The 283345-nt window shown below is 41.4% G+C and overlaps 15 protein-coding genes across 23 annotated transcripts; 4 read left to right on the plus strand and 11 right to left on the minus strand.

Annotated features, from left to right (window-relative positions):
* Window positions 1-340: 340 nt before the first annotated feature.
* COLGALT1 (collagen beta(1-O)galactosyltransferase 1) lies at window positions 341-30396 on the minus strand. The gene is made up of 12 exons (XM_023496598.2): window positions 30122-30396; window positions 29921-30031; window positions 29496-29613; window positions 25991-26125; window positions 25295-25499; window positions 24952-25071; window positions 18938-19014; window positions 18725-18831; window positions 17947-18079; window positions 15813-15940; window positions 2847-3053; window positions 341-2041 (listed from the first exon to the last, which is right to left on the minus strand). Exons 1-12 carry the CDS (start codon window positions 30394-30396, stop codon window positions 1774-1776), a joined length of 1884 nt encoding a protein of 627 aa, XP_023352366.1. The 3' UTR covers window positions 341-1773.
* A 14296-nt stretch (window positions 30397-44692) lies between these two features.
* On the minus strand, window positions 44693-77633 carry NIBAN3 (niban apoptosis regulator 3). The gene is made up of 14 exons (XM_012541935.3): window positions 76606-77633; window positions 73791-73921; window positions 72022-72147; window positions 68320-68416; window positions 67836-68003; window positions 66424-66539; window positions 66188-66292; window positions 64883-65045; window positions 64401-64591; window positions 60817-60975; window positions 60507-60623; window positions 59645-59752; window positions 55799-55910; window positions 44693-45649 (listed from the first exon to the last, which is right to left on the minus strand). The coding sequence occupies exons 1-14, from the start codon at window positions 76658-76660 to the stop codon at window positions 45111-45113; spliced, it is 2187 nt and encodes a 728-aa protein (XP_012397389.1). The 5' UTR covers window positions 76661-77633; the 3' UTR covers window positions 44693-45110.
* Window positions 77634-81049: 3416 nt separating this feature from the next.
* PGLS (6-phosphogluconolactonase) lies at window positions 81050-87662 on the minus strand. Its single transcript, XM_031947473.1, has 5 exons — window positions 87305-87662; window positions 84111-84218; window positions 82048-82149; window positions 81665-81805; window positions 81050-81394 (listed from the first exon to the last, which is right to left on the minus strand). Exons 1-5 carry the CDS (start codon window positions 87605-87607, stop codon window positions 81257-81259), a joined length of 792 nt encoding a protein of 263 aa, XP_031803333.1. The 5' UTR covers window positions 87608-87662; the 3' UTR covers window positions 81050-81256.
* A 427-nt stretch (window positions 87663-88089) lies between these two features.
* Window positions 88090-104757, minus strand: SLC27A1 (solute carrier family 27 member 1). 3 transcript variants are annotated; one of them, XM_031947471.1, is made up of 13 exons: window positions 104182-104757; window positions 101110-101277; window positions 98032-98426; window positions 97328-97489; window positions 97088-97157; window positions 96664-96755; window positions 96443-96552; window positions 90818-91027; window positions 90452-90578; window positions 90193-90330; window positions 89757-89921; window positions 89465-89611; window positions 88090-89342 (listed from the first exon to the last, which is right to left on the minus strand). In XM_031947471.1, the coding sequence occupies exons 2-13, from the start codon at window positions 101274-101276 to the stop codon at window positions 89185-89187; spliced, it is 1941 nt and encodes a 646-aa protein (XP_031803331.1). In that variant the 5' UTR covers window position 101277; window positions 104182-104757; the 3' UTR covers window positions 88090-89184. The 3 variants fall into 3 exon arrangements, with proteins under 3 accessions (XP_031803331.1, XP_031803330.1, XP_031803332.1); XM_031947470.1 differs by lacking the exon at window positions 104182-104757 and adding an exon at window positions 103235-103382; XM_031947472.1 differs by lacking the exon at window positions 104182-104757 and adding an exon at window positions 103154-103207.
* Window positions 104758-110894: 6137 nt separating this feature from the next.
* On the plus strand, window positions 110895-115707 carry NXNL1 (nucleoredoxin like 1). The gene is given in 4 exon segments (XM_003760505.4): window positions 110895-111344; window positions 111967-112211; window positions 115261-115343; window positions 115345-115707. Coding segments are annotated over 4 exon segments (696 nt in total). The 5' UTR covers window positions 110895-111018; the 3' UTR covers window positions 115387-115707.
* On the minus strand, window positions 113606-117968 carry MVB12A (multivesicular body subunit 12A). Its single transcript, XM_003760474.4, has 9 exons — window positions 117705-117968; window positions 116912-117031; window positions 116256-116352; window positions 115945-116071; window positions 115590-115706; window positions 115355-115452; window positions 114931-114992; window positions 114247-114303; window positions 113606-114108 (listed from the first exon to the last, which is right to left on the minus strand). Exons 1-9 carry the CDS (start codon window positions 117792-117794, stop codon window positions 114046-114048), a joined length of 831 nt encoding a protein of 276 aa, XP_003760522.1. The 5' UTR covers window positions 117795-117968; the 3' UTR covers window positions 113606-114045.
* Window positions 117969-122129: 4161 nt separating this feature from the next.
* On the minus strand, window positions 122130-183762 carry PBX4 (PBX homeobox 4). Its single transcript, XM_031947474.1, has 9 exons — window positions 183392-183762; window positions 173568-173641; window positions 135526-135767; window positions 134941-135131; window positions 133883-134018; window positions 132800-132956; window positions 132145-132248; window positions 123986-124072; window positions 122130-122942 (listed from the first exon to the last, which is right to left on the minus strand). Exons 1-9 carry the CDS (start codon window positions 183643-183645, stop codon window positions 122850-122852), a joined length of 1338 nt encoding a protein of 445 aa, XP_031803334.1. The 5' UTR covers window positions 183646-183762; the 3' UTR covers window positions 122130-122849.
* Window positions 183763-184836: 1074 nt separating this feature from the next.
* Window positions 184837-189668, minus strand: LPAR2 (lysophosphatidic acid receptor 2). Its single transcript, XM_012541934.3, has 3 exons — window positions 189600-189668; window positions 185978-186722; window positions 184837-185509 (listed from the first exon to the last, which is right to left on the minus strand). The coding sequence occupies exons 2-3, from the start codon at window positions 186705-186707 to the stop codon at window positions 185211-185213; spliced, it is 1029 nt and encodes a 342-aa protein (XP_012397388.1). The 5' UTR covers window positions 186708-186722; window positions 189600-189668; the 3' UTR covers window positions 184837-185210.
* A 528-nt stretch (window positions 189669-190196) lies between these two features.
* GMIP (GEM interacting protein) lies at window positions 190197-199007 on the minus strand. 3 transcript variants are annotated; one of them, XM_031947476.1, is made up of 21 exons: window positions 198633-199007; window positions 198385-198522; window positions 197415-197505; window positions 197184-197244; window positions 197043-197100; window positions 196832-196957; window positions 196551-196615; window positions 196188-196298; window positions 195973-196053; window positions 195746-195892; window positions 195523-195660; window positions 195191-195387; window positions 194975-195081; window positions 194793-194882; window positions 194451-194605; window positions 194164-194352; window positions 193595-193732; window positions 193163-193398; window positions 192772-193081; window positions 191834-191900; window positions 190197-190825 (listed from the first exon to the last, which is right to left on the minus strand). In XM_031947476.1, the coding sequence occupies exons 1-21, from the start codon at window positions 198847-198849 to the stop codon at window positions 190347-190349; spliced, it is 3201 nt and encodes a 1066-aa protein (XP_031803336.1). In that variant the 5' UTR covers window positions 198850-199007; the 3' UTR covers window positions 190197-190346. The 3 variants fall into 3 exon arrangements, with proteins under 3 accessions (XP_031803336.1, XP_031803337.1, XP_031803338.1); XM_031947477.1 differs by lacking the exons at window positions 198385-198522; window positions 198633-199007 and adding an exon at window positions 197963-198298; XM_031947478.1 differs by lacking the exons at window positions 198385-198522; window positions 198633-199007 and adding an exon at window positions 197776-197908.
* A 559-nt stretch (window positions 199008-199566) lies between these two features.
* On the minus strand, window positions 199567-217055 carry ATP13A1 (ATPase 13A1). Its single transcript, XM_031947475.1, has 26 exons — window positions 216587-217055; window positions 215492-215581; window positions 215219-215409; window positions 213891-213963; window positions 213311-213466; window positions 213035-213104; window positions 212584-212690; window positions 212368-212497; window positions 211889-211944; window positions 211519-211645; window positions 211272-211409; window positions 211066-211186; window positions 210498-210655; window positions 210054-210229; window positions 209749-209859; window positions 209492-209617; window positions 209111-209219; window positions 202548-202747; window positions 202367-202463; window positions 201910-202076; window positions 201696-201810; window positions 201177-201373; window positions 200695-200837; window positions 200474-200585; window positions 200132-200275; window positions 199567-199909 (listed from the first exon to the last, which is right to left on the minus strand). The coding sequence occupies exons 1-26, from the start codon at window positions 217031-217033 to the stop codon at window positions 199799-199801; spliced, it is 3672 nt and encodes a 1223-aa protein (XP_031803335.1). The 5' UTR covers window positions 217034-217055; the 3' UTR covers window positions 199567-199798.
* CHCHD5 (coiled-coil-helix-coiled-coil-helix domain containing 5) lies at window positions 217030-218026 on the plus strand. Its single transcript, XM_031947480.1, has 4 exons — window positions 217030-217119; window positions 217357-217497; window positions 217595-217745; window positions 217864-218026. Coding segments are annotated over exons 1-4 (303 nt in total). The 5' UTR covers window positions 217030-217117; the 3' UTR covers window positions 217873-218026.
* A 1187-nt stretch (window positions 218027-219213) lies between these two features.
* On the minus strand, window positions 219214-223617 carry FBXL12 (F-box and leucine rich repeat protein 12). The gene is made up of 3 exons (XM_031947479.1): window positions 223512-223617; window positions 223295-223367; window positions 219214-223163 (listed from the first exon to the last, which is right to left on the minus strand). The coding sequence occupies exons 1-3, from the start codon at window positions 223595-223597 to the stop codon at window positions 222339-222341; spliced, it is 984 nt and encodes a 327-aa protein (XP_031803339.1). The 5' UTR covers window positions 223598-223617; the 3' UTR covers window positions 219214-222338.
* LOC105749401 (ubiquitin-like protein 5) lies at window positions 223613-224765 on the plus strand. 2 transcript variants are annotated; one of them, XM_031947482.1, is made up of 5 exons: window positions 223613-223702; window positions 223937-223996; window positions 224105-224188; window positions 224363-224400; window positions 224645-224765. In XM_031947482.1, the coding sequence occupies exons 2-5, from the start codon at window positions 223941-223943 to the stop codon at window positions 224686-224688; spliced, it is 222 nt and encodes a 73-aa protein (XP_031803342.1). In that variant the 5' UTR covers window positions 223613-223702; window positions 223937-223940; the 3' UTR covers window positions 224689-224765. The 2 variants fall into 2 exon arrangements, with proteins under 2 accessions (XP_031803342.1, XP_031803343.1); XM_031947483.1 differs by lacking the exon at window positions 223613-223702 and adding an exon at window positions 223703-223795.
* Window positions 224766-235174: 10409 nt separating this feature from the next.
* On the plus strand, window positions 235175-236537 carry LOC100928690 (ubiquitin-like protein 5). 4 transcript variants are annotated; one of them, XM_031947486.1, is made up of 5 exons: window positions 235175-235256; window positions 235771-235830; window positions 235907-235990; window positions 236161-236198; window positions 236399-236537. In XM_031947486.1, exons 2-5 carry the CDS (start codon window positions 235775-235777, stop codon window positions 236440-236442), a joined length of 222 nt encoding a protein of 73 aa, XP_031803346.1. In that variant the 5' UTR covers window positions 235175-235256; window positions 235771-235774; the 3' UTR covers window positions 236443-236537. The 4 variants fall into 4 exon arrangements, with proteins under 4 accessions (XP_031803346.1, XP_012397381.1, XP_012397382.1 ...); XM_012541927.2 differs by lacking the exon at window positions 235175-235256 and adding an exon at window positions 235412-235508; XM_012541928.2 differs by lacking the exon at window positions 235175-235256 and adding an exon at window positions 235424-235502.
* An 80-nt stretch (window positions 236538-236617) lies between these two features.
* Window positions 236618-257176, minus strand: PIN1 (peptidylprolyl cis/trans isomerase, NIMA-interacting 1). The gene is made up of 4 exons (XM_031947484.1): window positions 257042-257176; window positions 255308-255508; window positions 239173-239283; window positions 236618-237465 (listed from the first exon to the last, which is right to left on the minus strand). Exons 1-4 carry the CDS (start codon window positions 257097-257099, stop codon window positions 237356-237358), a joined length of 480 nt encoding a protein of 159 aa, XP_031803344.1. The 5' UTR covers window positions 257100-257176; the 3' UTR covers window positions 236618-237355.
* Window positions 257177-283345: the final 26169 nt, after the last annotated feature.

Below are 283345 nucleotides of genomic sequence, written 5' to 3' on the forward strand. Positions count from 1 at the left end.
CCATCTATCATCCTTTCCCAGAACTAGTGTTCCCAAATGAAATGACCTCTGACCACATGTTCCTTTCTCCTAAATCTTCTCCTACTCAGCTAAGAAATCACCTCTAACCAAATCCCTACCATGACCACTCTCTCACAGAAAACGGCCATTAACCACTTCTCAGTTCTTTGCTCCTTACTTTTTTGCCTGCTTTCCTATGTCCAGAGCTTTGTAAAGTCCCTAGTACATAGTAGGTGTTTAATCGATGTTTATTGACTGCTAGAAACTCTTGATAATCCTAGCCTTAGAAGAACCCCACCCAACAAAATCCCTTAAGCAAACATTTATTGCAAGAAAAAAAGACAACAGCAAGAAAGCAATTTATTTTTTTTAAAAAATGTACAGAAACATTGAAACATTTACAAAAACAATGTACAAAAATTAATCACTTGCAGTGAAAGCAAGCAATTCCCAGCCTAACACTGTTTCATCTGGGCTCATGGGAAGACAACTTGAGAGAGGGAGTGGGGGGGCTTGTAAGAAGGCACACCAGGCGCCTCAAAAAGAAGGGCCATATGGTCAGAAGGCAAGAAGGACATCACATCACCTCCGAATTTCTGGTGACTGATGGATCAAGTATGTAACAGAGAAATTAAGTGAAGAAACAGGACAAATAATCTAGTCCATCCCCCTATGAGGAGACCTTTGAAACCAGTTCAGTAAGGCAGTGTACACCACCCGTCTGCTCTGATCACCTCACCTCACTGGGCTGGCTGACAGCAGAGAGGAAAGGGTAGACAGCCCACTGGAAATAAAAGATGAACATGTTCTGTCAGTAAGGAAGCCAAAGGGAACCCAGGATCATAGGACTGAAGTTAGGGTCTCAGACATCAGCAATGATAAGGCCAATTTTCCTTAAGGTACAAATTAAACTTTAGGTTAAGATAAGTTAGTTTTAGTCACATGCTGACAAAGTCACCATAAGTCCAGGAGAGCAAAGGGGGCGGGAAGGTGCCGCTGCCCAGAGCCCTCACTCAGAGGGGCCCCTTTAGCCATGCTGCCAGCTGCAAGGCCTGCGGAACAGCTCCCTCATTTCAGAGCAGCCCTGTTATCCCTCCATATGCTTCTATAATACCTGAGCCAGACCAAAAGGGTCACCTGAGTAATGCTGAATGTTAGAGCAGAAAGTCAAGCTGACAGGTCAGCGTCCTGATGATCCTCCAGGGACAAAACCTGGCTAAGAAAATGTGGCTCTCTGACCTTCAGAAAATCTCTAGGGCTGGTAAATTCTACCCCTCCCCCTCCTTGGACATGGTAGAAATGAGGTCCTTCCTGTAGTCAAGGGAAGGCCCTGCTCCCACTGATTGCTCAGAAATGCAATGGTCTCTGCAGGTTTTTCTGGTGTGAGAAACCTCAAAAAGATTTTTTTTTTTAAAAACCTCAAACTTCTCAGGCAGCTTCTTCCATGTCCTCAGGACCCTAGATTTTGACTCAAAGGAAGAAGACAAAATATTCTCCAGCAGAGCACATTGCAGAATTAATCAATCACATACTTATTAAGCTCCCACTATGTGTCCATGTTACCATGCTTCCCCCAAATTGAGCATGGGGCTCTTAAGATCTTGGGATACATCTCCCCAGAGCCTGAGGTGCCAATGAGACACAGTTCTGGTGCCAGGTTCTCCCTCCCTGGGCTCTGCTCTTGCTCCCTTTCCCCATCCCTCTCTGCTGTGCCCACACCAGCTCCCAATAGATGCCAGGCCTTCGGGGCTTCTGAGACACAGCTCTGTTGGATCACAGCTCATCTCGGGCTGTGCTGTCAAGCGGAGACTGTAAAACGTCTGAGTTCTTGGCTTCCCTGCTCAGCTCCTGCTGCTCCTTCATTTTCTGGGACTTGGCTCGATCCCAGTCTGTCTTCACCTTTTCATTATTCCACACAACTGAGGTCTCTGTGTCACTGATGTAGCCATCGTCCCCTGTGTAATGAGTGGGGTACACAAGCAGGGGCTCCACCGAGAAGGCCAGGAGGTCTCGCTTCTCAAAGTGTTCTTTGTATTCAGAGCTGCAGAAAATGGGGCTCTTTAAAAGCTGAGCTGCCATCTCCCCTGTATTGCTTTGCATTCTTTACCCACACCTCCCTTCCTCTCTCAGCACTCTTCATCTCAGGGGGTTCACTGTACTCTGAGATCCTTCAGCCTTGAGTTCATACTCTACCCATCTTCCTAACTCCCCATCTCATACTATTGGAGGCTCCTCCAGGCTAGGGCAGCCCCTCCCTCAAATCATGGGATGGAAACCCTGTAAGATGATAGTACCCATCTCCAAAAAGGACAAGCCCCAACTTGGGTAAAGAGGGATCAAGTCAAATGATATACCCTTATTAGAATATATCTGATATTATACCCCTTCTTCCCAGCACCAAAAAGCCATATGCCCAGCTTACCATGGAGCACTGAAGGACATTGCAGGATTATAGCGGATAGGTAATAGATAAAATGCCCCAACCAGCCAGGTACTGCCAGATTCTTAAATGACCCTGCCCTCTTTCAAGACCACAGACAAGGGCACATAGCCTCTAGTTTTATTGAAGCAACTTTGAAAGTCAGGCTGTCGTCAGCAGAGGGTCACTGCTCTTCCCTAGGGACCTGGGAGGGCCATCTCCCTAGAGATAACCCTGCCTTGCCCCTCCCCACTCCATCCTAGCTAGGAAGACACATAGCCCTGACCTCCTGCATGGCACACATCCCCCGTGGGCTGTCTCCCCACCACAGCCACATGTCAAGGAAGATCAAGTTTGCTGCATTTCCCATGCTCCTCCAAGAGGGAACAGGACCATCCCTGTCCCACCCCCAGTCCCACACACTTACACTGGATGTTTATCAAACATCACAGGCAGGAACTCATCCACAGGCAGCATCTTAGAAAGAGGCTGGGCATCGAGCAGCTTCTGAGCTCCCTGGAGGGAGATGACATAGGCCAGGGTCCAGTAGGAGTAGTCAGCCTCTACCAGGTTCCGAACATGTGGCACTGCCTTCTCTGGGTGCTCCACTTGCATCCGCTTCCTGCCCACGTAGCTGGAGAAAAAGAAACAAGTGGCCCCAACCCGGAGCCAGGAAAGCACTCAGGACCCTGGCAGAAAAGAAGCCTGAAACCGTCCAGAGCAAACCATAAGGGGGTTATCCCCTCAAGAAAGGGGTTGTGGGAGCAGAATGGGTCAGATGCACTAATTATGTTGGCTGTTTTTGTAAAATTGTAGAGTCCTAAAGGGAAGAGAATTGGATATCTTATAAAACTTCTAAGTTAGAAGCAATGTAGGATGTCATGGCTCTGTTAAAAGAGGAAGACAGAATGAGAAGTGGAACAGAGAGGAGTGGGAACTGCTTCTGGGAAAGAGCAGTTCGATCAGCAGTTCCCAGATCTAGGTTTTGGTTTTAGGTCAGTTCACACCCTTTAATGTCCTTAAGGACCCTTGCTGTCCAGAGGCCAACAAAAACAACCAACATAATTAATGCATCTGCTCTGTCCTGCTCCTACAACTCCCTATCTGTGATCTCAGAAGAGAGAAGGCTGATTCTCCTCTCCAAGTTTGGCTCCATTTTATTATTAATGAAGGGCAATGTGGTAGCCTGGAAGCGAGCTGGTCTTGGATTTATGAAGACCTGGATTCAGATCTTCCCCCGTCAGGAGAAAGGCTGTAGGATCATGTCAAGGTCACTTAATATCCTGGTATCCCAGGCAACTCACTGATATTTAAGTCAGTGCAAATACCAATCTGCTTTAGTAAAGGTATAAGTCCCAAAATAATAATAATAACAGCAATAGTAATAATTAGTCACATAGTTCATATGTGTGTGCTTTATACACATTTAGCTTATATAAGCCTTAGAAGAACTCTAGTACAATAGCTAATATTAACCCCATTTTATAGATAAGGAAACTGAAGCTCAAGGGGCAAGAAACTAAATTTTTTTTACTCCAAAACAGTGCTCTATCTATCATGGTAGGCTGCCTCCCTAGATGAACTGGTTCTTACAAAATCTAGTTTTCAAAATGTTTTGATTCAATTTATAGCTCTTCCAAAACAACTATTTTATTTTATTCCTAAAATCTGACATAAAGGTCAGAACATTTGAAGTCTAGATTGGCACATCAGGAAATAAGATTCTTAATAACTTAACTGTTATTTTTTGAAAATCCAAGATTTACCCTCATGTTATAGAGTCTGTGCTCTCTATTAACTCCTCTTATTATTTTATTTTTTCCAATTGCATACAAAGACAATTTTAAACATTCTTTTTTTAAGTAACATTTTGAGTTCTAAATTTTGTCCATCCTTCCTTCCCTTCCCGCATCCCTAAACAATTAGATATGTTATCTAAACATATGGAAAACATATTTCCATATCAACCATGGTGCGAAAGAAGAAAGTAAACAAAAGGAAAAACACAAATAAAGCTTCTATCTGCATTCTGACTCCAGGTCTTTCTCTGGATGCAGATGGCATTTTCCATCATGAGCATAATCCTTTCTTCTTATGTGTATAAGGATATAACTTTGCTTTTTAGAATTTTACAATTATAAGAATGAGTCCATCTTGTTACAAAATATATATGGATACATGCACATATACATTTATGCATAGCTATATTAATAATTTTGAAAGCCCTCTTTAGTATTTTCTTGTGTTCTGGATTTCTTTCCCCTTTCCTCTAAACTCCAATTAGCATGGTCTAGTTTGGATGGAATTAAGTACTAGGCCTGGGGTCAGGAAGATCTGAATGCAAATCTAGCCTAAGACACTTATTAGCACCCTAGTGTATGCTAGGGCAAGTCATTAAACTTCTGTTTGCATCAACTTTTTCACCTGTAAAATGGGGATAATAATAAGCACTACCTCCTAGAATTGCTGTGAGGATCAAATGCAATAATGATTGTTTAAAAAAAAAAAAAACTTAGCACAGGATCTTAGACATAATAGGTACTACATAAATGCTAGCTATTATTATCCATTCCATTTTAAGCTCCTTGAAGGGGCAAGAACTAACTGTCTTTTACCTCATTTGTTTGCCCAGCATTTAGCATAGTATCTGGCACACAATAAACACTACATAAATGTTAGCTATGATTATTAAAAGTGGGGAGTAGAAGCCATAAATATCTCGATAAAGCCTTTTGATTTCTCATTTTGACAACACAAGGCCATTCTCCAGGCACCCCTGAAGCAACAAAGAAGGTTTCTCCCTCTTTTCCAATAACATTTTCACAAATAAGCTTCTAGCTGAGGTCACACAGCCCCAGAGCATATATCTGGCATCTTAGATAAGACCTTCTATATCTCCCCTGCCAGCTAATCGTGAGTAAATCAGAAAATGTCCCACCCCCCTCAACTGTGCTCAAAGATCCTAGACTATGACACTGGAAACAGAGGGAGCCTGTGATTTCTTCCCTTTACTAGTCACCACCCATGGAATGTGAAAAAAGAGAAAAAATGTCTGACAAGCATAGGGATAGGATTTTTCTCACAGAACAAAGGGAAACTAGGAAACTAGCTTTAATGCTACTACACTCTAACTCTAATTCGGATGCCTATTTAGAGGATTGTAGCATCTCCAGGCTTCCTGAGCCACTGGTTGGACAGAATATCTTTTAATAAATCCTTTAGTCTTATGCCTTCTCCTTTTATCTCTTCTGGGCGAAAGCTGAGTGACTTCATTTGGAGATGCCTTTGTCATCAAATTTGGGAACTTGTACAGAGAACTTTCAGTGACACTGACTGGCCCTCGTTTAAAGCACCCATACACTCCAAAAGTCCTGCAATTCTGCCAGATCTATATCCCAAAAAAGAGAAAAGGACCTATTTGTACAAAAATACTTATAGCAGTCCTTTAGCAGTAGCTAAAAATTAGAAATCAAAGGATACCTATCAATTGGGGAATAGCTAAACAAGCTGTGATATACAATTGTAATGGAATAGTATTATGCCATAAGAAATGATAACCAGGATGATTTCGGAAAAACCTGAACTCTATGAACTGATGCATAGTGAAGTGAACAGAACGAGGAGAGCACTATACACAACAAGAATATTGTTTGATGAAGAACTGGGAATGACTTAGCTATTATCAGTAATAAAAAGATCCAAGACAATCCGAAGGACGACTAATGAAGCACACTATCTGTCTCCAGAGAAAGAACTGATATTGAGTGAATGGAAACTGAAGCATGCTATTTTTCACTTTCTTTCTTCCTTTATTTCCTTTTTTTCCAAGTCTTCATGTAAAAAATGACAGATAGTGAAAGATTTTATGTAATTGTATATGTATAACCTGTATCTGATTACTTACCATCTCAAAGAAGTAGGAGGGGAAAGAAGAAGGGAGAGATAAAATTTGGAAAGCAAAACTTTAATTAACATGTTTTTTAAAAAATTCAAGTGTTGTGATTTTGTAAATGTGGTTAACACTCTTCCTTATGCCCTTCCACACCTGAGGAAATGGCTCCCATGAGTCGCCAGGACCCAAAATAGTCATCATGTGGTTGCCAATTTTCTTGTAAAAAGTTACATAAACAACTCTTTTGGATGAAAATATAAATTATGTTATACAAATGGCAGCCTTCTTCAACAGAGCACATGGAATAAGATAGTGATCCTTTTTTAGTGATCTAGGGTAATCAATATAAGCCAGCTATTTTCCCTGATACTTTCAGGGCCTAATGAGGTGAATAAAGCTATTTATCCCAAAACTCTATGTCTCATACTTCTATGCTTCTTCATAGAGGATCCTTTGCTTGCTTTTTTTTTTCCCTCTCACTTTTTTTCCTTTTTGATCTTATTTTTCTCATGCAGCATGATAAATGTGGAAGTCTTTAGAAGAATTGTACATGTTTTATTTATGTTATATTTCTTGCTGTCTAAGGGAGGAAATGGATGGGGGGAGAAAAATATGGAACACGAAATTTTGCAAGGGTGAATGTTGAAAACTATCTTTGCATGTATTTTGAAAAATAAAAAGGAGACCTAATGCTCAAAAAGACTAAGAACTGCTGAAAAAAAAGACCCAAACAATGCTAGAGCTGGAAGGCACTCAGAAATCATCTCATCAGCTCCCCAAAAATTAGAAAATTAAAAGAAAATTAGAGAAGAAACAAAATATGAAAACCAAAAATTATAAACTATTTTAGGACCAAGAAAATGAATCATTAAATCTAAATCCTCTTCCAAGCAACAACTATACAAATATTTGTTATGTCCACACTGAAATTCACCTTCCTCAGGTTAAACATCTCCAGCTCTTTCAATCAAAACTCAACACTATTCTGGACGCCCTCCTCTATATGCTCTCTAGTTTATCAATGTCCCTCTTAAACTGGCTTAAATATAGTAAAAAAGGGAATAACAAAACAATTTGGATGGAGCACAACTAGGGTAGAGAAAAGTGGAATTTTCACCTTCTTAATCCTGGAAGTAATACCTTTTTAAAGATATTGCTTTATCTTTGGTTGCCACATCATACTTGAGCTGGAATTCCACTAGGAACAATAGATCTTTTTTCAGACAAATTGCTATCTAACCATTTTATCCTATACTTGTGAAATTGATTTTTTTTAATCAAAGTGCAAGACTACATTTATCCTTATTTAATTTCATTTTATTTTATTCACCCCAATGTTTAGTCTGGGCAAGCTCTTTTGGGACCATCCAGATCTCATGTCACGTAAAAATTTAATGAGTATGCCATTTGTACCTTTATCTAAATCATGTTAAACATCATAGAGTCAAGCACAAATCCCTGGAAGCTTCCTTCCAATGGGTAATCAAATATAAATCACTGCTTTTTAAGTATGGCTATCCAACTGGTTCTGAATCCACTTAATTCTATTATTATCTCATCTACAAATTTATGTCTTCTCTTCAAGAACAGTATATGTATTAAATGTTTTGTTAAAGCCTAAGTAAACTATATCTATAGAATTTCCCTCATCTATAAATTTGGCAACAGTCAAGAAAAGGAAATGAGATTAATCTGTCATGGCCTATTTTAGATGAAGTCATGCTTGTTCTTTACAATAACTGATTCTCTTTCTGGATATTCACCAGTTAGCCTTTTAATGTTTCATTTTAGAATTTTTCTAAGACTTGACATCTTTATCACTGGCATAAAGTTCATAGACCAAATTTTTTTCCTTTCTTGAAGTATTAAAGTGATGTGTGGGTTCCAAAAGGTATAGCCATTACCAACCAGAAAGATCAGGGAAAAGTTCCTGAAAGGGACAGCATTAATAGGAGTTGGATTTCAAAGGCAAGGAAGAGAATCAAGGGCATTATAAGAATAGCATAAGGAAAGGATGAATAAGAAAGATAATATGGAGCTGACAATAACTAATGGATGGGGAAAGGAAGGGACAGCAAAGAATCAAATGTAACCCCAAGGTTACAAATATGAGAAGACAAGGCAAATGGCAGTGCCTTAATGAAAATACTAAAGTCAGAAGGAAGAACAAGTTTAGGAGAAATAAAAGAAATTCATTTGGGGATATCCTGAGCTTGAGATTTCAATGGGATTTATGATAAAATTTTTAACACTTAACAGAAAAACATGATGTTTAAAACTAGGTAATAGTCATAATCACACTTCGTGTAAGAGAAGAAACCTCCAAAAAGAGATGCATATTGGTTAAAAATATTGAATGTTCTGATTAAATTTGAAGGGGGGAAAAGACAAACAGAAGGGCAAAAATAGTTTCAAATATATATGAATTGTATTTAGTCTTATTAAGCTTGGTTTAGTTAAAAGAACTTATGACTAAAGACTACACTTCACGTTCCTTTCTCCTAAATAACAATTGTAGCTAAAAGTTGTAGAGAATAAGTCAAATCTAACCATTGTCACATAAAGCAGAAAAAGACTGAATTCTCCAATTAAAAAAAGGTTACAGAATAGATTATAAAGAAGAATGTAACAATATTTTGTCTTTAGAAAAATGGATCATACAGAAAAGATTCATATGGATTATAATTATAAGGCTTATATAGCATTATAATATAGCAGATATAGCAATGAGGAAAAACGAAGTGACAATGATATCTGAAAAAACTGAGGTCTTAAACGAAAATGCAGTAAAAAAGTACTCAAAGTTTTTCCCTATTTTGCTAGATGGAACTATAATTCATGAAAAAAAATTTAGTATGTATATAGTTCTAAAAATCCACGATTTAAATTAATTCTTAAAAGCTTACAGTCTTACAAAAAGAAACTAATGAAAAATTAATAATTATAGATCTTAGTGTCTACCAGAATATAAAAAATTAAGCAAAAAATTTTCAAAAATACATACTCGAACGGATTACTGAACAAACTGCATATAATAGTTATATGGAAAGAACATAAAGGAAAAAAATTATAAATATAACATTCTTTTCAAGTATATATGGAACACTGGCAAAGAAAATTAACTTGGTCACAAAGGAACACTTAAAACTAATAAATTTTAAAAGGAAGAAATTTTACATATTCCATTCTAAAACCACTCCCCAGAAGTCTTCTACTGATGCCTCAGAATGGCGCGGAGTTGACAGTAGATATAAACTCTTAACAGGTTCTACTAAGATGGAAAGAGTTCAGTTATAGACTCAGCAACAGACTGTGATAAAAGAACCAATGTAGCTAAGTAGGGTGAGAACTATCATCAGAAGGTTGACTACCAATTGTTGGATATTTTTATCTGTGCAAACATAAGTATATGTAAGAAGAAATACATGTGAGGAAATCTATGCAACAAAAAGGAAATGTACTTGCACAAAAGACAGATGTTTCTATTGATTTGAACAACTAACATATGAAAGAGGGATTAAGATTTTTCTGCTTAGTTTCTAGAGTCTGAACTTTGACTAACAGATAGAAGTTTTAGAGAGGAAGTTATCTGCTTAATATCAAAAAACCTCCCAAATATTAGGCCATTAAAAAAAGTAGGATAGTATACCTTGTAGGAAAGTGAGCTCCCTGTCACTGGAGATCTTTATAAATAGAATGGATGACCACTTTTCAGGGATTCTACAGGAGGAATTCCTGTTGAAGTGTAGAATGGATTACGTGAAGTACATACTCATTCTAAAATTATACTATTCTATTCTGGGTCTGCCCTTAAAGAAAAGAAAAGTGAATTGTGATTCTTAGTACTATCCTGCACAAACTTCAAAAGAACAAAGATTCCCTAAGTTCCCCAGATACTTCTATTTGTAGATGACACTGTACTCAGATCCAGAACACTACATGCCTCCCTCAATGCAATCCATGGTTACTTAGAAGAGATATACCTAGCAATCTATGTGGGAAAAACCAATTGGATATATAATGCACATTGTTTTGATTATGACAGGTAGTTGGGTAGAAAGCTGAGTTAATCCATCAGAAAGCCTATTTTGAATAGATACTTAAAATGGAGAATAAGAAAAGCACAAAGTTGGATCACAGGCAGCTTGATGGCACTTTATCATGTGGATAGAGAGCTGGAGCTGGAGTCAGGAAGACTCTAATTCAAATCTAGCCTTAGACATTTTCTAACTGTGTGATCCTAGATATGTCCTTTAATCTCTGTGTGCCTCAGTTTGCTCATCCTCTTAAAACAGGAATAATACTGGCACCTACCTGAGGATAAAATGAGATAATAACATTTGTAAAAGTCCTATATAAATACTAGTTATTTTTATGATCATGAGATTGAGCTGGCTTACATCTGGAAAATTGCACATATGTGACAAATTATCAAGATACAAAGGTAATACTCATAATATTCTTTTTAAAGATCAAAAATGAGGCAGATCTATATAAAAGATAAAATATAAATAGCCCCCAAACCCAGGAAAGCTAGGTAGTAAAGTGGATAGAGTGGCAGGCTTGGAGTCAGGAAGACTCATCTTCTTGAATTCAAATTTGATCTCAGACATTTACTAGCTGTATGATCCTGGGCAAGTCACCTGTTTGCCTTGAACTTCTTCAACTATAATATGAGCTAGAGAAGGAAATGTCAAACCATTCTGGCATCTTTGCCAAGAAAACCCAAAATGGGGTCATGAAGACATGAAGATATAACTGAAACAACCAAACACCAACTAATGGACAAACCAGAGTATTACATTGACACATTTCTAAGATGCAAAAGGAACCAGAAAAAACTCTCCAGCATATTTGATGACTTCTTTAGGGAATGTTTATGAAAAGCTGAATTCCTTTTGTCATTTTGTAACCTCAGACCAAAATTATGAAGCATAAAAAACCATAGAAGGCTATAATTTATATAAAGGAAGTACCAACACCAAGGAGATAGTGAATGTACCCAATTGTACAAAGACACACACCTTTTCAAATTAATTTTAGATTCATTATAATATCAAGTAAAATGCCATTGAATTACTTTATGGAAATGAATAAAAGAGTAGAGAAGTTTATGCAGAAAAATAAATGGGTAATTTATTAAAAAGGGAAATCTATGGGGGTGGGGGGGAGTTAAAGAAAGATAATTTCAGAATATACCATAAAGAGATAATTTCTAGGATACTGGGGCAGGGGGAGGAGTACAGATAAATAGATCAACAGAACAGAGCAAAAATTTAATAAATGTTAATTGTTTGACAAACATTTATTTTTAATAAATCCAAGAACACTAAACACAGGAAATTGAGGAATTGTTGGAGAAATTATTTTATAGGATGGAAAAACATGAATTTAGCTCCATAAGCCATAGTATGTTCCAACTGAATCAATGAATACATTTTTTTAATTCATTGAGAACTTAGAAAACTCTTTTTCTCTTTTCTTATTCTATAACCTTCTTTGTTGTAAAGGTTAACTTTCTTATAAGGGGAAGAGAAAATCAAAGGGCATGGGGGAAATTAAAGTGATATTAAACAAAATATATTAATAATTTTTAAGTTAGGATAATGGTAAAAACCAATACTCATTTAGAAAAAAAGGATAATGACGAGAAGACAATAATACTAAATGCAATTGGAGTAAGTCTAACCACGGTTTTTTTAACTAAAGCCTTTTATTTTCAAAATATATACATAGATAATTTTCAACATCCACCTCTATAAAACTTTGTGTTCTAATTTTTTCCCTCCCTTTCCTCCATCCCTTTCTCAATTCAGCAAGTGATCCAATATATGTTAAACATGTGCAATTCCTCTGTACATATTTCCATAAATATCATGCTGCACAAGAAAAATCAGATCAAAAGGAGAAAAAATAAGAAAACAAAATGCAAGCACACAACAACAAAAAAGTGAAAATGTTATGTTGTGATCTATATTCATCTAACTAGGATTTTTAATCATGCTATCAATTTGAATGGGAAATGGATCAAAGTAAAGATAATGACCCTATCACTATTTCAGAGATATTTTTTAAATGATGCAAAGAAATCCCAACAAAAAAAAAAAAAAAAAGAGAGAGAGACTAAAAGAGTTCTGATACCCTAATCAACAAATACTTGATTTCCTTGACAAGCAGACAGATAAATCCAATGAGTGCAGAAAAGGACACCACAACCCAAGGCACAAACTTATTCATGAAGCATCATGAAGGGGCATGATTATGAGCTCAGAACAAGTAGAAAAAGAAGTTGAGGGGAAGACAAGCCTTCAGAAAGTTTGCCAAGAAACCTAATAAAATTACATCACTCTAACAACATTTATAAATGGAACTAGAAGGAAAGCAACAAAAAGATGAGGAAACAGAGCATATCTGCCAGTGTTTCTCTAATAATCTATTCCCATCAATAGTTAAAGTGTAACCAATATACTTAGACTCCACCATCTCATTACAATATTGCTATAGGGAAACATAAATGGCATTTAAGATGACAAAATCAGAAAGAGGGGCTAGGGCCAGACCAAATGTTGTATGAGCCACAATTTTTTAAAATACTAGAGAAATCACTTTTTAAAGATTTCTCAAAGAAGAAAAGTTCCAAAAGAAAGACAGGACTAGAGGTAGTACTAATAACAAAAGAAGGCAACAAGAAGAGAGCAACAACTACCAACTGATTTATCTACTTTCTAATGAGAACAAAATAAATATATATATATCAAGGATGGAACTGATGAAAACCCAAGAAGGAAGAGGGCAACTTCCCTAAATTATTTTTTATACAAGATCACATCTGTACCCTCATACAATTTACGGAAGTAGGGAATACAATATTATATTGTTGTATTATTTATTGATTTTTTTAAAATAAAAAGCATTTTAATCCATTGAGAAAAATGTGGCCTTAAAGGCTCTCCTTTTAGAAAATGTCTCCCATGCATATATTACAATATTATACTAGACATTCTATTATCTCTATGAAAAATGAGACCTGCTAAGTATCAACATCAACTAAAACATAAAATAGGGAGACTAAAGGTGTTCACCTGTGTCACAGAGGGCGTCTTGTGCAAAGCCCAAGGAGAAGAGGGATTCCTTATTGACAGAGAAGCTCTCCTGATGCTCCTGTTTGTGGATGATACCATGATGAATTCATCGAGCCCTGGAACACTCCAGTGCCTCCTCAACGAGGTCCACAGCCACTCAAAAAAAAGGATTAGTCTAGCAATCTATACTATAAAAACAAAGTGGATGAAGAATGCATACTGCCCAGATTGACATACAGTTGGACAGATAGCCCATTGAGGTAGTTCATCAATCCATATATTTGAGTATATACTACAGATGAACACAGAAGTGGGCCCAGAAATGAAGTGTATGTTGCATTTGAGAAATCACATAGCTCTTTAAACACAAGTGTTTTCTTGATTATAGTTACATGGCTGGGAGTCTTAAGTCACACTTAAAGGTGATTCAAAGAACTACAAAGAACCACCAGGTGTGTATAAAAGGTATGTTACCAGTAATGACTGGCTTGGAAGAAGTGACTTAAGGGACACCATGAAGGACATACAAGACTAGGAAAGGAAACAGATTGATCTTATAGCAAGAACAATGGATGACAGATGGACAGTGCATAAATGGAAAAATGAAGTAGGCTGGCCACCTGGTAAGAGCAAAGATGAGCTGCTTGAGTGTTTCAGTGGTATCCATGAAATAAAATACCCAAAGAAAGATCTCTAGCAGCATGAGGTGAATCTCCAGAGGATTCACTGAAAAACAGCAACATCTGAGCTGAGAAAGTACAGATGGATTATGGGAAGAACTGGTAACAAGGTCACAAATCCACTTTAAGTACTGAAAGAGTGAAAGACTTACAGAAGAAAAAAAAGTCATGTGGGAAAAAATAGCAAAACCAGAGAGAGAGAGAATGTGTACATTGACTGGCTGGATAAAGGAAAAAATAAACTTTTTTATGAATACAGATATAAAGACAAAGATAGGAAGGAAACCCAAATGGAAATACATTGTTATTGTCCTTATCTAAAATGTATGTTTATTATAGGGGGGTTTTGTTTTTTAAGTTCTGGGTTTGTTTTTGTTGAGAGTGTTACTAAATTACTAGATTCCATGTGAAGATGTAAGGCTCTCCCCTATATGCATTATCACATTGCTGTCCACCAAAGGGTGTTTCAAGTGTATTCCTAAATCCTTATTTATGTCCTATATTCCCCAGGTTGCTGGAAAACTGATTTCTGGATAAGTGAAGTGTTGCTGTATTTAAACACTGTAGCCAGTAAGTCTGCTGTAGATGTTCTAGGCTTAGTTCAAACCTGTCCTGGAGCCCTATGGGCCATTCTTAAAGTGTTTGCTGTATAGATTCAAACAGGATAGACAGAGGGGGAGAAGATACCTCTGCTATTTTCACAAAATCATAAACTTTAGAATTAGACAGGACTGCTGTGGCCTTTTGGTCTAACTCAAATGAGAAGTGAATCTTTAACTGACAAGGGATCACCTCTCTTTAAAGACCTCCAAGGAGGGGGAACCTACCCTCTCTCAGGTCAGTCCCTTCCACTTTGGGAGAGCTCTAACTGTTAGGAAGTTTTGCCTGAAAAAAAACCTAAATTTATCTCTTTCCAATATCTACCCATCATCTCTGGTTCTGCCCTCTAGGGTAAAACAAAAAGTTTTTTCCCAACTTTCCAATATTTAAAAGTAGCCATCCCCAAAATGCTCATGTCTTCTCTTCTTAAGTTTAAAATCCCCAGTGTCTTCAACTAATCCTCACATAACAGACCAAGACCCTTCACTATCTATTCCAGACATAGTCTGAAAAGGGCAGAATAAAAAAGAATTGGTTTTTGCTTTGAGTTGTATATGATTCTTCATGAACCATTTAGGGTTTTCCTGGACAGATACTGCAGTGGTTTGCCAATTCCTTCTCCTTCTCACTTTTACAGATGAGGAAACTGAGGCAAACAGGATTAAGTGACTTGCCCAGGGTCACACACTTAGTAAGTGTCTGAGGCTGGATTTGAACTTGTCTTCCTGATTCCAGAACCAGAGCTCTGTGCAGGATGGCACCACTTAGCTGCCTATCACATCCTTATTCCTAGAAGCCATGTCTCTCTTAAAGTAGACCAAGCTCATTTTAGTTTCTTTTGAACTAAACTGGTGACTCAAATTGGGCTTGGTCTACTTTTCAGATAAACCTCCTCAATTGTGCTTCTTCAAACTCATCTTTGAGAGGCTAATTTCTTGAACCCAAAGTATAGAATAAAAGTTTTTACTGTTGAGATTCCTGTGAGTGAAAGGAGACCAGATAAAATGAGTCATTAGCTATTCTGTTCTCCTGAGTGCTTGGGTCACAAGAGAGCCTCCGTTTGGGAGGCTGAAAGCTTGAGGCCCTGAGCCTTGCCTATGACCACCCATTTCCCAGGGGACTCCAGTCCTGGTACTCACATCAGGTCCCACTCCAGGCCTTCTTCCTCAATGTCATACATCAGATTCATCAGGCGTCTCTTAAAGAAAATCTCAAAGCGGAGGTCGTCCTCGAACACGAGAGATTTCTCCAGCCCACGCTCCACCACCTGACAATGGAACAAGGTGACATGAGCAAGCAGGAAAAACTGGAAGCCCCAGCCTGCAAATGCCTGGGACCCAGAGAATCCCAGAGCCTCTTGGCAGTCACCCCCATGGTACCACCACTGAAACAGCTGCTTTCTGACCTGCTTCACCCACAATCACAAGCCTGCTGACTCAGAAGGCACCAGAAATAAAAGATTTGAATGTGTCAGAGGGGGACACACTAGACAAATATAAGCTATTTTCACACACATAGAAATGGCCACACCACGTTTTTACATAATGCTGACATACAGAAATATAACTGGTCACAGATTCATGTGAGCATTTCCTCTTTCACATGTCTTCTCTAGCCAATGGAATGTTCACATCCCCAGGCTCCACCACACAATCTAATAGTCTCTGAAGCAGCTGAGGGTCTGAGGGCCTGCTTCCCCATCTCATCTCCCCTAGTCCCCCAAAGAGAAGGTAGAATCCTGCCTATCAGTCCAGGATGCCCTTAACCTCCACTTATTCCAGATATCATTACAAAAAGGCCTTTCTTCTCCCATTTCTTCCCTGCCATTGACGTTCTTCTGTTCCCCCAAAGCCAGTGCTTCAGTCCTTTCAGGGGGGCTAAGTGACTGGTCCCACCAGGAAGAAGTCAGCCACGAGCCTTGGCTCTGCTAAGAGACTGGAAAGAGCCTGTGTTTTGCTATCAGTACCCTGCCCTCCTCCCCATTCTAGCCAAGGACAGAAAATCTGTACATCAGTCTGTGTCTGCTGCTATTTGGTACCTTCTCCCTCCCTCTTAGCCCAGGTCACTCACCCTGCCATCTCTCAACTAACTAACCACAAACACATCTTCTACTTCAGAAGGATCCAGCTCTTAAGAATAAATAACATATCTCTCCTCCGGGGTGCCCCTTCTTCCCTCCCCACAGCTCACAGTTGTGGAAGCACTTAGCTAGGTTTTCCCCAGTCTCTCTGTGCTACAAGGTCCATAACCACCCCTTATGCCATGCAAGCCGGGGGCTACAGGGAGACCTCAGAGCTGCTCTCCAAGTATGTGAGCGGTCAAGATGGGGAAGACTTGTTCTCCTTGGCCCCAGCGGGTGGCATTAGGAATATGCTACTGAGAGTAAGGTTTGAGCTCGATGTAGGAGAAAATCTAGGAAAAAATAGAGCCATTCAAAATGGAACAGCAACAATAAAAATAACTTCCATTTCTAGAGCACCTGAAGTTTGCAAAGTGCTTTTATTTTCAAAAACTATGAGCTATATAGTAGACAAATTATTATCTCCATTTTTTGCCAATGAGGGAAATGAGGCTCAAATAAATTGATTTATTCCTGTCTATACAGTTGGGATTTAAAGCCACTCTTTCTACTGCACTATGTGCCCTTTCTGGTAATCAGAAGGGAATTGTGATGTCTGTGCTCCATGTGGATTGTAATGAGCCCCCTGTTGAGATACCCAAGAGAGGATTCCTGTTCGGGCCGGACTGTATGTCCCTGGGGTCTTTCCAACCCTGGGAATAAGTATGACTCCAATCTCCTAGGATTTCGCAGAATTTCAGAGTTAGAAGGGACTTCAGGTACCATCAAATACAAAGCATGACTGGAAAAGTCTATTCTTCAACACATGGGTCCACCCTTCCTTTGCTTGAAGATCTGCCACAAGAGGGAGCTGCCTCCTTCCCTCCGAAGGCCGCCCATTCCTGTTTGGGACAGCTCTGGCTGTTAGGAAGTACATCCTGACCTCGTCAAACTGATTTCTTTTTGGCTTCCATTCATTGTTCCTAATTCTGTCCTGTGGGGCCAGACAGAGCGATCCGAATCCTTCCTCCAGAGAACAAGTCCTTCAAATCCTCGAAGAGAGTTATCAGGTTTCCCTTTCTTCCCACCCTGGTCTATAGGCTAAAAATATCATTCCGTCCCTGGTGGGGACATGGAAACCCACAAGCTGTTTAGATGAGCTCTCTCGAGACACTTGGCATCCGGCCAAGGGAGCCCTTTCCCCTGGCACTCACCTCCTTCCAGATTTGGTGGTGACTGAGGAAGCAGCCCAACTCTCCCTTGGTGAGTGGCCGACCATGGTAGGGGTCCTGATAACCTGGCAGCATCCGAATCCCCAGCGCTTCCACTTGGCTTGTGTTCATGGCTCTAGAAGGAAGATGAATAGAACTATTTTCTAAACCATTCAAGAGTACAGATGATGGCTGAGCCAGCTGCAGAAAGTACATGAGGGAAAGGTGGATGGAAATCAACTTTTATTCAGCACCTGCTATAGTGCTAGACCCTGTGCTAAGCATGTTACAAATATCTTCTCATCTGATCCTCACAAAAACTCTCCAAGGTAGGTGTTGTTAGTATTCCCATATTTATAGTTAAGGAAACTAAGGCTAATGGAGATACAGGGTCATACAGCTGGTAAGTGACTCAGGCCAGATTTGAACTCCAATGCTTAAAGCATTGTGTCCCCTAACTACTCCTAAGAGTCTACCAGAAGCTATGCATTACACAGCTGTGCATCTGCCCAGTGAGGAGAGCCATTGGCCATATATCTGCTCTCACAGAACTGATTAAGGACATGCAAAACACACTATACCTCATGGATTCTTGGGGGAATGAAGGGTGAAACTGGCAGGAATTGCCCCACACCCCATCTCAGGGCTGAGAAATTCTCTATACTCCTTAGGAAAGAGTATATTCATCACAGGCTTGTGCTAGCCCATGTTCCTGGAACCACAATGTCACTATGACCCAGGACTTTCCCAGATCCCCTAACTACTTAAGTTGGGCACTTACTTTCCATCAATTGCATCAACAACTTTGCATTCAATTTCTTGCTCATAGAGAGTCCTTAGCATACGTTCACGTCTGTCCGATCGACGCTTAAGATTAATCATGAAGACCTACAAGACCAAAGACAAACCACATTCAAACCCCAAAGCCTCCCTCCATCCTCCCTCTCTCCTCCTCCCAAGCTTGGTCCTCCCCAAGCCCAGTGACCATTCTCACCTCATCAAAGCCCATCTTATCGGGTACTTTGGCCTGGACAGAGGTAAAATGTGAAGGTTCCACTGGGGGGTACTTTACTACAGGAAAATAAAAGATAAAAAGACCAGCATGACATCTTTTGTGGTATCAAAGAAGCAGAAACAAAGTAGATATCTATCCCCATCATGCCTCAGAAACTTCATCATCCTCCAAAATCACATCAGTTCAACATCCTCCAAAATCACATCAGTTCAACATCCTCCAAAATCACACCTCGTCAGAATCATCTGCTCCTGGGACCACTCTGAATAGAGGGTGGAGCAGAGACCTGTCTCTTCATTTCATTTTCTTCCCTGTGCTCCTCTGGATTTTATGCTCCCAAGCATAGGAGGGGTCCCTTCCTTTTTCCCCCACCTCCACTTTTTATCTTTCTTAAATATATTGTTTTCTCTTATATGACTAAGATTCTTAAGCATAGGAATTTCCTTTTTCATACTTGTATACTCACTGTTTAGCAAAGTGCCTGGTGCATAGTAGGTGCTTAATAAATATTTATTGACTGCTAAATGGATAAACAAATTGTGTATATAAACTCAATACAATATTACTATGCTGAAAGAAACAGTGAATATGAAGAAAAGGTGGTGGGGAATTATATGAACTGAGATGGTGCAAAATAAAAGAATCAGGTAAATAATACACACAATAACAACAAATTAAATGGAAAGAACATAGCACAATAGTGACCATACTTGGCCCAAAAGAAAAAATATACTTCCTTTTCTTCTTTGTGGAAATGGGGGATTTTGGATAGAGAACACTGCATATACTTTCAAACTTGGTTAATAGTTAGTTGGATTTACTGAATTGATTCCCCCTCCTTTTAAATTTTTGTTATAAGGAATGACTCTCTGAGTAGGGAGGGAGAAAAGAATATATTTGGAAATTAAGGTGATTTTTAAAAGATATAATAAGGATTTAATATATATTTTAACATATTTAACATATATATTGGTCTACCTGCCATCTAGGGGAGGAGGTGGGGGGAAAGAAAGGAAAAATTTGGAACAGAAGGTTTTGCAAGGGTTAATATTGAAAAATTACCCATGCATATGTTTTGTAAATAAAAAGAATAATAAATAATTTATTAAATAATAATTAAATTAAATATTTATTTATTTAAATACATAAATATTATAATATTTAATTTATTAAATAATAAATAATTTAATAAAAAAGATATCAATAAGTTTTTAAAGATACATGTGTGATAATGCATCTGCTGGTCTAATCTCAGACTATCAGAAATGTGGTTTCCAATCCAACAACCACAAACACCCACACCCACACATATAATTCTTGCCTTCAAGGATTCCCTCCCCAAACACATGCAGACATAGCATACCACACACAAGTAAAACGGATACACATGCACAGAAGACCATACATGAGGTGTACGTAAGAACAATGGAACGGAAAAACAAGTACAGAAGGAAAATCATTCTGTGTACATGCTCTAGGGATACCAGGAAATGTCTGGAATTATCAGGTTGGGTCAGCCAGGAAAATCTCAATGAAGGAGGGGAGGCGGGTTAAGAAGAGTCTAAAGTTAGCAGAGGTGGGCAGACAAGCATTCCAGGGCAGGAGGATGGAGCTGGAGCAGCTGGGGTTTGACTGTGGAAGGAGGCTGGAACACCACACAGACTAGAGCTATTGCCTTCCCCACTAAAAATGCCTGGGGACAGGATCCTGGCCTTTTGAAAGCTGAGCTGACTTCTCCCGACCTTCGGTTCTGTGTGCCTGGAGCAGGACAAAGACACAGTGTGAACCTTTCCCAAGGAATGCGAGGGGGAGAACAGGCACTGGCCTGTGCTATGGACTGGCCTCCAGCCAGAACAGGAAGGCAGCTGTAGGAACCACCAGCAGGAGCCAAACTGCCAAGCACCTCCAACGAAGGGTCTCCCCTCTGGGTTCATATGTCCCCAGCTTCCTTTTTCTCTCCTCAACTTCTGCAATCTAATTCCTTTTTGACTCAAAGGCTGCTTCCTTCCAAGTCATTAGTGACCTGTTAAGTACCCAATCCACTGGCCCTTTCCTCCTTCCTCATTTTCTCCGAAGCCTCTATGATATTTGACATTATTAAGAAACAATATAGTGCCATGTGAAAAAAAAAAATGTTGAACTTGACATGAAAAGACAGAGGTGGAAATGTGACATTTAAACTCTTCACTATCTGGTTTCAATCTACGTTTCCAGGTTATTCATAACTCCTTTTCATACATTCAGTGACATACACCTTATTTATAATATTCTATCTCCACCTCCATGTTTTTTCATAGGCTGTCCCCCAAGCCAGGTATTCATTCCCTCTTCTTGTGTATGACTCCAAGAATCCCTAATTTCCTAAGTTAAAACACCATTTTCTACATGAAATTCTTCTCTTGCCTTCAAAATTACCTTGTATGTAAATTCCTAGAAAGCATGGATTGTGTTTAATGTTTGTCTTTATATTCCCCACCACCCAGCAGAAGAATGGTACATAGTAGGAGTTTAATAAGTACTTCTTGATTAATTGATTCTTGACTTTACTAATTACAGAGAGTGGGTGAGCTATTTAACCTCTCTGGGCCTATCTCTGGGCCCATCTGTAAAATGAGGGGGGGGGACAATTAGATAATGTTTAAGAACACTAATAATTCTTAATCTATTGTCCTGTGACCACTTTCTCCCCTTTCACAACTCTCTAGGGTTCTTTTCTTTCTCTTCTGCCTTGTTTCTTCCCACTCCAAAGAAGGATATTCTCCAAGAAGCAAATGAATTTAGCAATCGCTGAAGAAGTATTTTACTTGTGTCAGCTGCTGTGCCAGGGATTAGACATTCAAAGACAAACAAGAGCAGATTTAAGGTTCACTTTACTTACTCATAAAGCATTCTAATGGCTTCAGTTAATGGCCTCTGCTTTCAGCCCTCTTAATCTCTTTCTAAGCTCCAGATCCACATCTCTCCTTGGATATCCCTCCAGCTCAGCATGTCCCCAAACAAGCACTTTCCCCCTAAAACATTTCTCCCCTTCTTTATCTCTATTGCATTGATGGCCTAATCATTCTTTCAGGCACATGGGCCAGAATGCTAAGTCATCTCTGACTTCTCATTCTCCCACTGTCTCCTGGCTAAACACTAAACACTGCTGATTATTCCTTCAGAGTGTTCCTCTATGTTTCCTTTCCGCCTGTTACCCCTCTTGTTTAATGCCAGTTTTGCCACATATTCAGTGACAGCATAGCTCCCCAGAGTTCCAACAGAAGGCTCCCCAAAGAAAAAGCCTAGGGCTGCCAGGATGCTTTATTCTACCACAGCTCTTCTGTGTTTGCAGAATTTTATTGCTTTATTCTCCAGGAGGAACTTGTGCCCACAGGATCTGCTGCTTTACAACCTCCTCAGAGTCTCTACGGAAGTCATTTCCTATTATATGCACTGAATAATTTCAGGTCCCAACTCATGTTATTAACGAACCTTGGCTCTAGTTTAAAGAATTAAATGGTGTTTCCTTAAGCAAAAGTCTGTTCGTATCATTTTGTCTCTCAATTCAACAAATTCCAATGGCTTTATAATACCTCCAGGATCAAACATAAACTCCTCTGCTAGGCTTTCAAAGCCCTTCACAAGCTGGTTGGCCCCTCCTAAACCTTCTAATTTTCTTGCACCTTAGTCCCCACATGATTCTGCAACACTGACTTTTTTGCTGTCTTTGAATATGACCCCTCCATCTCTTCTCTCTAAGCATCTTCACTGACTATCTCCTGTGTCTAAAATTCTCTCCCTCCTCCCCTCCACCCTCAGGCTTCTCTGGCTTCCTACAACACTCACTGCAAATGCCATCTTTTTAAAAGAGGCTTTCCCAGTTTTTTCTCCCTAGCATCTAGAGCCTTCCCTCTGAGACTGCTTTCATTCCTATATGAAATATCTTTCATTCAAATATCTTGTATACACAGCAATATGTGTGTTGTCTCCTTCATTGGAGCTTGTTGAAGGCAAGGAAGCTGTTTTTACATTTCTGTGTATCCCAATAACCCAGTTCATTTATTTTGTTGATAACATATTTCAGTCATTTCTGACTATTCATGACCCTATTTGGGATTTTCTTGGCAGAGATATTAGAGTGGTTTGCCATTTCTTTCTCTGACTCACCTGACAGATGAGGAAATTGAGCTGATTAGGCTGAACCCCCCCACCAAAAAATCTACTACTTTGAAGGAGGAAATGTGTTTTCATCTTCTTGGATTATTACAATAGCCTTCTAATCCATCTCCCTGACACTAGTCTCTTCTCTCCCTCACCCAGTACATACAGATTATTTTAGCTAATCAGTTCCATCCTATCATATCATGAGCAACTAGGTGGCACAATGGACAGATTGTCAGGCCAAAGACTCATTTTCCTGAGTTCAAATCTGGCCTCAGTTTTTACTAGCTATGTGATTCTGGGCAAGTCACTTAACTCTGCCTCAATTTCTTCATCTATAGAACAAACTGAGAAGGAAATGGCAAACTATTTAAGTATCTTTGCCAAATAAACCCAAAAATGGAGTCACTAAAAGTCAGACATGACTGAAATGACTGAACAGTAGTGAAATCCATTATATCATTGCTGCCATTTCAAAAATATCCAGCATTCCCATTCCTCAAAATCCACGCTTCTGAATTTGGCATTTAAAGTCTTCATAAAAAAGAACCAATATTCACAACTACTATGATCATGCAAATAAAAACAAAAACAAATAAACAAACAAACAAACCAAAAAAACCCAGCTAAGTTCTGACTAAACAGAATGCCCAATTTTAATTCCAAACAATAGATGATAAAACTATATTTCCTATCTCTTGGTGAAAAAGTGGGGGACTCCTGGTGTAAAATATTGCTCTTGCTATCTGACACAATTCTTGTGATGGTTAGTTTTGTTTAATTGCTTTTCTTCATTACAAGAGAAGGTTCTAATGAGTAGATGGGAAGTAAATTGGGAAATGACTACAAGCTAAATAGCATAATAGATAGAGACATAATAGATAAATAGATAAACACATAATAAAAATAAAAAAATAAAAAAAGATAAAAAATAGATAAACACATAATAGATAGTACTTTAGGCCAGGAAGACCTGGATTCAAATTGAACCTAAGGTCAAAACTAGTTGTGGCATCCTGAGCAAGTCACTTAACCTCTATCTAACTCAGTTTCCACATCTGTAAAATTGGGATTTTAATAGAACCTACCTCTCATGATATTATAAGAATCAATAAGCTAATATCTGTTAAATGCTTTGCAAATTCTGAAAAGCTCTATAAATGCTATTAAAAATAGCATTAATATTGGATTTAGCATATATTTCTACCATCTAGGGGAGGGGTGGGAGAAGGGGAAGGTTTTGCAAGAGTTAATGTTGAAAAATTATCCATGCATATGTTTTGAAAAGAAAAAGCTTTTAAAAAATAAATAAAAATAAAATTAACTTTAAATAAATCCTATGATCCCATTTTTTGCCCATTTTTACCTCCATATCTTGTTTTCTGCTGATTTAAATCCTACCTAACTATGCCCTATGTCTTTCATGAAGTTTTCCAAGACTATTCCTGCATACCATGATCGCTTCTTCCTTCGAATTTCAATACACTGTCTATATCCCTCATCTACATCAATCTTTTGGATAACTATCTCTGAAATTAGGAGCTTTGGATCCTAATGACTAAACAAAGAATTCCTGTACTCACAAGAAGCTCAGTGATGGATTAGGTTCTGACTGGAAAGAGATTTGATCTCAAGAGAGATGTAGTTTTCTAATTCCATGCTGTTTAATTTAGACTTGGGAGAAGGGAATAACTGTGGTCCATGGGAGCTGCTTTCTTGAGATTTCTCAAAGGATACAGAGAATTTTGAAATATAGAATGTGAAGATGAGAGAGGAAGAAGACAGCCAATTCCAGAGACAGTCTCCGAATGTGAGGGGTACAGAGAATTGAGCATGGCAGGGATCCGACTTACCCATGACTTCAAGCTGAGCATGCATGAAGCTCTCGGCTTCATCTCGAAGGGAGCTGTGGGCCCTCAGTGGCACTGGGAGGAAGCCATAGACCTCCTTGTTGCAGACAAACATCTGCACTTCTGCAAGCAGCAAAAACCAGAAAAGAAGTTTGAGTATAGGTGTACTGTAACAACACATGTACATTCAAATGCCAAGTGACTTCAAGTGATGGGCTGGCAGAGATATTTTTGCAAATATGACATTTTATCACATTTGTGACATTCTGTGTCAACTCCTTGGAGGTAAGTCCTATCTAATGTCACAGAAATGACCTGAGTCTGTACTAAGGCAAAGGACACTCACCTGCTTGCTTGCAGGAGAAAGCAAAGACGATGATGTCATCAAAGGACCAGGTATAATCAGGATGTGGGGGGTAGAAGGAGAGCTCCCGGGAAGCCTCTTTCCTGAGGTCTATCAGAAAGGTGGAGTGCACCATGGGAACAGCAAAGCAGCCACGGCGATCCCGCCTCCTGATGGGTATGTATGCGGGTGTTCGTTTGTAATAGCCCTGGGAGGAAAGACAACCAAGTCCCAGAGTAGAAGGGGAATACCCAGGGAGCTCCCAAGAGAAATTCAGACCCCTAGAAGATGAGTTCAAGAGGAGAAGGATCATGCACAGTAAAAAGCCACTTATGTTTCTGTACAAAAAAGTATGTAAATACAGAAAAGGCCAGAACTGGTGGGGAATCAATCAAAAAGCATTTATTCAGTAATTGTATCACTAAATCATTCAGTAATTTTTAACGTGCCAGGTATTGTACGAAGTGCTAGGTATACATAAAAAGGCAAAAATAATCCCTGCCCTCAGGACTTACATTTCAGTGAAAAGCAAAATCCTGATATTTTTTAGGAAGACAAATCCTGATATTTTTTAAATGACCAATTCAGAAACCAAACAAATCAGGGTCACCAAAATCCTATATATAGACCTTGGGAGATAACTTTTATGTTCCTAAACAGTCATCATCACTCATTGTAAGGAAATTGTAGTCTGCCTACCTGAGAAGTCATTCCACACCAGAAATTGGAATAGGCAGCTCTGGAGTCCAGCATGGGAGCCACAACTGTCTTATTCTCTGCGATCAGCAGGGAGAGAGTGTCTGGGTTTATTAGGAGGTTATCTGCATCCAGAAACTAAAAAGCAGAAGAGAGCCAGAGTAGAATTCACATCATGTGACTGAGGCAGCCATCACCCAGTAGCTTGTCCAAAGTTCTCAGGACATAATACTTCCCAGCTGTCTTCCTCCCACCTACCAGTCTCTCTCACATTAGCCAGCACAGCACTCTTTTTTAAGCCCCAGTCAACTCAGATACTTTTTCACATGGCAACCTTATTTAATCACATTTTGATAGCCTGTGTTCTTCTATCACTTTCATTTTCAAATACAATCCTTTTCCTCTCTTCCCTACCCACTGAGCCATCTCCTATACCAAAAGATTTAAAAAGGAAGAAAGCAACTGAGAAAAATTAACCTCTCAACCGGTCAGTTCATGCGATGTCATTGATTAAAAAAAAATGTCAGTCAGCATAGAGCCAACAACCTCCTTTGAAGTGGTCATCAAACCCTTAATGAAGACACCTTGACTTTGACCAACCATTTGGTTACTTACTAACCATAGTATTATATTGACCAAGCATATGGTTATTGACTAACCAGACTATCATATTGAACAACCATTTAATTACTTACTAACCATGTTATCATGATGACCAACCATATGATTATTGACTAACCATACTATCATACTACCAACCATATGGTTATTGATTAACCATCTATCATCTCCTCCACAAGAACAGCATGAGAATCTTAGGCAAATGTTTCCCCAAAATCTGGATTAATTATCCATAGGATTCCTTTAATCTACTAGTAGAATAAAACTATCTAAAAAGATGAGGTTAGTCTGGAATGATCTGTTCTTGACAAAGCTTTGATAGCTCTTTGCTTCTTTCTCTAAGGATTCTTTTTTTTTTTTTTAATAGAGACATTTGGCCTTCTCCAATCCTGGTCAAGACTGTTCTGCTTTGGCCTAAAGAAGAATGTCACCAGATACTCAAAAAATTGAAATTCCCCCATCACTTCAGTAGGCTTATAATCTATTTCCCAAACTCCTCTAGCACAAGCAAGAACCACAAAGCTATTCATATTTTTTGGTCTGGAAATTCCTCTCTGGGAGTCCACTCTCCAAAATGAAAAAGAAATTTATGCAAAGACATTCTCAACCATGCCATTCAAAACTAAATGACTGCCAACACACCCCTAATTCCCTTGAACAGGGTGTTAGGAAAGCAATGGCTTGATGGCAGGAGGGAGACAGATGAAGTAGGAAGAGCAGTGGACTAGACTTTGGTGTGCTGAAGCCTCAATTGGATGAATGACTAGCTTCAACACTTATTCACTAGTTGTGTGAGTGTGGACAAGTTCCTCCATTTCTCTGAGCTTCAGTTTCTTCAACTACAAAATGAAAATAATAATCCTTGCTCTACTGACCTTACAGGGATTGGTGAACCTTGAAAGAGTATGGAAATGGGAACTATTATTACTACAGGTATGTAGCAGTGAAAAGGGACATAGGGACACTGGTAAGACGCTAAGTGTAAAAAGTAGAAGACAAAATGCCATATGCAATAGTGATCATGACTCCATTAATATCATTTCAATAAAGAGAATTGAGGATAGACTTGAATATCTATTTGCTTTTGGGCTTAGGAGTAGTTTCCCAATTTTATATTTTTAATGACAATTAGAGGTAATCATGAAAATGAATTGAGATAGTTAGTGATCAGACGCTTTAACCCAAGATCTAGTTTTGTTATATTGTTCAGGAGTTTCAGTTGTGTCCAACTCTTAGTGACCCCGTTTTGAGGTTTTCTTTGCAGAGACTGGATTGGTTTGTCAGTTCCTTCTCTAGCTCATTTTACAGAAGTGGAAACTGAGGCAAACAGGGTTAAATGACTTATCCAAGGTCACACAATTAGTACGTGTCTGAAACTAGATTTGAACTCAGGTTCTCCTAACCCTAGCCCTAGCATTCTATCTTCTTCGACACCTAGCTTCCCCAAGATCTATTTCTAGAACATAAACTATCAGTTTCGAAGGGAAAATCTCATTTTACAAAGGGGTAAACTGAGACCCATCTGAATAACATAGCTTATTCAAGGTCATATGGCTAGTCAGAGGAAGAGTTAGGACTCAAGTTTAAATTCAAACTGAAGCTGAGATAATGTCCTTTAAAAGTTTCTTCTGGGTACTGATATTGACCACCTCAGTAGAGAGGGCTTCAGTATTTTACATCCACAAGGCTGCAAAAACCAGGGAAGTTTGCTATTTTAAGAAAGGTTAGGGTGAGGATGTGGCAAGGGTGAGTGGTGGCAATCCTTTTGCAAAAGGAAAGGAACTAATTTACCTGTTTTATAAATCTAGATGATCATATGCCAAGTTTGCTTAAAGCAAGAAGTACTTGTAATGCCAGCTATTTCTGGTTTCTGCATCCTTTTCTCCTGCACTATAGTCCTGCTCCTTCTTCCCATAAAACTTATGTCTCTCAGCCCAAGGGGAAAGAAGGGTCATACTCCCAACCTTAATTCTGCTCTGCCTCCTGATGATTCTATGATGGAAAGCACTCACTCTCACCTACCAAGAACCAAAGAAACCCTGGAACATCTATCAACTCCCCAGTGATACCAGGATCACTGATCTCTGGTTCTCTTTGTGCTAAGTCACAGTTTGGATGCTGGTCTGATCATGATGGAGTTAAGAAGAGGCACTGTGATATAGTGGGTGGAGGCATCCTTAGAGTCAAGAAAACCAGGAGTTCAAGTATAGCCTCTGAGATATCCTGGCTAAGTGATCCTGGGCAAGTCACTTTAGACAAGTCTCTTAAGACTATAAATAGTAAAGCAAAGAACTGAGTAGCAAAGTGAAGGTTGAGCTGCACTGGAACAGGGAGTTTCTTCCTCTGATAGTTCTTTATACATAGGGCCAGTCCAAAACAAGCAAACAAATAAAACCTCTGACCTTTATATAACACTTCCAGAGGCCACGTGGCAAAGAGTAAATGGAGATCTGGCCTCAAAGTCAACCAGAACAAGGATTCAAGTATAGACTGGGAAACATCCTGCATCTGTGAGGTCCTTTCTTTCAGTCCTCCAGGCAATTTTCTCAGGCTCTCCAAGCCTCTAACCAATGAAATCACAGGAGTTAAGACAAATACTTCAAGTTTGCAAAGCATGTATTACCTGGTGGAATATGGCTATTCTCATTTTACAGAAATGGAAACAGAGGTTTAGAGGCTTACGTCTGAGGTAGATTTAAAAGTATGATTTTGGGGAATTCAAGTTCAACACTCTTGTTGCCTCTCTTGAATCAGCATCAATTCAGCTTTAACTTGTGACAAGCAACTTCCTCTTCTCTCATAAACCCAAGGGGATAGGAGGCTGAAATGGGGGTGGGGGGAGGAGGGAGAAGAACTGGAAGGATGGGAAGCTGTCAGTGGCTCTTACCAGAATATAGTCTGCCCACATATCTCGAGCTGATTTCAAGGCTGCCTGTCTGAGCTTCATTACATGCTCATAGCGAGAATTGGACCAATGCTTGGGGCCATCCTCATCAGGATAGGACCTGTAGGGAGCAACAATTACTTTTAAAAGTTAGTGCCAGAGCCAGGCTCAACCCCCAGATCAAATAACAGCCTAATCCTTGGGAGGGGAGGAGGGTAAGAGGGAAAACCAACTCTCTCTGGAGGATAAGAGGGAAAACCAACTCTCTCTGGAGGCTATCTCCTCGATTGGCCCTTTCCGTCCCTGTTCTCAAACGAGTGCCCTGACCCCCCCAGCAGCCCCTGAAAGCTGGTTGACAGCTTAGGCCAGCCCCTCAGGCCACCCTAGCCAGCTTCCCGCCTTCTGTACAATCCCTCCCCACTCCTCACCTCGGCTCCTCCATGGGTCGCCACTCCACGTAGTGGTACAAGCTCTTCACGCCCACCAGCCACTCCCGCAGCACCGCCGAGGTGTTGTCCACATTATGGTCTGTGGCCACCCTGCAAAAGCACAGGCACGCGGCGCTCAGGGCCGGGGCGGGCTGGGAAGGGCCCGCGGCAAGGGGAGGGAGCAGGGATGGGGATCCTCACCATAGCGCAGTCCGGTCCCGCGGGTGCCGCAGCCTCTCCAGGGCGCCCAGAGTCGAGGGCAGCGCGTGGGCCGCATTCCGGGCGATGAGGGCGATGAGGACCCGCGGCGCCTGCAGAGAAGACTCGGGGCTCCACCGCTCCTCGGGGAAGTAGGCGGCAGCTCTGCCCGGGCCCCGCAGAAGCAGCGCGGCGGCGGCGCACAGCGCCAGGCCCAGCAGGCGCCCGGCCCTGGGGCTGGAGCTCCGGCTCCGGCTCCCGGCCCAGACTGTGCCCATGGCGAGAGAATCCTGCCGGTCCCTGACCGCTAATGCCCGGCGCCTCGCCTTTAAGCTGCCTTTCCGCCTTCCGACCGCCCCCCTCCGCACACAGGCCAGGCCAGGCCAGTCCCGGCCAGCCGCGCCGCGCCGATTTCCCGGGGAAGCTCTTGGCCCACTCCGTGTGAATCTAGCGCCCGGATCCGGCCTTAAAGGAATGGGCCTCGTGTCCCAATCCCCTAACCGGGACCCGCCCCGCCCCAGCACCGGTTTCTAGCCTTAAAGGGGTGGGCTCTCCTCTCCAGACCTGCCCCTTCCCCATCCGACACCGCCCGGCCACGGAACCCAGCCTGGTAGGGATCCGCCCCTTGAGCCTAGACCTGGCGGCCTGGTGAAAGGCTCGCTGTGTGTCCCAGCAGGAGCCCGGGGAGGACTCTGGACCTGTACCCTACGGGATTGGGCTCGACAGACAGGACCCCACCACAGCTGGAGTGTGGATACCGGTTGTTCCATCCGGTCCTAAGGGGCTGGCCCAGTGCCCAGACACTCCTGCTGCACGTAGCAATGAGTCCAGTGCATCTGAATGCTAGGGTTGTGCCTCCCCCTACGAAATGACTTTTAGGTGGGGTGTTTCGTTCAATTAGAGGTCACAGAACTTCAGAAGTGAGGAAAGGCAGCCTCTTTATCCTCTGTGAGCAGCGCGCAGCGCCCAATTAGGTGGGGGATGCTGCTTACACCTCGGCCCCAGCTGGATTCAAGAATCCCTCCCTCCCCGTACTGTCTATGGAATCGAGGTTTGAACTCCAACTCCACTCCCTCTCAGCGACGGGGTTTAGAGACCTCTCATTCTAGAACCCACTGCCACGTGTGATGAAACTCTAGCTACTCTAACCAACTTCACCAAATGGACTCAGCTATGGGCTTAACTCATCGCTCCAGAATTGAAAAGAGCCTGAGGGATTATCTGGAGGGCCCTCCTCTTTTTACAGATAGCCCCGAGAGATTGTTGTATGTTATAATCGCTTTTACATAAGTTTTTAATGTTTGCAAAGCATTTTATGTGTATTATGCGATTTAACTCTCACAATAACTCTGAACTTTTGTTACTCCCATTTTAAAGAAGAGAAAACTGAGGCAGATAGACTAAATGACTTGCCCAGGATTACACAACTAGTAAGTGTAACTTACTTAAAGTCACACAGTAATAAATGATCCCAGTCCTTTATAATGATTGAGGGGCCAGAGCCAGGATCTCAGAGCACAAATCAGATTGAAAGTCTCAGCATATCTTCCATATGTTCCTCTTTACTGTAGTAGGATGATATAAAAGAAATGGCAAGGATCATGAGCTTATTTTGGTCCCTGAGAAATCAATTACAAGATATTTACTGCCTGATAATGTTTTCTCTACCCTCCAATACCTTGTTTATGGAGAGAAACAAGCTAATTCTGTTCTCCATCTCTACAGAAATCTATAGATTAGAATCACTAATCATATGAGATTTTTCCTATCCAGTGACTAGAAAATTCTTACCTCCTCCTCCCCATACACCTGTGATACAGAGTAGTCATCTGCTGAGGTGAAAATCTTTTTTTTTTAACTTAAGAGTATTTTCTGTCTTCCAATTACATGTAAATTTAGTTTTCCACATTTATTTTTGTAAGATTTTGAGTTCCAATTTTTTTGTCCCTCCCTTTCTTACTTTTTGGTTCCCCAAGATAGCAAGCAATCTGATATAGGTTATACATGTACAATCAATCATTTTAAACATTTTCACATTAGTCGTATTGTGAAAGAAAAATCAGAACAAAAAGAAAAAATATATATATGAGAAGTAGGGGGGAGGTGAAAATAGTGAACTCTGATCTGTATTCAGTCTGAATGTGGATGGGGATGGGCATGGCATTTTCCATCCCAAGTCTACTAGAGCTGTCTTGGATCATTGTATAGCTAAAAAGAGCTAAGTCTTATCATAATTGATCATCACACAATCTTTCTGGTACTGTGTACAGTGTTCTCTTGGTTCTGCTCACTTCACTCAGCATCAGTTCATATAAGTCTTTCTGAAATCAGCCTGCTCGTCATTTCTTTTCTTTTATTTTTTAGGGTTTTTTTAATTATAGCTTTTTATTGACAGAACATATGCATGGGTAATTTTTCAGCATTATCCCTTGTACTCACTTCTGTTCTGACTTTTCCCTTCCCTCCCTCCATTCCCTCCCCTAGATGGCAGGCAGTCTCATACATGTTAAATATGTTAAAGTATATCTTCCATACAATATATGTGTACAGATCCATACAGTTCTTTTGTTGCACAAGAAAAATCAGATTCAGAAGGTAAAAATAATCTGGGAAGAAAAAGAAAAATGCAAGTAGTGCATATTCATTTCCCAGTGTTCTTTTTCTGGGTGTAGCTGATTCTGTCCTTCATTGATCAATTGAACTGAATTGGATCTTCTCATTGTCAAAGATGTCCACTTTTATCAGAATATATCCTCATATGGTATTGTTATTGAAGTATATAATGATCTTCTGGTTCTGCTCATTTCACTTAGCATCAGTTCATGTAAATCTCTCCAAGCCTCTCGTATTCATCCTGCTGGTCATTTCTTACAGAACAATAATATTCCATAACATTCATATACCACAATTTACTCAACCATTCTCCAATTGATGGGCATCCATTCAATTTCCAGTTTCTAGCCACTACAAAAAGGGCTTCCACAAACATTTTGGCCCATACAGGTCCCTTTCCCTTCTTGAATATCATTTTGGGATATAAACCCAGTATTAACACTGCTGGATCAAAGGGTATGCACAGTTTGACAACTTTTTGAGCATAGTTCCAAATTGCTCTCCAGAATGGTTGGATCCGTTCACAACTCCACCAACAATGCATCAGTATCCCAGTTTTCCCGCATCCCCTCCAACATTCATTATCTTTTCCTATCATCTTAGCCAATCTGACAGGTATGTAGTGGTATCTCAGAGTTGTCTTAATTTGCATTTCTCTGATCAATAGTGATTTGGTACACCCTTTTATATGAGTAGAAATAGTTTCAATTTCATCATCTCAATGTTGTCTCTTCATATCCTTTGACCATTTATCATTTGGAGAATGGTTTGATTTCTTATAAATTAGAGTCAATTCTCTATATATTTTGAAAATGAGACCTTTATCAGAACCTTTAACTGTAAAATGTTTTCCCAGTTTATTGCTTCCCTTCTAATCTTTTTTTCATTAGTTTTGTTTGTACCAAAGCTTTTTAACTTGATATAATCAAAATTTTCTATTTTGTGATCAAAAATGATCTCTAGTTCTTCTTTAATCACAAATTCCTTCCTCTTCCACAAGTCTGAGAGGTAAACTATCCTATGTTCTTCTAAATTATTTGTAATCTCATTCTTTATGTCTAGATCATAGACCATTTTGATCTTATCTCAGTGTACAGTGTTAAGTGTAGGTCCATGCCTAGTTTCTGCCATACTAATTTCCAATTTTCCCAGGAGTTTTTGTCAAATAGTGAATTCTTATCCTAAAAGTTGGGATCTTTGGATTTGTCAAACACTAGATTGCTATAGTTATTGACTATTTTGTCCTGTGAATCTAACCTATTCCACTGATCAACTAGTCTATTTCTTAGCCAATACCAACTGCTTTGTAATATAGTTTAGATCAGGTACAGCTAGGCTGCCTTCATTTGATTTTTTTTTTCATTAGTTCCCTTGAAATTCTTGACCTTTTGTTCTTCCATATGAATTTTGTTGTTATTTTTTCTAGGTCATTAAAATAGTTCCTTGGGAATCTGATTGGCATAGCCCTAAATAAATAGATTAGTTTAGGTAGTGTTGTCATCTTTATTATATTCGCTCAGCTTAACTAAGCTGCTCCTCATTTCTTATAGAACAATAGTATTCTATTACATTCATATACTACAACTTATTCAGCCATTGTCCAACTGATGGGTATCCACTCAATTTCCAATTCCTTGATATCACAAAAAGAGCTGCTACAAACATTTTTGCAAATGTGGGTATTTGTCCTTCTTTTATGATCTCTTTGGCATATGGACCCAGTAGGGAAACTTCTGGATCAAAGAGTATGCACAGTTTTATAGTCCTTCAGGCATAATTCTAAATTGCTGTCCAGAATGGTTGGATCATTTCACAACTCCACCAACAATGCTTTAGTGTCCCATTTTCACCAATATTTATCATTATCTTTTTCTGTCATCTTAGCCAATCTGATAGGTGTGAAGTGTCTGAGGTGAAAATCTTACACTGCTACCAGCCCTGTTTTCTCAGGTCCATCTAGTTCTTCCCAGTTTCTCCCAATTCTTTTATCTTCTGCTGTCCTATTGTAGCTTCTGGTACTTCTGTTCTATGATGAACAAATTCTTTTTCATCTTAAACCTAGACCTCTTCTTACATTCTTACCAACTTTCTATGATCAAAAAGACCTAATCACCTCCAGGAGATGCTACATGCATAGCAATCATGCCCAGTGCTTAATGCTCCTCTCATCCCTACTGCTTACTCTAAACCCACTGAGCCAAGAAAAATATGTCATACCCCTTGCTTCTCACTCTAAATTATATCTCTGCTTTTAAGAGGCAATTGGGGTTACGTGACTTGCCTTCCTACCCATGTAAAAAGTGTTAAGTGTCTGAGGTTGCATTTGAACTCAGGTCCTCCTGAGTCTAGGGCTGATGCTCTATCCACTGCACCATATAGCACCCCCATCCAGCACCATAATTCAAAAGTGTCAAAAGTACTCAACTATTCTTTGAACCCTCTCCTCTTTAGAAGTTTACTCCATCTCTATTAGTGATGTTAAGTTCTTTCTTGTATAGTTCTTGTGTATAGTTTTGCCATCTTTTCTTAATCTCTCCAGTTTTTGTTAAGTCCTTACCATTTTTGTGCTTTGTCAGCCCATTTTAACATGAAACTTTCCCTTGATAGCTCTAATTTTCTTTAAAAGATCTCTTTTTTATTCTAAACATCAAAAATGCTAAGATCTTGGCAACTGGTCTGATCACTTCTTGACAAGTAGAAGGAGAAGAAATGGAATCAGTGTCAGATTTTATATTCTTGGGCTCAAAGATCACAGCAGATGGTGACTGCTTAAAAGATGCTTGCTCTTTGGAAGAAAAGCTATGATAAATCTGGGCAGCATGAAAAAAGCAAAGACATTATCTTGCCAACAAAGGTCCACATAGTCAAAGCTATGGTTTTACCATAGCTTTGTACATAGCAATGTATGGCATCAAGAGTTGGATTATAAGGAAAGTTGAGTGCTACAGAATCGACACTTTTGAATAGTGGTGCTTGATGGGGGCACTATTTGGCACAGTGGATAGAGCACCAGTCCTGGGGTCAGGAGGACCTGAGTTCAAATGCAACCTCAGACACTTAACACTTCCTATCTGGGTAAGAAGGCAAGTGACTTCACCCCAATTGCCTCGCATTAAAAAAAAAAATGCTACTGGAGAAGACTTTGGAAAGTCCTTTGAACAGAAGCAAAAGCTTTAGTCACAAGGTGAGAAGACAAGATTCACTGGAAAAGACCCCATAAAAATAAAAGAAGGAATATGGGATAGTAGAGGATGAGTTACAGATGGAATAGCAGAGGATGAGTTATAAATAGTATCATGGAAACAATGAACATGAAATAGTGGAAGGACTAGTCACAACTGAACAATTGAAAAATAACGTCTCTATTAGGGCAGCTAAAAGTGGTACAGTGGGTAGAGTGCTGGGCCTCAAGTCAGGAATCCAAATCCAGCCTCAGACACTTACTAGATTGTGTGACCTTGAGCAAATCATTAGCCCTGTTTGCCTCTAGAAAAAGAAATGGCAAACCATTCCTGTATCTCTGCCATGAAAACCCCAAATGGAGTCACAAAGAATTGGAAATGATTGAACAACAGCAATCACCCAATTCAGGTCCTGTGATCCACTGGATTCCAGAGTACTATTCTCCTTTTTTAAGGATTTGTGATTGTAACTGAGACAGTGTTCTTCATTTCAGTCTCCACACTAATACTTAGAAATTTCAACATAGATTTTTATGTCTTCTCAAATATCCTAACTCCTCAATACATCAACTTCAAAATCTTCAAAACCAAAAAAGACATGTTGTCTTTACTCCATATCAATAACCCACAAGAATAGTCATACCTTGGATTTCATTGCTATGCTACCTCCATGATTCTGAAACTGAAGTTTCTCTCTGATCATAGTTTTCTGTCTCTCTGTCTCTCCCTCTATTGTACTTCTCCTAAAACTATTGAGAGAAATAGACTTTACAAACATAGTCTTGACCCTATAGCTGACCAGTAGAATCTCACACTGCCCCTTGTTCCCTTTACCTGTTCCTACCCATACAAGCACCTCTAATCTTGGGTTATCTCCACAATATTTCTTTGCTTCTACTACATCCTGCTTTATGCCACTGGAGGGAGTTACTTAACCATGCTAACTGTGTCTTCCTCCTTGCCAAAGCCAACCCCTGTATGTGTGCTCTTGATCCCCTTCCCTTTTTTCTCCTCTGGCAAAAAAAAAAGCTTCCTCCTTTGCTCATGAATCTTCTCTTTTATTTTCAGTCTCTGCTCAGCTACTAGGTTCTATACTGTTTCCTACACACATGGCCAGGACTCCCTCAGTCTTAAAAAAACAAAAAAACAACAACTTCCTTTATCCTGACATACTGTCAAATTATTTCTTTTCTCCTTCTTTCAAAGTCCTAGAAAAAAACCTTCTCTCTAACACTAGCTTACTGTAAAGGACTCTTAGCCCCTTGCCACCTGACTTCTAACTCTATCACTCAACTGAAATGATTCTTTCCAAAGTCATCAGTGAGCTCTAACCCACCAAGTTGGATGGGTTTTATCCTCCTTGACATCTCTACAGCTTTTAGTCTTCTCAAACAATCCTCCCCAGAATTTTCAAGATACTTCTTTTTTCAGCTTCTGTTGTCTAAAAACCACTCCCTCTCAGACTCTGGAAAATCAGTAAGTTCCCCCAACTATGAATAGTGCAGAGTTTTGTCGTACGTCTTTTTTCTCCTCTCTCAAGTTTCTTTTCTTTAATTTCACCAGCTCCCATGGGTTTAATTATCATCTATCTGCAGATAACTCTCACATCTATAAATACAGCTTTAATCTGCTGAATTCTAGTTTCATTTTGCCAAACATTCATCAGACATCTCCACCTGGATGTCCCATTAATATCTCAAGGTCACCATGTCCAAAACAGAATTCATTTTCTTCCCCCTAATAAACCTATATCATAATTCTTCTAGTCACTAAATTTAAAAACCTTGTAATCATCCTAGATGCTTCCTCTCCTTTATACTCCCTCTCCAATCAGTTGCCAACTCCTATTTTACCTCATAGCATCTCTTGCATCCATCTCTCTCCACTGTCCATCACTCTAGTTCATTATTTCTCCATGTCCTATTATAATGGCTCCCTAATTGATTTGTCTGTCTCCAATCTCTCCCCTCTCACATACTATCATAATAATCTTCATAAGCCATAGACCTGGCTGTGTTACTTCCTTAAAAAATCATATAGGGATCCTTATTCCTCTTAAGATAAAGTACTATCTTCTCAGCATATCATCTAAAGCTTTTCACAATCTTGAGAACCAGAGACTTTTTGTCTTTATATTTTGAATATCTACCATGGAAACTTGCATGGAGTCGCATTTAATAATTTGTTTGCTGGTACTCCAAGTGATCAGGGCAATTCCCAGAATGACAGCCTTATTATATATATAGAAAGATAAGATTCTTGATTGATTCAGAGCTACATGAGAGAAGGCAAATTTTGGACTGGCTAGTAGGAGCACTGGGTAGTCACAGACGTGAGGGCCAAGTCAGCCCTCCCCAACATGTACCTTGATTTCCAGCACTTACACCCCCAGAAACTGCTAATAGACTTTTCTGATGAGATCATTGTTTCCTTGGCTGAACTGAGATTTTGTCTCATTCCTGGTATTGCTCTTGTGTAATCTATTATCTTCCCTAATCTATGTAAACGACACTAATTTCTGTTTCACCACTTACTTAGATAAATGTTATTTGCTAGCTATCCCTGATTATCTTTTGTATAACCAGTGTTTCTTAGGCTTTTACCAGGGGAAAGACTGCATTCTGGGGAGCCACTGATTCAAAGCCAGTGACCCTAGGGCCTTCCATGTTGAACCTTCATTAGAATTTCCTCAAAATTTAGAGAGGTCACCAGGTCCAGGCTGAACAACTAGTATCTGACCCACCTGATTTCCCTTCTCCTAAAATACTTCACAAACTGGTGCCTGAAATGACTCTAGCATGAAGTCCTCAAAAGGGTTTCCTAACAGACTTGATTGGATTCTGACGGGGAAAGGATACTAATTAATTCAATCTTCTCCCAGAATTAACTCCACAAACATATCTGTCCCTCAGGTCATTATTCTTTGGGAAATTGTACCCTGAGGCCTCAGCTGGTTATCTCTTGGTAAATGATACACTTAGGTTGGTGGTGCAGTAGGTAACATGCAGGACCTGCATTCAGGAAGGATGAGTTCAAATTGGACTTCAGGTGCTTTTTAGCTAAATGACCACAGCCTAGTTAGCCTGTCCCATTTTCTTATCTTTAAAATGGAGATAATAATAGGACCTATATCCCAGGATTGTTGTTAGGATAAAATGAGACATTTGTAATGTGCTTTGCAACTTTAAAGCAAAAGATAAATGTTGGATATTTTTATTACCCAGTAGTTTAAATAAAACTATTTTGTTTTTCAAGTGTTTTTCAAAATATAATGAATTGGATAGGTACTTGCTATACTTAATAAATATGTATATACATAATTTTCACATATTATAAGCTTGTCAAGGAAAATTTTAGAATCTATTTTCATAAAAATTTAAGGAAAAACTTACTTTACACTAGAATGAAGACTGGTTTCTGAAGCCCAGGTTATGACATTGTAAATTGAATAGACATAGTGAAAGTATTGGAGAGGTTTAAGTGACTTGGAAAGTCTCTTAAACTATTTCAATCTGTTTCCTCATCGTAAGAAGAGACTTTTGACAATTCTAATTTTTTTATGATTCTATAATTCCTTTTAAATTTTAATTTGTCTTTAGGATCCTTAGAAAAGTACTCATACATGCTAGTTTTAAATGCTTAATCCGATTTTTTTAATGACTAAAAATGTTTCAACAACATAAAGTAGTATGAAATAAAATAAGCAAAAATAATGATAATGTCCCAAAACTGTATGCTGCCTGCTCAATGCATATAACATGTAAACAAATCATTCAACAGAGAAACCCAGAAAAAAAATCACTTTCTTTTCTTAAAATCAAGATTGTGACAAACAACCCAGGGGGATCACTGCAGTGACAAGGTCCTTCACTCCAAGAAAAAAATGTGGTTAAACTACATTTCTGAGTGGGATGAAACCAAATGATGGATCATTGTTCTCCTAGTACGAGGGTTGTTGTGACTTTAAGCTCTGTGTCTAATGCAGATAACAGCCACATAGTACATTGAGTTTCTGAGGAATCTAGCAGCCCAAGGCAGTTGGTTGCCAATCTTAGAAAAATGAGAGAAGAGGGACTACTGGAGGAGACCAAGAAATTGGAAAAGCAGAAAAGGCCAGATGTGACTGGGGAAGTTCACTTGGGGCTTTCCCAAGAAGGGAAGACAAAGAAGGCGCTCCCTCTCATGAGAATTACTTTGGAAAAGAGCTGAAAAAAAAGCAGGCAGGGTTCCTGACTTGAGACTGAATAAAGTGGTCAGAAAAAAAGAGCAAATGTTTATCTTTTATAGCCAGCAGCAGTCAAAGGGAAAGGATTCTGAGGCCTATAAATTGGGATCAAGCTGCTGAGATGAAGGCCTCCAAGTTCAGATCAGGAAAATTATTCCATGTTAGAGCAGACAAGAACAGAGAAGCTTAGGGTTCCTCAAGTATTTAGCTCTTTAGACTGTTATAAGAGTCATTCAGAATCAGTTTTTTCCTAGGTTTTCAGAAATTGCTTTAGGAAATGAAGTTCATGAACTTTATCATTTCCTACTTCATCCCCAACTTTAGTTTTTGTTTTAGCTAATATACTAAAATTAGTCAAACATTTATTAAGTATCACTGCCACTATGTGCCAGTTTCTGCACTAAGCACTGAGGATACAAAAAGAGGCAAAAGTCAGTCCCTGTTCTCAAGAAATTTACAATTTAATGGGGAGACAACAAGTAAATGTGAACAACTATAACAATCAGGATAAATAGAAAAGAATTAACAGAGAGAAGGCACTAAAATTAAAATGGATTGGGGAAAGCTTTTTTTAGAAAAGTGGGATTTTTAGCGAGCATTCCAGGCATGCGGGACTGACAGAGAAAATGCCTGGGGCAGAGAGGGAGATAGAAGCAGCGAGAGTGTCTTTTTCAAGGTACAATCAGGAGATCAGTGCCACTGGATCAAGGAATATGAGGCAGGAAGGTAAGTATAAGAAGTCTGGAAAAGTTAGGGTGGGAATAGGTTATGAAGGGATCGAATGCTAAATAGAGCACTTTGTTTTTGAACCTGGAAAGGGGGAGTCATTAGCTTATTAAGTAGGGCAGTTGACATAGTTAGATCTGCACTTTAGGAAAATCACTTTGGTGGCTGAATGGAGGCTCAAATTGGATAAAGAGAAGTGTAATACATAAAGATTCACTGGCAAACCATTTCAATAATCCAAGTATAAGAGAATGAGTATATCAGGGTGGAGTATATAAGTAGTAATATCAGGGTAATGGTGGCCAGCCTTAATTTAACTCAAAACTGTATGTACATTCAGGACATATAGATGTGAATGTCTACATTTGTTTCAGTTCCTTTGCCCTGAATAATAACATTTTTTAAACAGATACAAAGTCTACAATTGATTCTCTTTCCAAGATGATTGCATACTTTGTCTCTACAGTTGCTGATAACTGAGCCAAGTTGGTTTCTCCTTGTTTCCTCCCAACTTTCCCATACCACCTCCTTCTCCTATTCAGTTGGACTCTACCCAGGAAATACAAATTCTAATATCAAACATTTAACCCGCAGAGGGCTCAGGAAGGTAAATCTTCTGGAGTTTGGAACGAGGGAGGAAGCTTACCAGAATGTTGTTTGGATTAGTCACACTCTTGTTCTTTCTGCTAAGAAAGAATTGCATGGAATCACAGACTCTTAAGATTTGAAAGGACCTTAGAAACAAATGCCAGGCATTCAGCACCCAAGACTGTCCTTTAGGCTGATGACACATTAATGCCAGTACTTTGTATCAGGGAATAAGAATGGCAAATGGAGATTATGGACAAAATATACTTCTATGGGTTTGTGAATAAAATCTATGTTAACATCATCTTTAAAACTTGTTCTACATGATATTTCTTATTTGCACAATTTTAATTTATAATACTTTTAAAATACATTTTGCTATATATATAATCTACATTCTCTAATGTATCCCTCTCTACCCACTGAAGATAATTAGACATCTTCAGTAACAAAGAATAAAGAAAAAAAAAGTGTCCAACAAAAACCAAAACATTGAGAAATTCTGGCATAATATACATTGCTTTATAGCCACAGTTCCCCTACTTCTTGAAAAAAAGAAGATAGGGAAGTACTTTCTCATATCTCTTTTGGGTGGCGAGGCTTAGTTATTTTACTTTCATGGCCTTCAGTTTTGTTTTATTTCCATTTTTCATTTTAGTCATTATATATGCTCTTTTCTTGACTTTGCTTATTTCATTTTGCATCTACTCAATCCTCCTGTGCTTCCCTGTATTCATCATATTTGTCTCTTACAACAAGCTTGGTAATATTCTATTACAGACATATATTCAAACTGGTTTAGCCATTTCATAGATTATCTACTTAGCCCCCTAGTTCTTTGCTCCTCTAAAGTGTTGTTCAAAATATTTTGGTGTACAAGATGTCTTTTTTGTCATTGACCTTTTTGTGGTATACGAAAAGGGCCAAAATATGGACATGTTAGTCACTGTTTTAGCATAATTGCAAATTATCTTCCAGAAAAGTTGTATCAGTTCATACCTTCAAAAGATCAGTACTTTGCCTAGCTTTCTTTCTATAGCTTTTTCAGCATTGTTCCCAACACTGCTAATTTGTAGAATGTGAAGTTAAACCTTAGAGTTAGGATGGTTTGCATTTCTCTTATTATTAGTGATTGGAACATTCTTTCATATGATTGATAATAGTTTGCAATTCTTTAGAGAATTTGCTCATATCCTTTGACCACTTATCTCTTGAGGATTGGCTTTTTGTTATATGTTTTTGTTGGTTGCCTATACAGGATACTCCAAAAGTCTTAATGCAGTTTTAAGCTATTAAAGATTATTTAACAGTTTAATAGTTTGAGCTATTAAAACTTAAAACTGTACTAAAACTTTTGGGATACCTTGTATTGTCTTATATTAGACATATCCAATAAGGGCCTGGTATTTAAAATATCTAGTGCAATTTTTTTTTAATGTAAGGAGTTACCTTCATTATTATTGAGAATCTGTCTCTGAATTTCACTTATGCCATCTCTGCAGGTTCCATTTATATCTTCCTGTGATGGCCAGATGGTTCCATCTCCATTAGGAAATGTCTGCCACCTTTCTTGTCACCTGGTGGCAAAGCTTTAATGGTGGCATAAAACAATTAATTTGGAACTCAAAAAATTTAATTAAGAATGACCTCAAAACTGAAAATAATACCATGACAGGTAATGCCTTGTATATGGTGGGATTCATTGAACTAGGAATGGAAAATTACTGACCCAAGGAAAGGGAAATGGGAAAGAAAACAATTAATTTGTACTTCAAAAGAGGGAAATGTGACTGAGGAATATTTAAATGGAAGTCACATCCAATCCCCTCACTGGGAAAGAACAGAAAAGTGAATGATGGTATCTTTAATGGTGATCTAAGACAGCAGTCAAGAAATCTGCCAAGGAGGCCAATCTGTTCTCTACACAGAGAAGGACTAATGACCATCAAGACTGTCTATCCCAGATGTGACTAAATGTTGGCAAGTGAAGGGTCTGGTACCTGCAAGTAGACCCTAGGTTTTGGGTTATATACTGGCATAACGGACTAATATAATCAAAAAGCCCATTTTTGTTGTGGGAAGGATTGCCTAGAATAAATCTGAAGAGTGGAAATCTCCTTGATAGTCTCCATATTTGCAAAAAAAAAAAAAAAAAAAAAAAAAGGGGGGAAAAGATAAGCATACAGAATGGGGCAGTAAACCTTAAGCTCTATTAGTCAACAGTGACCTGGCAGCCAAAAACAAACAAAAAATCCTAAAATGCTATTAGGTGGTAATCTTGATGAAGTATAATGTCCAGGATTGGGGGGTAGGGTAACTTTCAGGAGAAGGCTGAGGAGATAGATAGTTCATTCATCTGTCCTGATCAGGTCACATCTGGAGAATTGTATTCTATTCTAGACACTATATTTTAGGCAAAGTACTGACAGAGTACCACGTCCAGAGGAGAGCAACCAGGAAAGCAAAGGAACTAATGTCCGTTCCATGGAAGGGTCGGTTGAAAGCACCAAGAATCTTGAGCTTGGAAGTGAGTCATGATCACTATCTTCATGCATCTAAAGAGATGTTAGGTAGAAAAGGGTAAGATTTGTTCTTTTTGACTCTAGAGAGTTGAACCAGAAGCAGTAATGGTAATTATAATGAGGCAGATTTTTGTTGACCTTAGACTCTCTGTGGCCCCACTTGGGTTTTTTGTTTTTGTTTTTTGGCAAAGCTACAGCCCATTTTATAGATGAGGAAATTGAGGCAAATAGAGTTAAGTGACTTGCCCAGGGTCACATAGCTAATTAATATCTGAGGTCAGATTTGAATTCAGAAAGATGAATCTTCCTAACCCCAGGTCTATCAATTGGGCCACTTAACTGCCCATAGACAAATTTCAGCTCAATATAGGGAAGGACTTCTAAACAATTAGGACTGGCCAAAATCTAGGACATGGAGTATTCTCCTTCCTAAGAAATCTTCAGTTGGAAGTTGTATAACCATTTGTTGGAATATAGTAGAAAAGATTCTTTTTTAAATATGGATCAGAAGCAATTTCTTTCCCAGTTGCCTCTCAGAAGTAGCTAGTTGGCACAGTGGATAAAACACTAGATCTAAGTGTTTATTAGAACCTGAGTTCAAATCTTGTCTTAGACACTTAGTAGCTGTGTGAACCTGGATAAGCCATTTACCTCAGTTTCCTCATCTGTAAAATGGGCTGTAAAAGGAAATGGTAAACCACTGGCAAAAAATGGGGATAATTATAGCACCTACTTTATAGGGTTATTGTGAAGACCAAATAAGATAATACCTTTAAAGTGCTGATCATAATACTTGGCATATGTATGTGTTTAATTTTTTTTCTTATTTCCTTCATTCTTCTAAAATTCTGTGAAATCCTGAGAGCATGACCCCAATGAGATTTATGCTATGAAATACTAAATTATTTAACTTGTATCAATGTGTTTATTATTCCAAAGCCTTTATCATTATTTGACCTTGACATTTTCCCTTCTTGTATAGAGAAGTAGAATCCCATGAAATTATTTTTGTTTTTGTCCCTGAGCTTAGGAGAGGCTGCCCTGAATTTTGGTTTTCAGAGTAGATAGATGTCTCCTAATTGTCATCAACAGAAGGCTGGATGCCTTTCCTCCAGGATGGATAATGTGGCCCTTTTTCATAATATTTCCCCTTCAAGTGTTTCCATGATCACTGCCTTTCCTTTCCTTATTTCTCCATGTAGAGTCTTTACAGCAATATTGGAGTATATGCCATCCACCATCAGCTGTGTTTGTACGTCACCTGCCTCACTGCCTGGGCATTGGGATTTCAAAAACTCTGTGGGCTGGCTCCACTCAGTGATGTTACTCTTCTCTTTCATATCCATTTCTAATAGATCTGTCTGGAAAATGTCCATGTCCATGGCTATAGTCAACCCTTCCAAAAGATTGCTCCTTTCAGTCTCATCTGGGTCCTTGTCCAGCAATTCAGGTGGCCACTGAATAGAGCAGGTTTCCCTACTACTTCTCCCAATTTCTTCCTGACTTCCTTCACAATGGGAATTTTGGAGATCTTGGCAGGTGTCTAGGTCCCACTGCAGAGAAGAATGAATGGTTTCTAAATTCCACATGGAAAGTGCAGCAGGAGCACATGTCTCTGCAGTCACCTCCTTCTTCCCAGGATGGAAGGCCCTTAGTTCAGCTGCTGTATCTATTCCTTGAAAAAGAATAAAAGGAAAAAGAAAGAAAAAAAGAAAAAAGAAAAAGAATAAAATTAGTTTAGCATTTCTTCATATGCTCCTTCCCTTCTGAATACCTCTTCAGTCCCTAAAGTTGTTTTCTTCAATTCTTGTTATTTACATTTCCTCTTGTCTACTGTTCACTTCAAAGCAGATTTCAGGCTCATAAATTGCCAGTCTCTGCATAACAAAAATACATGAACCTATGCCAGCTTTGAAGCTATAAAGAAATTCATAAGTATTTCATTTGAACAACCACCATTCGAGATAAATAAAGCAAATGTTGGTGTTTTACAGACAGCTATGTGGTACAGAGGACAGAGCACTATCCATCAGAATCAGGAAGACCTGAATTCAAATCCTACCTCATATATATATATATGAGGTAGGATTGGATTATATCAGCTGTATAATCCTGGGCAAGTCACATAGCTTTCTAAACCTCAGTTTCCGTATTTTCTGGATCAAATGAAACAGCAAATGCTAAAATGCACAAACCTTAAAAATGTTAACTATTATTACTTATTCCTACTTGATAACCAAAGAATCCAAGGCTCACAGAAAAGTGCCTTGCTCAAAGTGAGCAATGGTGGTACTGGAAACTGGTCTCCAAGAGACCAAAGTCAGCTTAGGGAAATTATCTGTCTCACCAGAAGTGTCTGTGCTTTTAGGGAGATGAGAGTCACTTGAGTTTTTCACTTTTGTAAAGTGAGGGACATTTGATGTAGAATCAAAATATAATGATAGATAATGGCATGTACCCATGCTTTTGGGAAGAGTGAATACCTCCCCCTGATGTCACTAAATTGTGGTTGGCCCTTGGATAAATGAACAGACAAAAAAAAATGGCCAAAAAACTGGCCATATCCTTGAAAACTTTAAATAGCTAACCTTTAAAGACCATTGGCATTTGAAGAAAGATGAGGAGAGAGTTGGAGGAAATTTGAGCTACTCATTTGAAGGAGGGAGAGGAAGTCATTTTTCTCCTGTCCCATCAATCAGTCAATAAACATTTATTACATGACAGATACCCTGCTAAGCACTGGGAATACAAAAAAAGGCAAAAGACAATCCCTGCCCTTAAAGAGCTTACAATCTAATGGGAGAGACACCATGCAAACACATATATGCAAAGCAATCTATATACAGGATAAATAGGAAATAATTAACAGAGGTAAGTCTTCAGAATTAAGAAGGATTATGGATGGCTTCTAGTAAAGAGGAGATTTAAATTGGGACTTAAATGAAGTTGGTGGAGGTCTGTAGGTACAGTGGAAGAGAAACAGCATTTCAGGCATGGGAATCAGCCAAGAGTGGAAAGATGGAGTTTCTTGTTCACGGAACAGCCAGGAGGCCAGGATCACTAAATTGAAGAGAACATGTTAGGAATTTAGATGTAAGAAAGGCTGGAAATGTAGGTTATGAAGGGCTTTGAATACCAAATAGAGCATTTTGTATTTGATCCTGGAGGCAACGGGGAGCCACTGGAGTTTCTTGAGTAGGGTGGTGATATGGTTTGATCTGTACTTTAGGTAAATTGATCTGGTGGCTAAATGGAGCATGGATTGGAGTGGGGAGAGACTTGAGGCAGGCAGACCCACCAGTAGGCTTTTGCAATAGTCCAGGTATGTATAATGAAGGGCTGGACCAGTAATGGCAGTGTCAGAGGAGAGAAGGAGAAATAGTGCAAAGGTAAAACGACAGATCTTGGCAACAGATTAGATATGGGGTAAAGGGAAGAGAGGTAGTGAGGAGTCCAGGATAACTTTTCAATTATAAGCTTGTGGGACTGTCCCACTACAGGGACTTCCCCTGTAGAGGGGAAAATGGTCTTTCCCTCTACAATGACAAAGAAGGTTGATGGGGGAGGGTTTAGGAAGAAAGAGAATGATTTCCGTTTTGATTACTGTGAGTTTAAGATAAGATGGAAGGTTATTAGAGAGTTATGAGTAAGACTAATTGATTTGAGAGTCATCAGCATAAAGATGGCAATTAAAATCCATGGGAGCTGATGAGATCACCAAGTGAAGCAATATAGAGAAGAGAACAGGACAAATCCCTACAGGACACTTAGTATTAGAATGTATAATCTAGAGGAGATTCAGGCAAAAGAGAAAGAGAATGAGTGAATGGTCAAACAGCTAGAAGAACCAGGAGAGAGGAGTATCCCAAAAAAACTAGAGAGAAGAGAGGATCAAGGAGACAGTGATGATAGAGTAAAAAGCTGCAGAGAGGCAAAGGAGAGTAAGGATTGAGAAAAGACTATTAGGACTACTTGTCCTGGGAGCGAAATACCATCCAATATTTGCAGAATTGGCTACAGAGAATAAAAGGTGCAGATGAGGAAAAATAGATGGACTCTGCACAAAAAAGTCACTTACTCAAATCTAGAAGTAGCTTCAGGGAATGAGACCTCTTATAGTAAAAAAGAGAAGCAGCTAGGGATTCAAAAAAAGAACTACTTCTGATAATTGAATTAAACTGAAGAGAAGAGCAGAATATAGAGCCCAAATGAGGTTCCCATCCAACAAGGAGCTTTTTGTGAGGATTCCCCTAGGGGGAGAAAGATCTTTGAGAGCCTATGGTACCAGATGTGCTAAAACTGTATCTTGTTCTGATTTCTCTGACTACCTCCTCCCCTGATTAGAAGGGGAGACTTAATATACTCAAGTATATTAAGTAGCCAGTATAAAGAAGTAGTATCAGGAAATGAGATTGCAAAGGGGACCTTGGAAGTCATGTACAAATTGTCCCAAAGATCAAAGGAGCATAATTTACAAATTGTATTATATATTAACCCAAATTCCCATTCTGGTAATATGTACTGAGTCAGGGAAGGCCTTGTAGATATTGCTGTCAAGGTTTCTAGTTCTAAGATATGTAAATTCTGTACAAAATTCAATCTCCACAACTCCAGATTGGCAGAACATCAAAAGGGGGAGATTAATTTTAACATGTTGACTTTGAATTTTTACTGATAATTTTGATATAATTTAGATATGTTAATGAACTAACCCCAAGGGGACATAGTAGAAGTTGGTCTGTTCCTCCTAAAAAAATCCATTAAAATGAGACCTTGAATTCCTGCCCCTGAACTCCTTCTAACTTCTAAGGATTCATGGTACCTAGTGCTCCCAACTCTAATTCATGGTTACAGGAGAGATATTCTTTGCCTCTCCCCATCCTATCCTCTAACCCTTGCTGCTTCATCAACTTCTCCATCCCATTTCCTTTTCTCATACCACCATCTTCATCTGTATTCCTCCCCACTTTTTGCCATTTGTCTCAGTATTTTCTGTGTTCTCAATATTGTCTCAGTACTTTTTCACACCCTTTGTGGTTATTAAAGCATGATTGCCACCCCATTCCTTGCTGCCAATCATGATCTTCCCCAGTGAGTATCCAAAGAGCCAGTTCATTTCATAATTTGAAAAATTAACAATTCACTAGAGAAGTGAATAATTTTGGCAATATGTAGTCCCTACCTATGTATATCATTACTATTATACTAAATAGCAACTTTTACCAATGACACTATGTTTTACGTGTATCTCAGTGTATCTCAGATTTCTGGGGAGAATGTTCTATAATTCTATAATTTACCTTTCCATCTTAGTGAATATCTTTCCTTTGAGCAAAATATGTCTTTTGGATGATTGTTCATGGAAAAGAAACATGTAGGGGCTAATGAACTAGTTTTAGGAATGTTTACCTCTAGGAATTTCACAATAGCAGTCATCTTTATAGGAACTCAACCTTTCAATAACAGTTGAGGGAGTGGACAAGAGGGAGAGTCTTAACTTAAACTTAACTTAAAAACTTAACTTTTAACTCCAGTCCCTGTCTCCATCATTCTGTAATTCACAAATATGTGCCAGTCTTCTTAGATTTGGAATCACTTTTTGTTGATTTGTTTATTTTGACAACTCAGCCAAATTTTCCTCTTCCTCACAAAGATTCAACTAGCCATAATAACATTTAGAAATATCAAATGTAGTGGGGAGAGGAAAGAGAGAAAAGGAAGAAACACTTTTATAGTGGGTACTCTGTGCCAGGCGTTATACTAAGTGCTTCTTATAAATATTATCTCATTTGATCCTCACAACAATTCTGAGTGGCAAATGCTCTTATTAACCCTATTTTATAGTTAAGAAAATTGAGGCAAATAGTAAATATCTGAGGGCAGATTTGAACTCAAATCTTCCAGATTTTAGGTCCAGCACTCTATGCTGTACCACCAGCTTCCCATAGTGAAATGAAAGGAGAAAAAACTTTGGACTGTGAGTCAGGAGACCTGGTTCAATTCTAGCTCTGCAACTAGCTGTGTGATCTTCGGCAAGTCCTCCTTTCTAGAATCTCAGGATCCTAGGATAGGAACTTCAACATCATTCTATCCTCACATTTTATCTGCAACACCTGAAAGGATCATTTGGCTCCCAAATAAAGAGGTGGAACCTGTTATCTCTTGAGGCAGTCTATTCCACTTTTAAAGAGATCTAATTTTTAGGAAATATTTCCTCATATCAAGTCTAAATCTTCCTTACTTTACAATTCACCCATTGTTCTTAATAATTTCACGGTATTCATCTTTAATTGTTTTATGACCGTGGTACTTTCCACTTACTTAGTGGTAATCATTGTGTATTGTTTTCCTGGCTCTGCTCATTTCATTTTGCATCAGTTCATGTAAGTCTTTCCATTCTTCTTTATATTCACCATATTCCTTGTTTCTTACAGGCAGTGATAGTCAATTAGAACCATGTAAACAACAATTTATTTAACCATTATGCAATCAAGGAGCATCTATTTTGCTTGGTAATTTATAATTGTTTGCTACTATAAAAAGGACTGCTATAAATATTTTGATGTACATGGAACCTTTCTTTTGGTAGTGACCTCCTTGAGATATTTGTTTAGCAATGTAATCCCTGGGTCAAAGGATATGGACATTTTAGTCCCCTATTTTAAATAATTCCGAGTTGTTTAAAAAAAAAAAAAAAAAAAGATTGTACCAAATCACAACTTTACCATCAATGCAGTAATGTACCTCTGAAAAGAATTAGGGGGCACATTGAATGCTGTCATTTGGAAGGGGTTTATCATTGTCCAACCTAAGGAAGCTGTCAATATTGCCTTTGACCTTCCTGGTATGATTGGTGAGTGGTGACCACTAGATGTAGCTGGTACCAGATCTAACTATGCTCTTTCACAAAGGTCAGTTTCCAACAAACTGCCTTACATAATCTTTCTTCTGTCCTGTTCCACTTTTACATCAAATTAACTCTACCATTGCTTCTAGAAAAGACAAGAGTCAACTGACCTCTCATTATTCAGGTAACTCTCCAGATCAAAATACTTTTCCCTAGCCATCACACCCTTAATGTGTTGCCTCTCCCTTTTATAATATGTTTCTTGAAGGAAGAGACTATCTTGCTTTTGTACTCATAGCCTCATCTTAGTAGTGTCTGTCACATTATAAGTGCAGTATAAATGCTTTTTTCTTTCATCTGTTCATTCACTTGTTCATTCATTCATTTACTTTCTTGTCTAATTTTCTTTTTTCAAAATCTATGAGGACAAAGAGTCCCATGACCACTCATTTCACGGTTTTAACAGATTAACAAAGGGTTTTACTGTCCTTAGGACCAAGAGGACTTTCTCACTTATGTAAACTCATTGTTCTTGCCTAGACTTTGTGCCAGCAAGCAGAACATCTTGTCCACATACTCCTCAGAAAAATCCTTTATGCTCTTATCTATACTTAATGTGTCTCTGCCCCTTGGCCTTTTCCTTCAAATTGGAAAATGCTACTTCTTCCACATTTTTCCCCAGAGATAAGGGTTTTCAAGTGGTAAATCCTGCTGCTTCTCTATTCTGAACATTCTTCAACTCTTAACTGATACACTCTTTGGAGGGTGGACGTGAGGGTAGAATGGGGGAGCACTCTTCTGGTTCTCAGTCTCTATGCCTTCTGTTTTCAATGCCATCATGATACTTCTGCCCCTTGAAGCTCAGACTATTGCATTAACAGAATTTTCTCCTGCCTCTGAATCACCTTTACTAACTTTCCTGAAGTCCAGCTTTTAAAACTTCTCATTCCCTAGTCCAAAAACCTATGGAGAGTTCACCATTGTCAACCACTTTAAGTATTCCATCCCTCTACTTGGCCTATAGGATCTTCCCTGAAAACTATACCCAATGACATCAATGTAAATGCAAAGAAAAACATTAAAAACAAATAAACAAATCACAAACTAAAAGTTGTGAAACTAAAAAGACCAAGCTTAACTCTGGAGATGTAGAAGATGATAGATATGGAATACTAAATAAACTTATTGACGTTTAATGTGTTGATTCATTTCAATGGCTTCTTTTTCTTTTTTATTCTTTTACAAGGAATGGAATAAAGACAAAGGATTTTTTAGAGATGGAGGTAATATAAAAACAAGATATCAATACACTTTTTTAATGATAAGAGAGAATGTAAATCTCTAGAAATCTGGCACTGGTCCAAAACCCTTCCAATTCCCTAACATGTACTCTTAGGACATTTTGTCTTCTCCATCCTCTAGCACAAACCAGGTTCATTTTTGCCTTTGATTCAGGGTTATGCACCAGTAGAACACAAAATCTTTGAAGGTGTGGAATGTTTCCTTCTTTGTATCCCCATCCTTGTGCCTAGGACAATACCTGATACATAGTGAGTGCTTAGTCAACTAATTGACCTGAAGTATCCTTCCCCTTCTCATGCACCTAGCTAAGTCTTACTTGGGCAGCAGGTGGTGCAGTGGATACAGCACTGGACTTGGAGTCAGGAAGACCTGAGTTCATATGCAGCCACTCATTAGCTGTATGATTCTGAGTAGATTACTTAACCCTTTTTGCCTCTGGTTCATCTTCTGTAAAATGAGTTAGAGAGGGAAATGGCAAAGCACTGTTGTATTTTTGCCAAAAACAAAAACAAAAAAACTCCAAAATGTGGTCACAAAGAGTCGGACTGACTGGAAAAAAAAGTCTGAACAATAACAAAGCCTTCCTCTTCCTTGTAGGCCTTACCTTACCTCTTCTATGAAGCCCTCCTTAAGTATCCCAACTCCTGATAATTTTTGCCTTTTCTAAACTCCTAGATTAAGTGCCAAACAACTCAGTCTTTAATTGTTCTCTACTGCAGAGAATTTTTCATCCTTCTGTTAGGATTCTCCCTTCCCTGCCTCTCCAGCTATTCACAAACTCATCCCACACTCCCTGTCTTTCCCCAGGAGTTAGCATGATAACTAGTGTTCAATAAGGGTTGGCTGATTCCTTGCCTGGAGGATTTCTTCCCTCCTCTCTGGTTATGTGCTTTTACCATCCTCCCAGTATGACAAGATTTCTCTCATGATGAATGGTATTTATTTAACTTTTACCTTGGTGATTTTCTGCTATATGAGACTGACCATCTTCATGATCACAAATGATCAGTCATCTTGTCCCACTACCTCCTTCATCTGTAACCAGGAGACTAGACTTACTAAAGCCCAGGGCTTCCTTTCTGCTATGGTGGTCCCTTACCCCATCCTGCTGATTGTTGCCTCTATCACCAGACCAAAAGACTAAGCTTCCTACTTGGGGCAGACTAACACTAACAAGTATGGTATAGCCATATTTTGGGAAACTTAGGTCTCTTGCTAGTCCGTCCTTGTCCAGTTGGAGTCTCTACTACCTCCCTAAGGTTTCACTTTTACAGTTCTTTATTCAGTCACAGAGAAAGCACGATGAGCTAAATAATCAGAGGCACCAACCACATCAAAAGTGAAGGCTGTCCATTTCTGAGAGCAATTTGAAATTATGCCCAAAGGGATATAGAACTGTGTGTACCCTTTGATGCAGCAGTGTTATTACTGGGTCTGTATCCCAAAGAGATCATAAAAGAGGGAAAAAGGACCCACATATGCAAAAACGTTTATAGCAGCTCTTTTTGTGGTGGCAAGGAATTAAAAATTGAGTGGATGATCACCAACTCGGGAATGGCTGAATAAGTTATAGTATGGGAATGTAATGGAATATTGTTATTTTAATGATAATGAACGAATGTTGAAAAAGAAGATTTCAGAAAAAGTCTGGAAAGACTTACATGAATTGGTTCTGTATGAAGTGAGTAGAACCAGGAGAACAGTGTACACAGTAACAGCAAGATTATGTGATGATCAGTTATGGTAGACTTAGTTATTTTCATCAATACATCAATACAAGACAATTCCAATAGACTTGGGATGGAAAATGCCATCTGCATCCAGAAAGAAAACTATGGAGACTGAATGCAGATTGAAGCTTATATTATTTTCACCTCTTTTTTTGTTTGTCTTTTCTTTCTTGTGCTTTTTCCCTTTTGTCCTAATTTTTCTTTCACAACATAACTAATATGGAATTACGTATAAAATGATTGTACATATATAACCTATATCAGATTGCTTGTTGTCTTGAAGAAGGTAGAGAAGAAAGGGAAAGCAGAAAAGAAAATTTGGAACTCAAAATATTACAGAAATGAAGGTTGAAAGCTATCTTTACATGTAATTGGAAAAATAAAATGCTATTTAAGTTGGTTTTTAATTTTAAAAAGACTGGCATCCCATAAGGACCCACAATTTCTGACTGAGCCCCAAGCATTACTTTGGGAGTTCTTGTGTCATTAAGTATCTCATTATACTCTTTACAAACCCATTCCCTTTTTCAATGTAGCAAAGAGTTAATATTACACTGCCACAGTTACCAAGTTCCCAAACACAGGTATACTCCCAAGGCAAACTTTTAAGTGTTTGCTTAAATTCTTTCAAAATACTCCCATTAACACTGACTGTTCCTTGACCCTCTATTGGTGAAGCTGATTCATACAGACTAATAATAAATGGACTTCCTATTTGTCAAAATCTATAGTGCCAAAGTCTCTTCTGTCTTAGAAAAATAAGAATTAATGTTGTACCAGGCAGCTATGTGGCACAGTACATAGCACAGTGGGTCTAAAATCAAGAAGACAGGGTCCAAACTTACTGGCTGGAAAAATTACTTAACCCTGTTGGTCTATATTTTCTCATTAGTAAAATGATAATAGCACCTAACTCCTGAGGCTATTGTGAGAATCACATGAGATTAATAAGTCTAAAGGACTTAGCACTGTAACTGGCACACACTATATAAATGCTTAGCTATGATTATTACTCTTGGTGTCAAGTCCTCAGTTTCCCTAGAATCAAAGACCTAATCAGTCTCCCTTAAATAGAAGACATAATCAATAGGAACTCCAGCTCCCTACCCTGGGACTGGTTCCTACCAGATCCACCACTCCCCATCCCTTTCTAATTCTAGTTCTAAGAATTGTCGATCGATTGCCCTCCGTCTCCAAACATCATTCCCTCTGATTTCCTTTTGAGGAGGTGTAGGGAAATACTAACGATCATCATCTCCCAAGTTTCCTGATCTTGGAACTGAGTACAAAAAAATCTTCATTGAATGGTAGCACTCAGAACTGGGATCATCTGCCCCATGGATAACTGAGCGTTGACTTTGTATGGCGTGTCCTTAGAGGTTCTTCCCAGGTTTGCCAGTAATCTCTGTAACTAGTTCTGAAGACGGCTCTATTTCCTTCCAAAACCATCCCTGTTCTTCTCAACAATGTGGTGATTCAAGGTAATTCCAGTAGTTTGGACACTGTTTTTGGAAAGTTTAGTTTGGAAAGTGGCAATAACACCCAAAGAGAGAACTATGGATGCTGAATGTAGATCAAAGCATAGTATTTTCACCTTTTTATTTATTTATTTTTTTTTGGTGGGCTTTTTTCCCTTTTGGCCTGATTTTTCTTGTACAACATGACAAATATGGAAATATGTTTAAAAGGATTGTACATCTTTAACCTATTTCAGATTAGCTACTGTCTTGGGGGGAGGAGGTAAGAGAACACAAAGTTTTACAAAAAATGTATATTGAAAACTATCTTTACATGTATTTGGAAAAATAAAATACTATGTAAAAAAGAAAAAAATTAAAAATAAAGCCATTCCTGAATCATCTCATACCCATGGAGGAGGAAGGGATAGTGGGGTCTCTTACTTAAGGAGGAGATACCTTATATTCTTGGAGTATACCTTACTCACCTCTGTTCACCTTCTGGTTCAGGAAACTCAGGACTACATCTTCATAAATATTTTCAATGGTGATGATGTGACTATAGTCTGCAAACACATCTTTCTCATACTTATGCAACTCCTAGAACCAAGATGTGGAGAGAAAAGTCAGGGCAGGTGCCTCTACAAACTTCCTTGGCCAACATTTCCAGGGGCCAGTCCTGGGCTTACACTATATAAATCTGGACCTCAGAGTGATAAACTCTACTCATAGGTCTGGTTGCTTAGTTCCTTATCTCTTGAGTTCTGGACCATCTTACCAAGGGCAAGAGGGTAACTGGGTCTTCTTAGACTAATTCATGCTACCCACTCCCAAGAAATGGACTTACAAAGCAAACCACACTGAGTGACACAGCCTGCCTTTGAAACTTAGCAGATACCTGTATCCTAGAACACCAGCAGGACAGCCAAGTGGAGGCCCTATAAACTCCCTTTAATTCTGGAGATAGATCCCTCTATCTTTAAATTTCCTTGGTGAATATAAAATTGGAGATAAGGAGATGAAATTGTGTTAAGGGAAATTCAGTTCCTCTGCTTACTGATCTCCTTCTCTCTTCTTATGATGGAACAATTCTAATCCAACAAACATTTATTAAGCTCCTACTTGTGTGGTAGGAGGAGCTAAAGTCAAATGAAAAACTCTTGCCTTCAAGAGCAAGATTTTCTAGATTCTACTGGAGGGAACAATATATAATGGATCATTACATACGGTAATTGAAGGAGGAGAGGGTGTTAATAACTAGGGATGTTGAAAAGACTTCTTGCTGAAGCTGGCACATGTGTTGAGTCTTGAAAAAAGTTAAAAATTCTGAGAAGCAAAGGTCAGAAAAGACCCCATTCCAAGTACAGGACACATCCCAGGTGAAAACGCAGAGAAAGGAAACTGAATGCTGTATTCTGGAAACAAAGAGACCATCTAGGCTAAATTAGAGGATGTATAGAGAAGTAATATAAAATAATCAATGTCAAACTGAGTAGTTTGTACTTAACCAAGGAAAAGAGGGAGCCCCTGAAGTTTCTTGAGAAGAGGACTGGTATGTTTCAATCTGATTCAGTTCAACTCAATAAGCATCTATTAAACACCTACTGAATACAAAATACTATTAAACTTTAGGGAAAACATTTCATAGAATTGATTCATCTAGAGGAAAAACTAGGGGGAAATTACTTAAATGTGTATATACTTTACAAAGTTTTTGACTCATCCTAGCTCTAGAAGGTAGATATTAATTATCTCACTTTTATGGATTTCTTCATCAGAAACTGTGATTTGTCCAAAGTGACTTAGCTAGGAAAACCAGAGCTGGAGCTTGAAGATGAGTCTTCTTGATCTATATCACACAGATTGTATTACTTATCTTTTCCATTGTTACTCTTTTCATAGTTATATTAAATTTGTCCCAGCCTCTATTTTACATGGATTCAATTCAACAAATATTCATTAAATGCCTAAGATGTAAAAGTTACAATGTGCCCAAAGATAATTTCAAGGCCATAAGCCTGGCTAACTGAATGCCAGCAATAGTTGGGGGAGAAGCAGATTTGGGACAGGATGATACTAAATTCATTTTGGGACATGTTGAAATTGAGGAACAGTGGCAACATTCTGGGAGAGATACCAGCAGGAAGTTGGGAAACAGTAAGGACTGCATGGGCTTAGAGATAGCCTGGCCCTTTCCCTGCCATTTGCAAACAATCCCAAGTTTCCTCCATCCAGAATACACCCTCACTTATCCTGTCATTTCCTTGAACTAGACACAGTGGTTCTCAAAGTCTGGTCCAGAGCATCCTGGGAATCTCTGAAATCCTTTCAGAGATTCTACAAATTTATAATTAGTTTTTATTTTTAATGTGATCAATATCTATAACTATAAATCACATAAACAAAAACTCTTTGGACAGATCCTCAATCGTTTTTAATAGGATAAAGATATTGAGAACAAAAGTTTGAGGACCACTGAGCTAGAATCTTTATTTCTCTTTCTTTTAACAGACTAATTCCTAGGAAACATTATCCATGCTGCCTACCTCCTCTTCATCTCCTCTCAATTACTACTCAATCCCTTGTAATCTGGTTTCCATCCTCATCACTATGCAGAAATATCTCCTTCCAAAGTTGCCAATGAGCTCGACTGCCAAATCCAAAGGCTTTCTCCATCCTCATCCTTTTCAACTGCTCTCCAATCCCTGCTGTTGTTGAGCACTTTATTCCTCCTAAAATCTCTCTCCTCTCTGGATTTCATGAACCTGCTTTTTTTGATTCTCTTCCTAACTGTCTGATTGTCTCTTCTCAGTCTTTTTAGCTATGTCATGCCCACTAATATTCAGGGATCCCATTTCCCAAAATGCTTACTCTGTCCCTCTCCCCTTCCTCCCTCTCTTTCTCTTTCCTTCCCCCCCCCCCATTTCTATCTCTCTCTCTCTGTCTCTTGTCTCTCTGTCTCATCTCTCTATATATCTGTCTCTATCTGTCTCTCTGTCTCTTTCTGTTTCTGTCTCTGGCTATCTCTGTCTCTCTGTGTCTGTCTTTGCTTCTATGACTGTGGCTGTGTCTGTCTCTCTTTTCCCCTCTCTGTTGTCCCCCTTTTTTTCTTTCCACATATTCAGTGAGTTCCTAAGTCTTATCAACTCCTCAATATGTCACATCTGTTCTGTTTATTCCACTTCCAGGACTACCATCTTAGTTCAATCCTTCATCATTTCTGGCCTGAACCATTTCAATAATCTCTTAATTGACTTCACTGCCTCCAGTTCCTCCTCTGCCTCCAAAAATTCTCTATACTACTGCCAAAATAGTTTCCTGAAGGGCAGGTCTAATCATGTCCCATCCTAAACCAGTAAGGTCCAAGGACTCCCTAATGCCTATAGAATCAAATACAAATTCTTTTGATTGACATTAAAAAGCACTTCATACTCTGGCTCCAACCTGTCTTAATATATATATTATTCTCCTCCCTTAGGGAGGCTGCTAAGTAATTAAATAGTGGAGGCAGGAAGAACTGAGTTCAAATCCAGCCTCAGACACTCATTGTGTGACAATGGGCAAGTAACTTTACCTCTATCTGTCTCAGGTTCCCATCTGTGAAATAGGGATAATAATAGTACCTTTTTCCTATGGTTGTTGTGAGGATCAAATGAAATAGTATTTTTTAAACACTCAGCACAGTGATTGGCACAAAGTAGGAACTTAATGCTTATTTCCTTCTTTTGTTCCTGACAAACTGGCCTTGTTAGTACTCTGCACATATGATGGCCCATATTTTGTTTCTGCATAGACCAGATACTCTCTTCTCATCCACCAACCCCCCTCCCAATATCTTAGAAACTGTATCAAGTTTCAGTAAAAGGACAATGTCCTTAAAATGGGAGAGATAGCATGTTGGTGAGATTACAGTTGGGAGCAAATAGAGAGGGAGAGATTGGGGACGAGTGGATTTCATCATCCCAACAAGAAAATCTCCATCCTCTGCCTCAAGGATCTTTTCTAGTATAGACTTCAGAACTACATTAATTTAAGACATCTAAGGAGGCAATACAATAGTATTGTGGGAAAAGTCTTGGTTCTAGAGTTAGAAAATCTAGATTTGAGTCCTTAAATTTGCTAAGTATAAAATACTTATTAGCAAGTTACTTATTTTCCCAAGCCTCAGTATGCTCTTCTGCAAAATGGAGATAACTGCTCCTGTCACTATCATCATAAAGAGCAATGACATTATTTAGACTTGTCAACAATTCCATGGCTGGAAGTTTCCTTGAGCAAACAAAGGCAGTGGGGCTCAGGCTTGGGGGGAGGCTGCCCCTGGGCTTTACACTCACCACTTTGCAGTTCACCTCCATTCTTCTCAGCAAGAAAGGAAGGAAAATCTGGACGAGCCATTCTTGAACAAAACGCTTTTGAGCAAATCTGCAGTCAGACTCAAATTTCTGGAAGAACAATTGGGCAACAAGCCTTTGTTGATTATTCAACTGAGAAACAAACATATACCATGTGCCAGATACTGGGGCTCCTGAAGGCAAAAGGGGAATTCCTGAACTCCAAGGAACTATTGGCCTGTTTAGTCATGTCTGATTCTTCGTGACCCCATTTGAGTTTTCTTGGCAAGTCGTTTGTCATGGCCTTTTCCAGCTCATTTTACAGATGAGGAAACTGAGAGTTAAGTGACTTGGCTAGAGTCACATAGCTAATAAGTATCAGAGACCATATTTGAACACAGGTCTTTCTGCCTGTAGGAAGTACTTTAGCCACTGCATCATCACACTCTAGCTAGAGGAAACAAATAGAAAACCCTATTTGTTGTTCAAAGTCCTCCATGATCTCACTCTTCACCCCCACCCTTCTAGTCTTCTTCCTTTAACATACTCTTTGATCCAGTGACATTGGCCCCCATGCTGTCCCCAGAACACTATCTCTTGGCTCAAGGCCTTTTCTCTGGCTGCCCCACAGTGTGTGTCTAGGGTTATAATTCAAAAGAGATATAAGGTGATTTAGGAGGGAAGGCATTAACACTGAAAATATCCAGAAAAAATCTCATGTAGAAGATGGCCTATAGAACCCAGCCTTGATAAAAAGCAGAGATTTTAAGAGGTAGAGGTTCTAGGTGTGGGGAACATCCATATGAGCCTGTGGCAGGGTGGTCACAGCAAGAACAAGGGTGACTGGGGGGAGGGAGCGTCTCACTTTTAACACACGCCCCTTGACCTTCTCCAGCATGCAGAGGACGTGTCTTCGGCGAGTGGCTGAGAACACATGTTGGGCTGAAAGCTGTTGGAAGGTGTACACAGCATTCTCCATCAGCTAGGAATGGAAATATTAGAAAAAGGCACTTGAAATGGAAAAGATGTGTGGATTCCCAATCTCTGGCTGCTTTTTCCTATCCCCCTCACGGGGGGAGAAAATCACTAGGACATGTTCCATGCTTCCTTCTCACTCCCCGCCCAGACAGGCCCAGAGCTTTACACTGGCTTTCTTTGCTGACCCTTCATAATACCTGTTGCATGAGATCCTGAGCACTAAAGACAAGGTTTTTAGTGCCATGGAAACCAAATCTCTCCTTCAAACCCTGAAGACTGCCCCAATAGAGCTCTGCTTTCTGGTAGCATGGCTGCATCAGTTCTAAGTCCCAGGGCAAATTTCCCAATGAGCAAACCTGTAAAAGTGTAGCACATGAGGAAGAAGTCATGACCTTTTCTGCTAGGCCCCATCTACTGCAGTCATTCAAAAAGAGATAATAGGGAGGGGTCCCTCATCCTGCCCTTTGGGCGAGCCATTCCCTAAATTGGGAAGAGCTGCTTTTAGAGTTCAGAGAGACAGGATTGAAATCTATATGCTACAAGGAAACTGGCCTTGGAAGGACAGGAAGGAAGGAAGAAAAAAGAAAGAAAAAGAAAGGCTGGGAACAAGGGAGAAAGCAAGGAAGGAAAAAGAAAAGAAAGAAAGGAAAAAAGAAAGTAAGCAAGAAGGAAAGAAAAAAGAAAGAAAGAGAGAGAGAAAGAAAGAGAGAGAGAAAGAAGGAAGGAAAAAGAAAAGAAAGACAGAAAGAAAGAAAGAAAGAAAGAAAGAAAGAAAGAAAGAAAGAAAAAGAAAGAAAGGAAAAAAAAAAGAAAGAAAGGAAAAAAGAAAGAAAGCAAGAAGGAAAGAAAAAAGAAAGAAAGAGAGAGAGAAAGAAAGAGAGAGAGAAAGAAGGAAGGAAAAAGAAAAGAAAGACAGAAAGAAAGAAAGTAAGAAAGAAAGAAAGAAAGAAAGAAAGAAAGAAAGGAAGGAAGGGAGGGAGGAAGGAAGGAAGGAGGAAGGAGGGAGGGAGGGAAGTCCCTGCTTTCAAGGAATTCATATTCCAATGGAGGTCAGAGCTGCTATGTACAAAGAAAATACAGATATCACCTGCTGTCTTAGGGAGGGGGGAGAAAATTTTAGAACTGAAAATTTTACAAAAATGAAGATTGAAAACTATCTTTACATGTAATTGGGGAAAAAATAGAATACTATTAAGGGGGGAAGAGAGAAAAAGCAATAACAAAGGAGCCATGGATATGACAAATTGGAGTTAGTCAACAAAAGGATTGGGAAAGACCTTTTTGTACAAGATGTAATTTTAGCTGGGATTTAAAGAAAGTCAACTAGGTGGCCTGGAGTCAGGAAGATTCACCTTGAGTTCAAATCTAGCCTCAGACACTTACTAGCTATGAGACCCTGGACAAGTCACTTAATCCTGTTTGCCTTAGTTTCCTCATCTGTAAAAATAAGCTGGAGTAGGAAATGGCAGACCACTTCAGCATATTTGCCCCCAAAACCCTAAAAAGGTCACAGAAATAAGACGGTTCTGAAAGGATTCAACAATAGCATATGCTAGACATTGTGCTGAGCACTAAGGATACAAAAGCCATTTGAAACAAAGATAGTTCCTGCCCTCAGAAAGCTTACATTCTAATACCAGAGCAGAAAGTGACAGTGCTGGAGTTTCAAAGTATTCTGCCCACTTCAGAACGTATTTGGAAGGAATGTCTAGTCCTAGATACCCCACATTCTAGGAAGAACAATGAGAAGCTCGAGGTCATCCCAGAGGTGCTACCATTGGTTGAAGGAACTAGGGGTTTTAGCCTGGAGAAGATAAGACTGGGGTGAGGAGTGTCTGAAATTTTTCCCCAGGAATATGAGAGGCTGTCAAGTGGAAGATTAGACCTGTTCCCTGTGGCTTCAGGCTGAATGGAAGTTATAAAGGACCTTAAGGTCAAAAACAAACTTTTTAACAATTAGAGCTGTCCAAAAGTGACCTGGGTGGCCTTTAGAAGTACTTATTTCCCAATTATTGGAGGTCTTCAATGCAGACTAAAGGTCAGGGGGCCATAGGAGATTCTTGTTTAAGCAACAAATGCCCTTTGAGCTCCCTTCCAGCCTGAGTGATTCTTCACATCGTGGCCCTGAGAGGAAGGAGATTTCCACATGTTTCCTATTATAACTCACTTCCCCTCTGTGCCAAGGAAGTGCCCCAAACAGCCTTCATGGTCAGCACTCTTTCTGCTATTTTATTTAGTTCTAGGAAATGTGAACTCCCCCAGGAGAAGCACAAGATATGTGATGGCAACCTACAGAACAGCTGAAGGAAGTGTGGATCAAACCAAGGATACACTAAGCGAGAACCAGAGAGTAACAAGAACCTTGCCTGACCACTCTTGCCCGACTCAGTCACAGTAATCAGAGGCTGTGGCCCTAAGCCTCTATAACTCCCTAGGCATCCAGTTGGACAATGTCCAGTCTAAAGATATCTATCAGACACCTTCTCACTGCAATGAGGCTCCCTGGAAAGGGAGCTTTTGGGATGAAGGGGAGGGAACAAGCAATTATTAAGCACTTACTATGTGCCTAAGTCTTTTTTAAAATAGTTTAACAGCAATCCTGTGAGGTAATTGCTATTATTATCTCCATTTTACAATTGAGGAAACTAAGGCAGATAGAAATTATGTAGCTACTTAGTTCTGAGGCCAGATTTGAATTTGAGCCTTCCTCACTCCAGGACTAGCACTGATATTCATAAAGTTAAATTGACAGATAAAAATTAAATGATATGAACAGGCCGTTCTCAAAGCAAGAAATCCAAACTATCTATAATCAAATGAAAAAAAAATGCTTCAAATCACAAATAATTAGACAAACATGAATTTAAAACAAAAGTTATGCCTCTTATCTATCAAACTGGCAAGACTGACAGAAAAGAAAAAATAAAAATATTAGAGGAACAATAGTATAATGAAGACATACGACTTTGAAAGAATTAGGAGCTTTCATCAACCCAACGACCGAGCCCGTTGGACTCATGATGAAACATGATACCACTTCCTGACAGAGAGGTTTTAAACTCAGATTACAGATCGAGATATATGTTGGGAGGGCATGAACAAGTAAGGAATTTGTTTTGTTTGACTATGTATATTCATAATAAAGGTTATATTTTTCTCTCTTAGTGGGAGGGAGGAAATATGTGTTTTCGTTAATTGAAAAATAAAATTTAATTTAGAAAATAAATAATTAAAACTAAAGACAACAAAAAAGAGGAAACAGAAAAATATTTATAACAATTTTTTATGGTAGCAAAGAAATGGAATAAATCGGTGTCCATCAATTGGGGAATGACCAAACAAATGACAATATATGAGTGTAATACAACAGTACTGTGCTGTGAGAAATGAACAGAGTCAGAGAACCGGAAAAGATTTAGATGAACAATGCAGAGTGAACCAGGAGAACAAATTCAACTATAACAAAACTGGAAAAATAATAATTTTGAAAGACTTAAAAAACTCTAGTCAATCCAATGATTCACCCTAATTTCTGATGAAGAATTCTATCTGCTGTTTGACAGAGAGGTATTGAACTGAGAATAAGATTGTATAGATTAAGAAAAATATTTTTGGAGATAGCAAATATGAAAATTTTTTCCTGATTATAAGTGTTTGTAACAAGGGTTTTGTTTTCAATTTTTAAGAGGGAGAAATAATAAATGTTTCATAATTTAAAAAAATTTAATTAAAAAAGGGAAGTTTGCAGGATATAAGTTGGGACCACATGGGAAAATCTCACCTCCTCTTTCAGTACAGCAACAACCCGACTTCTCTGCACATTTCTGATCAGACTGTCCATTCGATGGACAAGGAGGGTACCAATCATACCAATCCCTTGGTGAACAGGGTGAAGAAGCTCCTCCATCACCCAGGCCAGCTGAGGCTCTACTTCCCGGCTGAGGGAGGACTCAACAGGGCCACATACCATTGCTGAAGAAAGAACAGAGTGTTTCATGAGGCCCTATGCCTGGCAGAAAGCCTGGGCTAAAGTATGAAGGAGGAGGTATCTGGGATCTGGGGGGAGACACAGGGGTCACAGGTCTGTTCCCTGACTCATTAAGAAGGTCCTGGGTCAGTCACTGGAAAGTGAGCAAAGGGGAGGGAAGTGGGAGGCAGGGATTGGGGTGGGAAGGTGGCAGAGACACTTGGAAGTTGAATCTTGTCCATCTGCCAGCCTGCTCCAAGCCGAAGCAATGTCTTCCTCCTCCCACCAATTCTCACTTTGAAGTTTTTGAGCAATCTGATTGCTTAATGCAAGCATCTGATCCGCATCAGGACGAATTTTCTTCTCCAACTCTTTCTGGAGTTCTTCCTTTTCTTGATGGAAATTTTGGAGTTCAGAGGAGACCAGCTTTAATACTAGAATATAAACTTCATCTAAGAACTGTTCAAATAGCAGAATCCAGCCAGAGACAGAGATAGATAGAAAGGGAGAAGGAAAGAGTGAAGGAGGGAGAGAGAGAGAGAGAGAAAGAGAGAGAGAGAGGGGGGGATGGAAAGGGGGAAGAAAGAAAAGAGGGAAGAAAAGTAGGAGAAGGATAAGGGGAGAAAGAAAGGGGAGAGAGAGGAGAAAGAGGATGGGAGAGAAAGAAAATAAGAAAGAAGGTGAGAGAGGAAGAGAAAGAGATGGAAAGGGAGAAAGGAAGGAAAGGAAGATGTTTGTGTGTGTGAAAGAGAGAGACACAAAGACACAAAAAGACAGAGACAGCAAGGGAGAGAGAGACAGAAATAGAATCAGAGACAGAAATGAGAGAGGGAAAGAAAGACAGAGAGAGAGAAAGGGGGAGAGGAAGAGAGAGGGAGGGAAAGAGAGGGAGGGAGGGGGGGGAGAGAGAGAGAGAGAGAGAGAGAGAGAGAGAGAGAGAGAGAGAGAATTCAAAAATTATATATAGATCACAGCAGTTTTCTAAATGGTTTTTTCTTACACCCAAAGCTCCCAAGTGCTGACTTAACAAACACAGTGCCAGTTAATAGCAAGAATGTTGGTTGTATTTCTTTTTGTTTGCTTTTTTTTTTTTTTTTTTTTTTTTGGTCTGGAAAGGGAAGAGAAGGGGTCATAGCAGCCATTCATTCCCACAATCCCGAGTGCTGACACCCTGAAGGCACTGAGTGCCTGCCCCACCAGAGAAGCTCTGAGAGCTGTGGGGTTTCTGCGTATGGTCTCCCACAAACCACCGACAGGATCACCGTACATCAGAATTGTTAACCTTTCTTGGCCGTGGTCCCTCTTTGGGGGTGAAGTCTATTGGATTCCTTCTTAGAATGATGCTTTTAATTAATTAAAGGAAATGCTCAATTTTGGTTAGAGTTTAGTGAAAATGAAGGTGTAATTTTTTTCTCATACAAGTTCATGAACCCAGGTTCCCAGAAAGCCAATCCATGGCTAAAGATCTTTAGGATGGAGGAGCCCTTTTCTACCCTTTGCCCACCAACCCTAAGACACTGGACTTGAGCAAGAGGCAAAACCTTGTGTGGCTCCAGCAATGACAATTCTGTGCATAGGAGGAGGCAGAGTGAAGACGTTACCTTCCGCCAGGCCCATTTCCTCCGACTTCCCACACCCCTGAGCATGGCTGGCTTCTGGGCCCGAAGCTTTGGCAACAGATCTCGCATCAGCAGATTGGTGAGAACCTAAGGCCAGAGGAAGGCAGGGGTAACTGCTCTATGGCTGGAAAGACTGGCTCCCCCCAGCAGTCCCTCCCTGGGTCATAGCCCCTACAAGCAGAGGGGGGTGACCCCCCAGCGCCATTTATCTCACAAACCTCTGCATCGGTGCCCAAAAGGAGGCTGTCGACTCCATAAATGCCTTTCTCCTGCCTGTAAGACTTCACTGCCTCCAGAAAGGCCTCCGTGTCGGGGGATTCTCTTCTCTGTAAAACTGAAACCCATTTTATCCTCATTCTTCCACGCTTTGGTCTGCACATGGCAGTCAGCTCAAGGAGGTTGCTATCGGCCCTGAAATCCTACCAAGGACATCTTCCTGATCCTCCTGACCAGCAATAGGCAACCTCCTTTGATCTCAAAGGGCCTTGTGTCGTTCCCCCCCCCCACCCCTTAATCTACTGCTCACATCATCAGCATTAATTTTCTGTTTGTGTCATATCTTCCTGGACTATGAGCTCCATGAGGTCTGGTCACTACAGCTTGCGAAGGGCATTGATAAAAGGAAGCAAAGAAGGTGACCAAGGGCTGGAGTCTGACACAGGAAGACTGAGGGACCTGGGAATATTTAGCCTGGAGAAGAGAATGGGGGCGAGTTTGGGGGTGAACTGAGGGTGGGGTGCCTAAGTATTTGAAGGGCTGTTCTGTGGATCATTAGACTTGTTCTGTTTGACCCCAGAGGTGGAAGTTGTAAAAAGATAATTTAGGCCGGATGTCAAAAAAAACTTTCTAACCACAAGAGCTGTGCTGAAAATAGAATGTGTTACCTCAAGTGTACATAATACAGTTCAGAATTTTCCAAGCAAGTAAAGTTCAATTGTTTAAAGATATTACCTTTTCCCCTCACCCCCAACAATTTTTTTAAAAAATAAGACATTTGGTCAGAGTCCAAGCCTTCCTTCATTTTACAGATGGGGAAACTGAGGCTAAGTGACTAGTCCATCATGGGTAGTAAATAACACAGCTGGGGAAGCAAGGCATCTAGATCACAGGTTTTGAATTGGAGAGAACCTCAGTGACTCTTCTACTTGACCCATTCTCAAAGGAATCCCCACTCCTGATTGGAGATCTCCAAGGAGGGACTGGCTGATCACTTGTTATGCATATGAGAGTGGGATTCCCAGATAATGACAGATCTGTCATTATCTGTGTGACTTTGGGTATGTCACTTATCCTGCCTTTGTCTCAGTTTCCTCATCTGTAAAATGGGGGGGGGAGATACTAGATGGCTTCTGAAGACCCTTTTAGTCATTCAGTCCATGATTCTGTGATTTCTCTGACCTTAGATGAAGTAGGTGCTTAATACCATGTCATCTGTTAAATGAACTACTCCATAGTGATAGAGCACTTTCCTGAGAGACTGTCCCATCCATCAGGTGTATGTGAAAGGAAAGAATTCAGGGACTTGTCCAGACTTTGTCTGTGACAGCAGGGACCCACACATGGGACACAGACATAATTCTGACTGAACCCCTCAGAGAATTCATCTCATTTGGCCTGGGCCCAGGCCTACCTGTGCCCCGGCGCCGAATCCCATCTCTCAGGACAGATTTCCAGCTGTCCTGGGATTCTACCGTGTCTGTGCATATGCAAAGGGGCTGGCGGAAAGGGTGACAGAGATAGATGGGAAATCCCAAAGGGGGCTCGATGATTGGATCTGGATCTTGAATGAGATGGTTCCCTGGAAAAGAGAAAGATTTTACCTTTGTCTTAGAATCAAGAAAAAAGCTTGTCTTCAATTTCTTGAAGGATATTCTTGATTTGTTCGAGACAAATCAAGAATATCCTTATCTACAAAGGATGGGGAATTGAGGGCCACTTTGCTCGAAAAATTGGCCTTTTATCTCTCTCCTTATGACAAGGGATCTCTACCCCTCAGAATGCTCTTCTGTTGAGGCTGCTGAGGGAACCTAGAACCAAGTAAAGGGATTTGGAAACCTTAGGGACACCATGTGAATGTGAGCAGTTGTGATTATTCTCTAGTAGGAAAGTCTTACCTGTTGAACCATGATAGAGACATTCCTTCCATGAGGTCACTAGTTTGTAACCAGTCAATGCAATAGACCCCTGTGGCTCATCACCACATTTCTGTTCCTAGAAAAATACCCAAAGGATCTGTTCAGAAATTTTCTCCACTACAAGTTATTCTCACTCAAACTTAGGAAGATTAGCAACTAATGAAGCAAGAACTTCCCCAAATATCCACTCATGAAACACTTTCAATGAAGCATCACAGAGGCATGGTGCTTTAGCATGAAGCTTGGAATTAGAAGACCCAATTCTAGTCATAGACCTGAACTAAGGATTATAATTTTCTGTGTCATCTTCAGCAAATCACTCCCCAATCCCTAGATCTCAGTTTCCTCACCTGTAAAATGAAGGGGTTGAATTAAATGATCTAAGCCCTGCCAGCTCCAACATTTTTCGCCACTGGACTCAGATGGCCTCACTTAAATCCAATTGATTTGCAATAAATCACCTTCCTGATGTTGGTCCTCTTCAAGAATGAAGGACAAATCACAATAGCAATAACAATTCCCCACCCATGTACACTATACTTCAGTCAAATTGGACTGTGTCTGCACATACCCTAAAGTGCCCCACCTCTGGACTTTTCCTCCTAGAACACCTTTGTAAATTCCTATCAATATTTTAAAACTCAAATGCCACCTCCTGGAGGAAATTTTTATAAATTCTTCCCAGTTGGAAACGATTTCAGTCTTTATACAGTACTCTGGCATCAAGAACTCAATATTAGTTTATACATCTTTCCAATGCTTTCATCATTTATTTTTAAAATAATTACACTCTGGCTAGACTCTAACCATCATGAAGACAGAGACCATCTTTTATTGAAGCTTCCCATCACCTCCATTCTTCAAGATCCCAAGATCATAGAGTTAGAGCTGAATGGGGTCTCAAAGGTTCTACTCATCATTTTCAGATAAGGAAACTGAGATGCAGGGATGGGAGAATGGCTTGACCAAGGCTACTCAACAAGTTAGTTATTGGTCCAAGACTAGAACTTGACTCTAGGACTAAAACTAAAGATGGTAGATATTCTGCCCAAAATCACACAGATGGTAAATGGAAGACTCAATATTTCAACTCAGGTCCTCTACCTCAAATGCACTTTTTAAGGATTAATTAAGCATTTGCCAATTTTAAATGCAAGATCTGTTGTTCTGTTAACCTAAAGTTTCTATGGAGACAAGGTGACTTGGAAATGGGAAGTTTATTATATTTATATATTTTATATATTTATATATTTTTATTTATATATATAAATTATAAATTTATATATTTATTATATTTTTTTATTCCCAGCACCTAGTAGAGTATTATATACATCAGTGGTTCTCAAACTTTTGTTTTCAGTATCTTTATCTTATTAAAAATTATTGAGGATCTCTCCAAAGTGTTTTTGTTTATCTGGATTATATTTATAGACATTTACCATATTGGAAATAAAAACTATTTTTGAATGCGTAGACCCTCTAACAGGGTTTCAGAGATCCCCAGGATTCTCTAGACTATACTTTGAGAACCATTGCTATACATGATAACTACTTAATAGATTTTTCTTGGTTTGAATAATATTGATAAGAAATTTAATCTCAATTAAGATATAGATGCTTAAAGTATGTCATTATATCAAAGGTGGAGGGTACCACATGCTCTCAGCAGGACCCTCATTGCTATAGGCACTTCAGGGTAGGAAAGAGAGGTTCACAGCATATATAATTAATTCCAAATATCTGTGAGGAGGACAGCCAGATAAGAAGTTTGCTTCTCTCACCATCTTTATAACTACCATTTTTCACTAGATATAAGCTGGCTAGGTGCTGGGAATAAAAAAAAAAAGTAAAACATTACTTGCCCTCAAAGAGTTTATGTTCTATTGAACGTGCTGGTAGAGTCATACTATGTACATAAATTAAGCATAATACAAGGTAATTTGAAAAAGGAAGATATGAAAATTACTAGGAAAAAGAAAAGAAAAGGGAAGACTTCATGGAGAGTGTGGTCCTTTCATCGAGTCTTGAAGGAAGACAAAGATTCTAGAAGGAAGATAAGGGAGGCATTATAAGCATAAGAGATGGATTTTACAAATGCAACAGTGTTCACTTCAGGGCATTCCCTAGGATTCAAGTTTGGCTAAAATGGAAAATGAAAGGAGTGGAATAAAATTAATAATATAAAATAAAATAGCATAGAATAAAATCAAATTAGGCCAGAAAAGTCTCCTCCTTAAGCATCAGGCTCAGGATCTACGTGTTATCCTAGAAGCAGTGGAGAGCTTCTGGAGGTCTTCATATAGGGGAGTTTCATGGTTAGTGGACACCAAATGCTATGTTGGTTTGAGTTACTGAATATGTGGCTCAATACAACTCCACAGAATGCTCAGTCAATATGAACTATCCTTTTGCATAAGGCCATTCCCAGTGCCCTCAGCTGCCGGTACTTTCCTTTCCATGGTTACCCGGTATTTGACATGTATATGAATTGTGTGGATTTATATACACACTATTACTAAGGACTATTTCCTCTTATCTTTGTACGTGCCTGGCTTATAATAAACACTTAATAAATGTTTATTAATTGATTTTTTGGGACTGCAAAGTTCAAAATCCTTCAGAAATTATTTTAAATGGAAGAGAACTTCTAGAAAAACTTTCAAAATAGAAAATACAACCAATGACAAGAACTATTCAAATTTTCTTCTCTGTAAAATGAGGGGATTGATCAATGAGTTCTAAGAGTTCTCCAGCTTCTGACTTTCTAAGATCCTGTGAATGTTCATGTCTTCCTCACATTGGATAAGAGGAATCTAGGAACATAATGTCTGAGGCAAGGAGAAGGGGATAGCTATACAATTAGTACAAAAAATTAATGAGTCATAATTCATAGGATTAGAAGATAATTTTTAGGTTTACAAAGTGCTTGCCTCACAAAACTGCATGATGTATATGGTATAAGTATGGTTTTCCCATTTTTATTTGCCAGGAAAGTGAAGCTTCCAGAGGCTGACTTGCTCCGGGGCACACAATGGGCAATATCAGAGCTAAGATTCAAAGCCAGTGCACAAGGTCATAAATCAGAACTGGAAGGGAGATTAGAGGCCAGAAGGGTCCCAGAGAGGATGGAGGATGGATATTGGAGGGTTTCTCCCAGATTCTCCACTTTTTAAAGATGTCACACAGAGAATCCTCTTCAGCGTTTCCCACCCAGCTACTTTCCTGAATGCCATCATTTCCAGAAACTCATTATTCTGCAAGACAAAATCAACTTGGAAATTCCTATCTTTTTAGATCATTTTCTTCCATGACTACATGACTTCATGGCCCTCCTCCTTCCAGCTTCTTCCCCATTTCGAATGTGAATTTTCAGAGGGCAGACAGCATCTTATGCCTTTGTTTGTATGTCCAGCACTTGGCAAGGTCCCTGGCACATAAAAAGTACTTGATAAATTCACATTCACTCTGACTTCTACTCTAACATGGCTTCCCCAAGGTCATACCAATAGTAAGGAGCAAAGCTACCTCTAGCTCTATGTCTAGCATTCTTCCTACTATTATCTCTGTAAAAAACTGAAAAAGGTCTAGAAAGAAATGTTCAACTTGACCAAAGCATTGGGATTAGGACATTGGAAGTGGCAGATTTGAATGGAAACAGTAGAAATAAGGCGACACTTGTACCTCTTTACTGCCAAACCACTCTAGAGAAGAGTCTCCACATAGGACCCAGTAGCTCTCCTTCCATTTCGGGGAGTTCCTTTGCAAGTGGGTCAGAATCCCTTCATGCATCACGGCCTGGGGAGGCTTCTGAGAATAGAATAGAATCAAAAATGGCATTGCACCGAGTGACATCTCTTTAAGAAAAGAAACTCCAGCACCCCACAGAGAGATGCCTTCCATTCTGTTCCCCCACATCCAACAGACTCCCTGGGGCTGCCACAGCTGCACACCAGTGACTTTCCAACACATGGAGGCTATTAGTGTGTGTGTTTAAAGACAGCTGAGCTAAGGACAGTGCATCTGCCATCTCTCCAGAGATCTGAGGCAGAAGCAGCAGTGCATGAAGGTTCAGAACTTTCACCTGAAACTTTAAACATCCATCCCCACAACCGAAGGACAGCCCTTTGTGAGGTAATGGTTGATTTATATGCTTTTTTTTTGGAGTACCCTAGAAGAGGAGGGAGGGAGGATCTTGGTTCCCCCTCCCACCAAGGTGTTAGGTCTCAAAGAACAGCCATTTGGGATCTTCCTGAATCAGCCTTTCCATTTGGAGGCAGGGGACTCCAATCATAGCACAAGCTACACAAATATCATCTCCAACAATTTGCCCTAATCATGGAAAGAAAAGATATTAGTGATACCAGTGTTAGGCATCTACCCCAGAAGAGATCAAAAGAAAAGAAAAAGGAATCATATGAACCAAATATATATATATATATATATATATATATATATATATATATGTATATATATATATATATATATATATATGAGAGAGACACACAGAGAGACAGAGAGAGACACAGAGAAAGAAACAGAGACAGAGACAGACAGAGAAACAGAGACAGACAGACAGAGAAACAGAGAGAGGAGAGAGAGAGAGAGAGAGAGAGAGAGAGAGAGAGAGAGAGAGAGACTGACTTTACAGTGACAAAGAGCTAAAACCTAATGGGGTGGCTAAAGAAACTGTGGTATAGGAATGTATCATAAGATTGAAATATCACTTTCCCAGAAGAAATGATGAAAATGACAGCTTCAGAGGAAATTGGACAAGAGTGAAATGAGTAGAATAGGAAAACAAATCATATGACAACAACATTATAGAGGAAAATATCTTTGAAAGGCTTGAGAACATTGAGCCAAAATAATGATAAAGCTGGAGTTCACAGGCCTGAACATACTGCTCACCTCTTGCCAGAGAAAAATGATGGGTTTAAATGCAAAATGAGACAAGCATAGTCCAGCTAAACAAATCCCCACAGTGACCATGTCAAAACGAAACACATTTTTGGACACAGCCATCGTAGGAATTTCTTTTGCTGGACTATGCTTATTGGTTTGAAGACCTTTTTTCTTTTTCATGGTTCATTGGATAGAGAGCAGTGGAAAGAGATAGATAAGAAATACTTGTAAAAATGTTTTTAAGCTAAAAAAAAAAGGAATAGAATAAGTACAACTAGACACAAAGCAGGAGAGTTCAGCATAGAAGAGGGCATTCTCTCATCTTCTAAACCTCTATCATTTGAGGGTGGATTTGGAGCTCCCATGCTCAGTGTTCCCTTTTCCTCTCCATGTCAGGAAGCTGTGCTGGGACTCCATGTGATCTCCAGTTTCTGTGTGCTTGAAGAACCCTAGACTCAGAAAAGAGGACCCTGGCAGAAAACCACACTTTATCCCAGCCTGTGGCTCTCTCAGGGTCAATGCCAAAGCTCCCCTGCACCAGCACCTACTTCACTCTTCAATAGCTGGAAGCCTGGCTCTCCCTGAGGCATCAGTTCTCTGGAGATTTGCCTCAGAAAGGCCGCAGCAAGCTGCCTTCGGTAATGCGGCATGAAGTCGTTCAGGAAAGCTTCTGTCCGGCCTGGGAAGGGACAAAGAACAAGCACAACCACGAGCTGGTCTCCTTTCCCTCCAGCTAATCTCACTTTATTCTGCAAGAGGTGGAAGTCCCCTCATAGGTCCCAGGGGCCATGCCCAGGGATCCCGCTTGCTTTTGATGGTCTGCAAAACACACCTGAAGTGTGATCTTTACACATAGTCTGAATCAGGGAAGCTAGTGATGGGCAGAACACCTTCCACCTGGAATCTGGAGGAGTTAGGTGCAGTTGAAAGATAATTGCTCCCATGCACCCTTTGTCCCCAATTGTTTGTGGTCCCACAGAGATCTGAGAGGTTGGATGAAAGTGACTGGAGTTCAAATCTTTCTCCTTAGTATCCTCAAGAAGCACCATGAGAGCCGGGCAAAGGAGCTTATGGATTGGGGATCCCAATGGTTGGGGTGGGTTGGAGACAGAGAGAGAGAGACAGAGACAGAGTCAGAGAGAGAGAGAGAAACAGAGAGAGAGAGACAGAGACAGAGACAAAGAGACAGACAGAGACAGAGACAGACAGAGCCAGAGCCAGAGACACACAGAGAGAGACAGAGACACACAGAGAGAGACAGAGACAGAGGGGGAGAGAGAGAGAGAGACAGAGAGACAGAGAGAGACACACACAGAGAGAGAGACACAGAGAGACAGACAGAGAGACAGACAGAGCCAGAGCCAGAGACACACAGAGAGAGATAGAGACACACAGAGAGAGACAGAGACAGAGAGAGAGAGAGAAAGAGAGAGAGAGAGAGAGAGAGAGAGAGAGAGAGAGAGCACAGACACAGACACAGACACAGACACAGACACAGACACAGACACAGAGACACAGTGATACAGAGAGACAGAGACAAAGCAAACAAAAGTTTCTTCCAATTCATTTATCTACCTACTTGGAATCACAAAGTATTTAGGAAAGGAGGAAAGGAGAGGAAAATCACAAAAAAACAAATTACTAAGAGTAAAGCTGGAGAAAGGAAGGAAAACAAACATTTATTAAGCACCTACTATGTGTCAAGCACTATGCTAAGCACTTTATAAATATTCTCTCATTTGACCCTCACAGCATCCCCATGAGATAAATGCTATTATTATTTCCAATTTACAGTTGAGAAAACTGAGATAGAGATTAAGTGACTTGCCAGGATCATACAGCCAGTAAAAATGTGATCCCAGCTTTGAATTCAAGCCTTGTGACCCCAGACTCAGCTCTATAGCCACTGTACCACCTAGTTGATTCAAATCTCAACTCCATTACCTATTCACAGCAGGACAAGTCACATCCTCTCTGCTTCTGTTTCTTCATCCTCTCCACTGTATGGATACGATAACATACTTATTCCCTTATAGGGTTTGTTGTTAAGAATCAAATGAAATATAGAAGGAAGTAAGGGCTTAATAAGCTATAAAGCATTTTATAAATGGCAGCCATTATTATTATTTAATTGTATATTGTATAACCATTATATACATATATCAATACACAGCATAACCAGATTTGTCTCTGAGCTCAGGCTCTGTTGGTTTCTGGGCCATCATTTCCATGCCTAGCTCTCTCTCCATCTTCATATCTCTTCGTTCCAAGAACAGACCATCAGAGACACACAAAGAATCCAAGTGATCAGCAACATACATGTTCATTGCTGGTTGTTCATTCTTGACAGGGTGAGCTGTATATTTAGGGTCACAAATCCCCGAAAATCAGGGTAAGCTTTAGGAAAGACTAATTAGTCAGTATTGCTCTAGCAATAGCCCCATAATCTACATAATCCAATATACTCAGCTAAGTGATTTGTCAAGGATGTACGAAGGAACTTTCTTTTTATGGGTAATTTCATCTCCAGCACTTAGCACAATGCCTAGCATATAGTCACTTTTTAATAAATGCTTGTTGACAGACTAAGGGACTGCTAACACCCTTTCAGACCCTGAGATTCTTTCACTTCCCCCCCCCCAATCCCCTTCTTCTTCTGCTCAAATGACTCAATAAAGAATTGTGATTCTCTGTCCTTTTCTTTTTTAATTAAAGCTTTTTATTTTCAAAATATATACATGGATAATTTTCAACATTCACTCTTATAAAATCCTATGTTCTAAAATTTTCTCCCTCCCTTTCCCCCATCCCCTCCCTTAGATGGCAAATAATCCAATATATATTAAACATGTGCAATCCTTCTATACAAATTTCCACAAATATTATGCTGTACAAGAAAAATCAGATCAAAAAGGGAAAAAATGGATTCTCTGTCCTTTTCTCCCCCAAAGCTCTAAAACTTTAAAACGCCCTTCCCATCCATGAGCTAGTAGGGACCAGTTCAGACAGAATCCTTTGGTCCACATGTAGATGGCACATTAACTATAGTCACACCCAGGGTTTGGTACTTGAAGGAATTTCTCATGCTGGGGCCAACTCCTTGCAGATAATGGGGCCCAAGGCAGTGTTGAATGGCAGCTCTGAGTCACAGTCCAAATGTCAATGGAGGAAAAAGGAAGCGGGGAAAGGGAAGAGAGAGAAGGAAAGAAGGATGCAGAAATAACAGAGAGAAAGGAGAGAGAGAAAAGAGAAGGGAAGGGAAAAGAGGAGGGGGACTAAACATTCACTGGTTTGAGGAGATGCTGTCAGAGGACTCCAGAAATAACCTGTGACAAGAACTGCAAACTTCTCCCCTGTCCTTACCTCTCAGGTACTGGCGCCGTCTCTCCCCCAGGTGGCTCGAGCTCTGGGCCCCCATCTCTCTTTTTCCACAAAGGTTCTGCTGGAAGGTTGGTGAGAACAGAATAGCCGCTCGGGGAATCCCACTCAGCCCTGAGGGAACCTCCTGATTAGTAGCTCAGAGAAATTAAATGTGTAGGGAATTTCTCTGGGATTGAACAGCTCGAAATCAGTTCTAGCAATCTCTTATTAACGTGCTGTGACTCTAAGCCACCAGGTCCTGATAGACCACCCTAGCAGAGCCAACTCTGCAACAAGAAAGACTTGGAGGGGAGCTGAACCCCTCCTTGATGGCACTAAAAAAACGGATCCAGTCCATGAGAGAAGTGAACCTTGTGTTGTGGGTGGGGGGACTCCAAAAATTGTTAATTCTCCAGAGACAAGACATAGAGAAACGTTTAAGTAGTGGGGGCACCAGCTCTCACCAGGGGATGCTCTGGCCACACCTGCCAACCACAGGAGACTGAGCACACCCATTTGCTTAGAAAAAGAATTGGTGATAAAGGTTAAAAGCTTTCTTTTGGCTTCTCAGTCTCCTTCCTAACCCTCTTCTCTGGCTCTGTGGCTATTTCCATTTGTCTATGGAAGCTGCAGTGTCCATGAGTGACCAGAGAGAAGGGACCTTGTGATGGATGAAAGGGCAATTTTTAATCTAAACAGTGAAACCGAAGCATGTTTTGGTCTCATCAGCTCCGGGGAAATGCCTCCAGCCCCACCCTGCACCTGTTTTCTGTTCTCTGTTTCAGTTAGAGATTTTCCAAGGTCAAGGTTATCTCCTCCAGGGTAGAGATCTTCCACAGGTGCACAGAAGGTTGTGACCACGTGTCCATCTCGGTGGGGCCAAATGACCAGCCCATCATCAGGTGGCCTGTTGGTGAGGGGCAAAGGCCCTTGAGAGATGGGGAGGGACCAGTCCAAAGGGACCCAGATAACCTAGGTCTATCACGGCTACAGAGAAAAGACCAGGTTGTATGTGTATATGTGTGCCCCTGAATTAGGAAGAGGCAAAAGGAAATGAGAGGGAAAGAGATGTGAGAAAGGAGAAACAAAAGTACAGAGTAGGAGACCAGTGAGCTGTCACTGGCTCCAGTCCACACTCAAGGGGCAAACCTGGACCCAAGCAGGGACCAAAGCTGAAACACTTCCCTTGGTATGAGTGTGCCCAGGAAAGTGAGCAGAACTCAAGTGGTACCATCATGCCCACCAGTTCAGTCTTTCAAAGAATACTGGGAATCTGCCAATGGGGCACAAACAAACACAGCTCTGAGAACTCCAGCAGGACCAAGCAGCTAAGGGTGGCTCAGGGGGCTCTGGGATTACTGTCTAACCCACCAGGACAGTACCCCCTCTGTTTGGTGATCTGCCCTCACCCCTAAAACTGTGTCCATGAGCCACCCCATCTCCTATCATGTTTTGTGACCCTCCCAGAATGATCTTCCTCTCCCCCTCTATGTGATGATAACCAGAACAATGTCCCTTCTGTTTTGTAACTCCCCTCTTCCCTATCTCTCTCCAAGCCTTGGATCTGGATGGATGTTCCAGCACTGACCAAGGCTATGTTACCTTTCCATTCTCCATGATGCTATTCTGGGTCCATCTTCCCCATCACAGTGGCAAGGGACAGTACTCTTGGGCCTCTTTTCCCTCTCAATTCCTCACTCTACAACCCTGATCCTGGCCAAGTTTTGCCTGCATAATTATCAATCAAATCCTCCCCTTTTATATGTGCTCTTCTGGCCAGTCTTGGTCTGGGCTCTGGTAATCTTTTACCTAATTAATCATAGAGAACCAGAAGCAATCTCAGGGATCATTTAGTTCAGGATTTCTCATCTTGGGGTCTAGCAAGAGAAAAAAATTACTTCTTTATTTTCATTAACCTCTGGCTTCCTTTGTAATCTACATTTTATTTTATGCACTTACAAACATTAGTTTAAGCTTCATTAAAAATCAAAGGTGTCCATGATGTTAAAAAAAAAAAAAAAAAAAAACTTAAGAAAATCTGGCCTGCATCTCACACTATATACCAAGGTAAGGTCCAAATGAGTACATGATTTGGATATAAAGGGTAAATATCATAAACAAAGTGGAGGAGCATGGAATATTTTATCTGCCAGATTTAGGGATAAGGGAAGAATTTATAACCAAAGAAGAGATAGAGAGCATTATGAGATGTAAAACAGATAACTGAAAATTTTTGTACACATAAAACCATTGTAGGCAAGATTAGAAAGAAAGCAAGAAACTGGGGAAAATTTTATGGCAAGTCTCTGATAAAGCACTTATTTTTCAAATACAGGGAACTGAATCAAAGTTTTAAAAATGTGAGTCATTCTCCAATTGACAAAATGGGCGAAAGATGTGAACAAGGTAATTTTTAGAAGAAAAAAAATCAAAACTGTCTAGAGGCATTAGAAAAATGCAAATTAAAACAATTCTGAGGTACTACTTCATACCCATTAGTTAATAGATTAGAGGGGGGGAAATGAAAATATTGGAGGGAATGTGAGAAAAATAAGACATTACTGCATTGTTGATGGAACTGTGAACTGATTCAGCCATTCTGTAGTTTGGAACGATGACCAAAAGGCTACAAAATTATGCATACCCTTTGATTTAACAATACCACCACAAGGTATATATCCCAAAAGAGATTTTATTTTAAAAAGAAGAGGACTTATGTATGTGTGCAAAAATATTTATAGCAGCTCTCTTCAGGGGGCAAAGAGTTAGAAATTGAGGGGATGCCCATCAATTGAGAAATGGTTGAAATTGTGGTATGTGATTATGATGGAATATTATTGTTCTATGGGGGAAATAATGAGCAGAATGCTCTCAGAAAAACCCGGAAGTCCTCCATGAGCTCATGCAAAATGAAATGTAGAGTACAAAGTAATAGCAATGTTGTGGGATGATCAGTTGTGAATGACTCTGAATGACTCAGTAATACCGTGACCCAAGACTATTCTGACAGACTTGTGACAAAAAAAAAAAAAAATGCTATCCATACCCAAAGAAAGAACTGATTGTATCTAAATACAGATTGAAACATAGTTTTTAAAAAAAATTATTATTCCTGAGGATTTTTTGGGAGGGGATGTATATATTTTCTTCTCAACATGATTTTATGGAAATGTTTTATATAATTTCACATGTGTCTTCTCTATGGGGGTTGAAGAGGGAGGGAGAAAATCTGGAACTTAAATTTTTTAAATATATTAAAACTGTTTTACATGTAACTGGGAAATATAAAATAGCAAATAAGAAAATACTGTATTGGTTGTCATCAGGAAATAGAACTTCTAATTTCATTGGCTAATTACTAACTATATGATTCTAAGCAAGGCACTTAACTTTTGAGTTTGTTTTTTTCATCTATAAAATGGTGATATCTATCTTGTGGAATAAATTGTAAGGATCAAATGAGTAAAGTGTTTTTAAAAAAAACAACCCCAAACCACCACCTATCTTGGACATAGTGTGAGGAGTGGCTAGGAGGAAAGAGTCAGAAATGATTCCAAGAGCATTTTTTTTCAAAATTAGCAAAGTGTTAAGCAGAGGAGGAGAGAACAAAGAGGAGGTTAGTCTATAGCACTGAAAATTTCCTAGATTAGAAAATTTCCTAATAGCATTTTAACTAGTGTTCCCACTGAAAGTCTCTCGACTTCATCCTTCACAAGATATTAAAATAATCTTCCTAATGCTCTGACCACGCCACTTCCCTGATGAAAGACTTGCAATATACATCTCTATTGCCTTTAGCATCAAATACAAATTTCTTATCTTATCCCGGCATTCCAAGCTCTCCAAACTCAGGCTCTAATTTAATTTCCTCGCCTCGTTTCACACCGGTCCCCTCCATACCCTCTGTTTCAGCCAGACTGAATGACTAAATTCTCACCTGTCCTCTCAGTGCTACATATCCCCCATTCTGCCCATTCACAGCTTCCTTCAAGGCTTAGCTGAGCTACTGCTTCTTTCACAAGGCTTCTCTCCTCCTTCCCAACAGCCAAGAGCCTCACCTTTTTTTTTTTCTTCTCTCCTGTCTGAATGACTTTCCTTTTCCTCCATCTTCTTCCTTACATCAATAAGTATTTATTTCCAGGTTATAGACCCCTTATTGGATGGGGGAGGGGGGCTCAGTGAAGGCCAGAACGGGTTTTTCATATTTGTATTTCACTTTTAGAATCTGTGACAGGAGGCACCTAATTAGGCTTTGCCCACTTGATCCTAAGAACCCTATCCCAGTGTGGCACAGTGCCCAGGTATCACCTGTGGAACAGCACCTCAAGGACCTTCTGGTGGCTATGTAGCACCCATTGGCCAGCCAAAGCAGTAACCTCTCCTCCATTAAAGCCCACAATTTCCCCCAATCCTTGTCATAGGCAGTCAAGAGTCTCAGAGACAGTTGTGGAGCTTAAATTCACATTTTAATATTGGTGGTCACACAAGAGAGACCATACAGAGTTCATGAGCCTGTTCTCAGGCTCACTTACTCCCTCCCCAGGAGAGAGTTTTGCTGCCCCATACCCAATGGTCTTTGTAAAAATATCAGGAGAAAGAGAAGGAAGAAGTGTGCAGAGGTCAACTCTGGGTCGAGCCCATCTGGGCCCATCTGCTACAAAATGGAATGTTTCTCAAATGGAATGGTCAACTCTTTTGCGGCAGCCTCATCCAGGAACCAGCAGAGCCGCCCGGTGTGGGGCTGCACAAGTGCAGCAGGAAGTGGATTCTCTTCGTCACCTTCCAGGATGCGCTGTTTCCCCATCCCAAGAAAAAGCTCGTGAGGCCTAAGCCCACCCCCAAGTCCCATTCATTTCCCAGGAGAGGGAACCACGAGGGCACCACAGGATCCTCCCCCTGACCTGGATCGTTCAGACGTGGGGATCGTAGGACATTGCCATACCAAGGAACTTAACTCTGAACAGCGCGTCTGTTCTCATCCTTCTAGGGACATCCCACCAACGGGTGTCCTCCCAACTCCCTCTCCTCATTACTATCGCAGAACCCAAACTGTGACTGTTACCTTCAAAACAGCCGCTTTGCTTTCTCCAGTAGCCACAAACACGACCATTCGTGCTGCGTTCAGTACAGGCAGAGTGAGGGTCACCCTTTCAGGGGGTGGCTTTGGAGAGTCGCTGATGGGGGCCACAATCTTTTCCTTTTCCTAGGGGAAACGAGTCCAAATAGCCAGAAGAAAGCAGATGGTACCAGAGGAAATAATCCACAGACCTCAAACAAACTCTTGAGTTTGGAAAGCTCCCAACCCAAGCACGCCCAGAGCCTGTAAAGGGGCTGATCAACTTCAATCTTGTCTTGGTGCCCCAGGCATCCTGGAGGTCACTGCCCAGCCTTTGGCGTAGCTCAGCAGATAAGCCCAGATGAGTCCAACTACCAAAGCTGGCTTACCTGCAGGAGGGGGTGATCGGGGAAAAGGGAACATGTGTGCCCGTCAGGTCCGATGCCCAAAATCAGGAGGTCAAAAACTGGGATCGTGTCACCCTGAAAAGCCTGAGGGAGAGAAACAAACACAAGAAGGGCCAGCCCCGCCTCAGTCAGATGCCCAGCCCAGCTCTGCCAAGTGAGAGACTCTGACTCAAGGCCTGTGGTGTCCCAGGAACAGAGAGTGCGGGAAGAGAAGAGCTGAGGTGCTTCTAAGTTTCCTGAGTCAATTTTTCTCTGGGGGCCCGAGAGCATGTCTCAGATCTCACATGTGAGACTTACAACTCTGCAGACTGGGGTCTGTGCAGTAATGATGCCTGTTTTACAGGGAAGGAAACCCTCAAATGGGGCAAAAGAACTTGTCATGGGGCTAAGACCCGACAGGGGCAATATACACATTCCTCTGCACCACAGCCCACCCACCATCCAACCCACTGACACATCTGGCCTTTGAGGGCCAGGTCAAGATGAGGGGATGTGGGGCCCAGGCAGGCTGTGCTGCTGTGGGCGACCTGGTCATCTTAGTCTTTATCAAAGAAGCAGCTATCAGTTCTATCTATCGTTTCCTTTCCCCAGTTTATTTACTTCAATGGTTTAGATTATCCCCTCCTTTATGTATCTTTTTGGGGGTTTAAGTTGTTTATTTTCGAGTTTTCTTAACTGCATTCTCAGCTCACTGATTTCCTTCTATTTTGTTAAAGCATATTTTTCATACATTTAATTTTTTTCTCTGAGATCTGCTTTAGCTACATTCCCCAAATTTTATCTTATCAATTTCATTCTCTTTCACAGTTATTAATTATTATGATAATTTGATTTTTAACCCAAATATCCTTCAGAATATCATTGTTAAATCTTAATTCCAATGGAAGGTCTTTTTCCTGGCTACTTTTAAAAATTACTGTTTGGCATAAAAACCATGAAATTAGCTACTATATTTTTCAAAGTTTTAAAAAGGGGGGTGTTCTCTTGAGATAATCTGTGGATTTAAGCAAACTGTATTTAATTTGGCTATTCAAAAGTTTTGGGCAGTCTTTTTAGCTTTTTTCCTATAGTGTGGTATTCTAGGTTTTTTATTTATCCTGTTCTCCTAAGAGAGTTATGATTTTAAAGTTAACTCTGTACTTTTAAGTACTCAGTACTTGTACATCTATTTTTTTAAGTTTCAAATATAAACTCCTGGAAAACAGAGACTGTTTCCCAGCATCCAACACAAAGCAAGAATTTAACAGATGCTTGCTCATTACAGGTTTGTTGGTTTGACTTTATGTGTACTTTCAGCTTTTATTTCTCTTTTACCAAATTTTCTTCTACTTCTGCTTTTTAAAAAATTCCAAATCTGTATTTTCCCATTTGAGAACTTTTATTCTTTTAAGAAAGATTCACCACCATATTTCCTATGGGGCAATACCCTACTGGGGAAAAGGGCCAAGATCCAATCTGGATCTGAGTAAAACTAAACCAAAAATCGAAAACAAAAATAAAAATCAGACCACATAAGTCCCCGAGTTTCTCTGAAGTACCTAAATCCAAAGAATTAGTATGGAAGCAGGAAGTAGGTTGCAAAAATCTCTGGAGAGTTGTTCTAGGGAAATTTGTACAGGGAGTACCAGGGAAGCAAATGGTTGGTTCAACTTGTTTCCTCAAATCCCTGAAGTACAAGTTTACAAAGTTATGTGCACAGGTTAGGTTTATACAAGCGTTCAATACTGAGTAAGATCTCTAGTACATCAATTGTCTAATGTCTAGTATCATGATAATTGTAAGATGATTTTTTTCTTATCATTTTGTGAATTCTATACTAATTATTCCAGATTTGGCTCATTACTTTATTTCTTTTGACATCTGTTGGCCAGGATCTTGTTCCTTACCTGCCTCATTACTACTGAATTTCAGACTGCAAGCAATCATTTTCCCATTCGTACCCATGTCCCCAAGCGGTCCCCTGAGGAAAGGAAGCCCAAGAGAAAGAACAAGAAAGGTACAAGGGCGTCCCCTGGGTTCCCCCTGCCATAAATCCCACTACTCACTTCTTGAAGTTTCTCTGCGTAGTCTGAGGCAGCCTCTTCCACTGGGAGTGCAGGGTTAATGGTGATTACCTGGCTCTCTGGGATAGGCAGTTTGGAAAGAAGATGAGTCTATAGCAAATAAAGAAAGAAAATTCAGTTTTACACCCACATTCAAGACACAACCACTAATGTCTAAGCTTCAATTCTCTGTTTCTCGACAGTGGTCACAGTTTATCTCTCCTCCACTCCTGCTACCCCTAAGGTTTCCCACTTTCCAGGCCTAGATGTACCATAGATTTGGCAGTATTCATTTTGCCTTGAGATGAAAAAGTTACTATGAAAGTAACTTCCACAGTTTACAATCTGGTCATACCTAAATGAATAAATTTAAAAGCATTCATTAAGTGTTTTGTGCCAAGCACTGTGGATAAAATAGGGAAAGTGAAAACAGTCCCTGCTTTCAAGAAGCTCTAACTCTAAACTAGGGAAGAGAGGATAAAAGAGAGTTCAAGGGCAGAGTTCATGGAATTTCCTGCAGTATTAAGAGAATGAGGAGGGAACAAAAGGCCAGGAGAGATCCAGGGTCCTTAGGATGAATTAGCAGGCCAGAGAAAATGGCAGGAAGTGGGGCGTGGGAGTGGAGATGAGAATGTTAGATCTAGAGGACAGAGGCAGCAAGTAAAGGCCTTCCATCTCATCTAAAGGATCTGAGTTGATGACTTTAATCAGGGTGAACATTGAGGCTACTCTTTCTAGGATTAGGGAAAGGGGAAAGAGAAGGCCAGGATCACAATCCCTTTCTCCCCAGGAAAAGGCTGGCCTCTTCATGGGGCCTGAGAAGCCCAGATATGGGCAAGAGGGCAAAGAAAAGGCAAAAGCTCATTTTGGTCTTTTAATGACATCTATGGCTCACCCCCATTCCCAAACTCAGTTATGCTGACAAGGTCATAGACTTAAAAATTATTCTCTTCTCCTAAAACTCCTTCTCCTCCCACAGGCCTAGGTAAGAGGCAGAAGTAGAGGAGAAAATGGTGGAGGATGATGTTAAAGGCTTATAAAATCAGAAGAAAGGTTAGATGAGGAAGAGGGTAGAATAGGGGCTTCTTGACAAACCCATGATGTCCAGAACAGTGTGTCTAGAAGTAGGCTGATCATACAAACAACTTATATTGGGGGGAGGGAGGAAGGATGATTACTCCATCTCTTTTGGACTGAACACATTGCAGATGTTCTGGGATCAGAACTCAGGAATATTAGAAGATGCCAAGAGCTGACTGCAAGTGATTTACAGCTGTCTTAGGCAATGCATCAGGAAATACTGGAAAGAGAAGATGAACAAGCTCTAATCAGTGGCTCAGCTGTTCTATATCAGCACAAGTATATGGCTTGGTGACCAAAGAATGTATTCATCAGTTATTCTGACTACTAGTGAGACAACACTGGCACTTTCAGACAGAGCTGGACTGATAAAATTCACAAAGGCCCTGCCATAACCAAGATCACGAGGTGGGGTGTGAAAAGGAGTCACTCTGGGGTGAGTAGAGGGTGGGCGAGAAGAGTGTCTCTAAGTACAATGACCATGCATGGCAATTTATGCTAGGGTGGAACTGTGTGCTCAGGTGGTAAGGGTAGGTTGGATTCAACACTGGTGAACTCAACAACTGCTCTCATACCATTACACAGCCATCGTAGTCTGGGAGGGTCCAACGCAATTTTGGGTACCCCCAAAGGCAGTGTCTTAGATGCACACCCTGCTTCCCTACATCACCCTAGGTAGGTGTGTCTCACCGCTCAGACTAAGTCTCCACAGAAAAGCCAGCCAAACTCTTAAGCACTCTACCGCTTGGGTAGGGATGTTACATATCGGGTCCTGACATGTATTATGTCAACAAAATTCTTAGTTCATTTTGGAGTCAACAAATCTTAGTGATTGAAAACCTCTGCTAAGTGGACTGTCAAAAGTCTTCTCGAGTCTCGAACTTTTGTACATGTATAGTAAAATTAATACCAGGCTATACTGGTGAGGGAAGGGTTGGTTCGATAGTCTTCTCCATGAGATAGAATAACAAAGAAGCTATTTCTCTACCATGTGCAACGCTAAATTGTAGAAGTTCCATTAACGCTGGAAAAATAACCTTAGGGGTCCTCTACTTACCCAACAAAAGAACAGAAGCTCTAAATACTATCTGGAGCCAAGGCCACCAACTGACTGTAATATAAATTAAAAGCCTGAAGCCTTTAGAAACATGACTTCCAACTGTCCCCACAGCCCCGTCCCTAAAAGCCTCAGGAGACTCGTGCCGCACCGTCAGACAGCAGAGGACTGTCATTTGGGGAGCCTGACAACGGCATCCTATCCCGTGGGGCCGTGGTCAACAAGTGCAGGTTGGGACATCTACAGGCTGGGTCTCTTTCTGAAATCAGGCTCTCGCTAAACAAGCATGAACCCGCAGGGAAAATCCCGGCTAGATGCCTCCTCCCAGGTGCAGAGGAAGGCACGGGCAACACTGGGAGCAGTGGGACTGACTTTGGCTTCTCGCCGCGCTCCCTGCCAGGCGGAGCGCTGACGCGGTGGGAGGGTAGCACCCTTCCCCCGGGCAGGTACAGAAAGAGCATCGCCCTTCAAAGGCCGTGGCTAGGAACGGCCTTCCTGGTCATAAGCAAGCCGCCCTAGTCCCCGGGTCCGGCCCCCAGGCCCCCCACCCTGCTCTCACGACGCGCCAGTTCCCGGGAAAACTCATTTGCTGGGCTCTGGAGCTCTCCTGTGCGCGGCCTGGCGGAGCGGCCGCTTCAGTCACGCGGGGCCGTCTGCGCTCCATATTGCACGAAGGCACCTTGCCACCAGCCTTCGTGCCCCCGGGCAAAGCCCTGCCCCCGTCCCAGCCTGGGCCTGGAAGGACGCGTCCAGGGGCTGCCTGCAGGCTCGCGTCGGCGTCCCGGGGCTCCGCGCTCAGGGGCTGGCGTGGGAGGGTCTCGGCCTAGACGCCCCCAGGCGGGCGCGCCCCCCCCTCCCGTCAGTACTTGACAGGGAAAGCGTTTCATAAGTGCCTTTTTATGCCTGCCTTAGGACCCCGAGACCACAACCCGCCCCCTGGGTCTCAGAGACCCCCGAGGCCATCGCTAAGACCCTTTTTACCCCCAGGGCTGCAAATCCGTGGGCTCCCCGCCCCCCTTTTAGGGCCGGGCCCTCCCCCTCTCCCCCGTCCCGCCCGCACCCGGTACAGGCCGAACGTGCTGTCCGCGTGGTCAAAGGGCACGAGGCGCTCGTCGCAGAATCCTAGCGTCCAGTGCGCCGGGGCGGCGGGCCCGGCGGAGGCGGCGGCCGCGGGCAGCTCTTGGGCCAGCAGCTGCACCAGGCTCCCTCCCGAGAGCCCGAGCGAGAAGCGCGCCCCATCCCCGGCGCCCCCGGCCCCGGCCCGGCTCTGCGCCGCCCGCTGCACCACCAGTTGCGCCAACGACACGCCCAGCTCCTGCGGGCTCGGGAAGACCGAGATGAGGCGGGAGCCTGACCCCGGCATCGCGGCGGTGACGGCGACGGCGGCGGCGGGGGCGCGGGCAGGGGAGCCGGCGGCGCGCGGCGCGGGGCGCGGCCTCGGCGCCCGGGCGGAAGTAGCTCCAGTTTGGGCGGAAGGGGCCCCGCCACGCTTGCGCACTGTTAGCGGCTCCTCCTGGCAGTCGGTGCGGCGCCCCGGTGTGTCGGGACGCTGAGCGGGCGTCCATCTCTGCAGCTCCTGAGAGGGCCCCGAGGGTGGTCTCTCACCCTCATTTAACGAGGGCTTGGAGGCGCACTCCACGGGACGCGGGGCAGAGCGCCTTCGAGGGGCCACTCCTCCACATCGCACTTAGCCCGAGGCTCGTCTCCCTGCCGCCTCCCCCCACCCCGTCTCCTCTGCTCCGTCCCCTCCCAGTCGGTGGGCGCTTTCCGAATAAAGTTAGAAAAGCAGGCCGAGAACCCAAGAGGATTCTAATAGCACAAAACCCGGAGCTTCACCTTTTTTTGTCAGAGCTTTTTCTCAAGTTTATTATTTTTTTTTAACTCAAAACTAAAAAATAAAATTGCCATGCCTGAAAACACTTGCACGAAATAGCACGTACTCATCACCAGCCTGAGAAGCCCTCGGTCATGAGCCGGTCGCTAGCAGGGCGTCTGCACGGTCACTACCAGAAGAGCCAAGCGTGGGCTCCTGAAGTAACTGGCAGCAGACTGGGAGGGGGGCTTCCCCTGGGGGTCAGAGATCAGATGTAGATTTCCAGTTAACTTGGATTAAGCACAAACCATCTCTGTTGGCCTGCGGCCTCTCAGGCCCGTCCACTCTTGTCCACAGGAGCACTGTCCCCGCCGCTCACAGCACTGAGTAAGGGAATGGAGGCAAGTCCACTCCTGAAGCTTAAACTTGAGTTAAAAGTGAAGTAAGTACTGGAACACAGTGACTTAATGACGGAGGGTTCCTTAAGGCACAACCAATAAAATGGGCAGGAATGGTCCCCTCTGTGCAAAAGAGGCATTGACATTGTAGCCCTGTCTGGGGCAGTATATGGTTAAGGAGCAAAGAAAAGGGGAGAAATGACCCTTGCTGACTAATTCTGGCTGAAGCAGGCCAGAGGAGACAGGGCTTTCTGGCAGCTCCCCGTACCCTGCCCCGCTCCACCACCCTGGGTTCGTCAGGAGTCCCTGAGGCCTGGGAGAAGAGCCGGACCCATCCAAACTCAGTATCCTATGATGGGGAAACGTCCAAGGAACCACATGGGCTGAAATGCTTAGAACCTTGTGGGCCTCTTGGCTGCAACCCAATCTTCAAATACTCCAGCAACCCTGAGGATCCTCTGCAGGATCCTCTTCAAGTCCCGTCCAACTTCAGCTCCAGCTTGGAGTGGAGCCTGGACCTGAGGGAAGGGTCAGGGAGGGGCTTAGGAAGCAATTTTGATAAATCCCATTAGGCCAACTTATGCCCTCCCCCACCACACCCATTCTTTGAGAAGGAGACTGGCTAGATCCAAGGGCAGGGTAGGGCAGGGCGGGGCCATGGTTGCTGTCCTCAGTCCCATCCATCACTGCCAGGGGAAAAGAGGGCAAGGGATGGGGCAGCAGGCTCTATTAAAGGGAGAAGGCTCCTGTGCAGATGCCATTGTAGACATTTTCATCCATGGGGATATATCTCCCTTGCTTCAGATCCAGGAAGAAGAGTCGATCTGATGTCTGATGCAAGTCAAATCCTTCTCGCTGAAGCCGTGTTTTCTGGATCTTGAAAGTTCCTGTGGGATATGGAGGAAACAACTACACAGCCAGCAAAGGATGATTTAGAACAAGACCCCCACAACAGGGAAAGGCCCTAGAGCTAAAGAAGTCACAATGGTATGAAGCGAAAGGTATGTACCTGTCGTGTCCACCTGAGGCAGGAGGCGTAGGAAGATGGGCCGAGCATAAGGTGGAAGTACTCTCTGAAGCTCCTGGTACAAGGCGTTGGGGTTCAGCGTAGCATGGGGGTCGGCAATAGCAGCCATTCCAGCCTTGCCCTCCACTCCTACAATGTGGTTATATGCTGAGAACATTCTCAGGCCCTTAGACTTCTTCAGGCCTTTCAATCCCCAAGTTTTCCCCAAACCACTTCCCATTTCATCTTCTTTTCCCAACTCTCACCCCAATCCTATCCCACCCGGGCTCCTTGCCTGGCACATCCACCCCATAAACTGCCACATCAGTCTGGCCCAGAACACGGCTTAGGACGCCTTCCACCTCAGTTGTGGAGACATTCTCTCCACGCCAGCGAAATGTATCTCCACTCCGATCCCGGAAATACATGTAACCAAGTTCATCCATCATTAGCACATCTCCTGTTGGGGTGGAGATAGTAAAGGTGAGCAACTGTGGAATACTGCTGGCCACCTTATGCCCAAATCCCTGTCCTAGGTTATTCAAGACTAGTCTCTATTGAGGGTACCATTCTCAGGAAGTACCAAAAAAGTAGGTGGGACAGTATCTTGGGAGTATATAAGGAAGCAAATTAGGGAGAGAGAAACAGTTCCTGAGAAATGGGTACGACTTAAGGAGTACATGAGAAGTATATGGGTTTAAGAGGTACCTCTTCGATAAGTTTAGCAGTACCTGACAGGTAGGCACTGTCTCCTTTCCGGAACACATTATATGCTATCTTCTTGTTGGTTGCACTCTCACTGACATACCCATCAAACCGGCGAAGTGGGTCTTGTTGATTGATTTGCCCAACTAGAAGGCCAGGCTCTCCTAGGAACCAGAAGCAAATGTCAGTCATAGCATAGATCTGGGATTTCGGGCAAGGGGGGATGGTTTAGTACACGAGATCTTCACTGGGTGTTAGAGTAGATACTCCCCTTTTCCCCCTCACCAGGCTGGCAGGGAATGCAGAGCCCCTGGGCATCCCTCAGCAATTCCATTGTATCCTCATTCACCTTCACCAAGCGGATTGGGTACACATTGGGCAAGATCCGGCTATTGAAACCACATGCGCCCACCTAGGCCAAATAGGAGAGAAAATGGGATGTCTCAAGCTGAGTAAGGAAGTTGGTGGTGGGGAGGGGAGAGGGGTTCTGTAACCCACAGGCACTGGACTCATCTTTCATGCCAGAGTTAAATGTGTTCACAGTGACCTGAGCTCTCTGATCCTGCACATGCTCCATGCTCATGACCAGTCTTGCCACCACCACCCCCTTGGTTCTCACATGCCTCCCCAGCTCCTTCTTGCCCTCCCCACCTTTCCATCTAGGTTGGCAATGCTGCAGTTGCACTCAGTTGCCCCATAGAATTCTCCAATCTGCTGGACCCCAAAACGGCAAGTGAACTCCTCCCAGATGGCAGGCCTGAGTCCGTTGCCCACAGCTAGGCGCACATGGTGCTGGTTCTCTGCTGGGCGCACAGGCTGCTTCAGAAGATACCGACAGATTTCACCAATGTACTGCACCACCTGATTGGAGGGAAGAAACAGGAGTAAAATTGTTGTGGCAGGAGAGAGATATCACCGGGGACACACAGCATAGGGCATGAATATGGCACTAGAGATGTGGCAGGAACAAAAAAGTTAAGATACATTATTTATCGAGGAAGGGGTAGCAAACATGAGGGATTCTACATTCTCAGCCAGCTTGGTGAGGGGGAAGGAAGGGAACATCTTCTCTAGCACCCAGTGAAGCCCCAAACCTGAACAGACACTCTCAGAGAAGAACAGTTGGCAGGATCCTTAGAGATCATCCAGTCCGATGGACATTAAGCCTCCATTTGGTTATTTCTAATGCCTGGGAGTTCATTAATTTACTCAAATCCTGTTCTTTTGTCTTCACTTGTTAAAACAGCAGTTCTTCATATTGAACTGACAGATCACACAAGTAGCAGAGTCAAGATTGATTTTTGACCTTTCTCTAATCAGCTTATCTCACTACACAAAGACAATTGCTTCTGAAATGATGCCCTTGTTAGGAATCAGGTCATTTCCCGTTTCAAAAGACCATCAATTCTCAATTCTGATGGATGTGGCTCTTTTCAACAGCAAAGTGACTCTAGCCTTGTAATGGATGTAGATGGGCCATCTGCACCCAGAGAGGACTATGAGGACTGAGTGTGGATCACAAAATAGTATTTTCACTTTTTTTTGTTTGCTTGCATTTTGTTTTCTCATTTTTTTCCCCTTTTTTGATCTTTTTCTTGTGCAGCATGCTAATTGTGGAAATTTATATAGAAGAATTGCATGTATTTAACATATATTGGATTATGTCCCATCTATGGGAGGAGGTGGGGAAAGGGGAAAAAATTTGAAACACAAGGTTTTGCAAAAGTATGTTGAAAATTATCTATGCATATGTTTTGAAAATAAAAAGCTTTAATAAAAAAGATCATCAATTCATTCCTTCTTTCTTTAAGTATTATGATATTCTTCAGTGTCATTATGTCCAGAGCTTTCCAACCCATCTAAAAGAATTCATGAATCAGCAGTATAAGCCTTCTAGGTATCCAATTCTCAATCTCAAACTATTTTCAAAAAATGTTTTCGCCATCCTCTGTCCTGTCTGCCTTTGCACTGAAATCATCCAGTATATTAAATCAAAGTATATGTATACATAATTTGGAGAGTTCTGTCGAGTTCTTCATAAAGTTCTGTATTATTTTACTATCTGCAATAAAGGTTGGAACAAAAGTGATATTGTCTTCATGGGGATGTTTTCTTAATTCATTGTAAGAACCCCAACCTATCCCATGAAGTTATGTTTTTTGTTTATTTCATTTAGGTGTATGCTTAATCCAACTTTGCCAACTCCTTCCTTTCCTTCTCCAAGGAGAACCATCTTTCCTTTATGTTTTCTGGTATAATTTTCTATCATTTTAAAAAATATTAATGGACCAGTGATATGGCTGTGAATCATGGAATACTTCAATGTCTAAAGACTTTAAAGTAAAGCTCATCCAGAGGGCAACTGAGAGGTACATAGTGGATGTGAACAGGCTCATTGAAATTGAGGAATTGGAGGACAAAAGATATCATCACATAAAAATATGACCAGATAAATGAATATAATGAAATATTACTATTCTTTAAGAAATGATGAGCAGGCTAACTTCAGAAAAGCCTGGAAAGACTTAGATGAACTGATACTAAGTGAAGTGAACAGAACCAAGAAAACATTGTACATAGCAACAAGAAGATTATATGATGATCAACTGTGATCGACTTGGCTCTTCTTAGCAATGAGATTATTCTAGGAAATTCCTATAGACTTTTTTTTTAATTATAATAACCTTTTATTTTTCAAAATACATGCAAAGATAGTTTTCAACATTCACCTTTGCAACACTTTGTGCTCCAAATTTTTCTCCCTCCCTTTTCCTTTTCCCCTCTCCTAGATATCAAGTAATCCGATACAGGTTAAACATGTGCAATTCTTCCAAAGATATTTCCACATTTATAATGATGCATTAAAAAAAATCAGATCAAAAGGGAAAAAAAATGAGAAAGAAAAAAACAAGGAAGCAAACAATGGACCCAGAGAGAGGACTATGGAAACTGAATATGGGTCACAATGTAATATTTCACCCTTTTTGTTGTTTGTTTGCTTATTTTTTTTCCTTTTTGATGTGATTTTTCTTGTGCAGCATGACAAATACAGAAATATGTTTAGAAAAATTCCACATGTTTAGTCTATATCTGATTGCATGCTCTCTAGGGGAAAGTGTAAGGGGGAGGGAAGGAGAAAAATATGGACGTTGAAAAGTATTTTTGCATGTACTTGGGAAAATGGAAGGAAGTAAGGCCTTCAGCATATTATATAAATGCCCTATGGTGGGTTTACAAGAGATAACACAGAATGAGAAGGTTATATTTAGTAGGATAAAAAGCCACTCATTTGACTGGATTGGGTTTAGCTCTCAATTACTAGGGGAAGTACAACAAAGAGATCATAACTCTCAAAAAATCCATCATTTATGTCAACAGAAATATAGCTCAGTTGCTCAAATAGTATGCCATCTTGGTCATTGGAATGTATAATTCCAATAAAAAGATCCAACAAGTAAACTAATATTTACAGGCAATCTAAGAACTGGAATTCTTAGCATCTTCTGTCCCCCCTCCATCACTGGCTGACAAAGCTGAAAGGAGCTACCTAAGACTGAAGAACATTTTGTATTATTTCTTTTCTTGAGTTGTAATGGTCAAAAAAATCCTATTTAGTAACCAATGTCTGACAATGACTGATTAGACAACTGTCCATCAGAATAGTTGTTCAGCCAGTTCTGAATTCATTTAACTATCCTGTTATCCAGTCCACATATCAAGATAACAATTACAAGAAGATGCGACTTTTTAACATTCTAGGTACTGGAAGAGATCTTAGAAATCTTTTAACCTTTTATCCAATACAGCAATCCCTTCAAATGCTTTAATGAGATAAAGAAACCTAACAAATCCATCTTCAAATTACATTAGTTCAGCATGACATGAGGAGATAGGAAACACACACAGTGATGGTGTGGTATCCAGGAACTAATCTAACTTTACTTTCCTATTACATGTAGGGATGGAAACAGTATGACATTTGCTGTATCTCACTTCAGTTGCCTGTGAATGCAAAGGAGCAGCCCTGGCACCTTTATGTTATGCTACAGGGTTTAGTGACAAGACATAAGGCAGGAGAAAACACAAAATGGGGACTTATAGAATCTCAGAGTGGAAAAGGCCCTGACAGGTCCAACTCTTAGCCAAAACACAAAGCCTATTTTTGAGGCACCTTTCAACTTCTGCTTGTCAGAAAAGGAGACATTACAGTGTCATACTTGACGACAGTTTGGAGAAAGCCATGGGTATGCAAATACAGTACTTGTAGACTAGCAACTGAAGACAAAGAAGCATTTTAACAGCTTGACCTTCAAAAAAAAAGAGGTCTAGACCTTTCCCTTCCCAGAACAGAGTGTACTACTACTTTTCAGCGAGATTATCAGATGACTAATGAGAATGTTCAAAGAATGGGTTTGTCAGTCCTCAACCTAACTGTGTATGTGGTCTCCCAACTTCACATTACTTCACACCTCTGGTCCTCAGTTTGCTATCTGTAAAAGGAGGAGGACATATTGATTAAAGGAAGGATGACCCAAGAGGGCAGTCACAGAGCCAGGGGGTTGGAAGTCTCAGAGGCCATCTCATGCAGCTGTCCACATCTGACCCTGAACGTGACACATGATCCTCAAGTCTTTAGCTAGAGACCTCTAGGTGAGTCAGAGACAGGGCTTTCCCTTTGGGGCAGCTCTAGTTATTAGGAATTTTTTTTGACTCTCCAGCTTCTGCCTATTTTCCTAATTCTGCTCTATGAGGATGAACAGAACTCATCTAACACCTTTGCCACAGGACAGCCTTTCAAATGTCTGAAAACAGCTATCAAGGCTCAGACTAAATGTTCTCTTCTCCAAGCGAAATTTCTCCAATTTCATCAGGCAACCTATGCTCACTTGGCCCTTCACCAACTGGTTGTCTCCTTGCTCACAGAGAGCCTTCCTAAAATGTGGCACTGAACTCAACTTTCTGGTTGTAATTTGACCAAGGCAGAGTAGAACAGGAAGGGAAAGAGGAAAGGAACCAGGACAGACTAAATACCTACTATGTGGTAGGTAGTATGCTCAGCCTTCTTTTAGCATAGCCTACTATGACATTAGCCTTTTGGATCACTAGATTATTCTACTTTCCAGGGAAACAAAGCTGGTGAGAAAGCCAAGAGATCCTCAAGATCAGGGCCTTGGCCCCTGAAGTGCTGAGGCAGATCGTGAGGGGCTCCAGCCGCAGCTTCATTGGGAACATTCCCTGGGAGAGCTTGAAGATTTCTCTTAACTTTCTCCATACCTGCTTCAACACTTTGAGGGTCGGGACTTTCAGAGCACTCCCTCTGCCGGCACAAGCTACGACCCTCCCCTCTCTCCCTTAGTAGGTAGTCTTCCACAATCTGTGGCTAAAACCATTTATGACCTGGTGGCCAATCTTTTGGTGATGAAGCTCTCTAGTCTTAGGCTTTCTGGCTTGGTAAGATCTGCCAGAGCTTAAGGGCAACTAGGTGGTATCATAGTGCATAGAGGGCTGGGCCTGGGGTCAGAAAGACTCATCTTTCTCAGTTCAAATCTGACCTCAGATACTTACTAGCTCTATGACTTAGGCAAGTCACTTAACCCTGTTTGCTTCACTTTCCCCATCTGTAAAATGAGCTGGAGAAGAAAATGACAAACCATTCTAGTATCTTTGCAAAAAAGAATTCCAAATGGGGTCATGAAAAATTGGACAAGACTAAAATGACACTGAGGAAAAAAGCCAAAATTTATGTTCCATTGGCAAAGCCTTCAAAAAGCTGGCACCTCCATATTATAATGAGACACTGGGAGAAAGCTTTAAAAGAGGAGCCTTCCTTATGTTAATTATTTTATGCACTGTCTATTTTCTTGTTGGTCCTACAAAAATGAAAACCCTTAAAGTCCTCAAAAGGACTGACTACTTGTTTGGAGGAGAACTGAGGAAAAGCAGAGAAGCCTCACTGCCCTTCAGGAGGGAAACCATGGCTGGTCGGCAATAAGAGGTATAGTAATTGAGAGAGGAGCTGGTGGACTGATCCCTGGGCCAAATGAAAAAGTCCAATCCAGGACTACCCAGGATCCCTAGATGTTGGTATCAACAGGTGGTCCCAGGTGCTGACAAGGAAGCATAGAAAAAGCAGGGAGGGATGAAATGGTAGTAGCCATGTGCAGAGGAGATGGAAGAGACACGAAGGCATGAGCAAAGAGTACTGGGGGGTTAACAGACACAGTAGAGAGAGTTGGTCGGGGACTACATGGGCACCAGCCTGTTGGGGACACTGACCGTGCAGTTGTACTTGATGCAGTCATCCCAGAAGCGGCTGGCCGAGAACTTCTTCCTGATGACGACTGTGAGCCCATAGAGAAGGCACTGCCCCACCCCCATGATGTTCCCTGCGGAGAGACTGGGATCAGGCTTCAAGCATCATCAGACCTCCTGCTCACTGCCTTCCTCCCCCTCTGTCCAAGCTCCACTCAGTGGTGAGCCCCACTCCTTCTGTGTACCTGCTGAGTGGTACAGAGGGAGACAATTGTAAATGATATCCGAGGGTTTCATTCTGTAGGCATGGTGTCCGAAGGCTGCAATTCGGTAGTATCTGGATGAGAAAGGGGAGGCGAGGCTGGAGGATGCCTGGGGAAGATGTGGAGAGGACTAAAGGGTGGAGAGCTATGGAATAGGGAAAGGATAAGGCTCATGCTTTGGACCCGAGATCGCAGGGCAGAAGCCAAGATGGATGTGGGTGGAAACAGAGTTAGAGTTTGGGGAGAAGGGTAAGGATTGTATGGAAGGGACTGAGGTAAGAACAGGAGGAAGCAGAACTGATAAATTAGGAAAGTAGTGAGGGCTTAAGTAGAAAGCACAAGGGAAACTTGGGTGGAGCAGGCATGCATCCCTGGCTACAGACCCTTACTCGGTTTTCGGTCCCACCTGCTGTGTACTACAATCGCAGCTTTGGGCATCCCTGTAGTGCCAGAAGTGTAGATGTAGAAGAGACGATCTGGAAGGAAAGGGACGTTTTAGGGGTGGGAGGGGCCAGAAGCCCTTTGGGACTGTTGGTGGAGGTGGGACTACGGGGGTGGAGGAAAGAGAGGGAAAAGGCAAATAGAAATAGAACAAAACTAGAGATACCAGCAGGGACTCTCGGGGAACCCCAGAAACCAGACTCACCATCCATCCCTTTATGGGGCACTTGCATCGGGGGTGCTGTGGAGGCCTCACTCAGCATGGGATCAAGAAGGTGAGTATCAGGGGTGACACCTTCTGGCCCAAAGTCCCCTGAGCAGAACTTTACGAGGTTTTTCCCCAGCTGTATGCTCACTTCAGAAATAGCTGGAACACATGAGAAGTCTGCCTGTTAGCCCCAACCTGGTCCACCTCGGGTCCATCCGCCTGAGAACCTTGGCCTGAAGGCATCTTGTCCCCGGGCACTAGTTCTTAGACCCACTCCTCAGTCCGACACACCCCTTACCCTCAGTCAGCAGACATGTTCCAGCTCTAAAGCTAGAGCTGCTTTTTAGGCCCAGCCCCAGACCTACCTGCAAGTCCTAGCTTACCAACATGATTGTCGGCCCCGGGCTACAGACATACCTGGACAGGCATGTAATTGTCTTTTCTCCTGAGCACAAGGCCCTCCCTTTCCCTTGTCTAAACAGTTCAGCCAGGGAAGGCTTTGTAAAGCTGGAGCTGCTCAGTCTGGTCCAGGCAGCTTCCCTTCCCCCCCAAGACCCCACTGACCCCCAGATACCACCACTCATTTGTCAGTTGGGCCATGGTTTCCCTCCTCCTACCTCTAAAAGTCCTCCCCAGACCACAAAAGCAGGCTTTGTCTTGTTACTGTGGGGCCGGGCCCCCTGCACCACCCCCAGTCTCACCGGCTGCCAGCTCCCCCCCAAAGATCAGGGCCTTGGCCCCTGAGGTGCTGAGGCAGAAGGTGAGGGGCTCCAGCCGCAGGTTCACATTGAGCAGGGCAGCCTCCACTCCTGCTTTGGCAAGGCCAAGCCACAGTCCTACAAACTCGGGCCGGCCTTCCAGGAACATGGCCACCACATCGCCAGACCCGAAGCCAAGCTGCAGGAACAGGTTGGCCACGGCGTTGGAGTACTCATCCAGCTGCTGGAACGTCCACTGCCTCCCACTGACCGCGTCCACCAGGGCCACCTTCTGGGGCTGCCGGGTGGCCACCTCCTGGAAGATGGAGGGAATGGTGTGCCTGGCCTGCTGGTGCCGCCGGAGCTCATAGCGCACACTGATCAGCACAGAGAGACCGCTGCAGGGGGAGAAGAGACCAAGCGGAACCTGTAACAGAAGCCGGGGCAGCAGCTATGGAGCCCCCAGCCTGGCTGCGGCGGACAGGCAGAGCGCAAGGCAAGGGAGGGTGAGGCAAGGGCCAAAAGCACGCATTTGCCATGGGACTGGAGCAGCCTCCGCTTCAGTTTTTTCCTCTGGGAATTAGCTCATCTTGTGAGAGTAACGAGGCAAGTAAAAGGGAAAAGGAACCCTAATATTCCAACAGAAAGCAAGTTCCTTAAAGGCAGAGATTGTCTCAAATTTGTTGCTGTACCTAATACAGGCCCATATAGAAGGCATTTAAGAAATACATATTGATTGACCCACTGAACAAGTTTGGGTAGAGAAATAAAATTTTAAAACTGTATATAATATCTTATATTTTGATTAAAATGTTTTGATATGAAAAATGCAAAAATGTTTTCAGTACAAGATATATACTATGTGGACAAATAGTACCTAATTAGTATATTCCTAGTTCCACAGGGAGATCTTTTACTCAAAGAAAGCTTCATAATATAATTTCTAATTACATACAACTCAAGGTATTATGTTCATGTAAATCTCAGAGAAGAGTCTTACCTTGAGGACTAACCTTCTGGGACTCACAAAGGCTCCTTTATAGTTTACTTAGTATAATTAAAGATGTCTTCTCTTGTTTACTTAGAACCCATTCAGTCCAGAAATCCAATTAAACTAAGAGGTATATGGCTCTGGTTCTCATACTTTGTGTCTACAGAGAACAAGCTTCTAAACTACAGTACAGGGAGATGAGAGGTGTCATTCATTCAGCAATCTTGACTCTCTCTAAGGATGTGTACATGGTTAAGTCCTCAATTCTTTAAAAAAAAAAAAGTCATGGACTTAAATGACTGTTGAATGATAGGGGATGAAGTAGGTCTGACCAAGAAAGAGGAATATAAAGATGAATGCAAGGAGGAGGAGGAACAGGAGAGTAGAACATTTTTACCCAAATAGTCTAGAAGACATTGTGAAAGATAGATTTCTGAGAACTGAATAATGGTGTTTCTAGTTAAACCAAAGAATATAAATGTTATATTGGGGATATGTACTGTTCTGACAGATGCATCCCCAAATACAGGATTAACCTGTTTAGCAGGGGAATCCATGCTACTGAGCTTCTATAAATACAACCACCAATGATCACTCGATTTTCTGAGATAGTATGTTGGTAAATTCCTATTTTAAATGGTCATTATGTACCCTTTTTTTCTCTTTTGAGTCATAAAGAACATACATTCCCACTTACTTCAATGTGTGTAGAAAACATAAAACTAGAGCAAAATTTCTAGCTCAATGACTGAAATAAATAATACCATAACTACTGAGAATGAGGAAAACAGCAAAGGAGGGCTAATTACAGGAGGGATTGAGATGGCAATCGGGGAGACCATGTCATGGGGAGCAAAAAAAAATTTTTTTTAAAGTCCACAAACTGATTAAATATTTGATGAGGGAGAATCAAGTTTTAAAGGCCCTGAAAGAATAAATATACTCTGTGCTGTAACATGAGCACTCAGAGGGCTCAGTTATTTTGGGAGACCTAAGGAAACTCCCTTGCCTTGCCTCCTCCCTCCCGCCCCCCCAGCTTCAGCTCTCCCCTGGCATTAGCTTCCCTCTCACTCTGTTCACTCTCTTCTGATCCTTCCCCTCTGCCCTCTCCTTCCCAAGTCCTGCCCTGCCATCCCCTCTCCTGCTGCCCCTAACAAGCTCTGCCCCAGCACCACTTCTCCTCTCTGCCTTTACCCCTTTCTTCCTTCACCCCCAGCTCCACTCATTTTAGCCCCAGGCCAAGGATCCCTGGAAGCACAGAGGAAGCAGAGGGCCCAGGAGGGGGAATGGGTGGGGACACGAACTCATGCGAGTGACTTGCAGGCAAGGTCCTAACTTATGGGGTTGGGGCCCCTTGCTCTTTGGGGAAAGATGCAGTATCTGCAGCCCGTGTTTCTCTCCCCTGCCCGAACTGTTTGTCCTCTCCTCGCACCCCTTCCCTTGCGGCACCCTATGGAGGGCCAGAGCTGCCCGGAGGAATCTGGGGGTGGGTTCTAGCTGAGGACAGCGCCTGTGGTGTCGGGGGTAACCACTTCAAGCCTCAGAGTCTGGCCTTCTTGCCCCTACTTGGGACTGCCCTTTCACCTCCCTCCAGAGGGAACAAGCCTCTCTTCAGATCTTCACTCCCAGTCGGAAGGGAACCATCTGCTAGCATCAGACTCCCAGGGACTGCCTACTCTCCTTTGTAGTGGATAAAGGGACCTTTCTCTTGCTCACTGGCCCAGCCCCAGACGTGTTTCACCCTCCTAATCTCTTCTTCCAAGGACAGACTCCATTTTGAAAAAGCCACGGTGTCTCCGGGAAGATATGGGAGACAAAGCAAACCCTGCACATCTCCCCCAATGGCACCAACTTCTTGCTGAGCTAGATTAAGTCCCTAGATTATGTAGGGGCGAGAGAAGCGAGACAGATTCAGACAGAGCGAGTTGTACAAACTGCTCCCGCTCTATCAAGGCCATGGAGCTAAGCTTATGTCACAAGATATCACAATGCCACCTCCGCCTCCTGTACCCATCACCACCTCCTCGCTTGCCTCAGTGTCCCCACTGCTCCTCACACAGCCCTTTGGTACCTCACATTTCTTCACTTACAAAAGGTCCCTTAGTGCTGTCTTGAAAATAATGCGCAGGAAACGCCAACCACCGGTGCCCACATAGACGGTCAGAGCAGCTGCCAGACCCCAGGACCAGGGCAGTCCCAGGAATCGGAGGAAGCCCACCGAGGCCAGAGAAGCGGTACAGAGACCTGCAGCACGCATCCTAGGAGAGATGGTGAAGAATCATTACCCTACGGCCATAACTGTGGGAAGGAGTGGGGGAGAGGAAGAGAACCAGTAAGGTCAGGGAACAGGTATCATTGGATCAGAGGACTTAGAAAAGGCCTGGGAGGCAATGGGATAGAGGAACAAGAAGATGCAATGAAAAAGAGAAGGAGAAAATTAGAGAGACAGGAGAATCATGGGAGGCGGGAGAGAATGAGGGAGAAGTAACACAACAAGCATTGAAGTGAGGGAAAGTTCAGGGGAAGAGAGGGCAGGGAGAGTGAAAGAAAGGGGGAAGAAAAAAGTGATAAAGGAAAGGAGGGAGAGAAAGAGTAAGGGGAGAATGACAGGGCTAGCAGAAGAGATGGGAAAAAAGGTAAAGAAGTAGGACAGGAAGAAAAAGAGGGAAGAGTTGAGGGAAAGTCAAAGAAGGTATGAAGAGAGTGAGGGGAAGAGGGGAGAATGAAAGTGGGGAAGAAAAGAAGGGGAAAACAGATGGGGAAACATTGAAGGGAGAGATGATTAGGAAGGAGGCAGTGAGAGTGAAGAACATGGCAAGGAAAAAGGAGGTGATAGGGAAATAGTGAAGACAAAAATGAGGGGACAGTGGAGGATGGAGAGTGAGGGGGAAGAGAAAGATGGCAAGTGGGAAAAGTTGCATACACAATGAAGGGGGGACAATGAAGGAGGCAGCAGGGAAAGGAGAGGAAGGGGAGAGTAGTGGGTGAGTGAGTGGAGGCAAAGAGGGACAATGGGGAAAATGGGTTATGAGGGGCACTAACGACAAGGAAAGGGGACAATGAGAGAAGACAGGGATGATTTGGAGAAGGTTAGGGATGGTACAGTGGCCTCTGAAATCTGTGTTAACTTTTTTAGTGACTCCTGGGATGGGGGGAGGGGCAGGAGAGGGAAACGAGTAATTGGAGGGGGTCTTCTTTTGGTTCAGCTTGGAATATTTTTGGTCTTTTCTAACTGATTTAGTCATGCCAAATCATCACTAAATCATCAGTATCACTGATCACTGATACAGTGAGGGCACAGCCAGGGGGACAGCAAGGAGAGAAGAGGAAAAGGGAGAGTGAGGGAGACTGTGAAGGAGAACTGTGAGGGGGCAGTGGAAAGGGCCTGTGAAGGGACAGTAAGAGAAGCAGTGAAGAGGATGAGCAAAAGGGCAGGGAGGAGGAAGGGAAGGGACACTGGGGGGTAAGAGGAGGGATGTGGGAGAGCAGGGAGAGGGAGGGAGGACAAGGAGGGAATAGCTTAAAGGGACACTGAGGGGAGAATAAGAGGGATGTGGGAGAGCACTGAGAGGGGCAGTGGGGGGAAGCGAGGGAGGACAGTGAGGGGATAACACATGAAGGGGATAATAAAAGGGGCAGTGGGAAAGGAGGGAGGGCGGGCAGCGGGGGGCCAGCGAGAGGGAACAGTGAGAAGGAACAGCAAGAGGGGCAGTGAGGGCAGTGGGGGGAGGGGGAAGAGCGAGAAGGAAGGGAGAAGGAGTTGTGAAGGGACAGTTAGGGAGACGGAGAGGGGACAGTGGGAGGCACCAGAGGAGGAGGAGTGAAGGGGGGCGGTGAGGAGACAGGAGCTTCTGGGACACGGTGACCTCGGAGGTTCTCTCCCGGCCGAGGGTGACCGCAATGGCTTCGGGGGGCGAGGGTGCGGGTGGGATCCACAGGGGGTTCTTTGGAAACTGGAAGGGAGCCCAGCGAGGGTGAGGAGGACCGGGGCGGGGGTGGGGAACAAGGGGAGGATGGGAAGGGGCTCAGTGAGGGAACAATGAGAGCTCTGGAACAAACAGTGGCACACGCAGTGTCACACACGCCGTGTCCGCGCGCACACACACACACAAACACGCACGCGTGCACACGTACCTCACTCCCTGGTCCGCCCCCAGGCCCCCCACCCTCTCCCTTCCCCCTCTTTGGCTTCCGGAGGTCCGGACCATAGAGCACCTGGGGGGCCAGAGAGGCCGGTTCCGAGATCCGGCGGCTAGAACAGCCATCCCGCAGCTACCCTTCGTCTCCATGGCAACCCGCCGCCAGGCAGGCGCCGAGGGGGGAGGGGGCCTCTCACGTGAGCTGAGGACCGGGGCTCTCGCCAGCCCCCTCCCCCTTCCCCAGCGGGGCAGAGACGGAGACGGAGGCCCGGAAAGGACGTTTACGCGACGTCCCGGCCTCGGGCGGCGGGGTCCGGTCCCCGCGCGGGGGTCCGGGCTGCTGGTGGCCGGCACGCCGCGGGCGGCCGCCCCCTAATGCTGGGAGAATGAATGAGCCCGCGTTGGCGGAGGTGTGTCCGCTTGGCGCGTCCGGCCTCGGCCTCACGGACGGACGGCGCAGAAGCGTCGGGCCCCTCTCCCCGCCCAGCGCCCCGCCGGGCTTGGGTAAGTCCGTCGGCCTCCGCCCAATCCGCGTCCTCCTCCACCTCCCTGAGCGTGCCACAAGCGACCCCGGCCGCCCCCTCTTAGAAAACGCCCCAAAGCGGGAGCCCGGGGGCGGCGGAGCCCCACAGGGTCTGCGGGCGAGCGGGGGAAACGGGGCTCGACTTGCACTCATGTCTAACGGAAAGGAAGCGGGACTGAAAACCCTCCTCCCGGCTGCCCCTGGGTCCGGGCCCGAACCTCCCGGCGGGAGTCACCCGGTACCCGCTTGGGAGCTGTGGGAAGGGGGAAGCGTCGTTGCCACGGGGAGGCTCCCGGAGACCGGCTGCCTCCGCCCCGGCGTCGGTCACAGGCCGAGACGATGGCCGGGAGCATCGGGGCGCGTGCTCACAAGCTGTCTTAGGGTTTGGAACGGGGAAAGGGCCCGGCTCCGGGCTAGCCTGGGCTCTCTCCGGCCCGCCCCTCGGCCACGCTCGGGGTAGCCCCCGGGAGTCGGGGGCGCCCCGGTTCTGGACCACTCACCTCCTAGAAGCCCCCCGCAGCAGCTTTCATGGAAGGTCGGGCGACGGGAGGCCCCCAGGCCCGAAGGCAACCCCAGCGGCGACCCCTGCCCGAGCTACTGCCTGGATCTCTGGCCGCTGCCTTCCCAGGCGCGCTCCTGCTGCACAAGGCCTCCGAGGATAAGCAGCGCGGGCAGCGGCCGCCCGGGGACCTCAGAGCCCCCGCAGAGGAAGCCTCGGCTTCGGCCGAGGGCACGCGGAAAGCTCCATCCCTGGCTGCCGAGCGTGTCAGCCCGCTGAGCAAGGGCCCAATCTCGGCTTCCCCAAACAGGATGCAGGGACGGCACCGGCGGACGTGGCCAGAAGGCAGCTCTCAGATTCTGCTCCCCGGATAGCCCGGCTGCAAGAATCGCCCCGCAAGCAGCTCCGGGGATGCTCTCCTAGGCATCGGGGAGGGGGAGGGGGCCCGGAGCACCAGCCCCAACTCGGGGCGCCGCCGGGCCTGGAAGAGCCACCGAAACTGGCAGAGCCTTCCCCAGCTCTCACTCCACAACTTCAAGTTCTCTGGCCAAGTTCCTGCGCTCCTCTCCCCCAACCCGCCCCTACCCCCGCCCCCCCAGCTCCGCCCCCATCCTTTGGATGCTTGTTTTCAAACAAGATCTATGACCTTTCCCCCAGTTCCCCTTCCGGGGGAGGCAGCCTTGGCCTTGGTCCAGTGCCCTTTAGAGAAGGGGGCTGACAGGCACACACTTTGTAGCCTCCTATTGGTCCCTCGAGTGTGGGCAGCTTAGCTTGAGGGAGGGGGGAGGGGGGGGAATACATGGAAACTGTTGTACCGAGTGCCCCCTCCTCCCCCGGCCTCCACAAAATAGCTCGCCCAACAGCCCCTCCTGGCGGCTTGAAATTGTAGTGCTCCTGTGCTGACCCACAGCCTGAGGGCCAGGAGGGACTGGTCCAAAAAGGTCACCTAGAGCAACCCCCCAGTTTGTCCCAGTGATGGGCCCACAGGCAGTAAGTGAGGGACAGAGGAGCGCTGGAACTTGGGCCTTGTGACTGAAGGCACAACTCTCCATTCTCTTCCAAAAGCCCTGCGGGCAGCCCCTTCCCAAGCCCCCAACCGTTCCCCCCAGCCCTCACCACGGGTTTGCTGATGTTGTAGTCATGGGCATACATGTTTCCCCCCGACCGAACGTAAGGCCCCGAGATCAATCAGCCCCTGAGAAAGCGCTTGTCCTGCGCTACGCCTGGTGATAGAGAGCAAGCCCCTTCCCCAAACACTGTCCCTGTCCTCAAAGCTCCCATTCTGAGGGGCAGAGAGCCGTTGGGAGCTGGGAAAGGCAGCCTGCAGAGGGAGATCTCCAAGCTGGCTGGAAGGAAGCCAGGGATTCCCAGAAATGGAAAGCCTTCTGGGCCCGGGAGGCCACTAAGGCAAGGGCACGGACTTGGAGCTAGAAGTGTCTCGGCGGCCCGTACAACCCTTGGGGCTGAGGTTAAGTGAACTGGCCTAGGAATACCCACTAGACGGGAGTATTTGAACCCAGGTCTTTCGCACTCTTATCTTCAACCGCAGATGGAATCTCCGGGGTGAGGAATAGCAAATAAACCAGTAAGGCCAGACCATCCAGGGTGTGAATGAATAATGGGTATGAAGCCCGGAAACATCTAGGGCCAGATCATGAAGAAATTTAAATGCCAAACAAATGAGTTTATACTTGATCTGGAGATAACAGGGAGACATTGGCGTTTGGATGCTTGTGGGGAACGGCTGGGGGGGAACGGGCCTGGATCAGACCCACAGTGTAGGAAATCATTTTGGCAGCTGTGTGAAGGATAAATTGAGGCAGGAAGACCAATTAAAATGTTGTTATAATCCAGATGAGAGATAATGGCTATGTGAGTAGAGAGACTTACAGGGTGTGAAAGATGTTATGGAGATCAAAATGGCAAAATTTGGCAAATGATTGGATCTGTGGAATGGGACTGAGGAATGAAAACTTAACACCGAGTTTGGGGAGTCGGGATGATGAGGAGAATAAGAGTTTGATAGTATTAGGAAAATTTGGGGGAGAGAGGTAGGCTCTGGGGGAATGGTGAGCTTAGTTTTAAGGATATGTTGCAGCTGAAGTTTCTGGAGACAGATGAGTTCAGTTTTGGCCATGTTGAGTTTTAAACATCCATTTTGAAAGTTCCAATAAGGCAGGTGACGGACAGTAAGCAGGATGAGCTATACCAAAGTGGGACTTATCAGCACAGAGATAACGACAGTTGGGGGGGACATTCATAGTTAGTGGGCATGACGTGGATGAAGCTCAGACAAAGCTTTTCATACTTAAGAGCAGGGACTGTTTCATCTTTTGTCCTTGTAATCCCTGTACCTAGCAGAGTGCATGGCACGGCCAACTGAAAGACTGACTGCTCTTTTTGAGAGACAGGAGCAATAGAAAGGATGCTGGATTTGCGATCAGGTTTTGCTTCAATTCCTACATCTGGCACTAATTACCTCTGTGACCTTGAATGTCATTCACTTTTATGAGTTTCAGGAACCTCAATTATAAAATAAGGAACTTGGTCTGGACTCTAAAGTCCCTTCCAACTTAAATTCTGTGATATTATTTGATTCTCCTGTCTCTCCACTCTCCCCCCTCTCAGCATAGGCAGGCTGGCTCCTCACTGACTTCCCAAAGGATCCAGACTTGAGCACCAGGAATTTTCTTCTGGCCTAAGCCTTCATTCCTGCTGCTATTAATAATGGCAGATGGCATTTGCCCAAGGGAGGTGATGGGCTGGGCATCCCTCACCGCACAGGGTCATAGCCCTTAGAGCATGACAAGGATCCAGGCCCAGCCCTCCAAAGAGGGCTTCCATTTTCTTTGCTGCCTCATCTCCACAAGATTCCACCCTAGACCCTCTCCCTGTAGTGACCTTGTACCTCCTAACTTCAGTTATGTGCCCATGTACCTAGCTGACTGTTTCTCTGTCCTCCGCTCTTCCCTAGACACCCAATTTTCTATTCCCAACTGCCTGAGGATACTTCTCCATTAGAGTCAGATGAATCCCTCAAATTCTAATGCTACTGCAAGGAATATTTGAAAGATTGTGGAAAACGGGAGGGCATCTCCCTTATCATCATGGGAGGGCAACTGCCCTTATTTTCAAAAAACAAAGGAGAACCACCTGCTGAAGAGAGGTCAGTGAGCTTAGGAAATTTCTAGGAGAGATAAGAAACTAATTGATGAAAATCTACATTCAGCCAGCCAGCATAGCCTCATCATCAAGAGCAGGTCATACCAGACTAGTCTCATTTCCTTTTTTTGACCGGATTACTAAATGGTTTGGGGAATGCTAGGGATAGTTTGTCTAGATTTTAGTAAAGTTTTTGATAAATTTTTTTTTTATTCTTATGGAAAAATGGATGTGGACTGGATGTTAGATGGACTCAGAGCTGACTAGATAACTATACTCAAAGAATAGTTGTTAATTGTTTAGAGTTAACTCAACTGGAGGTCTTTGGTAAAATCCTCCAGGGATCTGGGACTGGTCCTGGGCTATTTAGGGTTTTGATGCTAAAAGCATGGATGAAATGTTTACCAAATGTTCAGTTGACATGATGCCGGGAGGAAGGCAAACATGGGATGACAGAATCAAGATCCAGAAATATTTTGACAGGTAAGATTGGGCTAAATCTAGTAAGATGAAATTTAGTGGGGATAATGGTAAAAGTCCAGCACTTGAAAACAAAATATGGACTTCACCACTATGAGATGAAGCTCCATGGTGAGGCAGCAGTTTATTTGAGAAAAATCTAGGGATGTTTGTAGATTGTAGGCTCAATGAGTCAGCAGTGTGATGTGGCAGCATCTTGGGCTGCATTAGGAGAGGTACAGTTTCCAAGAGGTGATAGTCCTATGGTCCTGGTCAGACCCCATCTACCAATAACTAGCATTTTTATAGTGCCTACCATGTACCAGGCATTATGCTAAGCACTTTAAAACCCTGGGAAGTAGGTGCTATTGTTATCCCCATTTTAAAGATGAGGAAACAGATTGACTTGCTCAGGTTGACAGAGATAGGAAACATCAGAGTTTGGATTTGAATTCAGGTCTTCTGTGACACCAATTGCAGTTCTCAAGCCCCCTGTGCCACTCAGGCACCTCATTTGGAGCATTATGTTCTGTTCTGGACATCACAGTTTAATAAGGACACTGATAAGTTAATAGGATAAAGTTGAGTCCATGTATTTTGAAGATAAGTTGAAGAAGCTGGGAATGTTTAACTTAGAAAAGATTCCAAGTACATAGTAACTATTAAAGGGCTATTGTTAAGATTTATTCTATTTGGTGCTAGAAGGCTGAACATAGAGCAATAAAAGTTGCAAAGAGACATCAGATAAAACTTTTTAAAAAAATTTATTTATTGAAGTTTTTTTTTTTCAAAACATATGCAAGAAAAAAAAGAGAAAACATATGCAAGGATAACATTGACCCTTGAGAAACTTTGTGTTCTAATTTTCTCCCTAACTCCTCCCTTAGATGGCAAGTAATCCAACATATGTTAAACATGGTAAAAACATATGTTAAATCCAATATAGGCATACATATTTATACAATTATTTTGCTGCACAAGAAAAATCAGATCAAAAAGGAAAAAAAATGAGAAAGAAAATAAAATTCAAGCAAACCAGAACAAAGAGTGAAAATGCTATGTTGTGATCCACCTTCATTTCCCACAGTCCTCTCTCTGAGTGTAGATGGCTCTCATCATCACAAGATCATTGGAACTGGACTGGGTCATTTCATGGTTCAAAAGAGCCATATCCGTCAGAATTGATCATCGTATAATCTTGTTGCTGTGTACAATTCATTTCATTTGGCATCAGTTAATGTAAGTCTCTCCAAGCCTCTCTGTATTCATCCTGCTGGTCATTTCTTACAGAACAATAATATTCAATAACATTCATATACCACAATTTATTCAGCCATTCTCCAACTGATGGGCATCCATTCAGTTTCCAGTTTCTAGCCAGTACAAGGAGGGCTGCCACATTTTTGCACATGTGGGTCCCTTTTCCTCCTTTAAGATCTCTTTGGGATATAAGCCCAATAGAACATTGCTGAATCACAGGGTATGATATCCCTTTGGGCATAGTTCCAAATTGCTCTCCAGAATGGTTGGATCCATTCACAGTTCCACCAACAATGTATCAGTGTCCCAGTTTTCCCGCATCCCCTCCAACATTTGTCATTATCTTTTCCTGTCATCTTAGCCATTCTGAGAACTGTGTAGTAGTATCTCAGAGTTGTCTTAATTTGCATTTCTGTGATCAATAGTGATTTAGAGCACCTTTTCATACGACTAGAAATGGCTCCAATTCCTTTTGAAAATCAGACAAAATAAGAACCATCCCAAAGTGGAGTGAGCTGTTTTTAGAGCAGCTCCTTGGAGGTCTTTAAGCACAGACAGTTCTAAGAGGGATTCCTTTCTGGCATTGTACGAGTTGGTCAACGATGCCCATTCCAACTCTCAAATCCTGTGATTCTCAACAGCACCTTCTCAGATGTGTCCTTCCAACTTCTCTCCTAATACTGGTGGCTTCACCATTTCCCCCATCTCCCTGGTTCCTAACCTTGAAACTAACTCTGAATCTTCTCACCGTACACTGTACACATCTAGTGGGTTGCCAAGTCTTGACATTGTTGCTTCTACAATTATCTCAGGCATCCAGTCCTTTCTACCATGTCAGCCTCCCCCAGCCCTACAGGCCTCTGTCTCTCCTTACCTAACCTAGTATCATAGCTCATTAAACTCATCTCCCTGCTGCATTTCTTTCTCTAGTTCATCCTTCACTCTGATGCTCATTAATCATCCCAGTGTACCTCATGATTATGAGACATCTACTCAAAGATTTAAATTTCTAATCCTGGCAGTTAAGGCCTTCCACAATCTGGTTCCAACCTAAACATCTAGCTCACATACTCTCTTGTAGTTAAACTGGATTCTTTTTGTGTCCAGTTTCTGTCCATATGACTTTGCTCATGGCATTCCTCATACTTGAAAGATTCCTCATCTGCTTCTGTTAAGTATCTCTCCTTTCCTTTTGAGAACCAGGTGCCTGATACCTCCCTTGCTCCTTTCTCCAATTTGTCATTGTGCTTTACCTCACCTCTATCCTACTACATACTACCCTGGACTGTGTTAATCTGGACCTCAATTAGAGAGTAAGCTAATGAAGGCAATGGATGTCATTTTCACCCTTAAATGGCGAGTCCCTTCAGTGCCTTGCCCAATAGTAAGGGTTCAGTAAATGTTTGATGAATCACATTGCATTTGAAAGTTAACATTTTAATGATCAGGACTTTGTGGTTCTCTGGAGTTGTTTGGCTGTACCAATTACCCTTTTATATCATTGAATCAGAATTGCTTTCTAAAGGACAAGGACTTAGGCTTAGCAAGTTTGACCTAGTTTGGGCTCTCAGGAGCCCAAAAGGAGACAGTCAGGGGCTGACCTGGGAAAGGAGGGTTCACTGGAGGAAGATAAGAGCCCAAACTAAGGTGTTTACTGGTGCACAGGCGTAAAAACTCAGTTCCACTGCTGCTGATCATCTCTTACCATAAGTCCCTCTTCCCTCTAGATCATAAGAACCTTTTCTATCCTCACTTAGCTAGAGGTCAGAGGTTTAGGGGGATTAACCTTGCACAGAGGACTTGCCCTCCCAAAGCCATTCTATTCATAGAGGGGCCCCTACCAAGCTCCTGAAAAACCACTTCAGATCCTACTCCTTGCTTTTACCCACAAGCTGCTTTGGCAAAAATTCAGTCAGGCCTGACTCAGAGCTGCTGGTGGGAGTCCAAAAGGACAGGAATGTCTTCTCTCTTCACTGGAAAAGTCCTGATAAGGAACAACAGTGATTGGGATGAGGTGGACACAGAGCAGGAGCTGAGCATCAAGCTGGACAACAAGGTGCTGTTGCTGTATTTTGGGGCTGGGGAGTGCCCTGAGTGCCAGGCCTTTGCCCCCATCCTCAAGGACTTCTTTGTGAAGCTCACGGACGAGTTCTACGTGAACAGGGCCTCACAGATTGCACTGGTGTACATCTCCCAGGACCAGACCCAAGAGCAACAGGAGTCATTCCTCAGAGATATGCCCAGGAAGTGGTTGTTTCTGCCATTCCAGGATGAGCTGAAAAGGTAAGCCTAGTAGCTAGGGGCCCTTGTTGGGGAGGGAGAGCCGGCCAAGGGCACCATTCTGTGGCCGGGGCACAGCCTTTCCAGATGGATCCTTTACACCTCCCCTCCCCCCAGTGCTGCCCTGCCCTTTGTCCCTTCATGGCCCCCAATAGAAGGCCCGGGCAGACAGAAGCTTCCTGACGTGAGGCTGCCAGAATCAGGCCTTTATCAAAGTGCGCCGAAGAATAAGGCATGGGGAACAGAAAAGAGACCAATATTTAACAATTATACTGTAGGACCAAAGGATTAGAACCTAGCGTCCTGGCCCAGACCTGAGCAAAGAGCTCTATATTTATGGCCCAGTAATGTAGGGCCAATCTAGCTTCTTCCCCTGCCCTGTGCTGCCCTACCTAGCACCTCCTAAGAGGCATGAAGGCCATGCTAATTTCCCACCCCCTTTATAAGGGCATGACTAGGAGCCCAGAAGTCCTGCCCTCCCCTTCCACCACCAGCAACTCTCTTCTTTGAGAGGTGAGAGAAAAGGAAGTCTTCCTCTCACTGCAGGGCCCTGTTGTAAGCAGGAAAGTATCTATCCTATCCCATCTAACTCCTGACATGAGGCTTCCCCATGACTTGTTTGCAGAGACCTTGAGCAGATGTTTGCTGTGGACCATGTCCCCACAGTAGTAGTGCTGAAGCCTAGTGGCGAGGTGGTCACCAGGGATGCTGTGGAGGAAATCGTCCGGCTTGGGCCCGCCTGTTTCTGGAACTGGCAGGAGGCCTCCGAGGTCATAGACCGAAACTTCCTATTGGCTGAAGACTTTGACGACTTGCCATCCAGGAGCTTCACTGACCCCATCCGACGACTCAAATATAAGATTGAGAAGGAGCCTTCTAAAGATGATTTAGAAGAGGAGGAACATGGGGATAAAACCTTGTTCTGAGCCCACTAAGTGAGCGCAGAAATGGCACTGGCCGGAAGGTGACAACCCTAGAGGAAATTGCCTACTGACTGCTAGACATTTGGGCTCCTACAGAAACTTGCAGGAGAGGCACAAAAGACACTGAAGGGAGGAGCAAACAGCAGATCCATCTTGTTAATGAACCTTGAAATCTCAGGGGATACCCTTCCCTTCCTGCCTGCCTCTGTCCTACCTGCTCTCCTCAGGATTGGGCCCCAAAGGGACATGGCTGTTCCTAGGGAGATACCACTGGAGCTTCAGAGGCCCCGGGCTGACACTCCAACACCAACTTCTATGTATAAGTCGGACTCATTTATATTTACAGAGAAGGAAAAATACTGGAGACAGTTCTTAGAGATGGCTAAGACAGTGGTTAACAGTTCTGCAAAGAGCACAAAGACTACAGTCATAATGTGAGCAAGAACATCAGATACAGCTTCTAATTGTGTAAGACAAATAAATGAATGACACCTGCATTCTCTTCTTCATATCAGGACCTGTACAACCACAAAGCTTTTGACCTGGGGACCCTGCCATTCCATCCGTAATCCAGTGGTTTTACAACTCCTATCAAGTAATAATGCTAAAAAAGTGTAAACTGGCTTCTTTCCCTTAGACTAGTACAGTATAGAAAATTGGCTTAAAGATGGGTTCTGTAGCCTTCATATGAACATGAAATGTTCCTAAAGACAAGCAGTTAGTTCAGGGCAGAAGATGAGAATGAAAAAGCAACACAAAATCTGCAACACCAGCCTTTAACAACTCTGTACATGGCACCATCTGCAAGAGCTGCCCAGCCCACTCTACAGTCTATGCACTCTAGCAGTCACCCAGCTGTGCCATTTCAAGAAGAGCTAAATCACTAGGAGAGTGAAGAACATGAGATTGTGGGGAACAAATCTCAGAATTGCAAGGGACCTTAATGGTAATTTAATTCAACCCATACCTGAATCAGAATCTCCTGGACAAAGTACCTGCTAAGCAATTTTCTAGCCTTTGAGGACCTTCTCCAAAGGGAATTCACTACCTCTCAGTACAATCCATCCCACTTGGGGAAGAGTTCTAAATTTCGGGCAGAATTTCTTGACATCAAGCCTAAAGTTGATCAGCCTCTTTCCAATTTCTACCCTTTGCTGCTCATAGTCTCTGGGGACAAACATACCAGATGTCTATGAATAGCCCTTCATATACCTGAAACGGTTTCGTTTTGTTGCATTGAATTTTGTGAGGAGAGGCCAGAAGGAGATGCTCCACTCTTTCTCTCTTGAGGGGTATGAAAGGGGAGGGCATAGCAGGCTATCAAAGACAGGAAACAATGGGATCAAGAAGAAGTTTTTATTTCTAAGAGCAAATTGAGCCAGTCCTGCAGGCTTATCACCAGAAAAAGTCCAAGGCACACATTTTGCTCCCTGCCTCCCAGAGCCATGTCAGTTTAAGGCCCTTGGGGGCAGGGAACCCTCTGAGATCCCTGTGCCAGAGCATAACCTCTGACACTTGGCAGAAGAATTTTAGGACCCCTCCTTTCCCTTCACCAGGCACCTTCAGTGGCAAACTCTCAGGCTCCTGTTAGGGGGCTGAGCTGCCTGTCCCAGATGCTGGGACAGGCTGTAGACTTCCAGACATCAGAAGGGACCGTGGAATGTAGTATCACCCAAGAGGCAGAGAAGGCAAGAGGAAGAAGAAGAAAGGCACTGTGTCATCAGCAATGCACCACTATGCCATCCCAGAATCTTGAAGGCTGATCTCTCCTCCAGTGGGAGCTAACAGACACTGGGAGGCAGGCGAGCTGCTGCCGTCCTCTCCACCACAAAGCCATAATTGTACTGGAATGACATACAAAATGAGAGATGGGAGGCAGCTTCAGGGCAACAGACATGGAAGCTCTAACCTCAGCCCCAACCTCCCACAGACTCCCGGAACCTTGAAGACCTGGCTATGGGACCGAGGAGCAAAGGGCTTACCTCCTCCTCGATGTCCGCTAGAGATTTAATGGTCAGGTCTGCAAAAGAAGAGAAGCCCTGGGGGAAGGGCCAGAGAAGAGTCAAAACCAAGGCAGGTAGAGTTCTGCCTCTGAAAACCTCAGAGGACACAAGAAAATCCAGAACTCTTTGGGAGTCACAAATGCTGGAGCACAGACCTAGAAGACTGGCTGCCCTCTGTGTCCAGTAACTTTAGGCTATCCTGCAGAGCCCCCAGCCAGCCCAGGGACCCCAGATTTTTTTCATATCTCTCAGAGCCTCCCTGGCATCCTCCACACCCATCCCATCTCAACTTTCTTTACCCTTCACCCACTTCCAATGGCCTCCAAGGATCTATGAGACGACACTGATGTGAGCAGGGAAAAGGGGCTGGGGTCATGTGGCATGGGGGTGGGTCATGAATGCAATGGTGAAGGGCCTGGTGAGCATCTCATGACACAAAGAGAGTCTGAGGTCTGACAATGGTATTAGTGCTTGCTTCATGGGATGGAGGAGTTTAATGCAAAACTGGAGCAAGTCTCAGCATGAGTGCCCATCACAATATATTGTAAGGAAAGTCCTTTTAAAATCCTTAAGTGTTACATGCTTGTGGGAGGTATCAGCAAACTTACTAATGAATAGTAAACCCAACCATGTGGTTTGCTTCACTCCTGGGGGCCCACTCACCGTTGGACCATTGTCTCTGCCTTCAAACTTGGGGTGCAGGGTGAAGGGAACCCCATCCATAGCTGAGAAGAAAGACTGCCAATGAGCTGAAGGATAATGGCAAGAAAACCAGAGCTGCCCTCCCACTCCCTGAGGATGCTAAAACTGGAAAGGATCCAAGGTATTCTTTGGTCTAAATCCCTTGTTTTACAGAAGGGAAAAGTGAGGCACCAGGAAGGGTGGGGGGGTTGGGGAGGGAAGTGCTACAAAGTGGGCAAGCAGCAAAGCCAAGACTAGAACTCAGATTTTTCCCGGTCTAAGGCTTTTTTCATCCATAAGGTATTGCGAGTTGCCTTGTCAACTCTGCAACTATCCAGACCCTGCCTTCCCATGTGCCCATCTCTGCACCTTTAAAGTTGAGTAGGAAGGCAAAGTCTTAGTTTACCTGAGATGCCATATAGACTAGAAGCCTCGTAGATGGAATCGCTCCTCCTGATGGTCCCTTGTCTTGAGCTCAATGTGGAGTGCTTCCCTGGGCTGTCACTGTGGGGTGCCATAACCCATGCCCATGTAGAGAGCAGAGATGGTCACCCCTCAACCTCCAGTAAAATGCTGCTTCTTGATCCCTCCTCCCCTCCAGTCCAGGTCTTGGTTGCATCCCCATTTCCTGCCAGCCTCACCTGGACTTATCCAGGGACAGGCCTCTCATCTCCAAGCTGATGCTCCGAGGCTTAGGAAGGGGCTTGGGCTTGGAGACTTTACCTTTCTTACACCAAACTGCAAAGCCACCTATTTCCCTAGAGAGCAAGACATGTTTTAGAAGAAAATCATCATTGATGCCCAAAGATCACGCCTTAGGGACCAGAAGTAAGGGTTCACTGCCTCCTGTTTGTGGGCAAGGGGTGTGTGTGTGGGAGCACCTATAGAGACGTTAAAGGATCGGATATGAAAAGGGCTAGTGGGGTGAGAGGGTTGTGCATATGGGATCATGTTAGGGGAAGCAGGAGTAGGAGGGGGCTTGAGGGGCAGCTCTACCCAACACGTATGTATCCCGGCACCACTTTGCTCTTGCCACTCAGCCGGACATCAAACACAGCCGTATCAGCCACTCCGAGGGGGACCAGCTTCATGCAGACCCGTTTCTTTTTTGATACTGATGCCTCTGGGCAGGAGGGGAAGGAGAACAGAGGTTCATTTCGAACTCAACTGGGTCAACTGACTCCCTGACTAGTTGTGTGGGACCTACCCTCCCAATGTGATGAGGGCTCAGGGGTCACGGTGTGGCTGTTGCCCCAAGTGTGCCTGATGCACACACACCCAAAATGTAAGGGAGAGAAGGACCTTACTGGCATCTAGGAACTCGCTGATGTAGGTGAAGCCCATGGGAAGAGGTGTTTTCTCATTTAGGATCTGGATATCTGTGACCACATTTTCTTGGAGAGTCTGTGAAGGGAAAAGAGCAGGGAAAAAAGGTAGGTGGAGTTACTGAAAGAACTAGGGATCAGTCAGCCCAGAGAAGAGAAAACCCACAATTGGTCTGTGAAAGGAACTTCTGAAGGGGCAGCGGAGTGTCCTGTAAAGCTGTAATTCAAAATCACTGGCAGGGCAAATTTAGGAGGAGAAAAGGCATTGGACAAAGGGCAGCCTGAGCAAAGTAAGGTCATCCAGGAAAGGAGCAGTACAGCAACGGGACCCTGGCAGCTTGGGTCTAGGAAAGGCCATGTGTGGGATGTCATGAAGGAGCACAGGTTGCCACAGGGATAAGGAGCCATGTCCTGGTCAGTGTATTTCAGCCAGGCTAGGTGTAGCTGTGTGAGTTAGGACGGCTCAAGGCCCAGCTCTCGTACCTACTAGTTAGTAATCTTAGACAAATTGCCTCTCTAATTTCTCCATCGGCAAAAGGAGGATAATAGCTATATTACCCACCCATGATTGCTGTGGGGAAAGCAGACAGTAAACTTGAAAGGTTATGGGAGCAGGCGCTGGTATTATTATTCCTTACCTCACCGCTGTTGCCACTGCCAGTCCCAGTTTCCCCAGGACTGAGGCACAGGAAGTAGCCAGACTTTTGTGCAAATCCCTTCCCAAAGTTGGCAGGTGTCCCCTCCACTGTGCTTGTGATCTAGGGGGTCAGAGAAAGCAGGTCACTGACATGCAGCAGGGGGGGAGGAACACTAGTGGCCCGAGCCTCGGTCCCTTGGCTTCCGTGGGTTTTTCCCACCAGTCAAAAGAATCTTGCCTTTCAGTGCCACAGGTCCCAGACATCATCTCCCCGCTTCTGCCTTGGACAAGAATACTGAGATCTGCAAGCTCTGGGGGCGGACTTGGAGAAGCTCGGGGGCAGGGCAAGGATTGCCACATGGGCTGGGCCAGATCGGGGACACAGGGGGCAGTGAGGTGGGAGATCAGCCATGGGAGGAAGGGAGTGCAAGGGCAGGATGGAGAAGCCAGAGGCAGGCGGGACGGCCGCTGAAGGGGAAGGAAGAAGAGGGGCACAAGTGAGAAAGGGAGAAGTGAGGGGGGCGGGGCAGCACAGGAAGAGCTTGGGAGAGCGCAGAGACAAGGGGCCAAGGGCAAGATGAAGGTACAGGTAGGTGTGAACGTGGGGGAAGGGGAAGGGAAGAGAGGAAGCCTGAGGCTAGAGGGAAAGGGACAGAGAAGGGGGAGCTTGGAGGAGGCTCGGGGCACTGAGGGGGGAGGGGCGAGGATCCCCGAACAGGCCCAGGGAAACTGAGGCCGGAGGGGGTGGAGGAAGGGCCGGGCCGGGCCAGGCCGGGATTCACTAGTTCACTCACCGCGCTGTAACCCCGGGGCGGCACAGCCGAAGCCAAAGCCCAGCCTAGGCCGGCTATCGGAGCCCCGTCAGGGGCGGGCCCGAGATCCATCGTAAGGGCTGCGGATCGAGACAAGAGGGGGCGAAATGAAGAGGTGCGAGAGCAGCCGAGGCGAGAGGCTGGTCACAAGGGTCACCGAGGCCAGGGATCAGTCCGGGCAGGGGCCCGCAGTTCGCAGGACTTCGGACCCGTCCGTAGCCAGAGGGACTACAGGACCCAGAAGTCAATTCGGCGAAGCGAGCGCGCCTGAGCAAACGCTCATTCCCATAAGTCCTTGGTGTTTGTTTGCCTGCGAGATGCGGCAGCAACCCGAGCCAAGCAGTAGCAGTCACTCCCCGAAAAACTCGTCCAGAAAGCACACCTCGGGCACGAAGCGTTCTGCGCGTGCGCAAACTCCTGGGACGCGTCGACGTGTTAAAGATGGGTACGAAAAGCCCTACATTACCCAGAGATCCTTGCAAAAGGCCTCGCCCACAGGTCACCCGCCCCTCCCTGGCGGAAAGAGAGCGGGTCGGAGCAGTTCTGCCCGAGGGATTGGACGTTTCTTGCGGCGGGCGATCCGAGCTTATTCCAGCCGCCTCTTGCCTGCGACGCAGCCCCAGCTGTCCCTGCCTGCAGTCGCGCCCTTCCACGAGCATGAGCTCTCCACCCCGCTGCCAGAGAGACTTCGGAGCGCTAGCCCCTGCGCCAGAAGCTTCGCCGGCTTCCTGCTGCCTGTGGGACGGAACACAAACTCCTTTTTAAGCTTATTACAGACCCTGTTAGAGGGCCGCTCTGCGCTCACCGCTGCAGCCGCCCCGGGAGCTTGGTTCCTCCGCTTGGTTATCGCCGTGTAAGAGTGAGGTGACCGCCCGGCGGGCCGGGGCCCACGCTGTTCCACCACAGGTCGGACACACGCATTCCATGTGAACGTTCGGGGTGTGATGCGCACACCGTCTGGCTATTAAATTGCAAGTCAAAAATTATCCTTTTAGGAATCCTTCCTAAATCTCAACCTAAACCACTCCTCCCCTCCTCTCCCACATCAGACCTGAGCCAAGCCACCCGCCTCCAGACACCGGTCTTGGCCCCGGGAGCCGTGTCCGCCCAGACCTAAGCCATCAGCAATAGGGCTGTCTACAGCAGGTACCTCTCTCTCTCCTTAAATCCCTGACCATCCAGCTTCTGAAGTCATCCTTCCGCCAAAGGTACTGCGCTCGCCAAAGGTACCCCAGGATCACTTAGTTGCCAAATCAGGACCTCTTTCTTGGCCGACTTTCTCACTATTAATCGTATCTTCTCCTTGATTCTCTCGTTAGGTTTTTGGGACCTCCACTGGTCTGGTTGTTCTCCTCCCTGATTATTGTCTCTGTCACCTTTGCCCTTTTTCGCTTTCCAGATCATTCCCTCCAAATATCTCAGAGTTCTGCCCTGGGCCCTCTTCTCTTCCAGTCTTCAGTGCTGATCTTATCAGCTCCAGTAGATTTACCATCTCTGTGCTGTTGATTCCAAAATCTACCCATTCTTCCCCAAACCCTGCTGCACCTGCTGTGCTCCAATCTTGCATCTCCAGCTGCCTTTTGAGAACCTCAAGCTGGAAGACCTGTATGCTTCTTAAACTCAATATACCTAAAGTGGACTCTTACCTATAAACTCTCCCTCTTCTTTGTTACTATAGAGGCCAATACCATCCTCCCAGTCCCCCAGGCTCTTAATTCTATCTTTCCTGTTGTTCAGTCATTTAAGTTTATCCTACTCTTTGGTGACTCCACTGGAGATTTTCTTAGCGGCTTGCCATATCCTTCTCTAGCTGATTTTTACAGATGAGAAACTGATGGTTAGCAAATGTCTGAAGCTGGAAGATAAAACCTTTCTAACTTCAAACCTGGTGCTCTATGCACTACAGCATCCCCTATCTCCTTGTTTTTCCCTCTTGATTTTAGTGTTTTCCCTCTGCTGATTTTCTATACTTATTTTGTATATATTTGTTGACATGTCTCTTCCATTAGGCAGTAAGCTCCTTGAGGGTAGAGAATCAGGATATTTATTCTTGCCTTTAGCCTCTCCTACCACCATCACTCAGCAACCTCTCCTCTTTTTGCTTTGCACTATTCAAATTTATCATGTAATCCTTATCCTGGGAGTCATTATCATCCTCCTTCAGGATAAATTCTAAAGAATTCTAAAGAAAAAAATCTTTTCCAATGAGTTCAATGCCAGCTCATCATCTTTCTCTTCTCCCTAATTCCTGCCTTCATATTAGCTTTAACATACTCAAATACTTTTAAATTCTCAGTTCTTCGCTAGACCTACCCCTACAAACCACCCTCTGACCAAAATGATCATGCCCTTGAACCCATCATTAGCCATGGGTTCCAAATTCATATTTAGTCATTCTGAAATTATTTCATCTAGGCATAACCTATTACGCCTCCTTTCCCTGTGTCTTGTGCTTCTAATCTGTTCTTCCACACCATGATCCTCAGTTTTTTGCCAGGCTACACCATAGTTGCCAGCTACACTCTCCTGAACCTTGGCGAATCACTGAACCACATGCCACCTTCTTCTGTTGTGGATCATACCTTGCCAAACTTCAGCACTGGATTACCTGAACCATCTGACTCCTTCACTCCTATTCCTGATGAACATAGCTAGAGAAAGTCTCAAAAAATGTTGATTGGGTCTACTGTAAATCTGCTACATACACTTAATCTTAATTGGCCTTTTCTTTTACACCTAATATATTTACTCTCTCATTCCTCACAATAATGAGTACAATCTACGTAGTTATAGTAAGTAATCCTTCTCATTGCTCCTCAGTCTCATTTTTGATTGACTCTTCATTCACATCATACCTGCAAACTGTAGGTGTTTAAGGCTCTGTCCTGGGCTCTTTTCTTCTTCTGTAATAGTTCCCTTGGTGATGTCATTAGCTCATGTGGGCTCAAATATCTCTGTATGCTATGATTCAAGACCTAGGCATCTGGTCCTAACTTCTTTCCTGACATCTGCCTTCATGTCACCAACTGCCTCTCATTTACCTCCTAGGAATCTATCTAGACATCTCCAATTGAATCTGTCTGAATGGAATTCATTCTTTCTCCCCAAACTCTCAAATTTCCCTATTATTGTTCAGAGCACCACCATCTTCCCAGGCAGGCTCAACATCCAGATGTCATCCACTCAATCTGTGTTTCTAATTGGTTGCCTAATCATACCCTCTCTATTTCAACATCTCTCAAATACGTCATCTCATCTTCATCTGGTAGATTCATAATCTCATACCTTCATCATTTCAATGGCTTTCTGGCTGGTGTCTCTGCCTTGTCTTTCTAAAGTCTTTCCTCCCCTCAGCTGTCAAAATGATGCTCTTAAAGTACAGGTATGACCACATGACCCCCTATTTAGAAAACCCCCATGGCTTCCTAATACCCCCAAGATCAAATATAAAATCCAGTGACTTTCAAAGCTCTTCACAACTTGGCCCTTTCCTAACTTTTTTCTTTCCTCTACAAATTCTGTGATCCAGGGACCCTAGCCTTCTCACTGTTCATTCTCCCAACCCAGTGACTTTTTACTGGCTGTTCTCCATATCTGGGATGCTCTCTCTTCTCACCTCTGCCTACTGGCTTCTTTACAGATACAGCTTCTGTCAAAAGCCTTTCCCAGTCCTCCCCACTGCTAGTGCTTTTCCTTTGGGATTATCTTCCATTTACACTACATCTTATATGCACTGTTATTTTTATGTTGTTTCCTTCTGTAAAGCATGAATTCCTTGGGGAAAGGAACATATTTTTTCTTTATAGTCCTAGCACTTAATACATTGTTTGGCACATTATTTAATAAATGCTCATTGACTAAATAAAACAGAAATCATCAGACCTTTACCATTTGTTCTCTTCCTACAACCTCTACATCTCTGGCATGCTGCTGAACCTTCCTATATATACTGTCTCACCCCCCAAAAAAGAATAGGCACATAGATTATAAATTCCTTGAAGGTTTGGACTGCTTCATTTTTATCTGAATTTCTATCAACTTGCACATTTTCTTGATTTGAAATGATAAATTAGTTTTTTGTAGGCTTCTTTGTACAAGCCTCAAATATGGGGAAAGGGGACTAGAAAGGGCCAGCTCAGGTTCTCAATCCTACTCCAGTCAGCTGTAGACTCACATTAACCATCCTGACAACTGCTCTGTGTTATGCTGTGAGTCTACAATATCTTACTCAGGTTCAGAGCAATTCAGATAGGCATTGACATTCAATTTGACCATTGTTAGTAACATGCCAAAGAGGATCACTGTCAATTAACTTGCCCGCTTCTATCCTTGTAAGAGAAGGTAGAAAAGCCGGGCTAAGTAAGGGGGCCAGAGACACCCATCAATCATAAGAGAAGACTCATCAAAGGCAGAAAGGAAAAAAGCTTTGGAACTTTATTCTCTTTGATAAACTTTCAACTGAAAATGGTAGATTTTGTATCAATATTTCCAGAAATGCACAAACCTATTCACAGGGAAGTCTGAATTTACAAAGACATGAAATTAGAACTACATGAAACAATACAAGATGTAACTTTCTACTTAAGAATAAATCCCAATAAAAGTTTTGGTAAAGTTATGTTTTGTTTCGGGTCAATTAGCTCAGAATTCACAGTATGAATCTGAATTAACAGAAAAATTTATCTCCCTATACAAAATTACAATACACAGAACGTGTACAAGTACAATACAAGTTTAAATTGTTAGTAACTATCACCTAAAACAAAAATCTCATAGTAAAAAAGGACATGAAAATTAAAATAAGTCATTTTTTAATTGAAAAATTTGCGACAAGTCCTATAAGAGACACTTCAAATTCTTACCATAAAATTGCTATTTAAAAAATGAATTTGGTTAGGAAGAGGAAACAAGTTTTCAAATCATTTTAAATCCCAATGGATCTAAGTAAAAAGATAACTCCAATGTGTCAGGTTGAGAGGTAGAGAGGTGTCACTGTAATCACAATCTTCTATTGGTTCCAGGTTTTCTGAGGTAATTAGCTGTGTGTCAAGTTGTAAAAATAAGAATATTGGCAAACATGACAAATTACACTAATGACCTCTTTCCTCTCATCAATAGGTCCCAAACTTAATTAGATGCATCCGAATTAACACTGCCTGGGTCTCCAGCAGGTGAAGTGATAGATGATGGGGTAGTAGCATCCTGCCAGCTGCCATTTGTCTGAAAATAAACAGAAGATTAATGAAAGAGGGAATGTAAAAGAGGAGTCTTGGGAAAGTAGGCTGATCAGCAATGTAGAGCCTTTCTGTTTAGGTATCAGAGTGGGGAGGATCAAGATCAGTCCAATGAGATTGTTCTGCTAGGTTCGAGTTAACATTTTTTCTCCTTCCCCTTCAGATAAAACACATCCAGTATCGAATTCTGCAGTGCTATAATGGGACTGATAGTTTGGCGGCCAGCCATAAACTGTAAGTCTTAGCAAATGATTAAAGAACTCTTGAAATCAACTTTTTGACACAGAATACCAATATGATGCCCAGAGAGGCCAGACTTTAATAGGTGAAGAAACAGATCCCTGTCTTGGCAATGCCAAAAATTCTAATATCAGGCCACTGAGATAACTTTCAGTTATAACTTCTTAAACTGGTTTTTAAAAAGCTCATAAACACCAATAACTAAAAAGGAGACTAAAGGATCAAGTCTTCCCTACAGAAAAGAGGACAAAAATTCCAATGAAAATCAAATAGTCTAGAGTTTTTGCTACAGAAAGACCACCACACAATTTATCAGGATATATTGCAGGGTTACAAGATGAATATCTGTATTACATAGGAAAAAACAATTTAAGAACTGATATTTCCGATCATTTAAAAACCAGGTACTTTTACTGTGTAAGCTTTTGAACTTCTAATTTACATCTCTGGATCTTCCCTATAAGATTCATTCTGTCTATATCATTCATTACACATTAGCACAAAGAATCCTTAGGAATCCTAAGTATGTCATACTTGTTTCATGGGTAGTAGGAAAGTAGGATAACAAGAAGAACCACATCCCAGATGAACCTGGGACTAGAGAAGACCAATTCCCCAAGCAGATATGCCCATAGTTCTTGTGAAAAGAGACAAGGTTGTGTTTGAGAGAATGTGTACTTGGTGCAAAGAGGAATCTTGATCTACACACATAATCCCAGGCAGACATTGTACCAGAGGTGGTACAATCCTTTTTTGTAAACTTATGATTCTGAAACTCTGATCACTTACATCAATTCGCTGAGTTGTATACAAAGGGTTTCCAACAAGAGAGTCGTATCTGCCCGTCTGGTGTATGACATGATGTAAAGAATCCATCTGCAACAACATCCAAAATTACGACCCATAACTTCATATGCTTTAGATAATTTCAAAAAGGAAAATTCCCACAGTAAAATGATAATTTTTCAAATAACATCTGCAAGCTAGCCATCACATTCTAAAAATCCCCAAACTTAGAAGTCATAAAATGTTGATTGGGTGGGTAAGGAATAGATTGTCAAAATGTGACCACTAGGTGGCACAGTGAATGGAGTGCTAGACTTGAAATCAGAAAAACTTAATACAGGTACTACCACCAGCATTTATTAAACTAACTGTGGGCTACCTCTCTCAGTCTGTTTTTTTCATCTATAAAATGGGGATGATAATAACATTTCATAGGTTGAAAGGTATCACCTTAAAGCATCACAAAGATTAATTATTAAGACTGAGAAGCTCCCCAAAACCCAACTTCCCAGGATTCTGGGCCCTCAAAGACAATGTTATCTTTGTAGAAAGATAGTCTTGTCCAGGTGATGGCGGATGTACAATTCCAAGGCCCTGGGAATAGTACACGCCTCATAGCGGGCCACAATACAAGAAGAAAGCAGCAGAGGGCTGGGCTTTCTCTGTCCACCTTTTCCTTACTTCTCTTTATTTCCATGGAGAGGGTATAAATATTTCTTACTGACAGATTTAGACTAATTAAGGAAGATGTTTTCTACTAACTCCTAAGGGAAGGGCAGTGTTTGATTAAGTAGTAATGGAAAACAATTCAAAGTCCCTAACAAAGAGAGCAGATTTTTCTCACAAGCCCAATTGTAAGAGGGATTCCATTTCAAATAGTTGAACTAGGTGAAATATGAGTTTGCTTTCAATGCTAAGATTCTGTGATTCTGAAGTTGTACATCAGAGTCTGTATTTAAATTAATACTTCCTCAAAATGTTTCCCCAAAATTCAGGCTAAAATTTCAGAATAGGAAGAGATCCCAGAATTTATCTAGTCCGACCTAAGTCCTTCACAACATATCTGATGGTATGCTTCCAGCTTTTGAAGCCTTGCAAACAAGGAGGAATCCACTATCTCCAGAGGCAGCCCATTCATTCTACTTTTGGACAGCTAGTTCGGCTACTTATCACTCTCACCTGAACTATTACAACAAACTCCCAATTCTCATGGCAGCCACAAAGCAAACAGGTGCCAAACACATTTCTAAATACAGGGCATTCCTATGGAAGAATATAGCACTAAGGCCTCAGCTATGTTGTAAAATATTAAGAAATACTATGATGACAATGGCTTAGTCTGAAGTTCTTGATTTCACTTGAATCAAAGAACTAATTAATTTTCCTTGATGGAATAAGGCCTGAATCTAGAATTTCACAGATTTGTGGAATCCCTCCACCAGTGCAGGCTTTACCTTGCCTTAGTTACTGAGAGAATGAATTGCCCATAGCCAGTATGTATCCAAAGCTGGACCTGAACACTTCCTGATTTCAAAATTTAGAGAATTAGTCTTGTAACCAAAGAGATGGTGGGAATATTTTTCTGCTTAATCCAATTGAGGAGTTTTCTTTGTTCTTTGTTCTTTGTTCTTTGACCAGATTTGACCAGATTGAAAAATTTTAAAAGGATACAACTGGTAATATTACTATTGTTCTGTAAATCAAACATTCTTAACAGAGTATGTATTTTTACTTTACTCACAGTAGAACTGTCTTATTTATGGAAGTGTCTTATTTCATGCATAGTATAAGAAAGAAAATAGAAAGTGCTGGGTCAGAGGGAATTGCAATTAGTTGAAGAAGCTCAGTCTATCTGGACTCTCAAGTCACTCAATAAGCATTTATTATTAGGTGTCTTCTTTGTGCAAACACCTAAGCTAAGTAGTGGGGATACAAAAAAAGGCAAGGACAAAGGCAAGAATATCCCTTGAAGAACATTCTTCAGAAGTACATAGTTTAATACTAATAGGGGAGACTACATGCTAACTAACAACTATGTATAAACAAGATGTATAAGGGATAAATTGAGATAACCAATGAAAGGTATAAGTATTAAGGAAGATGGGGAAAGGCTTCTTGGAGGAAGACTTTAACTGAGACTTAAAGCAAGCCAAGGAAGCCTGGAGGCAGAAATGAGGATATTCCAGGTACGGGAAACAGTAAAAATGTCCAGAAACTAGAAATGGAGTGTTTTGGGGGAGGAAATTGATGGATTGCAGAGGTGGTGGGGAGAGGGAAGGAAGAGAAGGGCAAGCAGGCCAGATTGTGAAGGGTTTTGAATACTGAACTAAAAAAAAAAAATTATATTTGATTCTTGGGGTAATAAGTAGCCCTTGGACACTGATACATTGTTGGTGGAATTGTGAATACATCCAGCCATTCTGGAGAACAATTTGGAACTATGCTCAAAAAATTATCAAACTGTGCATACCCTTTGATCCAGCAGTGTTATTACTGGGCTTATATCCCAAAGAGATCTTAAAGAAGGGAAAGGGACCGGTATGTGCAAAAATGTTTGTAGCAGCTCTCTTTGTAGTGGCCAGAAACTGGAAACTGAGTGGATGCCCATCAGTTGGAGAATGGCTGAATAAATTGTGGTATATGAATGTTATGGAATATTACTGCTCTGTAAGAAATGACTAGCAGGATGATTTCAGAGAGACCTGGAGACTTACAAGAACTGATGCTGAGTGAAATGAGCTGGACCAAGAGATCATTATATACTTCAACAACAATACTATATGAGGATCAATTCTGATGGATGCGGCTCTCTTCAACAATAACATGAGTCAAATCAGTTCCATTTGTTCAGTAATGAATAGAACCAGGTACACCCAGTGAAAGAACTCTGGGAAATGAGTGTGAACCACTACATAGCATTTCTAATAGCTCTGTTTTTGTCCGTCTGCATTTTTGATTTCCTTCACAGGCTAATTGTACATTATTTCAAAGTCCAATTCTTCTTGTGCAGCAAAATAACTATATGGATATGTATACATATACTATACTAATATATATATATACATATAATATACATATATATATGTATAGTATATATATACATATAATATATATATATACATATATACACATACTAACATATACTATAACATATTAAACATGTATTGGTCTACCTGCCATCTGGGGGAGGAGGTGGGGGGAAGGAGGGGAAAAATTGAAGCAAAAGGTTTTGCAACTGTCAATGCTGAAAAATTACCCATGCATATATCTTGTAAATAAAAAGCTATAATAAAAAAAATAATAAATAGTCCTTGGAGTTTACTAAAGGCAGGGAAGAGATGACATGGTCTGTTTTAGGAAGATTAATGTGACAAATGAAAGGAGAATGGAATGGAGTGAGCAAAGGTTTGAGGCAAGATTTGCCATCAGGCTATTGTAATAGTTGAGGCATGAGATGAGACCAGGATTGTGACATTATTGCTTCTATGTTAACAAATAACATAGCCACTTCTGGAAACCTAGGCCTCCACTCACTATCCTTTTGATTCCTCTGTCTAAACCTCTACCCCCCCACCATGAAGGGGTCCTTTATGTTTTGTCTTCCCTTATTAGAATGTAAGCATCTTGGTAACAGGGACTTTTCAGATTTGTAATTCCAGGTCTTGACAGTAGCTAGTACAGAATAAATAATAAATTCTTTTTTAAAAATTTTATTTTTTCAACTCATCCTTGACAGATTTAGGCTTAAAAGTCAAACTAGAGAGGTTTTGTTTCACATTCCTCTGCTGAATAATCCTATCACCCCAGAATCAAAATGGCTCCAAAATAATCTTCTCAGCATTATTCTCTACACTTCTGTTTCATGAACACTACAATCCAACCAAAATGATCTTCCCTTTTCCCAGGCCACGCCCAGGTCTGATGCACTCACTTTTTACAGTTTAGATTTTGAATTCATACTTTTGTAGGATCAATCCAAGCACCACATCTTCCAAGAGGCCTTTTCTCATCCCAATGGTCACTACAACCTTTTTCTCTCAAAAAAATCCCCTTTTATTAATTTTGCATACATTTAGATAAGTGCATGTTATTTCCCTGATAGAACATAAGCCCTTTATGAGCAAGGGCTGATTCAGTTTTGTGTTTGTATCCCCAGTGTTCAGCCCATGGATGTGCTGATTATATAAAGCCTAATTAGATTTGCCTTTTTTAAAACTTCCACCCACCATTTCTTACTCTGCTCTTTGGAACCAAACAGAACAGATCTCATCCTTCTTCTAAGTGATAAACCTTCAAACATTTTATTACTTCTAATTCCTGTTTTTATAGGTCAGACATTCAAAAGTTGGTTTCACTTCTCTGTCTACTTCACTGCCAAAACTATAGAAAAGGCAGTTTCTACTCATTTCCTCTACTTTCTCATACCTCACTCATTCTCAGTCTTTTGTAAGTCCAATCACCCACCCAAAAGAAATTGCTCTCTAAGATCATCAATGATCTACTAAGTGATAAAAATCAATGCCATTTTCTTTTCTTCTTTTTTTTTCTTTTTTGTTGAAGCAATTGGCGTTAAGTGACTTGCCCAGGGTCATACAGCTAGGAAGTATTACGTATCTAAGGCCAGATTTGAACTCGGGTCTTTCTGACTTCAGGGCTGGTCCTCTATCCACTATACCACCTAGCTGCCCCCAATGCCTTTTTCTTTCTTTCTTTTTTTTTTTATTATAGCTTTTTATTTACAAGATATATGCATGGGTAATTTTTTCAGCATTGACAGTTGCAAATCCTTTTGTTCCAACTTTTTCCCTCCTTCCCCCCACCTCTTCCCCCAGATGGCAGGTTGACCAATACATGTTAAATATGTTAAAGTGTAAGTTAAATCATCTACTGGTCATCCTGCCATCTAGGGGAGGGGGTGGGGGGTAAGAGGTGAAAAATTGGAACAAGAGGTTTGGCAATTGTTAATGCTGTAAAGTTACCCATGCATATAACCTGTAAATAAAAGGCTATTAAATTAAAAAAATAAATTAAAAAAAAAAGTATAAGTTAAATACAATATGTTAAATACGATATATGTATACATGTCCAAACAATTATTTTGCTGTATAAAAAGAGTCGGACTTTGAAATAATGTACAACTAGCCTGTGAAGGAAATCAAAAATGCAGGCAGACAAAAATAGAGGGATTGGAAATTCTATGTAGTGGTTCATATTCATCTCCCAGAGTTCTTTCCCTGGGTATAGCTGGTTCAGTTCATTATTGCTCTACTAGAACTGATTTGGGCCATGTCCATCAGAATTGATCATCATATAGTACTGTTGTTGAAGTATATAATGATCTCCTGGTCCTGCTCATTTCACTCAGCACCATTTCATGCAAGTCTCTCCAGGCCTTTCTGAAATCATCCTGCTGTCATTTCTTACAGAATAATAATATTCTGTAATATTCATATACCACAATTTATTCAGCCATTCTCCAATTGATGGGCATCCACTCTGTTTCCTTACTTCTCTTTATTAAACTTCTGCCTTTTAAACTCCCTAACTCCACTCTGAATTTAGTTCAAATACTAGTTATTGGTGCTCTCCTCTAAGCCCTAGAAATTACTTTGTTTTGGTCTGCATAAATTTTGTATTAAATTATCTACACCCAAGGAAAATGTAAGCTCTGTGAAAGTAAGAAGAGTTTCACTTTTTTGTTTTTATTTTTCCTGAGCCCAGCATGAATTGACTTCCTTGAACTACATCAAACTCTCCATTTTTTGGTATGACCTTTCTCTAACTTTTCTCCTTCAAAATATATTTAATAATCACCTTCATTCTATAAAGCATTGCTCCCCTGGTCCAAAGATGTACTGAAGTACATGCAGCCCATTTAACTCTGAGCCTCCTGTCCCTGTTCTACCACAATATGTAGGTAAAAACCAGCTAACTTCTGTCCTGCACACTGTCATTAAAGTCATTCCCTCCTTTTTATCTCCACTGATCTTTCTCTTTACCCTGCCACTCTCTTATCATCAGCTTAGACTCTATAGTGTTTATCTGCTATGTCCATCTCTAGTTTTCTCTAGGAAAAATTTCCTGAATGTTCCAACTACAATGAAGTTCTAATCATACTGTTTTTATTCCATAAAATAATCAGGTATTAAGTGTTCCTATATGCTAGATCCTGTGCTTTGCACTGGGGATAGAAAAACAAAAATCAAACAGTCCCTGCCCTTCAGAAGTTGACATTCTACTTGGGAAGACAACACCTAAAAAGTTAAATAAATGTATAAGGAGGAATAGCAGAGCAGGCCTGTTTCAAAGTCACAAAAGTGAGAAGTTTCATAATATCTGGTTTGGGGAGAGGATGGCAGTGCAGTTTGGGCGGAATGGGCCAAGTGTAAAAATACAGTAAGTGCTAGGGGAGGAGTTTATAGTTTTCCATGGAGGGTCAATGAAGATTTCTGAGTGGAAAAGGACATGGAGATAACATAGGATTAAAAAATAATTGGCCCTACTAAGTAGCCTCCAGCACCTTCCTATTGCCTACAAAATAAGTCCTAAATTCTTTGTGAGGATCCTACTTTCCCCAGCCTATTCACTTAGCGCATCTTCAATAACCCCCTTTCTTTTCCTCATTTAAAATTTGTCTACTTACTTTTATTCATACCTTAAGTTTTCCTGCCCCGAACATTCACCCTTGACCCCAAACAGAATTATGCTCATCCTCAAAAGCTACTTTCTCTATGCAGCTTTCTCTGATTTTCCTAGCTGAAATGATAATTTGTCCTCTGAATTCAAAGGGCCACAACTGACTTTTTATCATATCTTGTATCATTAGTAATATCCTTCTAGATATGTCATTTTGTCAAACAAGTTTTGAGCTATTTGAGAAGAAAAGACATATTCTATGTCCTGTTTCTTCTTATAGTCCATAATGCTGAAAACAATGATTTGAGAATAATTAATATTCAATTAACCAATCGACAAAAATTTATTAATCCTCATTATCCCCAGCCTCAAGGAATCTATTCTATCAATCTGTGTACCTACACAAAATATAAGAAAAAGATCAATTCTGCTATAAGAACTTGTTTTGAAAACACAAATTTGTTCCAATGTGTCTGATGTATACGGGAATAATTTAAACAGAATGTTTACTTATGCAGGATTGCATCTGAGACAGAAAGTGAGAATGCAGAAAAAACTGTACTGCAACCCAATAACTAACAAGCTGCAATCCTTCTGATGGCCACTTTCATGAAAAACTTCTGGTCTTGTTTCATATTCACTGTCTATCTTCTACAGGAGGAACAGTGGATAGTAAAGGGCTGGTCTATGTTATTCCTTTGCCCTCACTTTCCAACATCTAAGGACTGGAGTTTCAGTCTGACCAATCTGTTTGAAACTTTGTCAGTGTGGGCATTGTGAAAACAGTGGTGTAAGTCAAGCAGTCACACTAGACCACAGACACCATCATTATTTAATGTAGTATGTATGTATTCATAACCATCTGACATGTATAAAATTATGCTATCACTTTTCATTAGGTTCTTATCTTTTTTTTTTTTTTTCGGTTCAGTTATATTTAAAAATATATATATCATTAACAAAGTTTTTTCTCCTGACTACTCCCTGCTGTGCACATTTTGCGTCACATGGTGATTGTTAGGAATGGTGCCTTATAGCAGAACTAGCTGTATAAGGTAATTTTTTGCAGGGGAAAAAATTCACTTACAGGGATGAGGAAAGACTTCATACAAAAAGTGAGAGGTATCTTGAAGGAGATGAGGGATTCTAAGAAATGGAGGTGAAGAGTTCAGTGTTAATTGATTGATCCAAACCTACTGTCCTAGCCCATAAGAACATAATCCAAACACTTGCTTCCCATCTAGAGATAATTTATCCAAGCGCAGGCATTTTACCTAGAAAGAAATGTTTCTAGAAGATTAGCTTTGTAAACACAAATCTATAGACTGACAACTGTCATGGAATTTTAAAAGCCCTAATTTCTAGTTGTCAGAAAAATGTCTGAAATAAATCAAGAACTTAGAAATCTAGGACTTTCTCCCTAATTCTATGTATCAAAGGTTAAACAGCAGGGAGCCTTAAATCTCTAGAGCAAAGTTCTTCCTGATGTCATCACAAATGCAAATGACTATAATCTCCAGACTCACCTGTGACTGGACACTGGCTCCCACTGGAGAGCTCTGGTAAGTTAGTGACTGTAGATTAATAAAGGAATCCCCAGAATTTGTCATCTTGAAAGAGCCAGAGGAGCCTGAAAAAGGCAGAAAGAGTCAGGACAGACACAATATATTTGCTTAGTTGTTCAGTGTAGTTTGGCAGGAAATTAGTAGGCATTTCTGGGCTGGAATCCAGCCTTCACTTCTGGTTAGAGCTGTTAGTTTAAATGTGCCAGCTCTAAATGGGCAGGTCAGGTGGAAGAGCTGGACCCAAGTTAATCAAATGTTTTATTTTTACCACCAAATCATGGCAGAAACTTCACAGCTCAGATAAAGGCCTCCAAATAAGAAGCACCTCAATAGTCACTGAAAAGACCAATGTGGAAAAGAGGAGCCTTGGGCCTCTTTACAAGGTGCATCTCAATTCTTTCACCTATCTACTTGTTCTAAGAAAGGAAGCAGCATCATTTCCATGGCAATCAGAACTTTGATGCTTACCTTATCAGATCACTCATCTTTACACAAACAAGCACCTCTCAATTCCAAGACAAATTGAATAATCAAAGCAGAAACAAGCTATTTTACAGTACCAGAGTACTTGGAGGCACTTGCTATTGCACAGGAATTCTTGTGAGTCCTTACTCACCAGAGGAAGGTGTGGATGGGGAATTTGCCTGGTTTCCTTGGGCCACTACAGTAGTTGCATCCACTGCTGTCTTTGCTGCATAAATATTAGCTTCTTCCTGAAATTTCCCCATGTTCTTTTTGTAACGGATTCTCTTGTTGCCAAACCAGTTAGACACCTGTGGACATAGGGCTATTAAAAGCTGACCCCAAGATTTTTGTTCCACTTATGTCCAGGTAGTATGTACTTGGGCTGATTTAACTGAAAGGCCAGGAGGCTTCCTTTGGGTGCTTACAAGAGACAAGTGGTATCCAGGTCAGCTGCCTCTTCTGTCCTGGACAATATCACAACATTGTACCTATTTCCCCATATATAAATAATATCTGTTACATCTCAAAGGGACAAAAAAAGAGCCTGTAATGTCGACTGACAGTGCTTAATTTGATGTGGATTTCAATCCTGTCTCTGTCATATGATGTCTCTGAGTTTCAGTTGTTGTAATGATCTAATGTATGTAATAATAATGATAGGTCAATGTGTATGTAATATTTTTTTTTTGATAACTTTTTATTGACAGAACCCATGCCTGGGTAATTTTTTACAACATTATCCCTTGCATTCACTTTTGTTCCGACTTTTCCTTTCCCTCCCTCCATCCCCTCCCCTAGATGGCAGGCAGTTTCATACATGTTAAATATGTTATAGTATATCCTAGATACAATATATGTGTGCAGAATGTATGTAACATTTTTAAAGGTTGCAAAACATTTATAGGTTATCTCACACAATTCAAAATTTAAAGTGCTATGTAAATGTCAATTATAATTATCATCATCAATATCACCTACATGATTACAATGATTATTCTATTACAAATTTGTAAAAAGAAAAATGTCACTATATCTTCATGGACATTTATGGATCTATTTCTTCAACAAATGGAAAAATGATTGGTTTAGCTGACCTCTGAGGCCTCTTCTAGTTCTTGAATTTTCTTCCTTCCATTCTAAAAGTCTGCTTTTGACAATGTCTTTTAGCAGACCTAAGGAATTTAGTGGTCCTTCCCACTCCCACTCCCACTCCCACCCTTGGGAGGCCAGTCACCTGAGAGACGGTGATGCCGCCTTTCTTGGCTAACTCTTCTTTGGCTTCTTCACTGGGGTAAGGGTTGCTTAGATGGGAATAAAAATATTCATTCAGGACTTCTGTTGCTTGCTTGCTGAAATTACGTCGCTTTCGCCTGGAAAGACAAACTGATCAGAAAGATTCTCTGACTCCTTGGTTCACACTAATAGTACTTTGCCTACCTAGCAACGCCTTATGGCCCCAATTCCCAAAAGAATGAACAATGGATTGAATAATTGAGTCTCTCTCCAATATTTAGTGATCTTCTGAAGTGAAAAGGGGTATATTGTACACATGCCCAGTATGATACAGTAGAGAGAATTTTGAACTTGAGATGTAGAAGACCTATGTTCCAGCCTCAGGTTGGCTATTTACCAATCATGTGATCTTAAGCAAGTTACACAACTTCTGGAAGCCTATTTCCTCCTCTGTATTAATGACATTTTTACTCTAACCTTCAAAAGATTATTATGGGGAAAAAAGGCCCTTAATACATAAGAGACTGTATACATCTGAGTTATTACTGCGTTTAGGGAGTAGACCTGCAATTTCATTGACACAGTGAATTACTAGAGGAGGAAAATCAATTTACTAATGCAAGTTGATACCTTTTGCTGCAACTCACAGGCTTAGGGAGTAGTCTGAGGCAATGAAAGGTTAAGGGACTTGGCCAGGACTCAAAGACCAGTATTAGTCTGAGTGATTATTATAATTACTAAAACACCTTGACTCTCCAAAAATCCTTTTTATATCAATTAAGTTAATTTTCCTAAGAGATCTTGTACTTCATTCAGCACTTGAGCATAATACTTGGCAAATAGTAGGTACTAAATACGCTTCCTGATTGACTGACTAGATAGCCAGCCTAGAAGAAAATGTCTTTGAAGTTTGAGGGTCACTCAGTACCAAAAATATGCACCTCTTTTAAGTCCTTGTACCCAATAACACACCAGACATTCAAAGAAGGGTCTTTAAATGTATCTGGAAGAAAATCTAGAAAAAATAGGAACTGTCTGCTTTTGACCTTTCCTCCTTACCGGGCATCTAGAAATCGGGACCGCAGGATCATCACCGCTTCACACGTGCTTTGCTTCAGCTGCATCTGGATGGTACTGAATTTCCCATGGATAATGTTGACCATGCGTTCAATTTCTTTGGGTGAAATTGGCCTTGTTCTGCTTTGCTCCCTAAGAAGGTTCATGACATGAGTAGTAAACTCACTGCAAGCCTGGAGGAAACACACAGACAAAAGAACACTATAACTCCCAGAGATTAACAGCTCAACAGCTAAATCTAATCTTAGCACATGGGAATGACTCCACAACACTGGACATGCCCCCAGGTCTCAGCTTCCTCTTCTACCATATGGCAACCACCAGACCCCTAATGTTTTCAAACACTGGCCTGCTGAATGTAAGCAGTGTTAAGTGCTTTTTATCTTAGCTATATTTGGAGTAGCAGATGAAAGTGTTTTCACTCAAATTCGGTATCTCTGTAAAGTTGTACCAATTAAGTGTATTCCCTATTCTGTGCTACAAAAGAAACAAAGTTATCTGGTTTTCGTTTTGGTTTTTACAAATGCGCATTCACATGATAAAAACTCTTCCATGCAGAAAGATCACCTGTTCATATTTCTCTAGCTCAGAGTGGTATATCTGTCGGATCTGTGACAGCTTGGCCCTGTAGTCAGAGTGTTCAATGCTATTGTCATTTGGACAGCCACCTGATGTTGCTGCTACAGCCGACGGTCCTCCTCTTCCTCTTTTCTCAGGCCCGGAGACACCCTCTGCCAGCAACATGTTATCTAGTCTCATTAGCTGAGCATCTGGGGGGTCCTCTTCCTGAATACCACGAATACTTAACACTAGATGAACAGAAAGGTAGATCAAATCATTATTCACTTTCTAAAGGAAAAATAAAATTGACATTAGGACAGTTCTCTATTTTTTTTCACTGAGTTATTTAGAGGAACAATTATTTTATTTAATCACTAAATTAGGTTCTCTCAATAATGTTCTTTGTAAACCCTTAACAAAAGTTCCAGAGACTTTAGTTGGGCAGAAGAATTGTTCTGCAGAAGAAAGCAAAGTTTTCATGAAGCAAAGTTAAAGGTATTTACTTAGTGAAGAGAGAAAACAGGTTAAAAAAAATTCTGTTTAAACACTTAAAACTTAAAATTATTAAGTAAGATTTTCTATCTTTTCTTAGTCAGAAGTGAGAGATTTCAGATTTTTAACCGAGAGATATGATGAAAGGAACAATCTTTAGGCTGTTGTGCTATTCAACATTTTCATTCAATTTTATCACTTTTTTTGTTAGTACTTTGATACCTTTTATAAACAATCCTGAATTTTAGTGATATCATCTTGCATGGGAAAGGACTAAGAGTTAAGCTTAACCCAAAGAATATCCTGCAATTGCAACAAATAAAATTTAACAATGATGAAAATTAAATACTTCTAGGCTGAGCAAAAATCTGATACCCTGAAACAGAAGATCATCACATACTGAACACTAATATGCTGAATTAAATATAACTTTGAAGAAAACCATACACCTTCTAATATTTTTGTACAAATAATTTGAAAAAAATTGTTTTAAATTAAATATTAAATATTACAAGCCTTCAGAAACATTCAGTGAACTTTCTGAGATCATTTCAAAGCTGGCTCTTCAAATACCACTCAAGTTTTGTCCTAAGTCTTTTGTTTTCTTCTCTGTTCTATGTAAATATGCAGGGCTGATCCATCTTGGAATGAGGGTAAAGTCTAATGAACATATTTATTCTCCAACATTGCACACTACTTTTTAATTTTAATTTTTTACTTATTAGAATGGCTTGGTGATAAGTTTGCAACCTTAGCTTTTCTTGGGCTCTGTACAAAGCTTCTTCCCAAATTAGAGTATTCACCCCCATTTTGCTGCAAGCCAGGACAGTCAGCACTTTTCCAATGGCACAGGGCAATAACAAATAGTTTATACTTTTGTTTGGTGCATGTAGACTGAGGAGTCTTAATTTAACTTAAGGATTCTAGGACTTGACACGCACAAATTTTTTCAACTTTGATTACTGTGAATCTTTTTTCTGGAGAACTCAATTACTATATTAAGCATTCTCATATTCAATTATAAAAAACATCCTCCAAAATTATATAAATTCATTTTTAGCTATCAGTTGTTTTAGAATATTCACAAAATGGTGACTAATTCAACATATCCCAAACTACATTAAACCTTACATATCCAAAGCAGCATCTCTGACTCTCCCTACCTCACCACCATTTTTAAAGAGATATGATCTTTTCCCCAGTTAACTCAGAAATTTTTAAAAGTTAATTTAAATTCCCTTAAAGGATCTAACCCTTTTTCTCATCTACACTATTCTAATTATTAATGGAGTGACATATATAATAAAGGTAATTCTTTAGGAATATTGTCACTCTTTTGAATGGCACATTTGTTTTCCTTTTCAATACTAGAACCACTGTATAAGCTCTTCCAGTAGTTCTGCTCATTTCTTTCTATATTCAAAAAAAGTCCCCAGATTTTTCTGAATCCATCCCTTTCATCATTTCTTAAAATGATTCTTATTACCCAATTAGATTCTTATAGCCTAATTTGCTTAATAATTATTTCCCCCTAAATCAAAGTATTTTTAAGCTAGAAGGAATCTCGGAAGCTACCTTGACCCCTGATCATTAAAGCACATCTGACAAGTGAACATCTCATCTCTGCTGGAAAATCTCCAAGGAGGGGAATCCGCCACCTGCTTCTCTCTCTAGCTTATCCCACTGGGGTAGTTCTAATTGTTAAGAAGTTTTTTTTCCCTCAACACCAAACTTACAATTTCTGAAAATTTCCACTCATGTGAAACATGGCAAACCTTCAAATGACTAAAGACTGCTATCATGGTGTCCCTTGATCTTCTTCCATTCAAACATCCCCAGTTCCTTCAGTGCTCTTCATATAATATGGTAGCAAGGCCTCTCACTATTCTAGCTGCCCTCCTCTGGTCAGCTTCTCATCTTAAACAGTAGCACTCAGTACTGAATACAAAACCCTGGGTGAGGTCTAATGAGGGTGGAGTAACATAGGAATCTCATTTTTCTCTTCCTAGAAACTCGGCTCTCTCAGTGCACGCTAAGGTTACAGTATATTGTTGATTCTTATTGACCTTGTACTTCACAAAAACTCTCTAAATCATTCTCAGAATGTCTTCCTAACTATGAATTCACTTTGTTTCCAATTGTTTTACTACAACATAAAATGATACTGTAACTATTTATATGTATACTGGCCCTTTTGCTATTTAAGCTCTTTAGGATATAAACCCAACTATTTTTTTTTATTATTACAATATATGTATACATATTCATACAGTTGTCTTGCTTGCTACACCAGAAAAATCAGATTTAGAATGAAGGTAAAAATTACCTGGGAAGAAAAACAAAAACGCAAGCAAACATAACAGATGGAGTGGAAATGCTATGTTGTTGCATTTTTGATTTCCTTCACAAGCTAATTGTACAATAATTCAGAGTCTGATTCTTTTTGTACAGCAAAATAATGTTTTGGTCATGTATACTTATTGTGTATCTAAGTTATATTTTAATATATTTAACATCTACTGGTCATCCTGCCATCTAGGGGAGGGGGGGGGGGTAAGAGGTGAAAAATTAGAACAAGAGGTTTGGCAATTGTTAATGCTGTAAAGTTACCCATGTATATATCCTGTAAATAAAAGGCTATTAAAAAAAAATAAAAAAATAAAAGAGATAAGTAGAAAATTGCAATATGCAAAAAAAAAAAAAAAAAAAAAAAAAGGAAATGCTATGTTGTGGTCCACACTCATTTCCCAGTGTTCTTTCACTGGGTATAGTTGATTCTGCTCATTACTGATTAATTGGACCTGATTTGAATCTTCTCTTTGTCGAAGATATCCACTTCCATCAGAATTAATCCTCATATATTATTGTTGTTGAAGTATATAATGATCTCCTGATTCTGCTCATTTCACTCAGCATCAGTTCATGTAAGTCTCTCCAAGACTCTCTGTATTCATCCTGCTGGTCATTACTTATTGACAAATAACATTCCATAACATTCATATATCACAATTTACTCAGCCATTCTCCAACTGGTGGGCATCCATTCAATTTCCAGTTTCTAGCCATTACAAAAAGGGCTGCCACAAACATTTTTGCACATAACAGGTCCCTTTCCCTTCTTTAATATCTCTTTGGGATATAAGCTCAGTAGTAACACTGCTGGATCAAAGGGTATGCACAGTTTGACAACTTTTTGAGTATCGTTCCAAATTGCTCTCCAAAATGGTTGGATCCATTCACAACTCCACCAACAATGCATCAGTGTTCCAGTTTCCCCACATCCCCTCCAACATTCATCATTATCTTTTCCTGTCTGTCATCTTAGCCAATCTGAGAAGTGTATAGTGGTATCTCAGAGTTGTCTTAATTTGCATTTCTCTGATCAATAATGATTTGGAATACCTTTTCATATGGATAGAAATAGTTTCAATTTTATCATCTGAAAATTGTCTGTTCATATCCTTTGACCATTTATCAATTGGAGAATGGCTTGATTTCTTATAAATTTGAGTCAATTCTCTATATATTTTGGAAATGAGGCTTTTATCAGAACCTTCAACTGTATAGATGTTTTCCAACTTTATTGCTTCCCTTCTAATATTGTCTGCATTAGTTTTGTTTGTGCAAAAGCTTTTTAACTTGATATCATCAAAATTTTCTATTTTGTGATCAATAATGATCTCTAGTTCTTCTTTGGTTACAAATTCCTTCTTCCTCCACAAGTCTGAGAGGTAAATGATCCTATGTTCTTCTAATTTATTTATAATCTCATTCTTTATGCCTACATGATGAACCCATTTTGATCTTGGTGTACATTATTAAATGTGGTAGACCCAACTATTTTAAACTCAGTTCCATTTTATTTTCCAGAATATTTTGGATCAATTCACAGCTCTACCAGTATTACTTTATTGTGCCTGTCTTCCAACAGTTGTCATATTCCATTTTTGTCATTTTTTTTTCCAGTCTAATAGGTATGAGATAGAAATCCATAATTTTAGTTTATATTTCCTTTTTGGAGTGATTTGCAGCCTTTTTTTCTTACTGTTGTTGTTTTCATATGGCAGTTTGCCTTACTTCTTTTGAGAATATTCATGTGTTTTGATCTATTAGAAAAATATTCTTGTTTTTAGATATTTGAATCACTTTCCTATATAGCCTAAACATAGTATTTTAACTTTTTGTTGTTGTTGTTTGCTTGCATTGTTTCCTTTCCCATTTTTTCCCTTTTTGATCTGATTTTTCTTGTGCAGCATGATAAATGTGGAAATATGTATATAAGAAGCGCACATGTTTAACATATATTGGATTATATGCCATCTAGGGGAGGGGGTGGGGGAAAAAGAGAGAGAAAAAAATTAAAACACAAGGTTTGCAAGGATGAATGTTGAAAACTATGTATATGTTTCAAAAATAAAAAAGCTTTAAAAAATAACTGAAGGGATTAATATTAAAAGTAATATTGTATTTTTTTAAAAAAAGAACTCTCCTCTTTTCATACTTGTGAAAGGTACCTGCTTCCCTACCCACTCTTGTTTATATATAATATGGCCTTTTATACATGTCATATATGTTTATATGGTTTATTATGATATATGGCATAAACTATTGATCAAAACTTGATCTCTGCCATATTGCTTTTTAATTTTTCCAGTATTTTTTTAAAAATTATAATGAGTTCTTATCTCAACAATTGGAGTCTTTAGTTTTATCAAATACCGTGTTACTGTGTTCAATTGCTTCTGCTATTGTATACCAAATCTGTTCCACAGATCAATTTTTCTGTTAAAAAAAAAAATCAGCACTAGGTAGTTTTGGAGCCCAATCATTATGGTGATGCTTTGTATTACAGTTTGGGATCTAATGCTGCTAAGTTCCTATCTTCCTTTCCCTTCTTTTCAGTATTTCCCTTAGTTTATATTCTTTTTTTTTTTCAGAGGAATTTTAAGATTTTTTTCTAGCTCTTTAATATAAAATGAATAAAATGAGGTGCTTAAGAGTAAGACAGAGAATTGTTCCTAACCTTAAGAACTAACAATTAACCAAATAAAACAGAAACTCAGAAGATTTGGGTCCTAGTCTTAGCTCTGCTGTTCACTTGTGTGATGGTAACCTCTCATCTTCAACTTCCTGGACTTTAAAATAAGGAAGTTGGACCTTTTTATGTTTCTTTTTAAGTCTTTCAATCCAAAAAAGCAGAACAAAGTACCATCTTTTCTTTAGTACTTGGTAAAATGTTTTAGATAACAATTAGGGGTACAAACAGTTAAATGATATATGATTCCAGAGGGAGCTTCGTCATGAGATGTGATGACATAAGTTTTAAAATTAAAAAATTAAAATTGAAAAGTTTTAAAACCTTTTAGGGAGATAATAAAAAACAATAGCACATATAGAATGGAACTTAGTAACTATGGTGAATTCATGCATATATTTAAAATATTTTTAAAAGAACAATTGATGTTCAACTATTCAGCAAACATTTTAAAAGTACTTGTTGGAAGAAATACATGTATTAATTAAATCTATTGAGTTACTTATCATTATGCTAGGAACTGAATGGAACAAAAAATTAATAAGGCATGGTCCCTCAATTCAGTAAAAGGAAATAAAATACAGACAAATAACTATAGCTGGTGATGAACCTCACAAAATTAAGCTTGGCTGACGATCTTCAGACAGTCCACTGCTGGGCCTAGACCTAAATCCTTACCACCCTGGCAGAAACTGCCTGAGCATATGTTTCCCCTGGCATCAGATTGTCATGATCTGAGGAGGTACCAGGTAAGGATTTCAGTGAAAACAGCATGTGTAATAGGCAAACAGAAAATGATGTGTTCTGATTACCCCTTATCTGTGAAACTATTGAAGAACATGGAAAGCATGTAAGAGGCAGTATAGCACAATTGAAAAAGAGTTAGTCTTGGAGTCAGAAAGGCTTGGATTCAAACCCTGACTGTGACATTAGCTAATTCTGTGAATGTGGACAAATTATCTAACTTCTGAGCTTCAGTTTCTTCATCTATAAATAGGTATAAGATCTATATAGATGTACCTACTTCAAACAGCTTTTGTGAAACTCAAATGAGAAAATGTACATATAAAGTGGTTCACAAATCTTAAAAAACCACACAGATGTCATTAGTTTATGAGATATGTGGCTCAGTAGATAAAATGACAGTCTCCCAATCAGGATTAACTGTGTTCTAGTTATGCCTCTCACAATCTGGCTGCATACCCCTGGGTAGTCACTTTACCTCTGAGTACCCCAAGCATCCTATAAGATTAAGAGGATGACCACAAGTAGAACAACAAGAGTTTTAATTACAAATTTGTATTTTATCATAGAGGCAATAGGGAGGAAGTGAACATTGCTATGCTTTAAGAAAATTCTATTGGCAGGTGTAGAGATGAGGGAGTTCCTTCTTAACTTCACATCTCACAACACCCAGATTCCTTCTTCCATTATCTTCTCCTGATGTGGAGAGAGTTCTTTTCCTAATCAAAGCTTCCCTGCCCCTCCATTCACGCACCTTCATCTTACCACCCTCTCTAATCTTTTCCAGCAGATAGCCTCTACTATCATCTGCACTCCCTCTCTTTCATCTCTTATATTCTGTTTCCTTCCCTGTAAAATGAGCTGAAGAAGGGCAAAGGGAAACCTTGTCCAGAAAATTGCAGATGTAATTGGACATGACTAAAATGACTAAATAAAAACAACAAAATATTTTCTCCATTCTTAAAAAAACCTGCATTTGATCTTGACATTTGTATTAGCTATGGTCTCTCCTTTTTTTCTCAGTTCAACCAGAGAAAAGTGCCATTACTAGGTGCTTCTATTTTCTCTTCCCTCATTTCTAAACTCTCTGCTTTCTGACTTCTGGTCTCATTATTTGATTGACACCAACTGCCCTCTCCAAAGTTACCAGAGATGTTTTAATTGTTAACTTTCACAGCTTTTTTTCTTCATCCTTTACTTCTCTGAAATGCATGACAGTTTATCATTACCTCTTCTTTCTCAATACATTCTCTAGAGTTTCATGACACTATTCTTCCCTAGTTCTCCTATTTGACTGACCAGTTCTTTTCCAGTTCCCTTTGCTGGTTCTTCATCGATAACAAGCCTAACTGCAGATGTGCCCTAAACCTCTATTATATGGTCTCTTTTCTTCTTCTGTTATTCTAGTTCTTAATCTAGAGTCCATAAAGTTTCTAACAAGATATTTTGATAACTATTTCTACATAATTGTGTCCATTTTAATTCTAGGTATTTTGTGCATTTAAAAATAAGCTGTGAAGGATCCACAGGTTTTTTCAGGCTGCCAAAAGAATTTGTTTTTATCATTTAGTGAACTCCTTAGCTTCTACGGGCTACATTAACATCTTTTTGCAGATGATCCCCAAATCTATGCATCTGGTCTGAGCTCCAGTACCACATCACCAAATAGTTCCCTCTTTCCAATTTCCCCATTACCATCAAGGGTTTCACCATACTTCCAAGTTGCCCATAGTTGAAATTGACAATGTTTATTGACTACTTCTGACTTTCATAGGTCCTTTATAAAAAAAAGTGTTCTCAAATCTTGTCCTTTCTACCTTTACCATATCTCTCATGTACATCCCCTTCTTTTAACTCACAGAATACCACCTTATCATCCCTCTCCTAGGAACTACTGCATTAATTTTCTAATTGGTTTCTTTGCTGTAAGTTTTTTCCTACTCTAATCTCCATTGGTTCACACAGCAGGTATAACCATGTCCCCTCACTGCTTGATGAACTCCAGTTTCTATTATTTCCAGGAACAAATACAAAAATTTGGTTTTTATCAGTCAATCAACACTTATTAACTATGTGCTAAGCACTATGATAAAGTCCTGGGGATACAAACTAAAAAACAAACAAACAAAAACCACCTACTTTCAAGGAGCGCACAGTCTAATAGTAGAAGGGAAATATAAAAACAATTATTTACAAACAAGATATACAGGACATAAATTAGCAATAATCAATAGAGAGAAGACTATAGCTATAAGGGGATCAGAAAAAAAGCTTCTTAGAGATGGTGAAACTCTCCCACCTTTCTTCCTTTTACCTCTTCCCCAGCCTAGCAATCAGGGTTAAGTGACTTGTCCAGCATCACATAGCTAGTAATATCTAAAGCCATATTTGAATTCAAATCTTCCCGTCTCCAGGGAAGATGTTCTATTTACCGACCAGCTCCTTTGAAATGGTGAAACTTTTATTAGGACTTGAAGGAAGTCAGGGGTAGAAATGTAGAGGCTAAGAATTCCAAGCAATGAGAGAAAAGTATGTGAAGATGTACAGAGCTGGGAGGTATGTCTTGTTTAAGGAATTGCAAGGAGGGGAAGAGTTAGGTTTAAGAAGACTAAAAAGGAAAGCAGGGGAGGGTGAATGCAGATTATAAAAAGGCTCTGAAAATCAGAGGATTTTATATTTGATTCTCTTTGGCTTTTAAAGTGGGGGAAAGATGGGGGAAAGGCCCCATCCTACCTTTCCACTCTTCTTTCACTTTATTCCCTTTCTACACATTCCTTGATCCAGCTACACTGGGCTACTTGCTATTCCTTGTACATATCGTTCCATCTCCCAACTCTGGCATTTATACTTATATTTCCACATTCCTAGAATGTTTTCTGCCCCCATCTCCACCTCTAAGCTTCTCTGGCTTACTTCAAGGCTCAATTCAAACCCTATCTTACACAGAAAGACTTTCCTAATTCCCCCCTTCCCACCACTGCCTTCCCTCTATCCACTCTGTATATACTTTGTATATACCTAGTTATTTACATATTAGTTTCCCAATTAGATGAGCTTCCTGAGAGCAAGGTCATTGCTTTGACTTTTTTTTTTTTTTTTTGGTATCCTCGGTGTATCCAAGCATAGTATTTGGTACATAATAAGCAATAGATGGGTTTGTTGATTAACTGGAAGATGGACTAGATTAACTAGAAGCATTTACTATGTACCAAGCATTAAACCAAACACTACACTTAACGTGGGGGATACAAAAAAAAAAAAAAGTTCTCATTCTAATTGGAGAAGAAAACTCATGTTGGAAGGCAAACTGCAAATTGTATGGAAAGGTCTAAAAGTCTAGGGGACATCAGCAAGTTAGATATCCATCAAAGGTTCCAGAGGTCCTTGGTATGTCTGAATAAGTCAGATGGCAAGGTCTAGGAATTTTAAGGGTGGACTGATATGGAAGATAATAAGAACTGGGGATCCTCTATCTTAATGGAAGGATTATAATTACTCATACATCGTTTGTCACCCAAGCAATGGGATCAACCATATCTACTCTACAGGACAAGGGCAAGGATCTGGGTGTCCAAGTGGAATGGTACTTAAATGGGTAAAGGAAGGGGTGTCACTTTCTAATCAGAAAGAAGGGGAAGAAGGTACTATGAGTAAGGTTATAGTAGAAGGACACTCCAGGTTTTCTCTGCCAGGATCTCTTGTACCAGATGTGCTTTGGGTGGTTGGAAGCATAGGAGGAAAGTCTGACAAAAGAAAAACCAATTAGGAAACTATGCAAGAGTTCAGGATGGAAGTGACAAAGGTTTGAAATAGAATGAGATGCAGATTTGACAAGACTTAGCTACTGATTGGATATGAGGGTGGAGGGGCAGTGAGGGAGAATGAAGAGTTGAGGATGACTTTCACTTTATTTTATTTTCAATAGTATTTTATTTTTCCAAATACATGTACAGGTAATTTTCAACATTCATTTTTATAAGACTTTGTGTTCCAAATTTTTCTCCCTCCCTTACCTCTCCATCTTCCCAAGAGAGCAAGCAATCTGATATAGGTGAAATAAACATTTCCATATTTGTCATGATGTGAAGAAAAGGCAGAACAAAAGGGAAAAAAGCACAAGAAAGAAAGAAACAAAAAACAATTGAAAATACTATGCTTCAATCCACATTTAATCTCATTGTTCTCTCTCTAGATGCAGATGGAATTTTCCATCCTTAATCTATTGGAATTGCCTTGAATCACTGCATTTTCTTATTACTGTGTACTTAGTACTGGTTCTTCTGGTTCTGCTCACATCACTCAGCATCAGTTCATATAAGTCTTTCCAGGCTTTTCTGAAATCAGCCTGCTCATAACTGCTTGCAAAACAATAATATTCCATTATATGAATATAATATAACATAACTTTTTCAGCTATTCCCCAACTAATGGGCATACACTCAATTTCAGTTCCTTATCACTACAAAAAAAGCTGATACAAATATTTTTGTACATGTGAGTCCTTTTCCCTCTTTTATGATCTCTTTGGGATATAGGACCAGTACTGACAATGCTAGATCAAAGAGTATATACAGTTTTATAGCCCTTTGGGCATACCTCCAAATTGCTCTCCAGAAAGAATGAATCATTTCACAACTCCATGAACAATGCATTAGTGGATAACTTTCATTTTAGACAAGATGAGTCTGAGGCATCCAAGAAACATTCTAATAGAGATCTAGTGCTGTCATTCAGGAGGCAGATTAAGGCTGGATGTATACATTTGGGGATTACCTGAAGAAAGATGCTAACAACTCATGGAAGCTGCTAAGAAATATTTTTTTTTAAGGTAGAAAGAGAAAAAATGATCCAAAATAGAATTTTGTTGTTAGCCATTGTTAGTGGTCAGGAAATGGCAGGTAAGAAAGATGCAAACCAAGAAGGAATATCATAAAAGCCAAGGCAGGGGAAAAGTGGTCAACAGACTTAAAAAAAGGTCAAGAAGGATTAGATTTGAGAAAGGCCAGATTAATTTCCAATTACTTTTGGAGGACAAACACAGACGGAACCAGCCATAGTGTTCTCTATGATTAAATACCCTTATTTTTTTTTAATTTATTTTTTTTAAGCTTTTTATTTTCAAAACATATTCATGGATAATTTTTCAACATCTATGCTTGCATAGCCTTATTTTTCAGATTGTTCCCTCCTTCCTTCAGCCCCTCCCCTAGATGGCAAACAATCCAATATATGTTATACATGTTAAAATATGTTAACCCCAATTATGTGTAAACATTAAATGCCCTTTTTTAAAAGAAACTTACATGGGAATTGTATCTTAAACAATTTTGTTAATATATATGTAATTCAGAAAGAATGTCACTCATATATCAGAGTTGAAAAGAGAGAGAGAGACCATCTAAACCAAACCCCTTGTTTTATAGATGCAGAAATGAGTGAAATGATCTGCCCAAGGGCTCATAGCCCTGGGCAAATCATAAAGAAAATGTGGCTTTGGAAAAATGAAGAGACAACATAAAAGTGGCTTATGATAATAGCAAAATGGCATCCACTCTCAAGCACAATTCAAATCACAGGCCTCTCCTATTCATGAATCATAAATCACCAACAAGAACAGAACACTAAAATATCAGAAATAGCTGCTATGATGAATATGGCTGAGAGATACATATTTGCATCTTTCTTTTGCCATTTGAAAATTAATTTTGTCAAAGCCATTCCACATACATAGCTCTGCCTACAAATTCTGCCTCAGTACCAGTCTCCCAGCTGCAGCTTAATTTTCTGTCACTTGTCTAATTATGGTAATTAGACATTAGTTATCATCAATTACACAGGAGCTCATTTCAAGTTGACTGCTGAAAAGCATCTCAAACATGCTCTTTAAATCCCACAGGGACATTCTGATTAGCTGGCACTGGAAAGACACAAGTAACCACAGAGGAGTTCAATTCAGGAATACAGTCTGTCTACCCATAGGCAGATGAGAAATTGACCTTTTATTGGGTGCTCAAATAAGGAAATTTAATTTTTAATATTCACATTCATATAATGCTTTACAGTTTACAAAGCAGTCAGTAGTGCAAATATTATTATCCCCATTTTATCCACAAGGAACTTGATGCTCAGGGAGTTTAATTGATCTACTCAAAGTCAAACAGGTAGTAAATTTCAGGACTGAACTTGAACCAAGTTTTAGATTAAAAACCAAGAGTTCTTTTTATTACGTCCACTTAGCAATTCATCAGCAAAAACTTTTTTTCCCCAGAGTCCACTGCAAATCTGCTAGAATGAGAGGCATTGTGGCACTTAGAAAAAAAAAAAAGCATTGGGATTGTTAGCTAGTAAAGAGATGAATTTGATCTGAACAAAGCAAGCCATGGCATGCCTCTATACCTCTGATGTTGCTGTTATTCAGTTGTTTTGAGTTGTGTCTGCCTCTTCTTGATACCATTTGGGGTTTTCTTGGCAAAGATAGTGGAGTGTTTTGGCATTTCCTCTTACAACTCATTTTACAGATATGGAAACAGACAACCAGGGACCTATCTATACTTACCTTAGAATCAATAAGAAACAAAATACAAGCTAATTTACTTTGCATATCTTAAAATACTATATAAATATGAGGTATTATTATTATTGTTGTTGTTAGAAATCTAGGCATACTATTCAAAACCCTGGAGTCACATTTTTTCTTCTTCTTAACTTCTCCTATCCAAACAGTTGGCAAGTTGTCTCCTCCCCTGCACCTCCACCCTAATAAAATATAAACTCTCCAGGGAAAGCAACATTTTAAAAAAAATTTATCTTTGTATATCCAGCAACTGGTCTAGTGACTTGTGCATAGCATTCACTTGATAAATGCTTAATAAATGAGTGGAACTGGACTGAAGTACTGATAAGTCTATATTCTTTTACATCCATTCATCCCCTCGTCTCTAACCATACTGCTTAAGCCAGTGATTCTCTCTCTCTCTCTCTTTTTTTTTTTAATTTACAAGTCATATGTATGACTTGTTTTTATTTACAGGTCATATGTATGGGTAACTTTACAGCATTGACAATTGCCAAACCTCTTGTTCCAATTTTTCCCCTCTTACCCCCCCACCCCTTCCCCCAGATGGCAGGATGACCAGTAGATGCTAAATATATTAAAATACAAATTAGATACACAATAAGTATACATGACCAAACCATTATTTTGCTGTACAAAAAGAATCAGACTCTGAAATATTGTACAATTAGGTTGTGAAGGAAATCAAAAATGCAGGTGGGCAAAAATATAGGGATTGGGAATTCAATGTAATGGTTCTTAGTCATCTCCCAGAGTTCTTTCACTGGGCGTAGATGGTTCAGTTCATTACTACTCCTTTGGAAATGATTTGGTTGATCTCATTGCTGAGGATGGCCAGGTCCATCAGAACTGTTGAAGTTGTTGTTGAAGTATATAATGATCTCTTGGCCCTGCTGGTTTCACTCAGCATCAGTTCGTGTAAGTCTCTCCAGGCCTTTCTGAAATCATCCTGTTGGTCATTTCTTACAGAACAATAATATTCCATAATATTCATATACCACAATTTATTCAGCCATTCTCCAACTGATGGGCATCCACTCAGTTTCCAGTTTTTAGCCACTACAAAGAGGTCTGCCACAAACATTTTTGCACATACAGGTCCCTTTCCCTTCTTTATGATCTCTTTGGGATATAAGCCCAGTAGTAACACTGCTGGATCAAAGGGTATGCACAGTTTGATAACTTTTTGAGCATAGTTCCAAATTACTGAGCTCCTTTTCCAAACTAAACTGCTAAGAATTCCAACTCTACTGCACGGAGCACACCTCAGGCTGCTGGATCAAAGAGTATGCACAGTTTGATAACTTTTTGAACATAGTTCCAAATTGCTCTCCAAAATAGTTGGATGTATTCACAGTTCCACCAACAATGTATTATTGTCCCTGTTTTCCCACATCCCCTCCAACATTCCGCATTATCTTTCCCGGTCATTCTAGCCAATCTGACAGGTGTGTAGTGGTATCTCAGAGTTGTCTTAATTTTAAGCCAGTGATTCTCAAAGTATGGTCTAGAGAATCTTGGGGATCTCTGAAACCCTTTTAGAGGGTCTACAAATTCAAAAGTAGTTTTTATTTCCAATATGGTAAATGTCTATAAATATAATCCAGATAAACAAAAATTCTTTGGAGAGATCAATAATTTTTAATAGGATAAAGATACTGAAAACAAAAGTTTGAGAACCATTGGCTTAAGCCATAGTTCAGGAATCTCTGGAAGATCAGTTAATTAATGGAGCAGTCAGCCACAAGAGATACTATATACATTGTCAAGTTACATCTTTCCCAAGAAAAGAATCTATAAGAAACTCTACTAAGACACTAAAATACAAGAACTAAAAAACAATTTTTTTCTCAAATCATTTGTGCAAAAACACAGACATCAAAAATAGAATGTGGCATGATATAACAACTAGCAATTCTGTTTGACTGGAAGCGAGAATAAATGAAGAGAACTAGTATGACATAAAACTAGAAAGGTATGTGGGAACCAAATTATGCCCTTAGAATTTAAAGTTATAAGTGATCACCTTTAAAAGTGTCCAAAAATGGTTTTTCTCATTTTCTCCCAAAATATTCCACGTGTTTCATAAAACAGAGACAAACAAGTTACTAAGTAACTTTGATTATAAGTTACTAAAAAGTGTCCCTTTTCCTGCATTTCTAAACCTTAATGTGTTATGGCTCCCCATGCTTAAAATGTCCTCATGTCAAAAATGTGGGATTAATTTTTGTAGTGGCTAGAAACTGGAAACTGAATGGATGTCCATCAGTTGGAGAATGGCTGAATAAATTGTGGTATATGAATATTATGGAATATTACTGTTCTGTAAGAAATGACCAACAGGATGATTTCAGAAAGGCCTGGAGAGACTTACATGAACTGATGCTGAGTGAAATGAGTAGGACCAGGAGATCATTATATACTTCAATAACAATGCTATATGATGACCTGTTCTGATGGACCTGGCCATTCTCAGCAACGAGATCAACCAAATCATTTCCAATGGAGCAGTAATGAACTGAACCAGCTACGCCCAGTGAAAGAACTCTGGGAGATGACTAAGGAACCACTACATTGAATTCCCAATCCCTATATTTATGCCCACCTGCATTTTTGATTTCCTTCACAAGCTAATTGTACAATATTTCAGAGTCTGATTCTTTTTATACAGCAAAATAATGTTTTGGTCATGTATACTTATTGTGTATCTAATTTATATTTTAATGTATTTAACATCTACTGGTCATCCTGCCATCTAGGGGAGGGGGTGGGAGGTAAGAGGTGAAAAATTGGAACAAGAGGTTTGGCAATTGTTAATGCTGTAAAGTTACCCATGCATATAACCTGTAAATAAAAGGCTATTAAAAAAAAAATGTGGGATTAAGAAACTTTTGGTGGTCACTTTCAGTTTTAAATTCTAAAGTCATAATTTGGCTCCCACTTACCTTTCTAGTTTTATGTCAAACTAGCTCCCTTCATATATTCTCAATTCCTGTCAAACAGGACTGCTAGCTGTTGTACCATGACACATTCCATTTTCAATACCTGCATTTTTGCACAAATGGTTATCTGTATCTAGAAAGCCCTCTCTCCTCTTCTCAGCTTTTCAGAATCCCAAGGTCTCTTAAAGCACAGTTCACGTGCTAGCTATGTCCTCCATGAGTCCTCTCCTGATTCCTAAGAGTTTTCCCTCTTAAAATAATTTTGTATATAATCTTGCATTTACTTACTTGTACTATACCTTTAAAACAGAAGTTAAACTCCTTGAGGGAAAAGACTGTTCTCAATTTGTCTTCGGCTCTCTAGCAATTAGCCAAGTGCCTTGACCATAGTTCCATAATTAAATATTGAATTACCAACTCATTCTTTCTTCTTTCTCAAATTCAGGACGTGGCTCAAAGACTTCCTCTCCACCTCTTTTCCTCAGTCTGGGGACTTCAAAGCCCATCAATTCATCTACCTCCTAAATTCCCATCTGTCCTACCTTCATACTATTTCAGTTACACAAAGGGATAGTTGAATCACTGGTCTATTACTCATAATTGTTCTATTACTATGACCCAGAACTTTTAATATTCTTCTCTACTATTCTTCAAACTCTTCCCTGCCCTATTCCTTCTGAAGCTACTCTTTAACAGTACCATGACCACTAGTCTGTCCATTCCTCCCTGTTCTCCCAATTTATCATTTCTCTCGCCCCATTATGATATCAGGTGAACTTCATCCTCTTCATTTTACTGTCAGATCCCAATCCTAGGTTATTCTGATCCCTTGTCTTATCTCCTATTCAAGTGTGGCTGGGAATTTGTTATTTACTATTTACTAGGTCTTTGCTGCTGCTGCATGGCAATCCTTTTTCTTTTTCTCTAACTCTAAATCCAAAGAAGCTATTTTATAAACTTTTCCTCTTTCTTCAAACTTACTATCTATCTCCTTTCCTTTCTCTCTCAGCAAAGGAACCTTCTTCACATCTCAAACCCTCTCTTCATCACACCCCCCTCCTGTTCTCATCTTCTTTTCTCCAGTGTCTGATGAAAAAATGGCTCTTGTCCTTGCCAAGAAAAACCTCTCCTCTTGTGTCCTGGATTCCATTCCCCCAGTATTTCCTCTAGGCACTAGCTTATCTTCTGGATCAATTCCTATCTATCATCTTCAATCTCTCCTAATACATTTGTTTATCCCAAATTTCTACTCCAAACATGTCCAAGTCTCTCCTATCTTAAAAAAAAAAATCTTTAACCTATCTCTATTATCCTCTCAAGCTATTATCTTATATATTTTCCTTTCACAGTCAAACTCTCTTGGTGGGCTTATCAGCTGCTACAGATTCAATTATCTGTATGCATATCAGTATGGAAAAAAAAATTTTAATCTGTCTATATCCAGCCTTTATTTCTCTCCTGGACTCCCATTAAGCATCACCAAATTGCTTGCTAGACATTTCCATCTGGCTGCCCCATTAGCTATTTCAACTCAACATATACAAAAATAGAATTCATTTATATTTTCCCTATAACCCATTCTTACTTCAGTCATCTTTATTTGCATTAACTGCAACACAATCCTGACAGACAGGTGGTTTTGTAATTCTGGTGTGACATTTGACGCTCATCTCCCTCCATATCCAGTCAGTTGTCAAATATAATCCATTCTACCTCCACAATTAAAACTGACCTCTTCTCTCTACTGATACAGCCTCTTCCCTGGTTCAGGTTCTAATTATCTTCCTACTAGATGGTGGCAATAATTTCTTAAATAGATTTTGAGCAAAACAATGACATTTAGATGTGCACCTAAGGGTAATTAGGCAGCAGTACAAAGGATGGGTTAGAAAGAGAAGTTAGTTATAAGATTATCTAAAAAGTTACAGCAATAGTCCAGAAGAGAGATGAATGGCAGTAGAAAGAGAAAATAGATTCAGGTGTGAGATTTATTTTAGAGGTATAAGTAGTACAATTCCTTGGTGAGAGATTTCCAGAAATTCACAGAAAACAAAATATAAGAAAGAACCCAATAATCAAATTTACTGCCTTAGATATTTATTTAAAAATGCATGAAGTATGGATAACCAGCAAGGTAAAGTAAAACTCCTTACCAAAAAAAAAAAAAAAAAAGGCACATTTGAGTTCACAAATATGGAAACTTCCCATGACTGGAATATGATTCTGAAGGATACATCTTATACAGAGGAACAAGTTATAGGGGGAAAAAGTAGAGATAGAATTGCTTTGAATATTAACAGATGTTCTTTTGTGGAAAAATCATTTGGGTGATCATTGATAGAGGAAAAAAATAAGGAAATTTATTATCAAAATATACTACAGATCATCTGAAAAGACAGAGCAAACAGATAAGCTCTGGAAACAATTCCAAGACTAAGATGAAGAGGCACATGATTTAGTAGTAATAACAGATTTCAATAATGCATTGGCTGGAATATTTCTTTCTTTCTTTCTCTCTCTCTCTCTCTCTCTCTCTCTCTCTCTCTCTCTCTCTCTCTCTCTCTCTCTCTCTCCCTCTCTCCTTCTCTCCCTCTCTCCCCCTCTCTCCCTTCCTTCTTTTTCTCTCTCCCCAGTAGTATGATATAGGTCTAGGATCTGACAAAGATTCTAGATCTTTACATTTCAAATGACCCAAAGAAGATAAAGACAATCAATCAACAAACATTTATTAAATGCTTACTATATGATAAACACTGAGTGAGGTACTGGGGAAATAATAAAGACAAAATGAAATAGTACATTAACATCTCTCCTAATCTTGATTCACATCTCCAACAGCCTATTAAACATGTTAAACTGCATGTCCCACAGATACCTCCAAAACAGAACTCAATTTCCCCATTACTGTTGATAGTACCACCATCTTCCCAATCATCCAGGCTTGCAACTCCTTTCTCTTTCTCATCCCTCACATCAGTCACTTGTCAAATTCTGTTAATTCTACCTTTTTCTCATATTTCACATATCTTTACTCTCACATTGGTATTAAACACCTAGACTATTGTCTTCGGGTTGATCTCCCTACTTCAAGTCTCTTCCTACTCCTACTTTCAGCTATTCTCCACTCAGTTATAAAAGTGATCTTCCTAAAACTCAGGTATGACCATATCATTCCTTTATTCAATAGATACTATTTGCTCTCATTATTTCCAAGATCAAGTATAAAAATTATCCATTTAGCTTTTAAAGCCTTTTATGAAAGGCCTCCAACACCAACACTTTCCACATCTTCTTACATCTTATTCCCCTCTACTAACTATGGGATCCAGTGACACTGGCCTTGCTTTCCCCTGAGAAAGACATTATCTCCCAAAGTTGAATGACCCAGAACTTTCTCAATAGCCATCCCCTATGTCTACAACATAAAATTACCTCCTGGATTTTCTAACATCCTCCAAGTCCCAGATAAAAATACCATTTTTCTACATAAGGCTTTTCCTGATTTCCCCTTAATGCTAGAACCTGCTCCCTCTGTTGAACATTTCCAATTTATCCTATACATATCTTGTTTGCATATGGCTGTTTTCATGACTGGATTACTTTGAGAATAGAGGCTTTTTTTGCCTCAGCTCTTTGAACATAAGTGTTTGTTGACTGCCTTCAAGGAGCTTACATTATAAGAGGCAACATTTTCACACACACACACACACACACACACACTCACTGACTACAAGGTAATGGTGGAAAAAAGAAGGGGAACAGAAGGGAAGAACAATGAAGGAAGAACAGCAAGAAAAAGGGAAAGGCTTTTGGTTCCTAGCTTGAGTAATCAAGGTGTAATTTCAGTTGTCCTGAATCCTAGTTCATCAGACATTGGCAGCCACCCCACAACACCCAGGAGTACTTCTATTCTTGTTACCACCATGCCACCCAGGTTCGATTCTAATGAAATTAAAGTTATGTTTTTGAGTATATGGGGATAAAGTTGGTGCAACATATGCTCTGGCCCCTCAAAATGGTCCCCTGGGTTTGTGATGATCGATGATTATCCAAGCCAGAAAGGTTGGCAATATTGCCACAACAACTGGTGACTAGAAAAGGCTAAGGATCACAGTGAAACTCATCATTCAGAGCAGACAGACTCAGACTGAGGTTGTACCTTTTGTCTCAGCCTCAGTCTCAAAGATTTGAAAGAATTTCTTCAGGACAGAAAGAAGCAGAAAAATATTAAACACAGTGGAAACATCAGCCTTGATAAGATTATCAACATTGCTCAACAGATGAAACATTGATCCCTGGGACAAAACTTCTATGGAACCATTAAAGAGACCATGGGGACTGCTTAGTCTGTGGGCTACAATATCAATAGTGGTACTGTAGAATGCTCAGCTATTTAAAAGTCACAAAGGAGACAACTATAATAAATGAACATTTGATCAAAAAAAAAAAAAAAAAAAAGGAAAAGAAAAGGAAAAATAGTCCAGAAAAGATAGGATTGGGCCAGGATAGAAAGAGCTTTATCTTAAGGGAAAAGAGTTGCTAAGGTGAAATCTATACTTTAGGAAAAAATATTTGGCAATTGTGTGTGGAAACCAGATTGAAGTAGAGATACTGAAGTCAGGAAGACCAGTTATGCTCAATTAATTGCAATAATTTAGATGAGAGAGTCCCTGAATTATGGTGGTAGCTGGTGTGAATGAAAAATGGTAGAGACATATAAGGGATTTGGTGGAGGTAGAAATGATGAAATTTTGCTATAGCCTCACTGTGTGTCATGAGAAAGAATGAAGTTGAAGCTGCCTCTGTTGTGCCACAGTTCTCTTTTAATGTCCTGACCCAGTTTCCCTAATTGTCCTATTCAGTTACTCTGCCTCAAGTTATAACCATTCCCTAGGCTTAATGTTTGATAGGATAAAGGTCTTCATCCATTTTAGATATCATTAGAATATCAGGAGCCTCTCCGGTAACTCCATTATGTCATCCTAGGTGCCTCCCCCCATTAGGTCATCCCCATCCAGATACCTCCCCCATTATGTCATTGTTCTTGTTACCCTATAAAAGAATCTTGTAACTGACATTCACTGCTATATTCTTTGAGACAATAGTCTTGTTCAGCCCTGGGACCAAACCATGGATCCATTTGGTCCCAATATATTTCTCCATTAAATAAATTATTAAATTGTTCTTTAATCTCTATCTTGCCCAGAAATAAATTATTAAATTGTTCTTTAATCTCTATCTTGCCCAGTTTCTCTGGCATTACAACTCCAAGACTGAACCTAGATGATTCAAAGAGTAGTGCAATAGAACAGGAAAGATCAGAAGAAGGAAAAGTAAGTAGGAAAGATAATAAATTCTGCTTTGGACATTAAGATGAAGATATCTAACTTTAAATGCCCAATAAATAGTGATAAGGGACTGAAGTTTAAGGCTGAATATGTAAATAGAATAGGGTTCTATTTATACAAGGGGTGAATGAGATTACTAAGATAAGAGGAGATGGATCAGACCCCTGGGGGAACACCCACAATTTGAGGAATACCCACATGAATAAAGATTAAGTCAAGGACAGGAATAAGGAGACAAGATCCAAAATTCTATAGCAGAAGTAGAGAAATAGAAAATTCAAAAATTCAAGTCTGATGATATAGAAGGAAAAAATTCTGAGAAGGAAAAATAAGTGGTAACTGTCAAAGAAGCCTCATATAGACAACCTTTATTTTTAAAGCAGCGACTTTCTTTTAAGCTTCAAATTTAAGTTGAACTAGATTTCTGAGGTCCTTTCTACTATTGAGACTCTGAATATATAATAGGATATGGCAACTTACTGACTTCTTTTTCCTTCCAAAAACAGAATCCACATTTGGAATACAAGTTATTACTGATACATAAAGGAATTCAGGCAGAAAAGCATGGGGTTTTTTGAGAAAGATAATAGACTCTATTTAGAACATCTGGGTTTGAGATGCTGGTGGAACAACTGAGAAAGAATGGTAACAATAATTGGAAATGCAGGTCTGAAGCAAGGGAATGAAATCCAAACTGGAGATAGAAATCTGCAAGTTATATGCATATGCATAGAGGTAAGAACTGAATATAATATCTACAACAGAAAATGACTTCAATATCATGCAGCCCACACCCTTTATTTCAAGATTAGATAAACCAATTTGGATTAGTCCTAAGACCCCCAACCGGGCCAGCATAATTCAAAGTTGACTTTAGTTAGCTATTAACAGCACTGGCAATAATTATGGTCAACAAACTGATATAGAGGCAGCCATTAGGCGGCTAGATTTCTAATTTAGATAGATCCTCACTGACTCATGACCAAATTACAGAGGATTATCCTTACTTTCAGAGGAGACCTATTCAGCATAGTGTGGCCTCCACCCCCAGAACTGATTTAGAAAGAAATGTGGACTGCAACAAGCAGGAGTCCAACACGGGAGGTGGAATTTTGGAGAAGCAACTCACTCACATGTCAGTGTTAGAACTTCAGGAAATTAAATCCTATGACACCAAGGCTAGTGCTGCAGCAAGAAGAGTTCGTTCTCCAACTGCCACCATCCTATCTGAGTTCACCACACTAATAATGTCAACTTTTTGACTCATCCATTGTATTGTTCCAATTGCAGACTGAGAAAAAGGCAGCCTGCAAAGAGTATAGAAAGAAAAAATTTTCTAGAACTTTCATTTAGCCCAGCATGTAATTTTTTTAATGGGTAAAAAAGTCTTTTATTTTAATATCAAATATAAAGTGAAATCCAATCCAATTCAATCTGAGATTCTTTCTACACTGCTAAACAAAATACTCTCAACATCAGAAAGGGACAAGGAGATCTAACTCAATTTGAAACTCACTAAGAATTCCCTAATGATGACGACACATTTTCCATTTGTGTAGCTAACAGTTTTATTTTTGGTGATTTTTCATTGGGTGGGTGAAAATGAAGTGGGAGGAATATGAAAATATCATCATTATCAATTTATTTAGGTATATAGAAAAGTTCATTTCTTAAAACTTTAGATGAGTAGTGATCTTCTATCTCAAATGACTAGCAGAATCTTGTGATGCCAGTCCACTTTCAAAAAAATCCAGTGGTACATAACAAAAACATTAAAGTTCAAACTATCTGAGAGAAATCCCTATTTCCACTCTGGAAATAATTTCAAAGATCCTAGAATACAAAATTTAACACTTGTTATAAGATTGCTTTTTAAACCTTAAATTACTATATAAATGTGAGTTATTATTATTTTTTTATTAGGGTCAGCTTTAAATCAAATTTAATGAGCTTGTTGAGATTAAATGAGCTTGTTGAAGGACCAGCTTAACTGGTCTACTAATTATTAACTATTTTCATAGATTTCGAACTGGAAGGCTTTACAGATTGTTTGGCCCAACCCCCTTATTTAACAATTCAGGAAACTAAGGCCCAAAGAGATGAATAAATATGTTGTATAAGGTCACAGAGGAAGGAAGCAGCAGAGCCAATCTGAACCTAGGTCCTTTAATTCTAAATCTTATACTCTTTCTACTTACATATGTTCACTCATTACCAGTTTGTATCTGCAGAGTGATAAATATTTTAGCTATTATACCTCAAAGAAGTCAATGGCAGAAGAAAAGAATTCATATGAAAATATGGAGAGCAGCACTTTTTGTTGTAGTGAAGAAATGGAAACAAAATGGGTACCCATCAAACTGGGGAATGTAAATTGTAGTATATGAAAATAATGGATAATTGTACCCAAAAAATGATAGAAAGAACGCAAAATTGGGAAGCCATATGAAGTGATGAAATATGCAGAATCAAGATATTTACAAAATGACCACAATTATTAAAGAAAAACTTTCAAAAGCTTCAGAAGATTGATAAAGTATAACTCGAGGTAGAGAATGATATATATATAAAACATTGGGGTGCAAGACTGTAGACAACCTACACAAAGTGTATCATTCAAGAATCAGCCAGTCACAAACCAGTCACTAACTGATGAATTGTTTTGGCTACAAGTCACTATGACAATCTCCTATGGAAAAAAGATGCTATCATCTATCTTCAGTAGAGGGAATACTATGCTGGTGATATCAAAGATCCTTGAAGTATTAAGATATGTATATCTTACATATACATCATATATATATATATATAAGCCTATCTTATCCTAACTTTTAAAATGACACTGAGACAAATAGAAAAAAAAATTCTTCTAACCATTCCTTATTTTTCATCCCCACTGCTACCGTTCCTGTTATAGCACTCATCACCACAAATCTAAATTTCTTCTCTCCCTCATTCAATCCATTCTAATTTTCCTTAAAATTTCACTTTCATATTCGAAAACCTAAAAAAAAACTTACTTCAACATGCTTATTCAAAAAGCTCATGTTTTCTTTTATATTGTTCTCCTTAAGTAGAACTTAACACCACAATTTAATAACTATTAATTAAACATATATGCTCTCACATAGTAGGTTTTGCTGGGAGTAGGAAGACAAAAATTAAATGAAATAGTTCATGTTTTCAAGGAAGGCACACTTCATTCAGTAAGGTGATAAGACAAATATACAAGGGACAATAGTATAAATTGGAATATCTTTAGTCCAAGGAGAAATCAGGAGACAAGAGAGACAAGAGAAAGATTATTTTTAACTGAGAAGGAATTAGGAAAGGCTTCACTGAAGACAAGACTCGAGCTGGATATATCAAGCTCCAGCTCAAGACTAATCTCCTTGAATCCTTCTTTGACTTTCTAGCCTTCATTCATCTTCCCACCTTTTCTAAACTATTATCATAGGATTGTAGTTTAAAATTCTCTAAAGCCCAGAGTGCTCATTTTATAAAAGAGAAACATAACTCATAGGTTAAATTTTCATAGTCCCATCTTATACAATTTAGCACTTCCTTTTATTTTTAAGGGGATTGCTTATTCCATATGTTTAAATCTTATCTCTCCAACTAAACTGTGGAATCTTCAGGAGTTAAGATACCTGTTCTATGCTTTTTTCTATAAAAATCCAGTCTATAAACAGAAAAACATGAGATTTGGGACTGAAGAAATGTTAGGTGGAAACCAAAGTATAGGTTGAACTGGATAGCCTCTGAATTCCTTACAAATCTGTGATTCTGTGAAAGTGACTTAATAGCTCTTAACAAAATATAACTCCCAATTTAAAAAGTCTTTAGCAAAATTCAATATGTATGAGAATCAAAGTTGTTGTACTCCTTTTCATGTCTCTAATGATATCTTCTTACAAACTCATTCTTGTTTTAGTTGATTGAGGCACAAGAGTCCTCACACTAGTCATTTCCCACCCTTTTACTACTGGAGAATTCCCAGAGTATTCCATGGAAATGAACTACTAAGGCATTGTCACCTATCATTGCTAGCAATACTGGAACTTTTCTCTCACTTGGGTTTAAGAGGAAACAACATATACACATTTAAGGAAGTTTAGAAATCTTCTAAACTTGTAGAGAAGTGAGAAAACTAGGGGATAGCATGGGGGAGAGATTTTTGGAAGAGAATGAAAAAAACCCTCTGCCATATTTTCTCCTGAGAATCTTCCTACCAAGGTCTGGTTCAACAGAAAAACATACAATTCTGGATTAAACAGGCCTTTGTGAGATAGCTTTGAAACCTAGCCACCACCTAACATTGTCTCTATAGGAAAGTAAAATTTGAGTTACAAACCCTAATTCACAATGGGATTTTTAGAATATGAGGTTTTACTGATGTCTGTATTTTTAGAGAGAAAACTGTGATAACTTAAAACAGAACTTAAATGTATTTTTCTTTAGATTTACTAAAATTTCCCATTCCTCAAGCCACAATTTTTTACATTCTTTTAACAATCTATAAAATCACTGCTGTAACACATGGTATTGTGCATTCTCCAGCATAAGACTCACTAAATGTTCATCAAAATGTAGAATAATTATACTAAGCCAAATGAAATTTCCATCATTTCTAATTAATCAGTAATTAAAATACATAACCACCCAAGGTGCTGAAACCTCACTCAATATGCAAATTAAATTCATTACAATATATTTACATATCATTAATTAAAAATCTGCAATTCCGTAATGAACTGTATGAGATTGCTGATGCCAAAATAAAAATGATATGTCATTTTGTTTAGGCTTGTTTTCCTCTCCAGATATTTTTGCACATGGCAACAGTGCTAAAGAAAAAGGTCTCAAAATTCATAAAAATGGCTATGTCAAAGTTGTTGGAAATGTTATCCTTACTTTTCAAAATAAGAATTTGTAAATAAATGAACAGTTAAACTTATAGATTGAGTTTAGGAATATTCCAATTTTAACTAAAAAGTAGCAACAGAAAACTGTAAGGAAATAAGTTTCCTACAAGAAGAATCAGAACCTTGTATCAAACTCTTTATTTTCTACCTCTATATTAATGATGCCCAAGCTTATGTAGTCTAATGTCAAAATTACTGCATGTTTCTGACTTTTGTTCTGCAAATCATTTGTCCATTTCACAGTATGGTAACCTGGAAAGAGTCTGTGGGCCTGAGTTAAAATTCTGTCCTGATGCTTACTACTTGTGTGATCACAAACAAGGTCACAAACTTGGCTGGGCCTCAATTTCCTTATCTGTAAAATAAGAGGGTTGGATTCTATGGCTTTAATTGCTGACCTCTCACTGTCCTCTATCTTTCAATCTTTTGCCTCTCCCCTTCTTTAGAGTAAGCCTAAAACTTTTTCTGCAGATTCCACCCAAAGCTCCTAGTCCTGCATTGTAGAATCAAAAACAGCTTTAATTGTCCCTTTCATATGAAAGCCTTTAAAATACAAATGCTAGAAGTCAGCAATCATACCCTTCCTTCTGAATATTATCTTTCTGTTAAGCATATGAACATATTATTGGACTGCCATAGGATATCTGTATCTCCCACTTTCAGAGCATTAAAACAACAGTTATCTCTCATATGAATGATTGTTCAGCTCTGCATGTACACAATGTCTTCTGCAAATTTGATAAGTCTGCTTCATTTTTTGTTTGTTTGTTTTCTAGAACTGGGAGTTTTAGCACATAATAAATAACTTCTACCAATTCAGAACCGTGACCTTCTCTACAAATTGCAGGGTCTTAAGAATTCCACGGGACACGATTAAGTGTCCTGATTAAGTGACCTGTCCATGATCACATAGTCCATATATACCAAAAGGACCTGAATCCAGATCTTAACATAAAGGCCAGCTCTCTTTCCACTATGTCATGTTGTTCCCTCTTGTCTTTTTGTAAGTAATTAGTAATAAATAAATAAACAAAAATAAACAACTAAACAGATAAAGATCAAGGATGGGTTGTTTCTACTATAGATATCCCTCCAAGCTGCCATCTATTAGTGATGACTCTGGTTCTAGTCATTTAAATAGTTCCCATACCACCTAATTATTTCCATTATATCCAGTCCATCTTGTCCATATAAATAGCATAAGAGACTACATGAAAAATTTTGCTGAAATTCAGGTAAGCCATCTCTATGGTATTTCTCAGTTGTCCCAGTTTTTAGTAACTCCCTCAAAAAAGGAAATTAGATTAGTCTAGAATGATCTTTTCTTGATAAAGCTGGTTGTTTTAAGTGATTGTTTCCTTTTTACATATTTATAACTATCTCTTTAATTACTCTTGTAAGAAATGACAAATTTTTTTGTTAAAAAAAATGAAAAAGCAAAACCAGAAGAATAGATATAGTGACTACAATATGTAAATAAAAAGAACATTAAAAAGAAGGTGATAGTTAATAACCACTAATTTTGATCTTGGAGAACAGAGAATGGAAATTGGTTCTGGGCATTCTCTTTAGCTGGCTTCTATACCTGGAATGTTCTCTCTCCTCCACTCCATCTACTGACCTCTTAGTTTCCTTTAACTACCAACTAAAATCCATCTTCTTAAGAGGTAGTCTTCACTAACCCTTCTTAATCCCAGTACTTTCTGCTAATTATTTCTTATTTATCCTGTATAAAGCCTATTTTGTACATGTTGTTTCCATGTTCCATGTGTACATGTTCTAACATGTTGTACATGTTAGATTGTTATATCCTTGAGGGCACCAACGGTCTTTTGTCTCTATTGTACTATCCTCAGTCCTTAGCATGATGCTTAACAAATGTATATAATTGATTTAACATCAGTCTGTAAAATGGGAAAACCTTACCTGCAGTGCTTCCCTCAAAGGATTGCTCTGAGGATTTGAGACACCTATATAATACTTTTTAAACTTTAAAAGACTATATGAGTAATTATTATTATAGTATATAGTATTTATTATTATAGACACTACTCATTTTTCATAACTTGTATCCAACAAATGGCATAAAGATATCGATGACATCTGGAAAAGATTATGGAATGGCAATATATAACTGGAAGAACCTTTTAGAAAAAAGTTAGGGACAGGAACAAGAATAGCACAAAATAAAAGAAGGCAATTATACTTAAGATTTTCTTTACATGTTACAAATATATTTCCTTTTGAAGTAATTAGAAATTAATACCCAATTTTTTTTTACTTTAAATGTTTTAAACTGATGATGAAATTGACATGAAGGAGAGGGTCAAGGATAATAAACAATCTCTGCTATATCAGGAGTACCCAAACTAAAGTTTGAAAGAAAGTTATTAGTCCAACCATTCTGAAAAGCAATTTGGAACTATGCTCAAAGGGCTATCAAACTGTTCCCTTTGATCCAGTAGTCTCACTACTGAGTCTGAATCCCAAAGAGATCGTAAAAAAGGGAAAAAGACACAAATGTGCAAAAATGTTTGTAGCAGCCCTTTTTGTAGTGGCAAGGAAGTAGAAACTGAATGGATGACTATCAGTTGGGGAATGACTGAATAAATTATAGTATGTGAATAATGAAATATTATTGTTCTATAGGAAATGATCAATAGGATGATTTCAGAAAGGGCTGGAGAGATTTACATGAACTGATGCTAAGTGAAGTGAGAACCAAGAGAACATTGTACACACAATAAGAAGATTACATGATAATTAACTGTGGTGGACTTGGCTCTTTTCAACAAGGAGATTTAGGCCAATTCTAATAGACTTGTATGGGGACTCTATGTGAATCACAACACAGTATTTTCACCTTTGTTGTTGTTGGGTTTGCTTATTTTTTCTTTCTTGTTTTTTTTTCTCTTTTTTTAATCTGATTTTTCTTGTGTGTCATGATAAATGTGGAACTATGTTTAGAACAACTGCATATATTTAACTTGGACTGTCTTAATGTCTAAGGGACAGGGGATGGGGAAAGGGAGGAAGAAAAATTGGAATTCACAGGTGAATGTTGAAAACTATCTTTGCATGTATTTTAAAAAATAAAAAGCTAACATCCAGCAAAAGAACTCTGGGAAATGAGTGTGAACCACTACATAGCATTTTCAATCCCTCTGTTTTTGTCCGCCTGCATTTTGGATTTCCTTCACAGGCCAATTGTAGACTATTTCAGAGTCTGATTCTTTTTGTGCAGCAAAATAACTGTATGGACATGTATACATATATTGTATTTAACATTTACTTTAACATATTTAATAGGTATTGGTCTACCTGCCACCTGGGGTAGGGGTTGGGGGGGAAGGGAAGGAGAGAAAAATTGGAACAAAAGGTTTTGCAAGGGTCAATGCTGAAAAGTTACCCATGCATATATCTTGAAAATAAAAAGCTATTAAAAAAAAGAAAGAAAGAAAAAGAAGAACAAAAGGGAAAAACCACAAAAAGGAAAACAAAATAAAACAAAAAAACAAAAAAAAGAGCTATAATAAAAGTTAAAAAAAAAAAGAAAGTTAAAACTAAGACTTTATTTAATCAAGTAATATGTATAAAATCAGAAAAGAAAAGGTCAATCAAAATTAATTCAAGAACCAGAAGTAAGGAATGAAGAGCTCCACTTGGGAAAATAGCATGTTCTGAAGTCTTTTTTTTTTTTTTTTTTTTTTTTTTTGTAGTTATAAATCTGTAATCTATTCTTGAGGTAGCATTGATGATACAATGTACAATGTGGGACTATGATAGTCAACATATGATAGCTCAACATTCTGATCTGACTTCATCTGGAAATCTTTTGTGGCCAGTTATAGATACAATGTACAACATGAGAAATTCCTGAAGAAAGCTTTATAAATTAGGCAAGGAGTACAAGATCAGTGTTGGTCTTGGACAATGAACTTAACTTGCAATGTTTCAGATGTTTCTAGAGTCACAAAAGTAGCTTTTGAATATAGTCAAGGCTAGAGTACAGCTGGAGGTTGACTGGGCAAAGTCCATTTCAAGAACATACTTAACATCTTTGAAGAGCAATATTATAAAGATAATCAACTTTGAAAGACTTAGTAATTTTGATCAACATAGTAACTAACCACAATTCCAAAAGACTTATGATAAAATAAGCTACCCAAATTCAAACAAGAAGCTGAATGGACTCAAGAGTGCAAAATGAAGCATATTTTCTTTATTTCTTTTTCCTTCTATTTTAGGACACAAACAATATGGTAATTTGTTTTGCATGGCTTTATGTATTTGTAAAGATGGTTGTTTTTCTTGCCTCTCAATGGATGAGAAAGGAGGGGAAAGACATAGTCCAGAATTTAAAATTTATTGTTTTGGGGTAAATTTTTTATTCATTTTAAACTTAAATAAAAAATGATAAAAGAAAAAAGAAAAAACACTTTCATGTAAACAGCAGAACATGAGAGAATTCAATATAAAACAATAAATTTACATTTTAAGAAGAGCTATAGAGCACAACATATTGTTTCCAAAGCTACCCAGCTTTTCTATGTTTCCTTCTAGGTTTTCTTTTGTTCTCTGCTTTGCACTTTTAACCATTTGCCGCCCTCTCCTCTCTCAGGCTACAATTAAACATGCACATATATATCCATATACATAGATATCTATAAACATACATAAATATGTAAACACCGTGCTGTATTTATTTTTACTTGTCATTCTCTTCATTTTCCTTTATAAACCCAAGTCTTTCCATGTTTTTCTAAATCAACCTATTTCCTATACCACAGTGGTATTCCAATACAATCACATCCTATCTGATAAGATTGTCTATTAAAGTTTCTTCCCCAGTGTACTGCATTCTTTCTGTCCTTGGCTACAATGATTTTATTAGTATAAGAAATTTTTAATTTAAAATAACTGAAATTATATATATATATATATATATATATATATATATATATATATATATATTATGAGATCACCAAAAGCATAAGGAGGAAAAAAAAAGGATCAGCACAGAACCTTGGAGAATAACTGGGCAAGATGAAGATACTCCTCCCTAGAGAATCAACTAAAAAACTACTATAAATAATCCACAACTTCCGCAAAGTTGCAGGATACAAAATAAATCCACATAAATCATTAGCATTTTTATACATCACTAACAAAATCCAACACAAGAGAAACAAAGAGGAATTCATTTAAAATAACTGTTGATAGTATAAAATATTTGGGAATCTATCTGCCAAGAGAAAGTCAGGAACTATATGAGCAAAACTACAAAACACTTTCCATACAAATAAAGGCAGATCTAAGCAATTGGAAAAATATCAAGTGCTCTTGGATAGGTTGAGCAAATATAATAAAGATGACAATACTCTCTAAACTAATCTATTTATTTAGTGCTATACCAATCAGACTTCCAAGAAAACTATTTTACTGACCTAGAAAAAATAATAAAATTCATCTGGACGAACAAAAGGTCAAGAATTTCAAAGGAATTCATGAAGAGAAAAGCAAATGAAGGTGGCCTTGTTGTACCAGATCTAAAACTATATTTACAAAGCAGCAGTCATCAAAACCATTTGGAACTGACTGAGAAGGAGAGAAGTTGATCAGTGGAATAGGTTAGGTTCCTAGAACAAAATAGTCAATGACTATAGCAAACTAATATTTGACAAACCTAAAAGCCCCAACTTTTTGGATAAGAATTTACTATTTGACAAAAACTGCTGGGAAAATTGGAAACTAGTATGACAGAAAGCAGGCATAGACCACACCTAAGTTGTATACCAAGATAAAATTGAAATGGGTTCATGATCTAGACATAAAGAATGATATAATAAACAAATTAGAAGAACATATGATAGTTTACCTCTTAGATTTGTGGAGGAGGAAGGAATTTGTGACCAAAGAAGAACTAGAGATCATTTCTGATCACAAAATAGATAATTTTGATTATATTAAGTTAAAAAGGTTTTGTATAAACAAAACTAATACAGACAAGATTAGAAGGGAAGCAATAAATTGGGAAAACATTTTTACATCCAAAGGATCTGATAAAGGCCTTACTTTTAAAATATATAGAGAATTAACTCGAATTTATAATAGTTCAAGCCATTCTCCAATTTATAAGTGGTCAAAGGATACGAACAGCCAATTTTCAGATGAAGAAATTGAAACTATTTGTAATCACATGAATAAGTGCTCCAAATCACTACTTATCAGAAAAATGCAAATTAAAAGACAACTCTGAGATACCCACTACACACCTCTCAGATTGGCTAGAATGACAGGAAATGATAGCAATGAATATTGGAGGGGATATGGGAAAACTGGGACACTGATAACATTGTTGGTGGAACTGTGAAAGATCCAATCATTCTGGAGAACAGTTTGGAACTATGCTCAAAAAGTTATCAAACTGTGCATACCCTTTGATCCAGCAGTGTTTCTATAGGGCTTATATCCCAAAGGTATCTTAAAGGAAGGAAAGGGACCCAGATGTGCAAAAATGTTTGTGGCAGCCTTCTTTGTAGTGACAAGAAACTGGAAAACTGAGTGGGTACCTATCAATTGGAGAATGGCTGAATAAATTGTGGTATATGAATGCTATGGAATACTATTCTTTTGCTGAGGCAATTGGGGTTAAGTGACTTGCCCAGAGTCACACAGACAGGAAGTGTTAAGTATCTGAGACCAAATTTGAAATTAGGTTCTCCTGACTTTAGGGCTGGTGCTCTATCCACTGTGCCACCTAGCTGCCCCCAGAATACTATTGTTCTATAAGAAGAAATGACAAGCAGGATGATTTCAGAGAGGTTTGAAGAGGCTTACATGAACTGATGCTAAATGAATGAGCAGAATCGGGAGATCATTATTGATACACAACAACAAGACTATACCACGATCAATTCTGATGGGCGTGGCTCTCTTCAACAATGAGAGGATTCAGTTCCTGAACATTGAACACTGAACATTTCCACTTGTTCAGTGATGAAGAGAACCATCTACCCCAAGAGAGAGAACCATGGGAACAGAGTATGGAACACAACCTAGCATTCTCATTTTCTCTGTTGTTATTTGCCTGCATTTTGTTTTCTTTGTCACTTTTTCTTTTCCTTCCTTCTTGATCTGATTTTTTTTGTGCAGCAAGATAACTGTATAAATATGTATACATATATTTAATATGTATTGGACTACCTGCCAGGTAGGAAGGAAAAATTTGGAACAAAAAGTTTTGCAAGGGTCAATGTTGGAAAAATTAAAATTATGGTATGCTCTGTAAATAAAGTTTTAAATAAATAAATAAAAGAAAAGATGAAAATATAGCCAAAGAGAATGAGGAACGTTTAGACAAGAAAAGAACCGAGAGAAAGTAATGTCATGAAAACCTAAAGGGAAAAAAACATGATCAAGAATGTCAAAGGCTGTAGAGAGGTCAAAAAGAATAAGAAATGAGAAAAAACTAGAAGGTCTATTTGCCTCTCAAAATGCAAATGAGTCAGAAAGTTTAGTTTGTTTAATACTACTTGCACTGGAGGATCACAATTTTGTACACAAAATAACATGAAACAGTATCAGGAGGGGAGGGTCACTGATTTTATACTACCAAAGTTCTGTAATAAAATAAAAGTCAAATCTACATTGACCTACATAAGCTAACACACTACTCATAGAAGAATGGTGAATTGGTCAGCAAGAAGTGTTCCATTATGTTATAAATTATTTATAGTAATTCCTTTAAAACTTTTTATTTTGTGTGTATGCCACCACAGCACAATAGGATTTGCTTGGCATAAGTACAATCCTGGCAAGTAAAGTCATGCTGGATAATTCTTAAAATGATTTCTGATTGATTAAATGTACAGCAAGTATAGCACTATACTAGAAGACAAAAACAAGTACTTGAAATGTATTTCAAGCAAGACAGTTAAGCCTAAAGCAATACAAAGTTAGAAGAACATGAACTAGAATGAGTCAGTAAAGAAAGATTTCTTGGAAGAGGTTTATATGCTCTATCCTACCTGTCCAGACTTATTATACATTACTACCCTTCCTGCATTTTACATTCCAGCTAAACTGGCCTATTTTTTGTTTCCAGAACTCAACATTCCATCAACCCTTGTAGTGCCTTCAGCTTTTCCCCATACCTGAAATGTACTCCCTCTTTATTTCTGTCCCGTAATTCCTAACTTCCTTTAAAGCTCAGCTCGGGGGCCACATTCTACATAAAGTTCTTTTCTGAAACCCCAAACTACCAGGGCCTCTTTCCTCACTATTTTGTATCTACTTTATAGATAAGTTTCCATTTACTCAGATGAGTGCATATCATTTCTTCCCAACAGAAAGTAAACTGCACAAATACCTGTAGGCATATATAATGTCCTCTACTTCTTTACCAAAAAAAGATTTGACTTTGAACAAGCTTACTAAATGAAAGAAAAAAGTGGGGTATCACCCAAAAAGGAAGAGTTTAGCCTGAAGGCAAATGGATATCATCAAAAAGGAGTGCTACCATATTAAGGACACATTTAAGTTTACTGTTCTTTTTGGTCCTTAGAACATTTTTCTCTGGTCCTTAGAATGCTAACAAGTTGGTGCATGCTCTCTCTTCTCTTCTTTTCTTTTCTCTTCTCTTCTCTTCTCTCTCTTTCTCTCTCTCTTCTTTGTCTCAAGTAGGAAAAAATACTGTAATATTAGATTACCTATATAAGGCTATAATAGAAAATTGCTCTTTTGTTTTTTTTATAGCTTTTTATTTACAAGATATATGCATAGGCAATTTTTCAGCATTGACAGTTGCAAATCCTTTTGTTCCAACTTTTTCTCTCCTTCCCTCCACCCCTTCCCCCAGATGGTAGGTTGACCAATACATGTTAAATATGTTAAAGTATAAGCTAAATACAATATATGTATACATGTCCAAACAGTTAATTTGCTGTATAAAAAGAGTCAGACTTTGAAATACTGTACAATTAGCCTGTGAAGGAAATCAAAAATGCAGGTGGACAAAAATAGAGGGATTGGGAATTCTATGTAGTGGTTCATAGTCATCTCCCAGAGTTCTTTCCCTGGGTGTAGCTCGTTCAGTTCATAGAAAATTACTCTTAACCTGACTTTTTCCAACAAATGAACAATCAACAAAATGAGAAATTAGAACCAGTTTTTAGAACATTTAGAACAATTAGAACATAAAATGTTCTAGTTATATTGCATATTTCTTCCTTATAAATGTAACTATTATTATTAAAATATTTCTTAACGTAACAAGCTTTGTAAAGGCAAGAGTTATTTTGTTTGGTGTCATCCAATCTCCACTTAGCATTGTATAGTATATTCTACAAATTATCATCCTGCTGCTGAATCTCCTAAGTTTAACAAGAATGTAAAACTTTACAATTAATGCCCCACAGAAGGAGTAACCATCAAAAGCATTTAAAGAGCCACAAATTCATGCACTGCACTTGGAGTTATGCAAAACAAATTAAAATGACATGCAATAGTCACTACCCTCAAGAAAACAATCTAGAAACTAAGAGAAACAAGGATTCAATGAACTAAAATTGAATAGATGAATCCATTAAGTTCACACAATCTCATAGAGACAGGCTATGCTTGAAAGCTACATTTTCTAGATTAGATTCTAAGAAAAAGGAAGCTTGGATGATCATTGCATTATTTTATTTTATAATAGTTAAAAAGTAATCAAGTGATGGAGAAGGGAATAAATCTTGGCAACTGTTTTAAAATGATATATATTAAATCATAGATGTGTGTGTGCCCATATGTGTGTAATTTTAAGTAAAATATTTTCTCCTTTTTTCAGATTCTCAAGCAATAGAAATATCATACTTTTTTCAAGCTAACTATTCAATAGCAGGAACACTGCTTAGCCAATCTATTATGCAGAAAGCTGAAGGGATAACAAAGGAAGTATGAGGGAGGGATCTGGGGGACAAGCATTTCTTAAACCAATTCAATGATAGAAAAAGAAGCTTGTGTGACTAGGTCACAAAGAGAGTCTAACCCTTCTGCTACAATATGTCCAGGCTTTTGTTTGCTAGAAGCTGTAACATCTGCTCTCCATAATTTAAATAAAGGACAGACAGGTCATCAGACATTCACAAATCTGTAAGACCAAAAGGAATGTAGTGTAACCAAGATGCAAAGGTTTTAAAAACCAAATACGCTGACTGGTAGAAGCACACCAAAGATAACCAACACACACACACACACACACACACACACACACACACACACACACATCTGTATAAGTATATACTTTGAAAGTACAGAAAGGTGAAAGTGTTATGTTCTTCCAGTTCATTTGGTCATCTTAAATACCAATATACTGAAATATAACCACATAAGAGGTGACATAATAAGATATTTGTGTTAGCTGCTTAATAGAGAAGCTAATTTTCAACCCATTAATGATAACTTAAGGAAGATAAAGGTCTTAATTTGAGAAAAAATTAAAAAAATAGCATTTTATTTTTTAATGAATAAAAGTTTTAAAATGAACTGTTTTTCAATTACCATATGAAACTCAAATGCAAGCTCCAAGTTGTATTCTTTTTAACAAGAATGAGAATACATAATTTATTTCTGCTATTCCAGCTATTTCACCAAAACAATTTTATTTGAGACACACAATCCAATTACAAGCTACACCTTACTTTCAAAGCAAATTCATCCCCAAAAGAGCAGTTCTCTTTAAGAAATCAAGTAATAATTTTTACTGTCAATTTTTACAGTATCTTGATTTGATCTTGTTTTCTTTCTCCTCGACTGTCAATTTATCTTTTTAGTTTAAAAATTCAGCATTTTACTTTTTCCCCCAATTACATGCAAAAACAATGTTTAACAATTTTTCAGTTCCAAATTGTCTCTCTACCTCCCCTTTGACTGTTGTTTTTCTAGCTAAAATAAGTGTTTTTTTTAAATCAGTGTTTGCTTTAGCAATGCATAATCTAATTATAAACATAATAGCTGACTTTTACACAGACTTTTTCGTTTAAACCGTGCCTTACATTCATCCTATTATTTTATCCTCATGACAATTTCCTTCAGTAGACAGTGTAAATAGGCATATTATTCCTATTTCACAGATGGGGACATTGAAAAGTAAAGAGATGGTAACAAAGTTACATACATAGTAAGTGATGCAGTCAAGACTATTCTATTTCCAGGGTTTTTTCCATTATATCAGAGCTGTCTTTGATTTCTAGTGTCATAATTCCCTTTCTAAAAAACCAAAGCCCCAAGACACCTTGCTATTTATTAATACTATGCCCCTCTCATTGTCCCTTCTGCTTCTAGATCTAGTTTAAGTTCCAACTCTTCTTCAGGTCTTTCTAGGATACTCTCTCTGTTCCATCTCATTTGTGTATATATATTTTTAATAGGCATATTATTCCTATTTCACAGATGGGGACATTGAAAAGTAAAGAGATGGTAACAAAGTTACATACATAGTAAGTGATGCAGTCAAGACTATTCTATTTCCAGGGTTTTTTCCATTATATCAGAGCTGTCTTTGATTTCTAGTGTCATAATTCCCTTTCTAAAACACCAAAGCCCCAAGACACCTTGCTATTTATTAATACTATGCCCCTCTCATTGTCCCTTCTGCTTCTAGATCTAGTTTAAGTTCCAACTCTTCTTCAGGTCTTTCTAGGACACTCTCTCTGTTCCATCTCATTTGTGTATATATTTTTTAATCTAGCTTGTATGAACCTAGCTTTCACATGCTGCCTCTCCAAAAATCAGGGCATGTTCTGGCCTTTTCTTCTTTCTCGGGTAATACTATTTCTTTCTCTGTTTTGCCTCAAAACAAAGTTGTATTAACCACCATTATATCAAGGTTGCTGTTAGAGGTAAGCCATTAAAATAAGTTTTAAGATTTAACCAGAAACTAAAGGTCAAGTAAAGCTCAAAGGGCTCATACCAGATAATTTTCCTCCCCAAAGAATAACTTACCTGTCTTTTCCTTGATCTCACAGAGCACGCTGAAGAGAGCAGGCTTCATTCGATGGCAGTTCAAAGCATGTTTTCTGAAAAGAAAGTTGAATGGATACTTGAGAAATAGAAAGGATGGATATCAGTCCAAAATTAGTCAATCAAACATTTATCAAGTGCTTACTACAGGCAGACATTGGGGATACAAATACAAAAATGAAAACCCCTACCTTAAGAAGCTTACATTTACTGAGGTATATAATATGCACATGAGAATATATATTATATATTAAAAATGAATATATATTGAGTTCTGCATATAAAGAGAGCAAATATTATCTGGCCAGGAGTGGGAGGTAGGGGTAAGGGAAACAAGACCAACCTAAACTGGTTCACTTAATTTATAGCTTCCTTTAGTCTTGATCTTACTTATCAAACACTACCTATGTTCTTTAAATATATTTATATAGTCTACTTTCCTACCAATGGAAATCTCATCCATGCTGAGGCTAGACTCCTTTTTCCCTTGACCACTGCTGAGGTCACTCAGAATGGTCTTACTACTGCTCAAGAAGCTCAGTCACTTCTCCCTGCTTTTCCCAGCGCACTGCTGTGACCCAGTACTATAGTATGGCCAGTAGTATTCAGTCATGTTTTAAGTACTTTTGAAGTACTTTAAGTGTCAAAGTTATGTTACTTTAAGCATAACTCATATTTCTTTTTTTAAAAGTTTGTTTATCTTTAATACACATTGCTTTATGAATCGTATTGGGAGAAAAAAAAAATCAGAACAAAAGGGAAAAAACCATGGGAGAGAAATAAAAAGAGAAAAAAGAAGTGAACATAGCCTGTGTTGATTTACATTAAATCTTCTTGGTTCTTTCTCTGGATGAAGATGGCATTTTTTGTCAAAAGTCTACTGGGATTGCTTTGGATCACTAAACCACTGTGATGAACCAAGTCTTTCAAAGTTTGATCATCGCAATTCTTGCTATTATTGTGTACAATATATTCCTAGTTCTGCTTATTTTGCTCAACATCAATTTGTGTAAATGTTTTCAGGCCTTTCTAAAATCAGTTTGTATAACTCATATTCCTGTTTTCTCTATACAACTGCTATTTTTTCCTGAATGCCTCTGAGAAGGAATCCAGAGTATTAGCATCATTTCGCAGACAAGCAAAGGCAGAGAACTAATAGTTACTGTAGCACAAGACTCTGAGCCTAGTGTTCTTTATTACTATGTCATGATAGCAAGTATTGCTAATAAATACTGTTGTGGAAACTAAGTCAACTTTTAATCTATTTTACATTTCTGATGTTAAAATGTCTTCTTGTTAGGTGAAACCCCTAGTATTTGTTTCCAGCTTTGCTAGTATATATTATGTACTTAAAATTGTTATCTTTTTAGCAGCTAAATATTTTACAGCTAAAATAGAAACAGAGCTAAAAGAAACTGAGTAAACTGTTATTAATTGCTGTTGATGTGGAATAAGCAGTTATTATGTATTCTCTTTAACATGAAAGAATAAAAACAGTTATTCAGTTCTTTTCAGATAAGTTTTCTGCTGTTCTTGACATTTTAGCAGCCCACCTGAAGAGAAGTTAATTCCAATATTTGAAGAATCTTCCATGATTTCATTGGTATGGCTACCAGTAAGCCAGACTGTGATCCCACTTCATAACACAGTAGGCCATTTCATGATTTGCTGTGGTCAAAAACTTCCATCACATTGGCCATCTGAGTGGCCAATTTTGGTGCCAATCCTCTCCAAACATAGATAGGGGAGAGGTCGGGATTGGGAGTGGAGTCCACGAAACTTTTATTTAAGCCCTTCTTTCTTGTCAGGGCCACAAGGTATTGGGCTGCATCGACATTGTCTTCTGGAACCCAAAATTTTCATTTGAAATGGAAATAGTAGAACTCCAATGAGGGGAAGATAAGTTGTTGTGAGTTTAAAATAAAACAAATAACTTATTATTAGTGGAGATATGAGAAGAAGAGGCTACAAGGATATGAAATATCCATTATTATATTATAAATCTCCCTTTTAAAAATTTCGTTTGAGAAGACAGCATGATACAGTGGATGGAGAATTGGCCTTGAATTTTGGAAGACCTGAGTTCAAGTCCTAATCTCCAATATATATAACCTTGGTGATCCTGTACAAGGCAATGAACCTTTCAATGTTCTCAAACAACTTTCAAGACTATCTTTAAATTGCAAAGCAGGCACAAGTAGATGGAGGTTCCTCTTGGGCTTTCTCAATACCACTGAAAGACCAGGATGAGAAAAAATCTTGCCACTGGTGTCAACAAGTTGGTGAAACAGACATGGGAAGTCAGGACACCTGAGATCCAGTCTAATTGCATGCATGAACTGTAATCTTGGGTAAGAAACTTAATTCCTCTGAGAATTCCTTAGTTTCCTCATTTCTAAAATTAGGAGTTTAAGGCACAAAATCTCTAAGCTCACTTGTAGCTTTATGAACATATGAAAAGCCCTTAACAAAGAATGATGCACTAGAATAATATTCTATGGACCTTTATGACAAAGTTCCAGCTAATTATGGTCAGACTCCTCCCAATGTTCTTCTAAATGGGTAAAATAATCAGCACATTTCACTTTAAATACACACCAATAAAATCTGCATTTTAGAAAAACCACCAAAAATACAAATACATGTTTTATTTTAAGAATATAAAAGTTAAGACAAAATTCTGAGTTTTATATTTTAATTTTTAGCCTGGACTCTGCTTTTTCCCCCTGCACACAAGTTTAAAAAAAATGTTTTGGGAATTTAACTTGTGAAGATGAACATTTCCAAATACAGGTAGGTAACAACTCTATAAATAAGATATGCAGTCGGGGGCAGCTAGATAGATAGAGCACCAGTCCTCAAATCAGGAGGACCCGAGTTCAAAATTGGTTTCAAACACTTAATACACTTAATACTTCCTAGCTATGTGACCCTGGGCAAGTCACTTAACCCAATTGCCTCAGCAAATAATAATAATAAGATAATAAGATATGCAATCTTACAAAATACTTCAATGTTCTACCCTCTTTTTTAGATATAAATGGCTCTTTACTGGAGGTAGTCAGTAACTTTCAACAAGTACCTATGAGAGACAAAGCATTAAACTAGAGCAGAAGGATCAAAAGACGTAGAAAATATGACCCCTAAACTTAAGAAGCTTAAATCTGGAAAGAAAGGACACTCACAGAGAAAACCCTATTTACAAAGCAAAGCAACAAAGAATAAAATAGATGTAAAAAATTTAAGTGCTAAGGGAACACTCCATAGAGAAATGTAGTCAGAGAGATGAGTTAGAAGAGTCTCTGTGCTACACACTTAAAAAAAACCCTCTCTATATCAAGAAAGTGAATTAGAGAAAATGTTCTGGGTCTGGTACTCTTCCAATATTGGGCAGTCTTTAGAGAAAACAAAAAGTGTAACAATTTTGAGGTTTGCACTTTAACATTTTTCTTTAAAACATGTATATGTATGTTTACATATGTATATATCTAAATAAATAACCCTGATCATTCACATGATTTTTCAGAAGCAAACAATCTTGTTTATATTCCGAACTAATTCAACACTACTTTAAAAGAGCTGTTGCAAAGATTCTAGATTTAAACAATACCTCAATACACTTTAAAAAAAAAAAAGGGGGGGGGGGCGCATTAATTGAAGAAAAGTGCCACATTTCTTCCAAAGACAGTCCAAAAGCAACATAATCCAAACCATGCTGGAACCATTACGTTATCAGAAACATCACAGAAGATCAATATCTAAACCCAGCAAACAGCCTGAAAACAAAGACAGATGACAGCTAAAGCCTACTGGCTGCTATTGTCCTCCCTTAAATGTTTAACTGACTGGACCTAAGGAGTTCTTCGTTACTAAAGGCAATAATTAAATTAGACAAATATTCATTATGTTTCTGGCATGTTCAGGTCAGAGTACACAAAAATAAAAAAAGGCAGAGCCCATACCTAATCAGGCTCCCCACTCCTATTCCCAAATTCAGTTTGAACAGGAAAATGAATATAAATAATCCAATACAGAAGTTTATCACAGGATCTTAGATTTAGAACCAGAAAGAGCATCAGAAGCTATAAGTTCCAACTTCTTATCTCAAAGATGAGGAAAACTGAGGCCCAGAAGAGAAGTTAAGTGATTTGCCCAAGGGTACACAGATATTAAGTAATGAGCTAGGATTTTAACTTGGGTACTAAGTCCACCATTCTTTTCTTGGTTACTATAATTATAATTTATATTTTTTAAAATTTCACACTTCCACAGACTTTTAAGGCCCACTTCAGTTCTAAATCCTATGATCATTTACAAATGAATACAAATATGTATACAATTCATTTGAGTACTGCCTTTAAGAATATAAAGAAAATGTCTTTATATATTTATTTAATATTTCCAAATTAAAATTGAATCCAGATTTTAAAAGATTAGAATTAACCCACAGGCAAACAAAACAAAAGATCAGAATCATAATCTCAGTAGTTATCTAGTAAACCTCAACTTCAAATTGGAATTCCTGACTTTACATACAATCTCTGTTTATAGACCTTAATGGACAAGGAATTTTCTATTTCCCAATGCAGCACATTCTGTTTTTGTTCTGTTCAGTTTTGTTCAGTTCTAAGTATCTGGAAGTGTCTTTTAATATTGAGTCAAAATTTGCCTCCCTAGCAACAAATTGGGAAAACATCTTCACAGTTAAAGGTTCTGATAAAGGCCACATTTCCAAAACATATAGAGAATTGACTCTAATTTATAAGAAATCAAGCCATTCCCCAATTGATAAATGGTCAAAGGATATGAACAGACAATTTTCAGATGATGAAATCGAAACTATTTCCGCTCATATGAAAATGTTCCAAATCACTAATGATCAGAGAAATGCAAATTAAGACAACCCTGAGATACTAATACACACCTGTCAGATTGGCTAAAATGACAGGAAAAAATAATGATGAATGTTGGAGGGGATGTGGGAAAACTGGGACACTGCTGCATTGTTGGTAGAGTGAACAGATCCAACCATTCTGGAGAGCAATCTGGAATTATGCCCAAAAAGTTATCAAACTGTGCATACCCTTTGATCCAGCAGTGCTACTACTGGGTTTATACCCCAAAGAGATACTAAAGAAGGGAAAGGGACCTGTATGTGCCAAAATGTTTGTGGCAGCCCTGTTTGTAGTGGCTAGAAACTGGAAAATGAATGGATGCCCTTCAATTGGAGAATGGTTGGGTAAATTGTGGTATATGAATGTTATGGAATATTATTGTTCCGTAAGAAATAAGCATCAGGATGAATACAGAGAGGCTTGGAGAGACTTACATGAACTGATGCTAAGTGAAATGAGCAGAACCAGGAGATCATTATATACTTCAACAACGCTATTGTAGGAGGATGTATTCTGATGGAAGTGGATTTCTTCGACAGAGAGAAGATCTAACACAGTTTCAACTGATCAATGATAGACAGAAGCAGCTACACCCAAAGAAAGAACACTGGGAAATGAATGTAAACTGTTTGCATTTTTCTTTTTCTTCCCAGGTTATTTCTACCTTCTGAATCAAATTCTTCCTGTGTAATAAGAGAACTGTTCAGTTCTGCACACATATATTGTATCTAGGATATACTACAACCTATTTAACATGTATAGGACTGCTTGCCATCTGGGGGAAGGGGTAGAGGGAGGGAAGGAAGGAGGGAGGGGAAAAATCGGAACAGAAGTGAGTGCAAGAGATAATGTTGTAAAAAACTACCCTGGCATGGGTTCTGTCAATAAAAAGTTATTTAAAAAAAAAAAAAATTGCCTCCCTGTAACTTTATTCATTTGTCGTAGTTCTGTCTGCTTGGAACAGGAATTAAATAAAATTTTACTTCAAGACAATTTTTGAAGAAAGTGTTCATGTTTGTCCTTAAGTCCTTGTCTGTGTTGTAGTCATCCTTATCACCCTCCTTTCCATACACATCAATTTATTATTATCTTTCCTAAAATGTGGAGGCCAGCAAATGTTAATTAAACTACAAATCACTATGACTAAATGAAAATAGAACTTTTTATGTTAAGGACCAATTCAAAAAGAAAAAAAAAAATTCAGGAAAACTTTCCCTTCAAACTTTTAAAGAAAAAAAAAAGTGTGAATGTTTTCAGAGACATCAGTTTCATTAATTTGCTTTAAAATGTCTTCCACTTTTAGTAACAAAATCTACCAAAGGTTAAATTCTAAATACATATAAATACATACAACATCAGAAAACATTTGATCTATTATATGTGTATATATTAGCATACATATATGAATGTACTTCTAAAGCATTTTTCACCCTATAACTCTTTTAAAATCATTCAGTAGTTATTTTCTATTATACTGAGGGTCATACTAGCCATTGGAATGATATTGTATAGACTTATAGTTAAAAATTACCAATATGAGAAGCTCAACATAGAAGAATACTTGAATTTAAAACCAACTAAAAACATGAAACAACGGGTCATAAATTCAATGTCTTAGTCACCAGAAATAAGTTAAAAATTTTTTTATTATTTGCGTTCAATGAACTTGCCATTCACCAGCAAAGAAAGCCACAATACCTTAGTCAAATGACACAAAATAATATCAATATGGACTCTTGTGATTAGTTCATTAAACACACAAGAACATCACAATATACAAGAACATCACAAATCAATCTTTCAGCTTTCATATTAAAGAACTAGGCTCATTCTATGTAAACAGTAATAATATTGAGTACCATTGCTCAAAGCTTCTCAATTGGATAAACATTAGCTGACTTTCCATCCTCATCACTGTCCTATAGTTTCCCATCTCTATTCCTTGGTTCATATTACCTACCATGCCTGGAATGCATTCTCTGGTCTTTACCCCATCCAGGTCTACACAAATATCTATCTCTCTTTCTACAATGTTTCCCTCAAGAGCCACTTCTTACATAAAGCTTTTCCTGATCTCTATCCCCATTCTAAGTGAAAGTGATTTCTCCCTTTTAAAATTTCTCAAAGCATTCAGACTAGATCAATCCTTGACATTTATGCACTAAGCACTTTACAAATTATCTCCTTTGCTCCTCACTACCCTAGGAGGTAGATGCTGTTATTATCTCCCTTTTTACAGTTGAGGAAACAGACACACACAGTTAAATGACTTATCCAAGATCACAGAGTTACAAAGAGTCTGAGGCTGGATTTTAACTCAGCTCTTCCTAGATTAGAGAACTGCCACTCCACCTACTTTGCCACAGCTGTCTCAGTTCATTAAAGTTTTCAAAGTACTCAACATATTCTCTCATTTGGGCTTTTCAACACCTTTGTAATTTAATTATTACAGGTATCATAATTCCCATTTTACAGATGAAGAAATCATAACTAACAGAGGCTATAAATGACTTGTCCATAATCTCACAGTCAATGTCAGAGGAGAGATCCAAACTCAGTTATTAATTAAACAACTATATATATATATATATATAGACAGGGGTAATTTAGAAATGACAGAAGGGCTTCTGAGCCAGATTCAATGTGAGAAGGCACTTTAGGACAAGCACAATGATTATGTAATAAAATCACTGAGATGACAGGACTTAAGACTTCCAAAAGACGCTAATGTAGTCCTTGAACTCCAACATGCTACAGCTACTCCCAACTTCTTTTTCTGTTAGGCTTCTCATTCTTCAATTCTCATTTACAATCCTCACTCTTCAGCTACTCCAAACCTAAAGATTTCAAGGATCCCTGCTCTTTACCTATGTGAACATTCTAGTCTCTAGAAGTAAAAAGTTATTTCAACAAACCTCTACTTGCTGAAGTCATTTTTTAGTTTAAGTTACTGGTCTTCAGTTTGATTTAAATCTAGTCTGAACAGCCTTAAAATGCTCAGATTCATTACCTATTGACTAGGCTAATTTACTTTAAATTTATTTCAATAAATAAGGCTGTGTATTACATACTGAATATTCAGACAAAAGTTTTTCAGGAAAAAAAGAATGTTTAAAATTAGCTTTATCTGATTTACTGGCAAGAAAACATCCCCCTGTTCTGAAAAGAATGGGGTGAGGGAGGAAGTCCTATAACAAAAAGGCACTTTGTAAAGCTTAAAGAAGTTATCATTCATCTACATCCACAGAGAGGACTGTGGGAACTCGGTGTGGACCACAGCATAGCATTTTCACTCTTTTTGTTATTTGCTTGCACTTTGTTTTGTTTCCAAGTTTTTTTTCCCTTCTTTGACCCGATTTTTCTTGTGCAGCAAGATAACTGTATAAATATATGTATACATATACTGAATTTAACATATATTTTAACATATTTAACATGGGGATTATTTGTCATCCTAGGGGAGAGGATGGGGGAAGGAGGGGAAAATTTGGAACACAAGGTTTTGCAAGGGTGAATGCTGAAAAATTACTCATGCATATATTCTGTAAATAAAAAGTTTTAATTTTTAAAAAATTGTTATTATCAGTTCACAAGAGTGGAAGCTAGGGGAAAAATATGGAAAAAAAAGTACTGTAAGGGCACCAAGATTTAACAAAACTATTAAAACTAAATTCCTAGTCGCCCTTCTGAAATGATATTTATGAAAATTCTTTAATGTATCATGGAAACAAGAGCTTTGAAGTGGACTGGATCTAAAATAGAACAATTTATTCTAGACTCCAATTAAGTGCAGTTCATTTGGAAATTATTTACTTCCATTGCCAAAAGGAACTGTTTCATAAACATTCAGGAAGAATACTATAACAATTCTAAAGGGTATATAACCTAACTGTCAATCCAAATTGAAGAGGAGGGATGAAATCTTTTCCTCACCTCTCCATTTTAAACTTTAAATGGAAAACAATACCCTCCCACTTTGGTTCTCCGATTTGGTTACTTAATGCCTCCAGGAGCACTAAGACTAGTCCAAAGTTACACAGTTAGCAGTTTGTGTCAAAAACACTTAGTTGGGTAAAACAACATTTATGAATGACTTAAAAGGTAGAATGAAAAGGCGTGGCTGAGTTTTGATCCTGACTGCTGAAGGGAGTACCCACATGGATGAAATCAGGGATCCATTGAAGAATTGAAGGGAACTGTCACATGCTAACATACTTTGATATTTGGGGGGAAATATGTTATTTGTCCCTTCCATTCTTCCTTCTGTGTTTTCCCGCAAGTCCATCACCAGGTACCTACCCAATGACACTCGGTAAGGGACGGATAAGAAATGTTGGCACTGAGGGTCATAGGTCCGTGTCGGGTCCTGCATCCGGAGCTCTGAAGTTCTTTATTAAGGCGCATTTATTAAGTGCCTATTATATACCAGACACCACGTTAAGTGACGGGAATACAAAGAAAGGCAAGCGGCAGCTCCCCGGTCTCCAAGAGAGCTCACGTTAGGAAGCTCATTTATTTATTAAGCACCTCCGAGGATGTTCTAGGAGGACTTTCTTGTGCTTTGCCAACTCTCCTTTAGGGTAAAGAGGGGGAGAGGACACTCGTGGGGCTGGATTTCCCACCTGGGCGCCGGGGGAAATAAAGTTTGGGGAAACTCATTACTCGTCCACCTTCCACCTCCGAGAGCAGTGGTGAACCCAGCCCGGAGCTCCGCTCTTCCTCAATTCGTTCCGGACTCCGTGCCCCCCCCTCCCCCCCGGCTGCCGCAGGACCAGACCAGAGACGTAACTAGGCTACCAGGCTCCGGACTTTCCCCTCCCCCACCTCGGCCGGACCCTTTGCGACCTCGGCGCCCCACGTCCCCCCTCCCCCACCCTTCCCCTCCACGCAGCCCCTCCCCTTCTCCCGTACCGGGCCTGCGCTTCGTCCAGGCTCTGATCGGTGATGGCCATGATCTGCTGCAGGATGTCGCCCGTGTCCTGGTGCGGGCCGGGTCCCGGCGCGGGCGGTGGGGCCCCCGGCGGTGGCGGGAGGCGGTGCGGGGCCGCGGGCTCCAGCTCCTCGGCGTCGGGGGGCGGCAGGGGCAGGGGCGGGATCCCGGAGAGCGCCCCCGCGGGGTGCGTGGCTGCAGCCGCCGCCGCCAGCAGCCGGGACGGGTCGTCCATGGCCCGGAGGTGCTGAGGGAGGGGGCGCCCGCGGGGCCTCCGGCGGCGTAGTCGGGGACCAACAGCCCCGCGCCTCGCGACCGCCTCGCGCGCTCCGACAGGCCCCGCCGCGGGGGCGCGCGCATGGCCCCGCCCCCAGCCGGCCGCTTTCCGCCCCCGCGGCGCGCGCCAGCGCGAGTCCGCCTCCAGGCCACGCCCCGCGCCGCAGGGAGGCCGCTGGCTCCATTACCAGGGCAACCGCCTCCTGCCCCCGCCCTCCACTAGGAGGGTCCGAGCCTCGGCTTCTGCGCTGCCCGCCCCACGTCCCCCCCTCAGAGATCCTTACCGGGCCCCTCACAGGCGAGACCTGAGGCTGGAGGAGGCTGAATCCTAATCTGAGGCAGGGTCGGGGGAAATAACTCCCAATCCGGAGCCGCCACCTGACGCTGGGCTGGGGAAGGCTGAACCAGGTCCTAACGGGAGGCCCGGATGAGGGATACGGAGCCCCCAAGGTGATGCTAAACTAGAAGAGGCCGAGTCCCGACCTGAGGCAGAGATAGAGCTGGCTGTCCCTTGGGGCAAACTGAGATTCGCTCCAGGGATGACTTCGGAAAAGGAGTCAGAGCTGGTGCCAGGGGAAGGGCTTGTTTGCTGTTGTACTGGGCTCTTGGGGGAGCTTATCATTTCTGTCCCTAGAGAAGCATCCAGCAGAGTCTGCCCTCAAATGGCTGTGAAGCAAAGGACAGTGGGCTTGCCTCCACTCCCCCTTCCCTATCTCCTCACTAAGCACCCCCCTTCTCAGACTATCACAGATAGTGATTGCTTTTAAACAAAGCAAGATGGAGAATCTTTCTCTTTGCTGGGCTGAGTGCCCATGGCTGAATGCTCTGAAGGGTCACACCCTTTGGAAACAGGAGGCCTCAGGTTTCCAAGGGGACCAGTAAGATAAAAGGATATAGCCCTTAATTATGGATCAGGAGACAGACCACCCACAGGAAAAGAAAGGAGATAGGATTGGGGGCAGGGCAGTCCCATATCTATTGAAGGGCCAGAAATACTTTAGTTTCGGTCAATACAGGGAAGGCTTCGGTCAGTGGAGGAGGAGGGTAGGGGCAGCAGATTCCCAGCTCTGGTGTAGGGGGAGGGGTTAGAGAAGAATAGGCAGAACTTCAATCACCTATTTTCCCCACAGAATCAGATCCAACCAGATTATGAATCCATGGTCCTTATTAATTAATCCTTTGATCTAGGCAGCACGTCCACAGTGTCCAAACCAAGAATTGAAAGGAACCCTATCCCAGCTTTCAAGTGTTTGTAAAATTGTCACATAACGGCATCTCTCTTCTCCCCATGAAGGGGGGAGGTAGGGGAGGGCTTCAGACAACTCTAGGATTACATCAAGGCAAGCAATGGGGAATACTGGCCCTGATCCTGAGTCTATAAGCCACAGCAGTCAGTTTCATCAAATTCGAAGGGGTTAAGTCTCAGCTTGCGTTAGAAGCAGTTTGCTATTCATTACCCCAGTTCACAGCAGTCATTTCTCATCGCAATCACAGTTATCCGTTCTGTCCCATTGGTGTAGGCAGCTAAAGGGAGGAATCAACCAAGGGGTGGCCACTGTCAGGAAGACTGACCCTCATTCCAGGTTTTGGCCCATTTCGGGGCATGTGACGGGAAGAGCTCCTCAAGCAGCCACAGAGTAGACGGCGGAAGGTGCTGCGCATCTCGGCATCCCGGCACGAATACACAACGGGGTTGACCAGGGAGTTCGCCTCAGCCAAAAGCAGGAAGTACTTCTCCACAACTAACACGTTGCATGACTCACAGCCCAGCCCATCCAGAAGCAATACCACTTGGCCAGGTGTCCAGCAGACCACAAATGCCCCTAGGGACAGAGAGCAGAGTAATTAATGGTTGTCAGTGTGAGCTCAGTCAAGATGTTGCTCATTCTGAAGGATTTGGTCACTTGGGGTAGCTTGGTTATTTATAGAGGAGTGCCAGTCACTCTAGAGGGGAGAATCAGTTACTTTCATTGAAACCAGTCACTTTCAGGAGAAAGGGGAAATCAATCATAACTGCCACATGGTCAATCACTGTCAGAGAAGGTAGGTCACTAGAAGTGTGAGGGGCAGTCCAACTATTTTAAGGGAGGACATTGTAGTTAGCAGTGGATCAATCAGGAGGAGTTGGGAGAGTGACTCGAATGAGTTGGTTTCTCAGAGGGGGAAGATTACTTTTGGGGGGAAGGGCAGTCAGTGGTAACTGGTGAGGGAGTGGATAAATGGGCCAGTCAGTGGGAGGGAGCTAGTTACTGAAAGGGAGGAGGTCCACGTCGTAGACAAAGTTCCCTCACCCAAAATGATGACCACTGTCTTGACTAGAGCGATTGTGGTCTCACGGTAGCGTGGGTGGAAGCCAGCGTGTTGTGACATGCGATTCATGCGCCTTCGAACATAGAGGAAGATGCGTGCATAGACAGCTGCCATAAGCAGGAAGGCCAGCAGGTTGCCAAGGGCCCAGGCAGTCAGGAAGGTGCGGCTGTAGAGCGGGGCCAGGCGGGCACAGTGGTCCAGGTTACACAAGCAGTTCCAGTAGGAGGGCAAAAGTGCCAGGCCCAGTGCAACCACCCAACTGCCAGCCATGAGCAGCAGCACACGGCCCCGGGGTAAGAGGCTCAGTGGCTGCACTGCCATGACACTGCGGTGCCGCTCTACCGCAATGGCCAGCAGGTTGACAACAGAAGCACTGAGGCTAGCATCCAGCAGGCCCTGCCGCAAAAACCAGACCTTCACTGAGAGCTGAGCGGTGCGAGGACCTGTGTGCAGCATGAGGAACAGGTAGGCCAATCCTGCAAACAGATCGGCCGCAGCCAGGTTTCCTAGCAGATAGTAAATGGGTAGGTGTAGCCGCCGGTTGGAAATGATGGCCACAATGACTAGCAGGTTAGTCAGCAGAACCACTACACTGACTGTAAGCCCCAGGACCACCATTACCACATCCCTGGGCTGCCAGTGCAGACTCAGATGCTTTCCACTGTGGTTGTAGAAGAAGCTCACAGATTCATTATCATAACACTGATCCATGACTGCCGCCAAAGCCTGAGGACATAAGAAGCTAGTGGTCAGTAACGACAGAGGGAAGAAGGTAGTCACTGGGAGGATGAAAGAGGCTTAAAGTGCTGAGACATGGGAGAGGCAGAGGTCAGTCAGTGAGATGATAGGAGACAAAGGGGTTGGCTATTGAAAGGGTAGAGATGAAGGGTAGTTAGGGTGACCAATATGAGAGGAAGGTGAGTCATTGAAAAAGTCTGAGGAAATAGCAGTTGACTCAGTGAAAATTCATGGAAGAGGCAGCAGTGGTCACTATGAGACCCAGGATAGGAGGCTGGATAACCAGAGAAGGGGAAAAAAGAGTGGGAGACAGAGGTGAGGGACAGTAAGGGTAACCTATTAAAGAAATCATGTAGTATTTAACATGTATTGTACTGCCTGCCATCTAGGGGAAGAGGTAGGGGGAAAGAGGGAAAAATTTGGAACAAAGTTTTACAAGGGTCAATGTTGAAAAATCACCCGTGCATATGTTTTGTAAATAAAAAGCTTTAATTAAAAAAAAAAATGATGTGGGAGCACATAGAATGTGAGAGTATTTAAAAAGGAAAAGATCAGTCAGTGATCACTTCTATGAGAAAAGACCACTACCACTCAAAGATCAGCCTAAGTACCTTTGCACTTAGAAGGCAACCAATCAAGTCCTGATTCAGTACTTACTATGTGCCAGGCATTGAAATCATTTCTGGGATTAAACAAAGGCAAAACAGTCCCCATATTCAACATAAATATATAACGAAGATAACACATAAAATAGGGCATATTCAAGTTAGAGGCAGTTAGTGGTTCAGTGGATAAGAGTTCTGGGCATGCCAGAAGAGCTGAGTTCAAATGAAGACAGATCATCTGGTTTCAGATACTTATTAGTTGTATGACACTAGGCAAATCACTTAACCTGTTTGCCTTAATCCACTGGAGAAGGAAATAGCAAACCATTCTAGTATCTTTGCCAAGAAAACCCCCACAGACAGCATTGGTATGCTGTGGTTCACAAAGTCACAAAGAAATGGGCACGACTGAATGACTAAACAATATATAAGTTAAACACAGAGAACCTTAGAAGAGATGAGAGAAAGCATTCCACTCATGGGGGACATCAAGCACAAATACAGAGGTAAGAAAAGGAGTTTCAACTGTGTAGGTTGACAAATAGGCTGAGATCCAGAGAGAAAGTGTGAAGATTGGAAAAGTAGGAAAGGGGGCTAGATTGTAAAGGGCCTTAATTGGGAAACAAAAGACTGGAGATAAAAGGGAGCAGTTAAGAGTTTTGAGTGTGTATGAGAGTGATATACTTCATGAAAATCACTCATATTTGTGTGGAACATGGATTGGAATGGGGAGAAACTTGAAGCAGAAAGACCAACCAATAGCACTGAGGTAATGAGGGCCTGCATCATGGTGCTGCTGGCTGCATGCAGGAGAGAAAAGGGGACATTTACAAGGGATTTAGTAAAAGAGGAAATGGCAGGATTTGGTGACAGAATGGATAATTAGAATGAGAGGATTCCAGAGTGAAATTAAGATTGGGAGTGTGATTTGGATGGTAGAAAATTGAAGAGTAAGGGGTAGGGGTAGGGGTGGTGCTATTCTGGACATATTTGAGTTTGAGAATCCAGTTAAATATATCAATAAAACGTTGATTGGTGATATAAGACCAAAGCTCAAAATAAAAACCAGGACTAGATATATTAAATTTAGGAAACATTTTCATAGAACTGAACCCAGGAGAGCTAGTGAGATCGTCAAAGGAAAGTGTATACAGAAAAACAAAGCCACAGGCAGAGCCAAAGGGTACACCTACAGCAAAGATTCAGCAAAAGAGAAGGGTCAGAAGTAGAATCTTGAGTAATGTCATGAAAACTGAAAGAAGTTTCCAAAAGGAGGTGAGTGGCCTCTGCTGGGAACAAGGAGATATGGAGAGGAGGCAAGCGGGAAGGGAGGGGCGGGGTGGGGAAGAGGGAAGCAGACATCTCCAGCTGCTGCCTTAGAATGAGGGAGATAATAGACGTTCTCATACACATTGAGAAAGGGGGCCTCCCCAAAGACCCCCAGGAGCAATAAGTAGTTGGGCCTGAAACAACAGGAACCCCCTTCATCAAAAAAGGGCTGATGGCAGCTCTGGTACTTGAGGGGGGGGGGGGGAGGAGGGGTCTATCTCTAGGCAAAGCAGTCTTGTTAGGCAGGGTTTTTTTACTACCCCCAAGATCCCGCGTAACACACACACAAATACATACACACACACTCTCTCTCTCTCTTTGGTCAGCAGGCAGCTTTAGCCCCGTAACAACCAACGGCTTCACCCCCTTTCCCAACAATAAAAACTCCGTGGGCTCCCGTTTTCTCCTCTCCCATTTAACACCTAGCAAACATCCCAAGCCTTTTCAGAAAACTCAGCTCCCGCCTAACAGCCCCAAACGAGGTGCCCGCCTCCTAACCCCTAACTTTTCCCACACTCCTCCACTCCTCCATCCCCCTCCTCCAACTCTTCGCAGTCATTTGGACCTTCCTCCCACCAGCTCCATCGGCCAGGATGCCAAAGAGGGTCCCCCCCCCACCGCTCCTTCCCGTCCAAATCCAGCCTGCAAGTAAAGCTCCAATTCCTGGGAGCAGAGTCCCGGCTCAGGACCGGGCGGCCTCGGCGCTCTCTCCCCGGACCCGCCCCTCACAAAGCCCTTCCGGCCCTCTCTCCCATCCCGGGCCCGCCACTGAGCCCCCTCCCCACTCAATCAAGTCCCCTACAATACCCTCTCTCGTCCTGGGCCCGTCGCGGAGCTCAATTCACCAAGTCCCCCACACACAAACCTCCCACCCCAGCTACTGGGGCCCCCCCTCGTCGCCCGGAACCCCCTCCACCCCAGAGCCAGAGACCTGAGACCACCTGGAGCCGGTTTCTCCGCGTGCGGCCCTATGGGCGGGGCCAGGGCGAGCGGGCGGGACTGGAAGCAGGAGGCGGGTCCCAGAGATTTCTGCAGAATCTCGGCCCTGCCCAACTTCTCGGGTCCTGGCCCTGGCCCGAGCCCGAGGCAAGTGTGACTGCCTACCTGTGGAAGAGCTCCTAGAAGGCCTCTTTTATACTTTATTTTTATGTAGAAAGGAAGCAGTTGCTGGGCAAGGTGCATTTCATTTTTTTTTTTGTCTTTGTAACCATAAATCAAGTTACTGTTACACTAAGAAACTTAATAAATGCTTGTTGAATTAAGGGTGGAGAAATTTGCTCCACAGCTTCCCTCTGAGGTAGGGCTGGGGTGGAGAGGGTGTTTCCTCTTAGTCTGGTACCTCAGGTGCCCCCTTCTCCCTTTGTCATGCCTTACTTCACCACCCTCACTTCCCTCACCAGCCTCAGAGAGGCTCTGGACTTCATCCCTTCTCCAGGACTGTTAGGGAAGGCTACCAGTCTGTGCCTTCCTGGCTCCCTGATTAGATGATCACCTCTGCCCCATATATAACCCAAGTCAGACAAGCAGAAACAAGGAAGGCAGGGAAATTTATTGACTGCCAGTCACAGCAACGGTCAGTGAGAGCAAAGAGAATATGGTCATTCTCTCTGCTCTGAATGATCAGAAAATGGCCTATGTTGACCCTGAGGCTTCCAGGATGAAGGGAGGAAGGAATATGTCACAAACGGTCCTCAACCTCTCCAAACTGAGGCTGGAGCTCAGACTGGGATGGACATTGAGGCTGGAGCTCAGGCTGGGACTGGGGTTGGGACAGGGACTGATAAGGCAGGGGATGGGATTGAGGCTCTGGCTCAGGGCAGCATTCTGGTATGTGGCTATCTGGGACCTCCTCTCTCTGGAGTTTGGAGAGAAGTCTGGCTGTTTCCTGAGTAATCTCAAAGTGCTTTGGCAGTTTGGCTCGGCGAAGGGGACTGCTTTCTGGGGAGGCGCTGGCCCAAGGCCCCTGGCCCCGAAGGCTTCCATGTCGGTCCTTGATAGGGGTTTCCTCACAGAGTGTAGAGGCCACCAGGGCCAGACTGGACAACTGGTGAATGACTGGTCTGATGCCCCCTGCCCGGGGATATTTCACAGGCTGGCGACTGAAGTGGCCTCGGGACTGTGTCCCGAGTGGAGTTTCCTCACGAACTTGATTGGAATCTACAGAGGAAAGGGGACCGATTAGTTCTAGACTCTCTAAATCTTCTTCCAAAATTATCCCTACATACACACTCCTCAGGGAATTATTCCCTGGAATATTTGTACCTCTAGGCCCCCACAATTATCCCTAGTTCTAATACCCTCAGTTCTATTAGCCACCTAGGTAGCTCAAGTAGATAGAGTCATGGATCTGCATCAGGAATTATTCAGTTATGTCAGACTGGATTAGAATAGTGACTCTGTGAACCATACTGCCCATGGGGTTTTCTTGGTAAAAATTCTGGAGTGGTTTGCCATCTCCTTCAGTGGACAAGCACATAAACAAGCAAACAAGCAACATAAATGCTTCAGCAAACAAGAACATAAATGACATACCTAGAATCACCCGGCTAGTTAAATGTCTAAGGCTGGATTTGAATTTAGGTTTTCCTGAATTCGGGCCCCTGAGCATCTAACTGCCTATGGAGTCAGGAATATAATATATATGATCTAATTGAAACTTACTACCTGTTTTTTTTTGTTTGCTTTTTGCTGAAATAATTAGGGTTAAGTGACTTGTCCAGGATCACACAGCTAGGAAGTGTTAAGTGTCTGAGACCATATTTGAATTCAGGTCCTCCTGACTTCAGGGCTGGTGCTCTATCCACTGCGCCATCTAACTGCCCCTACTTATGTTATTTTGTTGTTATGTTATTTTGAAGAAGTCATTTAACCTCTCTGTATATCAATCTCTTCATTTGCAAAATGGGGATATCAGAGTTGTTATAAAAATAAAATCTCTCAAATGTTTTGCAAATTTATGTAAATGCTAGCTATTATTATTACTCAGCAATAATTAAATCCATTAAGGGCAACTATGCCAAACCTCCCAGGGATGCTCAAGATATCAGTACTCTCAACCTTAGTTACCTCCCAAAGTAATCCCCAAATCTTTGACATAGAGCCAGATCCACCTAAGAATTCCACGACTCAAAATACTCCCAACCCTCTTTTAACTACTACACTCACCTTCTCCTCCCTCTTCTGAGGAGTTCCCAATGACCCACTCAACGAGGTCACCTTTGGATGGTGATGTCTGTGAAGAGAAGCATCAGTGTGACCCAAGAGATCCCTATATGATCCAGGATAGACACCTAGAGACTGAATCCAGAATAGAACTACAGAGCAACCCAAACTGAAATTAGAGACCCAAAGGTGCTGACCTGGTGAGTCAGAAGATTTAGCCCAAAACATAGATCCAGAGATTTTAGTCCTAAAAATCAAACCCAAGAACAAAAGCATCTATACACTGGAACAGAAATAGAGAAATCCTGAGAGTTTTCCTGAGAGACTCATAAGTCTTACCTTGGCCATAGACACACATGGATGGATTCCCACTCAGTGAATCTGGCCCAGGACAGACTCCAACACATTGTTAGAATCAAGAGCATTCAGGACCTCTCTCTCTTTCCCTACTCTTTGGAAATCCTTTGGGAGTTTCTTGAAAAGCCAATAATTTCTCCCCTTAGCAGAATTTATACAAAATCTTAACCATTTTTGGAGCAAATTGCAAATTGCACTGATAATATAAAACAATCCCTCAGGTCTGCTGAAATTTGGGTAAGTTCATGCTTTCATCATCCATCACATTTCTAGGAAGTACCACTCCCTATTTCCTGTGGGACTCTTTTTAGAAAGTCATTTCTTCTAATATTATATGATTCCCCTATCCCCTCTAACCTGCAGCCTCTATAGCCACTGTATAGACACAGTCACCACCCCTCACCCTGAACTGTTAGCATACTACTTTTCTTCCCTGTTTACCCCACTGTTCCCGTTCCCCTCCCCCATTACCCTTAAACTGTTTCACCATTTCCCTTGACTCAACCCAGGCTCTCTGGCAGTGTACAGGACTTCCAGAGAAGTGTGGTAGAGGGGGCTGGAGCCTGACTAAAAATGGACTCTACCTCATCAAATGATGCTTGGACCCCTGAAGCCCCAGTCTCCCCTTCAGCAGAGGTCTGTGTGACAGGCTCCAGAGGTCCAGAGTCAGATATTTCTGCAGTGGTCGGAGGGAGTTCTTCCATGCCAAAGACATGCTCATAGTGGACGATGAGGAACTCAATCATCTGGGCCTGGTATCCTGAATCCAGGAGGCAGGCCACTGGGCTGGTGCCGATTCCACCCTGTACTTTTGGTGGCCGGAGCAGTGTTGGCCCAAACACAATGCCCAAATTGTTGGCCGACATTTTATTTTCCTCAAATCTTGAGGCTACCCTGGAAGAAAACCCGAGTTCAGAGATTGCTATCTAGTGACCTCTGCTTAGCCCCTGACCTTAGCACTAGACCCAATCCTACCTGAACAGATGGGCCACTAGGTGCCGGAGAGTATTGTAGTTAGAGTCAGGTAACTCTCTCAAAAGAGTTCTCAGGGCACTGACAGCTTCAATCACAGGGTCAGCATTGGGATTGGAGTCAAGACTGAGTTCAGGTTCAGAGTTCCTTGGGGCATCTAATGATACTCCTGGTGGCAGAGTCTTAGCCAGAGAGATGAAGGCACCATAGAGTTGGGAGGGGATGAGAGGATCTGTGAGCTGGAAGAAAAGTATGCTCTGGCTTTGCCCCCAGAAGAGATTTTGATTTGCTGCTTTACCTTCCTAACCCTCATGGATTCCCATCTTCCCCACCTGACTTCCATGCCGTAAATCTCCCAAATCTAGTACCCAAACACAGCCCTCCACCATCCTCCTTGACTCCTTGCTGTCCCTTCCCATCTGGCCTGAGCCCCACCTCCTTAAGGAAGTGCTTGAGTACTCCAGTGACATCGTGGGGAGAGTTACCCGACAACTCCACCAAGGACCAGCCATTTTCAAAGGCCTGACAGAGCCTCTCCACTCGAACCCTGGATCCACTGATGCGGTAAATACCCTGAAGAATGAAGTTTGAAATCATGAAACCAAGAGATCACTTGGTCCATCAAAAGATACTCAGAAATCAAGGGTCAGAGAGTTGTGTCAGGAGCAAGGTCTGGCTAGGGGTCTCCAGAAATCAAGGCCTGAACCAGGGCTGGAATCAGGATTGTTCTTCCCTTCCCCCTATACCTAGAATATACTCCCTCCCCAATTCGTCCTGAACAAGATCACCAGTTTCCTTCAAAGTTTTTTACTCAAGTGCTATGCTGATTTCCTTAATTGCTAATCCACAACCACCATCCCCCCAATTAATATACATTTTAATTTTTTAATGTATATGTTGGTTTCTCAAATGCTGGAATTGTCATCTTGATCATTACATCCCCCTACAATACTCTAACACACAGCAGGCATTTAAGTGCTTATTAAACAGAAGTGACTTAGAACCTGTACACTGAGGGCACGGTGCTCAATTTCAGCAGTGCATTTGATGACCAAGAAGGGCACCTCCTCTGGGAAGTCTCGGGGCAGCTGTAGAAAGTCAACCCCAAAGAGCTGAGTTCGGGCTGGGAGCTTCCTGTGGCCGCACAAGATCAGTAAGGACTGCAGGCAACGCTTGTGGCAAGCCAGAGAGCACTGGAGGAGTATAAAGGTTTGAAGAGTCACCAGGAATCATGGAGAGGCTGAGCACCAACAAGAGGCAAAGGGTCAGAGAGAAGTCAGGGTCACAATACCTCCTCACACTCGATCCCGCTGACCATGAAGGTCTCACACTCACGGCACTTGGCTGGGCCTCGCAGCTTCCGGAAACGGTGGGTTTGGGCTGCACTGGACAGTGGCAACTTCTTAAGGGGGCAAACTGCCTCATTGTCCACTCCATCTCCAAGCTCTGCAGGATCAGTAGGGAAGGGATATCCAGGTTGGGATCACCCCAGGTATAGCCCCTAATTTCCCTCTTTTTGAGAATTTAGAGTCTAGGGCTCATTTACAGGGGTGAGGCATGGTGATGAGAGAGCTCTCACTTTTCCAAACCTATGGGGGCGCTTAAAGGATGATGTCCAACTTTAAAGCCTCACCAGGGCTGGATGTAGGAGAATCCAGGGACCGAGTCTCACTGCTTCCACCTACACTGTCCACATCGCTCCCTAGAGAGATGCCCAGGCTCCCTAGGTAGAGAGGAAGGCAGGTTGTGGGTAGAAATCCTTCTTACCTCACTCCCATCTCCTCTCCAAAAGAATTTCCCCACTCATTCCCTCACCCTCACCATGGTCCCCAGGATCCTCCCAGAGATTGAGCTCCGATAAGGATTCGTTGGACTGTAAGGATTGCTGGGATGGCATCTTCTTTCGAGCATCCAGAGGCGAGCTGAAAGAAGTTATGGAGAAGTTGCTGAGCCCTCTCTTCTCCTGACCCAGTATTAACCCACCAGGTAAAGCCCAAGCCTTCAGGATTGACCCACAGACTCATCCCCTACCCGTGTGCTGAGGTCACAAACTCCTGGAAGGAGAAATCTGGTGGGGCTGGAGGAGGCGGCTCTGGCCACATCGTCTGTACAAACTCAAGGTACCGCTGCCCAGGCTCAAAGGGCATACAACATTCGCTAAGTGCTGAGAAACCCTGAGGACCTCGCTGAGCTAGATCCCCTCGGAGGCTGAAGAGGTACAAGGACACCTGGAGAAGCACAGAGAGCCCTCACAGACGCTCTGAAACCGAGACATTTTCCCTCTTCTGTGTTCTCAGACTTTCAGAGGCTCCCCAATGCTCTCCAAGGCAACAGATCTCACACACACCCATCCCAACACTCACTTTCTTGAGCTCCACATCCCCCCGGAGCAGCATCTTCCGGACACGGGACACAATCTTCTGTTTTGTAGCCTCCAGATCCCGCTGTCGGAGGTTGGCCTCCCGGACGCAGGCCTGATAGTGAACTTCAGCTTCCTGTGCCTGGGGGGACCGAGGGATGGAGAATGAGAGGAGATGGAGCCTGGCGGGGGGGCCGCACTGAGCAAGGGCAGGGCCGGGCCCCTACCTTGGCCTGGGCCTCCTCCCGTGAACGGCGCCGACGCTCTTGCTGCTTGCTGGGGACCTCGGGAAGGCCCAAGACGCGAGCCTGGGCATCCTCACTCCTCTGGAGGTACTGGAGCCGAGCTCGCCGCAAGCTCAGCACTGCTTCATTCTGGGGTCAGAGGTCAGGGTCAGGGATGGCAGGGATCAGGGATGAGCAGAAACCTCCCTCCCCTCTGACTCCCCCCTCACCATTCTCTTCTGTTCACGAACCCACTGGGCCTTCATCTCTTTCCGTCTCTTCTCTATTTCGTTCCTCTGAGCCACCAGGGGCTGTAGTGACAGAGAAGAGGGCTGAGGGGAACTTCTTTGAGAAAGACCCCAAGCTCTCGGCTCGACTCTTTCTAGGAGGAGTCAGTGGGTTTGGGGGCGCCTGCGAATGCCCACATCCGCACAAACACACAGACCTGGTAATAATTATGCTTCTGCTGTGTCAGCAGCTGTAGCGTCAGGTCTCCCAGGGTGAAGTCCTGCTCGAGGAAGAGGCCGTAGATGTCTCGGAGAGGTCCTGGAGGATGCTGGGGAAGGGGCAGAGATTGAGAGAGAAAGCTAGAGAGCTGACAGACTGATAAAGCTGCATGTGACCTCAGAGACCGCCTAAGTGACCTCCAGGCTCACGGGAGACTGGCCTGGGAGCCACAATCGAATGCAGCTTTCCTGATCTCTAAGCCTGAGCTCCCTCCTTTGGAGGAAGAGAGACTGGGGGAGGGGAGAGGAGGGTGTAGGGCTGAGAGGGAGGGGAATGACTGACTAGGATTAAAGGGACAAACCTGCTGCTGGAGGGATGCCTTTGCTGCCTCAGCAAGTTTCATAATGTTTTTGGAAAATTCCAGCTCTGGACAGAGAAAAATAAAAGGAAGTCTGAGGTTAAGGGCTGTGACCAGGAGTAGGTGATTATAAAGGGTCAGAGGGGGAAGCTGAGAAGTGTCAAAGTTAAAACGCTGTACTAAAGACTGGGGTCTAGAAGTCAGAGATAGTGTCCAGAGGCAGAGTGGAGACAGAGGGTGGGGCCAGAGGTGAAGGGCAGGGTTGGGGGCTGGCCAGGAATCACCATAGCTTGCTCTCTTCTCAGTCCAGTTTAGAATCTCTTTTATGTGTCTGCTCCACATTTTGGCATAATCCAGGGCAGCCTCCACGCCTCCTTCACTGCGTACAAGCCGGGTGTCCAGTTCCTCCCCTTAGGAAAAAGGGTCGATTGAAGAGACCAATGCAATCTATGCTTCACCTGACCCCAGACTCCAGCCCTAGACCCCAGCCTCTACCTGTGAGGGGGATGGGACCTTCAGGGAGGGAGCTGCTCCAGCTTTGGGTCTCATTCGTCTAGGAGAAAAGCTCAGTGTTTGGCCGGTGGTCCATGAGGAAGTACTCCCCAATCCAATCCTTCCCTCTCCCTCTCCGCTTACCTCTACTCTTGGCTCAGGGTCTTGCAAAGGTTCTGGGTCTCCAGCCAACATTTCCACCGCCCTGGAGGTGGGGATAGGGGTGGAGGTAGGTTAGGGTCCTCATGGCTGACTGGGGGAGGGGGGGGTGGGGATTGTACAGGTTAGGGATGTGGGGGATTTAGAGGGTCATTCTGGGATGGAGGTTTATTTTTCGCCCTCGGGTCCTTCCTCTCACGCTACCCCCAGACTCACGCATTTCCCAAAGAAATCTCCAGGTTGTCCAGGCTCCTGAAGATATCGCTGTACCGGTTTCTGTTCTCAGTGCCCCGAGTCTGGGGGAGACCTGGAGGGGGGGAGGCGTGTAAACGGGACCGGAGACCCCTGGTCAGTGGCGCACATCCCAGCCTCGCTGGCCCACAGCCCACCTGGAAGCAGGGGTCCCTGAGCCTGGAGGAACCTCCCTGCCAGGAAGGCTCAGCCCCCGGGTCTCGGGGGTTGTACCCGATGCAGCGCTCCCGGTCTCGCAGGTGTGCAGACCCGCACACGTGTGTGAGCGCGGGGGCACCGGGATGCGCTCACGCACACACACACCGTGACACACACGGACACATACCTGTACTCACACTAACGCAGGGGGCTCGGGAAAGCCCCGGCCCTGCCCCCGCCCTGTCCCAGACTCAGCAGAAGCAGAAGCAGCCACTTCCCCACCTAAGCCACCGGATGGGGGAGGGTCGGGGGAGGGGGGGGCAGTTGTGGGGAAGGAGGAGAGGGCAGCTCGAAGCCTCCCGCGCCCCTCGTACCGAGCTGGGCTCCCTCCATGGCTCCAGGGGCAGGCCCGGAGGGCTGCTCGGCGGAGGTGACCGGACGGGGCGAAGTTAGGGGCCAGTCTCTCCCTCCCCCCCCAGGCTTCCTGCTTCCGCGCGGGGACCCGCCTCCCCTCGGCAGGGCGGGGACACGCCCGGCGGGAAGTTCGCGGTACCCCGTTTCTCGCTCCCGCCCCCATGTGCCGCTGCAAGCGGAACAGGTCAGACTCTGGGAAGTCCTGCTCGCAGGCCGGGCCCAGGTCGCCAGCGGGGCCGGAGCCTGGCCCGGCCGGGCCTGGGCTGCTCCTCACAGACAGAGCCGCCCCGGCTCACGCCGGCCCGGGGGCTTCTGCGGGCGTAGCTCAGCCCCACCCTCGGAGCCCCCGCCCCCGCCCCTCCCCGAGTCCCCGCCCCCTCACCTTGCGCTGCCTGGGCTAAGGCAGCCGCAGCCCCCCGGACCGAAGGTCCCGCCAGCTCCGGGAGCCGGCTCTGGAGCTGGGCCACTGCCTGCAGCAGGTCACTAAGGTGAGTTTCTAGCGGGCCAGCGCCGGCCCCGCCTGCGGAGGAGACGGCGTGAGGGGGGGGCCCGCGCGGCGGGCACGCCCCCCCCCCCCAGTCCGCTGGCCGCCCCCCTCTCTGGGCCGGGCGACCCCGCGCCCGCACTCACAGCCCTCCCGGCACAGCGCCCGGAAGCCGAGGAATTTCCCGTTGATGTGGCGCAGGTGCGCCGAGACCCGGCGGAGCTGGCCCGGAGAGTGCCAGCCCGGGTGGAGGCCGGCCAGCCGCCGAGCAGCCGGCTCCACGGGGCCCGGGCCTCGGGCTGGCGCGGGGGGCTCCCCGGCAGCCGCAGCCCGGCTCGTGGCTTCCTTGCACGTGCGGACCATGGGCTGCCCCGGGAGTGTGGGGAGCCAGCGGCCCCGGCCGGCTGCGGGCCTCCCGAGAGCTGCCGGAGGTGGTCCCCCGGAGCCCAGCGATGCTGCTGCCGGGTAGCTTTCCCAGGGGGCTGCCCCAGCCAGGGCATGCTCGGGGTGGCTGGGCCACATTCCAGATCCTGGCTGCCAAGCTAAGTGTTAACCCCTCCCTGGCTGGGACCTGGCCAAGCAGGGGAGGAACCTTATAAAGAGAGGGGGAGGCACTCCTCCCGGGGCTTGGAATCTGGGACAGGGAGTCCAAAGGCCCAGGCTGAAGCCCACCCATCTGCTTCTGCTCCTGCCACACCCTGGCAGCGCCAGCCATTAGCAGGCAGGAGGAGTTGCGACCCGGGGAGAAGGCTCTAGACCACCTTTTGTTGGCTCCAGAGTCACAAGGGGAAAAGAAAAGAACCTTGCCATTAAAAAAAAAATTAGGGGAGAGTTAATGCAGGCCAGATGGGTTCAACAGCAGCTCAGGAGGTACCAGCTAGACTAGTTGTTGGGAATGGACAGAGGGTGGGACTCTGGGTGAGGAAGGAAGCCTCACAGAAACCAGCCAAGCAGGCTGAGGTAGCTTCACTTGTCTGCATTGTCTGCCCTCCCCACCCCCCCTTCCCAAATCCGGGAACTCCTCTCAGAAGAGTTCTAAATCTCTCATCCCACAATAACAACAGACAGCTGAGTCTCATGTTAATTTTAAAATACGCTGATACGCTTTATTTACCAAAGGGGGAGGGAACAGAGCAGGGGGCCACAGTACAAAAGGTTCCCACTTAAGTCTGTCCTAGAACATCACTTAGAATGTTGATGGGCAGGGGGTGGTCACTGCTCCTCCCTATAGTCTGGGCTCATCCAGGCCCCCATCCTGGGGTGACATGGTCGCCTGTCCATGGTCCTGGGAAGGAGGGCCTTAGGTTCAGGCTCATGAAGGCACTTTCATCTTCGGGCTCCCCAAGAAGAACTGAAGGAGACGGTCTACCAGAAGGGCCACGCAGAAGTCGAACAGCAAGACCTGAGCAATCACCAGCTTGAACTGGAAGATGTGGAAAGAGCGTTACAAGTGGGAGAAAATCCAGCTAACTCTACTAGAAACTTCCCTGGGATCTTGGGGGAATGGAGTGGGATGGAAAGAATGCCAAGGGTCTGGACTATAAGGCTTTAAGAGGTCAGTGTTCACTGGGGGGATAGGGGAAACTCCAAAGGACTAAAGTGGGGCACCAGAGTCAGAACTAGCTTGAATGGAGGTTGTCCTTACCTCCACAGGAATGTCCACAAGCCCAAACTGGCTGTTGAAGTCAGGGGAGGAGCCCAACAGGAGACCAGCAACAGCAGCAGTGGATATACCAAGGCTCCACAGAAGGGGCTTGTTCTCCCGAAGGCTCTCCATGAATGGGGGACCCTGAGGGAGGCCAGGGTCACTCAAACCCCTTACCCTAACCACCTCCTGGGGCTCGGGGTAGTCAGTGGGGTAGGGTTTTGGTGAGAATTAGGGTCTTCCCAGGACTGGTATTATAGGGGGAGGAACATTGGTAAAAATTGGGGGCCCTAGAGGGCTGGAGTGGATCCTATGGAGTCAATTCAGTAGGAGAGGCCTCACCTTATAGTTGATGGCAAAAGTGGCCATTTGCATAGCCATGGCCATGATATACACAGTGCTGTTGACCAGGCTCGGCTCAAACTCTTTGTATAAATCCACAAACTCCTCTTTCCTAGAGAAGAAGGGAGGATTAGTACTCAGTGGACATGGATTAGGATGGAAGACATCATTCTCTAAAGAGTTATTAGGGGGAGGACAAAGAAGAAGGCACAACTACTCACTTGCCAGGGCTCCGGGCCTGAGCCCCCTTGTACAAGTAGATGAGACTCAGAAAGTGCACAAGGAATTGCAAGAGCACGGTGAGGACGGTGTACAGATTGAAGATATTGGGCAATGGCCGCTCTGGGGACAGTGTCTTCAAGGGCTGGGGGATTAGAAAGGTCTCTGCTCATCCTTGTTCTGGAGAGAAGGAAGCAGGACAAACCCAGACTCCCAAGGGCAAAAAGGGAATGCACCCATTTCCTTCAGTTACAACTCACCTCTTTCAGAAGGCTTTAACCCTTGCCCCATAGCCCTCTAAAGCATTTTGACCAGGACCATGGACAGTGCTTTAGACTTCACAGGATTAACAACTCTCTGTAATTGTCTTTGACCCCCATCCTTTCCGTACTGACTGCAGCAGTTCTGCTCCATATAGACCAGGCGTATTCCCCCATCTGTCTCCCACAATGATTATCTGCTTGCCTGTATCACCTCCACAAACCTTGGAGCGGGAGATGAAGAGAAAGCAGCCAGCCAGTAGCAGGCCCTGCAAAGTGGCCTGAAAGTCACTGAACTTGACCCCTTCCAGGTAGAGGACGCTCTGGCTGTAGGCAAGGATGAGCGCATTCAGTGCAAGGATTTTAAACATCTGTAGTGTGGTCACCAGAGTGCACCTGCCTTGTTTGATGACATGACAGACTGGAAGAAAGGAAGAGGAAAGGATCTCAGTCAGGGTTGGAGGAGCTAACATTTAAAAACAAACAAACAAACAAACAAAAAAAAAAAAAACCAACTCCTGTCCTTGAAGGAATAAGATAAGACCAGCACTGGACCGGTGGTTGAAAAGACAGCAGTGAAGCATCATCTAGTATTAGGAGTCAATCCAGGAGGAGGCAGGGATGCAGTTGGGCATCAAAATGGCTTAGGGAGAATGAATGAGTGAACAGTGGATGAGGAGTTGGTCTTTACTAGTAAGGGGAGGTCAGGAAGAGTGAGTAACCATATGTGCCTGGATACTCACTACACTGAATAGACGAGAGCTTAGAGGTGAAAGGGGCTGCTATGCTAGCATCTCCCAGTTTCACAACAGGGGCATGGTCCTCCTCTAGGTCTCTTAGCACCTGGTTGAGTCGCTCCTGCAGATAAGGAAACAAACACGCCCACGTCATGGCTCAGAGGGACCCACTGCCTACCCCGACCCCCCTTCTTTAGACTGCCTTGGCCATCTCACATACTCGCTGCAGATTCAGTTGCTCCTCCCGTGCAGGCCGATGTTTAACCAGCCTGGAGCTCGTCCTCACGCTGCCACTGTTCAGAGGGAGTCTCCCATCACTGGGACCATCCCTAGGCCTTCGACGCCTTTCAAATATCCGTTCTGGGGCATTGGCCAATAGAGCAACCCCTGAAAGGTACAAGAAAGGCTGGGAAAGGAGGATATGTGCACCTCCCCTCCCTGATGGAAAATATTGGGGGACTCTGGGGAAGAGTGTGAAGTATTCTGATCAAAGGAACAGCCACACAACTTAGTCATTACTATATACTTCCTAGAAATCCACCATGCCACCTGAAACTTCCATCTGTCTCAATGAGTTCCCACTGTCCCCCACACCCTTACACTAGAAGCTCTATAGATAGGTAGATACATGACTCCCTATTCAGACTGGGGGTCTCACCCACCACCCTTTCCCTTACCCACATCCGCATGCTTCAATGCCCCAACATCATTGGTGCCATCCCCACACATCAGGGTTACGTAGCCAAGCTCCTTTAGGCTAGTGATGACAAACTCCTAGGACAGGAGGGGGAGTGATCAGCAAGAGGAAAGCCTATAATGGTCCCTTCTCCCCAACCCCTAGCCAGGCTCCAAGATCACCTTCTGTTTGGGAGCAACTCGGGCAAACACCTGTACGTGGGGAATGAGCTTGAGCAGGTAATGATGGTCAGAAGCCTGGAGGTGGGCAAGGCCATCTCCTGTGAGGCACAATGCGTAATCTGAAGTCAACTCCTTTGTGGAGCTCTGGATGAGTGGGAGGGTGATGGTGCCATCAATGGACTGCCACTGCCACTCGGAGCCTGCAATACATCAGGAGCCACATGGTAACTAAGTGGGAATGCTCTCCTTTTGGGGCCTTTGAGATGCTATGAGCCTTAGTGGTTCTCCTGTCCCTAAGCCTTTCTTCTATAACCTCTTTGCTGGCTCCCTTTCCTTCTAACCTCAGATGAGCAAACAATCTCCTTGTCTTCAACTTCCATCACTATGCAAATAATTCCTAAATTTTTATCTCCTTCCTTGGACTCAAGTTTCCACATTTCCTTTATTTTAAATTTCTTGTAAAGGAAACGAGCATTTCCACTTGCAAAAAGAACAGAAAAAAAGGAATGTACATGAAACTGTGAATCTTCGTAACATGCAGCTTGCCCTCTCAAGTATATATTTAATAAACCAAATAACTATGCTCATCTATATTTCCTTCTGGCCTTCATTGTTTTCTTCTGTGCACTTAAAAAAAATGCTTTAATTACCCTATTTTTCCTTTGTTCTTTTTTGTCAGTTCTTGCTGATTTCCTTTCTCTCATCAATCCCCTTCCACTTCAAAAAAAAAAAAAAAAAAAGCAAGAAAAAGAAAAACCCTCATAAACGATCATGTAATGTTTAACATATGTTGGGTTGTCTTCTAAGGAAGGGGGATGTAGGGGTTAGGAGGGAAAAAATTTGGAACGCAAGGTTTTGCAAGGGTGGATGTTGGAAATTATCTATGCATATGTTTCGAAAATAAAAAGCTTTAATAAAAAAATTTACAAATGATTATGTAAAATCTAGCACAATGAACTCCCTCATTGACTTCATTCAAAAACCATCCTCATACTACAGCATTCCATCATTGGGCTTCTGGAATTTTGGTTGGTCAGTGACTTGACCAGAATTCTTAGATCTTCCAAAAGTATTTTTTCTTTACAATGTTGTACAGATGTTCTCCTGGTTTTACTTACCCCACTGCCTAAGTTGACACGAGTCTCGTAAGTTTCTCTGAAACTACTTCTTTATAAGGATTCTTTAACTTTTTTCTTATTTATTGTTTTATTATTATACTACTATTATACTAGTATACATATAAGCAAGTTCTCATATTTCTAACCAATACCTCTAGACAAACTCACTCCATTGTGTGAACTATCTTCACTACAAATTTATGTTGACTGGCAAATGGTTTTCACTGTCTTTATAAGGATTCTTTAACTTTTTTCTTATTTATTGTTTTATTATACTACTATTATACTAGTATACATTATATATACTATGACTACTGTTTACTCCTTCAAGCCCTCTACTATCATCACCTCTACCTCTCTCTAACTTTATTGAGAAAAGTTAAGCTTCCTATTGCAAGCCTGTTCATCTCCCCATTCCCCCATTTCAGCTAAAATCCTTCAAATCAACTACTTGTGCTCCGGATCCCAACTCTTATCTATTCAATTCTTTCTGGAGCCCACTCTTCCACTCATCCCTTCTTCTCATTTACTGGCATCTTTTCTACAGCCTACAAACATTCCAGAATCTCCTTATTCATAGAAAAAAGGTTTCATTTGATTATACCTTAAACTATCATCTCATGTGTCTTCCCCTCCTACAGAAACAAATATCTAGAAAAAGCTATTTATGCCTATAGTCTCTACTAATGCTATCCCACTTATTTCTCTCTTCCCTGTAACCTGGCTTTTAACTTCATCCTTCAATCTAAAACTTCTCCCCTAGAAGATTATACTCTATTTTCTATCTCTTTGAACCCTTCTTAGTTCTTATGTCTATAGATTTGGACTACTTTCTCTTCCCTCAACTTTTGGGACCCTTCACTCTGGTTCTCCTCCCTACCATTCCTTCTCAGCCTCCTTTGTTGGATCATCACCTATGGCTTGACCTCCAAGGCTTGGTCCTGCAACTCCTCTATCCTTTCCTGGCTTCCAGCATTTCAATGAACATCCTTATAAAGAAGACACCTGAATCTACCCATTCCAATTCTTTTGAATTATTTCCAATAGCCTGAGCTCCTTCTGCAATAGCTTCCTCAAAGATTTCTGTGCTGTTTCCAATCTCTAATCTCTAACTCATTTTTGATTGAGCTATCAAAATCCTTTTCCTAAATCAGAGGATTAACATTGTTATCTTGTTAAAACATCTTCAGTGGTTATTACTTCTAAGCTAAAATACTTATCGCCTAGGAATTTAAAGTCTTTCCCAGGGAGTTTCAGGGAAACCTGGGAAGATTTGTATGAACTGATAAAGAATGAGGTAAGAGCAATTTACCCAGATAACATGACAAAGGGGAGAAAAAAAGATTTTGAAAAAATAGGGTTGTAAAAAAAAGAAACAAACAAAAGGTCACTAAGTACACTAAAGAGAATGCCAGAAGGAAACAGACAAGCAGGACAGCTTTGAAGGCTACCTGTTAAAATGATTTACATACAAGGAAAAGTTGCAGAAAACAGAAATTCATAGTTTCGTGTACAATTTTCTTTCTTTTTTTTTTTAAATGTTACTTTGTATGTGGCAATGTTCGTTTTATTTGGTGTTGGCTAAATTCAGAATTAAAAATAAGATTATTTTACAATCTGCCTCCAAACTTATTTCACTTTATTTAATCACAAAAATTCTATTATAGCCAAATTGGTCTCACCTCAACCTTTCCCCTCTGGCCCTGCCATGGCTCCTGCAGCTGCCCATGCCTAGAACTCCCTCCTTCCTTTTTTCTGTCTCCAGAAATGTATGCCTTCCTTTAAGGCCCAGTATAATCTGTGCTTGCCTGAAGCCTTTACTAACCATCACTAGGTTAAAGCTTTCTCCTCCCTGGAATTATTTTGTATTTACTTATATAAGTTCTCCGAGTGCAGGGATGTTTTTTCTATAAATGCCAATGACTAGCAGAGGGAAGGAATTTATTAAGTATCTTTTGTATTAAATATCCCATAGGCATCACAAAAACTGTACATGGCTAAATTTAGGATTATAATCTCCCCTTTTTACTCCAACTCCACCCAATCAATCCACTTAAGGGTTTCTACCACTGTCACCCCTATCCCTTTCCTCCATCCTTTTATATATTCAAATACAAAACCCTGCCGATCCTATCACACAGTGTAAGTCTTCATTAGTGTGTCTGGATTACTATACTATCCTCTCTCCTTGCATTTAAGTCTCTGGTCATCTATCTTCACAAGTCACCAGACCAAACTTAGAATCAGACTATCAGACCATTTACCACTATGTTTAACTTCATTTTGCAACTGAGTAAATTTATTCTTAAAAAGGTCAAGTACTCTATTGCTAGTTTCTATTCAGTTTTATCTAACATTTACTAAAGCATTAACTTCGCACAAAGTATCATGCATGCACAAAGATAAAATTCCCAGACCTCAAGGAGCTTAGTTTTACAAGAGGAGGATACAAAAGATTTATGAAGCAATAAATACAAAACATATACAAAATTACACCAAGGAACTTTGAGAAGAGAGTACCAACAGCAAGAGAGAATCAAGAAAAGGCTTAGGTGGGAAGTATGCTCTGAGGAAAGGGATTCTGAAAGAAGATTGTGTGAAAGAAAGTAACAGGAAGATTGTACATGGAGGAGCTCTGCTTGTAGAAAGCTTCAAGTGTCAGGCTGAAAAGTTTGTATTGAATTCCAGAGGCAGTCCAAGGAGCCATTACAGATCTGTGAGGAGGGGAATGACATGGTCAGATCTATGCTTTAAGAATAAGAAGTTTAAAAGCTGTGTAAAAGATGAACTGCAGTGGTGGGAAAGAATGGAAACTGGAAGACCAATAATTAATTAAATGTGATGAAGATCTGAAACAGGCTGAGCAGGATATGAACAGGAAGACATTGTAGAGAGAGAATTGATAAGACCTAGAAACTGAGAAGCTGTTGGAGAAGGTGGTTTACCTAAATGAAAGCCTTGAGGAGGACTTCAAGGTTATAAATCTAAGTGAGTGGCAGAGTAGGTACCGAACACAGAAACAGGAAAAGCTAGAAGGAAATAAAATGAGCTTTGCTTTGAACATGTTGAGTTTGAAATACCTATGAGACATCCCAATGGAAAGATTCAAACAAAGGGCTGGCATTCAAAAAAAAGATCAATCAGATATATAGCTCTGAGTCACCTGCAAAGAGATGATAATTTAACCACTGGGAACTGATGAGATCATCGAGAATTGGACCACAGATCTGAGGATCATCCACACTTAGCTGGTAATGATTCTAAGTCATTTACCCATAAGCAAAACTATCTTCTTCAATAGCCTTGAGGTATTTATAACTGGATCTGACATTGGCACTTTAAATTAAACTCATCTAAAACAAAACTTATCTCACTTCCTAGACGACCCTTCTGGCATTGGCAGCGTCACAACACAGGCAGTTTTCCACATTCATAACTTAAGGGCTATTCATCCCTCTCTTTCTTGTCTGTCCAGTACCAGATTTCACTGAGTCTACTTCTGCAGCACTTCCTGAATCTTTTCTCTTCCCTTTATCTCTCCAGTACTACCAGCCTTCATTGAGGACCGACCCTCATTTCTACCTTCCTGCAATGCTGTGATACCTTCAGAATTCTTCCCAACTCCAACCAGTCTCTTCCAAAACTGTCTAGGCACAGCTTCCAGAATAACCTTCCTTAGGCATAAAGATGGCCAGATAACTTCTTGGCTAAAACACCTGCAAGTGGCTTCCTAATGCCTACCAACTAAGGTTACTTTTAGTTTTTTACCATCTGATTCCCCCTGACTTTTTTAGTCATGTCCTGTAGGTGAGAGGCAAAAGATGTTTGGGAGAGATGAGAGACAGGGAGACTCAGAACTGGCTGAAATCAAAGACTCTCACTATCCATTAATGGGCCAATGAAAACCTGGCAGTATTAATATCTCAAGCCTTGGTCGTGGACAACTTCAAATTTTTATCGATAACTTGACCATGAAACCAGGAAGGGTAATTAACAAAGCTCTGATAGTTTGGTTACTAAATTCAATAAAGCAAAATTTAACAAGGATTTATAAATGTATTATTTTCTATGGGATTAAAAACATTCATTTCATAAACATGAGATAGGGAAGAATGTCTAGGTGTGTGAAAACAATCTGTGAATCTTAAGGGATCAAACACAATGAATCAGTGTTATTTGGCAGTCAAAAACAAAACAAAACAAGCACTGACATGGGCTTCATTATTCAGTGGCGCAAGACCCAGAGTGAGTGAACAATCTGGCTTCAATGTACTTTGATCAAACACAGAGTACTGTTGAATTGTGGGCACCACTATTTAGGAAGGTCACTGACATGTCACTGTCTCTAGGAGACAGGCAACAAAGAGACTGAGGGGACTAGAAGTCAGCACAGGAAAGGATTTGAGGGAAATGAGGGCTAAGCATGGAGAAGACGACTTGGAAAGGGAGAAAGGGGAAGTTGTATTCCAGGATTTGCAGGGCTATCATGAGGAAGTATTATCACTTGTTCAGTATGGCTACAGATGGCAAAGCCAGGAACAATGGTGCAAGTTACAGAAACAAATTTCAGTTTCACATATGGAAAAAAATTTTCTAAAAATCAAGAATTGGTCCTTAACTGGAATAGGCAACAGTGGTGAGCTTTTCCCTCACTAGAGGCTTAAAGCAGAGGATAGACAGACTAATTAGAGGGTCTTTTTTAGGCAAAACTGAAACTTGATGGTTTCTGAGGTTCCATCCAAATCATAATATGATTTATGATTGTTCTTCACACAGGAAGTTTCAAATTAAACCAGGATAACTCTCTTCTTCCTGAAACATGCTGTGCTCTCACCTCAATGGGTTTGCTCAGATTTTTCTCAAGCCTGAAATATCTTCTTTCTCTTTGGATTTTTAATTCTGACTTCTTTTCAGCCCTGTTCAAATGCCACCTCTAACAGACATCTTCCCAGCACCTGCCTGGTTGGCAGCGACTTTCCTCTTTATAACTTTACTGAACACTTTTTTTTTTTTAATCCTTTTAAAGGACAAATCCAATCTGATTTGTGTTGCTATCTTTTCCTCCTACTAGACTGACAGCTTTTCGAGTATAGGTATGATGTATCTTCTCAGCTAATAGTAAGAGTTTAATAAATAGTTATAATTATTCTGAAACCACTTTTCTGAGTTACTCAGCATAAATTACACCAATACTGACTTTAACTGAATCATATGAGCATCATTTCTCTAGCCACAGAGATCCAAAAGAGATTCAAGAGCCACATATAGAATAAAGAACTGATGAGATTGGTTAGTCTAAATCTGGTAAACAAGCAGTCTGACCAGAGTTGGGGTGGCCCGGTAGGAGGCTCCTCAGGACACAATCTTGCTCTACCTTACTGGTAGACCACACTGCTTCCTGCCACAGGGGGACATCCTGTCATTTGCACAGAATCCCAAACTTACCTTTCTCGGTGGGGGCCTGCAGGATTAAGGTGTGCTCCTTTTCAATGAAGTGCAGCTCTTGGGCCACATGACAGGCTGTGAGCGGGTTGTCACCTGTGATCATGACCACCTGGAGGGACAGGTTATGGCTTATAAGGGGAGTATCCAGAAAGATCTAGGAGGGGGGAATGACAGCTTGTAGCACAATCAATACAGCAAAGGGGCCTGTTACCAGGAGGATCTGAGTTCAAATGTAGCCTCAGATAGTTTGATAAGCCTGGGAAGGTTGGATTCCATGGCCTCTCAGGGGCCTTTTAGTTCTGTTTCTATAATTTCTAAGAAGTATGAAAAGGGCCAGACATAGAACAAGGTTAAAGATCTCAAGAAAGGAAGCAGCCATACTCTGTGTGATGCATTTTGGATCTCCCGAATCACAGCTTTGGAATCAGCTTTGAGTGGGCAGGAGACAACGATGAAACCCACAAATTTCAGGTGGCATTCCAGAGTTTCACGTTTGACCTCTCGCACCTAAGCAGAAGTCAGAGAAGATAGGTTAGCTAAAGTAGTGGAGATAAGGCTGAGCTACAGACCAAGGCAGCTACTACTACTATACCCAGAGCTACTAGTCTATGCCACAGGAGAGTGGGAAGGCTGGATACCTGCTGATGAGTGAGGTGGCCCAATTCCTTATATCCCAGAGCAAGGATGCGGGCCCCTTCCCTGGAGATCTCAGTATGAATGCTTTGATAGTCACTTGGGCATTGAGAAAACTAGAAGAAAAAGAAAAACTTGATTACAAACTGACCAACGCACCCACAGAGGTCTCTGGCCACCTATATTACAGGCCAGAAGCCCCCCAGGTATACTCCAGACCAATAAGAGTGCTGTGCCAATGTAGTGCCTGAGCCTCTCTTGTCTCAGATACATGGTCAGCTTTGTGGGAAAGCACCAGGGTGGTGCTCACCATGGGATGCAGGGTCTCAGGGGCCCCCTTCACTGCAGCGATGTAACACAGGTCAGTGGACCCCATCTTCTCGTAGGAGGCCAGCACGGACATTCGCTTCAGGGCACTGGCAAAATGAAAGCGCTGGTGAATTTTCAGTCCCTGAGTTTTAATACTTCTGGGGAAAACTTTCTCATCTGGAAACAAATAAGCAGGAGTCCTGAGGGGTTTCACTCATTAAGCAGCAAGGATACCACCCCTCCACCCCAAATCCACTTTCACATCCCACTGCCTCCCAGCCTTGCTACTGTGGTCTCCAATGAGGCTGCTCCGAACCAACCTGAACCTCCACCCCCTTAGCCACAGCCTGGACATAAATTCTAATTCCAACAGGAGAACTCATTCTTGTGTGCTCACTCCCAAAACAGTCCCCTGAATAACTGGCAACATCAAGTGCCTACTCACCTTTGGTAAGAGTCCACTCCACAGCTGTCAGCATGGCCTTCTCTAGAGGATCTCCTACCAAGGAGCCATCATCCAGTAGCACTAGGGAGTGGCATGTGGCCAGGGCCCGGTGTGTTTCTACAGGAATATTGGACACTGGCGTCACCTCCTTCCCATCTCTGCAACGATGGGAAACAGCCAGCCAGGTTACAGCGTGGAGACAGGGCTGCACGTGCTTCTCCCAACCTCCCACCCAACGAGTGTATTTTCCCAAAGGGATAGCTAGGCATCTGATATCCTTAGTCAGGCTCCTCAGAGCCAGCTTTCCTAAGGAAAGCCTTGAACAGTAAGAAATCAGGGAGCTAAGGAAGATAGGAAAGACTGAACAAGCTCTCTACTGAGGCTGACATGCCAATCTGGACTATGAACGACAAATCTCTACCACAGGCACTAGAATCTGTCCTAGACCACTCTAGTTATGTCCTTGACTGACATATTGTCATCTATACATAAGACATTAAGGGCCCTCAGTCCTGGGTTAGGCTTTTCATCCTCCCCCAGCACAGATCACCCTCCTCTGGTTACTCACTTGAGCCCAGCCACACCACGAACCACAAGGCTGTCACTGGTGAGGGTGCCTGTCTTGTCAAAGCAGCACACTTCAACTTTTCCAGCAAAGGGGATCCGGAACGGCTCTGTGCAATACATGTCTGCAGGAAACAAGAGGGAGTGAAGGTCTCTGGGGCTGGCTGGTCAGCCTCTTCCTACCCACCCACACTCACCCGGACTACTCACAGAGTTTGGCCAAAGCAATGAGAGAAGTGTTAACGGCCAGAGACAGCTCGATGGGAAGCTCAGGGGGCACAACTGAGGTCAGAATCAGAGTGCATTCCAAAAACAGCTTATATCGGTTCCTGCTGGGGTCCTTGGTGCCTGGGTAGGAAACGGATAACGTGGTCTGCATCATCAGGGTCAGGGTCAAAGCAAAGAATGTGAATCAAGCCTGGCCAAATCTCAAGGCCCAGAGAACAGGGCCATTTACCTTCAATCCAAACATATGCTGCTGCTGCAACTGCAAAGACAAGTAGGAAGAGGATGAAGATAAAAGTCTCCAGGTTGTTAGCAGTCACCCTCTTCACTCCAAAAAGGATGGTGCGAAGCAGTTTGCCCTGGAAGAGGCAAAATAAAGATTCTTTGAAATAGGTGGTGCAGTTGAAGAACGTTGCTCTTTTTCAGATATAGAGCAGAGCAGTTCTTTTTCTTTTGGTCTCAAGGACCAAACCTTAAATCAAAGGCAAAGATTTATATAGCCCGATGGCATAATTGGAAGACAAGACTCCCTCTTCCCCGCTCCCCCATTTGGAACCTATGGCTACATCACACTCCCACCCACCTCACTATACAGTTGTTACCTGTGATGTATTGAAGCCAGTCCTTAGAACGTAGGCCACACAACCGTTGTCGACAGCTGCAGGAGGCAAACAGGTAATTAAAAGGTTGTGTGATTTCCAGAGGAAGGAGAAACTTCTTCCCGTCTGCAGATCCTGCATTTACCCAGTATCTGTTACCAACTGTCACATACTTTACATTATCACTCAGAGAGTGAGAAAAACATGAGCTACTGAGAAGCTGGGAAAACCTTTTTGATTATCCTTATTAGTCCTATGGAGTACAGAAGCATGGATAATTCAGAGATCAGCTCATTATTGTTCACATACACACACCTAAACCCATCCAAGCTGCATAGACTGTGAGTACAGATCAAAACTGGTGAGAGTGTGAGACCCAGACTGGGGCAACAGGGAACCACATCAGCCAAGAGCTATTTTTCAAGGAGAGAGAAATGCCCAATAGGTATGTCATCCAATATGGGAGGTGGAAAGCAACCTACGTTTCAGCCCGGTGGTGGCTTTCTGAGGAGCAATGTGCTGCACAACCTTGGTGCCCCCAAAGATAACATGGAGGCGTGAATCAGATTGTAAGTCCAGAACATGGTCTGGGTCCAGGTCCTCAATTGGTTCCTGCAATAAGAGCACTAGTGAGCTTCAGTACTTAACTGTCTCCCAAGCCCCACATCCCAGCTGGACTTCCATTTCTCTTGGTTCACCTTCATCTGGGGTACTGATTCTCCAGTAAGCATGGCTTCATCCACAATGCAGCGGCCCCGAAGCAGCAGCACGTCACAGGGGACAAGGTTCTCGTGTGGGGAGCGACCTATTGGAAAAGAGGGATATCACTAGGAGACAGAGCTCATTTGAATCACAACTCCCTGACCACCATACACAAGGAAAAAACAAGAAGGCCCAGTTGTCCCTAGGACAGGGAGGAAAGTAATGTATTTCAGGACAATCAAGGACAAGTGTTACATGTGGATTCTTTTTCTTCGTCTACCACCAAAGTGACACACCATCATCTAGAAGCCCCTTACCCAAGTCTTGGTTCCCTCAAATAGAAAAGGAAATGACTAGATTACATAAGATCTAGACTGTCGGGAGGACAGAGGGGAGGAGGGAAGAAGCTGTCTGGGAACTTGGATCCCTTTGCACCCAAAATGTTACCAATGGAGACGATGTCTCCAGGTATGATCTCGTCACTGGAAATTGGTCTCCACTTTCGGCTCCGATAAACCTGCCAGAATGAGATACGATGGTGGTGAATAAGGAACAACTAACAGTTCAAATCTTCATCTAGTTCCAATCTTAATCCAATAGCCATATATATGTTATGGCCCATAACAGACCACCAACTCCTCCCCTTGAGTTTTGCCCAGAGGACTTCTTGGGTAAGCTAGTTACACATAAAGCTGAGCTAGTTTAGCTCATCCTATATCATACCTGGATCATGTATGGCTTATTGCCCATCTTTCGAATCTCTGACATATTCCTCATCTGCTGCTGTACCAGGGACGCCTCAAAGGCAACCAACATGGAGAGGGTGAAGACACTGTAGTACCAGTACTCATCTAGGCACCATAGCCCCACACAAAACACCTAGGGAGTATCAGGAGACACAGGGATCAATCAGGCTTATTCCGTCTTATTTGCAAAAATTATGGCAGGAAAAAGAACCTTGACCCCTGGGAGGGTAGGGCAGGGGTTTCAAAAGATGGGGAAAATAGTTGGCCTGCTTATTCCTCAAACTAAGGTGCCTGTCAAATAATCCAGGGTTGAACAAGGTTTCATTTTTTTCCCCCAAGTGAACTAATAGGGAAAATATAAGCATTGATAGGATGTAAGCTCCTTGAGGGCAGAAACTGTTTTTCATTTTGTCTTTTGATCCCCAGTGCTTACCACGGTGCCCTGTACATAGTAGGTGCTTAATAAATGCTTGTTGGATTGGACTGGAGAGGAGAGGGCATGCACAGCAGCCCTAGCACCAGGGGCTGAACCTCAGAGACAACAGAGGTACCTTTACCTGAAACACAAAGAAGGGGGCTGTGGCTCTCTCTTTAAACAGCTCCGAGAACTCAGGCACCACCATCTCCGCCCTGAAAAGGAGACCAGCCCCCCAACCCCACCAGGAAACATCAGGCTTCTGAAGGATGGCAGGGCAGCACCCCCCCCCAAATCAGATGAAACCCCCACTTCAACAACTGCTCCAGCTGCTGAAAATCTTGTGAGATGTGTCTTTCCAACTTCTAGTCCAGTCTGAGAGTTAGGAAAAATAAGTGCTAATCTGCCCCTAGAATAACTAAAGTAAATCTCTCCCTGGGCCGAGTCTGCTGTTCAGTTTACTTTCATTCCCAACCCACACTTATGGAAGCCTATCTTTTGCAGAGCACCATGCTGGGCACTGGGGATAAAGGTAGTAAGACATGGGCTCTGCCCTCAAGGAGCTCACGTCAGATTGGCCAGGTGAGTTTCAAAGATGAAGAGAAAAATAGAGGGCACAATATGCTAACTGTAGAGATTGTTGAGGATTTGATGGGAGAAAGAGATCACAAAAGGACAGAGTGATTAGAAAATCTCCATGAAATAGGTGGGTTTTTAGCTGGGTCCTGAAGAATGAAAAGATTTAGAGAAACACCAAGGAAAGAAAACATTCCGATTGTGGAGAGGTAATTATAAGGAAGAGCAGGAAAAGATGAGCAATGCTCGCAGTATTTGGGGTGGGTGGAGGGAGAATAAGGATATAGTTTGGTTACAGATGGAAGATTTGTAGAGGAGAACAGCAATATGTAAAGGTCAGATTGTAACAACTTCTTGATACACAAGACCAAGGAGTGCAGAGAGCTCATAGGCTATAGAAAGTCATTAAAAAGTTTATGACCAGGGCAGCTAGGTGGTGCAGTGAGTAGAGCACCACCCTTAGAAGTCAGGAAGACCTGAGTTCAAATCTGACCTGAGACACTTAACACTTCCTAGCTGTGTGACCCTGGGCAAGTCACTTAACTCCAATTGCCTCCGGGGGGAAAAAAAAGTTTACCAGGAGTGTCACTGTAGAATCCAAGAAACCCAGAGAATACATATGATGATGCTGAGTATGACTTCTGTGCTCTGGAAAGATTAGTCTGACATTCGAGCACAGGATGAACTAGAAAAGCAACTACCAGGAATAAGGGAGACCTGCCAATCATCAATCTGGAGCACTCGAAGGCAAAGACTTGATGGGACTCCTGAAGAGAAGTATATTACCCAATTCAAAGGCAAGGATTAGCTTGGTACCAAGGAAAACTAACAGTATATAGAAAAGATAAGAAGTCCTCTCAGGAAAGATCATTTTTCCACGGTGAGCAAACTCACTTGTTGGTACCATATCTCTTTTCAGCTGCTCGAATTTCTGTATCTTCCTGAAAGCCCCGGGCATTCTGGTAGCAGGAAAAGGGGTTTCCCACAGGAAAGGACACTGGAAGGAACTTCTTTTTCTCCCCTCTGTCATAGGAGTATTTGATCTTCTGAAACTCAAAGGACAGCACTTCCTGCCCACCTTCTCCCTGGAGGAACAGCTCTGGGTTATTATGTGTGTGTGGTGGATGGGAATCTCCCTGGGGACCAGGTGGCTCCAGAAACCCTTACCTCATCCCGATGCAAGGCCACAAGCTCAGCTGATCCATTGTTGGGAGTTGGGACCACCTTCACCAGGGTTGCTTTGCTGTGATCATATTCCTGTAAATAACAAGACTTTAGGGCCTGGTAAAAGAGATCTGGGGCATAAAGTTGAGTCCTAGATTGTCCAGTGTTGGGAAAACAAATATACCATTTTAAAACCAAAAGAAAAAGAGGCAAGTTCCCCCGTGGTTTTTCAGCTCTACCCCTCCCTCACATTCTTCAGCAGCAATCTCCACAACTCTAGGACTGAAAGATCTTGATTTGTTCCTTTTGGCAGCAAATCTTCCCCCTTGTTTCTCAGCTCCAGGACTTCCCTTTTTGGGGGAATACATTCTCCTTGTCTGAGGACAAGGAATATCAAACGACTCAAGGCTAGTTTTCGAGTAAGCATTTGCTCTTCTGTTCTTAGCGCTCTAGAGTTTCTCACAAGGCCAGTGAGTAGTCAGGCCCAACGCTGGGTGCCCGTTCCAAGCGAGACACCTGAGCCGGCTAAGAGGCAGAACAGGTGGGGGGACACCAAGAGTGAAGTGACTTTAGACCAGCTGTTGCTACCGCACAGGGGCATCCCACCAGCGCCCGGTCGGTCTCGCCACAGATCTGCCACGAGGGTGGAGACTAATTAAACTAGGATTACAAGTGGCGGCCCGGACACAGTTCTGGCCCAGAGCCAGGAAGTCTCCCTCACCAGCTCTGCTCACCCCACAACTTCCGCTCTACCGGGAGGGACTTGTCCCCCGGGCCAGGTGGTCGGAGGAAAGGGACAGGCCGTGTGGGGATCACCAAGAATTCCGCCCGGCCGGGGAATGCGCTGGGAGGGAGGTAACACACACCACGTGGAGGCTCGAGGGAAACGGGGACCGCCGGGGGGGGGGGGGGCCACTCCGGCGGCACCCAGGCCCAGGGGCAGGCGGGGAAGGGCCGCCTAGGAGGAGACGGAAAAGGACGTGGCCTTGGGGAGGTGCCTGGCCGTGCCCCCCACTGCTGCTAGCCAAAGTCCACCCTACACTAGCCCCCTCTTCTTTCCCCCCTCCCCGCGCCCCGCCCGGGCGCGCGTGCACTTACCGGAGCACAAGTGAGCGCGCAGTGCGCGTGCACGGACCAGTGGCCAGAGAGGACGGTGAGCGCGTGCGCGAGCACGATGGCTGCCAGGGTGAGCAGAGCTGCCTCCGGGGGCTCGGTCCAGCCGCCCGTCCAACCCCAGAAGCCGGCGGCCGCGGCGCCCAGCCAGGCCGGGTAAAGGAGTCCCACGAAGGGCAGCACCGTGAGGCGGCGTAGACGGGATAGGCGCCGGTACGGCCACACTGCGGCCACCAGCTCGTCGCCACCCGCCACCAATGCAGGCCCAGCGGGTAGCAGGAGCGGCCGCGCAGCCGGCGGCCCCCGACATGGGCCGCTACCGCCACCCGAGCCCGCCGCTGCCGCCATCTTCCTCAGCTCGGCACTCGCTTCCGGGGACAGGCGCCGGCTCACTTCCGGTATCCCCCTTCCGCGACTTCTGCACGCCGCCATCACCAGCCGTGACCGGAAGGGGAGGAACCCTGGGCCTTTCCAGGCACCTCGAGCACCTGTGGCGGCGGCGGCGGCGGCAACGAGATGTAAGTAGCGAGAGCTCAGGCGTCGGACTGTCCGAGCCGGGAAGCCCACTGGGGCCCTCCCTTCTCCCCTTTCCTTTTCCTCCACTTAGGGAGACCCAGGCGCTCGTCCTCTCTGGGCCTCGAGGAACCATCCCGGGCCTTGCCCTCCCCTCTCCCCACGCCCCAGCCCCGCCTTGTGGGCGGCACCCCGTCCCTGCGGGCGGAGCTGCCTCCACTTCTCCGACTTCCCTCCTGCAGGCAGGCGGCCCTGGAGGTGACTGCGCGCTACTGCGGCCGGGAGCTGGAGCAGTATGGCCAGTGCGTGGCTTCCAAGCCGCAGTCGTGGCAGCGGGACTGCTACCACCTCAAGATGAGCATCGCGCAGTGCACCTCCTCCCAGTGAGTGAGAGGGCAGCGGGGAGGGAAGCGGAGCCGGGGGCTCGGGCCGCCGCTCCTGACTTGTAACTTCTCTCCCCTTCTCCCGCCCTCTCTCCAGCCCTATCATCCGTCAGATCCGTCAGGATTGCGCTGAGCCTTTTGAAGCCTTTGAGCTGTGTCTCCGCCAGAATGAAGCTGCTGTGGGCAACTGCTCCGAGCACGTGCGGCGATTCCTGCTGTGTGCCGAACAGGTGCAGCAGCCTGCCGAGGTGGGCAGCCGGGGTCTCCGAGAGGGGTGGGCCAGAGATCCGGGCCCCGCCAACGAGCTTCGAGATAGCTCTTGGGAGGGAAGGACGGATAAGTGACCGCCGTCGTTTTCCTCCACAGTCAAAATGAGCCCTTCTTTTTGGGCCATGGAGTTATTGCGCATACGTGAACTTGGGACTTTACCTGGAGAACCGATGGACAGTGCTTGGCCGAAGATGGCTGACCGTGGAAATCAATGCTGAGCCCCCGCGCCCCAGAATCCAAATAAAAGATTTGTATCGAGCTCTGGGTTCAAAAACTTGTCTTCTACCTTGGCCTCAAGAGCCAAGGGAACCTCTTCTTTAGGGTAATTGCATAAGAAAAGAAAACTGGCTTTGTTTTTTAATTTATGAATTGTTTTCTTTGGAAAAACTAAATGGAAATATTATTCACCTGGAGAATTACTGGACCTGTAACTTCATGAGCCAAAGGGACACTTGGATCTAGAGTGTGAGAGTGTCAGGATCACTTCTGAATCACAGCCTCATGTTCCTAATATTGGAAACTGAGCTGGATCAGGAATATCCTTATGCTTTTCTTCTCCTGTTCCCACCTCTAATAGGTTAAAGTAAAGTGAGAAAACTAAAGCAAAGTTCAGAATTTTGGATTTGGATTTGAGTTAGAATTGTTCATTCCCAGCTCTGCTACTTACTAATGTATCAGAAACAAAGCGGGAATTTCTAACTATTCAATAACTACATTTCATACCATAGGACTCGGTATGAGATTGGGAGTCACCATCTAAATTAAAATCCATTCTAGGATAGGGAAAAAGAATAAAGGCAAATTTAGATCTGGAAGAAAACTTAAAAGGTTACTCTGACTGGTTTTTCAGACTAAAGCCTATGGAGATTAATCTGTTTCACAGAATTTGAGTTGGATCTTAGCAGCCATATTTTGTAACCCATAAACTAAAGAATCACCGCTTATTCCCAGCAAATGATCATAGTATTTACTTATTGAGGCTGTACTGGGAAGAGAAACCCAGTTTCTCTATGGGCGGCCCATTTTACTTGTGAATTGTTAGGCCTAAGATCATGCAAGTAATTTAAATGGAAGACCTCAAATTTGCATCCAAGTTTGCTGTTTCCAAATTTCATTTATACCATACCACAATATGGTGGTATGGTATACTTCTTTTTTAGCTCCCCAGTACTTCTAGTTGGTCACTCCCATCACTTCCACAAATAACTTTATTCCCTCTATTCTGCCATTAAGAACTGTCTTCACCCTACTTTCCTGCCTAAATCTTAACACTTCCTCTGCTTCAGAAAATCTTAAATTCATCCAATTCTGTTTAATGTCATTTGTCCCTTTTCCCTGCCTGTGAACAGTTACCCATAATTTCCCAATTGCCGATGATTTACCTCAAGGCTCATCTACATTTCTGTAAGCGAAGAGGGGCTAGTTACAAGAAAACTGGTACTAGAATTGTCCACAGATTTTAACATTTTTATTCACAATCTGAAAAAGTTACACACAAAGAAATGTTCTAATAGGCATATGGCACTTGATCATCTTCCCAGTGAGGCTCTCAAGGAGGCTCTTTGGAGAATCTCAGTGCTGGTCTTGGAAGGTTTAGGGAAATCCTTAGGATAACAAACCTGTAGAGTCACTGAAGGAAGTTAGAGACAGCTTTTTATAGAAGAGAAATAGTGTAGGACATGAGACACCCGACTTTTAGCCCCAAGTTTATTAACTTGTGTAACCTTAGGCAAACTTTCAGAAATAATTCCAAGTCCCCTTCCATTTGTGATAGTCTAATAGGGATTTCTTTGTTACCTACCCAAACAAGTCAATTACATCCATAACCTAACCCCTAGCTGCTTATCAGAATATGGGCTTTCAGGGTCTCAAGACAGAAAAAAATAGTCTTAGCAAAGAGATAAAAGCAGATTCCCCCACTACACTACCCCCCTCCCCCCACCCAAAATTTGTTTATTTTAACACACATTGCTCTATGAATCACATTGAGAGAGGAATCACGTTGAGAGATAAATCACATTCAGAACAGGAGGGAAAAACCATGGGAGAGATTTTAAAAAGAAGTGAACATAGCATGTATTGATTTACATTCAGTCTCCTCAGTTCTCCCTCTGGATGCAGATGGCATTTTCTGTCCAAAATCTATTGGGAATGCTTTGAATCGCTGAACCACAGAGAAGAATCAAATCTTTCATAGTTGATTATCATCCCTCCCCCAAAATTTGACCACAGTATGTGAGAAAAGTCATAACAATTACAATACTGTTACCTGGGGGCAAACCTTGTTTCAGCTTTTGGCCTCCAGTTTCCTGCTCTCTGAAACGGGACCAAAGTCCTAATTTAGAGAATTTTTTAAAAGATTAATTCAAACTGGAAAGCTTGGAACAAGAGCAGAGAAAGTGGAACAGTCCTACCAACTATAAAACTTAGTACCCACCCCTTCTCTCCACATATTTTTGAGGGATGGGGATGATTTTCTATAGGATTCCTCAATGTCTTATGTTCCCAATAATTCACATCTTCAAAACAATTTAGTGTCTAAGTCCATGATTGCTACTCAAATCTTACAACTCCCCACCTTACATCCCATATTAAATGTAAAAGTAGTCTTCCAAGTTTATTATTCCAGTGTAAGGAAGAGTCTAATCAACAAGCCATCTTCTGTCCCTATCCAAACTTAGAACATCACTCCAAGACAGTGAACTGCTCAAATTCCTATTTCTCCCAATTTTGTTTCTTGTCTTTCAGGTAGACAGAAACACAGGAAGGAGTATAGAAATTTGATTTTCAAATATATTATGACTTCACTCCTGATATCCATTGACATCTCCCCATGGCCCCATCAGCTCCAGATTCTGAAGGGCCTTCCCGAGGGAGTAAAAGCTACTCCATCTTCTGCCAGGCACCTCTATCCTTTGAGGGGATTCTTCAGTTAAGACTAAGGAGCTCTCTATACAGACATGTTGGACTTTTCTGTCACCCTCTTACTCTGTAGATCAAAGTGATCAAATCGCTAGCAATAGATTTTACAGTCTCTCGTCCCTCCCTGTCCTGCCCCCTTCTCCATCAGTCAATAAGCCAGGGAAGTCAGTTTGCTACTTATAAAGTTAAAGTAATTTCAGGATTTCTTCCAGTTCTGACGACAATGACAATCTACTTATACATGTATGTTATATTTTTATACAGAAAGCAAACTCCTTGAGAGCAGGGTCTCACTTGGATTTGAATCACTATCATTTTCTTCTGTTTCTAGTGCTGGCACGTAATATACATTTAATAAATGATTGTTGGTAGCCAGATCAAAGAACTCTTTCAGAGATTCTAACCTAACTGGTGGCTCAGGAAAAAACTCCCTCTGGCCCCCCAAACAGCAGATCCAGCCTACATCACTTACTTAAAGCCCAGGATACTACTGAGAATACCAGTCTGGGGTCAAAGAAACAAAAACTCAATTGGTGAATAATGCAGGGATTGGGAGGCATGAAGTATTTGTGTATAAAGAGCTGAGCCAAAGATCTAGTCATTTTGAAAGAATGTGTCCCAAAGCCTTGGTCACAATATTACACAGCTAAGCACTGGAAATATGAAGACAGCCCCGTTCAACAAGAAGCACATATTCTAATGCAGAAAGGTACTTTGATATGGAAAGTTACAGAGATAATAAAAGGGGACATAGAGAAGTAGGTAGACACTCCTAAGAACTACAGCAGGGGTAATTTTGTGGTTTCAGAAGGGAAATACCTGGGGTAGGTATCCTAGAAAAGATGGTCACAAGAGAGGGAGCGGGAAATAGTTGTATAGTGAAACAAGGTTATATCCTGCCTAAAATTATAAGCCAGGTGAGGCAACTATTTATCATGGCAGCAAGCCCAAGGATAAACATTTCATAAACAAAAGGGTAAAAGTTTTTAGGGCATTGTTTTCCAATTCAAATGGTAAGGAATAGAGGGTGAAGTAGACATGTACTCTCCCCCAGGCCCTAAGGAGAGTCCTGGTACTTTTTGCCCATGTTCATGGTTGAGCTACTTTGCTCAAGGCCAAACCAAGGAGTGAGAATAGAATAGACAAGAAGGGCACAGCAACTAGCCCCAATCAGGAAACTAGAAAAGATCCTAAATATCAGCTCTACTGCAACACTTTCATTCCACCCTAGGTTGGAAATCTTGAATGCTATTATCAAAAATTCAGATTCATTCTTGGGCAATGCTTGACCATAAATGCCTGCTGCTGCCCTCTATACCAAGGATACCTGCTTGGCAGAAAGGACGAGAGTAGAAGGAGAGAGGGAGGAGAGGGGGATATTCTGAGAAGCTTCACAAGCCTCTACCCTTTCTGAACCCCATAAGTATATATGTTTGAAGTTCTTGGAACTCAAAAGTTCTGTTTTTAGAGGATTTAGAACTAGAAGGGACTTACGTCATTTTTTGAAATCTTACAGATTAAGTAAATTTGGTGCAGAGAGGGGGAAAACAGCTTTTCCAAACTCACCTAGCAATAGAGTCCCTTGATTCCACCACCTCAAGAGTCTGAGTAGACCCTGAATACTTCTGGTGTAAAGGTGTGAGGGGCTACTAGGCTAGGCTTTCCAATCCCTCACCTTCCAGGGGATGTGGTTCTACAGTGAGCACACAGTGGGTCAGGCCTTCCTTAAGGACTGCCTCCTCCTTTGACTCCAATCGCAAGCCCTGAAGGCTGAGGGTTTTGAGATTAGGCATTGAGACACAGAAAGTGAGGATGTCCTTGACTGAGAGGTCCTCTAGGGTACAAGGGGGTCCCATGAGGCCCAGGAGCTCTAAGGGCTTTATGACCTTTATATGACCCAGCCCCTGGGCTGTGAGCCCAGTTACAGTCACCCTCAGCTCCTTAAGTCTGGGCATGTTTTTTCCTACAATCTGCAGGGTCAAATCAGAAGGCACAGAGCACCCACACAGCTCAAGACGCTGGAGGTGGCTAAGGCCAGGCAAACCATTAAGAAACCCCTGGTAGGTCACCCTGTAGGTGACCCTCAGCACTAGGGAGCACAGCGTCCCGAAGTGGGACAGGGACAGCAGCTGCGCGTCCGAGAAGGCTGGGACCCGGTCCAGCACCAAGTGCTCGAGGTGGGGCACACAGCCGGGGTCATCCCCTGAGGAAAACCAGGTCTGGGGGAGCTCACACCACTGCAGATCCAGGTAGCGAAGAGTCGTCGGCAGGCAGGAGAAGGAGATTTTTCGGAGATCCTCTTCGATGAGGCTGAGGTACGCCAGGTTGGAGCAGCGCTTCCCCAGCGCCTGCAGCAGGGCGGGGGTCAGCAGCGCGCCCCGAGGCCCGGAAAGCAGGCGGCCTCGCATCTTGAACGACCTCACCCCCGGGCCGAAGTACTGCCGCATCAGCTGCCACAGCACGTTGGGCTCGACCTGTGGCGGGGAGGTGGGAGATGGCCGAGGCCGGTCCCCAACACCCCAAACAAAAGCCCCGCTTCCCGCCAGCCCCGGGCCTGCGAGGGTCCCCTTCCCAGGGACCGAAGAACCCCAGCCCCGGGCCTTACCACGTAAGGACTCAGATCCACGCATTTCCAGAGAGCCTTGTCCAGAACCAGCCTCTGCCAGCGCTTACACACCCTAGGGAGAAGCGTAGGCCGAGAAGTCAGGGCCAGGCCCGCCAGACCCCCCCCCCCCATCCCCAGTCCCAGCTCCCCGCCCGGAGAACTCGAAAGAGAAAAGAGGCGGCGTCCCCGGGGGAGTCGGGGCCGGGCATAGCAGTACCTAGAGCTTCGGATTCGGTCCCGGAGAGGCACAAACGACAGAATTTCCACAAGAAGACAGTCCGGCAGCTCCGAAGCCGTCGCCATCGCAACCCCAGTCGAGCTTCCGCTTCCGCTTTCCAGGGGCCGTAAAGTGTGGGCGGTGTTGTCGTGCGGAGTGAGGAAGGGGCTGCGTCGTCTGGAGGCGGAAGGGTGAGAATTTGCCTCATTAAGGGCCCGGGGCAAAGGCTGAGTGGGGGGGCGAGGGGGAGTGACTCACAGCCAGGAGCTGCGGAGAAATCCGGGGTGAGCGCCGGGCCGGGCGAGGTTCCCGGGGTGTTAGAGGCCTCAGGCAGCAGCAGGGCGGGGGTGAGAATCGTCCAAGAACGGGGTGAACCGAAGGAAAGCACCCGGCCTCGGACTGATCGGGTCCTTTGTCGTCCCCAGAGCCATGATCGAGGTGGTGTGTAACGACCGGCTGGGCAAGAAGGTCCGTGTGAAGTGCAAGTATCCTATTGGTGGGAAGGGGGGGGGGGGGGGGGGGGGGGGGGGGGGGGGGGGGGGCGTTGGCGTCGCGGGCCGGCTCTCTCTGCTCTTCCCTTAACGTGTGCCCAGCACGGATGACACGATAGGAGACCTGAAGAAACTGATTGCGGCGCAGACGGGCACCCGCTGGAACAAGATCGTCCTGAAGAAGTGGTGAGTGCGGGCAGGGCGGCCCCGGGGGCAGGGCGGCCCCGGGGGCAGGGCGGCCCCGGGGGCAGGGCGGTCCCGGGGGCAGGGCGGCCCCGGGGGCACGGCTGGGGGGACTGACGTCCCAGGCCCGGACGGAGGCGGGATGGCCCTGACGTCGCTGATGTTGCTCCCATCCAGGTACACGATCTTCAAGGACCACGTTTCCCTGGGTGACTGTATCCTTTATGTGATATCTCCCAAGAAACTCATGGAACGTGGGGTTATCAGCGAACGCTTTTTCCTACTTAGGGATAGGGAGGGAGCCTTTCTTCTCGTTGCCTTCCCCCCCCCCCCCAATCAGCTGAGGACCAGAAAAGACTTAACCCTTTGGGAGCATTATAGCTTCCACTTCAGGCAGTGGGGGAGAGGTCTAGGAGGTTCAGAAGACAGCTGTTCAGATTCCATGACTCGTACTGTCAGATGAGATCCACGATGGAATGAACTTGGAGCTTTATTATCAGTAGGAGCAGCGGGCCTGCTAATTCTGCCAACTCCCCTCCCCCATTTTTAAAATCTCACTAATAAAAGTAATTTAAATGTTGGTGCTGCTTCATTGTTTTTGTGCTGTGACTAGAAATGAGATGCTTATTAGAAAGTTTTAATGAGGGACACCTGGTCAGGCAGTAGACGAAAGAGGAACTACACAGGTGATTTATGATACCCTTAAAAGGTGAGGGTAGAGGTAAGGAGAGGGGATGTTTTTAACTAAATCTAACTAACAATGCCATAAAATTGGAAAGAGCGATTTGTTCTTCTAAATTGTTACTGGCTGCAATAGTTCAGGTAAGCACAACCTCTCCCATTGACCCACACTTCCTTGAAATGTTAAATAGGATCAAAATTAATGGAAGGGAACCAGAGTGCCTGCTATATAGAGTAGGAGTGAGACACCAGCAGCACAAGGGTCCCAGCACTGACTTTTCAGGAGGAGGAGACATCAAAGTCAAAACAAAAGGGAAAAAATTCACCATCCCTTCACCCCGCTCAGGAAAAACAAGAACAAAGGTCCTGGCTTATTTCTTACCTCTTCAGCCACTGAAGACTGGATGAAAAGGGTCTGATGGTATGCAGAACAGTCTCTACTCTTGATTTCCAAACCAAGACATTAATATTCTTTTGGAAGGATGATGTGAATCCCTGAGTCTGTGAAAGCTAGGCCACTTCTTTGTCCCTCAGAGCAAAGAAAACCCCAACAAGTCAAAATGATTTGTGCATCTGATCTGGTAGATCAAGGAATGTGGAAAACTGAGGTCATACATACAGTGATCAGGAGTGAAGTCAGGTAAAGTCCTGAGCCAAAATACAAAGTTTAAGAGAAAGGGAAAATAGTATGGAATGAGGAAGACTGAACTCTTAGAAGTACCCTGGCATTTTAGGCAGTGGAATGATGGGTAGAGGGTTGGCACTAAGTTGGCAACAATGAGCATTAAATCTTGCTCAATGCTAAGGATGCAAAAGCAAAAAACAAAAAAACAAACTTGCTTTTTGATGGGATAGAAAAAAATAATAAGTTGCTACACAAAAGATAGGAACACAGGATTCTGAGAAGTCAAGGCATTAATAATTGAAGGGACTGAAAGATGCCTCCTGTGATAGGAAGGATTTGAGGCCTGGGAAACACCTTATAAAAAGGTAAAGAGGAGATGGGCTGTAGTGCTGGAAGAACCACAAGTCAACTAGTGTTAGGATGTACATGGAGCAGTTTAATATATTCAAAGTCTGGGAAAATAGGAAGGTGCCTAACAATGGAACTTATATAATTCATCCCTGGTGGTAATGGAATCACTGGACTTCACTAAACAGGGCAGGTAAAATGGTCAGAGCCACAGTTTAGAAAAGAATAGAATGAAGGGAGATTTGAGTCAGACCATTTAAGAGGCTACTGAAATGGTGCAGATGAGAGGTCATCAGGGCTTGGTAGCAGTTGTGCGAGTGAAAGAAAGGGAACTGAGATTGTTATGAAGGTAGGAACAAGATTTATCAAGAGTGGATATGTGAGAATCTAGGATGACATCCAGGTGAGGGAAAATGGTAGGTATCTTTGACAGTAATAGGAATCAAAAAGAGTTGAGTTTGGGGGGAAAGATAGTTCCCTTTTAGACATGTTTGAGAAGGCTACAATATGTATAGGTTGAGATATTCAAAATTAGTGATTAAGGCTATAAAATCTGATAAATCATCTACATAAAGGTGATCAACACATGGAGGCTGATGAGATTTCAGATGATAGTCTAGAGGAAGAAAAGGGCCCCAGACAGAGCCTTGCAAGATCCCCACAATTAGCAGATATGAAAGATATTACTAGATCCAGCCACTATTAACCACAACAATCAGAAACCAGTGGGAGTACCTATCCGTATTTGTTCCTTCTTCCTCCATAAATGCCCCATCTATCTGCCAGAGTTTAGAGGCCTTGTCACAGCAGGCAGATGGGGAGTCTGGCCTGGGTTGGCAGTGTCATTAAGGAATCTTTGTGGAAAGGGGACAGAAGGAGGAATGGCTCCAGGAACTAGCAAGGTCTTTTTGAAGGCACATCTTGGTAATGAATTCACCTCCCTGGACTCTTCAGCACCTGCTGGGTCATTCATCATTCCCACTGCCAAGATCAATAGGACATCTCTTCCCATAATTTCAAAGGCTCTATCTAGTTCTGTCCCTAAACCTGGCCTAATACCACCACCACTACCCAGCTGTCTTCCATCCCAAGCCCAGTACTTTCTATTTACAAAGCAAGGGAAATAATTGGGGCTAGTGATTCTCAAATTATTTTATACTTTTATACTTTTAAATTTACTGAGGTCTCTTCCCCCCCTCCCCAAGAGCTTTTATTTATGTGGGTTGTATCTAGCATATTTACCACATAAAAAATTGAAACATCTTAGTATTATAAATTAGTCATTTAGTATTGGCCTCTCAGACTCCCTGATATGACTTTAGATACCTCCAAATCAGAGGGATATGAAAGTCTCTGGTTCTATGTTTCTAAAAAAGACAAAAGCTGTTCCTCTAAGACAAATGGATAGACCCCATCAAGTAAAGTGACTCGAGAAGCTCCTGACCTGATCTTGTGCCTTTTTTTTTCTGGTAGAGGACAGTCTAGCCCAAGGAATTGTGGATGCCTCACAGACTCACCTGTGATATGGAAAGGAAACCTGGATCCCTGAGCTCTTTATGTCTTAGGAAACAGAAAATAAATAGATAAATACCTAGTGGCTGTTAGGCACCAACTAGATGACCTGGCCTAAAAGGGGCAAAGAAATTAGTAGGGTGGAGCAGGTGTGGAAAATTAAGCGCTAAATTAAGCCCTTCCTCCCCCAACCTAATTAGGATGTTTACACAGACTCTGACTATTCAGACAATTATCTTTTCCTCTTTGGAACTTTTTTTGGACTTTAGTTTTCTACCTATGTGGACTGGAACAAAGTTCTACGCCTGCAGTCTTTTTACTTTTTTTTTAAAAGGTTGTTTTTCATGGGAAAGCCTCGAGATAAGAGCAGAAGAAAGTACGAGATAATTATGGACTTATAAGCTCTCTGGATGCTTGACTAGGGTATATCTGGTCCTCTTGGACGACCTTGCTCCTGTTCCTAAAGAGATACATTAAAAAGTGAAAGTAACTCTAAGAACAGTCCAGTGTATCATCCTATGTCACTACTCCCAAATGCCACAGATCCAGAAGGCAGTCAGACATTCAGATTGTTCTTTCTCCCAATCTCAGCTCTTATCTGTCTTTCAGGCATCCATTAACATTGAAAGGGATGGAGGGTTGCCTCTCAGCTTATCACTGCTGATACAGTGATATCCCATACATATCCACCTTTGACCCCAGCAACTTCAAGCTCTGGGGAGCCTGTTGAGTCCTATATTTGGGACAACAAGCTTTTTCATATTTATCTTCCATCTTTTGAAGGCTATTTCTGGTATGAACAGAGGAGCCTCCTATTGCACTATATAGATACTCTTGAGGCCCTGCATAATAATCCACCACTTTCTATGCCTATCTTATATTTGATTAGCTATTGTTGCCTCCAAAAAGGGAGACATTTTTTCTTTGCATTCCAGTATCTAGCACAATACCTGACACATAAGTAATAATGATAGCTGATATTTACATAGCACTTTAAGATTTACAAAATGCTTCATAATTATTATATCATTAGATCCTCATAATAACACCAGGAGATAAGTGTTATTATTAGCCCCATTTTACAGATAAGGAAGGTGAAGCAGGTAGAGGTGAACTGTCCAGGGTCAAACAATAAGTATTGGACGTAGCATATGAATTGAAATTTTCCTGATTGCATTTGAATACAGGTTTTCCCAACTCTATTGCCAGCTTAGCTGCCTAATAGACAATAAAAACTTTTAAAACTGACTACTTCATTGAGATTGCCTCATTTAAAATGTTTCCTACAATTACAACATAGTATTTTCACCTTTTTTATTGTTTGCTTGCTTTTTTTTCCCTTGTTGATCTGATTTTTCTTTGCAGCATGATAATTATGGAAATATATATATTATATATATAAATAAAAGAATTGCATATATTTAATATATATATTGGATCACTTGCTGTCTAGGGGAGGGGGTGGGGAGAAGGGAGGGAGAAAAATTTGGAACACAAGGTTTTACAAGGATGAAGGCTGAAAACTATCCTTGTATATATTTTGAAAATAAAAAACTATTATTTAAAAATTGTTTCCCAAGGATTCTCCTTCTCTAATTTGCCTATTCAACCAACAAGCAGTTATTGACTAGTAGGTATTTTAAAAAAACCCATCAGATCCAACAATCCCAAGCTACTGACCTATATTTCTTTTTCCCTTCTTTGCTGCCCATGCTAGTTATCTCCACTTCCTTTCCTCTCACTCTGAAACTCTTTGTAATCTACCCTTAAAGCTAATTACCCAAATAAAATTGTTTTCCCCAAAGTTATCAATACCAATGATTAAATCTGATGGTCTTTTCTCAGCCTATATCCTTTTCAACTGCATTTGACATTACTGGTTATGATTCCCTCCTGAGTTTCCATGATATTGCCCTCTCCTGGTTCTCTTTCTGTCTCCTCTGCTGATTCATCATGCCTAACTAGGAATATTCTTTTAAAACCATCTTGGATTCTCTTATTGTTTTTTTTTTTTTAATTTTTTTTATTTAATAGCCTTTTATTTACAGGATATATACATAGGTAACTTTACAGCATTAACAATTGCCAAACCTCTTGTTCCAATTTTTTCACCTCTTACCCCCCCACCCCCTCCCCTAAATGTCAGGATGACCAGTAGATGTTAAAATATATTAAAATATAACTTAGATACACAATAAGTATACATGACCAAAACATTATTTTGCTGTACAAAAAGAATCAGACTCTGAATTATTGTACAATTAGCTTGTGAAGGAAATCAAAAATTGCAGGTGTGCATAAATATAGGGATTGGGAATTCAATGTAATGGTTTTTAGTCATCTCCCAGAGTTCTTTTTCTGGGTATAGCTAGTTCAGTTCATTACTGCTCCATTAGAAATGATTTGGTTGATCTCGTTGCTGAGGATGGCCTGATCCATCAGAACTGGTCATCATCTAGTATTGTTGTTGAAGTATATAATGATCTCCTGGTCCTGCTCATTTCACTCAGCATCAGTTCGTGTAAGTCTCTCCAGGCCTTTCTGAAATCATCCTGTTGGTCATTTCTTACAGAACAGTAATATTCCATAATTTTCATATACCACAATTTATTCAGCCATTCTCCAACTGATGGACATCCATTCAGTTTCCAGTTTCTAGCCACTACAAAAAGGGCTGCCACAAACATTCGTGCACATACAGGTCCCTTTCCTTCTTTATAATCTCTTTGGGATATAATCCCAGTAGTAACACTGCTGGATCAAAGGGTATGCACAGTTTGATAACTTTTTGAGCATAGTTCCAAACTACTCTCCAAAATGGTTGGATTCGTTCACAACTCCACCAACAATGCATCAATGTCCCAGTTTTCCCGCATCCCCTCCAACAATCATCATTATTTTTCCTGTCATCTTAGCCAATCTGACAGGTGTGTAGTGAGTATCTTAGAGTTGTCTTAATTTGCATTTCTCTGATTAATAATGACTTGGAGCATCTTTTCATATGACTAGAAATAGTTTCAATTTCTTCATCTGAGAATTGTCTGTTCATATCCTTTGACCATTTTTCAATTGGAGAATGGCTTGATTTTTATAAATTGGAGTTAATTCTCTATATTTTGGAAATGAGGCCTTTATCAGAACACTTTGACTGTAAAAATATTTTCCCAGTTTATTGCTTCCCTTCTAATCTTGTCTGCATTAGTTTTGTTTGTACAAAACTTTTCAGTTTAGTATAATCGAAATTTTCTATTTTGTGATCAGTAATGATCTCTAGTTCTGCTTTGGTCATAAAGACCTTCCCTTCCACAGGTCTGAGAGGTAAACTATCCTATGTTCCTCTAATTTATTAATAATTTCATTCTTTATGCCTAGGTCATGAACCCATTTTGACCTTATCTTGGTATCTGGCGTTAAGTATGGATCAATGCCTAGTTTCTGCCATATTAGTTTCCAATTTTCCCAGCAATTTTTATCAAACAGTAAGTTCTTATCCCAAAAGCTGGGATCTTTGGGTTTGTCAAAGACTAGGTTGCTATATTTGTTGACTGTTTTATCCCTTGAACCTAATCTATTCCACTGATCAACTAATCTATTCCTTAGCCAATACCAAATAGTTTTGGTAACTGCTGCTCTATAATATAATTTTAGATCTGGTACAGCTAAGCCACCTTCATTTGATTTTTTTCATTAATTCCCTTGAAATTCTTGACCTTTTGTTTTTCCATATGAACTTTGTTGTTATTTTTTCTAGGTCATTAAAATACTTTTTTGGGAGTCTGATTGGTATAGCGCTAAATAAATAGATTAGTTTAGGTAATATTGTCATCTTTATTATATTTGCTCGCCCTATCCAAGAGCATTTAATATTTTTCCAATTGGTTAGATCAGACTTAATTTGTGTGAAAAGTGGTCTGTAATTTTGCTCATAAAGTTTCTGATTTTCCCTTGGCAGATAGATTCCTAAATATTTTATATTATCAGTAGTTACTTTAAATGGAATTTCTCTTTGTAACTCTGACTGTTGGATTTTGTTAGTGATATATAAGAATGCTGATGACTTATGTGGGTTTATTTTATAACCAGCAACTTTGCTAAAGTTGTGGATTATTTCTAATAACTTTTTAGCAGGGATTCTCTTATTGTTACACAAGAGGATCCCAAATAATTATTAAGAGGAAAAAGGCAATACTTGATAGTTATTCTGTTCTATCCTAAAAGTTTTCAACTTTCAAAAAATTTACAATCAGTGAAATTACATTTTTGGTTGACTCTTAGAGAAGTATAATCAATTCACCTATTTATGTATACATTTATGGAAAACTATAATTTATTTCCTGTTTTATTAAAAAGAGATATAGGAAGGTTTACTGAAAAGCCAAAGAGTAGGAGAGGAACACATCATCTAAAAGTTGGGAACTTCTTCTGTTAATACTCTTGTTGATCTCATTAGAGCCAATGAGTCTAATTATTTCTGTAGATAAACTGAACAAATATAATCCAACTCCAGTCACTTCTCTGAGCTCCATATTACCAGCTACCTCTAGAACATTCTAAACTAGATGTTTATTTTTTTTTCTTTTTCTTTTTTTAGTTGAGGCAATTGAGGGTAAAGTGATTTTCCCAGTGGCACATAGCTATGAACTGTTAAATGTCTGAGGTCAAATTTGAACTCAGGTCTTCCTGACTTCAGGTGCTCTATCCACTGGGCACTTAGCTGCCCCTTAAACTAGATGTCTTAGAAGGTTAAAAGCAGATGTCATTATCTTTTCCCAAAGTTCAACCCTTATCCAAACTTCCTATTTCTAAGGATATCACAGTTTTTATCTCTGAGATAAACTCAAAATTATTTGAGACTCCCCATTCTCCCTCAACTCATATATGTAATTGCCAAAACTTGCCATTTCTACATCTACCATATTTCTAGAATCTTATCTCCTTTATTCTCAATTAGCTACTGCCTTATTTCAGGATCACAGCCTCCCAATTGATCTCCCTTCTTCATCTCTCTCTCCTCCAATACATCTACCTCAGAGTACCCAAAGTAATTTTCCTTGATCCCAAATCTGATTAATAAATTCCATGCCTCCCTATTTACTCTAAATCAAATTATTTTGTGGTGCTTTTAAAGTCCTTCATAACCTGGCATTAACCTATCTTTCCAGCTATCTTGTACATCACTTCTGCACTCTGAAATCAAGTCAAACTGGTCTTCACTGATTCTTATTTGATCTTTCTTCTGTCTTTGCATTGCCTAATTATAAATTTCCCTTCTATAGAATAATACTCAAGCACCATCTACATGAAGTCTTTTTTGATTTCAGCAACTGCTACTGTCTTTCTTCCTTTTGTATTTACCAACTTAATAATTTTATTCTCTTTCTATACACATTTGTTGTCTTTTTTTTTTTTAGAATGTAATTTCCTTAAGATTAGGGATTGTTTCTTCTATTATTGAACTCTCAACCCACAGAATATTAATGGAGCTTTAAAATTTGCAGTGCCTTTACATATATCATTATTCTCACATCTTACTCCCCATCCATGAATAACTAGTAGTTTCCTTGAAGTTCCTTGCACAGCCCACACTCCATCTCTCAATTCCATGCAAATCTCCATAGTTAAAATTCTCTTCTCCTCATTTGCAGCTCTTGGCTTCCTTGCTGTACCAGCAAAAATCCCACTATCTGTAAGAAATATTTCTGATTTCCCTTAATGCTAGTCATTCTAGTAATTCTCTCTCAAGTGTTTTTATTTATCCTGTGCATATTAGGTTTAGGTTTGTACACAGTTTCTTGCATGCTGTTTTCTTATCAGAATGTAATTCCTTTGAAGCAGACTTTTTTTTTTTAAACTTTGTAACTTAAAATTTTTATTTGTATTTTATTAACAAAATAAAATCTTAATTACATGGTTGACTTGAATTTATTTAATAATTGTTAATTTGCTATGGCAAATCTGGAGATTAAAAAAAGTAGAACAAATCAGCAGTTGAAAGTACAAGATGCTGAAGATTTGCTCAACAAGTAGGTCAAATATCCAGAGAGAAGACAAACCATAACCCTAAATATCCACTTGGAGCTAAAGGATGAAAGGGTAGGAGTTTCTATGAGGTAAAGATTTAAGGAAGGCCTATTTCATCCTTTTTGCCCCAAGGTACAAATATTAAAGAGGTCTAGAACTCAGTCAGATATCTGATCAAGAAAATGGGATTTACAGCTGGAAGGGACCTTCTTACTTTAAAGACAAAAAATCTCAAGTTTTGAGAAGGAAACTTGAGATCACAGAGTCATCCTGGAGTGATAGAACATAAGGGGAAAGCAGAAATGGAAAAAATCCACCAATCACCACCTCAGAGATCCTATGTAGAAAACACATAGGAATATTATTGCCAAATTTTGAAACCTCCAGTTGAAAGAGAAAATTTTCAAGAAACAAGGAAAAAACAATTCAAATATGCTGGAGCTACAATTAGAATTATTGGTAGCAGCAGCTACAATAAAAAGACCTGGAATCATATCTACTGACAATCAAAAGAACTAGGCCTGGGGCCAAAAATATCATATCCAGAAAAATGATCTATAATTCTGAATGAGAAAAAATGGACCTTCAACGAATTTGTAGATTTTCAGGATTTTCTATCAACCAAACCAGAACTTAACAGAAAATTTAATATATGAGACAATATAAAAGATCAATTTTAAGAAACTTAACATGGACAAACTGTTTAAATATGCACAAATTATTTGTTCTCTCTCACATCAGGAATGGGTTCAATAGGTAACATAGCATATATACCATGAAGAGTATAGCATCTTCCAAAATCTATAAAGAAGTAAGGGGGGAGAGATGGGTGGATGGGGAAGCAAAGGGTGAGGGAAGAAGACAAGATGGAGGGAGGTTAAGTAATAGCTAGGCAAGTTATGGAACAGAACTTAATTATAGAAGTAGCAAGAATAAGAAAAATATTGTGTATGTGGGGTGGGGGTGGGGGTGAGTGTATTTGTATATATCTACATATGTATACATAAATATATCTTCTTAAATGTAACTTGCTTGGGATGGTAGGGGGATGAAGGGGGGGGGGAAGAATAACATAAGGTGAGACAAAGAGAACCAAAGAACAGTTTTCGAGAAAGTAAAGAAAAAATGGTCATTCAGGAATATAATTTCTTCTATTAATATATATTATTTTCTTGATCTGGTAATTTGCTATATATTCTGAATCCTCCCTGATGTTCTGCTGGACACAGGGAAATGTTCTCTTTTGTTTTACTTTATTTTGTTTTGTATTTCTTTTTTTATACTGTTTTTTTTTCAAATAAAAAAAAAAAGATATAAATTTAAAATAAATAAGAATCACAGAGTCAGGATTTAAGTCCTCGACCCCAGACTCCAAACCGAGAGTCCTTTTGACTATTTCAAGGGTCTGAGTGGGCCCTGAACACTTGGGGATGCTAGCGCGGGGGGGAGGGGAGAGGACGGGGGAAGAGTGCGGAGAGGGAGAGTGGGGGGAGGGGAGAGTGCGGGGGGGGGGAAGGGGGGCGCTCCCCTGATCACTCGGGAGTCCAGCCCTCCCTAAGGACTGCCTCCTCCACTGCCCCCAGTCCCCCGCCCTGAAGGCCGAGGACTCCGAGGTTAGGCACCAGGAGGCAGAACGGAGGTCCGTGGCTGAGAGCTCCTCAGGATGTCCCGCCTGGTCAGCCCCCGGGCCCTGAGCTCCCTTGGGCTAGGAAGAAAGCCGCGCGCGGCTTGCGGGGCCCCAAACGCAGGCACAGAGCCCGCCGGAGGTGGCTGAGGCCGGGTACCCTGTAGACGACCCTCAGCACCAGGGAGCACAGCGCCCCGTGCCGGGTCCAGGGCCCGCAGCTGCAAGGCCGAGAAAGCCCGGACCCGGTACAGCATCAGGTGCTCGAGGTGGGGCAGAGTGAAGGTGCCATTTCCCGGGGGAAACCAAGCTGGGGGGAGGGGGGCCTCCTGTAACGCCATCTTTAGTAAATCGCACTGGAGGCCTACCCAAACTCCGAAATCGTCGCCATCGCAACCCAGGCAACCGCTTCCGCTTCCGGCGGCCGTAAAGCGCCGACAAGCGGCGTCGTACCGCGGGCGCAGGGGGATCGGAGATACTGCGGCTGAGGCCCGGGAGCGTCTGCAGTGAGGGTCGGGAACTGGGTTGGTGGGGGGAGGCGCGCGTGTCTAGAGTGAGAACCTGGGGCTGTCACCCCAGCTCAGTGATGGGCAGGCCGAGACTGAGTCGGGAGGCTGGGGCTAAGGATGCCGGGAGGTCGCTGGCGTTCTGGGTACCGGGACTGCCGGGGAAGGTGGGATGACTAGGTTTGGCAGCCGAAGCCGACCAGGAGGCCGCGGGGGCTTGGAGGAAAGGAGCCGGCCTCAGGCTGATCAGATCCTTTGTCGTCCCCAGAGCCATGATCGAGGTGGTGTGTAACGACCGGCTGGGCAAGAAGGTCCGTGTGAAGTGCAAGTATCCTATTGGTGGGAGGCGGGATGGGGATGGGCTCGGCTGCTGCCCTTTCTTTTTGCCTTAACCAACGCCCCAGCACCGACGACTCCATAGGAGACCTGAAGAAACTGATTGCGGCGCAGACGGGCACCCGTTGGAACAAGATCGTCCTGAAGAAATGGTGAGTGCGGGATCCCCGAGTGGGCAGCGGCCGGTTCAGGGGCCGTGCTGCACCGTGATCCCCACCTCTGGAAAAAGGTGGATGTTGGGGCCGCCCTAGCCTGGGTAAACTAATCTCAAGCTTCCTGAGAGGGGGATCCTCTTGCAGAACCAGCCTTCTCTCTATCCCAGGTACACAATCTTCAAGGATCATGTAACCCTGGGGGACTGTATCCTTTAACAATTCTTGAGGGGCTCCTAGCTTTCAAGGTAGTCCCTGTGCAGCTCCAACCCCCAAGTCCGAAGAACACAAAAGAGCTTAATTCTAGGTGGGGATTAGGGAAAGAGTCTGGGCTCTGCTGGGGCGGGGAGGAGTGTGTTGGGGAGGCCAACGGTCCTGCTGTTCAGATTCTCTGACTTAGACTCTCAGATGAGATCCACGATGGAATGAACCTGGAACTTTATTATCAGTAGGGACACACCTATTATCAGTAGGGACACACCCCATCACCAAAATCTGCACCTGTCTTCCCTTTTTAAAAGTTTAATAAAATAACTTTGATGCTGGAGTTGTTCTGTTTTGGTCTTGTTTTTGGTCTTTGGTTATTGTGAGGCTGGGGTGGAGAGGAAGTAATGAGACACAGTAGAATCTTGTTTACAAGGTTTAATAGGGGACATCTGGACAGCCAGGGAATAAGAACAGGAACTATACAACTGCCTTGCATTGGCCTTAAAGCTGAGGATTTTGATTTTTCTTTAACTAAACAAAGCAATGCAGCAGAAACAGCAATTTAGTCTCCCTCCAAGATGCTCTGGCTGCAATTGGAGTTCAGATAACCCAGGCCCTTTCCTCCTCCCAGCTGAGGTCCCCTCGAATTTTCCAAGTGTTTTCCTTCCAGCTACTGACCCATAATTCCTTAAAATGTAGAAGGCAGGGTCAGACTGAATGGAAGCCCAAGTGGCTATTAGGTAGAGCTGGGTGGGGCCTTTGTTGGCCAGAGTGGAGTGATTTGACTGGGGCTCTCAGGTAGTGGGGGGCAGGAGAGTGAGGAGGCTTAGACCATGGCTCATCCTCACCCCATCATTGCCTCTGAGAGTCTGGGAACAATAAATATTGTATATTTTCAGTTGGGCCAAGGACACCCAACAACACTAGGGGTTCCAGCACTGACCTTTCATAGGGAGGAACCATCAAGACTGAAACAAAATGGAAAAGATGCCCCCAAACAGGAAGTGAAGGGTTCCCCCACCCTGATCTACCCCCCACCCTATGCCTTGGGGCCACCTCAGCTCTTAGAGGCAGCTGTAGATTGGATGGAGAGAGTCTGGGGGCAGGCAGAACAGAGGTCAGTCTTCCTCTGCCCTTGATCCCCAACCCAAGGCACTCCTACTCTGTGCGAAGGATGATGTGGATCCCTGAGTCTGTGAAGACTGGGCCGCTCATCTCACCCGTCCTCAGTGCGAAGGAGGCATCTTCAAAAGGCTTTTGCATCTGACCTGGAGAGAAACAGGGAATGTGGAACACCTAGGTTATATGGACAATGTCTAGGAAGGAAGTCAGATGAAGGCTTGAAACATGGTATACAGCTTAAGTAGAATGAAGAGTGGAATGTCACCTTTGGTGACAGGCTTTAAAAGGTGAAGGGGTGATGGGTTAGGGGAGAGCAGGGATTGCTTGGATACTGCTAATATATGGTTATTTGAAGAGCCAACATTGTTAACCATAGCAATTAGATCCTAAAAGGGATCCCTTTTCTCCTTCCCAGTTACTCTATAAATGCTCCATCCATCTGCCAGAGTTTATGGTCCCTGTCACAGAGTTCAGACAGCAGGCAGATGGGGGCTCTGTCCTGGGTTGGCAGTGTCATTAAAAAGAGTCTGAACAGCCAGGAGGCAGAATGAGGGATGGCTCCAGGAAGTAGCAGCAAGGCATTTTTGAAGGCACATTTTGGTGATTAACTCATCTCTATGGACTCACTTCCCAGCACCTGCTGGATCATTTATCATCCCTACCTCCTCTGGATTCCCACAGCCAAGGTCAACAGCATTCCTCATCTCACAATTTCATTAGTTCCCTCTAGTTCTGCCCCTAACTCACAGCACTGAGCGAAAGTTGCCCCAGACCTAGGCCAAGAAGATTCCTCCTGAAGTTCTTCTTGATTTATTTCAGGTCACGAAAAAATAGCATCATGATTGTTGCAGTACTACCCATTTATAAAGCTTGGGAAAATGCCCTAAGATCTAGGGGGACCTGGGACTCCTCAGGCTTTCAAGTAGAGATAGATGGAAATGGTCAGAAAACACAGATCTTTAGGGTCCTGGCACCAGTGGCCATCCCTTTGTTTTTCAAAAGAGGCAGACACACCTATGTTAAGGGAAGGAAACTTAGTTTCTTGAATGCACAGCTACCCATTCACTCACCCCTATGCTACTGGAAATTGGGCTGGGGATGGGTATATTGCTCCTTGCAAAATCTTCCCAAAAGCTGAAGGAAGCCCTTGGATGTAAGAGAAATAAAGCACTAAGAAGAGGGTAGGAGTGGGGTGAAGTGGAGAAAAGAAAGGAATTAAAATCATTCAATCTAGAAGGGACTTCAAGAGATGTCAATCCCTTCCTTTTACAGGTAAGGAAAGAAACCAAGGTCCAGAGTGTTCAGTCAAATGCCTTGTCCTAGACCACTCAGGTAGTAAGTAGCAAAGCTAGAATTAAACCCAAGTCTTATGACTACCACATTCAATGTTCTTTCCATGACACCTACACTTTCATTCCCAAGTCCTGTCCTGTCCTGTCCAACTTTTCTGGCAGGGATAGCTTCAGACTGTGTACATTTCTCTGGCTCTGTTCAGCAATACTATAGTCTCTTGTCTTGATTCCTCTCCCTGGAGCTTGGGTTGATGATTCTCACCTGCCTCACCCCAATTCAATTTAACTCCAGGTCCACAAGTCTAGATTTCTTCTGGGAAGTTTGGCCAGAAGCCACCTCTCTAATGTCAACCAAAATTTATCCAGAAATTGCTCCCTCTGATAAGGAAAACTTATCTTATGTGCCTCAATATGGACCTTGATCTAAGTGTTTCTGACATCTAAGATCCACTGTATAAATAGCCAGTCCTAGACTTTTGTCATCTTACCCCTGCCTCCTGCTGGACCCTGGAGACCAACCTGGCCAAGAGACGAGTATTCTGAGAAGTGATTATGACATACCTCTTCCAAAGGTGCCGAGGTCCCCCCTGGCTTTGGCTGAACTACAGTCACTGAACTGCGATGCCAGAGTCTCAAAATCTTCTTCCCCTGATTTAATCTTCTGGATGTAACCTGTGGACATAGAAATCAAATTAGCCAAGAACAACCAAAAAAAAAAAAAAAAAAAAAAAAAAAAAAGGAGCAAGAATGTAGCAAGTGGGGGCAGGGTAAAGCATGCTTTGACACAAGAGAAGGCTAACTGACAACAGATGTTCTTTAAGGGAGAAGGTTTTGGGGAGGAAGATTTTTTGGAAAAATAATAGTTGCTCTGGGATCCAGATATGGCCAGTTGAAGGATGGGAAAACAGGGCTGGATAAGAAGTGAATCCAGTTCTTCGAAGTTTTTGGTAGAGGAGGATGGATATTAAATAGGTCAAATGAACAGAATCTAGAAGGGAGATAAAAAGGGAGGGAGGTCAGGAGGCTTGGGCATAGTTTCAACTCTATCTCTAACTTACTGTGTGACCTTGAGGAATTCTAATTATACAATGTTAGACCTGAAAAAGAGTTTAGACTACCCAACCCTCTCATTTTATAAAGATAATTTAGTTAACTTTTATAAAATGCTATTTGGCAATGCAGTCAAATTCAAAGGAACAGACCCTTAAAGCCACATATTGACTGAGAAAACCACAGATTAACATTATCTGTGTTGAATTGTATTTTTATTTTGTTAAACATTCTTTAATTATATTTTCATCTGGTTTGGGTCTCACTTGGGGAATTCTGTGGGCTGTATCAAGTTGAAAGCTTTCTCTGTTTGGGGATTTACAAAATGCTTTTACACATATTATCTCATTTGATCCTCACAGCAACTCTGTATGGTAGGTACAATTATTATCCTCATTTTACAGATGAGGAAACTGAAGTTGAAAGTCATCAAACTAACTGGCCCAGGGTCACAAGGCTAGAAGTATTTGAGGTAAGATTTGAACTTAGTTCCAAGAACAGCATTCTATCCACTATGAAATCTAGCTGCCTATTAAAGGGAACTAGCAGAGGGTTAGTAATTTTCAAGGTCACACAGCCATTAAGCAATTGGGAGACCTAATTGCACTGAGGCTTGATCTAGTAGAATATATGTTCCCTGAGGGCAGGAACTATTTATGTATCTCCAAGAGCATAGTACCTTGCACATACTGAGTGCTTAATATATATTTGCTGAATTGATTGGTAAGTCTTTTCATCTGTAAAATTAAGGTAAAAGAGTATCCCGATGGGTACCTGGGAGGCCAAAACAATACTTGAAATCTTTGTAAAGTACAAAACTCCATGAGGATATCTCTTAGAACTAATACTGCCTCTCAGGATGCTCTTTCTTTCCATTGCCTTGGCAAGGAGTTGTTAACTATATTCAATGTAAAGAATGCCTCAGTCTCACACTAAGAGTAGACTAAAGGACTCAAGAGTCCTGTTTCTGTCTCAGTTTGTTCACATTGCCCACTCCCTCCCTTCACCTCCACCCCTGGTAATGGTAATTACCAATCCTAGTAATGATATTCTGAATTTATCCATTGAACCTGACCCCTCTGGGAAGATAAGGAGGGTGGGCCAGCAAAAAAGATTAATGGAGAGAATGGGAAATTATGGCTTGGGAAGAAGAATGGGGCACAAGTGCGTCAGGATACAGTGGTGATAGTGCTGTTGACCATTCATGTGAATCACATTTCCAAGGAAGCATCTCAGTCTAGTTTAAAACAGGCAGAAGGAGAGCAGAGGCAACTCTATACTTTGCTGTTTGGTGGGACATATCTAAGTACCCCCTTGTCAGAGTATGATAAAATGCCTTTCCTGAAGGCAAAAAGAATTGGCCAATTTAGATTTTCTTCTAAAACGTAAATAAACATCTGAGACACATTAAGACTCACATATACTCATCCCTGTGTCCTTCAACAGAGAAGATTTGTGGGGAAGAATATTGATTTAAAACAAAAAGCTGAGCTTATTAGAAGCCACAACAAGGGAAAGGACAAGACAGCTCAGATGGAGCTCCATTTTAATGCCAATCAATACCAGCTAACTTGGGGAGTCAGTCGTTTTAGCTCCTAGTGCAGGGGATATGTATCTCCATATCTCCAAAACTTTTACTGACAGGCCTCACATCTGCATCATCTCAAAGTTACCCCTTCAAAATCAGTTCCATTCCAAGGTGGGATATCCTCTGTCTGAACTTGGTGATAATTCTTTTAACTTGGAAAATAAAAATAAAAATACATAGAAATAAGAGATCAGCTTAAAAACTGAATAAAACAGTTCATTTTGAAAATTCTAGTCTTTCCTTTATATGGCTCCCATTTTAATTCAACAACACATAGTCTTCTCTTGAAAAGTAAAAGTATTTCTTAGGAAATATGTCTCTTTGGGAAAGCTCTGAGATTATTTTTCCCTCTAGTTTATAAATCGCTTCCTTCAAGACTCCTTAATTAGAGTTGACTTCAAGATGGGTTGGATATTGCCAGAGTGCCAGGAATACATATTTTTAATTCTGGCAGGTGATAGTTAAAGTTAGGGCAATCAACTTCCTGGTCAGCACCTGTACTTTCTCAGACCCCAAAGAAGGTCTCTACCACTGCCACACCTTAATGCCTTAACCTAGAGAGTAAGATAATTTCAGGTTAATCCCACTTTTTTTTGGAGACTCATCCACCCAATGTGCCAATAGAGAAATCTCCTCAAATGACTCCACCAATATAAACTATAGCGCCTCCTGGGAAGAGAAGGGTAGCTTGGGAAGAGAAGGGTAGCAGAAACCTTTACCAGATGGATTGTAGCTTAATGCCTGGGACTGGGCAATACCATACTCTGGTATTACACTGTGAAAGCTCATCCTATGAACAACAATAAAATTAACGCAAAGGGGATAAGGCTGTCCTTAGGGTAGAAGATAGAAATGAAACTACTACCAGAGAGGAAGGGGAGGGTTTGGAAAACTTCAAATCCTTTAGAGTCTCTAAAACAGGCAAATCCATTCAAACCCCAGAACCAAAAAAATACCTATCCCTGCACCCAAAAAGAGAGGGCACTGGCACTGGATTCTTAGACAACACTGTTAATAAAAAGCAGTCTCAAACCAGGACATGAATCACCAATGGCTTTTGTCCAGAACATCACAGTTGGGAGGTCAGGGAAAGAACCACAAGGAAAATGGTAGCATCAATTTTCCAGGCCTAGGCTATTCCCCCTGAGAAAGGAGGACAGGGATAAATGAATATCAAGAGTTAATGGGATCTCTAAACCCGAGTTTAATCAAGGCACACCAGTTATATAGGAAAGAGGACAAATCCTGAAACCAATTTAGGACGGAATGATATCCATAACCAACATTCTTCAGGGCTTTTAATTTTTCCATTATCAACTTATCTCTACGACAACTGAATGAGATCAAAGTATAGGTATTATCTCTAATTCCTAAATAAGGGGACTGAGGGGTAGAGACATTCAGCGATTTGTTCAAGTTACACATCTAAGTTGAACCACAATTAAAACTCAATTCTCCTGATTCTGAACACAGGGTTCTGAATCTACAATTCTTTTAGGATCCTTTCTGGGAGATCTAAACTAAACCACAGAAATTCCACGACCTTCTTAAGGGGATCTACTCTCATGGCCCAAGTCCCAATATTATTGGGTCTCTCCTATTTGGGAGAAGTCAAGGGGAAGGACCCTAAAGTGATCCAAAGGGCTGATAAAACTAGTCATAAGTGGGACACACCAACAGAAAGGAAAGAGATTGGCTCTTATCTCCGGGACAGACAGGGCTATAAAGCTAGCTTCCTAGGTTAGGAGGAGTTAGCATTTAACCTGGGAAGTGACTTTGCCTTGGTCTGATCTTGCTGAGTACTGTGTTCAGTTCTGGATACCATACTTTAGGAAAGACAGACAAGCTGCAACATGTACAGAACAGGGTAGCCAGGATCAAAAGAATTCTAGATAACATGCTATATCAGGACCACTGGAAGGAACTAGAGCGAAGTAAGCTGGAGGAAATAAGAGTTAGAAGGGACCTGAAAGAGATCTTCAAGAATCTGAAAAGCTATCAAGTGGAAGAGAAATTGGATTACCTGGCTCCAGTGGAAAGAATTAGGGGCAACATGTGCAAGTTGTAGAGGCAAATCTAGGTTCCATGTAATTAGAAACTTCCAAACAATTAGAAATGTCCCAAAATATAATGGACCTAATTGAGAGGAAGTAGGTTCTTCCCTCAATGGAGGTCTTCAAGTAAAGGTTGGATGACCTCTTATGGGAAGACTGTAAAAAGGATTGGCTCAGATGGTCTCTGAGGATCCTCTTTAAAACCTGTATAACCCTCTTTAAAACCTGTATAACCCAATCAATTGGCCTACTTGCTCCTCATAATCTGCCTTCTACTTCTGCCTTCTTGCCTTTGCTCTGGCTAGCCACCATAACTGGAAAGTGCTCCCTCTTTATCTTGACCACTTAGAATCCATAGGCTCAAGGCTCAGTTCAAGCACTACATTCTGCATGCTTTTATAGTTGAATTTTGTTTTTAAAAAATTAACAAGCATGTGTTTTTTCCTACTTTTCACCTACCTCTTTCTCCCACCCAGTAAGAAAGAAAAAAATACAACTTTTGTAACAAGAATGCATAATAAAATAAAACAAATTTCTACACTGGCCATATCAAAAAATGTATGTTTCATTCTGCCTATAGTCTATTACCTCTCTATTAGCCAATGTTAATCTCTTTTACATGAAACCTTTTTGGATCCCCAAGTTGCTAGTGTTCTCCCCAAGTCACTTTGTATCCATTTTGTATAAATAAAATGTATATGTTGTCTTCTCAAAACGTACATAAACTTCGAGAAGACAGGGATTGTCTCAATTGTTGGTTTTGTAGCCCTAATATCAAGGATTCTCCACACAGTAGATGATTAATAAATGCCTTTTGATTGATTGATTACTTGGGATCTTCCAGATGGGAAGAACTAATACTTGTATTTAACTACAGAATGAAAGAGGATGAATTATAGACCATGGATTTATCATTTTCATGTAATTTTTATTTTTGAACAATTGCACATATTCCATGCCTAAGACTTTTGTCACATGTCCTCATAGTTCTAATAGGAAGCTTTTGGTCCTACTTCCAATGGAAAGTGGTGCCTGGGGCTCCACTCTGGAGGTACCTCCTGTGACAAGACATTTTCTTATTCTTTAGAGAACACAATGTTCCCACACTGGTGCTGTGGCCCCTCATGTCTCTGCAGAAGGAAAAGAGTTGAACTACAAAATGTTCAGCCCTGGAAGACAGCAAGAAAATGACACTAAACTAGAAGAGAGACAAGACATAGCTTTGCCCATTTTCACCCAGAGGTCTTTGGACAAATATGTTTGCTCATCTATAGAATTAGGAAAATGTCACTTGTGAGGTGGAAGACTATGTATGAAAGCACATGTTGCCCCAATATGTCACAGAGCACCTTAGGCCTCTGTAACCTAGAAGTTTCTCCATTAAACATCTCTGCTTGCTCAAGGTTTCCCTTCCCTCAAGAATAACCCAGTTATTCAGCAGCTGAGTTGTCACCATTTTGTCCCCCTAATCTAGGTCATCCAGAGACAGTGTCCAATTTATGGGCTTCATCTCCTCTATACTTTCATTCCTCTCCAATCTACCCTAATCTCTCCTCTAATTCCAAAAATCTTTCCCTCCCTATTGCCCTTACAGTATTAGTTCTTTTGTTTAACTCTTCTTCATCTTTTAACTCTTCTCTCTTTTTACATTAATCAAAGTCTGGTTTTGTCCTGAGAACTACAAATCACTGGCTGATCTTTCCAATCTTGACTACTCTTGTTCCCTCTCGCTCACTCCCCTACCTCATTGGGTTTGGAGCTTGTCAGCTTACTCCTTGCTCCCCAATGTCACTTCCAGACCCCTGCTCTCTTTCCTTTCCTCATAACTACTTAATACATATATGCTGAATTATTCTGAGACTGGACTAGATATTCTCTAGGGATACTTCCACATCTAACATGAACTTATTCCAAGAACTGGTCAAGTCAGTCAATCAACAAGCATTTATTAAGTACCTACTATGAACTCAAGAAGTATTCAAAACATTCAAATCCACAATCCTTCCCTCTTCCTGCCTTACATGCCTGCTCTTTGATATCCTCATTCACTCCCAAAATTTCTACTATCATCTCAAGTCAGTGGAGAGCCAAATATTTCTTTCTAGCTTTAACTAATCTCCTGTATTCCAGGCCCTCATTTCCAGCTGTGTGCTACATGTTTCTATTTATTAGATGACCCCAAGCATTTTAAATTCACTATGTCTGAAACCAGATTCATTGGCTTCCTTCTTCCTGACTACTTTTTCTTCCAAAGCCACCCAGGCTTGAAACGTTTCTTTGACTTTCTCTTGACCCTATAAATATACAGTCACTAATTCAGTGCCTAGAGTGGATGGGATGATGATAACTGAGAAAAGAGAGAAAGCAAAACATCTTCTAGTTTTTCTTTTCCAATGTTCTTTGGCTCTACTACACTTCACTCACAATCATAGACCTCATCATCGCTTGGAATTGCTTTTCTTCTAAGATTCTGAAACTTCATTCTCTGCAGAGAACTTCTGTTATCCCTCAATTTATCTTCCTCCCTTTGTTCTCATCTTGACTTCCAGTGACGAGTCAAATCTCTTTTTTCTCTCTCAGTCCTCTGGCATTGATATGTAGAATGGATTGGAGGGGAAAAGAACTAGAAGTAGGGAAGTAGGGAAATAAGTTATTTCATTTGCCTCCCCATGCAGACTGGACCCCACAGTCAGTCACTGCAACAATGTGCCCACCCACTAGTCCTACAATCCTTTCCCTGCCTTGTCCATCCACCATACCTGCTTTGTTGATTCTCAATCCTGGATAAACCCCACCATCCTCCTCTGCTCTTCCAGGGCTGCAATGTGCTGCTAAAGCAAGCCACAAATTATGCCAAGCATACCATAAATTCAGCTCAATGCCCCTAGGCAATCCTTTTATTTCTAGTTTATTAACTCTTTATCATACTCACCTTACTGACTGTTCCAAATCTCTTTGATTATTAAGCTTCCATCTTAAATTTTGACTCTTACCTTTATCTTTTTACCAAAAAATACTATAGTAACACAGCTGGATGCCCTTCAATTCTCTACCTCGCAACTTCTCCATCTTCACCCATCTTCTCCTCCTTCCTTACCAACTGAGAGGATAAAGGAGCCCTTCTTCAATCAATTCAAATTCACAAACATTATAAGCTATCTACAAAGCATTGTTAAATGCTGGGGATGTGAATACAAAAATGGTAACATAACAAGGTGGTACCTGCTAGGGTGGAACAAGTGTGACATACATGTTCACAAATGGTCATAAGGCAAGGTGGGATATGATGGGAGCAAAAGAGAGGCCAAGTGTTCCAGGGAAATTGAAGGTGAGAAAAAAAAATTCAGTTGGGGGTATTGGGGAAGATTTTATGGAGAGTGAGAAGAATTCAGACAGATAAGACGAGGAAGGAGTCCATCCTAAGCATAGGGAAGGCCCCACAAAAATACATGGCGTTGGGAAACGTGGAAATTGGAAAAGCAAATTAAGAGCTCAGTTTAGCAGGAATGTGGAATATGTGAAAGGGAGTATTGTGAAATTAGTCTGAAAAGGTAAAAAGGGGTCAGAAAAATTAGGGAGCACTTTAAGAATTTGCATAATGTCCTCCTAACAAATGTTAATGCTATGTCCTTGGTTCTATTTCCTCCCATTTCTACCAGAACCTCATTCCATCAATCTCTCTTTCTTGCATTTTCAGTCATTTCCTCCCCACTTCCTTTCTCCACATTCATATGTTCAAAAAGTCTCCTCTATTACAATATAATGTTTCCTCTGTCCTGATATCCCAGTGAAAGAATTATACTCACCATCACTCAACAAATATTCATTAGGGACTTACTATGTTTAAAGCACTGTACTAGGCAACCTACAAACTTTACTTAAGTAACAGTGCCTGCCCTCCTAGAACTTATAGCCACTAGGAGACATTATGTCTCTAGCTCTAAAACACTATTACATAAGGATTGGAAAGGACCTGAGGTCATTCTATATTTTTCTTATCATTCAAAGTAATAAGAAAAGCCATCTACAATAATCACCTTCACTTCCTCTCTTCTCAGTCACCTGCTTAGACCTTGTTACCTAGCTCCAACCTCATCATTTGACTGAAACTGCTCCCTCCACAAAGCTCATGGCCTTTTCTTCATCTTTATCCTATCTTTCGTAGCCTTTGACATTGTTGATTACCCTTTTTTCCAGGGTTTTTTTGGGGGAATACCACCGAGGTCTCCTGCTTCTTCTATCTATTTGCACTCCTTTCTCAAACTCCCTTGCTGGATCTTTATCCAAGTCACACATGCTAACTGTGGGTATTCCACAGGCCTCTACTCCTGGCCATTTTCTCTTTTTTTCTTTATAGTGTTTCACTTGGTGATCTCATCAACTTCCATAGATTCAATTATCATACTACACTGAGGATTCTCAAATTTAGTGATATTACCTTAAGCTCTCTGCTGACCTCCAACTCTCTCATCTTCAAACGTCTTATTAGAATTAGAATTAGTAGATGTCCTATAGACATCAAAATTAAACTTTATCTTTTCAAAGTCCTCTAGTATGTTGAGGACATGATTCTCCCAGTCACTCATATTTGCCACCTAGGTGTTATCCTAGACTTCTCACTTTCTCTAACTTCCCATATGACCTTCATAACTATTTTTGCATGTGCCTCCTTCTGTCCTAATATTGCCACCTTTCTAGTATAGATCCTCATCACCTTATGTCTGAACTACAGAAATAATCTGTTGGTTGATATGCTTGCCTCAAGATTCTACTTGTCCATCCTCCGCTCAACTCCCAGAAATCTTAAAATGTAGTCTGACCATGTCATAGCTCCCCATCCCTCAATAAATTATAGTGGTTCCTTATCACCACCATATAAAATCCTGTTAGTGTTCAATGCCCTTCATAATCTACAGTACCTTCCCCCACAACCCTCCAGTCTTCTTATACCTTTACACCTCCTACATGTTCTTCATTCCAATGACACTAGCCTCCCTGTTGTCCCTTACATAAGACACTCCATGAATTAAAAACATTTTTGAATAATATTTTTCCCAGTTATATGTAAAGACAATTTCTAACATTCATTTTTTTTTTTTTATTTTTCGTTCCAAATTTTCTCCCTCCCTGTTTCACTACTCCTCTCCCTGAGATGGTAAGTAATAATTTGATATAGATTATACATGGGAAATCATGCAAAACATATTTCTATATTAGTTGTTATGAAGACACAGATATCCTTCCAATCCCCCTCCTCCCCATACACACATAAATGAAAAATAGGATGCTTTGATCTGCATTAAAACTCCCATCAGTTCGTTTGGACATGTATTCTTATATTGTATTTAATTTATACTTTAACATATTTAACATGTATTGGTCAACCTGCCATCTGGGGGAGGGGGTGGGGGGAAGGAGGGGAAAAATTGGAACAAAAAGTTTGGCAATTGTCAATGCTGTAAAATTATCCATGCATATAACTTGTAAATAAAAAGCTATAATTTAAAAAAAAAAAAAAAAGACTCCATCAGTTCCTTGTCCACTCCAAGCAATTTCCCTGGTTTTTCCCCATAACTGAAATGCTTTCTCTGCTCAACTCCTACTCTGGGCTTCCCCAACTTTCTTCAAGACCCTTCTAAAAGTTCACCCTCTAGAGGAAGTCTTTTCTAATCCCTTTTAACACTAGTGCCATGCTTCTTTAGATTATTCCCTATTTATAGTTTATTTGTATAGTTATTTGCATGTAATCTCCCCTATTAGACTGGTGCTTGACACAGTGCAAGATATTTAATAAAATGTTTACTGACTAGCTAAACTGCTCCTTCTCAGTCTCTTCTATTAGATCATTATCTATAATGATCTATGTGGGCATGTCAAAACACTCTGTTCTGGACATTCTCTTCTCTCTCTACTTTTTTTCTCTCTTGATAGCTTCATCAGCTTTCATGGATTAATTATCAGCTCTATGCTGACAACTCCTAGATCTATATACAATGTCTCAAGTCTCAGTACAACTTTTAAATAGCTTTAATGGTACTAAGTCTTGTGGGATATTCTGTATTCAGTCCCAGTTTCTTCCCTAAGCATCAGTCTCACATTGCCAATTGCCTATGAAATATTTTAAACTGTTTTGTCTCCTAGGTATTTCAAATTCAGTATGTTCAAAACAGTACTCAGTCTTTCCTTCCAAAATATATCCTTCTTCTGGACTTCTCTATTTCTGTTGAAGACACCACCATCTTTCCAGTCAAAGAATTTTGTGTCATTCTTTTTTGTTATCCTTCATTCTTCACTTTATTCCACAAAGCCAGGTGTCAGACTGTGGAGCCATACTCAAGATCTGACCCTTCTTGGTTAGCCTATTGCAACAGACTTTTAACTGGTCTCCCTGGAGTAGTCTTACCCCACTCTAATCCATCCTTTACACTGCTGCCAAAATAATTTCCCTAATTCTAGGTCTAACCATATCACTCTTCTACTCAATACACTCTAGTGACTCCCTTTAATCTACCTTTTCAGCCTTATTCCACTTACTCTCCTTCATGTACACTGCAGTTCATACAAATTATCTTCCTTACTTTTCTCCATACAGATCACTCAATTTTTTCGTCTCCATGCATTTGCCTAAAATATACTTCCTTTTTCACTCTTGCCTCTTAGAATTCTTTCAAGGCTCACCTAAAGTGTGACCCTCTACATTTAATCTTTCCTAATTTCTTCCTGCTGCTAGAAATTGCCTACAAAATTACTTGATCCTTTCCTCTTTCCCTCTTCCCTTGCTTCTTTCCTTTTTTCCTCCTTCCCTTTCTCATCTTTTTTTCCTTTCTTCCTTCTCTCCTCCCTAGCTTCCTTTCTTTCTCTATTGCTTCTTCCCTTTCTTCTTTCCTTCTACAATTCATTCCTTATTCTCTTCCTACTTTCTTCCCTCTTTTTCTAGCTATAATGTAAGCTCCTTGAAGGCATGAATTGTCTTTGTATCCCCATCACCTAGCACAGTACCTGACACATAAATGGTGATGTTCTCTAATGCTCATTAAGGAAAACATCTAGGTGACCTTGATGAGTTTGTTCCAAACCTAGATGGCTACATCTATGGATGTAGATAACTGTCAGAAATGATTGCAGAGCTACTTTGAAAGACTGTAGAAAATAGGAGCTCTTTAGAATGGGAGGCAATTGTCCATATTGTCAAAAATGGGTAAAGAATGGAGTCTGCAAACTGTAGATCAGTAGGACTGACTTGGATTGTTGCTAAAATTCTAATAACTACTATTAAAGGAATAGTTAGTGCCCATCTAAAAAAAGAAAGTCATGATCACAAAGACTTCATCAAGAACAGATCGTGCAGTGGTTGTGAACTGGTTTCATCATTCTGAAAAGCAATTTGGAATTAAGTGAAGAAAGTCATGAAAATGTCCGTACCTTTAACCCACAGATTCCACTGTTAGATATGTAATCCAAGAAAAGCAGTGATAAAAAAAAAAAGGTCACACATATATTATTCCAAAATATTTGTAACAACACTTTTTTGTAGTAGGAAAGAACTGAAACAAAGTAGATGCCAACAGACAGAGATGGTTAAACATGTTAGAATATATGAATGTAACAATATTATGCTATGAGAAACATTCAATAGGATGGATGAAGAGATGCATAGGAAGATTTGTATGGACTAATGTAAAGTAAGCAGACCAGGAAAACAATATGTACAATTACCATAACATTGTCAATAGAAAGGACAAAAACAAAACAATCAAAATTGAAACTATCATGACCAAGTTCGGCCACAAGGAAGAGATCTGAGATTCTTCCTTTCTCTGCAGAAATGAAGGTCAATGGGAATAGAATACTACATACCTCCCCAATGTGTTCAATAGTTTTGCTCCTTTCATTATTTATTTATTTATTTTGGAGGAAGGCAATCAGGGTTAAATATCTTGCCTAGGATCACACAGCTAGTAAGTGTCTGAGCATTTGAACTCGGATCCTCTGATTTCAGAGCTGGTGCTCTATACTGAGCCACCTAGCTGCCTCTTTGCTACTTCCTTTTTACGCTTTGTTATGAAAGATGGTTTTCTAACAAGGAAAAAATTGGAAATATAGCCCATGTAAAAAACCAAATGATATAAATAAAACTTATTTTAAAAGTACGTTACTACATTGATAGATCGGGGAAATCTACAGATATAATTTTTCCAGATTTTAGCCAAACATTTGATAAAAGTCTCTCAAGTTATTTTTGTGGACAAGATGGAGCGATGTAGGTTAGGTAACAGTCAGGTAGAGAAGGTGGAAAGAAGTATGGAAAGGCTTCATGAAAGAAATAAGATGAGTTAAGCCTTAAAGTCTGAATAGATGGGCACAGAGAAAATAAGAAAAGGCACAGGCAGAAAACTGGATGAGTTTGAGCCCAGTATGGCCAAAGCCGGGGGAAGCAGTTAGTGAGGGAGTAGCAGAGACAAAGCTAGCAATCTTGATACATAGAACAAGCAACACAAAATGTGCCCTCAAATCAACTTTGTAATTTGTGATGTAAAAAGATAAGTAATTAAGACACATTCAGATGAGTGGGAGCAAGAATTAGCTACTATAGTATCTCACAAATAGTTTCTATTAATAACACATGCCATCTGGTAGTTTCCTCTTTTAAAATAATCTGATAACTACAAAAGACAGTGTGGCCTAGTGGATGGGATGCTGAACTTGAGAGAGAGAAAGACTCAGATTCAAATTTTACCTCAGACACTTTTAAACTGTGAAACTGAGCAAGTTACTTGATGTTTCTAAGCCTCAGTTTTTTCACCTATAAAGTGTAAATAATAACAACAGCTCTAGTACTTATTTGATGTGATAGCTGTGCAGATCAAATGAGATGTGAATCCTTAGACCTAGGCACTAAATTAAATTGTCTTTATGCTATTGAAGGAATATGTACAATCGATTAAGAGATGTAAATTTTAATATAGCACTTTTAAAATCACTATTTAAAAATTTTAGAATCCTCAAAATCTCAATGTCTGATGGCAAAATCCCAGCTGCTGCTATTTTGAGCCCACCAAGTGAGCTACTGTGGAGCTAAGCCTGGAAAGGCAGAGGTACAAGGTTGCCAAATAAAGAGTACTGAATGCCAAGCAAAAGTTTAAACTTGGCTAGGTGAACAATAAAAACTTTCTTCAGACTTTTGTGCTGGTGAATACTAAGGCAGATTTACACATCTTTTTGGATGAAATCTGGGATTCCATTAATAGAGAAAACTTCCAGTGAGGACATTTTTCCCACCAATGCAGATCTGTACCTACTCTGTAATTTAGAGGCTTACTGGAGAGTTTCTTGGGGTTCTTAGAAGCCAATGGACTTGCTCAAAGTCACACAACCAACATGTCAGAGACAGGATTTGAACCCAGGTGTTTCTGAATACAAGGCCTACATTCTACTGACAACTTTACACTGCCTCTTTTAAACTCAGGGTTCCTAATCTCTTTGAGGAGGTGAGGGAGAGGTACCAGCTTGAATTCTTTACATAAGAAATATTCTGGCAGTAGATCAGAAAGTAGAGAAAAATGGAGGCAAGGCCTATTTTCAGGTTTTTGCGATATCCAGATGTCTGGAGATAACAGGTAGCAGAGGGCCAAGACCTGGGGCCAGATAGAAGGGAGCAGATGTAAGAGATGCTGCAAAGATGGAACAGACAAGATTTGATATCCATGTAGTCACTTGGCTATGGGAGGGGAGGGGAAGGTGAGAATATGAAGGCATAATCTGCAGCAGCAGAAGACAGAGAAGAGATAGTAGACAGTAGAAGATGGTAAAGAACTATGATACTAAAGTCACATACATTTTTGAAGTATTAAAAGTTATGACTAATGAAGTTCACTCTATTCATTCAACCCTCTGCAAATTAGTTGTAACCACCATTAAAAATGTAGAATCTAAGAGTATGAAGGGCCTGCATAAGCCATCCAGTCTAACCCACACTTGACCAAGAAGCCCCCACTGAACTATTTCTGACAAGCAGTTGTTGACCTACTTGGAAGTTTCTAGTGACAGGAAACCCATCTGAGGCATTCCATTTCTATTTTAAACAGCTTCAAGTATGAAAAGTTCCCCCTTATAGCAAGCCTGAATGTGTTTCTTTGTGACTTTAATTCATTGCTTTAATTCTGCCTAAAGCTGAGCAGAATCAACCAGTCTTCTACATGGCAGCCTTTCAAACACTTAAAAACAGCTACGGTATTTGCTCTAAGCTTTTGTGAGGTTAAACATCACCAGTTTCATCATCTCATCTTCACCTGGCATGTACTCCAGGTCTCTCACTACCCTGGCTGCCCTCTTCTGGACAAGAAGAACTTATCTTTGTATTTCTGACCTGACGCTGGTTTTTGCAGACCCACTCATGACCTCCCAATCATTAAGTGAAGCATCTTTTTTCTCAGTCCTCATTCTCTGTGACATCTCTGCTCTCAAAAAATATTAGTTAAGTTGAATGATCTATTCCTCTTTGAGATCCTCTTCTCCCTTGGTTTTGGGAGGCCCATTTTGATCCCTCTATCCCTCCTCAGAATTATGGCATCCCAGAATTCCAAAGTCAGAGGTCCCTTAGTTCAAATCATTTCTTGCCAGGTTACTTCACAATATCTCCAAATGACCTCTCAGCTTCTTCCTGGAAACTGAGGAGATGAGCTCTTCACATCATATAAGTTTATTCCTCTATAATCCATTTGTGCTTTACCTTACATTATAGTGATCATCCATCACTTCCTTTCTCTCTCTACTAGCCTGAGAGTTCTGGGAGAACAGAGATTGGGTCTTATACATCTTTCAATTTCCCACAAGGCCTACCCACAGAAAATAAACACTTGATAAAAACAGGGTGGAATAATGGAGTAGTCTAATAACTTCCAAATTCACTGCTCCCCTCCCTCCCAATCCAATCTGCATATGTTGCCAGGGTAAACTCTAATGCATCACTATGATAAAGTCACTCCTTTGCTTCAAAACCTTCAATGGTTCCCACTGTTTAAACAATAAAGTCGTAACTCTTTGGTCTGGTGTCTAATGTCTTCCAAAAACGGGTCTCAATCTGTCTACTTTCTCTCCTAGAACTCCCCAACACACATGACAGTTTCCTTACTGTCATCCAAGCATATCTTCTGCATTCCCACCTCCATACTTTAGTTTAAGTCATTCTTCCCATCTGAACTGCTCTCCTCTATTAATTCATCAAAATCCTACCCACCCTCCTCCATGAACCCCATCCCAAGTTCATAAAGCTCTCTTCTTCTGAACTTGGATAGTGAAACTGTCTGTCCCACAGTTTGGACAATGCTGGCCTCATGATGTCAGATAACTTTCTGTGTTTTAATTTTGTTACTCCTCACTAGATTCCCATAGTTCTGTGAGGCCAGGACTGCGCCCCAGCCTTCTTTTCTTCCTTACTAATCTAGGGCAAGGGGTAGGAGGTAGCACTGGTACTGGGCAGAATAGACATTCAGTAAATGTTTGTTGCAGGAAGAAAGTAAAGAGTCCTACAAAGGGCATTTTGTCCATCTGGCGATAAAGAGCTCCCTCCCCTAAACACATGGGAATCAGCATCTGGTCAGGGTCTTTTGGAAAGAGGTGGGAAGGGAGGGACTGGCATCAGGCTATCTGCTTCAAGGATGCTAACAGTTAAACGACAGCATGAAGGAGGATGAGTTACGGACCATGGGTTGACACTTTTTGGATCAGTTTATTTTTTAACAAATGGTATTAATACACATTTACAACAAAAGTTACAAAAATACCATCTTGGTGTTACAAAGGTCAGGGAGCAGAGGAAAAGGGAGAGTGCTGTCCTTAAGTCACATCCAGTAAGTCCAAACCAAAGCCCTGGGCACACGTGCACTTTTCCAGGTACTGCACCCCATTCCGTATCCAAGGCTGGCTTGGGCTCTGGACCCAACTCCCCTTTCTCCCCCACCAGCTCCAAACACTGCCTCCCAGGATCCTCCCACCCAGTACTTGCCATTGATCAGCTCCAGTGCCTCCTCTTTGCTCCGGGTAATCTTCTCCTGCCGCCAGGATGAGGGCCTTCGAGACTGGCTGTGTTTCACCAGCAAGTGTGAACATCGGACCTTAGTAGGTTCACCTTGACCATTCTTGCCCACGCTACTTGGACGCTCCCATTGGCTGGCATTAGTAATATGGTTGAAGTAGTAGACTCGTCCTACAGACACAGAATGGGAATGGGGTATCACACAAGTTATAGGGGGCTTTATATACTTGGGAAGAGGGAAAGGATAGGGGTACACACTGAAGCAAATGTGAGACAAAGGTCGCCCAAGTCATACAGGACAGGAAAGCACTGGTCACCCTAGGTCATATAAGGGACAGAAGGCATTCATTGGTCATCCTGGGAGTTGGAAAATATAGGGTGAAGTGACAATGAACCATAAAAAGGGCAGGCAGAACTAAGTGACCATCTGTCATTTGGAGCCATAGAAGAGGCTAGGTCACCCTATACACTGAGGGAGAAGGGGTGGAGAGAGCACCAGTCATCTTGGGCCTAGAGTGGGATGGGGGAAGGGGGAGAAAGCATTAGTCACACTGGGTCCTGGAATGGGATGAGAACATAGGGTCATTTTTGGTCTTCATTGGAGTGGGAAGAGGAACACTATAGGCTTTATGTGGGTGAGATGAAGACTCATTCTCAGGACTTTACTAATGGGGTGGGGAAATACCAATCATCTGGGGGAGAATCAAACACCTAGGTCTTAAGACAAAGGGAAACACTGATTAAGTGTTTCCTTGAGTGGGGGAAAGGGAGTATTGCTCACTCTAGGGGGAAGCACTGATAACCCTTTGATTTATGTAGGGGGGGCTAGGGAACTGATGGTTCTGGTCAGTGTGTGTGGACAGTTGGGGGGACAGAGGGTAATTGGTCCACCTGGGTTTTATGTGGGGAGCACTAATCACCTGCGACTTATGGGAGCAGGAAGTACTGTCACTGTATGAAGGGAAGGGAGGTAGTGATCACCTTGGGCATTAAGGGGGGGCACTAATCACTTGGGTTTTCTGTGGGTGGATATTGATCACCCAGGCTCTGGATGCCTGCGGAGGTCTTATGTGGTGGGATGGAGAGATGGGAAGGGCTTTTTCCCTGGGCCTTCCCTGGGAGGGAACGCTCACGGATTTTGGGAAAGGGATTACCACCCCCCATACCCGGGGGAGAGGGCACTTATCTCCCGGGGCCTTGGGTGGGCGGTGGGGAAAAGCATAGTTCGTGCAGGCCTTCAGTGGGGGCGGAGCACTCATCACCGGGTTTAGAGGAGGGGAGCACACATGCTCCTAAAGTGAGGGAAGTACTACTTTGGGGATCCAAAGGCCTTATGGGGAGGGGGGAGCAGGGGAATGAGCAGCGCTGACAATTTGGGCCTTATGAGGGGGAAGGGAGTACTGATCCCTCCTGGACCTTTACAGGCTCTGGGGCTCCTTCCAAGGGCGAGGACGGGGAACACAACGGGGGCCGAGGAGCCAGTCCAGTTCCCACGCTGGCGGCCTCAGGCCGACCCGTTACCTGGCCTCCTCACTTCCCAGGACTGGGCGGGGCTGGAGGGGGGGCAATAGTCGCGCGAGGTTATCATTACTGGGCCGCAGGTCGTGGGGTGATGGGGAAGGGGTGCAGGGCCCGATCCTGGGGTGTCCGCACTCATTCTTCGCCTCCTCCACCCCAGCGCGCCCTCCCTCCACCCCGTGGCACCTGAGCTGCGGCTCATGCGCTTCTCCCAGCCTGACGGCAGCTTCTCCTCGTCCGCCATCTTCCCTCCTGCCGCAGCACCAGCTCCGCCTCTGCCCCGCCGTCCCCGCTGATTGGCTTCACGCCGCCCGCATCGAGCTCTGGCCGTGTCATTGATTGGCTGTCCCCGCGGCAAAGACCCACCCCGCGCCTCCTCACTTGCTGCCAGAAAGGCGCGGGGGCGTTACCTCTTGTCACTCAGACTCCGCCCACAGGCGCCCTATTCCTTAACCCCACCCCTCTTCAAGCCCAGCTCGGTAAGTGGTGGAATGAGGAACAGAGGTCGCTCTTCATTATGGCTATTGGTGAAAAATAGAAAGACCACCCCTTGACTTCCGCCTCCAGCTTCTGGGCAATCCCACCTCCCCGGGAAGAATGCAGCTTTCTGACTGGCTGCCGGACCTGTAATTCCCTCGTTCTCAACTGTTCTCTGGTCCTTCGAGCAAGGAAGCACAATCAAAAGGGCGGGGAAACTGGAACTCAAGAGGAACTGGAGTCCTGATGCTTTGGGCGCCGTTGCTATGTTACCTTGTTGCCATGGTTTTGCCCAGGCTCAGGACCCGCATCCTGGGCTCAGTTCCTATACGAGAAGTGGAGGGCGTAGCTCTCTGCCCCGTTCTCTGCTCAATCCTTATTCAGCCGTCTACTGGACTTTGATAAGCCTTCTTCAGGATCCTGTCCTCTCTCCAGTTCTCACCCAGTCTTTGTCCAGTTCAGTTACCTGCTAGTCCTTCTGCTTTACTGCCTTTTGCTGAGCTTCGCCCAGATCACGCCTAGCATGCATTGGGTTCTCTCGCCTCTTCCAAATCCTCTGCTTTGTCCTCCTATAATCCAATCCTCATCTCTTGCCCTTTATTGGCCCCAATTTCTTCACAGTCATCATAGCTAATTCATCATATATTAAGTATGTCTTCTAACCAAGTCATGTTAAACACTGATTATTGATAGGACCTATGGCCAAAAAGCTCTCTCAAGGATTCTGGACTCAAGAGACTAAATTTGATCCGGTAGAGCTGACTCTACATGGTCAATTTCTCTCTTTGTCTTGATATGCCTTTGCTTGGAGTTCTCCAGGAAAATCTCTAAAATAAATCTTTAAGTATACCTCTCCTCTTAGTTTCCCCAAATATCACACTTGTTTATAATTATTTATATATTGTATCCCTCATTAGACTGTGAGCTTCTTTTGGGAGTAGGCACTATTTTTTGACTTCCTTTGTACCTCCAACACATAGCACAGTGTCTTGAATATAGGTGGTTAATAAATACTAATTGACTGATAACAAGGTCCCCAACTGCCACTCATATATCCATTGTACAATGTGAATACCAGGCATGGGACAGATTTTATTTCCCTCACCACAGAAAATGCATAGGTTGAAAGGACTCACAGAGGTCCAGGAAGTAAAGATAAGTAAAGATAAATCATTCAAATAAATTACTAGCTTCACAAACACACTTTGGGGGAGCTTTTGAACAAACAATCCTCCCTCACATGGACCTGTGTGGATCACACAGCTCATAATTGTGAAGCTGAATCAGTCCAGAACTCTTCCACCCTCATCAAATGATTTCAATATTTTATTTTCAGGATGAACTTTGTTATCAGTCTTCTGCCTTCTACGAGGAAGGAAATCTTTCTTTTGTGCCCAAATTAATGAACATTCAATTTTAAATTTGTCATGTATTTCTCTTATAGGTTGCTCTTTTCCATTTCTATGAAATAGGGAGATAAAAATCCTTTCCCCGTAGCTATTGCTTGTATTTTAGTTTGGAAGCTCAATTAAGAAAACATAGGAAAAGGAAAGGGCTGAACAATCTCACAGATCACTTTTATAGACTATGAGGAAAGTATAATTATTCTGACTCAGTTACCAGCTATCTTAGAGTTAGCTCCAGTCAATGAAAACCACTTTCTTTTTCTGTATTATGTACATATATACATATGTGGTATACATATACTCACAAAAACTCTTATGCTATTTTGTGGGAAAGATATGAGATACATAATCGTACAATTAGGTGAATTTAAAAGTTATCTAAAGGCCATATTGGAAGAATGAATAGTTAATGTCTGAGTATCGACTCGGAAGTAAGTTTCCAGTGAAATATCCCAGTGATTGATTTGTGCTTAACTCTGTGCTTTTTAAAATTTATGGATTTAAAATTTTTTTATTCTAAACTTAAACACCAAATAATGTGATTGTTACCTTACTCATGATAGGACAGAGAGGATTATACATGAAAATGATCTTCTTTTCTTTTTATATAATTTAACATGTAGCTTTCACAGCTGTCCTGCTTAATCTATATTCCTTATGGCCTTCCTTATGTTCTTCTTTGCTTTGGTATAGGGAGGAAATCTTTTCCCTATCATCTCCTTCCCTTGCATCTTCTACCTTCCACTGGAAAAAAGCAAACCCCCTGTTTTTATAACCTATTCATATCCAAGCAAAACAAATTCCTACTTTGTCCATATTTTAAAATTTGTGCACTTTGAGCTCATCACTTTTCTATCATGAGGTGGAAGGAAGGATTGTTTTCTTCATTAGTCCTCTGGAGTTGTGGTTGGTCATTACATTGATTAGAGTTTTTAAGTCTTTCAAAGTTATTTTTTCTTTGTAATGTTGTCATTGTATGTTACTATTTTAGTTCTGCTCACCTCACTTAGAATCATGCAAAACTTTTCAGGCTTCTCTGAAATTATCCCTGTCAATCCTTTTCATCATTTTGATGAAGTTAGTGGCAGTCAGAAAGTTGTGAAAATCCCCTTTTGGTTAGAGCTTTAGATTCTTCATGAAGGAATTCACAAACCCGAAATATTAATCGGCAAAAATGAAAGTTTATTGTTGGATAGGAAGCCAATTTTGCTAAGAGACTGACTTTTTTAGTTGCAAAGTCTTAATAGGGAAATTGAGGCTGGCAATGAGAAGAGAATGCCTTGTCAGTAGGCAGGGTCCTGCTATGCACCTTCTGTAAAGAATGAGTTCAGAAATTGCCTTTTAAAAAGGAATCTTGAGGCTCAGATTTCAGGTTGAAAAGAAAGCCAAATTCCCAAGCCTAGATGCTTATTGATATCGGGCCCAGATCAAAAGGTCTGGCATCCCCAAAAGATCAAAGGGATGCTTTTTTAAACCAAGATTTCTAATTGAATAACACCACTTACCTTTTCTAGAGAGATATGCTTTCCCAGGAGGGCCTGAGACACAGTTTCAGAGTGATAATTTTTAAGGGAACACAGTTTCACTCTCCCTTCAATTTCTTATAGGGCAATACTATTCTATTGCATCCATATACCATAATTTATTCACCCATTCCCAGTCATTGGGCATTTTTTTTCTAGTGCTTTGCCCCTTCAGGAAGAATTGCTATAAATATTTTTATTCACATAGTTCCAGTTCTTTTTTGATTCTTTTAGGGCATAGGCCTTGTTGTGGTATTGCTACCCTGCACTGTTTTTATTGATGACTTGGATGGACGGTCTGCTTATTGAATTTGTAAATGACACAAAGATGAGAGAGGTGTGTTAGAAAGAGCTAATACAGTAAATGACAGAGTGAGGATACAAAAAAAAAAAAAAAAAGATCTTTATTGGTTAGAGTATTGGACTGATCCTATAAAGATAATTTTTTTTCCCTGAGGCATTTGGGATCAAGTGACTTGCCCTGGGTCACACAGCTAGAAAGTGTTGTGTCTGAAGTCAAATTTGAACTCAGGTCCTCCTGACTTCAGGACTGGTGCTCTATCCACTGCACCACCTAGCTCCCCCTAAAGATAAAATTTTAAAGGGATATGGTTGATTTAAAAAAAAAAAAGTATATCACAGATAGTGGTGAGAGTAGACTAAACCACACTTCAAAAGAAAAAGATTAGGGATTTTAGGGGACTTGAAACTTATTTAATAGGAGAAAACAGTATAATAATATGGCAGCCAAGAAAGATAATCTAATCTTAGGCTGTATTAAGAGCGTAATAGTGTCTGGAAGGTAATAGTCCTATCATATCATACCCTAGCTACACTACATCTAGGAAGGGAAAGAAAGAATTTATTAAGTATTTACTAAAGTACTTTACAAACTGTACTGGAGCCCTGTGCTAAGTACTTTACAAACCTTATCTTGTTTGATTCTCACACAAAACTAGAAGGTAGGTGCTATAATTATCAATCCTGTGTGTCATTTCAGGAAAATGAGGCAATGATTAAATGTCTGAAGTTTTATTTGAACTCAGGTCTTCCTGACCCAGTGCTCTATCCCACTGTACCACTTAATTGCTCCTAGAGTACTATGTTAATTACTGAGTGCTACATTTTAGGAAGGACCTTGTTAAACTAGAGGGAGTTCAAAGGAAAGTAATAAAGATTCTGAAGGACCTTAAGATTGTTTTATAAAGATCTATATATGCTATATTGAAGGAATCAGTTGATGGATGTTTAGCCTGAAGAAGAGGAGATTTAGGTGGAACATGATAGGAATCTTCAAGTAGTTGAAGGCTATTAAGGAACAGATTTGTTCTGTTTGGCCCCAGAGGACAAAACGTGGTGCAATGAGCAGAAGTTGCCCAGAATCAGATTTAGGCTTTTGATGTTAGGTAAAATTTCCTGATGATAAGACCTGTCCAAAAGTAGAATGGATTGCCAGGAGGAAGAAGATTCTTCCTTCTAAAAGAGACTCGGGAGCTACTTGTTGGAAAACCACAGCACTGGCAAGATTTTTTAAAAAATTAACCTAGGGGAAAGAAATGAAATATTGCTCTGAAATATGAGAATTATGAAAATATGAATTCAGCTTCATCTCTACCTACATTTGGAAAATCCTCTGTTCTCAATTTATCAACATTATTCATAAGACTCAGATGATTGATTTTTTCAGTTGTGACATGATTTGTTTTTTAAAAAGTCATCTAGTCAAGAAAATAAAGGTAAAGAGCCTACTATAAAGGAACGATTTTGTCCTCTCATTCCAATCCAATCATATCAGCCACTCCTATTGCTCCTGGGACATGGAGAAATGTATTAGCGGGAGGAGTTTTACTGCAGAATCCAGACAGGATTGGTTTTGCAAACAAATGGGGGTGGGGGGGAGGGAAACTAAAGGGGAAGCATCAAATAGTGAGATTGGTCCTGAGGCTTCAACACCGCTAGCCTTACAGTACAATTCAGTCTGGCTCAGCTTTGCTTTTGGTTTGCCTTGTATCCCCAATACCATGGTCCCATCACTTCTCTGTATCTCCACTATAGCCACCAAGCTCTTCAACATCTCAGCTTCTCTATTACTTCACTCAATTCAAGTTGCAGCCACAGTGGAGAGCTGCAGTGAACACAAGCAACCAGCAGTGGTCACCCATTCCATTGGTAGCATTTTTAAAAAATGGCTTTAAATGATAATCTGGAAATTTTCTCAGGATTTAGAGAAAAGGAAACTACGTGATTTGGGGAAATGCATGTTTCCCTATAGCTTTCCCTTTTCTTCTCCCGTCTTCCTATCAGTATTTCAAGAACAGGGAGAAGGTACAAGAGTTGGTATATCTGTGTTCAGAATATAAACTCCTTGAAAGTAGGAACTGTCTCATTTGTGTCTTTATACCCTCAATGCCTAGCATGACTCCTAGCCTATAATGGGCACTTAATATATATATTATGAATTAGAATAGCTTTAGGATTTGCAAAGTGGTTTTATAGACATTATCTCTTTTAATCTTCACAACAATTTAGGGAAATAGGTAGTCCCATTATACAGTATGAGGGAACTGAGGCAGCTGTTAAATGACTTTCACAACTAGTAATAATAGCTAATGTTTATATAGCACTATGTGCTAAAATGCTTTACAATATTTAATTCATTTGGTCCTCACAAAGATCTTGAGAGATGGGGGCTGTTATTGCCCCTATTTTGCAGATGAGAAAACTGAGACTAAGTAACTTGTCCAGGGTCACATAGCTAGTGTCTGAAGCAGGATTTGAACTCAGGTCTTCCTGACTCCTGGTCAAGGGTTCTATCCTCCATACCACTTTGCTGCTTCCAATAAACGATAGAATACGATAAAGAGCACAAGAAGAAGGATTTACTATGGTCAAGCCCACTTTTGAAGCAAGAGCTGGAGAGAAAAGAAAAAAGAAAATGATTATCACCTAATGCTCCCAGTGACAGCTCAGCCAAACCCACCTAGACTACATGCAGGGGAAGTTATTTACTAAACCCTGCCACACAGTCTCTTGATCATTTCTCTATGTGTCATGTAATCCCTTTCAACCATGCTAGTAAACTCTCCAGAATGACAGTTAAATTATTTCTCCCCCAAAGCATCTTTTTTTTTAAATTGAAATTTTTTATTTGCAAAACATATGCAAGGATAATTTTTCAACATTGACCCTTGCAAAACCTTGTGTTCCAATTTTCCCTCTCCTTCTGCCCACTCCCTCCTCTAGATGACAAGTAATCCAATATATGTTAAACATGGCAAAAAAAATGTAAATCCAATACAGGTATACATATTTATACAATTATCTTGCTGCACAAGAAAAATCAGATCAAAAGGGGGGAAAATGAGAAAGAAAATAAAATTCAAACAAACAACAACAAAAGAAGTAAAGAGAGCATATACTATCTTAAAAATACAATAATGGTGTCCATTTCTATAGCAATATAGAGATTTTTATAAATATTAAAATAATATAAAATAAAATAAAATATTTGATCTCATAGAAGTTTTATAAATATCTCATACTGAGTAGCTGCCCATCAATTGGGGAATGGCTGAATAAGTTGTGGCATATGACGATATTGGAATACTATTGTTCTATGAAAAATTATGTATAAACTGATTTTAGAAAGGCCTGGAAAGATTTACATAAACTGATGCTGAAGGAAACAAACAGAAGCAAGAATACATTATATTCAATAATAGCAAGAGTTTGCAATGATCAACTATGAAAGACTTGGTTCTTCTCAGTGGTTCAGTGATCCAAAGCTTTGGATCCCAATAGACTTTGGATAGAAAATGTCATTTGCATTCAGAAAAAGAACTATGAAGATTAAATGTAAATTAACACATGCTACATTCACTTCTTTTTTCTGTTTTTTTTTTTTTCTTCTCTCCCATGGTTGTTCCCTTTTGCTTTTTTCTCTCAATGTGATTCATAAAGTAATGTCTATTAAAATAAATAAACTAGAAAAAATATTATCTCATATTGTGGGAAGTAGGTGCTAGGAGATATGGAAGGCATCACTGAGAGGAGAGCTTTTCTGTTCTTCATAGAATTATATAGAGAGAGTGGAAAATAATCTTAAAGGCAAGTTAGTCCAATCTCCTTATTTTACAAATGAGGGAAGTGATGTCCAGAGAAGTGAATTTACTTACTCAAAATTGCATCGATAATTAAAAATAAATTCAAGATTTGAACCAATCAAAGGCTTTGAGAAAATCTAGGTAAATTCAGTATTATCTATGCTATTCCCTTGATCTACCAGTCTAAATTATTTTTTTTTCTAAAAAGGAAATAAGATTAGTTTTGTAAGAATTCTCCTTGATGAAATCACAATTTTAAAAAAAAAGGTCATTACTTCCTTTTTCATTAAAAGAATGATTCATTAATTATCCTTTATTATGTCCTAGAATTTTACCAATAATCAAGGTCAAGTTCTTTGGTCTATAGTTGGGAGGCTATATTCTTTTCCTTTTCTTTTTTTTTTTTTAAATTGTGAGAACAATTATCCTCATGATATTTCCGTTCTCTATGATTCCTCAAAGATCATCATCAGTGGCTCAAAGCCACAACTGACAATTATTTCAGTACTCTAGGACAGACATTTTTCTTGGAAGGAAAGGAAGATTTGAACTCAGGTCTTTCTGAGTTCCTGTTCACTGTGCCATCTGGTTGTTTCTTGAGTGGCAATTCCCTACTATCTTGTTCTGCTCTTTCAGGTTCAAAGTCCATTCTCTTCTGAAGAAGAAACAAAATCAACACAAGAGTTTGAGTAATTTAGGCTTTTTTTGTCAGTTATCATCCATCCCAAGCAGTGCTTCCTTCTCTTTTCTGATTCTCTTATTTTGCCCAATATAGCAAAACAATACGGAACAAACAACAAAATCAACCTACAACTCCCCAAAAATAATCTTCAAAACTCCAAATCCACTTAATCAACAAAAAGTTACAACTTTTTGTTGTTCTTAGCTTTTCTAAGCAGTCTCAGCTCATGCTGAAGTTTAGTGTTCTTGATACTATTTAAATGACAATAAGATTTTGTATTACTCCTTTATTTCTTACATACCACAAAAGGGGGGGAGGGGGAACCTACATTGGTTGATGCACTTTCTCTTCCATCAATGAACTCTTTATCTAAAGAGTTTATTTAATTTCTCATCCAAATTATTTCCTTTGCATTTAAACATTTAATCCTTGATTTGTGACAGCCCTTTTTGTAGTGGCAAGAAACTGGACATTTAGTGGATGCCAATTAGTTGGAGAATGGCTGGATAAGTTATGATATATGAATGTAATGGAATATTATTGTTCTATAAGAATTGAACAGTAGGATAATTTCAGAGAGGCCTGGAGAGACTTACATGAACTGATGCTAAGTGAAGTGAGTAGAACAAGGAGTAGAACATGGCAACAGCAAGATTATACAATGATCAATTCTGATGGACATGGCTCTTTTCAACAATGAGATGATTCAAGCCAGTTTCAATGATCTTGCGATGAAGAGAGCCATCTGCAGTCAGAGAGAGGACTATGGGGACTGAGAATGGATCACAACATAGTATTTTCACTCTTTTTGTTGCTGTTTGCTTGCATTTTGTTCTTTCTCATTTTTTCCTTTTTGATGTTTTTTCTTGTGCATCATGATAATTATGTGAATATGTATAGAAGAATTGCATGTTTAACATATATTGGATTACTTTCTGTCTAGGGGAGGGATGGGAAGAAGAGAAGGAAAAATTTGGAACAAAAGATTTGGCAAGGGTGAATGTTGAAAATTATCTATGCATATGTTTTGATAATAAGCTTTAATAAAAAATTTTAAAAATAAAAACAATTTTTAGAAGTTTTTTTTTTAAAAAAGAATTTAATCCATGAGAGTTTCTCATCCCTTCTAGAATGATTTCTCTACATTTTAGTTTATGGCATGAATTTAGAAAAATTTTTTTTTTGTCATAGATTCCTTTGGGAGTTTGGTGAGGTCTATGGACCCATTCACAGAAAGTATTTTTAAGTGTATAAAACAAAATACATAGAATGACAAAAAGAAACAAATATGCTGAAATAGTTATCAAAATATTTTAAAAACAACAATCAACTTGAAGATCCTTAGGTTAAAGATGCCTGCTTCAAGTAATCCTTAACAAGCTAGCTTCCCTAGAATCTATTCATCCCTTAACCCCTTTGTTCCCCAAATATGGATTCATGTCCAAGTATTCCTAGTTTTCTCTTTCTTCTCTATCATAAATTCCAAGTTTCCCATCATTCCTAATTCAGTAACCAGTTCCTCCTCGTTGGTGAAAATCAGATTCGGAACAATTATTTCCCTTGTTGGTCCTTCTACCTTTTGAAGGATAAAATTACTATTAAGACAAGCTGATACATTATTAGTTTTTCTGCTTTTAACAGAGAATGCTCCTGGAGCTATCTAGATAATTTGCCTTTCATTACCACTATATATTATACCTCTCTGTCACACTTATTAAGTTCTGGAATGTCTATTTCCATTTTTAGGCCAGATGATCTATAGTATACTTGGATGTCAACATAACTTGTTTCTATTTTCATTGGATTTCATCATGCTTCCCAGATTGATTTGCATGAATACATATTTTTAATGTGCACTTCATAATTTGGTCCCTTCTGACTTTTTCAGTCTTCTTCTTCTTTGATCAGCAACATTGGTCTTGCTATTTGCACATGAGACTCAATCTCCAGATTCTGTCATTTTCACTGGTTGTCCCCCATGCCTTCAACTATCTTCTTTCTTATCTTCAATTTTTAACTTTCCTTGGATTTCTTCAAGTCTCAAAGTGCTGTCTTCTGTAGAAAGCCTTTTTTATTTTTCTGTTTTTTTTTAATCTTAGTGCCTTCCCTCTGAGACAATCCTGAACTTATTTTGTACATAACTTGTTTGTATATAGTTATTTGTATAACATCTCCCATCCTCTGGACTGGGAGCTCCTTGAGAGGAGAGACTGATATATATATATATATATATATATATATATATATATATATGTTTTTTATTTTCAAAACATATACAAGGATAATTTTTCACCACTGACCGTTGCAAAACCTTGTGTTTCAATTTCTCTCCCCTTTCTCCTCACCCCCTCCCCTAGATAGTAAGTAATCCAATATATGTTAAACATGGTAAAAAATATATGCAGATCCAATATAGGCATATTTATACAATTATCTTGCTGTACAAGAAAAATCAGGCCAAAGAGAAAAAATGAGAAAGAAAATAAAATTCAAGAAAACAACAACAAAAGAAATAAAAATGATATGTTGTGATCCACACTAAGTTACCACAGTCTTCTCTTTGGTTGTAGATGGCTCTCATCATCACAAGATCATTGGAACTTGCCTTAATTATTTCATTGTTGAGAAGAGCCATATCTATCAGAATTAATCATTGTGTAATCTTGCTGTTGCTGTGTCTCCTGGTTCTGCTCATTTCATTTAGCATCAGTTCATGTAAGTCTCTCCAGGCCTCTCTAAAATCATCCTCCTAATCGTTTCATATAGACCAATAATATTCCATAACATTCATAGACTATAACTTATTTAGCCATTCTCCAATTGATGGGCATCCACTCAGTTTCCAGTTTCTTGCTACTACAAAAAGGGCTGCCACAAACATTTTTGCACATGTGGGTCCTTTTCCCTCGTTTAAGATCTCTTTGGATACAAGCCCAATAGAAACACTGCTGGATCAAAGGATATGCACAATTTGATAAATGTTTGAGCCTAGTTCCAAATTGCTCTCCAAAATGGTTAGATCCATTCAAAATTCCACCAACAATGTATTAGTGTCCCAGTTTTTCCATATCCCTTCCTCAACATCTTAGCCAGTCTGAGAGATGTATATCTCAGAGTTGCTTTAATTTGCATTTCTCTGCTCAATAGTGATTTAGAGCACCTTTTCATATGATGAGATGATTTCAATTTCTTCATCTGAAAATTGTCTGTCTGTATCCTTTGATCAAGGGACTGTTTTTTTGTTTTGTTTTGTTTTTGTTTTTTGCCTTTCTTTGTATCCCTAGCATTTGGCACAGTGCCTGGTACAGCATTTAATAAATGCTGGTTGGCTGAATTAATACACAGTGATATTCTGTCTACTTTTATATTTCATCTTTAATCTTCTACTGGATTTTTCCCTGCTGCCCAAATATGCCCATGTCTCCTCCCTCCTTTGAAAAAACAAAGCAAAACAAAACAAAAAAACTTCAGATGACAGCTGTCTTCTCAAGATATTTTTCCTTTATCTTTGTCCTCTTATAGCCAAACTCCTAGAAAGTGCTGTCTGTAGTGATTGCCTGAGAACAACTGAAATTGTTATTTTTAAATATTACCAACAAGTTTTTAATTACCATATCTTCATCTTTTTTTACTTCTTTGTAGCTTTTGCCATTATTGACCATGCCCTTCCTTTTAGATACTCTGTCCTTCCTCTTTTTTTTTTTTTTTGACACTGCTCTTTCTTGTTTTCCTACCTGTCTAAATGCTACTTTCAGTCTCCTTTAAAGCATCATCCTTTTTCTCCTTTGCCCTAAATGTGAACATTGTCCAAGATGCTGTTCTGAGGTGTTCTCTTTCTAAACCCTCTCTCTTGGTTATCTCATCTACTCCCATAGATTTAATTATTATTTCTATATGAATGACTCTTTAAATCTATATATCTAGGCAACATTTCTCTTATGAGCTCCAGTCCCCACTCACTAAATGCCTATTGAACATTTTCACCTTAGTTGTATTCTCATCATGTTCAAAATGGATCTCATAATCCCCACTCCTCCAACTTTCACTCCTCCAAATTTACCTCTTTTCGTTGTGGGTGATATTTTCTCCACCAATCAGATTTACAACTTTAGATTGAACTACCTTGGTTCACCTTTCCTTGTCCTGCCCTCAGATCTGGTCAGTTACCAAATCTCATGAATTTTACCTTCACAATATTTTTCACATCCATCTATTTCTCTCTATTGACATATCCATTGCCATAATTCAGGCTCTTGTTATCTCTTATCTGAACCATTGTAACAGCCTCCTAATTGATTTCCCTCTTTTTGGTCTTTCCCACTCTCAAATCTTCTTAAAACACAGGTTGTGCCATGTCATTCCTCTGCTTAAGAATTTTCAGCGACTCCCTATCACTTCTTGGAGTATCAGACTTTGACATTTAAACCCTTCATAATAGAGACTACTTTTCCAGATCCTTTTCATTTTATTCTCTTTTATGTCCTTCTAACCAAATCTGCCCACTTTATATTCCCCAAGCTAGGTATCCCATCCTCCTTCTCTAGGTTTTTGTACAGGTTGTATTTCACTCACCTTATTTACATCTTAGAAAGCAAACTTCTTTGTCTTTGTTTCATCATTGCCTAGCATATTGCCTTGTATATATATCAGATGCTCGATGAATACTGATAAAATGGAATTTTAATTCATTAGTTCCTCTTAGGTTTCACTGTTACCTTTGTTCTCAGGTGTTCAGTTATACAGACCTAAGTTCTTCATTGCTCTGATTGATTTATTTCCTTCATTGTTCCCACAGGTAGATGATATGGTACATAGAAAGTTGGGCTTGAAGTCAGGAAAATCTGGGTTCAACTACAGCCTCAGATATATAACCAGTTCACTGAACTTCTGTCTTGAGTTTCCTCAACTGTAAGATGGGAGTAATAATAGCCCCTACTTGGTCTGGGTGATTAGGAAGATCAAATGAGATAATATCTATATCTGTAAAGCTCTTGGCATGAAATAATGCTTAATAAATTTTTGCTTCCTCCTTTGTGGCCTTCACTATTCCCATGAAGTCTTTGTACAGTCCTTTCTCCTCAGAGTCTTTACTGTCCTACTGTCCCTAGAATTTTCACTGACCCCAGTCATCAAGTTTTTGCTGCTTAATGGGGTGAGATCCACAACTCTCCTCAACATTCACTCTGTTTTTCCAGTCTTTTTCTTCCCAACAACTTCTAGGCAAGCTATTCCTGAGGGTAAAGGCCAGTTTTGCTCCTTTTTTTTTTCCTGCCCAGGACCTGGGACTGCTTCTCCTTTTGTCTGTCCCAAACAGTGAACTCCATAGGATCAAGTCCCAGTTGTGATCTTTTTTCTCCCCCCAGATTGGGAGCTCCTCCTGGACAAAACTTTAGCCTTTGTCTCTATCTCAGCAACGATGAACACTTTCCCATTGTTATGCCACAGTTCTCTTTAACTGTTCTGACTTGGTTTCCCTGCACTAGTTTCCTTTGTCTCAGTTCCTTAAAACTGTAAAAACCCCTTCTGGTCCATTAAGATTGGGAACCATTTACTCTAAGGTTATAAATTGTTAGCAAGATAAACAAGAGAGCAGACCTCCTGACCCTTCCCTGTCCTCAAGAATTTACAATATCCCTCTAAAATATTCCAAGATACCTCACTGACATCTTTATCTCTGGGTATTCAGACATCCTGTCTCTGGGCTTTTAGGATTTATGGTCTCCCCCCAACCTGACAGAAGTTTTCCTGCGCTTCTTTGTTCTTTGTTTCTAAAAGGTATTTAAGAGCTTAAGATACGCCCATTCATTGTTGGAGGCTGTATGACAAGTCTCCTCCAGCCTTGGGACCAACATGGATTCCGTGGTCCCAGTATATCTTTATCTGACTGGATAATTTGAGACGAGAGTCCTGTCCAGTCAATTATACTCTCCAATTAATAAAATATTAAAAAGCTCTCTAATCTCTCTCTTGCCTCAGTTTCTCTGGCATTACACCACTTCCTTTCCCAGTCCACCCAAAAGCAAGGTCTACTTTTCACCTCCACTATCACCTTTAAGGTTCATGGGGGACACTACTTGCCCTTTATTTGGTGAAATTCCCAGTGACAGGAGGAGGGGGAGGATGGGATAGTAGAATTATAGACTCTAATATGCTTATGGAAGAGGGGAATCTGTGGCCTGAATAACTAAGTCAAGGGTAATGGCTCCTACTTGGAGAGAACAGTAATGCTTCTCCTCCTGCAGTATATATTATAGGAGGGTTCAGATCTGTCCAAGTGTCTGTGCCTCGTTTCAAGAATAATATAGTACTGAGACCTGAGATTCCCTCTGGCTTGGCACAGATCTGCCCGCCCTACTCCCCACTCCCCATCACCCTTTAATAAACCTGGTTTGTTTTCATTACTCCCCACCTCTGCTCTGGCTCCAGACAGATATTCTCCCCTCAAACAAAACCTCTGAGTAATTCCTGCATGATGCTTTCTCTAGAAATGACTCTGGGGCCTCTGTGGGTTTTAATGAATTTCCCCTCCGATGGTGGGAGGAAGGGTGCGGGGGTGGGTAGGAGTGATACATTGATGTTCTCTCTTGTAATGGATACATTGCTTTCTCTCCGGGGATGGGAAGAAAAAAGAATCTCTGTTTCTGCTTGGTTAGGAAACAATGTATCCACCTGTTCAGGTCCCTCACCTCCCAGCACTGCTTTTCCCCATATACTGAAATTAAGAGAATCTAGAACAGGGGCTCTAACTAGGGTCTTCAGACTAAACTACTACTAGGTATGTAACAACAATCAATTTGTTGACCTTCTGGCTACAATTTCCTTATCTGTAAGATAGAGACAATAATATTTGCTCAGCCTACTTCTCATCGGATGGCTTTAAGTGAAACTCTAGTCCTAAAGCCCCTTGGTATTGGACTCTCTGGACTTTGGGACTGGGGTTCCATGAAGAACAGACTTTCAAATTTTAAAATCCTACGGAATGGAAGATATTATTGTTATTTTCTGGGAGAGAAGGGCATGGGATTCCTGGAAGTAGGGATGAGAAATGCCCAGCCCCATAGGGACTAGTCCTGAATATGGAAAGCTAGGACCCAGGCCCTGGGGCACTTGATTTCCCTTCCCCACTACCCAGAGTGGAAAGATAATTAGGAGGGAACTGGAAAAAGAACCCCCTTTCCTAGAATCTCTGTCTTTTCCCCCTCAGAGCTCTGTTGCTTTCCAGAATGTTGAGAGAACGAATGCTGCACAACTGTGACTGTGTCTCTGTTTTTGTCTCTGTGTCTCTCTGTGCTGGCAGCTGAAGCATCAATAAAGGAAAAAAAAAGATTTGGTTTGGATAAATAGGCCCCAGTAGGCCAATTAGTGCCCATATGATTCATTATTTAATATGTTCCCCCTTCCCCCCCCAAATTGAGAACATAAATCCCAGCCTTCTCCTCCCTAAACAAATCCTCTTTCAGTTACTAAGCTTCTACCTAGTCATTCTTCAATGTTTATCCCCCAAAGAGGCTTTCCCCACTTCATCCTGTGAAGGGTAGCTAGGGGAGGGGAGCAGTTTTGCAGAAGGGGCAAGCCCCTCCATTATTTACCAAATGGATTTTCTGTGGCAGACATAACCATTCTGTGTGGAGGTGAGGCTGTGATTTTCACGGATTGAACAGTGTAGTCTGTGCTCATGGAGTACTATTCCCTGCAGTTCCTCATCAGACTTAAGGATTCATGGGAGTTTTGATGAAATGGAAATCCACAGGAAATTGACTAAGTCTCACTCTCCTATTCTCACAGTCTTTGGTTAGAATAGGAACTATAAGCACCGGGATCAGAAAAACCTGCATTCAAATCTGGCCTCAGACACTGGCCATGTGATCCTGGGCAAGTCACTTAATCTCTGTTGACCTTAATCTCCTGAAGAAGGAAATGGTAAACCACTTCAGTATGTTTGCCAAAAAAATCCTATGGATGGTACTAGCATGCTATGGTTCACAGAGAGTCAGACATGACTGAATAATAACAGCAATAAAGTGATTGTTGGCCTAGGTATCTCTGGGGCAGGGGTAGGAAGTGAGACTCGGCTATATAACTCTCTAGTTGTATGTTATTAAAGCCAGCCAGTCTGCTTATTTCCTCAGTTGTAAACTGGGGATAATAATAGCTCCAATCTGCTAGGGTTGTTGTGAGGATCAAATGAGTATTTGTAAAGTACTTAGCACAGTACCTGACAGATAGTAGGTGTTATATACATGCCTATTTCTGTCCTTTTCCTCTTTATATGTATGAGTATGATTAAGTATATTTCTCTGACACAGCCATGTAACTAAATAATAGAATTCCAAGCACGTAGAATTGAAGTCCAATCTATATGCCAAGATGACAAATTCCATCTACAACAGCCCTGCCTGGAAAAGTGGCCATCCAGTTTTTCCATTTATATAATAGAGTCTGAAGTGGGGAGGGGATGAACCTGGGATATACAGCTTGGGAGTTCCCCTCCCTGAAGACCTCTATTCCTGAAATTTTACTGTGATGGGGACCTCATTATTTCCAAAGGAAGTCCATTCCACTTTGAGAGCTCAAATAGAAAATGTCTTCATCTAATACTTACTAATTAAGAAACTGCTACTGAGCCCATAGAGGTTAGGATACTATACCAATGCTCTCTTTCTCAGCTCTGACCCCTGCACATAGTCCTATTGGGTTCTGTCCTGGAGGAGTCTAGCATCTAATGGGAGGGAAACTAGGATCCCCTTTCTCATACTCTTTGATGCATTAAACCTCAACCTTGGTGTCCCAGAGATGAAATCTTAAGACTTAAGATTTTACTTAAGTCTAGGGGATCCTCAAAGGATGGAGCTAAAATGCACGATCTAATGCAAGTCAGATAGGGGGTAATTATTTGTTTACCTTTTAAAAAGGAATATGATTCACAAACACATTGATAGAACATTTCAAAACAGGATTTACTGGTAACTTATTACAACCTCTCAGAAGATTTTTTCTTAAAATCAAAACATAAAGCTGTTTGTGGGGTTGCTGATTGAGTACTTTACATTTCACCTCAGCTCTGTACTGTCCAAACAAAACCTCAAAGGTATCTAACGGTAATGTGATTTAGCCTCTTGTTGATTCTCTTTGTTGATGATTAGGCTTCTTCAATTGAAAATCTTCCCTTGCTACCAGCAAGTTCCACTGACTAGACCCAGGATTCCAGAACTTTCAAAACCTTCAGTTACCTCTAAGCCTCCACATGTCTGCCTCAGAGCTGATATTCAGACACCTACTAAGAACAGGAAACAGCACAAAAGATCCATGTACAAACTTCCTGGTTGATCATCCTTCACATGGTAGCAGAGTGGGAAGAAAAAAGCACAATGCACCCTTCTCAAGGGAAGTCCTGTGACAGTATGTACCACTTTACCATAAGAAAATTGAAAAAAGAAGAGACAGAGCTAGAAGTGGTCTCTTCTTTTAAGTAGCCCCTCATGCCCTTGCTGCTGTCATGGGGTTTCGAAGAGAGAGATTTATAAACCTTAAAGCCCTATAGAAATATGACCCATTATAGCTTTTCAGACCCACCAATTAATTATTTAATTAATCAATAAGCATTAATTAAGTTAATTTGTTCCAAGGCTTTAGGAGACACAGGGAATACAGGTACAAAGGGAGACTGTCCCTGCCCTCTAGGCACTTACATTCTATATATATATATCACATATACAAATAAGTAGATACAGAATTTAAAGAGAACACATACCAGTGATTTGTCAAGGCACTACCAAGAAAGGAATCAGAAAAGCCTTTATGTAGGAGGTGGCATTCGAACTGAGAGCCCTGAAGGGAACAAAGGATTCCAAGGAGTAAAGGGGACAAGGGAGACAATTCCTGGCATGAGTGACTGCATATGCAAAAGATATGGAATGTCTTGTAGAGGGAAATTTGAGTTTTCCAGTTAAGCTGCAGCATAAAGTTTGCAAAAGGGAATAATACACAGTCAACCAGAAAAGATAGACTGAAGCAAGGTTGTGAAGACCTTTAAATGTCACAGAATAGATTGTAGTTTATCCTAAAGGCAATGGAGAAAGGTAATGAGGTGAAGATAGCCTCCAGATCCTTTGTTATTATTGTCATACTCATTGAGTCATTTTGGTTGTGTCCAACTCTTTGTGACTCCATTTGGGATTTTCTTGGCAGATATGCTGGAGTGGTTTGCTATTTCCTTCTCCAGCTCATTTTACAGATGAGAAAACTGAGGCAAGGATCTGCTCAGGATCACAGAGTTAGTATTAAGTGTCTGAGGCTGGATTTAAATTCAGAAAGATGAGTCTTCCTGATTTCAGACCCATTGTGCCACCTAGGGGTCAGCACACCCTTTAAGTGCCCCTCTTTGCCAGACTAAATGTTTCTTGTCCCTTTAACTAACCTTCCTATGTCCTGTCCTTCCTATGTCATCTAGCTTAACATCTTCATCACCGTAACTGGATATGCTTCAGTTTTTATGTTTTGGTCTTTTTTTTTTTTTTTTTTTTTAATTTAATAGCCTTTTATTTACAGGATATATACATAGGTAACTTTACAGCATTAACAATTGCCAAACCTCTTGTTCCAATTTTTCACCTCTTACCCCCCCACCCCCTCCCCTAAATGTCAGGATGACCAGTAGATGTTAAAATATATTAAAATATAACTTAGATACACAATAAGTATACATGACCAAAACATTATTTTGCTGTACAAAAAGAATCAGACTCTGAATTATTGTACAATTAGCTTGTGAAGGAAATCAAAAATTCAGGTGTGCATAACTATAGGGATTGGGAATTCAATGTAATGGTTTTTAGTCCTCTCCCAGAGTTCTTTTTCTGGGTATAGCTAGTTCAGTTCATTACTGCTCCATTAGAAATGATTTGGTTGATCTCGTTGCTGAGGATGGCCTGATCCATCATTGGTCTTTTTTTTTAATGACCTAAAGAAGCAATGATGAATGGTAGGGAAAGGGCTAGGTTAGGTTCAAAGGAAACTGGATTCCATTCCTTTCTTAGACATTATCTGAGTAACCACTTGATCTTTCATCAAAGTCTCAGTTTTCTTATCTGTAAAATGAATATGAGAGGCAAGGGGGTATAGTGCTTAGAAAGCTGACTTTTGAGTCAGGAAGACTTCTCACACATATTGCCTGTATGATCTGAGAAAAGTCATATTCTCCCTAAAACCACAGGCACTTTTCTAAGACTACAAATTACAAATTATTTGCCAATCAACATTGATAGAGTGATTTTTCCTCATGGGAATGGAACTCTTCTAAAGGGACTTCCTATAATGAAGAAATGACAGATTCATGTGTGTGCATATACACACGAAATGGGGATAATATTACTAAGGTATTTAATAATGGGTTTAGATCTCAGATTAGTCTGAAGATCATATTACAAGGCATAGGTTTGTCTGGATGTCTCTGAGAAGCATGTTCTCAAGGACAATGCAGACATGCTCATTGATGTCTTGCTGACATGACAGTGAGAACTCCTGATGATAGGAGCTTAGACTAGACTCCTGCCCTTCTCCATGATCTTATAAAAGTATCCTTGTCTCTCTGTCAGTCTCTTTATCAGTCTCTCTCTGTGTTTTTCCTCCCATTCCTAGTCATACAACTACTAAATATCTGAGGAGATTTGAACTGAGAATATTAGAATTTCTGATTTTAGATCTGACACTCTAAAATATGGTATCACCCAACTGTTCTTCCAAAAGCTAGAAACAGGGAATGGTTGCCTTGAGGCGGTAGCACATGGAAGTGACATATGTTTACCCATAACTTTCAGGCAACAGGCCAGAAACTAGAGATCTGACAATGGACTTTGACAACCCAAAAGATGACAGCAATTAGGGCTTGCCTAGAGTTTCCATAGAAGTACAAGGCAATGTTGTATGTACTTGCATGGAACTGGGAGGAGTTATCCTAAGAGAGAGTGGACTTTTCTGCCTCAAGATATGTTAGCAGAGGAGACACTAAAGAAAAATTCTGCAGAAGCATGTGACAGGATCAAATGTATGCTCTTTTAGCCAGAAAAAGGAGACTTATCTTTGGGGAATAACTCACTGCTAATTTCAAGTTCAAGAATTCCCAAGTTCCAGAGCTCCCAGGGCTGAATGTTCGGGCTTTGTCCTTGTGTATGCAGATTTCCTCACAGCATGCTGCTTCTTCTCTCCCTACTATTTTCCAACCTAGCAATTGGGGTTAAGTGACTTGCCTAGGATCACGTGTCTGTAAGTGTCAAGTGTCTGAATTCACATTTGAATTTGGGTCCTCCTGACTTTGGGGTGGGTGTTCTATCAACAGCCCCATTTAGCTGCCCCAATAACACACTGTTTGTAGAAGGAAGACAGCTACTAATGAAGCTTCTGAAACTAAGGAATCAAAGTCATGAAGAGGATAGGGAAAACAACTGAATTTGCTTTCACTCTGTTGTTTTGATGGGAAGAGGTTTGCTTGTTGAGAAATTCCAAAGTTTGTTTGCCTTCTGTGGAAAGTTTAAAGTATATGATAGATCATGAATCTTTTGGAGGAAAAGAAAGAGAAGGGACTGGAATCCTTTTTTTAAATAATAGCTTGTTATTTTCAAAGCATAGATGCAAAGATAGTTTTCAGCATTCACTCTTGCAAAATCTTGTTGAACACACACAGAATCTTGTGGGAAAGGAAGCTTCAGTGGAATGTTAAAGGACTGCTTGCAATAATAGCAGCCACTAGTATTATGTCCAGCTGGGGAGATGATGGGCTATATGAGTGCTTGATATCTTTCTGTATCTATTTATGGAGTCAGGAAAACTGGAACTCATATTTAGCTTCAGACATTCACCAGCTATGTAACCCTGGGTGATTATTTAACCTATGCTTGCCTTAGTTTCCTCATTTACAAAAGGAGGATAACAATAGTATCTATCTCGCAGGGTTCTTATGAAGATAAAATGGAATCATATTTGTAAAGCATTTTGCAAATTTTAAAGCACTATAAAATGCTAGTTATTATCATTATAATTAATTCTCCTGTGAGTCTTTTGCATTTTCTACATTCATCTGTGAGATGAATTTGCACGTGCCACATTGTATACTTGTTCAAGAACTGGGGTCCAACTCATCTTTGACACCCCAAAACTTAATTTTGGAGATTTCCCATAGTGATGTTGTTGTTGTTGGATCCCCTTTGAGTTTCTAGTTAAACACTAGAGTAGTTTGTCTTTTTCTTCTCCATTTTACAGATAAGGAAACTGAAGTAAACAGTTAAATGACTTTCCCACAGTCTCACAGCTAGTAAGCGTCATTGGTCCAGGACTGAAGCTCTATCTACTGTGCCCCCTAGCTGCCCCAGAATTACATGAATACTCAATAGTCTAATTGTTGGTTTTCCTGCATTCTTAAAGAGACCCATGACATCAGGGAGATGATGCCACGACATACAAATAAATTGGATTAAAGTGAGGGAGAGCTGTATAAGGACACTTGCCTCACTTTTCCTTCCAGACCCATCTGAGTCCAGTAGTAAGATACAGATCAAGATGACTAGAGGTAGTCCTGAATGAAATGGAAGACCTTGGCCTTTTTAAGTTAAGTTCTTTAACAGGTCTCTCAGTTTGACTGAGGCTGTACCTATTCAGTGATTAAGGCTAAGTAGCAGTTGAGGTAAAGAATCTTCTCTTTATATATTTTATTTATTAGATTTAGTCTAATAGTGTTTCAAGGGAACTACTTTGTGAAACATTAAGTGTTTTTATATGTGTATGCTATTATAGAGGAAGGAAAGGGAGAAAAAAAATTGGTTAGGAGGTGTTCTCCATGATATTTATACAATGTCAGAAACCACAGCAGAGGATCTGTGCATTTTAATATATATTTTGATAACTATAGTTCAATATCACTTCTTTCTTTGAAATGTCTACAATTTCAATGGATAGAGGACCAGGCCTGGAGTCAGGAAGATTCATTTTCCTGAGTTAAATCCAGTTTAAGACACTTAGTAGCTGTGTGACCCTGGGTGAATCACTTAGCCCTGCTTGCCTTATTTTCCTCATATGTAAAATGAACTGGAGAAGGAAATGGCAAATGTGTCTTTGCCAAGAAAATTGGCATGGGGTCATGAAGAAAGGGATGTGACTAAAACAACTGAACAACAACAACAAATAAGTACATAGACTTTACCAGAGTGCCAAGGAGTTACATGATATTAAAAAAAAAAAAAGGTTAAGGAACTGCTTTATATTTGCGAATTATGCCCAAAGGGCTATCAAAGTGTACATGCCCTTTGATCCAGCAGTGTCTCTACTAGTTCTGTATCCCAAAGAGATTATAAAAGAAATTACTCACGTGTGCAAAAATGTTTGTAGCAGTTCTTTTTGTAGTGTCAAGGACCTGGAAATTGAGTGGATGATAGGGAATGGCTGAATAAGTCATAGTATAGTATTATGATATTATTATTCTACAAGAAATTATGAGCAGGCTGATTTCATATAAGTCTGGAAGACTTATATGAACTAATGCTGAGTGAAGTGAGCAGAATTAGAACATTGTACACAATACCAGCAAGGTTGTCTGATGATCATTTAAGATAATCTTAGCTCTTCTCAGCAACAATTCAGTAGATCCAAGAAACTTTAGTAGACTTGGGATGGGAAATGCCATCCACATCTAGAGAAAGAATTATGGAGATTGAATACAGACAGGAGCATACTATTTTCACCTTTTTTTCTTTCTCATGTCTTTTTTCCTTTATTCTGATTTTTCCTGCACAATATGAAAATAGAGAAATATGTTTAAAATGATTGTACATGTATAACCTATATCAGATTGCTTGCTATCTTGGGGAGGGAGAGAGAGAAAAAATTGGAACTCAAAATCATACAAAAATGAATATTAAAGATTAGATTTACATGTAATTGGAAAAATAAAATACTATTGAATTTTTAAAAAGATCTCTGCTTTAGGAGACCACCACCAATGTCCCTGTGTTGTTTTTATGGCAGAATATGGGTAAGTTACCCAAGACGGGCACTGATCTATATTTTTGGAAGAAGTATCATTGTTTTATCTAAACTTTAACCCTTTCATCTCAGGTATTACCACCCTAAAGCCCTGGCTACCTTGATTGAGTAATATGTCATAGAGCTAAAGTCTAGAGGACCTTAAATATGCTTCACTTTATTTCTCATTCATCTTCTCACCAGATTCCTGGCTATCCAGGAATTCTCGTCCCACCTTCCTTTTTAATTCTCAGTTTTGGAATCATAAGTAAATTGATATTGCTACTGCTACAGGAAGGGGGGCAGGCATGAGGTCATGGGGGCCTACATCAAGGTGTCAGAGGAAAGGGGAGAGATAGATATATAGGAGAGATGTTGCAGAGGTGAAATCGACAGGCTTTGGCAACACCTTAGATATGGGAGGTGAGGGAGAATAAAGAACTGAGGATGATTCCTAGGTTGAGAATCTAAGGAACTAGAAGGTTGTAATAGGGAAAACAGGAGGGGAGGAGGGTTTGGCAGGAGAAGTAATGAATTTTGTTTTGTACATGTTTAGTATAAAAAGTCTTCTGTACATCCAGTTTGTTCCTCTATATGTGTTGTTTCTCTTTATTAGAATGTAAATTCCTTGAGCAAAGAGATTGCCTTTAATTCAATATTTATATCTCCAATACTTAGCACACTTTTTGGCACACGGTATGATAGTCAATCAATAAACATCTATTAGATCTTCTATGTGTCAGGCACTGTGTTAAGTGTTGGGTATACAAAGTAAAGCAAAAGACAGTCCTTAACTAAGAAACTCACAATCTAATTGTACTTACTAACTCTAAGTGCTTAATAAATATTTTTAAAAATTCATCATTAAAGTGTTGCTGTTACTAAAAATAAAAATAACAAGAGTTGGAAACAATTGAAATCTTCTCAGAGCAGATATATAGCTCCAGGGATGTTTTTGGACCTGATACAGAAGTACTTGCATGTTGAGAGGAGTTGGGAAGACATATCCTCTTACAACATAAGAGATTTTTCCAGTTTCCACTAAGGCAGCTTGTTACTTTACTTTTTTAATTTAAAAAACTTTTAAAAATTTAAAAAATTCTAAGTTTTAAATGAGCTTCTTGGGAAGGAAAATTTATTATTCATATGTTCCATTTCAAAATATGACTGCTACCTCAGTGTTCATGGAGATCTTGTAGCAGAAAGAAAATTCATCATCAGAGACATTAATTAGAACTGGAAGAGCCTGGGATTCCCTTCTCTGAAAAATCCAATGAATTCAGTTCTCAAACTGAGCCTCTCTATGATGTTGTTATCTCTGGTAATTCACAGAATTACCATGAAGTGGGGTTGGGTATAGGGATAAGGAATCTGGAGGTAGGGATTATCTGGGAAACAGGGAAGCCAAATCTTGAGGCTCTGAATTCTAGTCTGCTTGGAGGCCTTAAAAGTTGGAGTGACAAGTCAAAGGAGGTCCAAATTGGGCTTGAATATCAAGATCCCATGACCCTTGACACAAACCTCTAAGCTGACAAACTTTAATATATGTTGTGCTTTGAGAGCTCTAGTGCAACCCACTCTTGAGAATCTCCCTTGAGAAAAAATTAGTATAAGGGAATAAATACAGCTATACAGGGAAAAGTCACTTAGAAAAGCAGACTCCCCTGAAATGTAGTGCAATGTCACAAAGAAATCCCATTTGGTTTTCATATTTGTCAAATTGTCTTCATAGTCTAGTTAGCAGTAAAAGAGCTGGTTAAGAAATATCAGTGTACTTTGGACATATTGTCATCTGTCATGACACTGGGCATCCACTTTCTCCCTTGTGATGTGTGAGGTGTTCAGAAGGATTAGCACCTCTAGTGTGAGAGACTGCTTATCCACTTTTGTCATCTAGCTGATTCACCTAACTCTCACCTGCGGCTTCAAAAAGCTCTAATAGCATGTGAAGCACCCACACCTGGTAAATCTTGGCAGCTGGGCTCAACCAGATTGAAGGTAACCAAGAGGCTCAAACCCTTCAGTGAGTTAGGATAGTGTCTGCCTCGAGTTTATGAAGACTTCCACAGTGGAATGGACAGATGAGAACATTTTGTTCCAATGGCCACGAAGGTGACTGAAACCAGTGCTGTGGAATGCTTATAGCTTGATCAGACACTGAAGCTGCCAAGGTCATGTACTGCATCTCTGACCATCATCAATCATCTTAACTTTTGTCTTGCCACTGGACTGCAATGGCACAGGAAGAGAAAGTGAGGCTGACAACTTTGTGCAGCTCTGCCTCATTTAAATCCAATTCCTAGTCAAGTTAAAACATTATCCAATTGTGCTGTCATTGGTCCTCTTAAAAAACAAAGGACAAACAATACTTTCTTTCTACTTCTTGCTTAGGGCTCAATAATCATATTAATATTACCAAATTAACATTGTTTCTGGAAAGGCTGTGCCAATTGACTGCCCTATGAGTGAATTTACCTCACAATTGCTGAATCTTCAGATATTCTCTTTCCTAGATACCATTCTCATGTAATTGTTATATGTAATAGAAAGTAAATTAAGGGAAACTCCTTGAGGGCAGAGATTTTGCAGCTGCCTGGCAGTCCTTAATAAATTCCTCCCTCCCTCCTTTCCTTCCTTCCCTCCCTTCCTTTCTCCTTCTTTTCTTTCCTCCCTCCCTTCCTTCCCTCCTTCCTCATTCCTTCCTCCCTTCCCTCTCTTCCTTCCTCCCTTTCTTTTCTGCCTTCTCCCTCCTTCTTTCCCTCCTTTGATCTCCAATGGAAGAAAGTTTTAAATAACTTTTCATTCAGTGTTCTCATATTCCTCATGACCTGACCTTTTTTTGCTAGTGATACCAAAATCCTCGACTCCTGCCTATCATCTCCTCACATATTCAAACAGTTTTTGGATCTTGTTGATTTTATCTCACAAGATCTTTTTCAGTCATCCCCTTCTCTTCTCTCTGTTCCAGAATTTTCCCTGGTTTATCACTGCACATAGGATAAAGTCCAGACTTCTCAGTGAGATTATTCAAGGTCTTTCCCCAGTTTCCTTTGCTAACTTCAATTCCCCCTTTCTTCTTCCATTTCATCTGTGAAATCTCACAAAGGGACATGGAAATGGTGTCTTGAAGCCATCCTGACTTCTCTGTGGAGTTTGCATTCCCACACACACACTTTCATTTCTCTTTTCTCTTTGTAATGGGGAGGGCAGTATCTATTTCTCTCCAAATATATAATTGCCTCTGTCCTATGCTTTTCCCCCAGAAAATTCATACTATTGACTTCTAGGGG

The sequence above is a fragment of the Sarcophilus harrisii genome, chromosome 1 (assembly GCF_902635505.1).
Source record: "Sarcophilus harrisii chromosome 1, mSarHar1.11, whole genome shotgun sequence".
NCBI lineage: Eukaryota > Metazoa > Chordata > Mammalia > Dasyuromorphia > Dasyuridae > Sarcophilus > Sarcophilus harrisii.

Excerpts from the sequence above, each read along its gene's own strand:
- COLGALT1 (XM_023496598.2), bottom strand. The coding sequence starts at position 30,396 with ATGGGCACAGTCTGGGCCGGGAGCCGGAGCCGGAGCTCCAGCCCCAGG. Across the intron at positions 26,126-29,495 it reads TGTGGGCAGACTATATTCTG|TTTCTGGATGCAGATAACCT; the intron begins GTAAGAGCCACT and ends TCTGCTTTTTAG. Across the intron at positions 18,832-18,937 it reads ATAAGATGGGCTTTGATGAG|GTCTTCATGATTAATCTTAA; the intron begins GTGAGAATGGTC and ends TTGGTCTTGTAG.
- NIBAN3 (XM_012541935.3), bottom strand. The coding sequence starts at position 76,660 with ATGGGGGCCCAGAGCTCGAGCCACCTGGGGGAGAGACGGCGCCAGTAC. Across the intron at positions 64,592-64,882 it reads GATTGCTCAAAAACTTCAAA|CAATGGTATGTGGCCCTGTT; the intron begins GTGAGAATTGGT and ends TTCTTTCTTCAG. Across the intron at positions 45,650-55,798 it reads GAACCAGAAGGTGAACAGAG|GAATAGATACAGCAGCTGAA; the intron begins GTGAGTAAGGTA and ends TTCTTTTTCAAG.
- PGLS (XM_031947473.1), bottom strand. The coding sequence starts at position 87,607 with ATGCCGGGGTCAGGCTCCCGCCTCATCTCGGTCTTCCCGAGCCCGCAG. Across the intron at positions 84,219-87,304 it reads GCACGTTCGGCCTGTACCGG|ACTCATCTTCTTTCCAAACT; the intron begins GTGCGGGCGGGA and ends TATTTGCTATAG. Across the intron at positions 81,806-82,047 it reads CCGATCACCCCCTCCTGCAG|GAAAAGGAAAAGATTGTGGC; the intron begins GTAAGCCAGCTT and ends CGTTTCCCCTAG.
- SLC27A1 (XM_031947470.1), bottom strand. The coding sequence starts at position 103,308 with ATGGAGACGAAGGGTAGCTGCGGGATGGCTGTTCTAGCCGCCGGATCT. Across the intron at positions 97,490-98,031 it reads TGGGGGGGAGCTGGCAGCCG|CTATTTCTGAAGTGAGCATA; the intron begins GTGAGACTGGGG and ends CATGTGTTCCAG. Across the intron at positions 96,756-97,087 it reads GCGATTGTAGTACACAGCAG|ATACTACCGAATTGCAGCCT; the intron begins GTGGGACCGAAA and ends TTTCTCATCCAG.
- MVB12A (XM_003760474.4), bottom strand. The coding sequence starts at position 117,794 with ATGGATCTCGGGCCCGCCCCTGACGGGGCTCCGATAGCCGGCCTAGGC. Across the intron at positions 114,993-115,354 it reads TAGTCTATATGGCATCTCAG|CTATGGATGGGGTTCCCTTC; the intron begins GTAAACTAAGAC and ends CTTTCTTCTCAG. Across the intron at positions 114,304-114,930 it reads GCAGAGACAATGGTCCAACG|GGCTTCTCTTCTTTTGCAGA; the intron begins GTGAGTGGGCCC and ends CCCTTCCCCCAG.
- PBX4 (XM_031947474.1), bottom strand. The coding sequence starts at position 183,645 with ATGGACGACCCGTCCCGGCTGCTGGCGGCGGCGGCTGCAGCCACGCAC. Across the intron at positions 132,249-132,799 it reads CCCATCCACACCTTCCTCTG|GCTCCTCTGGCTCTTTCAAG; the intron begins GTGAGTAAGGAC and ends TGCCTTTTTCAG. Across the intron at positions 122,943-123,985 it reads ATACAACTCAGCGAATTGAT|ACAAATGGCAGCTGGCAGGA; the intron begins GTAAGTGATCAG and ends GTTTATTTTCAG.
- LPAR2 (XM_012541934.3), bottom strand. The coding sequence starts at position 186,707 with ATGGATCAGTGTTATGATAATGAATCTGTGAGCTTCTTCTACAACCAC. Across the intron at positions 185,510-185,977 it reads GACAGTGGTCATCATTTTGG|GGGCATTTGTGGTCTGCTGG; the intron begins GTGAGGGAACTT and ends CTCTGTCCCTAG.
- GMIP (XM_031947476.1), bottom strand. The coding sequence starts at position 198,849 with ATGGTCCGCACGTGCAAGGAAGCCACGAGCCGGGCTGCGGCTGCCGGG. Across the intron at positions 197,506-198,384 it reads CTTAGCCCAGGCAGCGCAAG|GTCTCCCCCAGACTCGGGGC; the intron begins GTGAGGGGGCGG and ends CCCCCCCTCCAG. Across the intron at positions 193,082-193,162 it reads CTAGTGGCCCATCTGTTCAG|GGTAGCCTCAAGATTTGAGG; the intron begins GTAGGATTGGGT and ends GTTTTCTTCCAG.
- ATP13A1 (XM_031947475.1), bottom strand. The coding sequence starts at position 217,033 with ATGGCGGCGTGCAGAAGTCGCGGAAGGGGGATACCGGAAGTGAGCCGG. Across the intron at positions 215,410-215,491 it reads TGGCCTTGCATCGGGATGAG|GGAGAAGGTGGGCAGGAAGT; the intron begins GTAAGGGTTTCT and ends CTGTTCCTCCAG. Across the intron at positions 213,105-213,310 it reads ATAAGCCATACATGATCCAG|GTTTATCGGAGCCGAAAGTG; the intron begins GTATGATATAGG and ends TCATTCTGGCAG.
- CHCHD5 (XM_031947480.1), top strand. Across the intron at positions 217,498-217,594 it reads GCGCAGTGCACCTCCTCCCA|CCCTATCATCCGTCAGATCC; the intron begins GTGAGTGAGAGG and ends CCCTCTCTCCAG.
- FBXL12 (XM_031947479.1), bottom strand. The coding sequence starts at position 223,597 with ATGGCGACGGCTTCGGAGCTGCCGGACTGTCTTCTTGTGGAAATTCTG. Across the intron at positions 223,368-223,511 it reads GACCGAATCCGAAGCTCTAG|GGTGTGTAAGCGCTGGCAGA; the intron begins GTACTGCTATGC and ends GCTTCTCCCTAG. Across the intron at positions 223,164-223,294 it reads TGGATCTGAGTCCTTACGTG|GTCGAGCCCAACGTGCTGTG; the intron begins GTAAGGCCCGGG and ends TCCCCGCCACAG.
- LOC105749401 (XM_031947482.1), top strand. The coding sequence starts at position 223,941 with ATGATCGAGGTGGTGTGTAACGACCGGCTGGGCAAGAAGGTCCGTGTG. Across the intron at positions 223,997-224,104 it reads AAGGTCCGTGTGAAGTGCAA|CACGGATGACACGATAGGAG; the intron begins GTATCCTATTGG and ends ACGTGTGCCCAG. Across the intron at positions 224,189-224,362 it reads AAGATCGTCCTGAAGAAGTG|GTACACGATCTTCAAGGACC; the intron begins GTGAGTGCGGGC and ends GCTCCCATCCAG.
- LOC100928690 (XM_031947485.1), top strand. The coding sequence starts at position 235,623 with ATGCCGGGAGGTCGCTGGCGTTCTGGGTACCGGGACTGCCGGGGAAG. Across the intron at positions 235,991-236,160 it reads AAGATCGTCCTGAAGAAATG|GTACACAATCTTCAAGGATC; the intron begins GTGAGTGCGGGA and ends TCTCTATCCCAG. Across the intron at positions 236,199-236,398 it reads TCATGTAACCCTGGGGGACT|ATGAGATCCACGATGGAATG; the intron begins GTATCCTTTAAC and ends TTAGACTCTCAG.
- PIN1 (XM_031947484.1), bottom strand. The coding sequence starts at position 257,099 with ATGGCGGACGAGGAGAAGCTGCCGTCAGGCTGGGAGAAGCGCATGAGC. Across the intron at positions 239,284-255,307 it reads GGCACTGGAGCTGATCAATG|GTTACATCCAGAAGATTAAA; the intron begins GCAAGTACTGGG and ends CTATGTCCACAG. Across the intron at positions 237,466-239,172 it reads CCTCGGCACCTTTGGAAGAG|GTCAGATGCAAAAGCCTTTT; the intron begins GTATGTCATAAT and ends GTTTCTCTCCAG.